This window comes from Capra hircus, chromosome 12 (genome assembly GCF_001704415.2).
Source record: "Capra hircus breed San Clemente chromosome 12, ASM170441v1, whole genome shotgun sequence".
NCBI classification, from domain to species: Eukaryota; Metazoa; Chordata; class Mammalia; order Artiodactyla; family Bovidae; genus Capra; species Capra hircus.
This window is the reverse complement of record NC_030819.1, coordinates 54,580,682-54,869,039: the sequence shown is the minus strand read 5'-3', so window position 1 is coordinate 54,869,039 and position 288,358 is coordinate 54,580,682. Positions and strand designations below refer to the sequence as shown.

General features: G+C 43.1%; 5 protein-coding genes and 1 pseudogene across 11 annotated transcripts in view; 4 read left to right on the top strand and 2 right to left on the bottom strand.

The window, feature by feature from the left end:
• The window catches only part of PAN3 (PAN3 poly(A) specific ribonuclease subunit), a 122,245-nt gene extending 23,777 nt beyond the window's left edge, over window positions 1–98,468 (bottom strand). For 3 of the 6 annotated variants that reach the window (XR_001918940.1, XM_018056594.1, XM_018056599.1), the window contains exons 1-12: window positions 97,894–98,460; window positions 81,389–81,510; window positions 80,592–80,658; window positions 78,672–78,742; window positions 55,441–55,602; window positions 37,439–37,586; window positions 7,605–7,852; window positions 6,325–6,381; window positions 5,019–5,123; window positions 3,909–3,966; window positions 925–1,086; window positions 65–181 (exon numbers count right to left, since the gene is read on the bottom strand). Coding sequence is in view for 5 of the 6 variants with exons in the window: in XM_018056594.1 (XP_017912083.1) it covers window positions 65–181; window positions 925–1,086; window positions 3,909–3,966; window positions 5,019–5,123; window positions 6,325–6,381; window positions 7,605–7,852; window positions 37,439–37,586; window positions 55,441–55,602; window positions 78,672–78,742; window positions 80,592–80,658; window positions 81,389–81,510; window positions 97,894–98,341 (1,765 nt within the window). In the remaining variant the exon portion in view is untranslated. Of the gene's footprint in view, window positions 1–64; window positions 182–924; window positions 1,087–3,908; window positions 3,967–5,018; window positions 5,124–6,324; window positions 6,382–7,604; window positions 7,853–37,438; window positions 37,587–55,440; window positions 55,603–78,671; window positions 78,743–80,591; window positions 80,659–81,388; window positions 81,511–97,893 lie in introns of all 6 variants that reach the window. The other 3 variants (XM_018056596.1, XM_018056597.1, XM_018056598.1) reach the window with 3 other exon arrangements.
• Window positions 60,783–70,013, top strand: LOC102175773 (annotated as a pseudogene).
• On the top strand, window positions 132,305–200,295 carry FLT3 (fms related tyrosine kinase 3). Its single transcript, XM_018056593.1, has 24 exons — window positions 132,305–132,425; window positions 147,670–147,788; window positions 153,156–153,358; window positions 156,880–156,995; window positions 161,900–162,029; window positions 165,143–165,270; window positions 165,927–166,066; window positions 166,164–166,317; window positions 167,548–167,716; window positions 177,821–177,924; window positions 178,900–179,008; window positions 179,273–179,451; window positions 180,944–181,050; window positions 181,152–181,284; window positions 181,366–181,470; window positions 185,792–185,902; window positions 187,310–187,463; window positions 189,216–189,298; window positions 190,894–191,021; window positions 194,196–194,318; window positions 196,932–197,043; window positions 197,366–197,465; window positions 197,867–197,972; window positions 199,737–200,295. Exons 1-24 carry the CDS (start codon window positions 132,383–132,385, stop codon window positions 199,857–199,859), a joined length of 2,979 nt encoding a protein of 992 aa, XP_017912082.1. The 5' UTR covers window positions 132,305–132,382; the 3' UTR covers window positions 199,860–200,295.
• URAD (ureidoimidazoline (2-oxo-4-hydroxy-4-carboxy-5-) decarboxylase) lies at window positions 214,320–223,399 on the top strand. The gene is made up of 2 exons (XM_018056592.1): window positions 214,320–214,671; window positions 222,681–223,399. Exons 1-2 carry the CDS (start codon window positions 214,497–214,499, stop codon window positions 223,016–223,018), a joined length of 513 nt encoding a protein of 170 aa, XP_017912081.1. The 5' UTR covers window positions 214,320–214,496; the 3' UTR covers window positions 223,019–223,399.
• CDX2 (caudal type homeobox 2) lies at window positions 230,830–237,197 on the top strand. Of its 2 annotated transcripts, none has more exons than XM_018056331.1 (3): window positions 230,830–231,747; window positions 235,336–235,481; window positions 236,365–237,197. In XM_018056331.1, the coding sequence occupies exons 1-3, from the start codon at window positions 231,207–231,209 to the stop codon at window positions 236,596–236,598; spliced, it is 921 nt and encodes a 306-aa protein (XP_017911820.1). In that variant the 5' UTR covers window positions 230,830–231,206; the 3' UTR covers window positions 236,599–237,197. The 2 variants fall into 2 exon arrangements, with proteins under 2 accessions (XP_017911820.1, XP_017911822.1); XM_018056333.1 differs by having other exon boundaries at window positions 231,146–231,747; window positions 235,336–235,477; window positions 236,365–236,494.
• On the bottom strand, window positions 265,009–270,113 carry PDX1 (pancreatic and duodenal homeobox 1). The gene is made up of 2 exons (XM_018056330.1): window positions 269,633–270,113; window positions 265,009–265,488 (listed from the first exon to the last, which is right to left on the bottom strand). Exons 1-2 carry the CDS (start codon window positions 270,039–270,041, stop codon window positions 265,043–265,045), a joined length of 855 nt encoding a protein of 284 aa, XP_017911819.1. The 5' UTR covers window positions 270,042–270,113; the 3' UTR covers window positions 265,009–265,042.

Below are 288,358 nucleotides of genomic sequence, written 5' to 3'. Positions count from 1 at the left end.
ATTACTGCAACCTGGCTTCCAACAATGAAGCCCACCAGCAGAGAGACAATTACAAATCACTCACAAGGCTCTGAGAAAGCTTTAGTGGTAAACACTTCACGCAAGGTTACAATATTTGAGTGCTGAATTTTTTTCCACATATCGACCAATACCATGCACTTTGTGTTAACAAGACGAAAACCTGAAAAACAGAACATTTTCTGCTTAACTGGAAATGACATTTCCCCCTTATTTCCCCAGAAATGTGCCAGAAGAGCCATGTTATACATCCCTTCGGAGAAGGCAATGGCACGCCACTCTAGTACTCTTGCCTGGAAAATCCCATGGACAGAAGAGCCTGGTAGGCTGCAGTCCATGGAGTCGCTAGGAGTCGGACATGACTGAGCGACTTCACTTTCACTTTTCGCTTTCATGCATTGGAGAAGGAAATGGCAACCCACTCCAGTGTTCTTGCCTGCAGAATCCCAGGGACGGGGGAGCCTGGTGGGCTGCCGTCTCTGAGGTCACACAGAGTCGGACACGACTGAAGCGACTTAGCAGGAGCAGCAGCAGTAGCAGCATACATCCCTTGTTGTTGTTTAGTTGCTAAATTGTGTCCAACTCTTTTGGGACCCCATGGACCACAGCCAATCAGGCTCCTCTGTCCAGTGGACTCTCCCAGCAAGAATGCTGGAGTGGGTTGCCATTTCCTTCTCCAGAGGATCTTTCCAACCCAAGGATCAAACCCAAGCCTCCTGCACTGATAGGCATATTCTTTACCACTGAGCCACCTGGGAAGCCCAATATATCCCTTTCCAAATGAAACAATAAATATATTTATTATCCTTTAAATTCATGTTAATTAAAAAAAACTCATTCAGGAATATCTGAATAATCTCAGCCTCAATAATATGCTCCTAAAAGAAGATAAATTATCTTCCTTACCATGTATCCTCCGAAGGCAATAAGGCAGATCATCTTTGCTATTTACAGCTTTGTAGCAGGATGTAATGTATCCAAAATTACTTGATTTCTGTATCCGGTTGGGTGGTGGCAGTGGTTCTAGAGGGAACAGGCTGTGGTAGCTGTCAACTTCTGTAGGGACTGCTACAGTAATTCATAAGAAGATGACTTTAGCTTTCAGACATTCATAAATCTCTCAGATCTCAAAAAAATAAAGAAGAAACCAAATTCACAAACAACTGATATCAAACACTCTGTATTCTAGAAGAGTGTCAAGATTCATAGTGTGTCCACTCTATAGAGCACACCAGTCTCACAATCAATAAAAACAGACACCATAACACAACAAAAGAACTAGATTTCACGAACTCAAAAATATTTACCTTTGGTAACCGCACAACTTTTGGATTATCACTTATAAATATTAAACTTTCCAATGGTATCTTATTTGTCTTTCCCTAGTCATCAATGATGCTCAACATTTCTTCAAAATTTTTGGTTGTATAAATTTCCACTTTCTTGAAATACCTATTCCTATTTTTGGTTACTTTTCAGTTTTATTTTTAAGGCTCTTACTAATTTGTGGCTTTAATTTTCTTTTCTTTGTCAAACATGTAAACATCTTCTAAGCTTTTTCTCTACTATAGATATCTTTGGGTTGTTTTTAACTTTAATTCAATAAAATTTATCAGTATTTCAAGAGTCAACAAACTTTGCCTCCAGTATAGGAAATCCTTCCCTACTGAAACATTAAATTTATTCACATATATTTCATAGCATGAGTTTTAAAGCTTTGTATTATCATTTAGAGATATTACACATTTTGTTTTAGACATCTAAATTCTTAATCTGGAGTCAGTTTTTGCATGTGGTTTGAGATGATACAACTGTAATAATACAATCTTCTACCATAAAGAAAACCATTGTTCCCAGTGCTTTCCTGTCCCCACTGATTAGCCACCTGTGTCACTTCTCCCTAGCCTGTTCCAGTAGTCCATCTGTCTAGCCCAGTGCCATTACCACACCACAGCAGGGACTACACACTCAAGCCAAGCCTGCCTCCCCACACACCAGAACCCTAATCACAATCTTCAGAATGGTGCAGGGAGTCTTCAACTTTCACTTTCTGATAAATTCTATCATATACTATGAAAAGCTCTGTTATGTACAATATAATTTTTAAAAAAGAAAGACACAAAGACCAAACCTTGATTAGAAGTGGAACTTTCAGCCAATCTCCCAACCTTCCAGGGAGGGGAGAGAAGCTGAAGACTGAGTTAACTGCCAAGAACCAGAGATGTAACCAACATGCCCCAACAACAAAACATCCATAAAGACTCCTCAGCAGCGGGATTCAGAGAGCTCACGGTTGGTGAGCCTGAGGTGGCACTGAGAGGGTGGCACACTGGGGAGGGCAAGGAGGTCCCCCACCCCCACCCCCTGCCCCCACATGTCTCTTGCATGTGGCTGTTCCCTGAGTTGTACCCTTTATAATAAGCCAGTAATAGTTCATACAGTGTCTTCCCAAGTTCTGTGAGTCATCCCAGCTTATTCCCAAACCTGAGGGCATCCAGTAGAAACCCCAAAATTTGTAGTTGCCCAGACAGAAGTTTGAGTAGCTTGGGTACCCCATTTCAGCTGATATCTGAGGCAGATGTGGTCTTCCGGGATTGAACCCTTCCTTAACAATTAAACTGTCAGAATATGAAGCAGGTGTTAGTACTGTGAGTAAAAATAACTCATGTGCTTTGACTAAAATTGTCCTGAATCTATAGTTTACAAAAATTGATAATCATTATGTCTTCCTATTCATGAGTATAGTATTTCACTCTATATATTTACCCTCACTTTCATGCATTGGAGAAGGAAATGGCAACCCACTCCAGTGTTCTTGCCTGGAGAATCCCAGGGACGGGGGAGCCTGGTGGGCTGCCGTCTATGGGGTTGCACAGAGTCGGACACAACTAAAGCGACTTAGCAGCAGCAGCAGTAAATCTCCCTCACTGAGATGTTACATATCTTTTATTGTATTTATTTCTAGGTACTGATACTCTGAAACTACTGTAAATAGCATATTCATTTTATTTTTTATTTTTTACCCTGGCTAGGGCATCAAAGACAATGCTTGATAATAAGGAAAATCCTAATATGACCATTTCAAAGGCCATGACAGAAAAGTTTCCTGCCCATCTAAAGTGGAAAAGATCAGTCTTGAAACATAATAGCCAGAGATACTCCTCCGAATTCTTTAGCAGTCAAGAAGATACACAGTTGACTGTGCTGAGTCCTTGATTACAACCAGGTATACTGAGATTACTGCTACAGTAAATGTATTCCTGCTATATTATTTACAAAGTTTTGCTAAATTAAACCACATTTAATCTTGCCTTTACAGAATAAGCTAGGGAAAGAGATTTTAATGCTCTCTGAGAAACACTACAATTCAGCCAAAAAGAATATAGGTTTAAACCCTGATTTGGTCAGACAATTACTAGCCACTGATCTTAGAGGCAAGCTACTTAACCTGGCTGTTACCTTTAGTTTCCTCACAAGCGAAACAGAGGTGATAATATTAGCAAGTACACCACAGGAGCTTTGCAAAGAAAAAACTTACACACAGAAAGCCTTAGTACACAGGCATGCCACAGCCTCAATAACAACAATCACTCCTACTTAAGTACCTATACTTTGTCAAGTTTCAAAAGATAATAACATTCTAGTGCACAGTGAGATAAATCAAATGGAAATTCTAAAACTGCCTGTTTTTTGGATAAACTAGAATCTTGTCACATGTAGAAATATTTGAAAAACACTAGATGACCAATGGCATCTTGGAATTCTTAACTAGATTTCAAACAAATATATTCATTAAAGAGTAATTAATTAGCTGGCTTAAAGCATAAAAACTGTGGGACTACATAAGGATTATACTCTCCTTTAAAAGGATCAATCAACTTGCATTTTACCTGGCATATCCGCTTGATCGATTTGAGCCATTGTTATTAAATGTCTGTTTATCAGCTCCTAAGAAAAGAAAGTAAGTTCATTTACATCTAAACACAGCTTCTGAAATATGGACTTTTTAATGTAACTGACTAGCATAACCATCAGAGAAGGCAATGGCACCCCACTCCAGTACTCTTGCCCGGAAAATCCCATGGACAGAGGAGCCTGGTAGGCTGCAGTCCATGGGGTCGCTAAGAGTCGGACACGACTGAGCAACTTCACTTTCACGCACTGGAGAAGGAAATGGCAACCCACTCCAGTGTTCTTGCCTGCAGAATCCCAGGGACGGGGGAGCCTGGTGGGCTGCCGTCTATGGGGTCGCACAGAGTCGGACACAACTGAAGTGACTTAGCAGCAGCATAACCATTAATAGTTTTGGCATGTTCACTTTTCAATACTAACATCATGAAATAACATTTCCAATACTGGTAAAATGTCTAAATTCCAATTCCAGGTAGACCTGCCCATAACTCTAGTTGGTTTCAAGTAGCAGTGTTACAACCCAGAGCCTACAGCTAGCTAGCTCTGTGGTCAATAATTCACTCCACAAACAATATTCTGGGGGTGCAACTTACTTCTGTGAAATAAAAACATTTTTGAGGATCTAAGAGTGAAATAAAATCCTACGTATCAAGTAATACCTGTTTAACAACAACAAAATTAAATTATTTTATAAAACCTACTTTGTAGAAAATTTTGAGCTTTCTTAAAATGTTCTTTTCTAGGCCAAATTACTTATTAGCTAACAACTACAGGTATTAGCAAAAATTTGTTTAGAGATCAGAAACCATTTAAATTATTTTACATACTTCATAGGCTTTTCAATGCACAGGATGTGAGGTGCAAATGGTGGTCCATTTAAATAGCTATTCTATGTTTTGTATTACCTGCAATTGTCTTGAAAAACACGTGTCCTTAAATAAATATATCAATTAGAACTCAAACTATCTGCTTCAGTACAGCATATCTAATTAAATAATATGATTTGAAAGGAGTGCTGTTGTTTCTCCAGTTCTCTGCTAAAGAACAACAGACATCAAGTGTTTCCACTCTGAACTCTGAAAGCGTACCTGTCGCAGTTCATCAGCCATGAAGAAGGAAGGTGCGTTTGCTTTTGGCTGCATATAAGCAACGTGAGGTGCAGTTGGAGGATAGATGTGGTAGTTGGGAAATACCTAAAAGATAGGGAAGGGGAAAAAAGAATGATCAATTTTTCTCAACTGATAAGCTTTATCATTACTGTGATAAAGTTCTAATCTTTAAATGACAGTGATAAATTGATACTTTTAATCTTTGTATGACAGTGAATTAAAGGCCTCAGAGAATAGCTGTTATCAGCACACTTTCTAAGTGAATTCATTTAAAAATCTTTATTGGAATAATCTATTTTTTAAACTCTAATAAGAAAGGAGACATTTCTTCAGATATGGTAAAATTTTACCTTCAACGAGAGGCACAAGTGGTTTTTTGGAAGTATTTTTAAAAGGCAATTGGAAGAGAGGAAGAAAGTAGATACTAAAGGTGCTTGGGAACAGTCAGAGCATGGAGTAACTCTGCCCTGGCCACCCAGAGAACTGCCCTCTGGAAGGGTCTCCTGCAGCCAAACTGAACAAAGTTGTTATCTAGATGCTTGTTAACACCTCAGATTAGAACAGGAAAGAGGACCAGCATCCTCTGGGTCAGCAGTGGAGGTGAACAGAAGGATGTGCCAGAGTATGTACTTTCCAATCGAACTACAACAAAGCCACTAAACTCTACTGCCAGCCTCGTGTCTTTGATCCTTTCAACTAGGCTCTTCCCACCACCCTGCTTTCTTCCCATCTTCCTCTGCCTCTCCTTCCCTCCACTGGTCCACAGCACAAAATCAAAGTACACCCTAAAATATCTTCTATTTTATCCTTTCATATTTAAAGCTGAAACAAACCCTTTTTTTTCTCTTTTAAAAATGAATTCAGCTGATTTCCGCTGCCCTCAGATGATTGTTCTGCTCTGGATCCCAAGCAGGAAGTGGTTCTGCAATACTTGAAAGGTTTCCTTTAACTACACCTGCAAGGAGAACAGCGCCTCCTTTCCCTGGCCGTGGTTTCCTTACATCAGCAAATACAATTGGGCTGAACTACCTCAGGTTTACCAGGAGTGTATTTTTAAGAGCTGTGTGAAGGGTAAAAACATTGTAAATATGTGCCATGTATAATATCCACAGAAACAGCTGAGATAGTTTTGTGACAAAAGAATCTCTTGGTTAAACTGAACTTTTTTCTACAAATGTGATAAAATAAAAATGTACATAATTATGAAATATAATAACCCCCTCCCCAAAAGCAAAACATTGATGGAATTCTTACTTGAAAGAACCAAGGAAAGTCTCTACTCTACCTCAATTATTTGACCTTCTGCTCGGCAAGCTGTTCTGTGATAATTTTTGAAAGATCTCTGACCAAAAACAAAAACAGAACAAAAAACTATTAGCTACTTAATTATTTTTTAGAAAGCATTTCACATGATTCACAAGTATTTCCATAAATGTTTTCACATTTATTTCTCAGACGGTGGTCACTTACAGTTGGGGGATCAGTCTCAGAGACACTAAGATTCAAGAGTCACAACACGAAGGCAGAACTAGGACTCTTAAAAGAGGAAAAATAAAAATCTGTTCTCTTTCCACTCAAACTGTCCTTCAGTAAAATATGAAATGTAATCAACCAAAAAGAAATCATTAATTTAATTTACAGGATCAAAATCTGCTTGCTTACTAAAATCCAAGTACACTTTTCATATAAGCCTATCAGCTATGATTTTGTCCAATGTTTATGGTGTAGACCATCTTTCATATTTTAATGGAATCTGGCATTCTTATTCATGAGAGCTTCATCTACTACTTACTTTTCTATAGGTAAATAATCTCTCAACATGGACAAAATTACAAAATTGCAAAGGTACACCTTATGGAACACGACCTTCCCTCTCTGCCCCTCCCCCCTTCTCACTGCAGTCCTTTGGTGGCCCTTTCCCTACCTCTAACCAGGGCTCCCTGAACTCCTCCTTGGACCAGTGACCCACACTGGAGGCCTCTTACTGCCATGTGCTCCATCACCCCGAGTTCCAGCTATTAAATCACTGCCTCACCTGGCAAGTATTGACCATCAGTTTGCTTTCAGTCACTACCGTTAAGAAACCATCAACTTCTCTAACTTTTCACCAGAGGTGAGTCTACCTACACTTACAAACAAGTGTCAGCAAATGGCAATCAGAGCTGGCACAAGTACTAGGGGACCCCTAAAGCAAGACATGCTGTAAAGTATTAATCTAGAGTGTGAATATACAACTAGATTTGTCCAAAACTAGAGTTATTATTGGGATTCCTTGGGGCTCAGATTGTAAAGAATCTGCCTACAGTGCAGGAGACCTGGGTTCAATCCCTGGGTCGGGAAGATCCCCTGGAGAAGGGAATGGCAACCCAAGAGTTTTTGTTACTGTAGAAACAGATTACTTTGAAGAAGTAAGAAGAGATTAGAGTTATCATCTGAGTTAGAAATGAGTTACCTTTCCACATCACAGTAAAAAGATACAAGAAGGAGTAACCTCCTCGTCTCTCTCATTAATAAGGAGCTGCTATAAGGGCCCTCTCTTTTCTCCCGTGTTTAAAGCACACATACCATTCCACTCAAAGGTGCTGGAGTTGTGTCTGTATAAAAGTACGTCGTCCCACCAACAGTTTCCTTTTGGATCACTTGACCAGAAGATGGTGTCTGAGAAACAGGATTATTCCCGGGCGTAGAGGCACTAGAAGGCACCATATAATTTGCTGGATTTGGAGTGTGGCTTCTTCTTCTGGGGGCAGGAGAAGTATGTGGAGTGATTTTGGGGGAGTGAAGAGGGGAGGATCCAGCAGACAATGACATTCCTAAAGTAGACGGAAGAGTGAAAACTGGTTTTAGAGAAAAAAATCTGAAAACTAAAATGCAAATACTCATTTGGAAGAAAACATATTTAGCAAAATTCTTTAAGTGCAAAGAAAAAGACAATTTTATCTTGTCCTAGAGAAAACTCTGATTAAAGCAAATGTAAAGAATTTTTTTTCAAAAACAGTCAATTCCAAATAAATTAGGAAATTTACTATAAGAATAAGTCTCCTCCATATCAAGGTTTACATGAGAAACAATAAAAATTATTAAATTAATTTAATTGAAAAATGATAAATAACTAACTATAAAATTATGCCTTTTATGAAAAATTCCTTTTTCTGGTGAAGAATCATTTAAAGCTGTGGTTATTAACAATACAATTACCACATTTCCTAAAACATGATTTAGTATAAAAAAAATCAAACTACTTAATGCGATTTATTAGATTTCTTTGGGCCAAATACATTTAACAGAATGGTTTGAAAAAGCGAAAGAAAACTTAGTCCTAGTTGAAATAACATGGCAGCTTAAATACCATACTTTTTTAAATCAAGAAGTATACTATTTTGATGCCTTTTGTCTTTAAATAGGCATACACTATAGTAGACAAATAAAATTTCTGCAGATGCATACTTAGGCCGACTGGTATTACTCTGTTCTTGAAAGTTTTACCTAAACACAACTAGTGAGAAAGCAATGTATGCGAAGTATCCTCTATCATGAATCTACGGTGAAGAAAGGGGAAGGACAACTGTCTTCACCCTTGAGGAGACTCCAGGCTAGCTGAGGAAGTAAGACCAGGTCACATGAGAAAGACACAAAATGACTCACTGAAACACTCAAATATAAACCAATATACCGCAAACTACATGCATAAATGCAGATGGAATACAAATTAAGTAAAACCAGGTAGAGTTCATCAAAGGCTTAATGGAGGTGATCAGTTCTGAGCAGACTGAAAATAGTTTCTAGAGCTACAGTTATACTTTCTGGGGAGGAAAAAAAAATTTATCCAGAAACGATTTTCTGGCTATTTGGGGAATGACTGAAAACCTTCTTCACCTTTGGGATAATAGGCCATCTCATAATTCAAGAAAAAAGTTAGCAAAATGCCTCTGGTCACAAAAATATGATTCATTAAGCAGGAGTATGAATTTCAAATGCCAAGAATCCATAAAACATCAACACTGTTCTTTGAAAAGATGCAGGTAAACAAAAATAAAGTGAGCACTGAGATAATATTTACCTTTACTCTAGATAGCCCTCTGTACTTCCTATACAGTCCTGACAAAATCATGTCACCTGATTTTCTGAGCAACTAAGTGAGGTAGGTCAGGTCACAACCACCACAGCAGAGATCAGAATTTAGATATAGGGGTTTTTTTTATCTGACCAAGGACAAATGTATGTAACCAATAGCGAAGCCAGGTCTCAAACCCAAGTCTCCACACTTTCAACTTAACTCTTTCTGCTGTTAACACAATGTCTACTGTACTGACATTATAACTGGTCAAGAATTTGCAAATATGTCTTAACATCTAAAACCCTTAAAAACATATTTATAAGGAAACCAAGCTATTAAGATATAGGCTTAATTAAAAAAAAAATTGTTCCAGAGTTCTGGGTTTTCTTCTAACTCACTGTATATTATACATTTAACTGTAGGTTAATCCATACTATAAAACTTGGGAGGATTATTTTCAAAAGATAACTACTCCCCAATTATCAAGTATGAAACATATCTAGATAGGTTTCCTAAAGTTAATCTCTAAGCCTTTCCTAGATAATAAAGCTGGCCAAGTCACTAAAGAATGAATTTGTTTACTACCTTTGAATTAAATAAACAGCAACAAATACAGCTACCAATTCTTAAGCACTTTCCATGTGTCAGGCGCTAAACAAAGTGCTTCACAAACACCAGCCTATTTAATCCTCACAAAGATCCTGTGAGGTAGGTATATCACAGTCACCTCACAGAGGAAGAAACTAACTTAAAAATAACTTTTAAAACTTTATTGTAAAGGCAAATATAGATTATTAAACAAAACAATTAAGATTCAACCTCAGGTCTATCTGATTGCAAAGCCTGAACTCTTAGCCAATATCCAATACAGGTGTCCAACACCTAAGTCTTATATAGGGGTACAAGTGAAACAAAAAGTAGAATCTCTCTTTAAGGCTAAATATGCGGAAAAAGATTACCAAAAACAAACTAGTAGAATTTACCATCTGTAAGTAACAAGCTTTCTCTTAATTTCGTGGCTTTCTACTACAAAGTTTCAGCACTGAAATTTGAGTTCATGTATCTGACCAGAGGCTGACTGGAATTATTTAAACATATACAAAACACAACATACACAATAGTAGCAAGCATCGCAGCCCATAAGCAGAACAAGGTAACTAAATTGTATGGGAAGCGAGAAATGAAATTTAACTTCTAAACTACAGAAACATCAAATCTAGTCACAAAGGGCAAAGCTTTGTGGCACCAAAGTGTTTTACCAACATGTTACAGAAATATGAGTAAAATATTGAGTAAAATATGCATATTATCTGCTTGGTGAGAGTTTTTCCGTCTGGTATTGTGAACACAATAAGCACAACACTAACTATCCACATACAATACTATGAAAGAAAGTGAAGTTGCTCAGTTGTGTCTGACTCTTTGAGACCCCCATGGACTGCAGCCTGCCAGGCTCCTCCATCTATAGGATTTTCCAGGCAAGAACACTGGAGTGGGTTGCCATTTCCTTCTCCACTACAACACTATATAGATGGCACAAAGCAGCAGAACATTACTACAGAAATGAGCAGTTAAAAATAGAGGTGAAACGAACAGATTTCATCTCTCACATGTAAATGTTCCTTTGTAACTTCCATCTTTCCTTATACAGTGGGGTGGAAGCAGGGCGCTACTTGTGGCTATTACAACCGTCTGCTAATAATTAGTACTCAGTCACTGGAACACTTGGGCAAATACAGCAAAAGAGTGAGGATACCGTGAGAGACAATCAGGAAGAATGAAAATCTTGATGTAAAACAATAAGCTCAGTTCAGTTCGTCGCTCAGTCGTGTCCGACTCTTTGCGACCCCATGAATTACAGCACGCCAGGCCTCCCTGTCCATCACCAACTCCCGGAGCTCACTCAGACTCACGTCCATCGAGTCCATGATGCCATCCAGCCATCTCATCCTCAGTCGTCCCCTTCTCCTCCTGCCCCCAATCCCTCCCAGCATCAGAGTCTTTTCCAATGAGTCAACTCTTTGCATGAGGTGGCCAAAGTACTGGAGCTTCAGCTTTAGCATCATTCCTTCCAAAGAAATCCCAAGGCTGATCTCCTTCAAAATGGACTGGTTGGATCTCCTTGCAGTCCAAGGGACTCTCAGAGAGTCTTCTCCAACACCACAGTTCAAACGCATCAATTCTTCGGCACTCAGCCTCCTTCATAGTCCAACTCTCACATCCATACGTGACCACAGGAAAAACCACAGCCTTGACTAGATGGACCTTAGTCGGCAAAGTAATGTCTCTGCTTTTGAATATACTATATCTAGGCTGGTTATAACTTTTCTTCCAAGGAGTAAGCGTCTTAATTTCATGGCTGCAGTCACCATCTGCAGTGATTTTGGAGCCCCAAAAAATAAAGTTTGACACTGTTTCTACTGTTTCCCCATTTATTTCCCATGAAGTGATGGGACCAGATGCCATGATCTTCGTTTTCTGAATGTTGAGCTTTAAGCCAACTTTTTCACTCTCTTCTTTCACGTTCAAGAGGCTTTTTAGCTCCTCTTCACTTTCTGCCATAAGGGTGGTGTCATCTGCATATCTGAGGTTATTGATATTTCTCCCGGCAATCTTGATTCCAGCTTGTGTTTCTTCCAGTCCAGCGTTTCTCATGATGTACTCTGCATATAAGTTAAATAAGCAGGGTGACAGTATACAGCCTTGACGTACTCCTTTTCCTATTTGGAACCAGTCTGTTGTTCCATGTCCAGTTCTAACTGTTGCTTCCTGACCTGCATACAGATTTCTCAGGAGGCAGGTCAGGTGGTCTGGTATTCCCATCTCTTTCAGAATTTTCCAGTTTATTGTGATCCACACAGTCAAAGGCTTTGGCATAGTCAATAAAGCACAAATAGATGTTTTTCTGGAACTCTCTTGCTTTTTCCATGATCCAATGGATGTTGGCAATTTGATCTCTGGTTCCTCTGCCTTTCCTAAATCCAGCTTGAACATCAGGGAGTTCACGGTTCACGTATTGCTGAAGTCTGGCTTGGGGAATTTTGAGCATTACTTTACTAGCATGTGAGATGAGTGCAACTGTGCGGTAGTTTGAGCATTCTTTGGCATTGCCTTTCTTTGGAATTGGAATGAAAACTGACCTTTTCCAGTCCTATGGCCACTGCTGAGTCTTCCAAACTTACTGGCATACTGAGTGCAGCACTTTCACAGCATCATCTTTCAGGATTTGAAACAGTTCAACTGGAATTCCATCTCCTCCACTAGCTTTGTTCATAGTGATGCTTTCTAAGGCCCACTTGACTTCACATTCCAAGATGTCTGGCTCTAGATTAGTGATCACATCATTATGATTATCTGGGTCATGAAGATCTTTTTTGTATAGTTCTTCCATGTATTTAATTAAAAAATATTCCATTTGTGTATTTATTTTTTGTATTACTTTTTTAATTTATTCCTAAAATGATATTTTGGTGATATTATATATAATAATTACACTATAATTTCTTATTAAGTGAATATACAAACTTAGATATTTAAGTTATGCTATGATAAGCTAACTGCTTTAGAATATTTGAAAAAAATCCTTCTTAAAACTACCGAATTCAAATAAAAGTAAGGAACAAGACAGAAATGCTCACTGGATGAATTAACTAGAGCAATTAACAAAACAAAGAGAGATATAAAAAGTTCAAGCATAACTTATGAAGGTAAAAGTGTCAGTGTTTCTGGAGGACATTATTCTATACCTGAAAATTCCAAAAAAAGAAAAAAACAAACAAAAGACTTGTAAATAATGACAGAATGCATTAAGTAAATGGCTCCAATATTAACATATACCAAATGAATATTTGGTCTTAAATACAAACATCCATTTAAGACAATGCTAAAATAAGCATTATCTTTCCTCAACCCCAACCAAAACTATGAACACACAGAATTGTGAGATAAAATGTAATATCCACATTTTAAAACACAGCTGAAATAAAACTAATAAAAACAGTAACTCCAAGAGCAAGAAATTAAGGCAAAATTATGAATTAGAGGTTGTATCGTGGGAACTCTGGAAAATCATATCCTCGGCCAGATACAGACTCTACAAGTTGAGGCTTCAATGTTCACAATGGCATATGAAACATGGCCTTCAGCACATAAAACGTGGAGAACAAAATTCAAATTCCAGTGTAAAGCTAGGAGTCTGGAAAAGCTATACCATCAGTCCTGCTGGAGGAGAAAACTTCTACCCACCCGCCCACAGAGGCAGAAGGTATTCTTGGTTGAGGAGAAGGCTGGGGTGGTGTCAAGAGAAATGAAAACCCAATCCCTGTACCCTGCACTGGGGCAGGAGAGAAAATTCCCAGGAGATTCCATGTTGGGGACCCTGGTGAGGGATGGGTATAAAATTTCAATTGCACTGGCAATGGACACCTGGATAAAGCACAACCAACTATTTCAAAAAACACTTCTACAATGCGTAACACACAGAGATCGATCTCTCTCTAGAAAATAACTCCACGTGAAGGAACTCCAAGATTCACGTGTGTACAATACTTGATCAATGCACTGAGAATCAGAACCCACAGAACAATGAATCCCAGATAACAGAAACCTATAAAGGAGATTTTTTAAAATCTACAGCTAAAATGACTAAGGTCATGAAAAAAGTGACAAACATCTCACTCACAGACACACACACACATATCCCTGATATTTGTTCTTATTAAACAGAACAAACTAGACTCTATAAGGGCAAAAAACATACCCACTAAAATTAAAGGGAGAATAAAAAAATCTAACATACGAGTTAAATAGAAAAGTAGACATAATCAAAGACAAGAAAAGTAAACCAGACAAGACTCTAGAAATAAAGGTTAGAAAATACAGAAGACTGGTTAAGATACACAAAAGGTAGAATGAGTAGGTGGGTTTCCAGGATAAAAAAGACCAAGAATACTGGAGAAGCAACATTCAAAAAAAAGCTTTGGGATTTTTCAAGAGCTAAGAAATCCTCACTCAGGAAGTACTCAACAAGAATTTTGAACAGATAAGTAAAGACTAACCTCTTGCAACCAATCAGGTGGAACTGTTGCACGCGAAAGAGAGAGGGAAAAAACCCTAAAAATTACAAAACTTTGTGGGAAAAAAGTGAAAGTTGCTCAGTGGTACCCAACTCTTTGCAACCCCATGGACTATACAGTCCATGGAATTCTCCAGGCCAGAATACTGGAGTGGGTAGCCGTTCCCTTCTCCAGGGATCTTCCCAACCCAGGGACTGAACCCAGGTGTCTCTCACTGCAGGCAGATTCTTTACCAGCTGAGGGTATTTTAAAAGGCCTGGAAAAAAGAACTGGAGAGAGAGCCCATGGTCATGGACAGAAAGACTATACTGAAATCTTAACAACCCTCTTTGATTCACCTAAAGATTCAATACAACTTCCCTGAAGGTGCCTGGCTGCTTCATGGATCCAGTCTTCAAGGCTGTCCCCTCCTCTGGTACCCTCATCAACATCACTCCTTATCATCAATGAGTTCTCTAGGCCCCATCCTCACAGCAAAGTCTAGGTCAACTTTCTGAAAAATTTTCTTACTCTATAAAAATTCTCTGGATGCTCGTATTTAACAATTATTCCCAGCATTCTGTACTTTATCTTTCGCTGCCAGGAGCATGCAATTCAAACTGCCTCTGTGCCTCAATCCTCTCTGCATTCCCAATTACACCCTCAATGGCACGGTGCTGGCACATAATACATTTGTCAGAAAGAAACAAAGAGGTGAAAGTTTCCTCTTCTTGGTACAGTGATAACTATGATCAGGAAATGAAGAGTGCTATCACCAGAATTATCCGAGCGTAACAAGAAGTTGGGAGGAGAAAGCGAGAGTTCATGCTGCCAGTCGTCCCTATTTAAAAGTACACGTCAAACAAGCAAATGCGAAAGAGAAAAAAGACTGGAAGAATTTGAGATGAAGGGCATTCTTCTCACGCAGCCGTCTTGAGTATCTTCACACTACTCTTTGTAGATCTATGCAGCCTGGGTAAATCTAGATTACACTAGCATTTTAACTAAAACTGTAGATACTGTTGTAACTCAAGTTGTCAACTTCATCAAAGTTCCAATAACCAAACTAAATCCTCAGCAATAAACTGTCATGTGTGGCTACACAAAGGAGAATGGTTTAGATTAGAAATCACCAAACTATATCTCCTATTGAACAGATGAATGAATTAAAGGCAGAGGAAGCATCATCTTCTTAACAAGAGGGCCAACTCTAACCCCAAACAGGGCCTCATTTAAGAGAAAATCAGAATAAGGAATTTATAAGATCATAACCAGGAATACAAAAACCAAAGCAACTACTAAAGATATAATTCTTACTTACTGGATTTTTTTAAACCAAAGTCCCCAATCACACCCCCTCCCAAATAAAACAATAAATGCACAGTGACAGCTCAAATAACAGACATGAAGCTTATACTCCTAAATTCTAACAGGACCTTAAACATGCAACAAATTAATAAATCCTTTTCCTTGATATTGCTTATGATGACTTAAAAGATGGTTATGAAAGGTCAAGTTCAAAACTGAGCTCAGGGCACTTTCTCCCTGACTGCCCCAACTTGCTCTTCAGTGATTCAGAAACACACTTTACTTCCTAGTCCTTTTCGACCACTCGCTGCTCTTTAAGCGTCTGATTGTAATTACTGACAGTAAGAAGTCTGGAGATATCTGCAATTCATACACCCTGTCAAACACACCCCCAGGATACTCTAGGTAGCTATACTACATGCAGGACAGATTTCTACTGAATATTTTAGTAGGCTAATTCTATTCTACTGAATAGAACTTCCTAAAATAAAATGTTAAAAAGCTACAGAATAACATCAGAAATGCGCTAAATTCTCCACGTGATGTCAATGACGATTGCATAAATAAACTGATCTAAAATGTAATCCCTACAGTTTCTAAGTAAATTCAGGAACAAAGTTTCTAGACTGGGGATCAGTAAGACAACACCCATGTTCAGAAACAGATTGAAACTGGAAGGACTTGGCAAAGAGTTGCGCTCAGGACCATGACTGACCACAGTAGCATGTAGACGTCCAGATCACAAGAGAACAGGGTCTAGGGGGGTTACCAGGGGGCTTCCTTACACGTTCTTCTTCGTGAGGGGTCACTCTTCCTCCAGGAACACACATGCAATGGATCTGCTCAGGGAGGCCCACCAGAGCCTCCAAGGTCCACCAGGAAACCAATGTCCTCATAGGCAACTGGTCACCCAAACACCCTCTGCCTAGCACCCACGAGAATCCCACACACCTGGAAGGAAAGCACATGTGCAGCACAAACCACAGTGTTTGCACAAAGGGTCTAGGCACAGAAAACCACCCTAATCAGTTAGGGAACAGCAGGAACACACCAACTCCAAGGTCCCAGACGTCAGCCTAGGGCCAAACTTGCAGGCAGGCTTTGCTAAGGACAGCAGTCTTCAGCCTGCTATGTTAACTCACTTCTGCACAGATACCCTGAGTTGTCTACTACAGTACAGTCACCACTGTTCTGTGGTAAACACTATTATAGAGAAGTATCAGGGCAAATGTGTTTCTCACATCTGAACATATGCCTCAAGGAAAAACAAGCAAGCTTTAAGTCAGGGCAATGGACTTATGTTGATTCCACTATGTATGGCCTATACATACTGAGAGAAATTATATAACTAGTGATGTACAGTCATGGCTAGGAAATACAGCAAAGAAAAATTAAATTTAGCTCATATAAAAAGGAGCTGAACCTATGTGTTTTATCAGCTGTTTTCTTCAGTATCTGATCTAAACATATACACTAAAAGAAAATATGTATGTTGTGACTTATAATGAGATTTCAGCTACTAATAAATAGAAAAGGTTGCATGATATCATTAGTTGGTACATTTGTCTAGTACACTAAAATTATAGAAGCGATTCAAAAGTTTACTTATTTAAAAATTAGAGGTATATGAAACAAAACTTTACTCTCGGTAAGTAACTGTTGGACTGCTAGAGTAACCCTGGGCGCCACTCAGAACATGGTCTGGTGCACACATAAAAAACAGCTGCTTTCAACAAAAACTATGCACACCTTTTGCCCCAAAATTCTAGTTCTGGAAAGCAGCCTAAAGAAATAGTCTTAAATCCTGAAAGATATTTATAGCTACAATAAATGTATATGTACCCAGAGCACATACATATATGCTGACTGTTAAATAGTAACATTGTAATTCAACATCTTAATAGGTAAGTTTATAAAAACTGAATGGCAATTTGAAGGACAGAGAAAACACTATCAATCAGTTGAAGTTTATTAAGGTGGTAAGAGTGATTTTAGGGGAAAATAGCTCTTTGAAAGTGAAGTTCTCTGATATACACTAAATTTTCCCCATGACACAGTATTTAATTAAGAAACAATGAAAAGCTGTTTGAATACTTAATAACTTTACCTTAAAAAGCTTCTTTTAACTTGATGTTTAGAATAACCTTGAAGATGTTTATTTACATCAATATTAAAGTTGTCATTTTCATTGCCTTATAAATAAAAATACATCATTAAAAATTCTAAACTCAAAAATCCTTAGTATTTCTGCTTAATGCTAATCACTCCATTAAGTCACACTTAAACTCAAACAATTATTTACATTTAAAGATAAAAAGGAATCTACTTTATAAACTGCCAGTGGTTTGAGGAGAATGCTTTACAATTTCCAATTTTTAAGCCAGAAGTAGACCAAGCTTTTCCCCTCTTTCTACAAACTAAATAACTGGTGCCCGACAGAGCTTGGGCACATACTCAGTGAAGGTAGAAATGAAGCTAGACTCTAGGTCCCTTGAGCGCTATTACAACCCACTGCAGCACTCCACGCTGTTGAGTTTAACCCAAATTTAAATCCCTAAAAGTCATAAAAAAATAATATACCTAGAAGAAAAAGTTATAAGGAGGAAATGTGATTCAAGGCAGAAAAATTGCCAAATATCAGAACACATAAAATATTAAAGAAGAGGAGGATGGTACACCAGGTTTAAAGCATTCATCTGTGCAAAGCTTCTGGATTCCTAGGGTAAGCCTCTAAATTCTACCATCAATCCTAAAGAGTTAGGTACTGTAAGAAGAAACAAGTCATACGAAGCTGTGTGGAACTGCTGAGGACAAGGGTGACTCAGAAAACCTCTGAGTTTAAAGACAATTAGAATTAGAAGACCTGATCAGTGTTTTGGAAGAATCCTAGCAATAAAGTTTAAATGTTTTTTCTTTATTAAAGTTTTTAAAAAATTTCTGATGATACGAATTTCTCTTCCCTTCCCTCGAAAGGCTATTATTACACTGACAGGGTGCATTTTATGAGACATGGCACCTAAGAATCCAGGGACTACATGGCAATAAATAATCCTTCAAGATGTTGCCAGTAAGTTTTTAAAATTTAAATATTTTGCTAAATTCTGTTTGGGGAACATTTTACCATCAATTTCAAGTTACAAACTCAGGTAAGAAAACTTTAAAAGTGGACCTAAGTAAATATTTAACTGAGACAACCATCACCTAGGCATGTCTGTATGTTAAATGTGGATCTCATCCTCCAACAGACTATACACCCCACTATCCCTAAAGCAACAGGATTAGAACGTGGAAGCCAAGATAATCTAGTCTGTACAGTCTTTACTTCTTTCCCCATAAAAACTCCATTATTCAGTCAAATTCAGCTTTGCAGATAACTGTCAAAACTGATTAAAAATTTTATTAATCCAAAGTACCAGACTTAAGGTAATAATACTCATGCAATTAATGAACCTAAAGCTAAAATGTATGAAAGCTCACTTGGCTAAAGCCCAATTTTTCAAACTCAGACATGATCAATGATCACTTGCATTTCTACCCTAAACAATGAAAGATACTTTATAATCAATTTAAATACTAAGCAAAATATCTTATTTCTATACATTTTAAATCAAACTATCAAATGATTAAAATATAAAATTAACATTTATAATCTTTTAATTCTCAAACCACAGAAGTTATTTGTTACCATGTGGATCATATACCTTTGGTTGAAGTATTTCCTTTATCACGCCATACCCTGTTTTTAAAAGCCTCCCAAAAGACAATTTGCAGTATTCCTGTGTAATTCATAAGGGCCCAGAATATTAGGATATGAGAAATTTCCTCTCTGTAGCTTAAAACTTTCATGTTTCATTTTTTAAAACAATCCATTTAATTCAACATTATAATTATTCTCATTTCCTTGAAGATTGAGACTAAAAAATAACAATAACCTATTAAGGTTAAACATTGCTAATTATCAAGATCACATTACAATATTAGCCATGAGCCACAGTAAAAATTATTCACTAATCTAATAAAACAGATGCTAATCAAATTAAGTTCCATTTAATCCTCAGAGTTTCAAGCCACAATGCAAACTACCTTTACAAAGATGAAACCCAAATGCCAAAAGGTTTACAGGCGAGAAATGTGTATGAACCCCACAATAAGGATAACTTGAATTTATAAACAGATTGCAAAGGCCCTCTGTGGACCTCTCAGGGGCATACTAATTCTTGATGGCAACAAATAGCAGTAAAATTTCTACGCTTTTAAAGAACTGTTTCATTAAATGTGGTGATAAAACGAAAACAAAGTCAAAAAGAATACTGACGTTAACTGCCAGAACTGATTCCTTCAGAAACCCTGTTTTCACAACAGCAACCCCTTATGATTAGGGGAATTAAAAGTTGCTGAACTCAACAATCCCTTCAGTTAAACAAACAGACCCCTCAGAGCTGTCCAACGCTGCCCAAACTATCCATCCTTTAGTCGAATCAGTCAGTTTCATGAATTGTAGGATTTATCTTCAAGTCCAGTGCTGACTCAGAGGGTAGCTTGTTCCCTAGAGAAAACAACCAACAACAATCAGAACAGCTACTGCTCATAAGCTCTTTCAACACCCAAGAGGAAAGGACAACTTAATGGGTCCAAAAAAACAATTCAACTTCCTTTCAGCTACAAGAGTAGCTGATAAACTGAAGGCATCTATATGCCATAGGCAGTTCTTGGTTAAAGTATTAACTTGGTTACAATAAGAAATGTTAAAACTAGAAAGCTTACCAGAAGAGCTATTACCCATACCAGAGGGTTTCTCACCCAACAAGAAATTTGCAGGGATTGTAAGTGGAAAGTATTTCAAGGGCCAAAGCTATTACTGTGTTTTGTTTAAACTTTGAAAAGCTGCCTTCCGTATGCATGTCTGCACATGTGTGTGTGTGTGCGCGCGTGTGCGTGTGTATATGTGTAAGTGGGGGGGGGGGTTTAAATACATCCACCCAGAAGTCGTCTATATATCTAGGGCAGCTTTGCTTACAGCCATACATAAAAAGCTAGTGAAATGTCACTTAATCCCCTAAACACAAGGTCCTCACATTCATAGGTCAGAGAAAATATTCTAAATTAAAAGAAAAAGCGTAACATGTTCTGTTTCAAGACCTGCAAAGGTGAAACTGCCTTCCCTATTATTCCTAAAACCAAAACTCTATATGTACCTCAAAATATACCACAACAAAGCTAGGGTGCTTTTCCACTTCATGAGTTAGGGGGTTCTGTCTACAATAATTATGTTGTAATGAAGAAGAGAGGGAAAAACCCTCTGTAAGAAAGACAACCAAAGAACTCAAACTATCTTCAGAAACATCATTTTGTCCTTTCAGATGAATTAGGTTAAAAGCTTTTCATAAAACAAACACATCACTCAAGACTGACTCCAGAAGGAGGCATGAAGATGGCCAATACAACACTGCACACTGTGCTGAAAAATGTATTCTTTCTTGAATACAGGCATTTGACAGGTGGTGGGGGGTTTTTGGTTTGGTCTTGAGCGTTCCTCATTCCTCAATTCCCCAGCCTTTCTCAGAGAAAGGAGAGCTAAGTTCTAAGACACCCACTGTATGTAATGCTACTTGTCACATAGTATCCTTCGGAGAATTCACCAGATAGCCACTCAAATCATTCCTCTGTTCTGTGGTTCAGATGAGAAGAAGGGCAACCCTGCCAGCTTTCCTATCTTGAGTACCAGCAGACTGCTTCCCGTCAAGAAGCAGACCTTTGTGCCAGTGGTTTTCAAACTGCATTGAGTAGAACCCTAAGCTTCTAAAAATGTTTCAGGGCTCTGTGAATTATTGATTTGAATTTCATGTATTTTTTTTTTTTTACTTTTAGTAAATCAACAATAAAATCACAAAAGCAGGTAAAAATTAGCATGCATTCATTTTTCAACACACTAGAGATCATTACCGACATACTTGTGCTGCATTATTTTCATGGAGACTCTACAGAACAGAGACCCTCTCTCCTGTCACCCCTGTGTATATACATGGATCTTTGATTAGGAAGGTAGTAATTGCAATAAACTTTATTTGAATGCACATGCACTCAGAAAAAAATTGAAAAAATGGGTGCACAACTTATTCATGCAAGTCATGATTTTTTCTTTGTTACTGTATGATAGAAAACACACAAAAGGAGACTGAGAAATGTTTAAGACTAATTACTGTCCTTCACCCACCAGTTTCAAGTTACTGTGTTCACCAAAATACCACAGACTTTCTCTTCTCACTGAGTAAGTTTAACAAACCTGACCTTTTTTTTTTTAATTTTCTTTTGGGGGGGACCACATGGTAAGGGGAATCTTAGTTCCCTGACCAAGGATCAAACCTGTGCCCCCTGCACTGAAAGTGCAGAGTCCCAACCACTGAACCACCAGAGAAGTCTGATCTTGTAAATGCCAGTTTTATCTGCTTTACATAATTTTAGGTTTGGGGACTATATATAGACTTCACGAGTTCTGCTGCTTTAAAACAAGAAAAGTTTGAAAACCACTGTTCTAAGCTCTAATTAAGTTCTGGTATTCTTGGCTCATGGGTCCTCTAGGGGCAGAAATGTAATTAAGTCTTAGGTTTCTGACGCCTGCTAAGCTCCAGGTGCCTGCTATCAACGTGCTCCAAACCACTTGTCCAGGCCTGTCTCCTCTCCCCACATCCTGACAGCCCTCAAGAAACAATGTGCCAACCTTGGGGGTCCTAATGGCAAACAAAATTGGTAACGATTTTAAGAGAGAAGTACCAGGTACTTCAAAGACATGACGTGTTATCTCAGTGCCATTTTTCATTCATCTTCCCAAGTTCCTGCCCAATCTAACCTTTTTCAAACCTTGCCCAGTAATTTTAACTTTAAAACAAAATTCCACTCCTCTTTTAGAGAGAGCTGGCTCTCCACATCACACAAATAGCAAACTTCAAAAATACTTCTTTGAAAAGATAAATGAAAAAGAAACTCCCCATAACAAAAGCAGTGACTGAGAGCCAAAGGTACAGAAACGGAACTAACCATGTGAGCTAATTAATGACCGTAGTTTCAACTTTCATGAGGAATCCCTGCACATGAACACCAACAGAGAGTTTGTTTAAAAAAAAAAAAGTGCCAGGCTGCAAAAGATCTATCCCATCCTAGTCCCTCCAAGAGGTCTTGGAGTGCTCCTCCACAGTCAGCACTTGAGGGTAACACCTCTTCCAGCAGAAGCCTGCTCCAAGCCTAGGGCTCAGCAGCACGCCTGAGGTTTTCTTTACATTTGTTCAGTCCTTACCTAACTCAGGTGGAACTACTTTTTGAAAGCTCACTGAGTGAAAAAATTCTCTATTATGGTAATAAACTGGTTAAAACAAATAGGAAACAAAAAATAAACTTCACAGATTCTCAACTGCCTGTGTTACAAATGTTTAAAGAAATCCTATCTATCCTTTAAAACCCATCTTTTGGGTGTTCCATGAACCTTCATTCTGGATACCCTCATTCAAATCAGATAAAATCTCACCTTCCTTCAAATTTTCTGGAATTTTGAACTTTTATTTTCCTCTCAAAGTAAAGGGTAGATGTCAGAATCTCCTGTGAAATTTGTAAACATGCAGGCAATGGCAGTGCTCCAAAAATGGAGTTTCTGACCCCGCGGGTCTTCAATGGGGGCACAAGAAAGCTATACATTTAAAGCACCATGGGCTAATCTGTAACTATTGATACATATGAAAGCTTACTGGAACCAATGCATGAGGTTAGGCACTGAGCAAGGTTCCAGGAATTCAGGAAATAAGACCCAGTTCTGATCTAGTGAAGTTCGTACTGCACACATAAAGCCCACTACAGTGCCAAAAACGCTTCAGTTTTAGTGTTTACTCTAGGTCTCCATGTGCAGTCACAATAGTGAATAAAATGGTAAAAATGTCTCCAGAGCATTTAACTTTGGTGCAGGAAATAAATACGTATAAAACATGCAGAAAGAAATTTAAAAATATTAAGGGATACTGAAAACATTATAGAAGCAAAGAGATAGAAGAGAGTAATGATGACTAGCGAAACAGAAATGGCTTTGATGGTGGCAGGGGGAAAGGAAAGGAAAAAAAAAAAAAAGAGGCATTTGATCTAATCAATGAAAACTAGGAAAAATCTCAAGAAACGGAAGGGCCATCTAAGTACAGGAAAGCACAGAGATGGGGGAAACGCTGGCCACTTTCAAATACATATTCTGAACAGGATATATATTTTATATCAGAGGAGTCCTCCACTGAGAAACCTGATGGCCATTTAATAGTCATTTTTAATTATTTCCATTCTAAAAATATTTAATAAGCTCCTAAACACAATTTCTTCCACAAGGCAGCTTATATCCCAGTGGGCATGAAGAGGATTGTTCATTCTATTATAAAGAAGAACACAAGTTCAAACTGTGTAAGTTCTAAAGAGGAAACAAACAGAACACAATGAAGGATAACGATGGGAAATTTCCTTTTCATTAGTCAAAGGTCTTTTTCTCTGTGACATTTTAAATCACTCTGTAAGTGAGCCTAAGAGAAGGGAAGGAACAGTAAAAAGAACAAAGTGAAACAATGTACACAAAGAACAGGAGCCAAAAAGAAGCTTGACATAGGTGAGGAAGACCAGTATGGCTGGAGTGTGGCTGGACCTGAGCACACAATGGAAAGAGAAAAGGTGAGATATAAGACACAAATTATACACCACAGGAAGGTGCTTGGATTTTATTCCAGTGACAATTAGTAAGCCATAAACTGATGACTTCTGCTTTTAACATGGAAAAAGAAATGCAGGGTAAATCAATCAGACAAAACAAGTATATAAAAGAAGCAATGATGGGTCGGTCTAAGATGGAGGCAACATATATTTGAGATATATAAATAATATGAAGGTTGAATTGACAGGATTACTAACAGACTAGCTGTGAAGATGAAGGAAAATGAGCAAAGATGAGTCTTAAATTTCTTGCTCAAGCATCTTTCTAAGCATTACAGGAGGTTTACTCAACTTCATAAAAGCTCAGACAAGGAAAAAACCTTAACCAGCAAGTGAAATGCAGAAGAATTAACAATTTCTGAAATGAACTGACGTACCAAGTGAAGTTAGGACATATTCTTCTAAAGTAATTAGGAAATTTTCATATGGCTTAGCCAGCTTAGAGGGAACTGAAGCTGGGAAAATGAATTACGTAGTTTAGGATCTTTGCTATCTATAATTTTTTACTAACTTAGAAACTATACATTCTTGTGCACACAGACAATAATAGCTCCATAATAATCATACCAAAACTCAAAAAAAAAAATGAAACCTTTTAAGACAACATGTGAACATTTTCTTTTAATTATAAACATATGGAATGGAAAGTTACTGGAGGAGGGGAGGGGACTCCTGTTTCACTTCACTGTAACAAGACCAGTGCTTCTCCACTGCCCCAAACATTCTGAAGCACTGGTTCTTAACCAGAAATGGATGTCGGAATTACCAGAAAGGCTTTCTAAAAGCAGCTTTCTGCAGAACTCTTCCCTTTTGAGGGAAAAGGAAGGAAGGATCTGAGTGAGAAATTGAAATGGCAGGTTTAGGATGGGCCCTGGTGAGAAAGACATTTTAAGACCACTCTGAGAAATGTTGGTACATATCTTTCATTAATCTTTAAAAGGTTAACAACACTGAACCAAGATGATTTGCAAATAATTTTAATTACTAGCTTTTTTAAGCACTAATATTTCAAGCCATGAGATAAATCCATTATGGTTAGAAATATTTCATGAATGTAAGCAATAGTACATTGTCTTATTATACATTAGCCTTTAAAGTCAAATTATGAAAGCAAAAATAAAAGATTACACAATTATGTTTCTTACAACATTTCTTTTTTTTAGGGGGTGGATTATGTTCTCCACTGATTTTCATTTAAATATAGTATTATTTAAATGGTAACACTAAGTCTAAGTATCTGTTTAAAAGTTTCTCTGAACATTTCCCACATGAGGCACTAATGTTATTGCCTGCAAATATTAAGTGTACACAAATTATTTCCAGGAGTTAAGTACCAGAAACAAAACCCCTCAATAAAACAGATATATGCAGGACTAGGGGGAAAAGGAAGGAAGGATCTGAGTGAGAAATCAGAATGACAGGTTTAGGATCGGTCCTGGTCAGAAACGCATATATTTTAAAAGCATTCAGGGAAATGTTGCTACAGACCCTTCACCACCCTTCAATGTGTACCTTAAACCATTAGCGAGTAGAAGAAACCTGATTCTTGTTTGTAAAGCCCCTATCAAAAGAAAAAATTGAACTAAAAATTACTTGAATAGGACCATGAAGATATCACAAATAAAGTATTCTTTCTCATTCTTCTAAGAAGCATGAAGAATCTGCATATTTTTAATTTTAGGAAAATATAAAGTAAAAAATGTTCACTGATTTACAGTAACATTTCATTATTAAAAATTGTATTTGATTAGAATACAAATATTCTCTATAACAAAAATGGCAACTTTCAATATACTCCGAAATACTTTCATTTTTTAAAAAAACATACTCTTTAAAAAAAAAAAAAGGCTATGTGGACCTAACCAATATAAATGCAACTCAGTTTCCATCTCTGATTTCCCCTCAATATCTAAAGAATTTCAGCAACTGACAATGTAATCATACTTCATTTCAGTTGAATATCTGTGATAAAAAGGTATTTAGACTACCTAGATATTAGAAACACTGTAGGCATTAATAAAACTATCAAGCGCCTGCCCTAAAGCTTCCTCACAAAGTTTATTTAATCTCATTGACCAAATTTAAGCAAATATTGTGAGTTCATGAATTTAACCTGAGTTTTATCAATCACATACTCTTACATAATATTTGATGGAGACTATAGCCTGCACAAGCATTTTGCTTTGTGTGTCTACACACAGTAATCTTTCATTTGGCCAACTTCAACCTTACCTTCAAGAGCCTCATTTGCATTTGAGTTTTCAATAATTAATACAATAAATATTAGATGTGTAAACTACAGTGCCTAAATTCTAAAAATGTGAATAATCTATCCAGATTTATGCCTTGAAAACACTGAATTACAATTTTAAGAATTATACCCTCTGACCTGCACATTTGGTAATTTACTTGGATCACTGAAATATTTGAAAAAACAGAAAAGTGACTTGCTTGCTCCCAAACTTGATAAAATTACCTGATAAAATTAACAGATAATTTAATTCAGATAAATTAGCCTCTGCAAAGGTGGTGAGCTTTTACTTATATTATTTAAACAGAGTCAGAAGAAAATGGGAGGTTAGCGACGAAGTTAGCACTAAACATAACTCTTCTGGATCAAGAGAATCGTTTTCCTTCTCAAGTGACAGCGACTGTTTTATGAACAATAAACTTACTCCAAGATGACCATGTCTGATTATAAAAAATTATATTCACAAAAAATAAGATTAATATTAGTTAACAATGTAATTTTAACTTTAAATCTCTTTCCAATGAATAAAAACTAGTACCAAATTCAAAAGAAAAATTAGTCTGACTTCAAGACTGCTGCTATTGAATCAATAAACACTTATTTCTTTAACATTAATAATTTAGTTGATCTTTACATAAAAATCTTATACATATTAAAATATAACATGGAAATAGAAGATATTTGATTACTAGTTCTAGATCCAAGGGGTTTAAAATTTTAAACAGCCATAGTACTTGTGCTATTCATTTTTCAGGTATTCTGAATAATTAATTTACATTAGTTGTGCCCATTAGCATTACTAAGGTAGAAGAGCTCCCTGTTGCCTGCTTTCACTTAAATGGTATTTGTGATCTTGGCTGAGCTTCAGGAACGCCTGTAACAATTAATTCAGCAGTTACTTATCTGATAACTTCAGTTACTCACAACACGGACTTGATCCAGAAAAGCAAAATTAACCTCAGCTAAAGAATAACTTAAAGCCCCATGTACCTTATTCACAGGCAACGATTCAAGTCCTGGACTCAAAGTCTTTTTCTTATTTAAACAAAGCAGAAGCTCAGGAGAAGAAAAGGGTTATAAGAAGAAAGCGGATGGAAGGTAGCTCAGAGCGTAAAGTAGAGCTGCTAAGCCGCTTCAGTCGAGTCCGACTCTGTGTGACCCCATAGACGGCAGCCCACCAAGCTCCCCCATCCCTGGGATCCTCCAGGCAAGAATACTGGAGTGGGTTGCCATTTCCTTCTCCAATGCATGAAAGTGAAAAGTGAAAGTGAAGTCGCTCAGTCGTGTCCAACTCCTAGCGACCCATGGACTGCAGCCTACCAGGCTCCTCTGTCCATGGGATTTGCCAGGCAAGAGTACTGGAGTGGGGTGCCATTGCCTTCTCCATTAAGTAGAGCAGTGGTTCTCAAAGTGGAGGTCCCAGAAAAGTAATCAGCATCACCTGGAAACAACTCCCTGGCTCACTGAGACCGACCAACCAACAGACTCAGCAGCTCTGGGGGCCAGACGCAAGGAGCACTGGGTTTTAACAGGTACTCCATGGATGGAGGAGCCTGGCAGGCTACAGTCCATGGGGTCACGAAGAGTCGGACATGACTGAGCAACTTCACTTTCACTTTTCACTTTCCTGCACTGGAGCAGGAAATGGCAACCCACTCCAGTGTTCTTGCCTAGAGAATCCCAGGGACGGGGGAGCCTGGTGGGCTGCCATCTATGGGGTCACACAGAGTTGGACACGACTGATGTGACTTAGCAGCAGCAGCCAGGTGATTCTGATATGACTCACGGACCACTGTCCTAGAGAGAAGAATACTAACAGCACAGCAGAGTCGTCAGTAAAAAGCCAGTAAGACCGTACTAACATGACTCAAATAAACTTGTCTGAGTCTGTCCAGGCACTCTAACAGATTCCGAGAGCAGGAGAAATTACCTCCAAGGAGTCAGAAGCTAACTAGGCAGGAGGACAATGGAAGGGGTGAATAACCCAAGTACTATGTAACACTGCAATAAACTGCTCTTCACACTCTAATACACCAAAGGGTAGCGAATGTACTCAGGTTCAGTACAACCAGTTGAGGCCCATCAAGTTAAGTATCAGTCACAAAAGAAAAGTTAGCTGTGTCTGAAGCAACAGAAACTACAAGTTTTAGAACTCTCTTTGAAAAATTCCTGAGAATATAGTGTTTTGACAGCAAGAGCCATAAAGCTTATATTCAAAAATTCAAGTATGATGGAAAGCTTTATTTCCCATGATGCTAGATAAGCCAGTTACTGCAGCTGTTTTGGTGATTTCTCTAAAGTAGATACAAATGACGCAAATAAGATAATCCCCCAAAATGTATTTATATGAGATAACCAGAATCAACTTAAAATTCTGCATCCAAAGAAGTCTGGAGAATGAGTTTTCTCCAGAGAAGAAGGCAGGCCAGCTACTTAAAAAAAAAATGAAGTCTGGATTTGGGTGGACAGTTACAGTGGAGATAGTTTTTGGACAATTTCCAGGTTTGTCTGTAACAACTTCCCACTCAGGCTTCTCCATGCCTTCCCACTTTCAGCTGACTGAAGACCAGACGCCTAGAAGCCACTTGACCTGGGTCCTTATCTACATGGAGGAGGGTACCCCTCACAACCTGAACCATCTGTCCCAGACTGTTATAAAATCAAGAAATAAATTTTTGTCATGTGAAGTCATTACATTTTGGATGGCCGTGTTCCAGCAGTTTACCTACCACATCACAACAGTAAGCAGTAAGATTATGGACCAGAGTAACTATGGCTGAGGGAGCATTCTGATGACATTTATATTAATATCCTACTCATCTGTGCTGTGCTTAGTCACTGAATTGTGTCCGACCCTCTGGACTATAGCCCACCAGACTCCTCTGTCCATGGGATTTTCAGGCAAGAATACTTGGAGTGAGTGGGTTGCCATTTCCTTCTCTAGGGGATCTTCCTGACCCAGGGACTGAACCCCTGTTTCCTGTGTCTTCTGTATTGCAGGCAGATTCTTTACCCACTGAGCCATTGGGAACTGTTTTCTAAAAGGTACACCCCCCCCTCAAGGGACTGTTAGTTACTAGTTATCATTTACAGAATTATAAGTCTAAAATTGGACAATTACATCTCAAATATGGGACGATGTTTATGAAATCATAAGAAAATGCCTCATTTCAGACATATCCAAGTGTATAAGATTCATGGCTGAAAAATCCAGGAGTAAACATGACCATCATCAACACATACTCCATACCTGAGTTTCTGCCAGTACTCACAGCTAGATTTTACACACCTGTGTGCACAGGGGTTTAAAGGGATACACCACTGATTCCTCTCCTTTTGCTTAGACCCTGCCCACGTGTCCTACTCTAGGGTAAACTGCACATCCAAAAGGCAAAAAGAGTTAAGAAAAAAGATGACTTTACACGGGAATTTGATCAGTCAGGCGGAGAATTGGGGAAAATTCAATCAAAGCGGCTGCCACCATTCCACTCCTTCCTAAAGAACAGAGGACTGCTCCTATCTGTACACATTACACACAGTACACTGCTTCTGTCCACACTCACTCTCTCTCTCTTCACTGAGTGTCTATAGTGCACCATTAAGCCAAATGGTTAGACTTCCACAAGACCAGGGAAATAGAAACAATGATCCCTGAAGCTCCCAACCTATTTGACTCAAAGGAAATCAAAAGATTGGCTTCCAACTCCCCACCTCCAGCTAAGAACCAGCAATGTTTCTGGGCAACTACTAACATACGCTCTCTCCCCACCTCTCAGTTCATTTCGAACCTCTACAACACTTGATTCACCCCAGACCCTAAACCTTACACTGCTGAAACAAACCCTCCCCTCAACCTTGCTCCACTTGTGAGACACAGGATTTTCTATTTACACCTACTACATCAAGGAAATCCACACACCTCTAAGAGTCCTTTGAAGTCAAGCACAAAAATCAAACACTTCTCTCACCTTTTGCTACCTCTCATTACTGTCTTCATTTCTGTCTCTCTTTAGTGTACCTGTCTATCTCCCAGGGATCAACATGTCACAAAACAATAACAGAATTTTAGATCAGAAAGACTTTTAAATTATATAACATTATCTTCTTATAGAAAGGAAGATGCTAAAACACAGGGATCAAACAAAGTGCTGAAAGCTACACAGCTACTTTTGTAGAAGAATTGGGACCATGTTCCAAAGACAATCAAGTTCCAGTCCAATGAAAGCAAACACCCTTCCCTCCCCTCCCCTCAAAATAAAAAACAGCAGGAGATGCTGCTGCAGTTGCAGATCACTGAGCCTACAGCTGACAGCAAGCCCTACCCACTCCCATTCCAGCCTTACCTCTCAGAGTTAAGGAACACGTTAGTCAATACATAAGATGAAAACAGAAGTCCACAATAAAAAACTCTCAAAGCTAACGGGGCACATGAACCAGGGATTCTCCAAGCAGTAGAGCAGTATCTACTGGCAGCTATTTTCAGCCTTACCTGACAGGTCTCCAAGCCAGCTGCAGCAGCCACATCCCCCTCTGCGCCATTAACGTCTTGCCTCAGTTTCCTGAAATTCCCAACTGGGAAGGAAATAGAGCCAGCAGGCACTCCCCACCCAGTTACGGTTCTACAATTCTACTGTTAGTCATCTTCCCTGGGACATCACCATCTGTAATCCACACACATGCACACACAGGGCAGCCCCCATTCAGGATGGGCTCAACAGTACAGGGCAATGGACAGGCCTTTTCCACAAAAACCTTAGGGACCCCTGACTTTTAATGGGAAACTTATTTTTTTAATGTAGGACACAATCCCCAATTAGAAAACCTGGACAGGTTTGAGTGAGTGATTCTCTGCTGAATAGACCTGAAAAACAAAGTAGTTACAAAAAACGGAAACATGCAATTTAAAAATAATACAAATATTTTAACTGGTTTTTAAAATGTTTTAGCACCTCAAAACACATGGAGACTCTAGTTCTAATGAAGTTAAACGTTCAACAAACATACTCTGCTGCTCATGAGACTGTTCACCTACACTCTCTTGAACGTACGCAGGATTTAGAAGTTCTTCAAAGACGTTTACGGAATCATTAAAATTCACTGTAATTAAGACATACCCGCTGATTGAAAAAATTTTTTCTGAGATAAAAACGAAGCTTAGTTAAATAAGCATTTATTAGGCATCATCTTTAGGCTGAAATTTGTGCCAGATAAGAAATGGCAGAGTCTCTTCTTAAGGAATTTGTAATATGCTTAGAAACAAGATTGATATTTAAAACAGATTAGAAAAATATTTTAATGGTAAACTGCCTCTAATGCTATTAAGTATAAAAATAATTTGTTAAAAAATCAATTCAGATGGATATATCAAAACAAACTCATGGCAAGATTACTTGACTATCCCACAAAATTCATTTAATGAAAAATAATTATAAGCAAAATCTGTTCAGTTACATCATACAAAATATGGCAATGCTTTAGAATTAAGTATTTTGTACAATTTGTATTGTCAAGTTATACTACTTAGTAAAACATAATCTAACACAATAATAGATTTTATGCATTATGTGATTTTAATGTAGAGCTTAAAATCCACAGTGAAATCTGAAATAATGAACTTAAGACATTTACCATCTGCAAAACCATAGCTTCAATCTATTAGCAACTCATTTTCCCAATGGTACATATCCCCTCCCTAGGTGAATATCAGACAGTAACACAGGTAGGTAGACATATCTACAGATTTAATTTTACTCACACTATGTTACAGCATTATGATTTATAAGAAGTTCATGACTTTTGACCTACACAATTTATTAATTTTAACAGGGTTTCCCCACTTTCTCTCTTGTTGAGTCACATGAACAGATCAGTGTATGGATACACACATACAACTAGTCTAAAAAAATAACAGGGCTATAATGTAGGAAAGATTTTAAGTTATTCCATTCAACAAAAGGGAAAGACCTAGGACTAGTGGATAAAATAAGAGTTTAGCTCAGCAAAAGATCTAATTGTCTTTGTTAATCAAACTATTAAAACGTATACTGGGCTGCCTTGGTTAGCTAATTAATTCCTTATTATTCTAAGCGAAAAAGCAGAAGCTAGATGATAATCTCTCATGAATGCCACCTCTAAACTGGCACAAGGCTGAACCATGTAAACTCCAGAAGTTCCACCTAAACCAATGATTAAAGTCATATTATGGCATAAGTCAACTATTAATACTATGTAACTGAAATGAATTAAGACTCTATTTATTATGATATGAAACATTATAAAGTTAATGAATCACAGAACTTTATTTTAGAATAGAACTTGAAAATTTAAAAATGGAAAAAAGATCACCTTTTGACATTATAATTGTACATTATATATATTAAAAGTTTAATATTTTTGAATAAGAATGATGGATAAATATTTATTTCCCCTTGTCTTTTCCATTCCTCTTTTCCCCATACCTTGCCCAAACCAAGTAATAAGGAATATCAGCCAATTTTATCTATCAATTTGGCACTCTTAGGAATATATGACATGATTAAGTATTTCAAAACACTGGATCTAAAAATATACTTTAAAATTTTCCTAAAATAATACAATTGAATTTTAACAAAGGAATACAATTATTTAATAATGATAGCTCTAGTATAATAACTAAATGCTTCTCTTAAAAATCACCGACGATTCACCATAATTTACAATAAAATACATTCATAGTCCAAAAACCTGCACCATTCTTATCTTGAAGGGATGAATATTTAAAAATGCTAAAAAGTGACTTATATCTCTTTTTCTCATTTCTAAATCAATAATGGCATTTTCAAATTCAAGAATTTCCTCTACCTCTCTCTCCCAAGTGTCCACACACAATTAAGCAGAACAAGAGATGCTCAACTGTGCATTAAACCACCCCATGATATATTAAAGAACACTACCCAGAAATATATATACATTCCTGTCAATACCTCTCTTAAAATCACCTTCAAACAAATTGTGACCAAGACTGAGGTAACTAAGTTTAAAGTCTACTACCAACTCAAAATACTCAAAGGAAAAAATCTAACAGAAAATCATTCAGCAATTAGTTCACATAATAAAAATACTTTTTCATGGCACAAAAAATTAAAGTATAAACTGTCTTCAGTATAGTCATATTTTCATTTCTAAAGGCTATTCTAAAAATGGATTGCCTAAAGCTAGTGCTCAGTGGCTCAGACCTGTCCAACTCTTTGTGACCCTATGGACCACAGCCTGTCAGGTTCTGCCTTCTGTGGGATTTTCCAGGCAAGAATACCGGAGTGGGTTGCCATTTCCTCCTCCAGGGGATCTTCCTGACCCAGAGATGGAACCGGTGTCTCCTGCATCTCCTGCACTGCAAGCAGATTCTTTACCACTGAGCCATTAGGGAAGCCTAAAGCTAAACAGAAAAATTTATCTTTAAATACTACTTTAGAAGTATTCTTACTATATCATACTTGTGAAATAAAATTTTGCCAAGGGTGTATTAAACCAGTGATTCTTGACTTTAGAAGGCTGTGAACCTCCAGGAGGACAATAAATGAAAACAGAGAAAATTGCATATTTACAAATAAAAAATATGTATATAATTGTTGTTCAGTCACTAAGCTGTGTCTGACTCTTTGCAGCATACCAAGCTTTCTTGTCCTTCCTATCTCCTGGAGTTTGCTCAAACTCATGTCATTGTGTCAATGATGCCATCCAACTATCTCATCCCCTGTCAACCCCTTCTCCTCTTGCCCTCAATCTTTCCCAGCATCAAGGTCTTTTCCAATGAGTTGGCTTTTCCCATCAGGTGGCCAAAGTATTAGAGCTTCAGTGCCAATATAACTGAAGAAGTTCTCGAAGACAATAAGTAAAGTGCCATATCCCAAATATTCTTATAATTATCTTTGTAGAAGATACTTAGAAATGTAGCTACTGTTCTCAGGTTATATGTGCAGAAAACAACTAAACCTATAGCTCCTGCATTTCTTAAAATATAAACTGTATATACAAGTCAATGGAAACTTAACATGTGCTGCATATTTTGAACACTTTTAAATACATTTTAAATTTAATTCAATTTTAATTTAAACCTATTTTAAATTTTAAATTAAAATTAATTTATTGTAAATTAATTTAAATCTATTTTAATTTAAACAACTTTTGTATAAAGTTTTACTTCTTGCATTAAAACTTTTTAAAAATACAGATTATGTTTTTAAAGTGATTAAAACAAGCTTTAAAAGAACTCAATTCACTCAGGATCTACTTTTACTTTGTTCCAGGCATTATGTTTTTTGTTCCTTACAATATGAGGAAATACAAAATCTTAACATCTACTCAACTTTGCTCAAATATTTTTACATTTTTTCATCAAAAAATGTATTTAAATATGTATTTTTTATACATAATAAAAATGATATTGCTCTAGCTTATGTCTGAGTGCCAAAATATTTAAGGTTTCATATTTTTTAGTAAAACAGTAATTTGACATATTTTCAAGGATAATTTCTGGAATAGAAATTGAAGAAAAAGAGAAAATCAAACTTTATAACTGAAAATTATCACTAAGACGAGGAGGACTGAAGATCAATTAAATCACCACTAACACAGGTAAATGAACTCCTATGACCTTTCTTACTGTACAACCTAAAAGTGAAAATTCCAAGAACCTTTCTTAGACCTTGAAAAAAAAATAGTATTTATGAGTAAGAAGTAACGGAAAACACTGAAGGGATAAAATGTTTTGCAGAAAGTACACATTTTTTTTTCCTTTGTTCATCTTCACAGTGTTACGCCATTAACTAAAAAGAGAAAATATGAAGAAATAGTAAATGTAAAACCATCATCACTCCAGTATTTCGGGGAAATATTTTAGCCTAGTTGACTGTCATTTGATCAAAGGACAATTTTTATATAGTCAGCATAAAGAATTCAGGAATACCTTTAATAAAACATACTGACCTATTGCCAGTGGTTTCAGACAGTAATTATCAATCCTTTCATTAAAAGAAGCAGAATGACTATTTTAATGTTAGAGCTATGCAGAAGAGTTTTAAATTCATTTCATCCTAAACTGTGAAACCCAATTGGGACCAATGAAACACCTACCTACACACAAATTAATACCAACTGGAAAGCTTAAACAGTATCACAGCACTATAATTAAATGTTTTCAATATCCAAAATTCCCTTTGACATTTTACATTCATCCAACACTTTAAAAGCCTAACTTTTAGATTAAATTAGCCTGATCAGAGATGTGAACAAAATGTTTACTTATTAAACAAGGGAAGAGGTGCTGTTAGGTCAAAATAAATTGGCACTTAATTAAGAAAGCCCAAGTTTTCTGAGTGGCATATGGATTCCATGGCCATGGGTGTTTTATAAACACTGCTCAGATGTCTGGAGAACCTCTAGGAAATCTTAGCTGTACTGCTGACATGCAGCCTGTGCTCATGGAAACAGTGCAGACACACCTCAATGGGAGGCAAATCACAGGAGCATATTACTTACAAGTAACACTTTAAGGCTACCAGGGGTATTCAATTCTGACACTGCTCTCTAAGGAAAAAGGGAAAAGGTTTACAATTTTACCTGAATCTGAAAAGAGCCAAAGTAGAAGAAAAGGTAAAAAGGTATAAGCAAGGAGGAAGGAGTTGCAAGGTATATCTCAAAGCCCTGCACACAAAACTACCTTTAAAGTCTCACCAGAGACGGATACAATTCTTAACTTACATTTAGTTAATAAAATGATCAAATGCTCATGGGGGGGGGGGGGGAAGATGAGTAGGAAATGCGTGGGAAGGGAGGGAAGGAGAAATAGAGGGAGAGGTGAGGGGAAGGAGGTGCTGACAAAATCCTTGGCAACACAAGGTTACTAAGCCTCTGAATACACTTGACGCTTAACACACTAAACCTGTTCCATAAAGTAACCATTATTTTCTTTCATTCTTACTCCAAAAACAGTCCTTGATTTCAGTATCAGTATCAAAGCCAATCATTTAGCACCACTACTGATTAGATTAAGACCTGGAGACAGGACTAGTTCCAAGCTAATCCAGATTGATCTTTTGGCTTCATTTAGCATGTAGTATTTCACTTTGTTTCTGGTTTTGCTTTTTAACATTCAAGACTAAGTCATCAACGGATGATTATCCGTTAAAGGTTCTAGAAACATCATCTGGTTGGGCAGCTCAACCACTGAACAGACTTTATATAACCCACTCAGCACTTACTATGAATTCAATATACCTTACTTTTCAAATTAAGGTTCACAGCAATAGGAATGGGTAACGCTAATTATCTGAGAAAATTCCCATATTTTTATAGGACTGTTTATGCTAGGAAGCAGAATGCAAAATCTGCATGAATTTTTAGATAAAAGAGAGGACCTTCTAAGAAAACAGGGCTACTCTGAACTATGCCTCAGGACCCCTGATGTACAAGTGCACTTCTTCAAATTCCTCCGCTGCCATTTGGGGTAAACTTGGAATAAAGTGTTGAGATGACCCCTAACCCTTCACACTGCCTTCCTGCCACTGTTTATAATACTTTACTATTACTACAGATTTATAATCAAACACCCAAAACGCAATACATCTAAACTTTAATTTAGAATGATATAGATTATTCTTTTAGAAATTTATTTCAAAAGGAGGACCTTGAAGCACATCAATATTCAAGTTTTGATGCTCTTATTCAAGTTTCTGAGTGAAATAGCATTAGCATGCTAATAAAAAAAAGGAAATATTATGATCTGGATATTTGTTCCTCAATAACCATTTTCTCCTTTAAATTTACTTTTGTGCTTTTAAAGTTATATTTAACTTTTATTCATTAAATTTAAATTCTGCTTTAAAATTTTTAACTACACACTTGGTCTATGGTACCAAAACCTAGAACATAAAATTAATAATGTTTTCAGGTCTGGTAAACTAACAGCAAATGGTGCTTAGAGATTTGCTACCTGGAACTCACTGGAAACAGTTACTCAACTTACCTGGTGCTAATCCGGCAGCAGCAGGAGTCCCCATGGATGGGTGAGAGAACACTTGAGAGAAGGCAGACGCATGTGACTGGGACGTGTTACTCAGCCTGGAGGTTGATCCTCCTTTGGGAATAAACTCACTTGCAGTAGGATTTGGTGTCTATTTGAAAATTAAATATAGTAAGTTAACACATTTTAAGCCCAAAAAAAGACACTGAATTTACTAGGTATTATTCCACAGTACTCTATTTACCAAGTAAAATATTTTACTGAAAGGATTTCCGAGGCTTTTTAGTTTCCACATTTTGGACTGGGATAATTAAATTTCTGGAAGAAAAATTTTCCATCAAATTTGAAGGTTTTAATCATTTCACTTGGGGAATTTAACTTTGAAACAAGAAAATCTGCCTTTATTGTCAAATATACATCATTATCCAACCATCCTAATACTATATTTTAGAGATCTGGGAAGTTAAAACTACCTCAAAACTGAGCAAAAAGTTTCAAATTTAATATCTTTAAACCACTTCTACCAGGATAAAGGTCAAAACTGCCTTTATTCCAAAATTAATCACTTCCTCCTTTATAAGCACTTAAGACATCTCCCCAATAATATGGTGCCACTAGTTAAGTAACAGTAAAAATGAGAAAAACACTTAAATATAAGGCAAACGTGAGAGGAATCAAGATATAAGGAAAACATAATAGAGGCCCCAATGTCTGCAAGGTATGGCATGTAACTTCCGCTTTATTAAAAATATTTTACAATGAGATTACATGAGAAAACTTTTCTCCCAGTTGTACAAAGGCACACTATATCTAGTTAAGTGGCATGGTGCCTTTGGCATTAAAAACTACTAGCACATTATGAAACTGTAACTCAAATCCATAAATGGTCTATATTTCATCCATTTGAAACAAATGAATATCCTAAATATTTTTCAGAAATAGTGATCCACATGTTTAAGTACAATGAAGATTCAATGATCATCGACATATTGATATTTGAATTCAACTTCCAAAAGAGTTAACCAAAGAGATAATTTAGTATGTTCATACTTCAGCCCGCATTTTCAGGGTGTATATACACACACACACACACACACACACATATATACAAACTAAATTTAAAACACACTGAATCACCATGAAAAAAATTAATCACTTAAAATATTTCAGAATTGATCATTAGAATGGAAAAACGTATTTCCATAGAAGGCATAAAATAAAAAGATGGACTAATCACTGTACGATCCAAGGACAACTTCCTTATTTGAAATGAATGACATTTAAAATTGCCAAGAGAGTTCAAAATACCAGATTTGGAAAACAGCAAGTCTACAAGGCTAACTTCATTGTAAACTCTAAAGCAAATGATATTTTACTAGTTATATTCCAGCAAAAATTAAATACAAAGTGACAAAGTACAGAAAAAATGCTTTTTATTAAAATATACTAGATAGAGCCAGATATGACTGAAGCGATTTAGCAGCAGCAGCAGATACACAGAGAACTTCTTTTACTGCCTTTTCTAAAATGTGAAATTGTGAAGAAAAAAAAAGAATCCGAACTGAATCAAAATATATTTTCCAAAGGAAAAAAAAGTCCTCTCCTGTCAGTTATGTCTATTTTAAAATCTTCCAAATGCTCAAGTTTTCAAAAACACTGGCATCTTCTTTAAAAGTGTGGCCAATGAGCCCATGCATTTTATTGATGTAGTAATCCCTAGATATAAATGGTTATTAACAGGATCACTTCAGAACTAAATTAGTGTGCACCAGTGAGTGCTAAAACTATTTTAGAAGAAGAAAGTAAAAAAATCAATCAGGTCACTTGGTTACAAGAACTCAAAACGCCTAGGAGAGACGGGGATTTGAGGATTACAAAATTACTAGGAAACAGTAAATTTAGATAAAGAAATTTAAAGCTCATCTAATCCTGACACACAGAGATTATCTAGTTTCCATTTCATTCATACCTTATGTTTACCATGAACAGGAGTCTAATTGCAAAGCTGAGTTTCTGTAAATCAAATCTATTTTAAATTCATCTGAAAGACTATTTTTAAGGGATCCTATAAAGGAGAAAAAGGAGGGGAGTCTGTTTTACTTTCTCCAAATAAATTATATATGAAATGTCATTATAACAAATTATAGAGGGCCTTCAAATGTATTACAATAGAGATTATTAAAATTAACTATGAAAATTTATACTAAACTGCAACTTTTAGGGATTCAACAACCAAAGATCCAAAAAACTCACCTGCAGTGAATTTTACTTAAAAAGTAAAAAGAAGGACCTAAAGACCTCCCTCCTTTTTTCCCCTGATTTACGATGGCAAGGCATTTATTTCTCTTGGGTAGGTGGTTTTCGAGTTTATTTCAGATGAGTTTATTTGAGATGTGAGAAAAGGTTAAAGGATTTAAATGGCAGAAAAAAGAATTACACAGTAGGTGTTAACACACACCAAAAAAACCCAAAATCTAGGAATGAGAGCAGAGCTACTATTATTAACAGAAAATACAAATTCCTCTAGCCAGATTAGAAAACTATCAAAAATACTTAATGAGAAATTACTGTAGCAAGGAGAATACTTTTTCATGATAAAATTAGTTAAAATAATAAGTGCAATAAAAAGATGCATTCTTAAAACCACTTTAATATAACTGGTTTATAACAGAAATAAGTTTTACAAAATACCAAAATAGCATAGGCATACACCTTTAACATATTAAAAAGAATACTTTTTTAGAGCTAAGGCAAAACCGGTAACTAAAACTAGTATCTTGTTAAAATGTAATCTCTGTTAACCAGAAAATAAGCAATTTATCTCAGCTTTAGGAAGTGAAGGTTATATGCAAAAGAAGACTCAAGGACTTGGGTTATATAAATTTGTCTAACTTCAACAACACTAAAGAGAATGGAATAAATGCAAAGCGTAATAGTGGGGAAAAAAATCAAGGTTTTATTATTCCTGCCCTATGATTTAGACAAGCCTGTCATAACTCTCCAAACGTGCTCCTATTATATTAAACTTGTGGGTTTTCTAACATATATTTCCATTCATAATTTATAATTTCTATTCATATTTTAAATCCTAATTTTCATTCATATCTTACACAGCTCTAAGTGTACATTTGAGGAGGAAAAAAATCAATGTTTATATAAGTCAAATAGCAAACATTCACACGGTGAGAATTTATCAATAGAGTTTTGGGTTCTCACACACTTAAATTTACACTGCAATTGTCACACCCAAAACAACCAAGTGCATTTAGTGAATTCTTCAAACTGGGACCACCCCCAACATCTGGATATGACCCCTGCCTATACTCTCCAGACAGAAGTATACGAAGAGGCCTGACCTTTAGCTTGAAAAGCACTGTTGTAGTTAATAGCATTATACATATTTTAATGAAATAATAATTAACGCTTCAATTCACAGATCCCAACCAAAATGATAGAATATGTCTTATTTTACAAATGACAGATAGTTATTTTTGTTTTTTAACAAATGAAGCAATTCTTTTTTTAATTTGGCTGTGCCAAGTCCTAGTTGTGGAAGGTCAACTCTGGGTTGCAGCATCTGAACCCTAGGGTGTGGCATACAAACTCTTGGTTGTAGCATGTGGGATCTAGTTCCCTGACCAGGGATTAACCCAGGCCTCCTGCATTGGGAGCTCAGAATCTTAACCACTGGATCACCACGGAAGTCCCACAAATGAAGTAACTTTTGGATGATGTTTCTAGTTTATAAGTTTATGCTTTCCTACTATCATATTATTTCATGGAAACTGTTCCTTTTAAAGTATAATTCAGTATTTAATGGTCTGTTGCACTCCACTACAAACAAGAGTACTTACTAAGAACACAATTAATTAGTCCCATGAATTAAGAAACTAATTTAATAAACAGTGCAACAATAAAAAGTTCAGCCATTGATTTTTTTATTAGAATGACAGGAAGAGGTTTATACTGAATAAAAACACAACATAAAATATCACTTAATATTTCACTGCAAACCTGCCAAAAGATCTGTTGAAAACAGAAAGTTGTCTTAAGGTGATGTGATGAATGATTGAGAAATCACCACTATTTCTGAATGCGGTCAGGCTTTTTAAAAACACAATAAACTCGTAAAACTATAAAATGCCTTCCACAGTGCTGCTCCTTGTAATGAGCTCCATTTGCTTTACCACTTATTGGCTTCATAAGCTCCTCTCAGTAATCTTTCTGCTCTCCAAATGAAATATAAATGAACTGGTTGAAGTTTCTTAACAGCTTTATTTAGATATAATCGACATAGAATAAATCACACATATTTCAGGGTAAACTCTGTTAACTCTTAACATAGGTGGACCACCATGTCAACAGCTTTATTTAGATATAATCAACATAGAATAAATCACACATATTTCAGGGTAAACTCTGTCATAGGTGGACCACCATTACCCAAATCAAGGAGGACTACATCCATCATGCCCAAAAGTTCCCATAAGTCTGTATGAAACCGATCCCTCCTGTTCCTCTCTGCTCTGCTGCTCTGGACTCCAGGGAACCTCTCTGATAAGCTTTTTGTCACTATAGCTTTTTGTCTGTATGTTCTAGAATTTAGTATGAATGAATCTTACATATGTACATATGTACTCGGTTTTTTACTACCTTCTTTCACTTTGCATCATTAAGATTCATCCTTTTTATGCTTTCTTTGGATTTAATTTGTTCTCCTCTTTCTAGTTTCTTAAGCTGAGATCACTCTTTCTAGAACCTTTCCAACACAGGCATTTAGTGCTATAAATTTCCCTCCCATTACTGCTTCAGTGACATTCCACACCAGGTGGCATGTTTTTATTTTCATTCAATTCAAAACACTTTAAAATTTCCCTTCCTAATTCTTCTTTGACACATGTCAAAGAAGTGTGTTATTCAGTCTCTGGATACTTGAAGATTCTCCAAAGATCTGTTGGTCATGGTGGTGGTTTAGTCACAAAATCGTGTCCAACTCTTGGGACCCCATGGACGGTAGCCCACCAGGCTCCTCTGTCCATGAGGTTCTCCAGGCGAGAATACTGGAGTGGGTTGCCATTTCCTTCTCCAGGGGATCTTCCTGACCCAGGAAATGAACCCAGGTCTCCTGCATTGCAGGCAGATTCTTTCCCAACTGAGCTATAAGGAAAGCCCCCAAAGGTCTGTAACTTGCTTCTAATTTAATTCTACTGTGGTCAGAGAACACATTGGCACGACCTGAACCCTTTAGAATTCACTGAGATTTGTTCCAACTGGTTGTTCTATCTTGGTCAACATTCTGTGGTCACCTGAAAAGAATATTTATCATGCTGTTGCTGCACAGAGCACCCTACAAATAAACTAATAGAGTTGTCCAAGTCTCCCATTTTCTTTCTCATTTTCTTCCTCTTCCATTATTGACAGAGAACTGAAGTCTCTACCATTATCTATTACAGATTTGACAGTACACATACGTAACCTACCACTGCCTATCTTAGTCCGCTAGGGCCACAACAGAACAGCACACACTGAGCGGCCTGAACAACAGAAACTTATCTTCCCACAATTCTAGAAAACGAGAGTCCAAGATGAAGGAGCCAAGAGGGTCGGTTTCTCCTGAGGCCACTCTGCTTGGCTTTCAGAAAGCCATCCTTTCACGTGTCCTCACTGCGACAAGTGTTTCCTGTGTGTGTGTGAAAGCCTGGTACTTCTGCATCTACTTACAAGAACACCAATCATACTAGATTGCGGCCCATCCCAACAACCACATTTAACCTTACTTAAATCTTTAAAAGTCCATTTCCAAATACTGTCACATTAAGAGAACTTTAAAAAAAAGAGTGAGGGCTTAAACATGAGAATTGGGGAAGACATGATTCTGTAGATAACTACTACTTAACACTTTTGAGTTTTAAACTACTTCAGATATAGTATAACATGGTAACAATATTAAACTTCCACTTCTCCCCTCCCAGACTCTGCTATAATCATCATGTATTTTACTTCTACATATGCCATAAACCCTACAGTACACTATTACCATTTTTGCTTTCAATGGTCAATTATCTTTCAAAGAGACTTACAGAATAAGGGGCAAGTTCCTTACGTTTACTTATGTAGTTACTATTTCCAGTTCTCTTCATTTCTTTGTACAGATCCAGATTGCACAGAGTATTTTCTTCCTTCTATCCAAAGTACTGGGTTGGAGAATAAAGTCATTTGAGATGTTCCATAAAAGGAAAAACTGAGTGAACTTTTTGGCCAACCCAATACTTTAATGTCTACTAAAGTACACATCTATTGCTGGTGAATCTTTTCAACTCTTGCATGTTTAAAAAGGTACTTACTTTACTTTTTAAGAAATTGTAATTTTGAAGTAATTCCATCTTTCCCCAAAGATATCATCCTACATAACCAGAGTGTATTTTCAAAATCATAAAATTAACAATGTGTAACTGTGGAAAGTGTAACTAAACTGCACATTTTATTCAAAATTTCACATGTCTTTAAATGCACTCATGGGATTGCACTCTCATATTTTTCCCAGGCATAGAATTCTAAGTTGACATTTTTTTATCTTCCTGTATTTTAACTGCTCCACTGTCTTATGGCTCACATTGTTTCCAACAGGAAATATGCTGTTATTTATATCTTAATCCTCAAAAATGAGTATCTTTTCCCCACTGGCTGCTTATTTGGTGTGCCTTAGTGCAGTTTCCCGTCTCCCAAGTTTGTTTTGTGCCTGTGTCCACTGAGCTCATGGATCCGTAGGCTTACCATTTTCATCCAATTTGGAAAATATCTGCCCACCAGTCCTTTTTTTACTTTGGGCCCACTATTTCTCAAAGTATCTTTTCTGCGTGCCCTATCCTGCTTCAGGGAGTAAAAAAAGTGTGTCAGGCCTCATGTTCTCCCATGGCTCACTTTTTCTCTGTTTTTTGGACAGTTTCTAGCACTATGTCTTTCAGTTCACTAATCTTTTCTTACATAATACCCAATCTGTCATTAATTACATCAAATATATTTTTCATTTCAGATACTGTAGTTTTTAACTTTAGAAGTACGATTTTAATTTTTTTTAATGTTTTTCATGTCTGTACTAACATGTTTAATCTTTTCCCCAGTTTCCTAAACACATGGAATATAGTTATAAAATTCTTTTGATGTACTTATAAACTTTTATGTATTATGATTTTGATTTCTCAAATTTTGTTGTGCTTTCTACTAAACAGATAAATTATTTCACAACCATCCTTTTGATAATGCAGGTTATCTTTGAAGCATCAAGTCATGGAGCCTATTCTACATCCTAAATATTTCTCAAATTCAACTTCATCCACCCATGTCACTGTCAGAACCCCAGTCTAGGCCACCATCATTCTAATGAACCAACCTGACTCCAATCTTGCTCAATTCCAGTTCATTTTCTACTTTCAGCCAGGATAAAAGAAGTATAGAAAAGCAGAAAAAGAAAAGAAGAGGGGGAAAACGAAGGAAAAATGGGAAGAAAGAGAAGGAAAGTTTTATTAATAACTTAATTGCTGAAATCCAATCAGGCTGATCAGGTAAAGACTCCACAATCTCTGACTGAATTAAATCATTAAAAGAGAAACTGAGATAAAATGTTTATATTAATCTCAGCCATATCTACTTTTCTCAAGAACCTATGAAACTCCAGGAGATAGTGAAGGACAGACAGGGAAGCCTGGCATACTGCAGTCCGTGGGGTCGGAAAGAGTCAGACACAACTTGGCAACTGAACATCATCGTCATGATTCCAATTGCCCATCTTTACTATTCTTCCCTCCTTAGCGTGACAAAGGGGCCCAAGTGGAACTAATTCGAAAGATTAATGCCTAAGGTAGAAGGGAGTGTATGTGTGTGTTGCAGGGCACAGAACAATGAATTAGGTGGAAAGGTAGAAGAGGGGATACTCATGAAGAGAGCAAAAGGCAAAAATAGGCAAGAATTTTGCCTTGATAAAATTATCTAAAAGGTATAAAAAGATGAGACCTATAGACATAAAGAGTAGCACTATTCAGAGCTATTTTTACCTGTCTTCAGTGTTCATAAATAACACAGGAGAAAGAGGAACAGGGTCAGACAGAAAGGAGAAGTCAAAAGGCTAATCCATGTTCACATTTCTACACTTTTTTTTGGGGGGGGCCTTAATGGGTTATTCCTCCATATTTCAAGCATATCCAAATATGGTCAATTTAAAATTTATCTAAATAAACTCAACTTCTGGGTGATTCAGAAACTGATCTACTTAAGAAGAATCAAGTTGCATCTTTTAAGTTAGAATTTAACATATAACACTACTACTATTGTGAAAAATAATCTAGAGTCACAATTTACAAATTTCCTGAAGGAAACTGGGCCTCTGATAAAAGACCTCAATAGAGGAAATATGATCTTCTAAATAAGTCAGATTCAAATTGGTGGGGACAGTGAAGGACAATTGGTTACTAGTGGCTCCAAGAAATTCACACCATTCTTCTTTTAAGTTCTCTTACTAATAATTTGACTAGCTTAAGGGGAAAGTTGCTAAAGAATCTGCCTGCAACGCAGGAGACCTGGGTTAGACTCCTGGGTCGGGAAGATCCCCTGGAGAAAGAAATGGCAACCCACTCTAGTATTCTTGCCTGGAGAATTCCATGGACAGAGAAGCCTGGCAGACTACAGCCCACGCGGTCGCAAAGAGTCGGACCCAACTTAGGGACTAAACCACCTCCACCACCAAGGGGAAAGTAGCAGCTGTATGTCAGAACCTCAACTAGTAATAAGCCTTATGTATGAGGGAGTTAAATAAAAAAATTTCCATGAATCAGCTTACAGTCATTCTCCCTATGTAAGAGTGTGAAACTACAGGCACATAGGTTTCCAAAGGGGCTCATCAGTTCATCTTTCACAATGTCTGTCAGAAATGGTTAACACTGTTCCTGAGAATAGTTTGATACTATGAATCAAAATAAAACACAAACATACTCTGACCTAGTATTCCCACATCTAGGAATTTAGGCAAAGGAAAAAAAATCACACAAACAGAAAAGATTCCAGTTAACACATTTTAAAAAATGATTTTGAAAAGGGGGTGGGGGGAGGTATAACTAAAATATCTCTCAAAAAAGGATCTAATTATGTACATTATGATACATATGGATTATGGTACCCATGTGTGCAACCATTAAAAGTCATAGGAAGTGATACATTTTTATTTACCATGAAAAGAAGCCCATACCACTATTGAGAAAAGCTAAATAAAATTAGGCTATAATACAGCAATTATGCTAAGTTGCTATTTGTAAAATGGTACACATATGCCTAAGAGAAAGGGCACGGGAGGGTGAAGGAAGGGAGGATGTTTCCATGCGCATGGGAACAGGTGTATAAAAGGATTCTAACAATAAATGTTCACTAAAATGATAAAAGAGATTGTATCTCTAGGTGGTGAGGAAACTTGGGACATTTTTGCTTCCTCCTTTGTACTTCTCTGTAGTATCTGAAGTTTTTTCAATAAGCATATATAATTTTTACAAAAACATTTTAAGAAAGTTTAAGAGTTATAAATTATGAAGCCACATATACCATTTCCTTTTCTTTACATATCATCTCTGAATCTTCAGAATTCACAGAGAATATGCAACATTCAAATTGAGACCAGGAGAACCAACAGATATGAAAAAGTAAAATCTTCATCTGGAGGACAGAAGGCATTTAAAGACAAAAATGAATGAAACCTTCCTCTTCCATTACATCATTTTCTCATCAAAGTTCTCCAATGACAGTAATCATTAATCAACGCAGAAGCATTCTCAATATTCTACCTAGTTAATTCTTAATACTACTCTTCCTGTTTGTCAACTGTCTCAATAAAGTTGGAAAAAAACAGCATTCTCCCCTAAAAGAGACAAAAATGTCCACTTGGGTCAGTTAATGAGTAGTCCAGAAGAGAGTGAGACCATCACCACATTCCATGGAGGCAGTAATTACTCTACACAGCTATAACCATCTTGTGCACCTACGTACATCTTCTATCCAGGACTCTGTAACAGTAAAATCCGTCACGTTTCATAGTAAGATTTACTTAAGAGGCATTCTCTCTAACCAAGAATCCTGCCATATTTAATAACAAAATTTAACATATATTAATATTTAAAGACTTTTCAAAGATTTTTCCGTAATAGTATTTTATGTCATGAAACTATATACTTATCTCACCAGATAATCTTTAATCCAGGTTAATTCATTCAGTCAGCTGAATAATAAAAGACACTTGACACTGTGCTGGGCACTGTACGAGGCACTGTAGAGAACAAAATACCTGAAATATAGGCACTATGTTCTAGAAGTTCACAGGCTGGCATTTCACAGGTATAGAATATACCCAGAACCCAACACTCACAAGAGCTCAGAACATCCATGTATCTAAAAAGACACTAAGTACCTACAAAATGCCATTCACTGCTAGCCTGTAAGTTACACATACACTAATGACCATGATGTGAAGTGCTGTGGAAAAGAGCACAAATGCTTCATGCTGTCTAATTAGGTCATAAGACCATACGTTTCAGTCGAATCTTAAAAGATAAGTTTGTTGAGTCAAGACAGCGGGCATACACAGAAAGCAGGAGCATGTTCAAAGGCAGAGGTGGGAAGTGCATGCTTCTCTCCATGGCACCGCAACCAGTTCAGGAGGTCTGCAGGGGTGACCTACCTTTCTGAGAGATTCTGATCGGACAAGAAACAAGATCAGATAGTCACCCAGGTAGTGCTTTGAAAGAAAAGACCAGAATCAGGAAACCAAGGAAGAGATTACAACAGTAACAGTCCAGGTAAGAGGTGAAAGTAAGCCTAAACTGTACCGTGGCGACACTAACAGGGAAGAGAATTTCAAAGCACCACAATCAACAGACCTTAGTGGCCAAAGAAAGTGGGAGATATGAAGAGAGAAGAATTGAGGAGAGCTCACAAATTAGACAACTGGGTGATACCAACAATCAAGACAGAGCAGACAGTGTGTACACATGTGTGTGAGTGCAAGAACAGGTGTGAAGGAAAAGATTAGAAAGTATTCAATTTAGACTCAGTGACTGTTCAGTGTTACACTATAGAGATGAGGATGTTCAGAAGCAGCTAATATTCACAGTAAGTGCAGAGGACTGAGAGGATACACACATACACATCCATAAGTCAGGTGTGACGGAGGTACTGGAGATCGCCATGTGCAGAGAAAGGAAGAGGGTCAAGAAAAGAAAGACAGAGCCCGGGAGAGCTCCTGAGGGCATGGCAAAGGATACGAGGTCAGTCTCAGAGCAGAGACAACGACAGTTGCAAGGAAAGAGAATGAATGACAATGTCAGATGTGGCAGAGGTCAAGTAAGTGCTGTGACTTTTGGTCACTATATACACATCAAAAAAGAGTCTCAATAGTGATAAAAGGGAAAGATAAAACACTGAGAATTAAGGGATGAATGCAAGGTGAAAAAGTAACAGCAGTAAGTAGGAAGCAGCTCTCAAACTCTTGGAAAAGGCAAAGGCACCCCATTCCAGGACTCTTGCCTGGAAAATCTCATGGATAGAGGAGCCTGGTGGGCTGCAGTTCATGGGGTTGCTAGGAGTTGGACACGACTGAGCGACTTCACTTTCACTTTTCACTCTGATGCATTGGAGAAGAAAATGGCAACCCACTCCAGGGTTCTTGCCTGGAGAATCCCAGGGACAGCGGAGCCTGGTGGGCTGCCATCTATAGGGTCACACAGAGTCAGACACAACTTAAGCGACTTAGCAGCAGCAGCAGCTCTCAAACTCTATCACACAGTTTCCCAAACGTACTGACAACAGAGTATTTCCTCATGTAGCATTCCTTGGTCCTGGAAGACCAAGCTGGGAAGAAATCAATGTCAAGAAATCACTGTCTAAAACTGAACAGGGATAAATAATGAAATAAATTGCTAAGGGGGCTAAAGACAGTTTCTGAAGGATACAGTCAAGGAACACTTGTTTCTCTATAACAAAAGGGAAAATTGTAAGAAAGGGTATAAGTGAAAGTGTTTTCCATAAGTAGAAAGCCAACATATGAAGCAATTCACTCTCAACGACCTCTTTTTTCCCTTCTCTGAAGAACACAAGTCATTTATTCGAAAGTGATAGAGAGGATGAATGATAAAGGTTTAGAATAGCAGCTGAAGAGAAGAGGAGGAAAAAAGAAGAGGATCTGGGATGGGCTGTGGGTCAGAAAGCAGAACATATACAGTCATGTCATTTCAGCTGTCCCACAGTTCTATAACTTTTCAAAGTCCTGAGGAATCCTGATTAGATAGACTGAAGCCTCACTCTTATAAATCCCAATCCACTCCATCTAAAGCCCAAAGAATCCCATTTCCTGGGCATGAGACTAGAAATCTCCTGAAATAACATCAAACTCAGTAACTAAAGATTGAAGCACATGCAGTGAGTTACCAAACCTCCCTGGGTTGTAAAAGCATCAGTAACAAGCAACTAGAACTCACAGTAGAACTTCAGGGCCAAGAGATTTTAATGTGAGCATTCTTACAAACTAAATACAAGAAATAAATACCATTCAATCTGACCACAAGGGGAAAAACACCATCAAAATAAACATTGACAAGTATGAATCTACTAATACACCCAACAGTCCCACAGTTTTCATTCATTTCCATCACTTCAGGGGTAAAGTTAAAATAACAATATTAATAATCTTTGATTCATAACTCCACTATTTCCAAAAGTCAAAGACAAAATGAGTATGACTTTATGTAACACATCATTACTTTTAGGTAAATCTTAGCATGCAATACCCTGAGAAGTTGATAAAATCACGCCTTTCCCATCCTTTCATTCAAGTTGACATCTAATAACAGAAAGGCTGGGAACACACTATTACCCTTCAAAGAAGCATTTTTAAAGGAATTACTTTAACTATTCAAGTGTATCAGCATCAAAATGAGAGCTCCTAAAAGACACAATGTCACATCCTCTTTCCATATGTACCATAAGGCCATGCACATCTGAATATAAATGACAAATACCACCATAAATAAATAGAAACAAACACCAAATTTAGAGTGAGGAGGTCAAATTGGAGGAATGAACACTTATTTAATATCTAGTATACAAACAATAGATTCAAACAGAAATTTGAATCCTCACAACAATTCTATAAGGTAAGTGATAAAATATTTCAATCCTGAACAATGGCCTTTGAACTGTGTAATCACAGTGCAAATGAAAAAAATCTCGATTTCACATACAGATTGGTCAGGCAGAGGAATGGGCAATCACCCTGGACAGAGACTAAGGAAAGATGACAGTGAATTTGCACTTCAGTGAAATAAACAACTGCTGATGCCAAGTCTCGGGTGACCTTCCATCTACAACACCTGTTTGGTATTCAAGCTGAGGCCATAAGAAAAACACAAAACAGAGCTTTGTCACTTAACAACACTGTCAAGAAGTAAGACTACTACCAGGTTGGAAGACTGAAAAATATCATGAATATACCAATAATGTTAAATTTTTAATTAAAAAAAAAAAAGATCCTCTAAGATAGTAAAAGCAATCACCACCCTATGTTTTAAATCAATTATGATAATTAAATTAAACAACAGTAACATATGGTGGCTATAAATCCCAGACAACCTATGATCAATTTTTTAAAATACATAAAATTCTCAAACTACTACAAATTTCACATATTGCCTAAGAAAGGAAAATTAAATGTGACATTTAGAAACAAACAGAATACCTAAAGGGTACAAAAATAAACATATGCCTAATCACACATAATTCAGTTGGAAAAGACAAACAGGTGAAGAAGTTTAAAACAGAATGAAATAGCAGTTAAATAACATGAAGTACTGTGAGAACAGTTAAAAAAATTTTTTTAATGTGTTTGAGCAAGTATTTACAAAAAAGGTAGCATTTGAGATACTCTCAAAGGAAAAGGGAGGAAAGTTTTTTTAGGCTCAACTAACGGCAATACAGAGATAAAAAGGAACTCAGAACTGGCTGTATATATTATTATGAGGTATGAAAGATTTCATATGATTAGAATTTTAGTGTATGTGGACAGTAAAGAGAAAGAGCCCTAGAAAGAGAATAGATCCTGAAGGGATTTTAAAAAATTATCCAGAAAATACACTGAGGGTATTAAGCTATGTTAGCTGTGGTTAAAGTTAAAAAAAAAAAAAAAGAAGGCAAGGAAGAAAAAGATACTGTGGAACTTCAAGGAATGGGGATTACAGGCAGACAACATAGCAGGAAAATAACAAGACTTAAAATTTAATAGATCTGGGCGAGAATCCCAGCTTTATCACTTATAATAAAAACAATAAGCCTTTTCTAAATTGCAATTTACATATTTTTTAAATGGGGGATAATATGTCATTATTGTGGTAAAGCCTTAATATGATGGCAAATGCAAATTGTCCAATGTATCATCTTTCAATTAATGGGTAGTCAAACCTCAGGAGTCTCCTCATAATAAATGGTAGAAATGGGAAATGACAGGGTAGAAATGAAGCTATGTACTCTCAATGACTGGGATGATGATAAAGTCACTGACTCAAGAAGGACTATAAAGAGAATATAAAGCAGCAGTATATGTGAAGAAGAAAAAAACACACTCGGTTTTAGGCAGGCCAAATCTTCAGTGACAGAGGGGTACACCTCTATATGCAAAGACACCAGAAGGCACCAAGATGTGGGTCTTGAACCGAGAAGTCCAGTTATAATACAAATAAAAATTTAAGAATCTTAGACATACAAGGCAGAGCAAAGAACAAATGAGCCGAGAACAGGAGCTCATAAGGAGCAGGGATGAAAGAGAGTCAAGCGTGCACAAGGGAAAGAGATTGAAATGAAAAGGTGGCCTGCAGTACAAAGTACTGGGTGAGACCGCTGGGTGTGATGATTAAGGAGACCTCTGAAACTCTGAGGGTGTCTTGATGCTTTCTGGTATCTTTGCATGTAGATGTGCATCCCTCTGTCACTGAAGATTTGGCCTGCCTACAACAGAGTATTTTTCTCTTCTACACATATAAAAATTTCTGGCAAAATTTTGATCACACCAAACTACAATCACGGAAGGAATAAATGGGTTTTAAAGAAATCAGAGAAAAGACTAGACTCTATTTCAACTCCACAGAAGCAGTAGTGGAGATCAGATAGATATTATCAACATTTCAAACAGCAATGTGAAAAATAAATATACCCTCCATCATAGCTACCTATTAGCTACCTCCACAGTATAAGAAATTTTCAGTTTCTTTGATCCCCTAGTTAGTATAATCTGTATTTTAGAAGACTCACTGTTTCACAAATGTCCTGTGTTCAGTAGAGTCTTTCATATCACAAGATTCCTGGTAGAAAATAAAAGATATAAGTAGCAAAAGGCTGGAAAATCATAGGACTCACACTGGAGAACAAATGCAACTATGAATGATCCAGGTAGAAACTGTCAGAGGAAGTTTTTGTTGTTACTTTAGGTTTTTGTTTGGTTTGGGGTTTGGTTTGGTTTTTTGTTTTGTTTTCAAAAGTAAAAAAAAAACTTATTTTTCCAAAATTTGCCTTCCAAAAAGATGTTGGGGCAAGATTAAGAAATCAATGTAAAGAAATATCTAAAGTTCCAGAAAGAAAGGCAGTGAGGTGAACTGTCACCGAGAAAAAAAAGATGAATCACGAGGGAAAAAAGACCGACCGTACAAATATGGGAGAGTCACACATGAGCTACATTCCGTGCCTACACGAAGTAGAGCTAGAACTATGTTACACAAATGCGAGGAGATTCTGAAGCCTGACACACATGGCTTCAAGTTTCTGCTTCTCCACTGACCATAGTTTAACCTTAATATTACTTAGCTTCTCTAAAAGTGTTTCTTAACTTAACAGTAACAACTGTCTAATAAGAGACCAAAAGAGACAAAATACATAAGGAGCTTAGTGCAGTCTGGCACAAGGTAACCATTTAAGAAACACAACTATAATTCTAAAATAAAATACAGATAAATATTTTTCTGACCTTAGGATTGAAGACTTAAACTTTGAAAGAAAGGAAACAAATGAAACAGGGAAGATGAATATATCTATACTTTAAAGACTTTTATATGTGAAAAATCTAAACTACCTAAAAGTAAACAAACATACAAAAGTAAAAAGAATCCACATAGAACTGATTTATGTAAGCTACTTTTCTTATAGAACAAAAAAGATAAAGACTCCAATGGAAAAGAAAACTTCACTGACATACTCTTTGCTCTGAATAAACAGTACCAGGTACCCAATCTAGGAACGCACAAAGACAGTAATGGACACCACGTGACTAATACTATAAGGTACCACTGTCCCTCCAACATCGGACTAAGCTAATACAGCATTCCTTATGTCCCTTAAAAGTGGAAAAAAAAAGAAAAAAAGAACTATTTTAACTATTTGAAGAACAAAGTACTATTAGTATTTGAAGTATTAGATTCAGATAACATCAATTTAGTCTTTAACACACTGAATGCAAATCTGTAACTGTGTGTTAGTTGCTCAGTCATGTCTGACTCTTTGCAACCCCATGGGGTGTTGCCCACCAGGCTCCTCCGTCCATGTGATTCTCCAAGCAAGAATACTGGAGTGGGTTGCCATTTCCTTCTCCAAAATCTATTACTAGCTTTTTAAATTAAAAATAAAGCATAATTCTAGCATATTCTCATACTAACCTAATGATTTTTCAAGCTATGCTAAAAACAGGTACCTCAAAACTACCACTGAGATAAGGGGTAAGGACAGCCGTGGGCAAGTGAGACAGTCAAGTGACCGTGCCTCTGCATTATCCATGTGTCCCCAGAAACCAACATAAATTGAGACCCAATTTATTTTCAGGCTTTCTTTTTAAAACTGAAGAATAATTCTAACACTAACCACATCAAATCTCTCTCCTCATCTCAAAAACAAAAATTCAGTAAACTATATTCTTATTCACAATTGACATATCCCAAACTTTCCACTGAGGATTTTAAGTATTTGATTATGCGGACCCCCCTGCCACTTTCCTATTTTTCCTTATATTTAGAAAAAACACTACCAAAGTATCAGTGGCATGTGCAGTATTTTCAGGATAACTTTTATTTCTGTGCCCAAGGCAGTACAGATACTGATATGGTATTAACATTAAACAGACCAAAGTCCTGTGAAACCTCTTCATAATATAAAGCTGGTGACAGAAATAAAACCAAGTTGTTAACTTTGTAATATCCTTTCTGAATGTGATGTGTATATCTGGAGTTACAGACTTTTGGCTAGCAATATATTAAAAATAAACATTTACTCAGGGAGTTTCGGATGAAAGATATTCTACTTCCAGCCAAACTGAAACTTTGATTAGTAGAGCTATCCATTTTATACAATTATCAATGTCTTTAAATGAGGCTATAATCATTATAATCCAAATTAAAATGGAATATGATCCAAGCTATTCGGTGGGTACTTCAGATTCACTCATAAGAGAGCTAGCCTGTGAGTTATAAAAATTCATTTTCATTAGCACAGAAGATGCAAAGACTGAAATGCATCTATGACAAATACTATTGAAGTTGGTTTCAGAGCCAGCACTTGACAAGCTTGTGTAGACACAATTTTTAATCTAGTTAAAAATGTACAAAAAGACAATACATAGAGCTTTCTGTTATTCAGATTCCAAATAAATGATGTTTTCTGTAATCAGTTTTATAATATGACTTTTTAATGTAGTACCCTGAACAACTTTGTGTATTAAAAATAAACTGCATTGTTAACAAAATCCAACAGGAAAAACTAAATTTAATGAAAAAATAGGAACATAAAAGCAGAGAAAGTGCAAAAATGCCACAAAACAAAATTATAGTTAATGGGCCACTAATTTTATTTCAAAAAAAAAAAAAACCTATACCCACCACCCCACACAGACACAGAAAGCAGCCAAAATATTCACTTTCAAAAATGTCTAAAAAAAGTATGTTTACCTGTAAATTGTTTTCTGTGACTCTGTTCCACCAAACCATATTGATGGGTACTCCTGATTTACACCTGTCAGCAAGGCAGCCAATAGGGTTCTTTGCTTTTCGTGCCTTTGATCCCATCGGAACTAGCCTCTCCTCCAGCATCCCCAGGCGATACTTCCTTGGCTAGGAAAAAGAAGGAAAGAAACCAGGCCACTCCTAACAACCCCCACACTAATCTAAGCTAGTAACTAACACACAGAAGGTATCAGGAATGGTGGACTAGGAAACAAGTACAATTTCTGAGACACTCCCTCTAATGTCCTTATCCCCACCCACCATTCCCCATCCCCACCCCGGAACACACACATCTCCAAAAGAACCCACAGTCCTAACAACAATATTACAGAAAACAACAGATGTTTTAATGAAATCCATTATAATCTGAGTTTATTAAGACTTTAATGAACAGAAATTAACTTAACAGCAAAGTAAATGCTTTCCAAATTTTTTCCACTGGCACTTACCTATGCTCAATGCAATATGAAGAAATGGCTTCAAGGACACAAAATACAGTTAACAAAATTCTTCATGCTGTATCTTTTTCTGCTCCCCATCTCACTACCTTATTTCCTACTGAGAATTACTCACTTAAAAGCAGCAGCTAATTTCTAAGGAATGGACTTTTTTTTTTTTTTAAAGTAAAACTAGGGCAGAGTACCAATTGATCTATTATAAGGCATTCTTCAACTTGTACTCAAACAAAAGAAATAACCTCAGACTTTAAAAAAATACACAAATTTCATTGGTCTTAAAATCTCAGTAATTTGAACAGATTGATACTAAATAAACTATCTAATAAGAGCAAGAGTCATTGGATAATATTATAATAAAGGTAGTAAATAATTTTAATAGTGGTTGGCAGGGCTTTTATATAGTTAATGACAGTTTCCACCATCTTCCTTCTCTTAATTATAGCAAATCTACACTAAATTGCATCTTAAAGAGAAACTGCCATTTTTTTCCTTTAAGGAATACTGATATATATTCGTGGGAAGGTATCTAATTTAAAACTTAAAATCTGTCTTTACTCATTGTTCTGTCTCAAGACTGCAGAAGTAAATAGTTAAGATTAATTTTCTTCAAAAAGTAAACTTAGAAAACCAACTAGACTACCCATCTACCCAATAATTACAGCAGTGGGTAAAGTTTCACGAAGCCACAATATTTCCACCTCTGTGCAATCGTGAGCCAATTCAATTACTCTCTGTGTTGACATCACAGGCAACTTTTGTGAATGAGAATAGAAATATACTCTTCAGAACCAAATTACAAATGAAAGAATTTTAAAGCAAGTTATTTCTAATAACATCGCTCATAACAAATAAGGCTTTGATATACAGCAAAAATAATACAGCCTTAATTAAGCCTTCTAAATTAAGCCACTAATTTAAAATTTGTATTTTAGAAATTGTCTAGGTTAAAAATTATCTGATCAAAAAAGTTCAACACATCAAAGAATATTTATTTAAACAAAATCACAACCTGTCAAGCAGGATTTATATAAGGACACCCAAATTCCATTCACACATTTGAAAGCAAGAGAATTATTGCTTTATATGTTCTTTTGTTATTTAGATCCTTCATAAATCCAGACTTGTTTTTGATCCAGTTACTACTTTAGTGAAATTTATTCTTATGGTAGTTCATTAAGCAACATAGAAAAAAGGTTTAAATGAATCCCATGTATGATTCTCCCTCCCCAACAGCTCTCATATGTTTATTTTTCCAAAGAGGAATTCATTATTCCTCTCCCTCCATCCCATCACGCCCAAAACTTTTAATTAGCCCAAGGCCTTTTCTCTTAGGTAGAAGAGATCACCAAACTTGTGTCATTACAGATTTAAGTTCTTCCATAAATAGCCAGGGATTAAAGGGCTTCCCTGGTGGCTCAGAGGTTACAGTGTCTGCCCCCAATGCATTTGGCAGACCCGGGTTCAATCCCTGGGTCAGGAAAATCCCCTGGAGAAGAAAATGGCAACGCACTCCAGTATTCTCGCCTGGAGAATCCCATGGATGGAGGAGCCTGGTGGGCTACAGTCCATGGAGTCGCAAAGAGTCAGACTCAACTGAGTGACTTCACATACAAAGTCTAATCCAAAAGTAAACTTTCAATGTGATACTGAATGAAAAGGTTTAGGGTACTGATACCATTTAAATACCATTATAAGCAACAAAAGACAAAGGACACCTGAAAGAGATGGCAGCAATACAAAGCACAAAGTCAAGAAACACAATACAAAAGCAGTAAGATTACAGATAGAAGTCCCATCACAGATAACATAAATTATGGTAAAGTCCCATCTATTTCCAAAGTATCTGAACTATTATTTATCCCTTGAAGGAAAATGTATTTTCAACAAAGCATGTGAGAGCCTACTTTGTATCAAGAACTATTCCAAGTACTTGGAATACAATGATGACTAAAACACACACCTTTCCCTCCAAAAGAGGACACAACCTACTAGGTAACAAAGTTGTGCAAACTGAACACTCACTGTGATATTAAAAATGCACATGTAATCAAGGTACCAAAAGAAGAGAGACAAAGAAGCGTTCACAGAAAGGATGAATGCCTGAGCAGTGTTGAAGGAGGAGTGTGTCTAAATAGGAAAAACAAAACAAAACAAAACAAAACAAAACAAAAAAAACAGTGAGCTAGGGGAAAAGATGTTATTATAGGCCAGGAAAAATGCACTTGAGGAAGCATATAGAAACTGTGTTCTTAATTAAGGGAAAACTACAAGTTTTCAACCTATCATTAATAGAGGGCCAACCTGAGAGCAAAAGATGAGGCTTGAAAGCAATTTTTAAAACAATAATGAATTGTTTTGTATCACTTGCCAAGGAGTTTGGACTTCATTCCATGGGGGAACTCTTGAAAGCTTGTGAGTAAGAATTAAAAAGGCATAGACAAATTCATGGACTCTGGCTATAATCCAGGTTAGGGTTTCCCAAACTCAGCAATACAAACTTTGGGTAATTCTCTGCTGGGGAGGGCTGTCCTGGACCACTGTAGGCCTTTTACCAACATCTAGCCCCAGTCGTGACCAAAAATATCTCAGATGTTCCACAGGAGCAGGGACACAAAACTGTCCACATCTGAGGACCACTGATGTAGGTAAAGGACAGGAGCTAAAGGAAACTGCAACGGAAACAGAGGTGAAGGCCTGGCTGGGGAAAGGGCTGCTAGCTTAAAAGCAACTATCAGGATTATATGAAAGTTAAGGGGCTACGGGGAATAGAGAAGACTAATGGAAGATGAGGAAATAAAGGCCAAACACAATTTTATGGGAAACATTATTTTGCCCCTTAAGTGTCCTACAAGATCCAAACCCCTCCCACAGAGCAAACAGAAGCACAACTCCCCTTCTCTTTCCCTTAGGTTCCAGCAATCCTTTCCAAAACCAATCTTGAGAACGTGATAGTCAAATAAAAAGGTATGCTTCCTGGTTGATCTCCACTCTTGACAGCCTCCACTCTTGACAGCCTCCACTCTAGTCCAGTCTGCTAGTTACTGTGAAAGGGAAGCACTCTGAAATGTCATGTGCTATTGTTAAGTAACCAGCTTTTCTGCTTTACCTCCTAGTAGGTCAACACTTGGAGAAGGGAAACGCTACCCATTCCAGTATTCTTGCCTGGAGAATCCCCATGGACAGAGGAGCATGGCGGACTTCAGTCCACAGTGTAGCAAAGAGCCAATCTGTTTTTGTTCCTACGATAAAATATCCTGTAGAACATACACCTTGTCTCTTTCTCTAATACATACAATTTTTACCTTTAAGTCTCAAGATTCACTACAAGTGACTGATTTTATCATTCTTCACAAAATCTGAATAAACAGCACAATAAGATAGTTGAAAATAGTTTTACCCTTTTTTATTGGGCATTTAAAAAATAACTTAGGGCTTGAACAAAAGTTTTCAAGAAGAATAAGTTGGACAATGTATTCCAGACTAGCACTCCTCAACTGTCATGAACATACAGAACATTCTGAAAGTGAAAGTCACTCAGTCGTGTCCTACTCTTTGTAATCTCTTGGACTATACGGTTCATGGAATGCTCCAGGCCAGAATGGACTGGGTAGCTATTCCCTTCTCCAGGGGATCTTCCCAACCCAGGGGTGGAACCCAGGACTCCTGCATTGCAGGTGTATTCTTTACCAGCTGAGCCACCAGGGAAGGAATCTTCTGGGGATCTTGTTAGAATGAAGATTCTAACTCAGAAGGCCTGGAGTGAAGCGTGAGACTGTGCATTTCTAAAAAGCTCCTGGGACTCCTAGTACTGCTACTAGTGTGGTGACCACCCTTCCAATAATAAAGTTCTAGAGAATGTCAGGGAAAGATTTAGATAAGTAACAATTCATAGGAAAAAAGAAATTCGGGCCACCCTCCCAAAATAAGATAGGAGTTCAAGTAGTTAATTAACATCCCAACTCCTACCTTGCCCTAAATAATCAGAGCCTTCAAGGCCATTACTGATAACCCACAAAGCACTAGCCCTTCAAAACTTCTGGTCCTGGTCCAGTGGTTTAGGACTAAGGGAAGTCCACTCTCATTCCTAATAAAAGAAGTCTCCAGACTACATAAAAAGAAACAACAATAAAAGCTAATTTTTAGAACTGTTTTATTTAAAAAACTTAAATGCACACACCTTTTTTGCATTCATTCACATAACACTGCAGCATAAATATTTTTGCCCTCCCTAGAAAGGCAATGATAAGATCTCTTAACCGCCCCCCTAAAAATTTTATAGTCTAGCAAAAGAAAAATCTATAAATACCACTGCTTGTATAGAAAATGTGTTTACAAACCAATTTTCAGAGCACAATTCTTTAGGTAAAACTGCAAAACAGCATCATCTCTATGACACTTTACAGGTATTGTTATTATATATCATAATCTATATTATATATCACCATCTAATTGCTAGAGAAACAAATTAAATAACGATAAACAAGAGAAATCAATGCTATCCTAGGACAAAGTTTCCAATGCCCTGAATTTTAAGAATCCCAAAACAGAATAACTGTGCTTTCACTATTTATACTCGGAAACAGTGAAGGATGATTTAACCTAAAGTTACGATGAATGACCCTTTTCAACAATTTACATTTTATTACTCAGAACATGTTCGCGCACTTGGAAAACAGTAGTACACATGTATGAAACATCACCCCACTTCAGACAGTATTTAAGGAGCCATTAGCTCACTGACTTCTGCATGCAGTAACAACTCAGCACCCTACCTCGTGCCACTCCTGAGTCTGAGGTCCACTAACAGAAACCTCTGGTCTAGAACTTACTGTGTATTTACTTGAAAACCAACTGTCATTTCTCTTTTAAAACCTCTTCTCTATTCCCTGGGATCCAACCAGGCAGGATGGCTAAGGAAGGAGCTGTAGCTGTCTGCATGCAGGTTCGACTGCTCAATAACAGAGAAGAAGCGCTTGGAAAAGATACTCAAGTTTACTGGAAAACTGACAATAATAGAATTTACCAAGTTGGTGGGAGTAAATCCTTTAATTTTGATTGTGTCTTTCATAGTAATGAAATTACTAAAAATGTGTATGAAGAAAATTGTGCTGTTAATCATACATTCTGCCATCCAAGGCTAAAATGGTACTACATCTGCCTATGGGCAGACTGCTTCAGGAAAAACATATATTACGACGGGTTCACCACAGTATTTGGGAGTAACACTCAGGGCAATTCATGACATTTTCCAGAAAATTAAGAAGTTTCCTGTAGGGAATCTCTCTTACGTGTGTCTTACATGGAGATATACAATGAAACCATTACAGACTTGCGTTGTGACACTCAAAAAATGAAGCCTTTAATAATTTGGGAAGACTTCAACAGGAATGTGTATGTGGCAGACCTCATAGAAGTTGTTTATAAATTAGAAATGGCTTTGAAGCGGATCACAAAAGGAGAAAAGAACAGGCATTATGGAATTACAAAACTGAATCAAAGAAGTAGTCTGTTCTCATACCATTTTTAGGATGATTTTGGAAAGGAGAGAGAAAGGTGAACCTTCTAATTTTGAAGGATCTGTCAAAGTGTCCCATTTGAATTTGGTTGATCTTGCAGGCAGTTGAAAGGGCTGCTCAAACAAGTGCTGACGGTCTGCGACTCAAGGAAGGCTATAATATAAATCAAAGCTTATTTATTTTGGGACAAGTGATCAAGAAACTTAGCAATGGACAAGCTGATGGTTTCATAAATTATCGAGATAGCAAACTAACACAAATTCTCCAGAATTCCTTGGGAGGAAATGCAAAAACACATGTTATCTGCATGATTACTCTGGTGTCTTCTGATGAAACCCTTATTACTCTTCAGTTTGCCAGCACTGCCAAATACATAAAGAATACTCCTTATGTTACAAGGTATCAAGCGATGAAGCACTCCTGAAAAGATATAGAAAAGAAATAATGGATCTTAAAAAGCAAATTAGAGGAGGTTTCTTTAGAGACTTGAGCCCAGGCAAAGGAAAAAGACCATCTGGCCCAACTCTTGGAAGAAAAAGACCTACTTCAAAAAGTCCAAATTGAGAAAATTCAAAACCTAACACGGATGCTGGTGACCTCTTCTTCCCTAGTATCACAAGAATTAAAGGCTAAAAAAACCCAAAGAGTCCCTTAGTACATTGGGAAAATTAACAAAATGAAGGACTCAAACAACATAAATAAATTTAATATGCCAATGAACATAACAACAAAAACACATAAGGCTGCTGTAAGTTTAGAAGAAACTGATGAATCTCTCTATTCAGTCTGATATTTTCAGTAACATTCGATACATTAACTGAGATAGAATGGAATCCAGCAACAAAGCTACTAAGTCAAGAAAACTTAGAAACTTTGTGCTCACTATGATGACCTGGTATTAGACTATGAACAATTAAGAGAAAATGAAGAAATGAAATTGAAATTAAGAGAAAAGAATGATTTGGATGAATTTGAAGCTCTAGAAAGAAAAGCAGAGAAAGATCAAGAAAGTAGAGCTGCTTAGAGAAAAGGAAGACCAGATTAAGATGCTACAGGAATACAAAGACTCTCAGAAGTCAGAAAGTATGAAAATGGACTTGTCATACTCATTGGAAAACACTGAAGATCTAAAACAAATGAAACAGACTCTGCTTGATGTCACAACTGTAGCTCTTGATGCCAAAAGAGAATCAGCCTTCCTTAGAAGTGAAAATCTAAAGCTGAAAGAGAAAATAAAAGAATTTTCAAGTACATACAAGCAGATGGAAAATCATATGCAGTTATATCAAAGTCAGCTGGAGGTGAAAAAGAAAATGCAGTTGATCTGGAGAAAGAATTACAATCTTCTCTTAGTGAAATAACAAAACTTACCTCCCTTATAGATGGTTTCAGTGAAATAACAAAACTCACCTCCCTTATAGATAGCAAAGTTCAAAAGATTTGCTCTCTAATATGGAATTGGCAAGAAAAACAACCCATCTGCAGAAAGAACTGAATAAAGTAGTCGAGAAAATAAAGCTTTGTGTAATGAAGTTAATTTGCTGTCAGAACGGAAATCCTGACCTTCAGAAATAGAAATGCTAAGGAAAGAGATAAATGATAAATCTGAAGAGCTCTATAAAGTAACATAAGAAAAAGACAAATTGTCTTCTGAAGTAGTTGATAAGGAAAGTAGAATTCAAGGTTTACTTGAAGGAATAGGGAACAATAAAAATGACCTACTAACTTCCCAGTTGAGTTGTGAAAGCACTGTTCAGAATTCCAAGATGTTAAAAATCATCATACTGAATCTGAGCAAAAGTATAATAAGAAGGACCTTGAAGAGAATGCAAAACTGAATCAAGAAATAGGAAATCTCTCTAAAGAAGCTCAAGAAACTTGGTTTAGATTTGGAGGCTTTGAAGACAGAGCTCTCTCACAAAACCCAAGAACTTCAGCAAAAAAACTAAGAATCAAGAAAGTTTAAAAGAACTGGAAGACCTGAAGGAACAATTAGAAAGTAGAGATTCTAGGCTGCACACTGTAGAAAAGGAGAAACACTGAGAAACTTCAACAAACCTTAGTAGAAGTAAAAACCTTAACCCAAGAAAAAGATGATCAAAAGTAACTCCAAGAGAGCCTACAAATCGAGAGGGACCAACTCAAAAATGATATTCAGGATACTATAAACATGAATACAGACACCCAGGAACAACTACGAAATGCTCCTGAGTCTTCAAAACAATACCAAGAAACAATTAACATTCTAAAAATGAAAATTTCTGAGGAAACTTGCAAGAATTTGCATACAGAGGAAAACTTAGGAGAAACTAGGAATGAATTTCAGTAAAAGATGGTTGGCACAGATAAAAGCCAAAATCTGGAAACCAAAAAAACCCAAGCTCTGATTGTAGATGCTGAGGATAATGAGCCAACTGAGCAACAGAGAAAGATGAACTGCAACAAATGTTAGAGAGTATTACACCAGAAAAGGAAAAACTGAAGACTTGACCTAAGAGAAAACGTTGAAATGACCATTGAAAGCCAGGAAGAACTAATAATTCTTGGAAACGAACTTAAAAAACAACAGGATATTGCTGCACAAGAAAAGAACCATACCATTAAGAAAGAAGAGCTTTCTAGGACCTGCGAAAAACTAGCAGAAGTTCAAGAAAAGCTAAAGGAAAAGATCCAAGCATCTCAAGACAAACAAGAACAGTCCTTCAATATGAAAGAAAAAGACAGTGAGACTAAGAAAATAATTAATGAGATGGAGCAATTGAAGGAGCAATTCAAAGTCAAAGACTCAGCACTACTAAAGCTAGAAATGGAAAAGTTCGAATTGTCTGAAAGACTTGAAGAAAGTCACGATGAAGTGAAAACTGTGGCTAAGTAGAGAGCTGACCTGCAGAGGCTACAAGAGTTTCTTCAATCTGAAAAGAACCAACTCCAAGCAAAACTGCAGCTAAAAACTAGAAACCGAAGAGGAACGAGTTGCTCACTGTCACCTGAAAGAACAAGAGGAAATTCCTGGTAAACTGAGAGTGGATCTATCAGAAAGAAAAACTAAAACATCACGCAGTCAACAGGAACTAAAAACAGCAAATGATGAATTACAGAAAAAGATGCAAGAGCTTTATGAGAAACAGTTTATTACCATCAACAAAATCAGTGAGATTCTGGAAAAAAAGGAGTGAACTGGAACAGTTCAAGGAACAGCTCAAAGCCAAAGATTCATCACTACAAAGAACAGAAAGCGAGAGGCTCAAGCTGACTGAAAAACTTGAGGCAAGTCAAGAAGTAAAAACCGTAATTAAGGAAAGAGATGAACTGGAAAGGGTACAGGAGGCCCTTCAAAAGGAAAGACACCAACTCAAAGAAAACACTAAAGAAACTGTAGCTGAAGAACTGAAAATCAAAGCAGAAAGCTACTTATATGCTTCTGAAGGAGTACCAAGAAACCATTAATGCAAGGAATAGTTCAGAGAAGACAGATCAAGGAACAAATATCCAGAGAGTCTTAGGGAATTCAGATGCTGACTTAAAGGCAAAGATTTAAGAATTTCAGGAAGAAGAACATCAATGTCTTGAGATGAAAGATGTTAGTGAGACTCGGGAAAAAATATGTGTAATGGAAAACTTGAAGAAGCAACTTGAGGCCCAAAAGTCAACTCTACAAAATACAGAATGGGAAAACGTAAAGTTAACTCAGAGACTCCATGAAAGTCTTACAGAAATAAGATATGTTACAAAAGAAAGAGATGACCTTAGGAATACGGAGGAGACTCTCAAAGTAGAGATAGACCAGCTCAAGGAAAACCTAAGAGAAACAACAAGTAGAGACTTGGAAAGATGAGAGGAACTAAGAACTGCCCAAATGAATCTGAAAGAGCACCAAGAAACTATTGATAAACTCAGAGGAATTGTTTCAGAGAAGATAGATGATATATCAAATAACCAAATGAATTTAGAAAACACAAATACTGCCTTAAAAGCACAGATTCAAGAACTTCAGGAGAAAGAACATCAACTTCTTAAGGTAAGAAATGATCTCAGGGACAATATGTATCAAACAGAGCAACTGAATAAGCAATTAAGAGACCCAGAATTCAGTCCTGGAAAGCACAAAAACAGAGAAGTTAAGGCTGACTCAGAAACTTCATGAAAATGTTGGAGAAATAAAATCTGTTACTAAGGAAAGAGATGACCTAAGAAGAATGGAGGGAACCCTCAAAATGGAGTGAGATCAACTCAAGGAAAGCCTCAGAGAAACAAAAGCTAAAAACCTGGAAAAACAAGAGGAACTAAGAATAGCTCAGGTGCATCTGAAGGAGCATCAGGAAATTACTGATAAACTCAGAGGGATTGTCACTGAGAAGACAGAAGAAATATCAAATATGCAAGTGGATTTAGAAAACTGAAATGCAAGAGAAGGTCCAAGAACTGAAAGCAAACAAACAGCGAATTTTTAAGTTAAAAGAAGAAATTAGTGAAACACAGGAAAACCTGTGTGACAATGAGCAACTGAAGAAAGAATTCACGGCCCAGAGCTTAACCATGAATACAATAGAAATGGAGAGCTTACATCTGGCTCCGAAGCTTCATGAAAACCTTGAAGAAATGAAATCTGTAATGAAAGAAAGAGATGACCTCTATATGCAGGTCAGGAAGCAACAGTTAGAACTGGTTATGGAACAACAGACTGGTTCCAAATAGGAACAGGAGTACGTCAAGGCTGTATATTGTCACCCTGCTTAGTTAACTTGTATGCAGAGTACATCATGAGAAATGCTGGGCTGGAAGAAGCACAAGCCGGAATCAAGATTGCTGGGGAAATATCAATAACCTCAGATATGCAGACGACACCACCCTTATGGCAGAAAGTGAAGAGGAGCTAAAAAGCCTCTTGATGAAAGTGAAAGAGGAGAGCGAAAAAGTTGAGTTAAAGCTCAACATTCAGAAAACGAAGATCATGGTATCATGGTATCACAACACTTCATGAGAAGTAGATGGGGAAACAGTGGAAACAGTGTCAGACTTTATTTTGGGGGACTCCAAAATTACTACAGATGGTGACTGCAGCCATGAAATTAAAAGACGCTTACTCCTTGGAAGGAAAGTTATGCCCAACCTAGATAGCATATTCAAAAGCAGAGACATTACTTTGACAACAAAGGTCTGTCTAGTCAAGGCTATGGTTTTTCCAGTGGTCATGTGTGGATGTGAGAGTTGGACTGTGAAGAAAGCTGAGCACCAAAGAACTGATGCTTTTGAACTGTGGTGTTGAAGAAGACTCTTGAGAGTCCCTTGGACTGCAAGGAGATCCAACCAGTCCATTCTAAAGGAGATCAGTCCTGGGTGTTCTTTGGAAGGAATGATGCTAAAGCTGAAACTCCAGTACTTTGGGCACCTCATGTGAAGAGTTGACTCATTGGAAAAGACTCTGAGGCTGGGAGGGATTGGGGGCAGGAGGAGAAGGGGACAACAGAGGATGAGATGGCTAGATGGCATCACGGACTCGACAGACCTGAGTTTGAGTGAACTCCGGGATTTGGTGATGGACAGGGAGTCCTGGCGTGCTGCAGTTCATGGGGTTGCAAAGAGTCGGACACGACTGAGCGACTGAACTGAACTGAACTGAAGGAGAGTGGAAGAGACTCTCAAACTGGAGAAAGACCTACTCAAGGCAGACCTGCAAGGAACCATAGTTAGAGAACTGGAAACACGAAAAACTAAGAATTTTTCGTATGCATTTGAAAGAACACCAAGAAACTATTGATAAACTCACAGAGAGTTTCAGAAAAATATCTCAGATTTCAAATATTCAAAAGGATTTAAATAAATCAAAAGATCAATTACAGAAAAAGGATCAACAGAACCCGAAGAGGTAAAATATGAAAAAAAGTTACTATGTGATGGAAACCAACACCTTCCAAGAAGCCTGAGAGAAAAGTGCTTTAGGATAAAAGAGCTTCTGAAGAGATACTCAGAGATGGATAATCACTATGAATGTTTAAATAGATTGTCTCTTGACTTAAAGAATGAAACTGAAACCCAAAAAGAGCATTCAATTAGAGTAAAAGCAAACTTCTCACTTCCATATCCACAAACCCAACAAATCCAGAAACTTCTTACTGCAAACCAGAGGTGTTCCACGGAATTTCACAGAGTCGTGATGAAGCTTCAGTATGTGCTAAACTATGTTGCAAGGACAAAGGAAGAAAAACATGAACCCATCAATAAATTTGAAATGGCTTTTACTGATGAAGTGGAAAAGCAAAATAAACTGCTAATGGAAATATAGAACCTTCAACAAGATTATGGCGTTATCACCTGGAGAATCAAGGGACCTCAAATTGAGCCAGAGTGTGGATCTACATATCGAAGAAATTCTCAAGGATTTCTCAGAAAGTGATTTCCATAGCATAAAGACTGAATTTCAGCAAGTACTAAGTAACAGAAAAGAAATGACTCAGTTTTTGGAAGAGTGGTTGAAATGCTCATTTTGATATAGAAAAGTTTAAAAATGTCATCCAGAAAGAAAATGATAGTATTTGCCAAGTGAGTAACAAAATAATTGCTATAATGAATGAATTAACATTAAAGAAAGAAATGCTACCGTAGCCAAAGAATGGGAGCATGATCTGAAATCAATGAAAGAGAACAATGAAAAACTATTTAAAAGCTACCAAACTTTGAAGCTCTCCCTGACCTCTGGTGCCCTTGTTAATCCTACTACACAAGACAGGCAACCTCAAGTCACATCAAGAGCTACACAGCAAGCCACAGAGAAGATTCAAGAGCTGAAACATCACTCCAGGAAGCTAAAGAAAGTATTACGATGATGCAGAAAGAACTCGAGATGACTGATGACATAATAGCAAAACTTCAACGGCAAGTTAATGAATCAAATGAATGCCTTGAAAAAAACAAATAAAAGATCCAAGTACTTCAGGACAAAGCTGCTTTAAGAGCTAAGCCTTATAAAGAAGAAATTGAAGATCTCAAAACGAAACTGGTGAAAATAAACCTGGAGAAGATGAAAAATGTCAAGGAGTTTGAAAAGGAAATTACTTCAACAAAAGCCACTGCAGAGTATCAAGAAGAACTTATAATGCTATGGAGAGAAAATCTCAGAAGACATTAACAGGCCCAAGATACCTCAATGGTATCAGAACATACTGATACTCAGCCTTCAAATAAACCCTTAACCTGTGGAGGTGGCAGTGGCATTGTACAAAGCACTAAAGCTCTTATTCTGAAAAGTGAATACACACAGCTAGAAAAGGAAGTTTCTACGTGAAAGCAGCAAAATGAACAGCTAGTAAAGCAAAAGAATGAACTGTTAAGTGAGGTCAAGACATGGAAGGAGAGCAGTTAAGAGAGAGGTTCACAAGTAACTTGTGAGAATTCTCCAAAGTCTCCTAAAGTGACTGGGACACTCTCTAAAAAGAGACACCATATATCTTCTCAATGCAAGGAACTGAATGTCCAAGATCCTGTACCAAAGGAGCCACAGAAATATTGGTTTTTTGATAACTGATCAATGTCTGCCTGGAGAAAGAAATGGCAACACACTCCAGTATTCTTGCCTGGAGAATCCCATGGACAGAGGAGCCTGGTAGGCTACAGTCCTTGGGGTCACAAAGAGTCGAACATGACTAAGCAACTAACACATGCAAAGTCTTTGCCAGTACCTCCTCCAGTTCGCTATTTTGATAACTCAGGTTTAGGCCTCTGTACAAAAGAACAAATTTCTGAAGCGGAGACCGTGGATCCCCAGCCAGGGCCTTGGCACATGTCGTCAGGAAAAGATGTGCCTGAGTGCAGGACTCAGTGGACTCTGCTCTGACACTTTTCTGGTGGCCCAGCATTCCATGTTTGGAAGTGTCTGTGTTTATATCTTTATGTGTCTATCCCTGGCAGTCATGTCACAAACCAACTTAATTTCAGTTCAGTTTCCACTCTGCCACTATAATCGGAAGATGAAGGAATGGAACGAATTCCCATAGTCTAGAATGGTGGTAGCAATAGACCTTCTTCTTAAACGTGGTAATTCTGTAGAAGTTGAACAGTTTTATTTACTTACATGCTTTATAAAGAATAAAGTTACTGAAGGGAAAAAAAAAAAAAAACCTAACTACAAAGGTCTTCCCTCAACTAATTAAATACCCTGGTGGCTTAGCATATTTGTTATTATGAGAACTAAATATATGATTATATTTACATTAACCATCAGTAGTTAATCTAAACCCACTGGGAAAAAATAGACTGATTAAAACCATTTGAATATTCAAAATTAGCTAATTTCCATACAGACAAAGGGAACTACTTCTACTTAACTTATTAATCAGGTGTGTTAACACACCTGGACTTTAAAGGCTTCTACCCCTAATTAATTTAGAACAGTAAAGCTAAAACTATAAATGATTATAAATTGGACTCAAATCAATTTTCTCCATGAGTAAAAGATTTAAAAATCAAAAGCAAAACCAAGTCAACCTCAAAGATCATGTTGCATTTTGTCTTGCCATTCATTATCAGTAACTGTAGGCTTTTCACAGAAATATATTAGGTCCCTTCCGTTTTCATTGTTTAAATAAAGCCAGTTATAGGATGGGATGGTGACTAGGTCTATAGAAAGTGGGTCTATGGAAAAACAGTCAGTCATTATTAAAGACTCATGGGCAGGTAAACATCTGTAAATGAAAAAGACCTTTTAACTTGTGCAGTCAATACAGAAATTACACACAGGTTGAGAAGATGAAAACAGAGGACACTGCTAGGTAAAAAGTAATCCAAATCATATAAAATGTAGCACAGCAGGAGTTACACAGACACACCACGGAAACATATTTTTTAAGCTCTACTGAGTAAGATCTTGGGAGAAGAAGTCTGAAATATTATTTTTTACCTAAATTTAAGAAAGCCTAAAAGCAGTCATTACTTCTGTTTTTAAAATTCAATGTTACAATGTAGTTTTATGCCACCAAAAATGAGATCAGTTGTTAAGACCACATTCAATTTCTAAAGATCTGGAACACCAAACTACAACTTCTTTTATTCTTTTGCTTTAGAATAGAACCAGAAAACAAGATGTAGAGAAATAAAATACCATGCCAATGTTGTTAAAATTTTTAAGTGTGAGTAATATTGTTTTAAATCATAAGTTGTTTCTACAATAAACTATCACCTGTAATGACCATAAAAATTTTTATATGAACTTTAGTCTCTTATCAAAAGCAATCATCACGCTAAACTGCCTATTTGCTTATCAGCAAAAGGTTCCCTTTTGATTTATGTGTCCCCTTATTTATATTCAATCTTGAAATGAAGCACAACATCTTCAGCAAGGCCCTTTACCATGACTGAACTTTAAGTAGTGGCTAATCAAAAGTAATCCAACACTGAGAAACAGATAAACAGATGTTTCTAAACTGCAAGACTGTAAGCAGCATAAGACGAAAACAACTACCATCTGACAAGCACAATGCACTATGGTAAGCACTTCACAGCATTAATATTATGTAATATTCAAAATTCTGTGAGATAGGCACTATTATAATACCAACTTTAGAGATGAGAAGGAGGGCTTAGAAGAGGCTAAAATAATTTGCCTATAATCTCAAAACTAACATAAGGTCCTAAGGTCGGGCTGCAGAGCTTGTACTCAACTACGGTATTCTGCCTCAATCCAAAAAAACTTATTCTACATTCTATAATATTATTTAACATTATAACATAATGTTAACATTACAATATTAACATTATTCTAGCTACTCCTAAAATGACCAAATTCCTAAATTAATATTTCTTTGAATCTAATTGGCATGGATGGGATGAATGAGAAATAATAGCTGCAGAGACTTTATTAAGCCACTCTACCCTCCCCACTTTCAAAACGCAAGGAAAACAAATCTTGAGAATTAAGTAGAGTTGGGAAAACTTACAGAGTTTTCGTTAAATTCAGCTTTAAAATCAGGCATGTTTGTGAGAATGAGCATGTTGAGAATTCTAAACTGACCTTTACTCATTTATTCCTGACCCCTACTTCCTAAGAAAACAAGGATGAACCATCAGTAGTGACAAACTCTTAGCATCAGCTACAATGCTTCGTAAATACAATGCCCAAAGTAGAGTGTCAAGAAGCCAACCAGAATATCTCAGAATGATCCACTAGTTTCCAAATGCAGTGGCAAATGCAGCATGGTTTTACTAAATTGTCGTTATTAGGTAAGAATCAACTCAAAATCCCAAAAGCTAAAGCTATTTAATGATTATCATCAAAAGCACTGGACATGAGTTTGAGCAAACTCCGGGAGATGGTGAAGGACAGGGAAGCCTGCAGTCCATGGTGTCTCAAAGAGTTGGACACAACTTAGCACCTGAGCAGCAACAGCAGCATTAAATACTGCACACAAAAGCCATGCTGCTTCAGTTCACGTGTTTGAATACAGTAGTGAGATAAACACCAACCAACCAGACACATCTTAAAAAAGCCTCCAGAACAAAAACTCACAGAAGATTTTTTTAAAAATCAATAGAACAAAATTCCCTTGAAATCATCAATTTTGAAAACTCTTAACAAAAGCAAGCTGTCACTGTACAGAAGCATCAATTAAAGTTCAGAAAATATGTGGCTGAACTCCTAGCTTGTTACAACCAATTTACTCTGCTTTATCCAAGGCACACTTCTATCTAATAAACACAATTCTGGAAGTTTATCCTGGATGACTCTTGATTTATGAGGGAAAGAAAGTTAACTCAAAGTTGAGTCATTAAGAATAAACTGGGGTTAAACAATAGGATGAATGGCACATATAAGTTTGAGGATTCATATGCAGATAAGAGAGAAAACATAACTGTTTGCTAAGGGAAGCTGAATACTATAGGTCTTTAGCAATAAAAATGTTAGTGGATTCACATTCCATAAATGACAATCCTTTCAATATTCATCAGACAGGGAATTACCATGTTATTTTAACAAAAATGAGCTTAATGTTTCATTCTTTGTTAATGTACTTAATAATATTAAGTATGACATTTCAGAACTAAGAGCATAAATGCTTAAGTATCTCATAAACAAAGAGTTTACAACAAATTTAAGAAGGATAGCCCAACAGAAAAATGAGCAAGTTGAAAATGAAAAGTGAAAGTGAAGTCGCTCAGTCATGTCCAACTCTTTGCAACCCCATGGACTGTAGCCTACCAGGCTCTTCCGTCCATGGGATTTTCCATGTAAGAATACTGGAGTCGGTTGCCATTTCCTTCTCCAGGAGATCTTCCCGACCCAGGGATTGAACCCGGGTCTACTACATTGAAGGCAGACTCTACTGTCTGAGCCAGCGGGGGAGTCCAAAATAAGCAAAGGACACACACACAAAAAATCCAAGGTCAAAAAGCATAAAGGAGAAGCTCAACAGGACCTGTAATCAAATGTTAACAGTGAGGGGCTTTTGACTATAAAATGACAATGAAAGATTTCTACATCTGTTTTCAAGGCTACCGAAAAATCAGCACCCATGAGTAGAAATACAAATTTGTGCAGCATTTCTGAAAAGTTATCTATCAATTATTAAAAGCTTGATTTTGTATTATTCCCTAGAAATTTACACTGTGTAAAACACTTACACTGAGATAATCACATAAATCAAAAAACAGATAGGCATAGGTCAATCAATGTTATAATCTCCTCCTCTGCATGTTACCAGTGGTCTCTCTCTCCACTACTCCTTCATTTTTCACCTTATTATTTTCACCTTATTATTTCAGTGCTTATTTTGCCCTAAAGATATTTTTGTTTTTCTCTGAATGTAACTAAATATTATCTATTAGTAGTCCAAGTAAATTACTTGGTTTCTCTAAATCTCCCATTTTCTAATCTGTGAAATGGAAAAAACAATGTCTCTCAAAGAACTGTTGGCGTGACTAAATGAGATACTGAAATTATAAAACATTTAATTTTATAAAAGAATTACCATATTACCTGAAACAGATATAGAAAACCACTGTCAACATAAACAAAATCAAGTTTCTGTCTACCAAGGCATCACCGAGAACATCCCAGATGTACTTTCACCAAATTTGACAGATATGTTTGAGAAGCTAACAGTTACGCGAGGAGGAGTCAAAAATTCAAATGTTGGAGGAGGAGGGATCTGAATATTTCAAAGAAAAGATGAATGTTCTCAGAGCAACTATAAGAAAAGGCCTTTCCAAAGGGTAACTAACACAGTCTGATCTAGCATGAGCAGCGACAGATATTCACTCATTTAACAACAGGAAACAATTCCCAAACAAGACTACAAAGGTTTGGCTAACATCATGTTTTACCAATAATAGCTACCGTTTATGGGGCATTTCTCATTTAGTCCTCATAACAACTCGACAAACCAGGTATTAAGTATAATATTTTTCTCATTTTGCAAATGAAGACACAAAAAGATTTAAGTAAGCTTCAAGACCCAATCAGTGTAGATTAGGGGATTCAATTCAAACTGCCTGGCATACAACTTCAATTAAACCTTGACCATTGTTCAATGCTACTGAGTTATTACTATTCCTAACAGTTTGCTCTTAGAGAGAAATAAAAACTCACAAAGGGCTCTGAGCAAGCTACAAACAGGAACCAGGATGCTCGTCTGAACTCCAACAAGTATACCACACATATCCCTAAGTCTAAAACTTGGGCGCATTTCCACAGCATAGCAAGAGGAGGTGAACAGAGGATCAGTCGACTCCGTAACAGAATAGCTCAGAGAGTGTTAATTTGGAATTCTGGACACAATTTTCCGTAGGAACATTCCTGTACAACACTCATGGGGAAAAGATCCCGATGTGGCTCACCTGGAAATCGAATACTAAGTAAAACAACATCTGAGAATATATTAAATGCTTAGAAATGGTTTCACAGGTGATGCTTTGTATTGTAATACCCATTAAGATTTATTTTTTGATGTCTTCTCCATTATCTCCTCATCTTCCCCTACCCCACCCCGCCCAAGATCAATACTTGGTTTCGTGTTCAGTGAGTCTAACCACCTGAAGGATTAAGGAAGGATTTATATCCCAGATTGTCTATGCCACAATCCTACAGACTTCTCCAAATTCATTTTAGCTCTTGCCAGTTTGCTAGTCCTGTTCCGTTCCCTATGTAAAAGTATGCAACATAAAAGTCACCTTTTGAAGAATATTAGAACAGAAATGTACACAAAAACTTTTAAACATCAAAGTAATCAGAAATCACAAAATATACATCTCAGAAAACTTTGTAACAGAGATGATGGAGAGAGGGAAAGATGCTCTTGAAATTGAGAACAGTGGGGAGGAGGCTCCACACTGAGATCGGGGAAATCACCCGGAGCTAGGCCAACCCCGGCCTCGTCTCCTCACAAATAAGCCAGGAGTAGATACGCAGGCCTCCTCCACTCCTGCCTCCCTCATCCTAACAAAGGGCTTTACAATCAGGAACAGAAGAAATAAACATGATATTCACAAGTCTCTGTCCTCTAATCCCACAGAATTTAACTTGGTATTAAAACCTAAAAAACTTACCAAAGTGAAACTGTTATCCCACTACTAGAAACTTCGATAAAATACGAACGCCCAGGTAAAAGCTGCACATTGACTGAAATGTCGTACTAAAGTACAATCAAAACAAAAGAAATGTAAATGACAAGCACCAGAGCCTTTCTGCTCTAATTTGGGAAGGGAAGAAAGCTAAATACAAAAATGACTAGATGACTAAAAAAGAGGGCAAAGTACCATGAGTGCTATACAGCGGGAAGCCAAAATTGCCAGACACAAATTCTGCACGAACTTGTATCTCAATCATCAGTGGTCACATGGCTTAGCAAGAATAGTTAGCAGATGTCATCACGTCATTTACAAGTACCTGTATTCTTTACATCAAACTTTATTTTAAAGAGACTGTCCCTGAGGATTTCTGACAGAGTCCAGATCACATTTGTGATTCACAGTGGCTCTCAGGTCCTTTTCTATCATACTAGTTCTCAGCTTGATCTATCCACCTTGTTGTTACGGTTTCCTCATGCACTGATGTCTAATATATTACCTCCCATTTTCAACAAAATTCCAGCTCCAGTGTTTTGGGGGGCTTCTCTCTCCCACTGAGCACACACCCACAATTCAATTTCTTCTGCCATCACTCCTGGCCAATAATAACTGTATACATTTTCAAATAATGGTACTTTTCCTATTTATATGTTCATAATGTAAAAAATATTTTTAAAAATCACTGCTTCTCAAATATCAGTTGTGAAGGATCATGTTTTTTAAAAATTTCCTATGCATCATGGTCCTATACATTATTCATAAAATACAAGTGAACTACTAGAAAATGATGACATATTTGGATGTTGTGGTATTATCAAACTGTTACAGAAGTTTCTAAACATTTACTTTCAACGTTTTAACTTATCTTCCTAGCTGCGGTCACATGACACATCATAAGCAGCAGTGCCCTAAGGCACATATTCTTAGTATACAGCTCTTCATGTATCTAACAATAAACCATCCAAACAAAGGTTCACCCAGCTATGAATCTCTCTGTACTGCTTTTTCGCAGCATACATTTTACTTCAACAAGTCCTTACAGATACAAGGCCCTCAGCCATAATCTCTTAGTTTACCTGTGATAGAAGAGAATTTTAAAATTTCCTGAAAATACTGTCTACTTGCAATCAAACGATACCTTCTGCTTAGCATCTTTGCTTCTCCATATTCCTCATCTTCAAAAACCACAACTCAAACATCTTTTCTCCACAAACTCTTCTGGATCTAGAGAAATCTCTCCTATGTAGCAATCACCACACATTTAAATTTGCACTGATTAATACACTGCTTTGTAAATTTTCTTTAGTAGATTCATGCACTGCCTCTTGAATTAGATTTTAGGAAAGCAGAAAAAAACATCAGTTGATTCTTCTTGTATGTTCCACATAGGCCACAGTAAGACTGCTCACAATAAAAATATCTGACTGACCTGATCCAAATAATTCACATATTCCAGAGGCAAAAAGCAGCATTTGCAGCCCAGGGATTGGCCCAACCGAAATTTTCAGAAAAGTATTTATCTAACTATGAAATAGTAGTAAGTATGGCCCAAACACCTGTTTTCTAATCTCATTATGAAATAAAATGTCACTGAGTAATCATGATAGCCTGCTTAGATCACCTGGAATTATGACCAAATATTTACATAAATGTGAGTTACTTCCCCTAAATTACGTCATTAAACAGACATTATAAATTACTACAACTAAAGAACAGACAGTCTCCATGTGCCTTTACTTCACAGCATGCAATACTCTCATACCGATAGTTTTTCTAATACAAAGGAATTTTAAGCCTTCTCAACTATTAACGATTTAAAAACATATGCAACCTGTACCCATAGAATGCTAAGTATAGAGCCCACTACTGGGGAAAAAGAATAAACAAACCTCTATGTCTCTACATATTATTTCAAATGTAAATGCCAAGAAAATATGGTCCTTCAAAGGTATAACATATGAATCCTGAGTTTCTAAGTAGATGTTGACACGTAGGTCCTTTCAGTTCACCCAGTCATTGAACCTTAGACATGGAAGACACCACAGCAATTATTCAGGCTATGCTCATCATTTCACAGATGTGAATATTACAGCCTAGGAAGCTGGCCCAAGGTCACAAAGCTAGAGATTCAGGATCTTAAAAATTACAACCAACGCTCCCTTCACTATACTAATCTGCTTCCATCTGGATGTATTTTAATATCTCTTCACATTCAGAGTTCACCTCTCTAGTAACATTTCCTTCCATTATTTCCCTTTACTAAAATAAATTTTAGAAGAATGGGTATTATAATCTCCTTTTTTCCAATCTCCAGGGATTTTTACTGCTTTTCTCAAAAATTAATGTCAGCAGCTCTAAATCATGTATTTCAACTTTAAGATGCAGTCCACCAAACCCTTGTATTAGGAACACTTAAGGATTTCTTTGCCATTCTAGTTTTACTTTTTACTCATCCATCGGAAATGCCACTCACCACAGTTAACTGATTATTATTTTCTAAAACGTAAAAAGGCCACTGGGGGGACCTTTAAAACTTAGGGGCTTTTTAATTTTCCCAACACTAAGAAGCTCCAGGTAACTTGACATCTAGGTTGTACCTGCTACCTAGCCCGTTCCTATCTCCTGCTACAGTGACAGGCTTTGTCTACTGTCACTTCTCACCATCACCAATGAGTCTGCTTGTGCCAGTGTTTCTTAAAAGCATGTTGTAATTACATACTTATTCTCATCTGTTTCAAAATGGAGATAATAGTAGGTACATGAAGATACTGATGTAATTTATACCTGACCCCATATTTTTTTGCTCTAGAGAACATTTTCTTGAAATTCATTGAATTTACTTAGTCTTGAAATTTATTTAATTCTACCTTCTGAACAGATACTTCCTAAAAAGCACCTTAAGCTTATACCAGTTTTCTAAAATTAACATTCTTTTCTTTTTAATCTCTCTCCCATTACTTAGGAAACTGAATTAGTTGTAATTTCATAGTAATTTCCACCAAAATTTACAATCTCCTGAATATTTAGCTGCTATTCCGAACCAAAAGCACCACCTCCTCTAGGTTATTACTACTATTAACATGATTCTCATTAAGACTCAAAGACATCAAACCATAATAAACTACTAGAGGTACTTCAAAACCTATTCAACCTCAATTTCAAATAAAATTAAATTTGTAATATGAAAAGATTTTGAACTGTTTTTAAACAGTTGGGCTAATTATGAAAAGCTAAAGATTAAGTGTGCCTTTTAATGAGAAATTTAGATTAGGGGAGAACTCTTTGAAATTTAGACAAAGCAGTCATAAAATTAAAAAAAAAAAGATGATTAACATGTCTACAATGGGTCACAGAACAGCAACTACAACATTAAATGTTTATCTTACAAAAAGAATGCATTAAGATTTTTTTTTTTAATGAGCAAAAATAAGCAGAAGAATTTCATTCCTTCACATAGTCTCTATATCATACCAGAGAGCAAACAAAATTCTACTTTAAGAGATACACAACAAGGGAAAAGGTTAACAAAAGGCAAGAAGAACATTCCAGTCCTCCCCCACTTAAGAGAACACTGACCATTATGTCGGCAACACCCCCAGTGTCACCCCTATGTTCCATTTAGTTTCATGTAAGTGTCCATTGCACCTACCTTTCTTCTCTGAGAGATGTTGAGGGCACCAAAGTCATTAAACAAGGATGAAGCAGGTGAAGTTAGAGGATCTGGAAGGTAAGTTACATAAGTTTCCACACAGGCAACTCAGGACACCTACAAATCTAATAGACGTTTAACCCAAATGCTTATAAATAATAATAAAAATCATATTCCACAATATCAAACTCAATGCTCACACACAGAGGATGTTCAAATATTTTCTGAGGGAAGGAAACACAAACTGGAGGATACTTCATCCAGCCAATAGTCAGTGCGTATTTATTCAGCAACTATACAGATAAGGATGTATCTATTTGCGCAGAACCAAAAGAAAAATAAAATAGAAAAAAAAAAGTAATCTTAACCATGTTATTAGAAATGTGTTTATTAAGAAAGTCTACCTGCAGTCTGTGTTCTTGAGACCAAGTCATAAGAAATATAAAAGGGGGAGTGGTGAGGGAAAGGTAGTCAAATAGTCAAACATAATTGAGAGATAGGGCTTGGATTTTAACATTCAATGAAGGCCTTAAAAACCATCTACCCTGCAGAGTATTTCATAAAGGTAAGTAGATCACCACATTTTTGACAGTCATACTAAAAGTATAAGGCAAATTAAGTTTTTAAAGATGGGGCTATTAAATGTTTCAAAATACTAACATGAAATTCAAAGACTTTAAAGGTTCAAAGTTCCATTACTCTGTGGCCGGAAGTTATAAACAAAAGTGTATCTCTAAACTGTTTCTCACTTAACAAATCAAAATGAATTTCTAAAAAGGAATGCATGATATGCAGTAAAACATTTTTATCTTCATTTCTGAGCTTTAGTTACTCTTTATGTTTCTCATTAAACTATCTGTGAAATCCTTAAAAAATACAGTAAATTTTCTCATTTAAAGGAGACTTAAATCTCTTTATAATGCAGTACATAAAACTGCTGCTTTATTTCTCCAGCTTCTTGTGTCTGGATTTTCATGGTTTAGTCCTTCATTAGAATTAACACTAATTTAATATAATTAATAATGCAAAGAGAAAGAAGTTAATGAAATATTAAGACACTAGATTAAGACACTACATTCAAACTCTTAAAAAATAGGTATTATTCGTCTTTTATGCTACCTTTGATAGTATAAAGGACCAAGTCAGCATATAAACTCTATGGGAACACCAAAAATATTATAATACTACACATCTGTTTCTAATAATTCAATATTAAAATGTTGCTACTTTTTCCTACGGTGAAAGTTGAAATTTCCAAGCAGTAAGAGGCCTGATACACATACATAAAACATCTATCTCAAGAAACAATCAACATGCAAATTCTTCTTCCCATTATTATAAATACTGCTTGCACCAATACTCAATTGTAACATACTTTTTAAATAACCATTCCTGAACATTTATTTTTAAAATAGGATACAGAAAGATACAGAAAAAACATTTATTTTTGAATTAGGATACAAAAAGGAAATTCCATATCAAAAGTCTTAAAAATGTCCATAACCTTAAGAGTAATTTCATGTCTAACAATGTTTCCAAAAGAAATAACTCAAAATATGAACACAGATTCATATACATAGTCCAATATTGGAGTGTAATCTTTAAAAAAACAAGAAGCAAAGTAAATTATGAAAATAAACAATAGGATTCAATTTACAATGATAGAGAAACATTCACGCTATAATTTAAAAGTTTATTTAATGTGATCTTAAGTATTATTATGTATATACTGCAGTATATTTTATGTGTGTTTATATATATATATATCCAAATTTTAAGTTACCTCTGAGTGTGCAGATAATAGATCATTTCTATTTTCTTCCTTATATCTATAATTTTCAAAATCTCTACCGTGGACATATGTTTTTAGAGTCAGAAATACACATACCTATAAAAAGAGAAAAAGGGATCGAGTCTTACCGTGGCCTGCGTATGGCTTGGCACTGTCATTTAGAAGGCTTGGGGAGCTGCTACTATTAGTCATTCTCTGAAAATTAAAATATATATACATAATATCACTGAAGAATAAAGAATGCAGAATATTCAACCAATTAGGTTTAGACTGTCCCTCTTTGTATCTACCCCTCCAACCCATTGTTCACGTCAGTGACACTCTTACCTTCCTATGCTGCTGCTGCATGGATTACAATCACCTAGGCAGAAACTTATTTTACTCATTAGCCAGGTATTTAAAACCAAAGTCACAGAACCATTTTGAACTGCACTTCCATAACTTACTAGCCTGAGCAAAACACGTAACTACTCAGTTTCCTTCTTCGTAAGTATCTATCTGGGGGATGTGAATGACAGAGTCGATAACTACTCTCTCTCAATATGTATTATCCTTCATACACCTGATAGATGCTATGAAATCAGGCTCGTCTCTGTTCTCTGAACATGTCCCACCCTTCCTTAACACACTCCACAGCCTCTATGGTCTTGCGATCCTGAAAGGACTTCATCCCATAATCACAACACACACAGGAGGGAAACTAGCCTGTTTCTAACCATCCTCTGCATACTTCAACCCCACCCTTGAAAGCTCACCTGACTTCCAACTTACAGGAGGTGTCTTACCTGTATCCCCTCTGACCTCATCACCTCCTACAAGTCCACCTCCCACTCACCAAATGTGAGGACAAAGGAAGACCCTAGAAGTCCCCATCCCCAAAACACACCTCAGTGTCCAGGGCCATGAGAATTCACACCAACAATACCTGCATCACAGGATACTTCGTCTCCACAGGGCTTCCAAATCCATTGACTCCAATAAAGCTGGTGCTGAAATAGGAATCTGTGAGACTCGTATCAGTTAAAGCACCTCCATCCATTCCAGGAACTAAAAGAGAAGGAAAATTCAAGTATTTAAATTATTTAAAAGCACAAAAAGTTGATGTAGTTTCTCTGTTCCCAAATAAGTTTTGGGAATTTAAGTCTCAAATCTCTGTCACACTTGTTTTTATTTACTTGTTCATAACTTGAATCAAACAAAACTGGCTCAACTCTAAAAACCTGTTAAACAATGATCAAGTTGAATAACTTTTTCCACAGAGATAGTTATTTTTATATTGCTACCTGAGAGCCACTAAGCACAACATGAAGAAAACAAACCACACTTGGATTTATTTCTACTTTTCTCATCAAGTTTTCTTTCTTTAATTTGCAAGAACAGGAGAACAGAAACTACTGCAATTTCTTCTGTGAATCTTCATATACTTAACAGGACAAGTTTCCCAGGACTGTTTCTCATAACACATCTTATGAAACAGACCAGCAGTTTCACGTTAACTTATCCGGGAAACCAACTCAACAGTGGTTGCAATGGGACAGAGGTGAAGACAACAGACAAGCTGCCTGTCAATTCTAAGGTAGAATAATATGGAATCACTGTAACTACTAAAATAATCCATCATATATCAACAAAGTGATGAACAATACATTTTAGATCCTATTCCTTGGAAAGTACAGTTGACCACTGAACCACACAGGTTTGAACTGTCTGGGCACAATCATGAAAGTGAAAATTGCTCAGTTGTGTCCAACTCTTTGCGACCCCATGGACTATACAGTACATGCAATTCTCCAGGCCAGAATACTGGAGTGGATAGCTGTTCCCTTCTCTGGGGGATCTTCCCAACCCAGGGACCAAACTCAGGTCTCCTGCATTGCAGGCGGATTCTTTACCAGCTGAGCCACAAGGGAAGCCCAAGAATAGTGGAGTGGGTAGCCTATCCCTTCTCCAGGGGATCTTCCTGACCCAGGAATTGAACCAGGGTCTCCTGCATTGCAGTCAGATTCATTACCAACTGAGCTATCAGAGAATACACAAACTTTTTTTCAATAAATATATTGGAAAAATGTTTGGGGATTTATGACAATTTCGAAAATCTGCAGGTGAACCACACAGACTACAAAAGAAAATGAAAACAAGGCATGTCACGAATGCATAGAATATATGCAGATATAGATATTAGTCTACCTTACATATGCATTAAGTAAGTGATACTTAATATAAAATTAACAATGTTTTGTTTTCTCACTTTTATAACTTTACTTTCAAAGAATTACAGTACCATACAGTATGCCTCTCTCCTAACTGGATAAGTTGTTATAGGTGACACATCAAATCAGAGGTTGTTTTTCTTTAAATGTTACATTTCTAATACTACAGTGAACGTGACTATACAAAATCTGAAGTGCTACACAAACTTTAGAACAACTCACCAATTAGTGCACAGGCTAGGCGACTATGAAGCAATCATACCCCTGACACTAAGCCACTGGAAAGCAATCCCACTGCTGCCACTTCACACTTGTAAATAACTATGAATTCATTTTTCACATTATCTTTTCATTTTGATGTCCAGGGTTAGCAAAACACATGATACCTACAGATTTTGTATCCTTTTAAGACAGCAGTGATAAAGGTACAGACAGAAAATGACTCATCTTGTAAACATACAATACAAACTTCCTATGTCCATCAGTACAGTACAGAATTGAAAACATATTTGCTCTTCCTTATGATTCTCTTAATAGTGTTTTTATCTTCTCTAAGCTTACCTTTTAGTGAAACGGAACTAAAGCCTCTTGATGAAAGTGAAAGAGAGTAAAAAAGTTGGCTTAAAGCTCAACATTCAGAAAACTAACATCATGGCACCTGGTCACATCACTTCATGGGAAATAGATGGGGAAACAGTGAAAACACTGTCAGATTTTATTATGGGGGGCTCCAAAATCACTGCAGATGGTGATTACAGCCATGAAATTAAAAGACGCTTACTCCTTGGAAGGAAAGTTATGACCAACCTAGGTAGCATATTCAAAAGCAGAGGCATTACTTTGCCAACAAAGGTCCGTCTAGTCAAGGCTATGGTTTTTCCAGTGGTCATGTAGGGATGTGAGAGTTGGACTGTGAAGAAAGCTGAGCATCAAAGAATTGATGCTTTTGAACTGTGGTGTTGGAAAAGACTCATGAGAGTCCCTTGGACTGCAAGGAGATCCAACCAGTCCATTCTAAAGGAGATCAGTTCTGGGTGTTCTTTGGAAGGAATGATGCTAAAGCTGAAACTCCAGTACTCTGGCCACCTCATGTGAAGAGTTGACTCATTGGAAGAGACTCTGATACTGGGAGGGATTGGGGGCAGGAGGAAAAGGGGACGAAGGAGGATGAGATGGCTGGATGGCATCACCGACTCGATGGACTTGAGTTTGAGTGAACTCCGGGATTTGGTGATGGACAGGGAGTCCTGGCGTGCTGCAGTTCATGGGGTTGCAAAGAGTCGGACACAACTGAGCGACTAAACTGAACTGAACCTTACTTTATTGTAAGATTACAGTATAAACTACATGTAACAGAAAAATTTTCACAGTTTGTTGTGATCCACACAGTCAAAGGCTTTGGAATAGTCAATAAAGCAGAAATAGATGTTTTTCTGGAACTCTCTTGCGTTTTCAATGATCCAGCGGATGTTGGCAATTTGATCTCTGGTTCCTCTGCCTTTTCTAAAACCAGCTTGAACACCTGGAAGTTCACAGTTCACGTACCACTGAAGCCTGGCTCAGAGAATTTTGAGCATTTCTTTCCTAGCATGTGAGATGAGTGCAATCGTGCAGTAGTTTGAACATTCTTTGGCATTGACTTTCTTTGGGATTGGAATGAAAACAGATCTTTTCCAGTCCTGTGGCCACTGCTGAGTTTCCCAAATTTGCTAACATATTGAGTGCAGCACTTTCACAGCATCATCTTTTAGGATTTGAAATAGCTCAACTGGAATTCCATCACCTCCACTAACTTTGTTCATAGTGATGCTTCCTAAGGCCCACTTGACTTTGCGTTCCAGGATGGCTCTAGGTGAGTGATCACACCATTGTGGTTATCTAGGTCATGAAAATCTATTTTGTATGTATTCTTGCCACCTCTTCTTAATATCTTCTGCTTCTGTTAAGTCCATACCATTTCTGTCCTTTATTGAGCCCACCTTTACAGGAAATGTTCCCTTGGTATCTCTAATTTTCTTGAAGAGATCTCTAGTCTTTCCCATTCTGTTGTTTTCCTCTATTTCTTTGCATTGATCACTGAGGAAGGCTTTTTTATCTCTCCTTGCTGTTCTTTGGAACTCTGCATTCAAATGGGTATATCTTTCCTTTTCTCCTTTGCCTTTAGCTTCTTTTCTCAGCTACTTCTAAGGCCTCATCAGACAACCATTTTGCCTTTTTGCATTTATTTTTCTTGGGGATGGTCTTGATCACTGTCTCCTGTACAATCCCACGAACCTCCATCCATAGTTTTCTTCAATTATCAGATCTAATCCCCTGAATCTATTCCTCACTTCTACCATATAATCATAAGGGATATGATTTAAGTCATACCTGAATGGTCTAGTGGTTTTCCCTACTTTCTTCAATGTAAGTCTGAATTTGGCAATAAGGAACTCATAATGTGAGCCACAGTCAGCTCCTGGTCTTGTTTTTGTTGACTGTATAGAGCTTCTCCATCTTTGGCTGCAAAGAATACAATCGATCTAATTTCAGTATTGACCATCTGGTGATGTCTGTGTGTAGAGTCTTTTCCTGTGTTGTCGGAAGAGGGTGTTTACTATGACCAGTGCGTTCTCTTGGTAAAACTCTGTTAGCCTTTGCCCTGCTTCATTTTGTACTCCAAGGCCAAATTTGCCTGTTACCCCAGGTATCTCTTGACTTCCTACTTTTGCATTCCAGTTCCCTATAATGAAGAGGACATCTCTTTTGGGTGTTAGTTCTAGGTCTTGTAGGTCTTCATAGAACCGTTCAACTTCAGCTTTTTCAGCATTACTGGTCGGGGCATAGAGTTGGATTACTGTGATACTGAATGGTTTGCCTTGGAAACAAACAGACATCCTATTGTTTTTGAGACCGCATCCAAGTACTGCATTTTGAACTCTTATTGACTATGATCCATTTCTCCTAAGCGATTCTTGCCCACAGTAGTAGATATAATCTGAGTTAAATTCACCCATTCCAGTCCATTTTAGTTCACTGATTCCTAAAATGTCAACGTTCCCACTTGCCACCCCCTGTGTGACCACTTCCATTTGCCTTGATTCATGGACCTAACATTCCAGGATCCTATGCAATATTGCTCTTTACAACATAGGAATTTACTTCCATCACCCGTCACATCACAACTGGCTGTTGTTTTTCCTTTGGCTCCATCCCTTCATTCTTTCTGGAGGTATTTCTGTACTCTTCTCCAGTAGCATCACTCACTCACTGAAGTCACTCAGTTGTGTCCAACTCTTTGTGACTTCATGGACTGTAGCCTATAAGGCTCCTCCGTCCAAAGGATTTAGCAGGGAAAAATACTGGAGTGGGTTGCCATTTCCTTCTCCACGAAATCTCCCCAACCCAGGGATTGAACCTGGGTCTCCCTCATTGTAGGCAGACGCTTTACTGACATGGGGAGTTCATCTTTTGGTGTTACCTTTTTGCCTTATCATACTGTTCCTGGGGTTCTCAAGGCAAGAATACTGACGTGGTTTGCCATTCCCTTTCCCAGTGGACGTTTTGTCAGAACTCTCCGCCACGACCTTTCCGTCTTGGGAGGCCCTACACAGTATGGTTCATAGTTTCATTGAGCTAGACAAGTTAGTTAGTTTTCTAACTTTCTAACAAGTTAGTTAGTTTTCTGTGATTGTGGTTTTCATTCTGTCTGCCCTCTGATGGAGAAGGCTAAGAGGCTTCCTGAAGGGAGAGACTGACTGAGGGGGAAACTGGGTCTTGTCCTGATGGGCAGGGACATGTTCAATAAATCTTTAATCCAATTTTCTGTTAATGGGCAGGGCTGTGTTCCCTCCCTGTTGCTTGACCTGAGGCCAAACTATGATGGAGATAATGAAGATAACAGCAACCTCCTTCAAAAGGTCCCTGCATGTACTGCTGCCCTCATGTCCCTGAACCTGCAGCAGGCCACTGCTGACCCACACCTCCACTGGAGACTCGTGGACACTCACAGGCAAGTCTGGGTCAGTTCCTCGTGGGATCACTGCTCCTTTCTCCTGGGTCCTAGTGCGTACAGGGTTTTGTCTGTGGCCTCCAAGAGTCTGTTTCAATGGTGACCTCCTGCAAAGGGCTTATGCCATACCCAGGTCTGCTGCACCTAGAGCCCCTATGGCAGGCCACTGCTGACCCGCACCTCCACAGGAGACGCTCAGACATGTTTCTGGCTCAATGTCTGTGGGTTGGGCGTGCATTTTGTGCCGTTCCCAGGTCTGAGCGGCTCAGGAGACCAGGTGCTTGCGAGGGCACTGTCCCAGGTGGGCCATGCATCTTAATCACCTTCTGGGTCCAGACCACTGTTTCCTGGGTGTGCCGCAGAGCACTGTCTCAGGTGTGCAGTATGTCTCCTCTGGAAAGCTACTCTCAAACTGCAACCCTTCTGGCAGATGTTATCCACCCAGGATCTCAGGAGGACATGGTTAGCAGCTGGGAGCCTGCTCACAGTTGGTGGAAGATGCTGTCTCTGAGATTGTAGCAGCCCCTTGCCTTCCTGCTCTAGCTATTGCAAGCCTGCCTCTCTGCCTCTGGGCAGGGAGGGGCCGGTATGCAGCTCTCCTTTGGTATGCAACTCAATCCTTTGTTCTGTGAGAGGGCCAGGCTGTGGAAAATTCTTAAAAAGATGGGAATGCGACCACCTGACCTGCCTCCTGAGCAATCTGTAGGCAGGTAAAGAAGCAACAGTTAGAACTGGACATGGAACAACAGGAGGAGTACGGCAAGGCTGTGTACTGTCACCCTGCTTATTTAACTTATACGCAGAGTACATCATGCAAAGTGCCCGGCTGGATGAAACACAAGCTGGAATCAAGATTGCTGGGAGAAATACCAATAACCTCAGATATGCAGATGACACCACCCTTATGGCAGAAAGTGAAGAACTAAAGAGATTCTTGATGAAAGTGAAAGAAGAGAGTGAAAAAGTTGGCTTAACGCTCAACATTCAGAAAACTAAGATCATGGCATCTGGTCCCATCACTTCATGGGAAATAGATGGGGAAACAATGGAAACAGTGAGATACTATTTTAGGGGGCTCCAAAATCACTGCAAATGGTGACTGCAGCCATAAAATTAAGACACTTGGTCCTTGGAAGAAAAGCTATGACTAACATCAGTCAGCCAGTCAGTTCAGTCGCTCAGTCATGTCTGACTCTTTGCGACCCCATGGACTGCAGCACATCAGGCCTCCCTGTCAATCGCCAACTTCCGGAGTTTACTCAAATGCATGTCCGTTGAGTTGGTGATGCCATCCAACCATCTCATCCTCTGTCGTCTCCTTCTCCCGCCCTCAATCTTTCCCAGCATCAGGGTCTTTTCAAGTAAGTCAGCTCTTCTCATCAGGTGCCCAAAGTATTGGAGTTTCAGCTTCAACATCAGTCCTTCCAGTGACTATTCAGGACTGATTTCCTTTAGGATGGACTGGTCAGATCTCCTTGCAGTCCAAAAGACTCTCAAGAGTCTTCTCCAACAACACAGTTCAAAAGCATCAATTCCTTGGTGCTCAGCTTTCTTAACAGTCCAAATTACATTTCCATACATGACTATTGGAAAAACCACAGCCTTTGCTAGATGGACCTTTGTTGAAAAAGTAATGTCTCTGCTTTTTAATATGCTGTCTAGGTTGGTCATAACTTTCCTTCCAAGGAGCAAGTGTCTTTGAATTTCACGGTTGCAGTCACCATCTGCAGTGATCTTGGAGCCCATAGAACAAGGCTGGCCTTCCATAGAACAAGTTTTAAAGACAAAAAAAGAGTCCAGCTGAAAATACTGAGTGGTTCTCCTCTGCCAACAAGGACATCACAGACAGGTGCTGGCATTCCTTATCCCAAGGGATGAAATCCAAACTTCTTAGTCGACATTAAAAAGCCCTCAACATTCCGTTCTCAACCTATCATTATAGTATTTCCTAAAAGTTCTGGGTCTGAATTTCAGTTCTGCCACTTACTGGCCACAATGTTTCGGGCAAAATGCTTATAAAGTGGAGATTATACCATGACTTGTAAAATGAGACTCATATCATCTACCTGGCAAACTTTAATGAAACGTTACAGAAAAAAATGAAAAGTATCTTTAAAAAAATGAAAAGTATCTTAAAAGTTCTTGTAAAATTCCTGATGGCTGCAACTCTATAAATTTACTAAGAAAAAATGAACTGTACATTTACAATGGGTGAATTTACAGTAGGTAAATTATATTTTGATAAACCTCCTTTTTAAAACCCATGGAGAAAACTGGGATTATTCAATAAATGGATTTAAGACAACTGTGTATCCATCAGGGAAAAAACAGATATTTCCAAAATATCAAAGATTATAATGTAAAAGTACACATTCTACTATGAAAAGGTCTTACAATAATTTTAACACTACTGAACTCTCTCCTCCAGTCAAACCATTATATTTTGAAGGTCTATAGTTATGACCAACCTAGATAGCATACTCAAAAGCAGAGACATTACTTTGCCAACAAAGGTCCGTCTAGTCAAGGCTATGGTTTTTCCAGTGGTCACGTATGGATGTGAGAGTTGGACTGTGAAGAAAGCTGAGCACCGAAGAATTGATGCTTTTGAACTGTGGTGTTGAAGACTCTTGAGAGTCTTTTGGACTGCAAGGAGCTCCAACCAGTCCATTCTAAAGGAGATCAGTCCTGGGTGTTCTTTGGAAAGAGTGATGCTAAAGCTGAAACTCCAATACTTCGGCCACCTCATGCAAAGGGTTGACTCATTGGAAAAGACTGATGCTGGGAGGGATCGGGGGTAGGAGGAAAAGGGGACAACAGAGGATGAGATGGCTGGATGGCATCACTGACTTGATGGACATCAGTCTGAGTAAACTCGGGGAGTTGGTGATGGACAGGGAGGCCTGGAGTGCTGCAATTCGTGGGGTCACGAAGAGTCGGACACGACTGAGCGACTGAACTGAACTGACAGTTCACAACTGGGCTTCCCATGTGGCACTAGTGGTAAAGAATCCACTTGCAATGCAGGAGATCTAAGAGACGTGGGTTCAACCCCTGGGTTGGGAAGATCCCCTGGAGGAGGGCAAGGCAACCCACTCCAGTATTCTTGCCTGGGAAATCCCATGGACAGAGGGGCCTGGTGGGTTACAGCCCACAGGACAGCAAAGAGTCAGAGACGACTGAAGTGACTTGGCACGCACAGTCCGCAACAAGGAGTACCATCAATTCCAGCACACACATAGCCCAAGCCCTAGAATCCTCAAGACCCAGGTACAATGGAAAAAAACAAAATACTTGAAGTTAGTCACTGTGTTCTAATCCAAGTTTTACCGCTCACTAGCTGAATGACCTTAAGCAAAACCAATAAAATTCATTTCTTCATCTCAAAGAAAAGCAATCACATTTCACACACAGGGCTATGAAAGGCCCTCAAGTGAAGCAGCGTGCCTAGTACCCTACCTCAAAGGTAATCATAAATGTTATTTTCCTCCTTCCTCATCTCTAGAATGCATTCCCGTATTATTCCAACTGTTTTTTTTTTAAAACTCTACCTTTTAAGATACTGTTTATATTACTCATGTGACCAAAAATAAATCCTTTGATCCTTCATTGCTGTCTTCAACCACTAAAACATTTAATTATTCCATAAACTGAGATTAGGAACTATTCCTGATATTTTTCTGGCATTCGCTACTCTATTAGCACATTTACATAAACACTCATATACAAGTAAGCCCTTCTTAAAAGTAGGTATTCTTAAAAAGTTGATAAACAAGACAACAGATTTTCACATCCAACTTCTATAAAATACCCCATGCAAATGGCATCACTGCTTCCATTTTTCTGATGGGGCCGTGCGACTCAGAGACACTAGAGGACAGCACAGTGGATGCAGGCCCAGTAAACAGGGGCTCCTCCGGCCACTCAGCAGTCACACCATCCTTTGCCCCACCGCACCGCGGAATGAGCACAGACTAAGCAAACGCAGCTGCCCAGAGGTCTGTTGCAGCCAGCTGCCAATTACTCATCCTTGAAAGTTTATTTAATCTAAGTCTTAGTTTCCTCCTCTGTAAAACAGAAATGGTTAGTATCTACTTTTCAGGGTTTTGTGAGAATAAAAGACCTGGAAGTTTGTCTCTCCTGATTACCTTCCCCTACCCCCCTGGACCCCTGCCTCCGGCAACCACCAATCTCTTCTTCACTGCTATCTATGCGTTTGGGTTCTTTTATTATTGTTGTTTTTTTAAGATTCCACATGGAAGTGAGATCCTACTTATTTTTTTTAATGTAACAAGTTTGAACCAGCTTACTGAAGACTCTGTATGTTCCTTAAATATGCATATATTTGTGTTAATTTATGTATAGGTATACATAGTACATTAAGATGTAACAGCTTAGTATCACCGCTTGTAAAAGACCATAAACAATCTAAATAGCTGCTGAAAAGAACAGTACAATCTCACAAGAGAATTATTACACAGTCACTATGAAGAGTAAGGTATATTTCTATGTGTAGACGTGAAACAAACAGGAAGATAAACAGTTTGGTGAAAAAATTCAAAGTGCACTAGGCTTCCATGTGTGAGCAGGATGTACTAGAGATAGGGAAATACAAATATGAGTGATCTACAAAGAACACCTCTGAAAAGATACATAATAAACTGAAAAGAGTGACTGTCTTTTGGAGAGGGATCAGGGAACTAAGGAAGAAGGGAGACTATTTTCCACTGTGTATCCTCTTGCGCTATTTAAACTTTTAACCTGTGTGTGCGCCTGTGACTCTTCATGACCCCACGGGCTGAAGCCCACCAGGCTTCCCCATTTATGCAGAACATTTTTAATTTCCAAAGCAAGATATTGTTCCTAGATTTTAAAAGCTGCAATTTTTAATGTTAAAAATACAATTAAAAGCTAGTTTAGAAAAACGGGTACAATATCTTTTATTTTTCAAAGAAAAAGATACCAAAGGACATCAAAAAAGGAAGAAGTTTTACCAGAAGAGCGCCATTATCCACAGGCCAATTAACTCAGCCAAGATAAAAGAACATGTCCTTCCCTATGCTGAAGCTGCTGAGAGGTCAAAGATTTTTTAAAGCTATTGGAAAGGAAAGAGGATGAATTCTAAAAATTGATCATAAAATAATGTTTCCTAGAAAATAAACATTTAGAAAAACACAAACATTTTATACCTGAAGGAATTTTAAACTTCATGTACTCCATACCCCATTCTCATATTCTACAAAGAAATATATTTCCACATGGACTAAATTACTAGCCTAAGTTCAAAGTTACTTAAGACAGAGTACTAAAAAAAAACAAAAAAAACTAATTCTCAGGACCCCCAGTCCAACAGTAATTCCTATACAATGAAAGGAGGAGCAAATACTGTATGTATGAATTTGTTGACAACTATATGACAACAAGCTTCCCATGTGGCTCAATGGTACAGAATCCACCTGACAATGCAGGAGACATGCATTTGATCCCTGGGTCAGGAAGATCCCCTGGAGGAGGAAATGGCAATCCACTCCAGTATTCTTGCCTGGAAAGTCCCAGGGATAGACGACCCTGGCAGGCTACAGTCCATGGCTCATGAAGAGTCAGACACGACTGAGCAATTGAGCAAACACTGATCGCAAATGACAACAGTGCATAAAACAAGAATTTTATCACATTCCTTTGTATAACTTCAGCTCATAAACTACTTTATAAAAACAGAACATAAAGTTAATATGGAAAAACAAAAGTAATACTGGGAAATACTGCTACAAAACTTGAGTGTGTATATGTATGCCCATGCTATGTACTTAACTGTCTCCCCCTAAATTCTCATACTGAAACCTTAACCCTCAATGTGAGTTTATGTGGAGATAGGGCCCTTAGGAGTAGTTAAGGTTACACACAAAACTAATAATAATGATTAACCCTGGGCAATGAGATCAGTTTAACTTTATACACTGCTGTTCCAGTGAAAATTTTTACCAAAAAAGTTTATTAAAAACTAAATAAATTCAACCCTAAAATAAGTAAATTTCTAAAATATTTCTAGGTACCATATACATTCATACCTTTGCACACAAAAGCAGATATGCCTACAGAAGAGAGAACAACAACAACAAAAAAGATATGGCAGTGGAAGCATGGAATCCTAACCACTGGGCAAACAGGGAATTCCCTATAGAACATTCCTGAAATGACAAAATTATAGAAATGGAGGGCAAATTAGTGGTTGCCAGGGATTTGAAGGAAGGTGACAAAAAGGCCTCTTGAGGGTGACAGAGCTGCTCCATGTCCTGACTGTGCTGGCAGGTGTGAAAACACACACACAATAAAACTCCACAGAACTCAGTTATACACGTGTACACACACGCACAAATAAGACTCAGAAAATCCTGAAAAGGTTAAGTGGATTGTGCCAATCAGTGTGGTTGTGACACTGCACTGAGGTTCTACAAAGTGCTGCCCCTGGGGAGATGGGGATGGGACAGCAGGCTCTTTCTGCATTATTTCTTACAACTGCACGCGACTCTACAATTATCTCAAAATAGAAAGTTAATTTAAAAAGAGAAAAATCCTATAAAAGGACAAAAATAGATGTTTTGGCCATCATTTAGCTTCTTAGAGTCATTTCAAATGCAGTTTCATGGAAAGAAGTGTTTACTCACTAACTGAATCTTACTGAGACATTAGTACAACCCTCTCTGAGTACTCTTCATAAAGTTCTAAGCTTTCCTCATAAAACTTCTCAAGATCTAATTTTATCTTATACACATACCTGTATTCCCCACTAGAATGTAACCTCCACAGGACAGACTTCTGTTTCATTCAACGTTGTATTCCTATCACCCTGATCAAAACTTGCCACTTTGCAAGCACCATATTAAAGGAGTGAAATCAATGGTATTATAAAGTCTTTTGTTATCTACTTTGTGTATTGTCGAATAAAAATGTGTTAACCTATACGAGCTCTCCTAATGGCAAATTCCCAGTACTCACTTCTCTGTGAGCTGATTCAGGTTTGTGGGGTGAAAAGTATAATTCTGACTTAAACAAAAACAGTCTTGCCATACACTCCAAAGTTTGCATATGAACTTCAAGTTATCCCCTACTTTCTGCCATTTGGACAGACAGCCACGGTTCAATCATCTGCAGCTATTTTACTGGTCTTGAAAATATACTCTCAAAAACTGGGAGGTGAAAAAATGTACAAGCTAACTGTAGACTTATTACTAATACTCAACTAACAGCAGCAACTAACCCTGACCCCTCACTATGTGCCAGATAATGCTCTGACAGGGTTATATTCAAGCCTGTCACAACTCTGAATTAGGTATTACTATTACCTCCACGTTTTAAAATAAGAAAAAAAGAGGCTTAAAAGTTAAAAACTCAAGATCACAAAGTAGACAGGAGAGCCAGGTCCATCTTAGATGTGCCTTATGCCAGAGCCTTCACTACTAATTAAATTAGCAGAAATGAAAATAAATCTATTGGGTTTCAAATAAAGTAACATATATAAAATACAAATACTGAGCTGCTAAAAATTGAGTATCTTGACGACGAAAAGTCTAGCTGGCTGAGAATATTAGAATCACATCATTAAAAGGTCAAGAATCAGCAACTCAATTAAACCACCAAATCAAACCACACTGAACCTTTAGAAGATTCGAATTCCAAAAGAAATACGAAATGTCTAACACTTTAAAAAAGAGTAATAAATAAACTTATTTTCCCAACAATCCTGAATGCCAGAATATATTCACTAACACACTGCCAGGTCAACCAAAGAGCTGGAAGTGTAATACTTCTGTACAGATAAAAACTAGGCAACAAATGAAGGTACAGTTCCTTTACAAGACTGAAACACCACTGCAACCAAGCGTACTAAAAAAAAGCCTTTCTGCTTCAGTTTTCCAAAGCTTGCAAAGTAAGGATAAAATTTCCTCTTGCATTTACCTCTCAAGTTTTCACACAATCTGAAACACTACCAAAACAATTCAAGTACTTAAAGCAAGAGTCAAAAACTCAAAGGCCAAGAGGAGCCAGGCATATAAGTTAACCTAGTCAGTAATAAGGCAAAAATGGAGTCTTGCCCAGCCAACACACCTAATTCTAATATAGAAAAGGGTTGCCCTTCAAAGAAAGTCAGAAATTTGTAGTTTACTGTTAAACCTGATTATTTAAATGTTGTCAACTAATTCAGTTACAATCCAACACATGCAAATTAAAAACATCAAATTATATCATAAATTTTAGGCACCAAAATGGCTAAAATTATAAGATGGCTAATATCAAGTGCTGGGGAGAACGTGAAGCAACTTGAAACAACCTGAACTCTCATAGCCTGCTAGACGTAATGTAAATGTGATACAATCTCTTCAGAAAACTATCTGAAGTCATCTACTTAGAGCTGAACATACGCATGTCCTATTTTAAGTCTGAAATTCCACTCCTAACATAAATTCATAGACTTGAACCAAAAAACATATTCAAGAATGTTCAAAACAGTGCTCTTCCTAATAAACAAAAGTTGGAAACGTACCATCACCCACTAACAGCAAAATGAGGATATAAAATGAGGCACATTCATTTAATGTGTAACACCAGGCAAGAATGAGACTAAGAGGTTGCTCCCACATAACTGATCTTACAAATATGCTTAAAGAAAAGAGGCCCACAATGTTCTTATAGAGCTCAAAAAAAAAAGAATGAAAAAGTGAAAAATGAATCGACAGTGTAGTTCATGAAGTCAGTGGTTAGCTCTGGGAAAAGAGTGACTGGCAAAGGGTAGGAAGAGCAGAACTTCTGCAGGTTCTGACTGAGTTCTATTTCCTGATCTGAGTACTGTTATGAGCTGTTTTCATCTTGTGAAAATTCCAAATTTTATGGTCTATATATTGTTCCGTATGTGTGTACACTTCAACAAAAACTTTAAAACACACACACACAGCTCCAAGATACCCAAGGAGCCCAAACAAAGTATTTCTACAGGTGGACCCGGCTTATCAGAGCAGATATGTCTGACATCCCAGCTCAAGAAATAGTCCACATTCTTACACCTACCTAAAGAAGAGCAAAGAAAACAAAGTAAAAGCAATATAAAACTGTGTCAGTGACTCTACCTGATCAAGTCAACAACTAACAAAATTTAAATTTCTCCTAATAACAACACCTCTCAGAATGTGTCCTCCCTTTTAATTGCCTCATACATTTACCAAATCAAGTATCTCATAAAATAGAGTATAATACAGCCAAATGTAGAAACTAGATCAAAAATTAAATAATAAAGTGTAAAAAATTCAACGCAAGCATTAAATCACCAACACAATCCTGTTCCCTGATTCCTGAACAACCTAACTTAACTGGCCACTCACTGATAGACAATTTTATCTCACCCAAAGGAGTCACAATCTAGACCACCCGAAGAAGCCTACAGCAGACAAGAGGAGCCTTGGGCTTCACCCAGTTGAGTTAAAGCAAGTCCCACAGAATCCAACTACATATTGCAGCTACTTAATCAAGTAACTGTTAAATGACTAAACGTTGACTTCAAAATGCCTTCATAGCACTACCTGCCTGTCCTCTCAAGAACCTATCTCCCAAAGACGTTTGGTTCCTGAGATATGAAATGGTCCCCACCTTTGAGTCATTGCTAGTATTTCTCCTCCATCTCCAACCTCACCTGTTTACAGCCTGTCCTAACTTTAATGTCCCAAATCTACCACATCTGTGTATTAGAAAATCCTAGAAATACCACATATTAAATTGAATACCTTTTTTTTTAACATGCCTCTTTCTGTAGGTAACAAAACCACTGTTCCGTTTCTCTGCTTACTAATCAAACATAACGAATTAATCCGAGCCACAACTCAATACATCCAGCAAACTTACCTAGAAAATGCTAAGTTGCTGCTCCAACGTGATAAAATTTCACCAATAAAGTAACCATTCTGACAAAACATTTTAAGTTACAAATTATTCTTAGCATTATCACCCTCACCAAATACATCTGCGCTGAAGTCAGACCCGTCAGAGCAAAAGAAACAATCTTTAAAACACACACTAACACATACACCCATCTCAGAAGGCACTTAATAACCCTCACAGAGCAAATAACTGCTAAAGCATCAAGCCAAATACTTAAGACCATTTACAGTTTAAAAAAAAAGTTCTGACATCCAAGTTAAGCAGCCTATCGAATGAGTTTCAAATCTTGTAACTTTTTAAAATTCCCAAGTAGGATTTTCCCACTTGGTTTAGAAATGCTCAATACACTCAGAAACAAGGAAAAATTCGACACACCTCTACTTTTCAAGGGCAACCTTTTGTAAACCAGATTACACTTTTAGGCTTATTATTAGAACTGCAAACTCCACTCAGTAACGACGAACTAGTTACAAGGTTAACAGCAGACAAGTGAAAAAAGGCCCGCTGCCCTATGAGAGCCGAATTCGAGGGCTCAGTCGCACACAAATGTGCGCGGCTCATGGCGTGGCACGTTTCCGAGGCTCCGAGCTGAGGGTTCTCTGGATACAAAGTAGTAGAAGACAAGCAATACACCTCCGGACACCCTGCAGACTCCCGCCAGCTTTCAAGAAAACTGCGGAAATGCAAGTTTGGGTGAAATCCCGACTCAGACCAAGCACGCGAGAGACGGCTGCTTGTCGGTTCGCTCCCGATTCCTTAGAAAGCATTTCCTGCCTGGAAAACCTCTCTCCCAGAAGCCTTGCACACACACACACACACACACACACACAAGGAAAAAAAAAAAAAAAAAACTTTTTCCGCTCTTCCAACCCACTCCTGGAAGCCGCGGAGGCCGCCCCGACCGGCACACACCCACCAGGGGACCCCTCCGCTCGGCCCGGGGCGCGCGCGCGCACACTCACAGGTGCCGGCAAACCCGGCCCCTTTCCACACCCCCCGGAAGCGACACCCCCATCTCCCGCACGCCGCGGCCCATCCCCCGTCCTTCCCGCCCCCACCCACACCCCCGCCCCCCCAAAAGTCCACCGCCCAGCGTTCCCGGGGAGCCGGCCGGCCCTCGCCGCCCGAGCGGGCCAAGAGCTGTGGGGAGGGGAGGCAGGAAGACGGAAGGAGGCCCCAGGCCCCGGGCGTAGGCCTCTCGGAGCGCTGAGGGAGACGAAAGCTGAGGGGAGAGGGGGGACCCCGCGGGCCAGGCTCCGGCGCCCCCTGCCCCCAAGCCCCCCGCCCCCGGGCCACACTCACTTGCCAGCCGCGGCCCGTCGAGGACCCCACTGTTGCCACCTCCGCCTCCGCCGGCTCCGGGCCCGGGGCCCCCCAGGTCCGGCTTCTTGGGCCCCGCGGGCGGCCCGGCTCCTCCGGCCGGGACCGCTCCGGGCGGGAAGCCGGCCCCGGGCGCGCCCGCCAGAGCCAGGGGGACGCTGTTGCTATGGAGGCCGAGGCCCGGCGCGGCCCCAGCGGCTGGGTCCTCATGCAGGAACTGACACTCCTCCCCGTAGAAGCACGTCTTATCCTTGGCGTAGTAGCGGCAGTACTTCAGCTTCACCCCCGCCGCTGCCGCCGCCGCCGCCCCGCCGGGGACGCCCCCGACCCCCGGCGGGGCCACCGCCACTACCGCCGCGGCCGCCGCCAGCGAGGAGGACGCGGAGGAGGCGGCGGCCGAGGGGGGCGGGAGGCCGCCGCCACTGTTCATGGCAACGCCGCAGCCTCGTCTTCCGCCGCCGCCACCATAGACTGGGGAGGGAGGGACGGCGCTGCCGGGGGGCCGGAGAAAAGCCCGGGCGGGCGGGTCTGTCCCGCTGCGGGAGCCGGAGCCGCCCGGGGAGGGGGGGAGGGGAGGGGAGAGGGGAGGGAGGAGGGGGCAGGAGGGAGGGGCGGGGAGGGGGAGAGCCGGGAGTCTCTCTCACTCACTCTCGCCTTCTCTTTTCTTAAAGGGGCCGCGCGCGGGACGACGGGGTGGGCGCGCGGGCCCTCTGACAGGGACTTCGAGGGCGCGGGCTCGGGGAGTAGGGGGTGGGGAGGGGAGCGGCGGCGGCAGCGAACGGGCTGGGAGGACGGAGGGGCCGGTTTATTTTTAAATTCTGCCTCCACTCGCTCTCTCGCGCTCTGGTTCCTCCGAGTTGTTTATTCCCTTTTCCTCTTCCTGAGACGGCCGTCGCCGCTGCGCCTGCGCGCCGGCCCGCGGGGGCTTGTGGGTAGCGGGAGCGCCAACGGGGGAGGGGGAATCCTGGCCGGGCGTCGGTTGGACGGGCGGGCGGTGGGCGGTGGGCGTCGGAGCGGGCTGGGGGAGCGTTCTCACGAGGCGATAGGCCTTCCCGCTTTCGTTTGTCCTCTTACTTGTAAAGCCAGAGCGTCATTTCTTAATTGAAACGACGAAATTTACGGAATGTGATGGTCATTTCTTAGGTGGGGGGCGGGGGGCGCACCTGAGGCCGGAGCCCAAACCCTGGCTCTGCTGGGAGAGGAGCTCCGTCCGTTCGTCGCACTTCCGCGCCTTCACTTTTCCTCCACCCTCCTCTTTTTTTTTTTTCCCTTCCAGCTGAGGGTGAGGAGAGCTACAGAAATGATTGCCTAAAACTCCTGGGCCTTTTATCAAAAAAAAAAAAAAAAAAAAAAGGAAGCAAAGGAGGTTGACTTAGGCAAACCCCCAGCTGAGTACAGCACCTGTTTTCTCTATTTATATTACTGAAAGCCTACAGTAAAATATTATGAAAAAAAAAAAAAGATGCCACCTGGGGACAGCACAGCAGAGGCAGCCCCTGAACGTTTCAGTTCTACCTACGCCCGGGGTTCTTTCCTCCAGTCTAGTCTTGATTCGAAATTCATTTTCAAAGGATAGGGTTTTTCGCGCACCCATTGCTAATGTTATGCTCCGCTGTATTAAAAAAAAAAAATGTTTGCAAGAGTTTTTAAAGAGTTGCTATGAAGGGAAAGTAGTAGTTTAGTTTTTCTCCTCTGCAGTCGATTTTCTCAAAAGACAGTTGGAAGGGAGGGGAGACGTTTGTTGGCGGTATTTGTGGCAAACAGAAGAAGGAAGAGAAGGCAGTGTACCACAGTGCAGAAGGAGCAGGGGTTGGGGAGTGGATTCCATAACCCACAAACGGGTAAACCTGGTGATATTCCTTAGCTAAACTAGAAATGTTTTAACACATGCTTAAAAACATTTTCACATGTATGTCTTTCAACAAATGTTTATTAATGCCTGTTACGTGTACCAGGAACTGAGCTCAGAGCTGGGGAAGCAAAAGTAAACAAGAGGCATTCTTTTCTGAGTTTGAGATGGTTTGTTTATCCCCTGGTTAGAGAGACACATGGTACACAGGCGATTACAAACCTGTGTGTTAAGTACTAACCTTATCACATTAGCTATTAGAGTGTGGGCTTTCTGGAGAAAAGCTGATACCTTATTAGCAGGAAAGGAGAACATATGCTTTGAATTGGGACATATCTGAGTTTGTAATCCACTGCCTACACTTAACAGCTGTGTTACTTGAGGTAAGTTGCTTCACTTCTCTGTGCCTTATCTATAAACCAGCTAAGAATGGTTAGTTGGTCACTTGATAATGGATAAACTAATAGTGTATATAAAGTATCCAGTGCTTAGTAAGGATTGAGTAGATTGTAGCTATTTCTCTTGGTACAGTAGTATTACTGCTACTAGTAGCCCGTGTGTAAGAGTGCAGGAAGGAGCTTTGCAGGCAAAGGGAACAGCTTGAGATAAAGGCCCTGAGGTGAAAAAGAGCTTAGGTTGTTAGAATGGTGATAGTGGAGAATTGAGTTGGGGCGGGATCATAGAATCCTTCGAAGGCACAGGGAAGGACTGGACATTTTTCTTGAGGACAATAGAAAGTTACTCAGTTCAGTTCAGTTGGTCAGTGATATCCGACTCTTTGCGACCCCATGAATTGCAGCACGGCGGGCCTCCCTGTCCATCACCAACTCCGGGAGTTCACTCAAAACTCATGTCCATCGTGTCAGTGATGCCTTCCAGCCATCTCATCCCCTGTCGTCCCCTTCTCCTCCTGCCCCCAATCCCTCCCAGCATCAGAGTCTTACAGGGTTTTAAAAAGTCAAGTAATGGCATAATCAAATTTCCCTTTAGAAAAAAAATTGACTCATAAGAACTATATGATGAAAGTAAAGAAGATGAAAGTGAAGTCGCTCTGTCGTGTCCAACTCTTTGTGACCCCGTGGACTGTAGCCCACCAGGCTTCTCTGCCCATGGGATTTTCCAGGCAGGAATACTGGAGTGGGTTGCCATTTCCTTCTCCAGGGGATCTTCCCTACCCAGGAATTGAACCCAGGTCTCCCGCATTGTGGGCAGACACTACCATCTGAGCCACCAGGGAAGCCCAAAGAAGATGAGTTACCACCATTCTATTGATGAACAAAGGTGCTTCCCTGGTGGCTCAGTGGGAGAGAACCCGCCTGCCAATACCGGAGATAGGGGTTCAATCCCTGGCTTGGAAGATCCCCTAGAGAAGAAAGTGGCAACCCACTCCAGTATTTTTGCCTGGAGAATCCTTTGGACAGAGGAGCCTAGCAGGCTACAGTCTATGGAGTCACAAAGAGTTGAACACAACTTAGCAGCTAAACAACAGCCACAAACAGTAAATTGCAAAGCCAGGACTTGTGTTCATGCCTTCTAATTACAAAATATGTGCTCTTTCCACTACATATTTGACCATTTCTAAATGATTATCTGTGGATGGCTAAGAGAAGTATCAATGGAGAGAAAACAGATTCATTAGATTCATACCACATAAAGCATATCTTTCAGATAAGCCTTTGTTGAGAATCTACTGTATACAATGTACCACGCAGGTTCTGTGCTAGGCGCTGATACACAGAGGTGTATAGGATATATCCTTCGTCCTCAAGAGTTACTGGGGCCATGAGAGAAATGCCAAAGGTAGAGCAAGTCACCCCTCAATACCATGTTTGACAGTTTCCTATATTAAATCCCTGTGAACAAGATGGAGGAAAGTAGGCTGCAATGCTATGGTTGGGAGACTTCAGTGCTCTTTGATTAGTCAGTCAAAATGTTGAAAAAGCTGGCTCTGGAGCTCATTGAACAATATCCAGAAAGTATTGATAAGTTGACCACATATCAACATGTCTTTACTGACCTCCTTTGGAGTCTGTTTTTAACCTATTTTTATGAAAAAAACGTTATCAACTGCCTAGATGAAGAAATACATGGCAAATTTAGCAGATCTGCAATGTGTTGGGAGACCAGTGGAAATTAGATCCGTTCAGTCATGTGCGACGCTTTGCAGCTCCGTGGACTGCAGCACACCAGGCCTCCCTGTCCATCACCAACTCCCGGAGTTTACTCAAACTCATGTCCATTGAGTCGGTGATGCCATCCAACCATCTCATCCTCTGTCTTCCCGTTCTCCTGCCTTCAATCTTTTTTTTTTTTTTTTCCCTGCCTTCAATCTTTCCCAGCATCAGGGGCTTTTCAAATGAGACAGCTCTTTGCATCAGGTGGCCAAAGGTTTGGAGTTTCAGCTTCAACATCAGTCCCTCCAATGAATATTCAGGACTGATTTCCTTTAGGATGGACTGTTGGATCTTCTTGCAGTCCAAGAGACTCTCAAGAGTCTTCTCCAGCACCACAGTTCAAAAGCATCAATTCTTTGACTCTCACCTTTCTTTATAGTCTAACTCTCACATCCATACATGACTACTGGAAAAACCATAGCCTTGACTAGATGGACCTTTGTTGGCAAAGTAATGTCTCTGCTTTTTAATATGCTGTCTAGGTTGCTCATAACTTCTTCCAAGGAGTAAGCATCTTTTAATTTCATGGCTGCAGTCACCATCTGCAGTGATTTTGGAGCCCAAGAAAATATAAAGTCTGTCACTGTTTCCACTGTTTCCCCATCTATTTGCCATGAAGTGATGGGACCAGATGCCATGATGTTAGTTTTCTGAATGTTGAGCTTTAAGACAACTTTTTCATTCTCCTCTTTAACTTTCTTCAAGAGGTTTTTTAGTTCTTCTTCGCTTTCTGCCACAAGGGTGGTGTCATCTGCATATTTGAGGTTATTGATATTTCTCCCAGCAATCTTGATTCCAGCTTGTTCTTCCTCCAGCCCAGCGTTTCTCATGATGTACTCTGCATATAAGTTAAATAAGCAGGGTGAAAATATACAGCCTTGACGTACTCATTTCCCGATTTGGAAACAGTCTGTTGTTCCATGTCCAGTTCTAACTGTTGCTTCCTGACCTGCCTACGGATTTCTCAGGAGGCAGGTCAGGTGGTCTGGTATTCCCATCTCTTTAAGAATTTTCCACAGTTTGTAATGATCCACACAGTCAAAGGCTTTGGCATAGTCAATAAAGCAGAAATAGATGTTTTTCTGGAACTCTCCTGTGTTTTCAATGATCCAGCAGACGTTGGCAATTTGACTTCTGGTTCCTCTGCCTTTTCTAAAACCAGTTTGAGTATCTGGGAGTTCATGGTTCACGTACTGTTGAAGCCTGGCTTGGAGAATTTTGAGCATTACTTTACTAGCATGTGAGATGAGTGCAATTGTGCAGTAGTTTGAGCATTCTTTGGCATTGCCTTTCTTTGGGATTTGGAATGAAAACGGACCTTTTCCAGTCCTGTGGCCACTGCTGAGTTTTCCAAATTTTCTAGCATATTGAGTGCAGCACTTTCACAGCATCATCTTTTAGGATTTGAAATAGCTCATCTGGAATTCCATCACCTCCACTAGCTTTGTTCATAGTGATGCTTCCTAAGGCCCACTTGACTTTGCATTCCAGGATGTCTAACTCTAGATGAGTGATCATACCATTGTGATTATCTGGATTGTGAGGATTTTTTTTGTATAGTTCTTCTGAGTATTCTTGCCAATACACAATGTGATCAGTGACTGATTAGGATTTGTAAATCTCCATCAGCTGAAAAAAGCTCAACAGTGCTAACAAGATGAAACCTCAAATAAATTGAGGAGAACAGAGCAAACACTCTTTAATAAAGTATTGATAATACAGCATCACGCACTTCTCCCCAATCCTGCATCCTTAAAGCAAGTTAGCAGTGTTTTTTTAGAAGCCTTTAAAATGTACATCATTCTTATTCTACTTTGCAAGTAAATCCTAAGAAGATAACTCTAAATAACAAGTTTCATGCTACAGTGTGCTCATTGAAACATAGCGTATGAAAGCCAAAAAGAAAAGATGCAAACAGTCTAAATTCTAGAACCAAGTGGAATGTTAAACAGTGGACTATTCACAAAGAATATTATGCAGCCATTAAAAAAACAATGAATTGTGCAACAGTGCTTATGATAGTGTAAGTATTTAATATGATGCAAAACTGCATTTGTTGTTTTATTGTAATGATGTAAACAATAAAAAGTCTAATAGAAATAAAGATTAAAGCAACTACCTAAAAATATTAATGGTGGTTTTACTGATAAGACAACAGAGAAGGTTCTTCCTATTTTTCCTCCACTTCCCAAATCTATGTCATGAACATACATTATTTCTATAATAGAAAAATAAGTGTTAAAACTTTATTGTAATTTAATCATAATCTTTTAATTCTAAGGAGTGAGTATATGGGCTTTTGTTAAACTGTTCTCTGTATTTCTTATTTCATTTTGTTTTCAAATAAATTAATTTTGTGAAAATATCCTGGACACTTGTTGGCAGTTCCTTCAAATTTTTCACTAGTCTGGTATTTCTCAGGACTTCCCTTGGTGGCTCAGATGGTAAAGAATTTGCCTGCAAGGCACGAGACCCAGATTCGATCCCAGGGTCAGGAAGATCCCCTGGAGAAGGGAGTGGCTGCCCACTCCAGTATACTTGCCTGGAGAATCCCATGAACAGAGGAGCCTGACGAGCTACAGTTCATGGGGCCAAAAAGAGTTGGTTTCCACTGAGCAACTAACACTTTCAAAGCATATTTCACAGAAGATTGGTTTAACAGTATGTTAACTGATACAAAGCAAAAGGTTATGTTATTGACAAAATTTGGGAAACTGAGTTAAACAACTTCTAAGTCTTTTTCAGAGCCTTTAATATGTTGCTATATTATTAATATGCAGAATTTACCAAAATTTTTACTTTTCCTTTGAGAAACATTATCCTTGTCATCTGTTTTCTCATTTTTCCTATATTTTAACATTTGTCCCCATTGTTCAGTTCCCCCTTTCCCAGCCATGCTAGCTTGCTTTCTATTCTGTTCAGCCATGAAAAGGAGACTCTGCCTCATCTTAACAGAACAGGGGCCCTCCTTCCATCCAGGACCTTTCACTCATGCTCTGAACCTCTCCTAGCATTTCCTCCAGTATATAGTCATTCTCCATCAGTGTCTTCTTTTTTCTGACCTTCTTCTTAGTATGCAAATATGTAAACTGAAATAATTTTTAAGCCATTTATTCCTTCCCATTGTGAACATCTTGTGATCAGAAAAAAGTAATATTTTTCTCCTTTTTTTTAAAAGCCCCGTAAACAGTCACTCCTGCTAAGAGGGCTAACTGACACGGCTATGTAGGGGGACAATTTGGCAGTATCTGTGAAATTTTTAAATATTCATACCCTATGGCTCAACAGTGCCATTCGTGGTATCTCCCCTAGAAAAGTATTGTTTTGTTCAAGGAGATATACATATGATGCTCCCTTGAGGCATTGTTGATAACAGTAGAATTGGAAGTAACCTAAATATTCATAAATGGATCGTGTGTACCATTGTTGTCTAAGACCTATCATTGAATGAAAAAGGCATAATACATATACATATGTGGAATACAGCACCTTTTACGTAAGATCATTAAAACTTATTCCTTATAAGGCTATATATAAGTCTATACAGAAAGGGCTGGAAGGATAAACATTAAATTGCTAACAAGAAGGGATTGGAAGGAGTGATGAAAGAGGCCTTTAGCTTTATTTGTATCACTTCAGTTTACAAGAAGAATATATGCCTGCTTATGTAATTAAGAATTTATTTTTAAAATTCTCATTCAGTTCAGTTCAGTTGCTCAGTTGTGTCTGACTCTTCGCGACCCCATGTATCGCAGCGCACCTGGCCTCCCTGTCCATCACCAGCTCCCAGAGTCTACTCAAACTCATGTCCATCGAGTTGCTGATGCCATCCAGCCATCTTATCTTCTGTCGTTCCCTTCTCCTCCTGCCCCTAATCCCTCCCAGCATCAGAGTCTTTTCCAATGAGTCAGTTCTTTGCATGAGGTGGCCAAAGTATTGGAGTTTCAGCTTCAGCATCAGTCCTTCCAATGAATACCCAGTACTGATCTCCTTTAGGATGGACTGGTTGGATCTCCTTGCAGTCCAAGGGACTCACAAGAGTCTTCAACACCACAGTTCAAAAGCATCAATTCTTCGGCACTCAGCTTTCTTCACAGTCCAACTCTCACATCCATACATGACCATTCCTTTTTTTGCCCTAACTTCTCTTCACAGGCAATTTATTTGAATCATCCATACATAACGATTATCTTCATCTCCTGTTCATCTTTCAATCAAGATTAATCTGATGTTTGTCCTTGCTGTATTAATTTTTTTTCCCCCAGAGCCACCACTGGTATTAGTTAGCAGATTTATTAGTACTTTTCTTCAGCTGTTTTATATTTCCTCTAGAATATTGAGCAGTGTTAACATTTTCTCAGCACTCCTCTTTCTTGGGGTCCAGTCACCAGTGTTTCTTCCACCTCTGCAATTCAGTGAAGCCTGCATGGTAGGCGTTGCAGAAGTATTTGTGAAATACATTTCAAATAATTCACTTATTACAATTCAAGACAACGCATAGGATATCCTCTGAGTTTTAAGCTTGCTTTTGTGAGCACAAAATGTAATGTTAATGAAACAAAAAGATACACCAGATTTGGAATTAAAATAACTGGTTTGAAACCTGGTGTTTACTACCTATACCTGTGCAGCTTTTAAGAAATCCCTTAACATCACTCAGCTTCAGTTTCTTAATTTTTAAAATGGAACTAGTCCCTGCTTTATGGAGCTGTCTTAAGGACTGAATGATACAATGAGAACTTCATGGCAAAAATAATCTCTCTGCCAGTAAGTAAAAATTTTTATTTGCAAAGTAATTTTAACCACCTTTCTGTGTAAAATAGATCCTACTTCTGACAATTTTTATTACCTTCAATATTACTTCTTTTAGCACTCTCACGCATCTCTTATTTGATGATGATATTGGCAATTACTGTAATGATGCCTCAGATTCTGTAGTGTTTCACAGCCTGCAAAAGCATCCAGGCTTGTTCATCACTTCTCCCAACAATCCTGTGAAACAGTTAAAATGAAGATGTTGTATTAGTACTGGGATTCTGAGACTTTGAAAAGATCTGTAAAATTCTGTCATTTGCCCCAAAATAAATCAGCTGAGACTCTTGAGGCTCCCTAGTTCTATGATCTTTCTCCTGAACTGCAGCCATCTCATCAGAGCTTATGTCCTCCCATTCTGGATATTCTTACTGTTATCTTCATCTCACATCAGGATTAAATATATTTCTTCCTCATCCTTCATTGAAATGCATCAAATCCATATTTCATTCCCTTAGATTCTTTTTGGTATCCCTCACGCAAGTCTAGGATTTTGAAACCCATAATTGCACACTAATAGGGAAAGAGAGTAACTTGCAAAATTTTGTGTTCTCTGGCACTAATGTACACAAATGCAGCCATATTCCTATCTTTGGATAGAAGAAATGGAAGTATGTAATAACGAGATTTTTTTCTCTCTTTCAACTGATACTCTAAACGAATATTTCTTTCCAAGTAGTCACCTTGGCAAAAACTAGACTCAACTCTAAATTATAATGTGTTTTTGAGATTTGCTTAAGTACTCTAATCACATTTCTAAAAATATCTTCATAGTAGCAAATCTTCGATCTTAAGGGAAGATTTGATTTTTGGAAATGACTCAAAGTTATCAGAGCCAGTTGTGGGAAATAAAAATTACTGAGCCAAGCCATGTCATTTGTGATTAAAGATAATGATGTCAATAGAAACAAAGCCAATATTCTAGTGTGGATCAAGAGCTGATGCTGAGAATAATTTCATAAAAAATAATGGGAGCATTATTAGAATATATAATCTTCCCATATAACTATAAGTGTTCTAAAAGGAAAGGATTTGATTATATATTCATGATTGCTTTTTAAAAATTTTCTGAGTGTTATTTTTCACACATTTCATATCCCCTAAAATTACATTTTGTAGACAACTACCTACTCACATAGTAAGGCTGCTGCTGCTGCTGTCACTTCAGTCGTGTCCGACTCAGAGACCCCATGGACTGCAGCCTACCAGGCTCCTCCATCCATGGGATTTTCCAGGCAAGAGTACTGGAGTGGGATGCCATTGCCTTCTCCGTAATAAGGCTACTGCTGCTGCCACTGCTAAGTCTCTTCAGTCGTGTCCAACTCTGTGCAACCCCATAGACCAGAAGCCCACTAGGCTCTTCTGTCTCTGGGATTCTCCAGGCAAGAACACTGGAATGGGTTGCCATTTCCTTCTCCAATGCATGAAAGTGAAAAGTGAAAGTGAAGTCGCTCAGTCGTGCCCGACTCTTAGCGACCCCATGGACTGCAGCCTACCAGGCTCCTCCGTCCATGGGACTTTCCAGGCAAGAGTACTGGAGTGGGGTGCCATTACCTTCTCCGATAGTAAGGCTAAAGAGCCCTTCTTTAGGAAGGGTTCATTCTTGAGCATCGATTACTAATAATAAGTTTTTGGTCAACACTAATAAAGACTACATTCAAAATGATATGCAATCCATCAATTATGTTTGCTCTGGGATATACTGTGAGAATTACATTTTGTGCAGATGGCCTCCAGGGACATTCCCCCAGCAGCAGACTGCTAGAAGCTTGTGTTAATTTGTTGTTGTTGTTGTTCAGTCGCCAGGTCGTGTCTGAACTGCACGACCCATGAACTGCAGCATGCCAGGCTTCACTATCTCCCAGAGATTGCTCAAACTCGTGTCCATTGAGTTGGTGATACCATCCAACCATCTCATCCTCTGTTGCCCGCTTCTCTCCCTTAAGTACCAATAACGCACGGGTGGGGGTGAAATGTCATACTTTGTGAGTAGTTAGGGATTGTATTAGTGACAGCAGCCCAAGTTTAAATATTCTCCCTCAATACATTCTGGACTGGGAACTACATGAGGGTTCATTTCAGTTCAGTTCAGTCGCTCAGTTGTGTCCGACTCTTTGAGACCCCATGGACTGCAGCATGCCAGGCTCCCTGTCCAATGCCAGTACCAGAGTTTACTCAAACTCATGTCCATTGAGTCAATGATGCCATCCAACCATCTCATCCTGTGTTGTCCTCTTCTCCTCCTGCCTTCAATCTTTCCCAGCATCAGGGTCCTTTCAAATGAGTCACTTCTTCGTATCAGGTGGCCAAAGTTTTGGAGTTTCAGCTTCAGCATCAGTCCTTCCAATGAATATTTGGGATGGATTTCCTTTAGGATGGACTGGTTGGATCTCCTTGCAGTCCAAGGGACTCTCAAGAGTCTTCTCCAACACCACAGTTCAAAAGCATCAATTCTTCAGTGCTCAGCTTTCTTTATAGTTCAACTCTCACATCCATACCTAATTGCTGGAAAAACCAAGCTTTGACTAGATGGACCTTTGTTGGTAAAGTAATGTCTCTGCTTTTTAATATGCTGTCTAGGTTGGTCATAACTTTTCTTCCCAGGAGCAAGCGTCTTTAGATGTGGGTAAATTAGAACTATTTTTGAATCCCAGAATGAAATGTACTGAGTTTATATCTATCTGTAAATTGTATATCATCTTATGCTCTAACTTTTGCTCCATAATTCTATACAAGGTTATTAGCAACTTCCTAGTACTACTCTTGTCTTAACAAATTTTTGGTGCACTAAAAATGAAAGCCTTCCCCTTTGTGGCAATTATCAGTAACTGCTATGCTGTAAGATTTTTTTAGCATGTTCGTGATCCTCAACTAGAAGAGAGTCTTTCATTGCTGTATCAACTTAAAAAAATAGTCACAACCTAAAAGTTAAGAGTTATGTTTTATTCAGTAGGAATTTTTAGGACTCCAAGCCCTGGAGGCAGCATTTCAAGTGACCCTGAGAATCGCTCCAAGGAAGTGGGGGGAGGAGTTGGGTTATACAAATGTTTGCAACAAAGGACATGTTAAGTTTGAACAACAAACATGTAAAGTTACTTCAGTTGTGTCTAACTCTTCATGACCCACTGTTTTTTAGCTTACCAGGCTGCTCTGTCTATGGGATTTTCCAGGCAAGAATACTGAAGCAGGTTGCCATTTCCTTTTCCAGGGGACCTTCCAGAGGATGGAACTTGTATCTCTTATGTCTTCTGCATTGGCAGGCAGGTTCTTTGCCACTAATGCCACCTGGGAAGCCCAAAGAGTATTGTTAATTAAGGAAAACCCAATATCTCAGGTATGAAGGACAGGGAAGCCTGGCGTGCTGCAGTCCATTGGGTCTCAAAGAGTTGGACAAGACTGAGCCACTGAACAACAACAACAAACATATATCTCAAGTTAAGGAATTTAGCACTTTTGTATGTGTGGGAAGATGCAAGAGGCTGGGCTGTCTGAAATCACTCCTTTCATATGCATCTCAGCTATCTGGGGCTGGTATCCTGTGTTTTTCACATCCTCCTCCTCCAGCTCCTCAGTGCTCACCATAGGGAGTGGCTACAGCCTAATGGCTGCCAGATAGCAGGTATTGTTCTCCTTTCTGGGCTCACTCCAAGTTCAAAAATTCACACTGGGAGAGCTGGAATCACTGATGGCTGTGACATCTTTGTTTATTGATATGGCAGGAAATATTCCATTTCTCTACTGTCATCATACTTATATACTTGTCTCTGTCATATAGATTTTTGAGTCTTTGTGGTAGTAAAAGCAATTTGCCACTTTTACAAGTTTTCAAGGGACTTAAAACTAAAACTAAAAACTATTCCTGTGCAATACATTAAAATCACATACTTTAACATTAATTGTACCTTGGAAATAACCCCAATAATCAAGTGTACCTTTGTTAACATCTCATACAGCTCCTACCAGCCTTGCCAAAGTTCCTTTGACTTAGCTAAGCCCACTGCACCATCTCTGTTGGTTAAGTAAGGACCCCTATTCTAGAAAACCACTTTAATATTTCTACAATTTATAATAAGTTATTGTCATTTTAGAGCTGATAGTTCTGTATTAATAATTGATTTTACTGTTTCAGAGATTAGATATTTGTTTCAGTGTAGATTTTTTGTTTGTTTATACTCTTTGATGAAAATCTTCAAATTAAGAGACTTGCTGAAAAAGTATATGTATGCAAGCCAGACTCTTAATGAGATATGCCATTAGTAAAATTAAAATGAAACTCCTGAAAGCAAGAAACTTTGTCTTTTGCACAGACTGCTAACCCCCTCACCTCACATTACCTAGCACACAGCAGGGATCTGGAGACAACTGTTTGTTTAGGATTTCTGATGTTTGCCTAAATGCAAACAAACAAACGAAAAACAGGAATGAGAATATTAATATCAACCATAGAAAAATTAAAGCCAAAACACTGTGAAAAAGAATATTATGTAAAGATAAAGGTGGTAAACTCCACAAATTAGTAATGATAATTATGACAAACTTTTACACACCAAGTAAATATTGAATACCAAAGTCCAAAAGCACTTAACAATGCAAGAACTTGGTTAGAAACACACACACACACACGCACACACAATTATAATAGAGTTTCATAAACCTCTTTCAGAATTTAATAGATATGTGGACAAAAAAATCAAAGATATTAATATATTAATAATGTAATCAACTGGCTTGGTCTTTAGCCAAACACAGAACTTTGCACACTAGCACAAAAGTATGTATTCTTTTCATGAAACCATGGAAGATTTACAAAAATCAAGCATATATTTTGCTGGTAATCGGGAATCCAAGAAATGAAAGTAAAAGGATGGTAAAATGTATATAACACACACACAGTCAAGAAAAACTTCTAGATATAAAGAAGGACATTTCATATTTCTAATTTAAAGTCTTCAATAAGATTTAACAATTCCAGGGAATTCCCTGGCAGTCCAGTGGTTAGATTTCTGCTCTTTTACTACAGAGGGCCCAGGTTCAATCCCTGGTCAAGGAACTAAGATAACTACAAGCTGAAGGCATAGCCAAAAAAAAAAGTTAACAATTCCAAATTTGTATGCATACAATATATACTCAAAACGTGCAATGAAAATTGTCAGAACTAAAGGGAGAAAACAGGCATATCCACAATCAAAATGGGAAAATTTAAACATGTATCTCAATGACAGATAAAGCAGACAAAATCAATAGGGAAAATGCAAATATTATGAGCAAATTTGACCAGTTAGGCACTGTACTTCCGATTACAGAATATAATGTATACAGAACATTTATAAAAATGACCATATGCTGATATATAAAGCAAGTCTTACTGAATTTCAAAGTACTAAAATCATTATAGTCTCTAAGGACAGTGGAACTGAACTAGAAATTAATGACAACATCAAAATACAGTTAAACACATAATTAAAGGGGAAAATATAACCTTAAAAGCATATATTAGAAAAGAGGCTGAAAATAATGATTTAAACAACCACTTCAAAAAGTTAGGGAAAAATTCTTATCAAATTAAGCCCAAAGAAAGTAGAAAAAAATAAATAGACTCAATTGTCAAGAATCAATCCTTTGGAAAGACTAATTTAATTAATAAACCCTTTGCCTATACTGATCAAGAAAATGTGAAGGCACTGATTTTGGGTATGAAAGAGAGTATTTTACTATAGACATAAACAGATAAAATATTGTAAAAAGTTAATTAACAGAAGCTTTAATTAAATAGAGTCAGGAGACCAGAAGGGGGAGCTTTGATACCCTGCAACAATAGCAGAGCCCAACAGGAAGAAGAAAGATCGCTTTTCTTTCTTGGTTAAGACTCAACAACGGAAAAGCCATGGATTCTTTGTTTACTATAGCCATCCCAACCTCCTTTCCTGGTTTGCACCATCATAGTTCCCCAACCAGGGATTAAATCCAGATCCTCGGCAGTAAAAATGTGGAGTCTTAACCACTGGACTGCCAGAGAATTCGAAAAAATAATATGTTTCCATCACTGGTTAGAATTATCATCTCTTTCCACTTGACTTCCCCTTGTGTCAAAGCATGTTGGAGATGTTCAGTTGGAGAGAGAGAGATTGATTTATCTATCACTACGTTGGCACCAACCAAAATTTTTAAAATTTTTGTTGAAGTATAGTTGAATTAGAATCTTGTTTTAATTACTGTTGTACAGCAAAGTGACTCAGTTATACAAATACATATATATATATTCTTTTTCATATTCTTTTCCATTATGGTTTATCACAGGATATTGATATTTATGTCAATACCAATATCCTGTGGCTTTCCTGGTGGGTCAGACAGTAAAGATTCCGCCCGCAACGCAGGAGACCTGATCCCTGGGTCAAGATGATCCCCTGGAGAAGGGAATGGTAACCCATTCCAGTATTCTTGCCTGGAGATTTCCATGGACAGGAGCCTGGCAGACGACAGTCCATGGGGTAGCAAAGAGTTGAACGTGACTGAGAGAATAACACTTTCACTCTCACAGGATATTGAATACTGTGCTATACAGTAAGACCTGTTGATTATGGGTTGGGCAGATGTTGTGTGGTTTGGGTTTAGTGGAATATGTTTATGGCACTCACATTCACTTCCATGTATAATTAAGTCATTGATTATCATCCAGAGTATAGGAATGGCTTCTAAGAGGATTCCTACCTATCCATGCCAACTCACCATGAACCACGACACCAGGATCTAGGACCAGAGTTCGTATTACAGTATAAAGCATGCAGTATCTAGAGAGCAGAGGAGAGTCAAGGTTGAAAACATGCAAAGCTAGAGCCTAGTCTGTAGAAAATTCTTCCAGCCATCGAACATGTGACATTGTAACCTGGAGGCTTTGCTTCTCATCAGCACCTGGTCAGAATGGAAGTCCTCTCCTGTCAGGAATGTGCTCAGTAATACAACATGTGTAGGGTTTCCCAAGTGGCTCAGCGATAAAGAATCCGCCTGCAATGCAGGAGACCTGGGTTTGATCCCTGGGTGGGGAAGATCCTTGAAGAAGGAAATGGCTATCCACTCCAGGATTCTTGCCTGGGAAATCCCATGGGCAGAGAAGCCTGGAGGGCTATACAGCCCATGGGGGTCCCAAGAGTTGGACACGACTTAGCGACTAGACCACCACCATCAACGCAACAGGTACAAGCATAAGCAAACCATTCACTATTTTTAAAAGTCCGAGCGGCATAAAATAGAATTTGTCGAAATTCCCATATTTGTTGGACAAAACCTAGGGCAGTTACAAACACAAGCATGGCTTGTGTGAAGTAACACGTTTCCCGCTTCTATTATTGGACAGATTCTTAATATATCTAACACGTCTTTTCTGTACAAACGCTGGTGGTTCTAAACGAGACAACATGCGACACTGGCACCAATGCAGTGAAATGATGCTGAAATCTTACTGCTTACATATGAAAAGAATTTCATTGTCATTTTTCCAAATTTGACAATGGTTCCAAAAATTCACATGGCAAAACAATGAGTTGTAATGCAGAAATTCCAAACTATTAATAATTTTTTAAATTGGCCATGTTTATTTAAAAAAAAAACCTCTGGGAATTTAGATTTATATTTTTTTAAGAAAAATATTCTCTCTGCTTATTTAATTTGAACCCCTAACCCATAAATGAACAAACATTTTTCTCAGAAAGTAAAAAAATTACTTGAAAGCCGAGAAAATTTATCTATCTGGCTAAACATAATCAAAATGCCAAAGATGAAAAATGCACGAGTATTAGGTAAATGACTAGGGGAGTGGATGGGATTTTTTGTCACTGAGGGAGAAGGTTTGGAGCTAGTAATGATACGATGACATTTATGTGTGTGTGTTGTGTGTGTGTGTGTATATCTGCCCTCAACTTTCATGGCCAGCTCAGCTCTAGATGGTTGGTTTTTTAATTTCAGAAAGCAGAAAACAAACTAACAGAAGAAAAGAAAAGAAGAAAGAGGAATGGAGAAAAGAGAAAAGAAGGGAGAAAGGAAGGGGTGGGCAGAGAGCAAAGACTCACTCTATCTTCTAAGCCTTTTAAGCCCCCACTTTGTTTCGAAGCCCCTGGTGGCTCAGAGGTTAAAGCATCTCCCTGCAGTGTGGGAGACCTGGGTTTGATCCCTGGGTTAGGAAGATCCTCTGGAGAAGGAAATGATAACCCACTCTAGTATTCTTGCCTGGAGAATCCCATGGACAGAGGAACCTGCTGGGCTCTCCACGGGGTTCTCCATGGGCTCCACGGGGTTCTCCATGGGCTCCCGACGGGCACTGAATGACTTAATAGCTTTTAACTTTTGATTCGGAAACTCAGCCTAGGCGGGTTAAAGTTCTCTTAATCCTTGTGCAGTCTCCTTCGCCTATAGCCAGAAGGACACAAATAGCTTTAGCTTTAGGAAAGTAACTTAACCACTAAGAGGCCCATTTAGTACGCCCTTGCTGTCCCCCTCTGCTGTGTATATGCATGTGTGCTCAGTCGTGTCCAACTCTTTACAACCCCATGGACTGTAACCCTCCAGGTTCTTCTGTCCATGGAATTCTCCAAGCAAGAATACTGGAGTGAGTTGCCATTTCCTACTCCAGGGCATCCTCCAACCCAGGGATCAAACCTGTGACTCTTGCCTTTCCTGCGCTGGCAGGTGGATTTTTACCACTGCACCACCCAGGAAGCCTGCACCTCTCTGTTAAGTATCCAGAAATAGCCTGTGTGTACTATTGGTCCAATCTATTAATAAAATGTAAAGTTCTGATTTATGGCACTGACACCACAGAAGGTGGAATGTATGGGCAGGGGGAAAGGGGTGGGATCTATATGGTTCAGAAATATGTATAATCAATGTAGTCATTTTTTTTTGATAGAAAGGTAATATTGGTTTAAGTGTTGTTAAAAGTTACTTGCCATTTTAACTCTTAAAATGACTTCATAATTCATTAGTCACATTGGTTTTCATTCCTAGTGGAGAATTTTAAATCCCCCAATTTTTACAAGAGACAAAAATACAAGTACATGAGTGTCATCAAGGAATCTTAACATTTCAGAGGGACTCTCTGATGACTCAGAGTTCAAATTCCACTGTGCAGAGAATGCTGTCAGTCTTTAGGTTATTAATATAAGCAAAACCACATGAAACTGAAAATATTCTGGTTGTTACAAACTGATAACTATGACTAACAATTCTGTTTTCTGGAAGAAATTTCAGGCAGTTTTTTGGTTTATCTCACAGCTGATTTTATTTTTTTTTTTTTTTGGCTGCAGGGCTTTTGGGATCTTAGTTCCTTGACCAGGGATGAACCCGGCCCAAGCAGTGAAAGCACTGAGTCCTAATCACTGGACTGCCAGGGAGTTCCCTCCTGGCTAATCTGTGTGTGTGTGTGTGTGTGTGTGTGAGAGAGAGAGAGAGTGTGTGTGTGTTTGACCCTTTGTGACCCTATAGACTGAAGCCCGCCAGGCTCCTCTGTCCATGGGATTTCCCAGGCAAGAATACTGGAGTGGGTAGCCATTTCTTCCTCCAGGGGACCCTTCCTGACTCTAGGATCAAACTTGCATTTCCTGCCTTGTCAGGTGGATTCTTTACCACTGGGCCACCCTCTCTCCTTCCTTTAAAAGTCAGCTGAAGCTCACTTTCCAGACTAACCCCAAATCACACAAATCTAATCAGATGTGAATTAAGGTGCAGACCAGGAAAGGATTAGAAGCTGCTATTAGACTGATATAATAAAATGTAAGACTTCAAAGGTAGAGGGCTGTCGAGGTACGACCATGAAAAAGTACCGGTCAGTTTCAAAGTTGTTGGCAGCGATGGTGTCAATGTTCTTTGAAGGTAGATGGTTGGATGGGGTTACATCACCATGATTGCAGTTGGATGGAGAGGTGCAAAGAAATGAAGAGGGGACTTCCCTGACGGTCCAGTGGTTAGGACTCTTCCAGTTCAGGAAGCGCGGATCTGATCTCTGGTTGGGGAACTAAAATGCAGAGGCAGGACATGAGGCACAGCCAAAAGATAAAAGAAAAGAAAAGGAATGAAGAGAGTCACTGGATGAAGGTACAGCTGGATTTAGGAAATGAAAAGTTGTGTAAGAAGTTACAGTTAGAAAAGGGCAGCAGTGAAATACATAATGTACTAGATTTTACTTTAAAACCCCCAGACCAAAAACATGATTTGAAGAAGTGATCAGCCAAATAAAGACCAGCCTGGGTGAATTATTCTGGAAGGTACCCCAAGTTCACATCTCCTGACACCAAGCCAGTAATCTGTGATCCTAAGTACCTATGACAGCTAGCCTGAGCTTCTCTTAGTCTGATAAATAAACTTGCAACTCTGGTAAAGTATACAGATAAGCTTTTAGATCGGTAAAAAAAACACGATGGCAAATTAGAGTATTCATATTTTTGAATAGGTACTGTCATAAGTTTTGTAATCATTGTTATAGTTTCTATGTTTTGTTCATGATTTGAGATATTTGATATGTTTTAGAGAATCTGACAGATTTATGTCTTTAAGTGACATACTTAGAAATATTCAACTAATTAAATTTATAATCACAGTTTAAGTATTTAAGGGAACCTGATTATTAAAATCTACAAGTTTTGACTTATTTTTCATGTAAATACTCCTTAAATGCTGAGGAAGTTTGATTGGATTTTATTAGGCATTTGAGGTGTTAAAAAGAAATAAATTCACTAAATGTGTGACTTATGGTTTGAAATATCTAAGAGAATTTGATAAAACTGTTAAATATTTAGAGATATTTAATAATAAATTATAGTTAATAATTTCAATTTATAAGATAATTAACCAATAAAAAGTAAAAACTGTTCTAAATTTTAAAACAAACTATATTAGATTTATAAATAAGATTTGTAAGTTGAGCTCAAAAGCCTCAAAAAATTAAGTCCCAAAATTTGCAAACATAACTAAAGATTAGTTAAAATAAAAATAGCTGTAAAATGTCCCAAAACATTGATTGACTACAAGAACTATGATTCATCCATGTGATGGAATTTCTATTAAAAATAATTTTGTAGAAATAAATCAACATGGATAGCATTTAATTAAAAAAAAAAGCTATGAAAGAGTATCATAAGATGATCCTATTTTCTAAAACTATTAATTTTTAAAGTCTATGTATACATACATGCTGGACATGGAAATGGCAACCCACTCCAGGATTCTTGCCTGGGAAATGCAGGCAAGAGGAGCCTGGCGGCTACAGTCCACAGAAGTCACAAAAGAGTCAGACACAGTTTAGTGACCAAACAACAGCAACATTTACACACAGAGAGAAATGTGGATGGACAAACATCAAATTGTTAGTAGTTACTAGTTGATACTTACAGGTATTTGTGTATGAGTGTGCCCATTCCAAGTTTTTTGGTACTAAACATATATACTTTTGCTAGAAAAAGAATGTTCTTTTTAAAAGAGGGGAAAATGGAGGTAATAGTGTGGAAGTAGCAACGAAGAACTAGAAGAATGTGGTAGTCCAGGCTCCACTACACCATCATCCCTCCACATCCTTGGGGATTGGTTTCAAGACCCTCGAGGACACCAAATTTCAAGGATGCTCAAGTTTCTTACATAAAATGGCTTGGCATTTGCATGTAACCTACATGCATCCCCCTCCTGTGCACTTTAAATCACCTCCAGATTACTTAAAATCCTAATACTTATAGAGGGACTTCCCAGGTGGTGCTAGTGGTAAAGAACCTGCCCGACAATGCAGGAGATAGGAAAGATGTGGGTTTGATCCCTGGGTTGGGAAGATTCCCTGGAGGAGGACATGGCAACCCACTCCAGTATTCTTGCCTGGAGAATCCCATGGACAGAGGAACCTGGTGGGCTACGGTCTATGGAGTAGCAAAGATTAGGATACGGCTGAGCATGCACACACATACTTATAGAACTCACAGCTGGGGTGAGGCAGGGTGATAGAGTGGGCAGTCCAGGGCAAAGCTAGATGGAGAGAAAGGGTTTGGCAGACTGGAAGTGACCAGGGAAATGGTGAGAAGGGGAGACGGCTCACTCTGGACAGAAACAGCATCAAGTATTGGTTGTGGACACCAGGTAGAACATAATGGTCTAGTTTACTATGACTGTTACTCTGGGTTATATGGAAGAGTAGTGGGAATAAGAATAGGGTACAGGCAAGGCTGTTGTTACCAAGAGACTCCCAGATACAGCAGATTAAATACATCAAAGTTCATTTCTCTTGTCAGCATTGTAGAGTTACATATGACACCCAGGCTTTCCAGGTTCCCTTCTGAATCCTAAATACCTTCCATATGTGGCTCCACATCCCTAGGATCCCATTCAAAAAAAAAAGATTTATTTACTTTGACTGTGGGGCAGCCTTTGTTGAAAAGATTTATTTACTTTGACTGTGGGGCAGCCTTTGTTGCCATGCAGGCTTTTCTCTAGTTGGGGTGAGCAGGGGCTGCTGCCTCATTGCAGTGCGTGAACTTCTCACTGTGGTCACTTCTCTTGTTGCAGAGCAGAGGCTCTAGGGTATGGAGGCATTGGTAGTTGTGGCTTGTGGGCTCCAGAGAACTGCCGTAGTTGTGGTGCTCTGGTTTAGCCGCCCTGCGGCATGTGGAATTTTCCTGGAACAGGGATCAAACCCGTGTCCCCTGCATTGGCAAGTAGATTCTTATCCACTTACCCACCAGTGATGTCCCAATGCCGTCTTTATCTGCACCACCAAAATGCAATTAGTGTCCTGTCCATCCATGTTGTAGGTCAGAGGAAAGAAAAAGCACGTAGAGAATGCAAAAAATTTCCTTTAAAAAAAAATGTTTATTTTTAAATAATGCCCAATTTACAGAAAATTTTTCTGAACAGTAAAAACAATTCCTATATCTTCTTCAGCAAGATGCTCCAGTTAATTTTGGTTTTTTTTTGCATTTATTCTGTTGTATTCTTGCTCTCTTTATAGACCCAGAGAGACTGGTCCCTGAACACCCTGGTTTGTATTTCCCCCAAAGCGCACCAAGGAATTGTTTAAACAACTAAAGAGCCTAAAGAACTATAACAGTGAAATGTAACATGTATTTCTGAATAGGACCCTGGACCAGAAAGGAAAAGACACGTTGTGGTAGATAAAATCTGAAAGATATCTGTGAAAGCTCGGCAGTGTTTGTAGTAATGCTGGTTTCCTAACTTGGAGGTTTTGTATCCTTGTTTATATAGGAAGATGTCTGCTTTGGAGGAATACAAAACAGGGTGTTTAGGGACTAGTCTCTATATGTGTCTATATGATTCATTCTTGGAAGGAGCACCACAGAAATGACTGTGTTCTCAGTGCAGGCATCAAAAGACATTCATTCCATGTTGATCCATTGCTGTACGTGATATTAACCTTGATCACCTGGTCAAGTTGGCATCTGCTAGTTTTCTCTGATATAGAGTCACCACTCTGTAATTAATTGGTATTTTGTAGGGAGGTATTCTGTCTGTCGGAGAAGGCGATGGCTCCCCACTGCAGTACTCTTGCCTGGAAAATCCCATGAATGGAGGAGCCTGGCAGGCTGCAGTCCATGAGGTTGCGAAGAGTCGGATACAACTGAGCGACTTCACTTTCACTTTTCCCTTTCATGCATTGGAGAAGGAAATGGCAACCCACTCCAGTGTTCTTACCTGGAGAATCCCAGGGACGGGGGAGCCTGGTGGGCTGCCATCTCTGGGGTCGCACAGAGTCGGACACAACTGAAGCGACTTAGCAGCAGCAGCAGCATTCTGTCCGTAACATTCTTCTATTCCTCATCAAATACCTACCTCCTGCCTTAGCATCCCCTGATGACTTCTGTCTGAATCCACCATCTCCATGAAGGCTACCAAGTAGTAAGACATTGTAACACAAAATGTGGCATCATCATCCGTGGCTTTATGGAAACAAAGTTTTAGAGAGGCCATTGTGATCCTAGTAGGAAGCAGACAGGGATGATGGTAGTGGGGTGACTATAACAATCTGGGTAAGACAGTTGTGAAAACGATCAGCAACTCAGGGTAGAATGGAGGGAGGGAACGTAGTGAAAACATATTTAGGACCCAGCTCCTAATCTATCAATAGATATGATGACGAACTGAATGTGAAGATTTAAGAGAAGTTACTATGAGAGTGACAGATGACTCTGGCAGCACGTCTCAGGAGTAGCACCTTTTGGTTATTTTGAAAATGGGTGAGGCAGGTATAAACCACAGATTGTTGTTGTTCAGTTGCTCAGTCATGTCCGACTCTGTGACCCCAGGGACTGCAGCACACCAGGCTTCCCTGACCTTCACCAACTCCCAGAGTTTGCTCAAGCTCATGTCCATTGAGCCATCCAAACACCTCATCCTCTGTCATCACCTTCTCCTCCTGCCTTCAATCTTTCCCAGCATCAGGGTCTTTTCCAATGAGGTGGCCAAAGTATTGGAGTTTCAGTTTCAGCATCAGTCCCTCCAATGAATAATCAGAGTTGATTTCCTTTAGGATTGACTGGTTGGATCTCCTTGCAATCCAAGGCACTCTCAGGAGTCTTTTCCAACACCATAGTTCAAAAGCATCAATTCTTGGGTGCTCAGCTTTCTTTATGGTCCAACTCTCACATCCATACATGACCACTGGAAAAACCAAAGCTTTGACTAGATGGGCCTTTGTTGGCAAAGTACTGTCTCTACTTTTTATTACGCTGTCTTGCATATTACCTAACTCCAGATAACCTGAATGTTTGGCGTCAAGATGGTGCTGGAAATAGATGAGATGACTAGGAGGGCAGAATGGAGACAGGATTTAATACAGTGGAACACCAGCATTTCAGGAGAGGAAGAAGGTAGGGGAGGACGAGCTGACAAAGAGGGTTAAGAAGGTTTCATCTGAGAGGTAAGACAATTCAAAGAAAGTGGCTATAGTTAATAAGACATTAGTAGATTAACTGGCTACCACCTAAGAGAAGTCTGCAGGAATAGAAACTAACAGATTTCTCCTGGGAGTTGAGAAGAGTGGAGAAAGAGAAATCCCGAAGAGCCCCAGGTAGGCAGGGAGCAGCACAAAGACCGCAGGTGGACAGGTTTGTGTAGGAAGAGTGAGAAACCCAGAACTAATTAGCACCCCCTTCTCCTCCATCAACTTCTTGGCGCTGAGCAGGGGCCACTCTTTTTATTCCTCCACAAAACAGTGTTTCCTTTCTTCCAGCATTACCTATCTGACCTCCCCTCTCACCACCCAGACCCACAGAGGAACAAAAACACCACGAGCTTTACTGTTACTAGACTTGTTACCAAACACATTTTAATAGCTTCAAATATTTTACCTCGAGAAACTACTAGAGAAATAAAAACAAAGCAAAAAGTGAGTGGAACAGAGGGACAGAACTCTGTCCAAATGGCAGTAGAGCAGTGTGTTAGTCACTGTTCTCCTTGAGATATAAATCAGTCCAGGACAGCTCTCGCTCAGCCCCTCCTCTGAGGATCTATAAGATGGCTGCGGAAGTCTCCTTACTTGGGTTGGGTCCCGAATCAAATGATTCCTTTTTTAAACCCAGGGTTACTTCTGCTGCTGACTGTTGCATGCAATTCTCAGTTTCTTTCTTCCTTTTTTTTTTTTTGTTGTTAAAAAAAAAAATGTATTTCCTGAGATAAAATTCCCATACCTTCCAAGTCACTCACTTAAAATGGACGATTCAGTGGTAACAGTATATTCCCAGAGCTGTGCAGTCATCACCATCACCTAAGGTAAGAAATGTTATCACCCGCAAAAAGAAACCCCAGATGCCTGTTAGCAGTCATTGTTCATTTGTAACGACTACCCCACCCCCACCCCCACCCTCCTGCACCAGTGCTAGGAAACCACTAATCTCCTTTCAGTCTCCACTGATTTGCCTATTCTGGACAACTCATGTTAATGGAATCACATCATTTGTGGTCTTTTGTGACTATTTTCTTTCACTCGGCTTACTATTTTTAAGGTTCACCATGTTGTAGCATCTATCTTTCCTTTTATCTGGCCAAATAATATTTCACTGCATCGATATACCAAAATTTTGTTCTCCCACTCATCAGGTGATGGGCATCTGGGTTGTTTCCACTTTTTCACTATGTTCTTGTTGCCGAGAACATTCATGCACAAGTGTTTGTAAGGATACACATTTTCATTTCTCTTGGGTGTGTACTTAGGAATGGAACTGCCATGCTAAGTTGCTTCAGTCATATCCAACTCTTTAAGACCCTATGGACTATAGCTCACTGGGCCTCACTGTCCATGGGATTCCTCAGGCAAGAATACTGGAGTGGGTTGCCATTTCTTCCTCCAGGGGATCTTCCTGAGCCAGGAATCGAACCTGTGTCTCTTAAGTCTCCTGCATTGGGAGGTGGGTTCTTTATCATTAGCATTAACTCTGTGTTTAACCTTATAAGAAACTGCCAGCCTGCTTCCCAAAGCAGCTGCACCATTTTCCAACCCACCAGCAGTGTAGGAGAGTCCTGATTTCTCTACATCCTCACCAGCACTTGTTAATTGTCTTTTTGATTCTCAGTTTCTTCTTATCAGAACTTTTTGCTTTTCTGTCTAAATGGGAGTGTAGGACTCAGCAAAACCGCCAACTCTGTTATCCCTGAGCCCTGTGAACAAGAAAAGCAAGTCCTTTTTGGGAATTCCCTGGTGGTCCAGTAGTTAGGACTCAGCACGTTCACTGCCACAGCCAGGCTTCAGTCCCTGGTTGGGGAGCCAAGAACCACGTAGAGCCCTATACCAAGGTCACAAGTTTGGAGCCTTATACCAAGGTCAGAGGACAAAAATTTCCAGAATTAACCAAGCTCCATAGCAACAGTTGCCATGAGCCTCCTGATCTAAACCAGCCAGTCTCCTGGTGTCATATTAGGTAAAATACCCACTCTACCACCCAGCATATACCATCCTAACCAATTACCTAGTGCCACCCTTCCAATAGGAATTTTCTCTGTCTTGAGGCTATAAAAATTGGCTGTGTGTGTGTGTGTGTGTTAGTCGCTCAGTAGTGTCCGACTCTTTGTGACCCCATAGACTGTAGCTCGTCAGGCTCCTCTGTCCACGAGATTCTCCAGGCAAGAATACTGCAGTGGGTTGCCGTTTCCTTCTCCAGGAAAAATTGGCTACTAGCCTGCAAAAGGTGTCAGCTCTACCTCAAGCCAGCTCGCTGTTCTAACAGCGTCTCCCACTCTAATAAACTGTTCTCTCTTTCTGCCTCATATCTGGAAATTCTTTCCCAACCGTCACTAAGACCATGACAAACCCTAGAAGCCATGTGGGACAGCCAAAACAAAATTAATTAATTAAATTAATTAGTTTTTAAAAAGAAAGAAAAACAAGTCCTTTTTTAATATCTGAAAATTCCACTGCTAGGATTTGGGCCAGCCTACACTGACCAGCTGGGAGGAGGGCATGGCAACCCACTCCAGTATTCTTGCCTGGAGAATCCCACGGACAGCAGGCTACAGCCCCTGGGGTTGCAGAGCCACAGAGCCGGACGCGACTGAAGCAACTTAGCCTACAGGCACACTGACCAGGCCTCCCTGTCTTCACCCCTCCTGAGGTCCTCTTTCTCTGCTTCCTTAGGGGGAGGGGCTAGGGTGCTATCCTGTCTTCCCCCACCAGTTAGTCCCCTTATTTTCCTTGCCCCTGCAGGGATATGGCTCCTCCAAGTCCTCTCCTCTTGGCTGTGACAATAGAGCCACTTTTGGTCTCCCCTGATATGTAAATGGATCTAAGTTCCCTCTCTCATCATCTGCTTCCCATAGGCCCACTCCTGTCTATTCCTTTTGTCTGATGTATGTTAATCAGTTGGGTGTTAAGACTTTCTTGGTTTGCTAAAACTCCACCCCTTTCCTTCAATTTTGTTTTTATTTTCATTATATATTTATTTTAGCCTAAAACAGGTCATACTATATAGTTTTGTATCCTTCTTACCTTAAACTCTTTGAAAGCATAATTTTTAAAAATTGAAGTACAGTTTATTTGAGCTTCCCCTGTGGCTCAGTGGTAAAAAGAATCCGCCTAAAATACAGGAACCACAAGAAATGCAGGTTTGAGCCCTAGGTCAGGAAGATCCCCTGGAGAAGGAAATGGCAAACTGCCCTAGTATTCTTGCTTGGAGAATCCCATGGACAGAGAAGCCTGGAGGGCTACAGTCATTGAGTTGCAAAGAGTCAGATAGGTCTGAAGCAACTGAGGACGCATGCACACATAGTTGATTTAGAATGTGTTAATTTCTGCTGTACAATAAAGTGATTCAGTTATATATATATATGTACATTTAATATATGTACATTTTAAATATACATACATCTTGTATATACATTCTTTTTCATTACGGTCTATTACAGGATATAGAGTATAGTTCCCTGTACTTCACACTAGGATCTGTTTTTTATGCAAGCATAATTTTTAATTGCTCCCATTTTTGTGTTAACTTCCAAGTTATTCAGATTATATATCCTTGCAAAACAAAATATCAATTTGAAATCTATTTAACATAGCAATTAACAACTAATCTGTAAAGGAATCATATGCATTAATTTCTAGGCATTGATTTCAAAGGAGACCAAACCAATCAATCCTAAAGGAAATCAACCCTGAATATTCATTGGAAGGACTGATGCTGAAGCTGAAGCTCCAGTACTTTGGCCACCTGATGTGAAGAGAAGACTCATTGCAAAGACCCTGATGCTGGGAAAGATTGAGGGCAGGAGGACAAGGGGACGACAGAGGATGAGATGACTGGATGGCATCACTGACTCAACGGGCATGAATTTGAGCAAGTTCCAGAAGATGGTGAAGGACAGGAAGTACTGGTGTGCTGCAGTCAATGGGGTCACAGAGTCGGACATGACTGAGTGACTGAACAACAGCAATTGATTTCAAAACTGATTTCTTGTGCATTTTGCATCCTCCCTCCCCTGACCCCAAAATATTTTGGAGTTTTAACCCCCTATATCTCAGAATGTGACCTTATATGGAAGTAAGTTCTTTACAGAGGTAATCAAGTTACAATGAGGTTTTTCGGATGGATTCTAATCCAGGATGACTGGTGTCCTCATAAAAAGGGGAAATTTGAACACAGAGACAGACACACACAGGAAGAAGTGAAGATGGGAAGATGCAGACAGAGAGCAAGGTGGTGCAGGAAAAGCCAAGAAGTGCCAAAGATTGCCACTAAAGCCTCAGAAGCTAGGAGCACGAGGCATGGGACAGATTCCCCTATACAGCTCTCAGAAGGCAACCTACCCCATCTTCATCTCAAATCTCTTGCCTCCAGAATCATGAGACAATAAATATCTGTTGTTTAAGCCATTCAGTTTGTGGTACTTTGTTACAGCAGCCTTAACAAGCGAACACATTATCTGTTGTCAAGAACTGTAAGAAGATGATTATTTAGATCATCTTAGACCTAAACAGCTATCACAAAATTCTGCCATCAGGGTTTTGCAGTTCCCCTGTTTGCACCTCGGAAAGAGTTCCAAGGGTTCTGTTCTAGGTCATCTCATTCAGGTGGGTCAGCAACATGACAGTAAAGAGTAGCTGATGACATCTAAGGAAGAATAGTTATCTTCTGCACATTCAGGATGACTTCACTGATCCATGGTTTCAAAGTCTTCCCCACTCTCCCAGATCTTTTTATTATAGAAAAGTTCTAAAAGGAGTATAACAAGTTTACTAAACTATCAGGCTTGATGTTAGTCTCACATGGTCAGTTTGATTCCTCCACTTAAATCCCCCATGTCAAATTAATCTGAAGAAAATCTCAGACTTTATATCATTTTAAAGCAGCTTTTTTGAGAACTAATTGACATGTCCTATAGTTTGCCTACTTAGTGCATAAGTCAGTGGTTTTTAGTATATTTACAGCATTGTGCAACCATTGCCATAATCTGATTTTAGAACATTTTCATCATCCCAAAAAGAAACCCTGTATTCATTGGCTGTCGTTTTCTATTCTTCCCTCAATATCTCCATTTTATGTCATTTTATCCATAAATATTTCATAGACACTTATACAAAGATAGAAACTATTTTAAAAATACATACAATATTGCTTAGCACGCAGTAAAATTTTAAATAATGATTATTTAATATCAAAGATAAAATCATTGTCACATTTATTTGATTATCCTCTACATATTTTTCACTTTGCTTAAATCAGAAGCCAACTAAAATCTTCACATTGCACACTTCAGTTGCTTGATATTCTGCTCGTTTTCTTTTAAACTGTAGGTCATGCCTCCAACTCTCTCTTTAACTTTTTTCTTACGATTTTTTGTAGATGAAACCAGGTTATTTGTTTTATAAAGTTTACTAAGGTCCAGAATTTTCTGACTATATCCTTGTGTCATTGTTTACCATGTTCCATTGTCCCATGTGTTTCCTATAAAGTGGTAGTTGAATTTTAATGGGGTTTTAAACCCTTAAAATGATTTTTGTTTGTTTAGATAAAATTTTTTTCATAGGTGGAAACGTGTCAAACTGCCACCTTAGATGAGTTTTCTTTTACTATGAAATATATTATTCACTGCTACAATAAATAAAAATTATATTTTAAAGAAGAAGAAAATGAATATCCAGCATCCATCACAAAAGGTAAAAAAGCAATAGCATATTGCCAGTAACTAATGAAATCTCTTTTCACCCTATTCTAGGGGTAAGCATTATTTTGACTTTTTTTTATTTTTGGTCGTGCTGGGTCTTCGTTGGTAAGTGGACTTTTCTTTAGTTACGGTGAGCAGGGCTACTCTTTGTTGAGATTCGAGGATTTCTCATTGCGGTGGTTTCCCTTGTTGGCGAGTATAGGTTCTAGGAGCTCCAGCTTCGTCAGTTGTGGTCCTTTGTTGTCCAGGAACATGTGGGATCTTCCTGGACCAGGAATCAAACTTGTGTTCCCTGCATTGGCAGGCAGATTCTTATTCACTGTACCACCAGGGAAGTCCAATCCTGACAGTTATTCCTTCACTTTCTTTATACCCCTTATGAGTATATTTCTAAAGAGAATATTGCTTGGTTTGCCTTTATTACTCTGTGACCTGCTTTCTCTCCCTCTCAACATGATGCTTTTGAGATTCATCCGGGCCATTGCTTGTAACTGTAGTTCATTCATTTTCACTGGTATATGGTTAGTACGTTAGATGAATAGACTCCTCTTTATCTTTTCGTTAGTGGACATTTGGATTGTCTCCAACTTTTCGACATTAGAAATGATAATGCTATGAATATTTAAGGTGTGCATATGCCCAGGGGTGAAACTTCAGTGTAAGATGTGCTAATGCCCAACATCAGCAATCGATGCTAATTATTGTCCAAAGCGTTTATACCAATTTAGACTCCCACTAGCAGTGGACAAGAGTTACCCATTGATTCGAATTCTTGCTAATGTTTGGTATTGGCAGATTTTGCCAATTGGTGTTCTCTATTGATAAAAGACGAGTAAAACTGTACTATATGTAGTCGATATTTCAACTGAATTCACAGGAATCCTATTCCAACATTTCTTCTGCTTGTCCCTTATTTTCAGGAAACCACAGCACTTTGTATTTTTTAAGTGCCATTAAGGCATTTCACCTACAGTCATTGAAAATATGTCACAGTTTTTGAGGAAGGAGAGAGATTTGTGTAAATTAAGAGCTGGAAAGACACTCGTGAAATGAAGGACTACTATGCAGTATAGGTATGCGTAGCTAAGCATTCAGTTCCGTTCCGTTCTGTTCAGTCATTCAGTTGTGTCCAACTCTTTGCGACCCCAAGAATCGCAGCACACCAGGCCTCCCTGTCCATCACCAACTCCCAGAGTTCACTCAAACTCACGTCCATCGAGTCAGTGATGCCATCCAGCCATCTCATCCTCTGTCGTCCCTTTCTCCTCCTGCCCCCAATCCCTCCCAGCATCAGAGTCTTTTCCAATGAGTCAACTCTTCGCGTGAGATGGCGTAAGTCCTGGAGTTTCAGTTTTAGCATCATTCCTTCCAAAGAACACCCAGGGCTGCTCTCCTTTAGAATGGACTGGTTGGATCTCCTTGCAATCCAAGGGACTCTCAGAAGTCTTCTCCAACACCACAGTTTAAAAGCATCAATTCTTCAGCGCTCAGCCTTCTTCACAGTCCAACTCTCACATCCATACATTACGGCGGTAATAATCCAGATAAAATAGATCCTTTGTAGGGCCAGTGTGGGCTTCTCTGGTGGCTCAGTGGTAAAGAATCCACCTGCCAAGCAGAAGACGTGAGTTTGATCCCTGGGTCTGGAAGATCCCCTGGAGAAGGAAACAGTAATCCACTCCAGCGTTCTTGCCTGGGAAACCCCATGGACAGAGGAGACTGGTGGGCTGCAGTCCACGGGGTCGAGAAGAGTCAGACATGACTTCGTGACTAAACAACAACAAAGGGCCAATGCAATACCCTCCATTCAACCCAGAAACAAGCTCACTCTTCTCTCCTCCCGTTTCTCCCTTCATCTCATTCCTCCTGGTTGCTTCAGGTCACAGGCTCTGGAACCAAAATTTTATACAACGGTGTGCATGACTAGTTGTGCAATCTAGGACTCCAGATAATGTTGGGCTAGCTTCCTTGAGCGTCGCTGTGACAAATAAATTAGGTATCATAATAGACAGAGCTCTGGGCACAGTTCCGGAAATCATCAGCTGGCATCACCTCACCTTCTACACGTTAGCCTAGGGGGAGGGGAAAGGGGGAGGGGTGGATTGGGAGGTTGGGATTACCGGGCGCAAACCACTATACGCAGAAGAGATAAACAACGAGATCCTACTGTATAGCCCAAGGAACTATATTCTACATCCTGCGATAAGTCATAATGGAAAATAATTTAAAAAAAAGAATGTATGTATATATGTGTGTATAGGGGCTTCCCTCATACCTCAGTTGGTAAAGAATCTGCCTGTGATGCAGGAGACCTGGGTTTGATCCCTGGGTTGGGAAGATCCCCTGGAGAAGGAAATGGCAACCCACTCTAGTATTCTTGCCTGGAGAATCCCATGGACAGAGGAGTCCGGCAGGCTACAGTCCATGGGGTCGCAAGAGTCGGACACGATTTAGTGACTAAACCACCACCACCATATGTGGGTATACCTGAACCACTCTGCTGTACAGCAGAAATTAAAACAACACTGCAAATCAACTACATGTCAGTAAAATAAATTTTTTTAATTAAAAATTTAAAAAATTTAAAATATTAGATTATACCTCATACTCCAAGATTTTCAGTCTATAAAATTTGCCCTTTTTAGAATTATTTTTCTCCAACAATTTCCAGGGAGAATCAGGAGTGCAAAGAAGCCATTCATGTTTCTCCCACTTCCATTCTCACAGTTTTCTGCCTTGTACCTAAGATTCTTTGACAAAGCAGCACTATCGATTTGATTTTGTGTCCTTGAACACTGCTCCACCCAAGCCAATCTGTTGCAAACTTGTGACCATCAGTTTCCTTGAAAGCAGTGATCAACCTATAAATAAAGGTAATGCCTTGGATCTTGGCAATTGGAAGGCTTGCTAGCCCACTCTTCCCATCACCAGCCTGCTTCACCACTTTTATTCAAGTCTCACTGAACTTAATGTCTTTCTCTAGATCTGTCTGACTGAAGGTAGATGCTTTAAAAATTTTTTTAAACTTTCAATTGTGGTAAAATGCACATAACATAAAAGCTACTATCTTAAACATTTTTATGTGTACAATTGTGTTAAATACATGCACACTATTGTGCAACCAATCTCCAGAACTCTCTTCATCTTGCAAAACTGAAACTCTGTCCCCACCACACAACAACTCTCCATTTTCATCTCCATTCCACATCTCCCCAGCCCGGATCCCAACCCAACCATTCTTCCTGACTTGAGAATTTGACTACTTTAGGGAACTCATATGGATAGAACCTGTGTCTGTGTTTTGTCACTGGCTTATTGCCCTTAACATGCCCTCAAGGTTCATCCATGTTGTAGCATTTGTCAGAATGTCTTTCCTAAAAAAAAAAAAAAAGAGTATCTTTCCTTTTTAAAGCTGAATAAGATCCTGGCTCTATTATGTTGTTGTTGTTCGGTCGCTAAGTCGTGTCTGACTATTTACCACCTCATAAACTGTAGCATGCCAGGTTCCATGGGGTTTCCAGGCAAAAATAGTGGAGTGGGTTGCCATTTTCTTCTCCAGGGGATTCTTCCCAGACCAGGGATCAAACTAGTGTCTCCTGCATTGGCAGGTGATTCTTTGCCGCTGAGCCACCAGAAATGTCCCAATTGTATGTATATACCATTTTTATCCATTCACTGGATTTTGTTTATCCATTTATCTATGATGGAAGTGTGGGTTGCTTCCGTCTTTTGGGTTTTGTTAAAAATGTTCCCAGAATATGGTTGTACAGACCATCTTTTCATCACCCTGCTTTCCGTTCTTTTGGGTGCACATCCAGCATTGCAATTGCTGGATCATATGGTAATTCTATTTTTAATTTTTGGAGAAACTGTCACGCTGTTTTCCACAGTGGCTGCACCACGTTTCAAGTTTCTGTCATGCTCTAGGAGAGAAAATTTTCCTACTCTAGGCTACAGCTAAGGAAAAGGACTGTATGGCCAAGAATGCACATGTCAATTATCCCGCTAGATTAGAGCATGATTGAAATAATGAAAAGCATGAAATTGCTAGAACTTGGAGACGTGGTCCATTCCACTCCATTACTGGTGAGTAAGGGGTGGGTGGGTGCGTGGGGAAATCTCAGAGGATGAGTGGCTTTGTGAAGGTCAAGGGCTGGTTAAGGGAAGACTCAGAGCGGACATCCTGGGCTTTCCAATCTTCAACTTATTGCAAAGGAAATAATATCAAGTAGAAATATTATGCAATGAAGAACAAGAATTACGAGTGCAGAAATCAAAGCCCGAAATGACCTGTGTTTTGCTTTTGTTTCTATGGCTGGTGTTAGCTTCCCTGATTGCCTTAGTTGACATTGAAACCGAGCCTGTTTTTCTTGCTGCCGCTGTGGACTGCATCCTGGGCATCCTAGGAGATGGAGCGGGGCGCGCTGGGGGTGGGGGTACTCCACCCAGCGTGGACCGCGACCCTCGGCTCGCCCGCGCGCCAGCCTGGGGCGTACGCGTGCCGCGCGGCTGTAGCACCCACCCTGCGGCCTCAAAGCCGCTCGCGCGCGAGGTGGACGGTGGCTGGCTTCAGCTGTCCCCACGCTCATCGAGAGGGTTCCGGGACTCCCGGCGGGGCGGGGGTTGGGGGGAGCAGGCAGCTCTGGCCGTGCCTCCTCCCCGGCCGGGGGCCGCCGAGCCCCTGCGACCTCCCCGGCGGAACCGCGCCCAGTCTCCCCCTCACAGTCGGGGAGCCCCGGGCGCGGCGGAGCGCGGGCTGCGGACCACGGCGGGCACGTGGGCTCGGCCGCAGCGCTGCGCCAGGCACCGGCGCCCCGGCACAGCCCCTGCGGGTGGGGAGAGGGATGCTCCCCCCCTTTCCACTTTGCACCAGTCCGAGGGAATTTGCGGTCGGTGACGCGCATCCTTAAGCGAGCCACCTGCAGCGCGGGGCGCGCCGCGGAGGGCGGCATCGCAGGGCTGGGCCGGTGCGGCCTGGGGACCCCGGGCTCCGGAGGCCATGCCGGCGTTGGCGCGCCTGGGCGGCCGGCTGCCGCTGCTCGGTAAGGCCCCGCTCGCCCGCTCGAGCCCCCGCGGCCCCCGGCCCCCACCCAACGCGGGCACCGGGCGCGCGCCTCCTCCGTCCCCGCCGCCGCGCGCCTCCCCGCCCCGCTCCGTCTCTCGCTCCCGCGCCCCTCCCCTCTTCCGCGCCCTCCCGACTCGCCCTGAAGTCACCCGCGGCCCCGGCCGGGCCCACCCCGCGTTCTCCTCCCGCTGGTCTCGCGTCGCCGCTCGGGCTCGGGGCCGCGGTCCCCACCGGCCGCCCGACCCCGCGGGCGGCCTCGCGGAATCGGTGCCTGCGGGGCCCGAGCCGCCCCGCCCGTCCGCCCGCCCGCCTGGCGCGCCCGGGTTCTGGGCCAGCCACCCGAGTCTGCGGCCCCGAGCTGGGCGCCGGGGGACCGGGACTTCGTGTGCGCCGACCCCGGTACCGCAGACTCCTGGGTGGCGTCTCCAACTCTTCTTTTGAGGTTTTGATGTCGGGAGTGAACTCTGATGGGAAAAGGCGCCCGGGTTCTCCCCAAAGCGAGTCATCTCGGGTAACGACCCCCCACCCCGCCTAATGTCGACTGGATCAATGAGTAGATACTTTGGGAAATATTATGCAAACGGGATTTACATCTTAAAATACCCGCTGACCTCTCCTCTTGTACTCGATTTTTATCCTGGCGTTAAACCCCAAGAGGCTTTTCAAGGACTCAGCTGACTGTTCCCAAATAATCTGGATAGCATAATTGTTACCGGGAAAAAAAAAATCCTCTTTACATCCAGTTCATCTGTTTGGAAAGAGGAGAGGGTTGATTTGTGTTTAGGGTGAAGGAGGCAGAGTTTGGGGGGCCAGGAAGCCTCGGATCGTGTCCTAGTTGTGCAGCCTTGGGGGACCATCACTCACTGCCCCTGGCCGGCCTGTTCTGCTCTGTCCACGGAGGGAGTCTGGCTGTGTCTTCTCCAGCGCCCAAACCCTAGCAGTCTGTCTTGCATCTTCCGTGGACCATAGAGAAAATACTTGCAGTATAGACGTGCAGGAATTATTTCCAGTAGCTTTTGTTTCAAATAATTCAGAATTATAGAGTTAAAAAAAAATAAAACATAAGGGGGAAAAGAGTAGAAAAGCATCTTGCATTTCCTAAACATCTCTGTTAATTGGTAAATATGTACATTTTTAATGTACAGTACAGAGTTTTTCAGAGTCTATTACAAAAAGTTAGCTTTCTGTTAATGTGTAACATGAAGTAGTAATGGGTTTTTCAGTCACATACAAAGGCTTTGGGAAAGTATAAACATCAGTACATGCAACTGTATACAAGCTGCATTGAATTCTTTTATATTTCAGGACAATCTCAGAAATTCCTACATCTCTCTCCAGATTTTTCTAAATGAGGCATAATTCACAGACAGCAAATATGCACACATCTTAATAGTACAACTCCATTAGGTTTTATATACACAGTGAGTGAAGTGAAAGTCACTCAGTTGTGTCCGACTCTTTATGACCCCATGGACTGTATTCTGGCCTGAATTCTCCAGGCCAGAATACTGGAGTGGGTAGCCTTTCCTTTCTCCAGGGGATCTTCCCAACCCAGGGATGGAACCCAGGTCTCCCACATTGCAGGCAGATTCTTGACCAGCTGAACCACCAGGGAAGCCCTTTATATACACAGGTACCTGCTTAATCATTATTTCATAAAGATAACAGAGCAATTGAACTCCACCACCTCTGATTTACCACCCACCCACTCCCCCAAGGTAGCCACTATTCTGACTTTTTTTAGAGAGGAAAAAAAGTGGTTTGAATTTTATTAGAATCACACTGGTTTAGTCACGTTTACTATTCTGACTTCTGATTCCGTGGGTTTTCCTGTTTTTTTGAACTACATGTAAACCAAACCATTATTATGTTTTTTTTTAAATGTCCAGTTTCTTTGACTCAGCAGTGTGATTATGAGATTCAACTTTGTTCTTAATAACTGTGGTTTTTTGTTTTTGTTTTTTTTTCAATTGCTAGGTGCTATTTCCTTAGTATGACTAGACTATGCACTCTATCCATTCTATTGTTGGAGAACACTTTGTGTGTCTCCAATTTTGTGTAGCGAAGAGTATAACAGTCCTGTGAATACTCTTCTACATGTTTGGGGATAGAAACACTCATTTCTCTTTGGATGATAAGCTCAAATCAAATTCCTAGATTATAGAGAAAGGCATATGTCAGTTTTGGTAGATATTGTCCAGCAGTTTTCTGAAGTGGTTGCACCAGTTTGCCTTCCCACTAGCAGCGTATGGAGCTACTTGGCACATCTTTGCCAAGACTTGCCATTACAGACTTCTTTGAATGAAGCAATAAAGTAAGAGACTAAAACACAAGGACTTTAAATGTTAAGAAAGCTCTAGCTACATTGAATTATCAGATGCCATTCCCATTTCCCTTATACTGTAAGCTCTACCTTTCAAGAAGAATGATGAGGTTTTCTAAGTAGTGCTTAAAGAATGGACACAGACTCTTCATGGCCCTAATTGCATTCTATACTGATCGTAGCTAGGAGGAAGATTTCAGGATCTCAGTAGCTGTGATGACTGTTTCATTAGTGTTGGAAAATTCATATTCAGAACTTTGACTTCCACATTTAGTTGACATCCTTTGATCTTGCTGCTTATCTTACTTTGTTTGCCTGTGACCTGGTAGCCTAAAGGGGACCAACTCAGAAGGAGGTAGGCAGAAGGGATGCTCGGTAAAGTTTGGATTGGATGGGGACACCTGATGACCTGGTGTTAAGATTCCCTTTCATCCTAAAAGCCTCATTCTAATCCATGCCATCCTGCAAGTTTAGACTGGCTGTTCATTTCTTCTTGGTTACTTTGAATGGATCTATAGTAAATTACCCTCTTAGATTTCATGATTAACTACTTGGCTCCACTTTTTATCATTAAAAAGGCACTTTCATTAACCCTTTAGTTATCAGTAAAGATTTCGTTCTTGTTGAAGTTTCCTGTTGTTTAATTGAAGAACAGTCAGGTAATGAGATCTTAAGTATGGGAAAGAAAGACATTTATATTCTGGGGAGTGAGGGGGAAGATGAAGAAGGAGCCTGCATGAAGAAGAAAAAGAAGTTTATTTGACAAACTTTTATTGAACACCTATTTCAGTGCTAGGCACCATGAGGGTACAAAGATGTAAAAGATGGGGACGGGGGAACATACATATAAATAGTTGATTCAATTCTGTTTTTAAAATGCATGGTCATCGCCTTTCTCCAAGAAAACATGTCAGCACAAAGTTTGCTTTCAGTTATTTACACCTTCCACTACAGTTGTCATGATCCATAGGTATCTATAGAAGAAAAATAGCGCGAATCCCAAGATTTTCGTTGCCTGCTGCCGCTGCCACTAAGTCACTTCAGTCGTGTCCGACTGTGTGCGACCCCACAGACAGCAGCCCACCAGGCTCCCCCGTCCCTGGGATTCTCCAGGCAAGAACACTGGAGTGGGTTGCCATGTCCTTCTCCAATGCATGAAAGTGAAAAGTGAAAGTGAAGTCGCTCAGTCCTGTCCGACTCTTCGAGACCCCATGGACTGCAGCCTACCAGGCTCCTCCGTCCATGGGATTTTCCAGGCAAGAGTACTGGAGTGGGGTGCCATTGCCTTCTCCATTTCATTGCCTAAGACTACTTAAACATGGATATTACTGGATTTAATGGTTGTGGGAATGAAATGACTCTTCCATTTGAAATTTTTAGAATGGACTGTTCCAGAATGAAATATAGCCATTTATTTTTTAAGATTCTAGGAAGAAGCAATTTTCCAAATGGTTCTTTGAACAAATTTGTTGGCTGCATTTTCCTCCCCAGAGAGCGTCCCTGCTCGATTGAAAAGCCCACAGGATGGCTCAGCTTCATGACTTTCTCTGCAATTCCTTTTATTCCCCACATCTTTTTCATCCTCTAATGAAACTCAGGAAGCGATGTGACAAGAGCCCTTGTCAGTGTTCAAGATTGTGATCTCTCTGAATCTCCAAATAGCCACCAGATATTGCCTTAATCTTTGGGTCAAGATTCTGATTTGGTTTAAAAAAAAAAAAAACAAATAATCTCAAAAGTATTGTATTTTATCATTGTTCTTTGATTTTGAAAAGGACCTTGAAGAGGAGAGGAATGAGAACTCGGGGGAGGGAAATTGAGGGGCTGGAAACTAGCTTGGCCTCATTTTTAATTTGCTTAGCTTGTTCTTGCCATGATGTTGTACCCTTTGCTATTCACTCCAAAATAGCGAAGTCTTGTGAATCTCACAAGACTGAATAAAGCTTTTGGTTTTCATCAAGATGATTTTGTGATCTCATTATTTGTCACATATTGATTTCCAAAAAAAGTCTTAGCTTTATCTTAGGTGGCCATACTTCTATGGCTGAAGGTTTTTCTGTTGTTTGGGAGTCAGTGAGATTTACATATACGTGATTGAATCACGTCTATGGCTAGATCATCCTTAAGCCTTCAAGTGATAACAGCTTTTGTAGAACTCTCTGATGATCGTTAGTTGGAATCACGCAATTCTGTTCGATGGGTCCTAATACATGTAGAAGAAATTTAAAAATAATACAAAGTACACACACACTGTTCTTTTGTGGCTAGAGGAATTGCATAAGGTCCAAAAGAGGAACTATTATTATTTTTTTAGGTTAAACAGTAAAAGTATTTTTTCACTGCTGTCGTTGTAAATCCATTGGTAGCCAAGAATCTGCCATAAAATTATTTGCAGCCTACTTTAAAACAGGATATTGTCATTATTTCTTTAAACCATTATGATTCTTAAAACTTTGGTTTATTTTTTTTGGCTGTGCTGGATCTTCCTTGCTGCTCGGGCTTTTTCTCTTCAGCTGCGGCTACTCTCTAGTTGTGGGTGTGCGGGCTTCTCACCGCCTTGGCACGGACCCTAGGCGCTTGTGTTCAGTACTCGTGGTAGTGGGCTCAGTAGCTGTGGCTCCTGGGCTCTAGGGCACAGACTCTGTAGCTGTGGGGCACGGTCTTAGCTGCTCCTCCACACGTGGGTTCTTCCCAGATTAGGGATTGAACCCATGTCTCCTGCAGATTCTTGACTACCCAGTTCCCAGAGAAGCCAGAAACCAGTGTGTTCTGATTGTTACATACCCATTGAATTCAGTCTTCTGCTGCTTTGCTATTCGAGTTACAATGTTCCTAATGTTAGGGATTCTGTTCTCGGAGGTGATGCAGTTGAATATGTAAGGGTGAGCAACACAGTCAGAAAACCTGAGTTCTTTATTCTGGCCAGGAATGTCTCTGCACTTAAGCTCCTCATTTGTGAAAGGGAGATAAGCAATATCTTACCGCTTCATCAGATAATACCTGTAGAGTGCAGCTTCATTCCATGTCAGACAGGTGCTTCGCAGAAAGAGAGATGCCTCAAGTTGGAAGGATGTCAGGATTTAGTTACATAGTTTCTCTCCTTGCCTTCTTAGACCCTTGGGAGCACCATGTGGGCCAGCCAGGTGCCACATAGTTCAGATTCCTGCTCACAGTCTAATGTTGGGGGTGTTGGTGGCACCGGGTAAGCACGTAAAAGAAAAACTGCAGTGTAATTTTAGAAATAAGGACCAAGGTTAAGCCTTCAGCACAGACTGAGAAGATAGAGCAAGGCTTCCCAGAAGAGGTGATGTCAGGTCTTGATTAGAAAGTTAAGACTTAGGTGTTTCCCTAGTGGTCCAGTGGCTGAGATTTAGTGCTCTCAATGCAGAGGCCCCGGGTTTAATCCTGGGTCGGGGAACTAGATCCTACATGCCACAACTAACTCTTCACATGCCCCAACTAAGATCTAGCACAGCCAAGTAAATAAATAAAAGAAAGGTAAGACCTGATAGGGGAAGGGGAGAATAAGGACTTTCCAGGCAAACAGGACAGTGAAGAGAACAGTAGAGAGGTCAGAATCAGGGAGCAGGTGGACTCTGTAAGTCCATCCTGAGTTGCTGAGGCACAAGGTAAAAGGCCCCCAGGATCGGGGAATTCTCATCTAAGAAGCTGTCAACTCAGAAAATGAAGCCTGTTCAATGGGTAGCTTCCAGAGGCTCAGCTGTGTGTGATGTGTAAGGAGTGTTTTAGGGATGTGATAAAGGACTTGGATGTTTTCCTGTGGCCCAAGAGTCTCTGGAGGGAATTCAGGGGGTCCACTGTGTCCTTTAGGGTGTGTGTATGTGTGTTTATGTGTGTGTATTGTGTATATGTGTGTATATGTGTGTATTGTGTGTGTGTATGTGTGTATTTGTATGTGTATATTATGTGTGTGTGTGTTTGTATGTGTATATTATGTGTGTATGTGTGTATGTCTGTGTATGTGTGTATGTATTGTGTTTGTGTGTGTGTATATATTATGTGTGTATATCTCTGTGTGTATTGTGTGTATGTGTGTATATATTGTGTTTGTGTGTATATGTGTGTGTGTATCGTGTGTGTGTGTATTGTGGTTGTGTGTGTGTGTTATGTGTATGAATGTATGTGTATATTGTGTGTGTGTTTGTGAGGGTTAATTGCTTTCATCAGATTTTTCAGCGTGGTCTGTGACTCAGGAAAGGGTGAGGACCAGTGCTGTAGGCTGTTCGGGGCTTTGAAGGTGAGGAGTGAGAGCATGTCGGAGCACTGGCGCGTATTCCAGAGGACAGTTTTGGGGTCTGTGTCGAGGATGGGTGTCAGGCAGACAGGACATGGCAGAGAGGTCAGCAAGGAAGCAGTTGGCGGTCATCCAGGCCAGACGCGACAAGGACTGGAGTAGGGGCAGTGGTGGTAGAGAGGCAGGGCCATGCAGAGCTGTGGGGATTATCCGGAGGTCAAAATGTCACGGCTTGGCAGCCGCCTGGATGATGGGAAGTGGGGGAGAGGGAGGAGTTGAAAGTGACTTCTGGTTTTGGGGACAGTGGGTGTGCTGGCGCTAACAGAGGAGGGGGTAGGGGGCGGAAGGAAAGGGGGGGTTCAGTCTGAGTGTAAGGTTCCTGGGGGCCACCCAGATATATAGCCATACACATAGGAGGTATGGATGTGGAACTCCTGAGCAAATGGACTGTCGTTTATTAAAATCATGAGAAAGAGCAGAGACTGGCGAGGATGACAGCGATGAGAGTATCCCAGGCGCAAGGAAGAGCACACGAGTCTCCTTCCCTGGACTCACACTGACCACTTCTGGCTCCGCTGGCTGCCATGTATATGGGGTGGGAGAGTTCCCCACACCAAGCAGTTCTTGGGCTCCAATTGGATGTCCTACGGTTTAACTCAATTCTGACACTCTCTCCCCAGAGATAGCGTCAGATCCCACAGGTTAAGGGCTCAGAGCCCTCTTGACCCCCGTCAGATGTCAGTGTCAAGTCCAGCTTGCCACCAGCACAGGCTGTAAGTCAGAGGTTCCCAGGACCCCCTCCTTAAGTTTGATGACTTTGCTGGAACAGCTCACAGAGTTCAGAAAAACAATCTGCTTGCTAAATTCCTGGTTTATGATGAAAGGATGTAACTCCAGGATAGCCAGGTGGAAGAGTTACAGAGGGCAAGGCGAGGGGTGTGGGGAGGGCTCGGAATGTCATCCAATTCACCAAGCCAGAAGCTCACCGGATCTCTCAGTTCAAGAATTGTTATAGAGTTTAATCAGCACACTCCCCTCCCTGTTTGCCCACAGGTCACCCCTCCAACCTCTTAGGACAACCCCCCCAGCCACCACCTCCACTCCTGGGGCTGCAGAGTCACCCCGCCCTAAGTCACCTTGTTAGCATAAACTCTGGAGTGCCCAGAAGGGGCTCATTGTGAGTAACAACAGAGACCCCTGTTGCTCAGGAAATTCCAAGGATTTTAGGAGCTTTGTGCCAGGAAAGAGTGCTTCCCAGGTGGCACAGTGGTAAAGAACCCACCTGCCAACGCAGGAGACGCAGGTTCAATCCTGGGGTCAGAAAGATCCCCCAGAGGTGGAAACGGCAACCCACTCCAGTATTCTTGCCTGGAGAATCCCATGGACGGAGGATCCCTGGGGGCTACAGTCTATGGGGTCACAAAGAGTCAGACACGACTGAGCACGCATGCATGGTGCTGGGAAAGACCAAATACGTTTTGATCTAAGGCCAAGTATATTTATTATACCACATAGGTCTACTGCCCTCTTTTACCAAATGAGGAAAGTGGGACCCAAAGAGGTCAAATGACTTGCTGAAGTTCCGGGTTATCACAGCAGGTAACCGGCTCCTGAAACACCTGACTCTGAAAGCCAATGGAACTTGTGTCCAAGAGACCCTAGCAAACAAAGAAACAGTTTATAAAGGGTTTGCAAAGACTCACTGTGACTATACCCCCAGGCTCAGTGCTGAGGCAACAGACAGAAATAGCCTTCTCCCAGTCTTTTCCTTAAAGAGGCCTATTTCAAAACAAACAAACAAAAAACTTTTATTGAAGTATAGTTGGTTTACAATGCTGTAGTAGTTTCTAGTGAACAGCAAAGCAATTCAGTTATACCTATGTGTATATACATATTCTTTTTCAGATTTTTTCCACTACAGTTTATTAGAAGACAAGGAATATAGTTCCCTCCACTATACAATAGAGCCTTGTTGTTTTTCTCCTTTGTATATAGTAGTGTGTATCTGTTAATCCCAAGCTCTTAATTTGTCCCTACCCCAGCCTTCACCTTTGGTAACGATAGTTTGTTTTCTATGTCTGAATCTGTTTGTTTTGTAAGTAAGTTCATTTGTACCATTTTTTAGATTCCACATGTAAGTGATATCGTGTGATATTTGTCTCCCTCTGTCTCATACTTCATTTAATATGATAATCACTAGGTCCATCCATGTTGCTGCAAATGGCATTATTTCATTCTCTTTTATGGCTGAGTGATATTCCATCGTACATGTATACCTCATCTTTACCCGTTTCTCTGTCGATGGGCATTTAGGTTGCTTATGTGTCTTGGCTATTGTAAATAGTGCTGCTATGAACATTAGGGTGAATGTATCTTTTTGAATTATCATTTTGTCCAGATATATGCCCAGGAGTAGGATTTGCAGGATCATACGGTCACTCTGGTTTTTGTTTTCGGCCGTTCCCTGCAGCTTGCAGGAACAGCTTGAAGATACATGTATCTTCCCTGCAGCTTAGTCCTCCGACCAGGGATCAAACCCAGGCTCCCGACAGTGGAAGCATGGAGTCCTAACCCCGGGGCCACCAGAGCATTCCCTCTATTTTTATTTTTTAAACTAACCTCCATACTGTTCTCCATGGTGGCTGTACCGATTTACATTCCCACCAACAGTGTAGAGGGGTCCCCTTTTCTCCATACCCGCTCCAGCATTTATTATATGTAGACTTTTTGGTTATGGCCATTCTGATTGGTGTGAGATGATACTTCAGTGAAATTTTGATTTGCATTTCTCTAATAATTAGCAATGTTGAGCATGTTTTCATGTGCCTATTGACCATCTCTATGTCCTCTTTGGAGAAATGCCTATTTAGGTCTTCTGCCCATTTTTGATGGGTTTTAAAGAGGTCTGTTTTCAACCTAATTTAACATACATCTAGGAGGGGACTGCAATTCTGCCTGAGCCTGGCGAGGCTGGATGCACCATTTACACATTTCCCCTTTGGTATCTCTCTGAAAGGAGGTTATACATGTATCTAAAACCGTAGCCTTTGTGACTGCCACCCAGAGGACACATTCCTTGATCTGGTGGCCAGCGGGACTTTCATTTGTGGGTCCCACTGATCTGCAGTGAACAAAGAAACAGTTATTAACTGACTATCCTTCAGGGCTCAGTGCAGAGAAAGCAGACAGAAACACTGGCTCTCATTCTTTCCCTGAAAGAGGTCTGCTTGTGTATTTTAAAAGCCACTGCCTGAGAGTCCAGCTTCACTGTGCATCTAGGTACTAACTGAGATCTTCCCTCTGTTGTTGTTGTCTTTTGGTCGCTAAGTTGTGTCTGACTCTGAGACCCCTTGGACTATAGCACACCAGGCTTTCCTGTCCTTCACTGTTTCCCAGAGATTACTCACACTCATGTCCATTGAGGCAGTGATGCCATCCAACCATCTCATCTCAGCCCTTTCTCCTCCTGCCCTCAGTCTTTCCCAGCATCAGGGTCTTTTCCAGTGAGTTCTTCGCATCAGGTGGCCAAAGTACTGGATCTTCAGCTTCAGCATCAGTCCTTCCAGTGAATAGTTAGGGTTGATTTCCTTTAGGATGGACTGGTTTGATCTCCCTGTGGTCCAAGGGACTCTCAAGAGTCTTTGCCAGCACCACAATTCAAAAACATCAATTCTTCAGCATTCAGCCCTTTTTATGGTCCAGCTTTTTTGTAGTCCATACACGACTACAGGGAAAACCATGGCTTTGACTATATGGACCTCTGTCGGCAAAATGATGTCTCTGCTTTTTAACATGCTGCCTAGATTTGTCATAGCATCCAAGGAGCTATTGCCTTTTAATTTCGTAGCTGCAGTCACTGTAACCAGTGATTTTGGAGCCCAAGAAAATAAAATCTCCTCCCCTTTAGGACACTGGCAAATCATGACACATCCTTACTACTGGGAGCCAATAAGCACAAAAAAGGTAATTTATGAAACTACTAAGAACTCCTTATTAGCAAATTCAGACTTAAAGTGAAGAAAGTAGGGAAAACCACTAGACCATTCAGGTATGACCTAAATCAAATCCCTTATGATTATACAGTGGAAGTGAGAAATAGATTTAAGGGACTAGATCTGATAGACAGAGTGCCTGATGAACTATGAACGGAGGTTTGTGACATTGTACAGGAGACAAGGATCAAGACTACCCCATGGAAAAGAAATGCAAAAAAGCAAAATGGCTGTCTGAGGAGGCCTTACAAATAGCTATGAAAAGAAAAGAAATGAAAAACAAAGGAGAAAAGGAAAGATATAAGCATCTGAATGCAGAGTTCCAAAGAATAGCAAGGAGAGATAAGAAAGTCTTCCTCAGTGATCAATGCAAAGAAATAGAAGAAAACAACAGAATGGGAAAGACTAGAGATCTCTTCAAGAAAATTACAGATCCCAAGGGAACATTTCATGCAAAGATAGGCTCGATAAAGGATAGAAATGGTATGACCTAACAGAAGCAAAAGATATTAAGAGAGGTGGCAAGAATACACAGAAGAACTGTACAAAAAAAGAGCTTCACAACCCAGATAATCACGATGGTGTGATCACTCACCTACAGTCAGACATCCTAGAATGTGAAGTCAAGTGGGCCTTAGAAAGCATCATTACGAACAAAGCTGGTGGAGGTGATGGAATTCCAGTTGAGCTATTTCAAATCCTAAAAGATGATGCTGTGAAAGTGCTGCACTCAATATGCCAGCAAATTTGGAAAACTCAGCAGTGGCCACAGGACTGGAAAAGGTCCGTTTTCATTCCAATCTCAAAGAAAGGCAATGCCAAAGAATGCTCAAACTACCGCACAATTGCACTCATCTCACATGCTAGTAAAGTAATGCTCAAAATTCTCCAAGCCAGGCTTCAGCAATACGTAATCTGTGAACTTCCAGATGTTCAAGCTGGTTTTAGCAAAGGCAGAGGAACCAGAAATCAAATTGCCAACATCCGCTGGATCATGGAAAAAGCAAGAGAGTTCCAGAAAAACATCTATTTCTGCTTTATTGACTATGCCAAAGCCTTTGACTGTGTGGATCACAATAAACTGTGGAAAATTCTGAAAGAGATGGGGATACCAGACCACCTGACCTGCCTCTTGAGAAACCTATATGCAGGTCAGGAAGCAACAGTTAGAATTAGATATGGCACAACAGACTGGTTCCAAATAGGAAAAGGAGTATGTCAAGGCTGTATATTGTCACCCTGCTTATTTAACTTATATGCAGAGTACATCATGAGAAACGCTGGACTGGAAGAAGCACAAGCTGGAATCAAGATTGAGGAGAGAAATATCAATAAGCTCAGATATGCAGATGACACCACCCTTATGGCAGAAAGTGAAGAGGAACTAAAAAACCTCCTGATGAAAGTGAAAGAGGAGAGTGAAAAGTTGGCTTAAAGCTCAACATTCAGAAAACAAAGATCATGGCATCTGGTCCCATCACTTCATGGGAAATAGATGGGGAAACAGTGGAAACAGTGTCAGACTTTATATTTGGGGGCTCCAAAATCACTGGGGATAGTGACTGCAACCATGAAATTAAAAGACGCTTACTCCTTGGAAGGAAAGCTATGACCAACCTAGACAGCATATTGAAAAGCAGACATTGCTTTGCCAACAAAGGTCCATCTAGTCAAGGCTATGGTTTTTCCAGTGGTCATGTGAGAGTTGGACTGTGAAGAAAACTGAGCACCAAAGAATTGATGCTTTTGAACTGTGTTGTTGAAGAAGACTCTTGAGAGTCCCTTGGACTGCAAGGAAGTCCAACCAGTCCATCCTAAAGGAGACCAGTTCTGGATATTCATTGGAAGGACTGATGCTGAGGTTGAAACTCCAGTACTTTGGCCACCTCATGTGACGAGTTGACTCATTGGAAAAGACTCTGATGCTGGGAAGGATTGGGGGCAGGAGGAGAAGGGGACGACAGAGGATGAGATGGCTGGATGGCATCACCGACTCGATGGACATGAGTTTGGGTAAACTCCGGGAGTTGGTGATGGGACAGAGAGGCCTGGTGTGCTGCGATTCATGGGGTCGCAAATAGTCAGACACAACTGAGCAACTGAACTGAACTGAACTGAACCAAGAACTAAGCCTGGGTGGAAGGATAAGATTTCTTCTACGAGAGGCTATTCTGTGAAGACTGGCTGTTTTATCTAATCCACAGAAACCAACAGAGATAAGCAAAGAAGAAGAAAGAAAGGAGTGTGTTTCAAACAAAAGAATAAGATAAAACTCCAGAAACAAACCTTAGTGAAATGGAGATAAGTGATTTACCTGTAAAGAGCTCAAAATAGGACTTCCCTGGTGGTCCACTGGTTAAGAATCCCCTTGCCAAAGCAGAGGGTGTGGGTTCCATTCCTTGTTCAGGAAGATTCCACATGCTGTAAGGCAACCGAGCCCGCATGTCACAACTACTGAGCCCACACTCTAGAGCCTGTGTGATCCAACAAGAGAAGCCACGGCAATGAGAAGTCTGATAACCTTGACTAGGGAGTAGCCCCCACTCTGTGCAACAAGACAAAGCCCACAGGCAGCGAAGAAGACCCAGCGCAGCCAAAAATAAATAAATAAATAAATAGTTGTTTTTTTAAAAAAGATTCAAACTAACAGTCATAAAGATGCTCACTGATGCTGCCTGAGAACAATACATGAATAAAGTGAGAATTTCCACAGAGAGAGAAAGGTTAAGAAGAATACAATAACTGAAAAATTCGGAAAAGAAGTTCACCAACCAACTAGATATAGTGGAATTCATCCAATCAGAGGAGCAATAAGGGAAAAAAGAAAAGAGTGAAGACAGTTTAAGGGACTTAACAGATAACTTCAAACTAAACTAATAGTCATATTATAGGTGTCCCAAAAGATGAAGAGAAAGAGAAAGGGCACAACATTTATTCAAAGAGATAATGGCTGAGAAATCCCCTCATCTGGGGAAAAGCAACAGACATCCAGGTCCAAGAAGTCCAGAGACTTCCAGATAAGATGAATGTAAAGAGACCTGCTGAGACACATTATAGATACACTGTCAGAAACTAAAGACAAGGAGAAAATCCTAAAGGCAGCAAGAAGAGAAACAGTGGACCCTCTGTAGTACTATCAGCAGATTTTTCAGCAGAGACTTTGTAGGCCAGAAAGGAATGGCATTATATATTTGAAATACTAAAAGAAAAAAACAGCTAACCAAGAATACCTGGCAAACTGTCCTTCAACAATTTTTTAAAGAATACTTATTGATTTTATTAATTTGGCTGTGTTGGGTCTTAGTTGCAGCATGCAGGATCTTTCACTGCAGTGCACGGGCTCTGGTTGTGGTGCGTGGGCTCAGTAGTTGTGGTACGTGGACTCCAGAGTACACTGGCTTCAGTGGTGGGGCTAGCAGGCTTAGTTGCTCCAAGGCACGTGGGATCTGCCCAAACCAGCGACCAAACCTGTGTCCCCTGTATTGGCTGGTGGATTCTTAACCACTGGGCCACCCGGGAAGTTCCTAATCAGTTTTAAAGACACACGCAGACTAAAAGTAAAGGGATGGAAAAAGATACTGCATGCTCATGGAAACCAAAAGTGGAGACATCTATACTTACATCAGACAAAATAGACTTTAGCCAAAGACTGTCATAAGAGGTAAAAAGGGTCAATGAAAGAAAGGGTCACCCCATAGAGGATATGATATGTGTAAATATTTATGCACCTGACATGGGAGCACCTAAAGAAATTAAGCAAATAGGCAAATGCTAACAGACCTGAAGGGAGAAATAACAATGCAATAACACAAAGGGACTTCAGTACCCCAGTTTCAACAAAGGATAGATCATCTAGACATGGAATCAATAAGGAAACATCGGACCTAACAGACATTTACAGAACATTCCATCTAACAGCAGTGAATATACAGTCTTCTCAAGCTCACTTGGAACATTCTCCAGGATGTTTCTGATCACAGAAATCAGCTACAAAAAGAAAAGTGGGAAATTCAAAATTATGTGATGATAAAACAGCATTTGCACGTTTTGTATCTCTATGTCACGTTTTGGTAATTCTCACAATATTTCAAATGTTTTCACTATAATTATAGTTGTTTTGGTGATCTTTGATCAGTGATCTTTGATGTTACTACTACAATTCACTGACGGCTCAGATGATGGTTAGCATTTTTCAGCAAGAAAGTATGTTTTAGTTAAGGTATACACCTTGTATTCTTAGGTATAATGCTGTTGCACGCTTAAAAGGCTACACTGTACCATAAACGTAACTTGTATATGCACCAGGAAACCATAAAGAAGAAAAAAATGGCTGGTATACAAATAACCAGTCCTCAGCTGCACTAGCCTCACTTCAAATGCTTGATGCTAAATGCAGCTAAAGACCACCCTGTTGAACAGCACAGATAAGGGATATTTCCATCACCCAAGAATGTTCCCTTGGAAAACACTGCTGTAAGGACCTCTGCTCAAGATTTATAGTAAGACTTGCCTTTTGTGAAATTATACTTCCTGCATGCTTGCCTGCTGGCCACTTTTCCTTGATTACATTTTGTTTTATTATAAGATGAATACATATTTTCTTTTTAAGGTGTGCATGTACCAACATCACTGCCTTTGTTTGCTTTCACAGTTTTTTCCGCAATGATATTCCAGACTGTTACAAATCAAGATCTGCCTGAGATCAAGTGTGTTTTAATCAACCATGGAAACAATGATTCATCAATGGGGACATCATCTTCGAATCCCATGGTAAAGTAATAGTAAAATGACAATTTTAGCTATTTTCTCTGGAGACCATATTTTGTAAGCTATTGAGACCTGCTATGGCTTATGAGCTTTTCTTTTTACGTATTTAAGTAACTATGCACTCATATGGGGTATTGATGAGCATCTCTCCTCATTGTTACCTGGGACTCCATCCTAACAAGAGTCACATTCTCTTCGGGCTTAGATTTTGGAAGGACAGTGATACTCAGAATGAATAAGAAACAAAGATTTCCTTTTCTCCTTAAAATAAAGCCAGGCTTCTCTCTCAAGCCCTGAATCTCTAAATTTCCAACTGCCTCCTGGGTTTACATAAGTAGATTTTTTCCATTTGCTCATTAAGACCCACCTATATAATTTACTTCATTTCTATTTCCCCAAACATCTTGCTTTAATGGTTTTCTGTTTACAGCCCCATCTAGATCCTAAGCTTGAAAGCTCAGCCTCACTCTGGACCGCTTCCTTTCTCTGCCCTCACATTTGGTCAGTTACCAAGTCTTATCAATTTCCTTTCTTTCCTAGTTCTTATTTAACCACCTCATATTCTCCAGTCTCCCTGCTGCTGCTAAGTCGCTTCAGTCGTGTCTGACTCTGTGCGACCCCACAGACAGCAGCCCACCAGGCTCCCCCATCCCTGGGATTCTCCAGGCAAGAACACTGGAGTGGGTTGCCATTTCCTTCTCCAATGCATGAAAGTGAAAAGTGAAAGTGAAGTCGCTCAGTCATGTCCAACTGCAGCCCACCATGCTCCTCCGTCCAGTCTCCCTGCCACTTCCCTAATTCCAGCCCTCATAGTCACAATAATATTGTAAGTGGCTTCTTCCTTCTACAGTTCAGCTCAGATAGGGCTGCTGGACTTCTTTTTTCTCTCTCTCTTAATTAATTTTGGGCTGCACTGAGTCTCTGTTGCTTTGCATGTACTTTCTCTGGTTGCAGAGATCTGGGCCTACTCTAGATGGTGTGCTCAGGCTTCCCTAGCGAACACAGGCTCTAGGACGCGCGGGCTTCAGCAGTTGTGGCACACAGCCTCAGTAGTTGCAGTTCCCAGGTTCTTCCAGAGCACAGGCTCAACAGTTGTGGCACACGGGCTTAGTTGTCCCGTGGCATGTGGGATCTTCCCCACCCAGGGATTGAACCCGAGTCCCCTGCTTTGGTAGGTGGATTCTGTACCCCTGAGCCACCAGAGAGGCCCCCAGACTATTCTTCTTGAAGCATAGCTACATTCTTTACAGCCTGGCTTGGTCTTCTCATGACTTCAACCGACGTGCATATCACTCCATAAACTGGCTCTGACTCCTTCAAGTTCCACCCTTGTTTTTCATTACTCTTCTTAATGCTACTCAGCTAACATAGCCTAGGTGTTTACTCAAATGAAGGAAGCTTAAATGATTAAGAAACTGAAAATATTAGAAGTCTATATACAATAAAATGTGAACATAAATTAACCAATTCTATGGTTTTTATCCAGTTCAGGATTCATACAAAGCTATAGTTACTCTGTTTTCTTTTATAGAGTACACATAACATGGAAGCATAGTTTGTTTGTTTATTTACTTACTTATTTGGGTTTAAATTTTTAACAGATGTTGGTGTCATTAACACATTGGCTTGTTAATAATTAAGACATTTGGCGTACATGATATTTTAGTGCAGACAAGAAAAAATTTTACTATTATTTGCTGTGATGTTTTAAACTTTTAGTGTCTTTTCAATGTGAGAAAATAGCTGCACACATTTAAGTGCTTTCTTATAAATCACGATCTTTAAAAAAAAAATCCATGATGATTGGTCTTGGTTCCTAGTATTAAGCTCTGTATTATCTTTTTTATGTAGAATAAATTGTATGCTTATGCAATATTCAGGATCGTATTAAGACCTAATAGTTCCTAAACCACATCAAGCAACCATCCTAACCGTGGCAAAACTGAACTTTCGCCTTCCTGAAGCTGAAGCCGCTCCTTCTGGGTATTTTCCTACTTTGATGTGAGATGGATTATTAGGGTGTCAGTGGCTTTTCTCAAAAGCAGTTTTGATTTCTTCCATAGTTTACGGTTCTCAGATGAGACATCTTTCTAAAACTCTTATAGTTCACAGGTTTTTTGAAGAACCAAGCACTCTTTAGTTGACTAAGCTGGCCAAGGCAGCTCTAATAAATAAGCAACTCCATCCTGAGCTGTATCACAGTATAGCCTGGAATCAAAATAGGATTATTTTACTGTTTCCACAATTCACTTAATTGTTATTTCAGATCTGAGATTTCCCATCATTATCATTTCTGTTTGAAGATTAAGGTGGTGTGTCCTGAGTTTCTCCCCTACAAGGCTACTATTTTTCCTTTGTAGTTAAAAAGGATTGTGGGGAGATACAAATATTCTGTTTCTTCTCTGTTTTTCACCTACTGATTTTAGCATCCACTGGTGAATCTTGCCTATAACCATTATTACTGTGAAGTTTTCCTAATGATGAGCTTCTTTGCCCCCTTGTTCCCTAACTGGAATTAGGGAACAATTCCCTAACTTGTTCCTAACTGGAATTCTTCTGCGAGGAAGAGCTGTGTCTTCTCTCCATGTTATTTATTTAATCAGTCTAGACTTATAGATACTTATTTTATTGCATGGATTATAGCCCCAAACTAACACTTTATTTTGTGGCTCAGATGTTTCCAGCTTTGGTCACTGGGAGCTACTTCAGCTTGGTTCCTGTGTCTTTTCAACATGTCCCCATAATTTTTGAAGCACACCCTTACTTTTTGGCACTACAGCATAGTTCAGACTCATCTTGTATTTTTCCTTTGCTGGCCCTGGAACTAACCACTTCTCCAAGAAGCATTGGTTTCATGGAGAATAGTATTTAGAAACCAAGATCTGAGAGCTGAGTGTGCTTATTGCTCCTGAGCATTGTTGCTTCTGGGTCTTCTTGGCAGACAGAGGTAGGCTATATATGCTTGTATACTGCCTGCACCCTCCATCCATACAGACTATATTTATCTCTTTATCATCTCTATCTATGTATCACCATGAATGCATGCTGAGAACTGTGAATTCAATTCAGCACCAAAGGGTTCATTCTACCTTTCTGTCTTTCCTCAGTTGTACTTCTCTCTCTGACAGTAAGACCCCTGGCTTTCATTATCTGAAATAATCTACTTTATTATCATTCAATAATAATATTCATTTCTGGTGTAAATGGCAGCCCACTCTAGTATTCTTGCCTGGAGAATCCTGTGGACAGAGTCTGTAGCCTGGTGGACTACAGTCCCCGGGGTCGCAAAGAGTCGGACATGACTGAGGCAACTTAGCATACACGTGCTGGTGTGTCAGAATTGCTAACCCACATCCCAGTGAGAAAAAGATTTACCAACTAGAATACAGTGCGTGTGTGCTAAGTCTCTTCAGTCGTGTCCAACTCTTAGCGACGCTATGGACTGTAGCCCGCCAGGCTTCTCTGTCCATGAGGTGCTCCAGGCAAGAATATTGGAGTGGGTTGCCATGCTCTTTTCCAGGGGATCTTCCTGACCCGGGGATTGAACTCATGTCTCTAACGTCTCCTGCATTGGCAGGCAGGTTCTTTACCACTAGCGCCACCCTGGGAAGCCCCTGGGAATATAGTACTTGTGTGCAATTCTTTTTGTCTTTAACCTCATACCATCCAAAGCATTCTTTTCCCAGGTTACTTAGGTTTGTTCCTTTCTTTCCCAGTCCCTTCACTCTGATTATGTTAGTTATTTGTGATGCAGTTAAGTTCACTTGGTTTGCATTCCATTTTGAGTTCCCCCATATCCTGGTTGACGTTAATGATTTATTTTGTGAGTATCTGAAACGTGATTATGGTCCTGAAAGCTAAAGCTATGTGATAAAAGACATACTCAGAGAAGTGTCGTGCCTTCTTCATCCCTACTTCCAAGTTTCCTCCATACCCCATCTATCTCCTGTACTGAGCCGGTCCCTTAAGTTTTTTATGTTAGTCCTGTATTTCTTGTGCACAAATGAGCAGATACATGTGTGTTGTCTTAGTCGCCTTCCTTGTTACCCAAAGGATAGTGTAACTGAAAGTAGAAACATTTTGAACCCAGCTTTCTTCACTTAGCATCTGTCCAGGAAATCACTGCAAATCAGTTCATGGAGCTTGTCCTCACCCTTCTCTATAACTGCGTGTCCTCGATTGTGTGGATGGACCACCATTTATTCCATCACTCTGCTGTGTGTGAGCGCTTAAGTGCTTCCCTATGTGCAAGCACTTAGCTGGTTTCTAATATTTTGCAATTATAAATGATGTTCAATCAGTTGTTGGACGTACAGTCTTCAAAATGGGATTGCTGGCTGAGAGGGTAAAGTGCATAATAGTTCTATTAGGTGTTGGTGAATTCCAGACCCCCCCTAGAAGAGTGCACCAGTTTGTCTTTCTCCAGCAACGTAGGAGAGTGGATATTTCCTTATAGCCTCACCAACAAAATTTTGCTAGTGTGATAGATAAGTGCTATCTCAATGTTGTTTGAGTTTTTCTGATCATATGTGAATTTAAACATTTTCTCGTGTGTTCAAGAGCCATTCTTTATAATGTTTTTGTGAATTGTCTATTGATTTCTTTTTCCCTTTTTTCTATCATGTTTTTGCTTCTGTGTCTCTCAGTGTTAAAAAAAATTCTTTACATATTAGGGGTATTAGCGCTTTATTTGTCATATGCATAGCACATATTTTCTTCTAGCATGTCAGGGTTTTGTTGTTGTTCTTGCTTTACTTTATTCTGAGTCCATCTTTTAATATCCAGCTCAGTTGCTGCACTCCAGTGGAGCATCTCCACCCCCACTGTCCCCGCCTGGAAGTCACTTCTCCCTGCTCTGAAGGTCCAGAGCCCTTAAATGCACCTTGTGAAGTTGTGCACTTCTGTTTATCAGGCACATCACATTTCACTTTGTTTTGCTATTTCTTCTTGTTGTTATTGTTCAGTGGCTCAGTTGTGTCTAACTCTTTGTGACCCCATGGACTGCAGCACACCAGGCTCCCCTGTCCTTCATCACCTCCTGGAGCATGGTCAAACTCATGTTCATTGAGTCGGTGGTGCTATCCAAACATCTCATCCTCTGCCACCCTTTTCTGAATTTGGGGGTAGCACAATTCAACCTGTAACAGTCTATAAAGCATTTTTAGAAATGCAGCCTAAAATTGTCTTTTCCTTAGAGAATTATAAATGATATGAACTTTAGTCAGTGGTATGTCCTCCATGGGTTATGATGCGCTCGCATGTTGTATGCAGGATTTCCACATGTATGTATTTGGTAAAGTTTCCAGCTAAAAGGAAGAGTTATTAAACCTGCCCTTGTAGTAAATTCACATTGTTTCATCGATGGCGTAGGCATCAGAATCCCGGGAAGACCTGGCGTGTGCCTTGAGGCCCGAGGGCTCAGAGACCATCTACGAAGCGGCCACTGTGCAGGTGGACGTGGCTGCCTCCATCACACTGCAAGTGCTGGTCTCCGCCCCAGGGAACACTTCCTGTCTCTGGGTCTTTAAACACAGCTACCTAAACTGCCAGCCACACTTCGATTTACAAAACAGGTAAGTGGGAGCCAGGGCGGCAATGTGTAACCACAAGGATTTTTGGAGGAATACTTTCTTCCCATTAAAAAAAAAGACATTCTTGCTTCATTTGGAGTTTCTTTTCAAACTGCTGTAGACGTCCATTGTAACTCGTATCTCCAGTGAAATAAAGTGAACCAAAAAATTAGTTAAGTCATGGATTCATGACATTTTATAGCAGTCAAAATGCACAGGGTAAACAACACAAAAAGTGAGTCCTAATGTAAACTACGGACTTAAGTTAATATCAGTATTGGTTCATCACTTGTAGCAAATACACCACACGTATGCAAGATGTTAGTAACAGGAAAACTGGGGGTGGTGGGGCGGATGGGGAAGGATGTGTTCAGGATCTCTGTGTTTATGTTGTTTTCCCATAAATGTAAAATTGTCATAAAAAATAAAGTCTATTAATTTAAAAAGTTATATAGACATATATGGTATATTTAGGGCCTAAGACAGAGAAGGTGACGGCACCCCACTCCAGTACTCTTGCCTGGAGAATCCCAGGGACAGGGGAGCCTGGTGGGCTGCTGTCTGTGGGGTCGCACAGAGTCGGACACGACTGAAGTGACTTAGCAGCGGCAGCAGCAGAGCCTAACAAGGGCTTCCCAGGTGGTGCTAGTGGTAAAGAATCCACCTGCCAATGCAGGAGACATAGGAGATGCAGGTTCTATCCCTGGATTGGAAAGATCCCTTGGAGGAGGAAATGGCAACCCACTCCAGTATTCTTCCCTGGGAAATCCCATGGACAGAGGAACCTGGTGGGCCATAGTCCATGGGGTTGGACATGACTGAGATTTTGAGCAGCCAGGGCCTAAGAACATAGTGATAGCTGACAAAATGTAAAACAAATAGTGAAAAGGATTTTAAAGGTGGCTGTTTTCAAAAAATTTTATTTACATATTTTATTTTTGGCTCCACTGGATCTTCATGGCTATTGTGTGGACTTTCTCTAGTTGCAGCGAGTGGGGGCTTCTCTCTCACTGTAGTGCAAGGGCCTCTCATTGCGGTGGCTTCTCTTGCTGGATCACACAGGCTCTAGAGTGCAGGCTCAGTAGTTGTGGAGCATGGGCTCGGTTGCCTCACAGGATGTAGATTCTTCCCAGGCCAGGGATCAAACCCAAATCCCCTGCATCGGCAGGCAGAGTATAAACCACTGTGACCATCAGGGAATTCCAACGGCTTGTGTTTTCATTTGTCTTAAAGATAAAAAATTAGAAAATTTCTCTTCCATTCTGGTTAAAGTAGCAAGGAGCTGACTAGTTAAAGTAGTGAGAAGCTTCTTTCTGGGAATTGTTTACCTGTTTTGTTTTCCAGCATGATGAGCAGAATTGCAATGTGTGATATCATGAAACGTTAGAAATTGACCTCTGTGTGGCGAGCATTGGTGTCAGGATCCAGAAACACGTCTTAGATTGACAGCAAAGCCCTGACTCTAACCCTGTGCTGACTGCAGCCCCCTGCTGTCCATGACCAGGGAGGGTAGGAAGCAGGCGGCACGGGCCATTTGAATGCCCACTTACTAATTCTACAATGCTTTATTCTCTAATTCTTGGGTTGTTCTGGCATCCCCCAAACTAGCAGAGGCATTGTCTTTCTAGAAGCAATGCAGAATACGGCCCCTCAATGACCCAAAGAGGGCTCCATGCCACCTACCTGGAACACGGGAGAACACCCATGATTGGCTTGTACCAAGGATTCGAATTTGTTTCTATAAGGTCAGACCAACATTGAAGTAGTTTTCAGGCCAGTAGCTATAATTCTGAAGTCTGGTTCTAAACCTTAGAGCACATTCATTTTCCTTTCCTCTTTTGAGGCCATATTACTCACTTCTCTTTTTTTACTTACGTTTACCTTGGGGTTAAAGCAAAGCACTCTGTTATTAAGAATTTTGCCTTAAAGAAATGTTCCAATAATTTCATTAAAATCGAATACCACATGATGTTATCACTCTGTGTATGCTAGAAAGCATGTAAATGATCATTTTTTCCACACACCACAGAATTCCAGTAAAACAAAATTAAATCTCTTCTTAGAGACTAATATATAAACATATATATTATATGTATATAGGTATATAGATATGCATATATAAAATGCCACAACAGCTCTTGGAGTGAGACCAAAAAGAAAAATTAAAAAATTAGGGTTCTTTTTACTCTGCTGAAAGAGTGCCTTTTTTTGTTGTAGGTCAGGCAGCCAAAGTCACAGGTCTTTTGTGGGTTAGTTAACCTAGTACCAAGACATTTTTAGCAACTTCTCCATAGCAAAGAGTTACAGAAATTAAGGGCTTCCCAGCTGGTACAGTGGTAAAGAATCAGCCTGCCAATACAGGAGACACAAGAGACACGGGTTCGATCCCTGGGTTGGGAAGATCCCCTGGAGAAGGCAATGGCAACCCACTCCAGTATTCTTGCCGGGAGAATCCCATGGACAAAGGAGCCTGGTGGGCTACAGTCCATGGGGTCACAAAGAGTCAAGACACAACTGAGCACACGTATGCGCACACACACACACACACACACTCACACAGAAATTAAATCCGCTCTCAGACTCAGATCTGATAACCATCTCAGAGTTTTGTATGAGATCCCCAAGAGTTCACACATGATACTAGGAATGTGAAGAGTTCAGAGAAAGAAAGCACGTCAAAACACCGGCATGAGCAAAAAATACATATTTGTCGTTGTTTGGTCGCTAAGTCGTGTCCGACTCTTTGTGACCCTATAGACTGTAGCCCTCCAGGCTCCTCCGTCCATGGGATTCTCCAGGCAAGAATACTGGAGTGGGTTGCCATGCCCTCCTCCAGGGGATCTTCCTGACCCAGGGATTGAACCCACATCTCTTACATCCTCTGCACTGGCCTGCAGGTTCTTCACCACTAGTGCCCCCTGGGAAACGAAGGCCCCTAGCCAGACTGATCTTTACCAAGTATCTGAAGACTTAGAAATACTCGCATTGAGACATCGCGCTCCTTGTATCCATATGATGTATCAGTGTGATTATTATCTCATAGGAAAATGCTTTGTGTCTGATTTTACTTGAATTCTTCCCCCTGGAGGGGTAGGGCACAAAACGTACTATTCTTAGTCTCAGGACATCTTGCTTGTTCCGTCATGTGGTTCTGCAAACGGGGCACCAAGGCATGTGACCAGGTGGCTGGCAGACAAGCCTTCGGAGGATGCTTTGTCGTTGGCATGAATGCTGCCCTGATACCAAGGAAGGCATCCCACCAAGTCTATGTGGTTTTGGCAGGAGTTTTTCCTCCAAGGGGCTTGGGTAGCATGAGGTGAAGGCGCTCACTCCGCAGGGAGGGACCGGATCAAGGTCAAGGTCAAACTAACAAGGCCCAAGCTGGGTGTCGGCGCAGGACAGGAGCTTTGTTCTCCACGGAGATGAACCAGAGCTGCCCAACTGCCTTCTGACTCAGTGTGAAATTTGATGGTTTTTGTTTCACACGTTTTCCAGATTAACCAGTTCTCTTTCTTGTGTTTCAGAGGAGTTTTTTCCATGGTCATTTTGAAAATGACAGAAACCCAAGCTGGAGAATACCGACTTTTGATTCAGAGTGCAGCTACCAATTACACAGTATTGTTTACAGTGAGTATAAGAAGTAAGTGCCATTTGCTCCTAGGTTTTCTCAATATTCTAAAGGGGTGGTTGGAATCTAAGAGCTCTTACTAGGTGCCCCAGACAGTTTAACCAGGTTTCCCTAGACATCTGGCTGAATTAATTGAACTCAGTTCAACCTCCCCCATCACCTATTGAGACTCTGCTGTGACCCACAGACTGAGAGTGAGCGCTCTTCAGAACCTCTGTTTTAGGGCTGCCCATTTTTCTCACTGACGGACGGATGACAGGGAAGAAGTGGAACGCATTTTGACCTTAGAGTCAGAAGACCCGAGTCCTTATTCTGGATCTGATGTGACTGCTTTGGGCAGGTCACGGCATCTTCTTTGAGCCTCAGTGTTCTGATCTGTAAATGGGGTTACACAGACATATCTCACAGGATTGCATGAGCTTAGGCAATGAGAATGTCTGTGTCTGCTCTGTCCAGCAAGGTAGCCACTGGCCACAGGTGGCTGGTGAACATTTGAAATATAGCCAGTGTGACTGGGCATCAGAGTTGTCACCTTATTTCATCTTAATCAATTGAAAGCTGACTTTAATAACCATACGGAGCTGGCGGCTGCTGTGTTCATTGCAATGCTCCCATCGCTATGCAGACCATCAGGAGCAAGGCAGAGGTTCTCACCCGGGGTGTTGGGGGGCCGGGGGAGGACGGGGACACAGCTGTGCTGTTGGCAAAACCACCTCTGGCATGTCTTCTGGCTTCTCCTTCTCTCCACCAAGTTCTGCCAGGCCTCGAGGTTGTGCAGACTCAGCCTTGTACCCCTCCCAACTGCTTTACTCCACACGACAAACAGGGACTAGAGGTGGTGCGTTCACATGGATCCCGCTGCCTTTAGGGGCCAGGGCAGCACTCCAGAAGCTCTGGTTCATCCACTGTAAATCAGGCTCCCTGGCTGCACCTTGGTGTGACTTGCAGGCAGCGTGTGCAGTGCCTGTGAGTCCCGGCCCATAGCGGTGCAGGGCTCAACGACCAGAGGCTGAGCTTGGCCAGGTCTGCACTCCCAGCCTCCCTGCCCTGGGTCTTGCAGTCAGAGCTGCAAACAGCAGAGCCATTTAGATTCCCACAAGGCTCATCTGAACGGGGCTGGGGACACAGTGTTAGGCTCCAAAGTCAGCCTGTCAGGCAAAAGCCAGGCAAAGTCAAAATCGGTCAACGTTTGTTTTGAAAAGCCCGCCAACTACTCTGATATGTAAAGAACCAGAGCCCTAGAAGGTCAAAAGTCAAGAGGTACCTCTCATTGCTCTTTGATTTTAGTCTTGTTCCTGACCCCTCCCTAGTCCTGCACTCCACTCTGTGAGACAGGAAGCCCTCAGGTTGGAAGAGAATGAGAGATTTTTTTTGCTATTTCTTTCCCTCAGTTTTTTGCCAAGTGTTGCATTTGTATAAAGTAAATATGCGTCTGCTGTCTTTATTATGCTTAGGGTACCTTTTTTTTAACTGAAGATTTACAATGCACGAATGAAAGGAAAAAGATTTACAATATAAAAATAGCACAACAATCATTCAAGTAAGTTGCAACTGTTTTTAACGGTGCTGCTGGGTGGTGGGATTCAAAAAAAATCAGGTGGGTTAGACTTGGCAGCAGTCAACATGAAAAAGAGGAAAGGGTTTAGCGAACCACAAGCTCAGTATTAACCAACAGTATGTTATGGTTGCTAAAAAAGGAAATCAGAACCTTGGCAGCATTCGCAAAAATGTAATGTCTGGGTTAAGAAAATTCGTGGAAAATTACTATTTACAGTTCTACATTTTTGCAGATGAACATTGACAAAACAGAGCCACCAGGATAGTGAAGATCTTGGAATTCCTTAAGTTAGGAGAAGCTAAGGGAATTAAGAATGTTTAGCAAAGAAAAGGAAATATTTTGAGGAAAGCAGAAGATTGATTGCAGTGTAACGTAAAGGAAATTCTTCTGATGTGAGTCAGGAAACCTGGGCTAACTAGTTAAAAACATCTTCGATGGCAGTGGTCTTCCTTACCCTCAGGATGATTTTAAATATTGGAAAGGTTTTCCCATGGAAGCAAAGCTTCACTTAAAAAAAAAAAATTGGTCGAGGGTAGACTTGGGACCACTGGTCAAAAGCTACAGGAAGAGTCAGTAAAAACTATGATACAATGGGAAAAGATGTTTGCAATTCACATAATCGACAAAGATTGAATAGTCATAATAGGCAAAGAACTTCTATAAATCAATAAGAAAAAAACTAGCAGAAAAGTAAAAGACGTGAGTAGATATTTCACTATATAGTAAACATATTAAATTAATAGCTGAGACATGCAAATTAAGACCACAATGAAGGGCTTCCCTGGTGGCTCAGTGGATAAGAATCCACTAGCCGAGGCAGGAGACATAGGTTCGGTCCCTGATCCGAGACAATGCCACATGCCTTGGAGCAGCTAAGCCTGTGCAATGAAACTAGTGAGCCTACGCCCTAGAGCTGAGGAGCCACAGCAACTGGAGCCTGTAGGTTCCAGAGCCTGTGCTCTGCAGCAAGAGACGCCACGGCAAGGGGAAGCCCACGCACTGCAACTGGACAGAGGGCCCCGCTCGCTGAAACTAGAGAAAAGCCTGCTCAGCAACCAAGATCCAGCACGGCCAAAAATAAATAATAAAATAAATAAATTTTTAATTACCTTAAAAAAGACCACAATGAGATATGATTTTATACCCACCGGATGGTTGGAAACAAATCGTCATTATGCGTGGATCCACACCGTAGGGATCAGAAGTTGCACTCCGAGGTCTATTGTTAAAGGAGTGTACACACCTGCCTTGGTAGAAATGCACAGGATGTTCATAACACCGCTGTTGGTGATTCAAACTACAGGAAACACCCAAATGTCCCCTACAAGGACATGGAACGGTAGACTATGAGATAGCCACCAGTGGAACACAGGTAGTGGTAGCAAGGTGGATGAAACATCAGTTCAGTTCAGTTCAGTCACTCAGTCATGTCTGATTCTGTGACCCCATGGACTGCAGCACGCCAGACCTCCTGTCCATCACCAACTCCTGGAGCCTACTCAAACTCATGTCCATTGAGTCCGTGATGCCATCCTGCCATCTCATCCTCTGTCGTCCCCTTCTCCTCCCGCCTTCAGTTTTTCCCAGCATCAGGGTCTTTTCAAATGAGTCAATTCTTCGCATCAGGTGGCCAAAGTATTGGAGTTTCAGCTTCAGCATCAGTCCTTCCAATGAACACTCAGGACTGATCTCCTTTAGGATGGACTGGTTGGATCTCCTTGCAGTCCAAGGGACGCTCAAGAGTCTTCTCCAACACCACAGTTCAAAAGCATCAATTCTTCGGCGCTCAGCTTTCTTTATAGTCCAACTTTCACATCCATACATGACTACTGGAAAAACCAAAGCTTTGACTAGATGGACCTTTGTTGGCAAAGTAATGTCTCTGCTTTTGAATATGCTATCTAGGTTGGTCATAGCTTTTCTTCCAAGGAGCAAGCATCTTTGAATTTCATGGTTGCAGTCACCATCTGCAGTGATTTTGGAGCCCCCCAAAATAAAGTCTGTCACTGTTTCCACTGTTTCCCCATCCATTTGTCATGAAGTGATAGGACCAGATTCCATGATCTTAGTTTTCTGAATGTTGAGTTTTAAGCCAACTTTTTCACTCTCCTCTTTCCCTTTCATCAAGAGTTTTGAGTTAAGCGTAGCTACATGCATGCAAAACCATGGACGAGTCTCTAAAATAAGGTTGGATAAATAACTGAAATTGTGAAGGACTGCATATTGAGTGATTGCACGTGTTGAAGCCCAGAAACAAGCAAACAAACCAATATATTGTTTGGGGCCACCCATCTATGTGATACAGACATTTTTTAAAGTTTGAGAATGACAAACACAAAATTCAGGATAAAGTTAACCTAGGGTCGAGACATGGAGAGAAACACAAAAGTAGATTCAAAGGTATTTATGATTATTCCAGTTATTAAGTAGAGCATGGGTCCATGGATCTTCATTTTCATTTATTATGCTTCAAAATTTACTCTTTGTATATCTTTGGTGTATATATATTCATATATATATATATAAAGTATTATAGTATTTTAAAAGAATTGATTATAAGGGAGAAGATTGAAATTTAGCGTTCTTTTAAAAAAAAAAGGTTCCAAACTGGAAGGATCTACTCTGGGAGGTCATGAACTCCTGTCGCTAAGGGTTCCAAGCAGAAGTAAAGATGATATGATAAGCACCGTGGGGAGGGGGAGGGGAAGATACAAGGAAGGAGGGGGGGGAGGTTCAATGTGATTAAGAGGCTAAAATAAACCTCTTAATTCTGTTTCAATTCTATCTTCGTTTGACTATATTTCTGCCTAGTTCTAGATAAAATTGTGGGCAGAAAGTGTTAGTTGCTCAGTCGTGTCCGACTCTTTGCAACCCCATGGACTGTAGCCCTCCAGGTTCCTCTGTCCATGGGGATTCTCCAGGCAAGAATACTGGAGTGGGTTGCCATGCCCTTCTCCATGTGGGCAGAAAGCTGAGCCTCAAAGCTAGATAAGTATGTGTTATAAACTTTATGTTATTTCTGCTCTTCTTTTTCCCATGCATATTGATATTTGTTTTTTTACCTGGCTTCCCTCCACTAAACTTTAGTTGTCTTTGGATTCATGAAATAGCCAAAGACATTAGCTAAGAGCGTAAATGCCAGTCAGCATTTCAGCCTGAGTTGAGTTTAATATATTGGTGAGGAGGGGCTATGTTATTGTATATATTTGGAGTAAAGTGGAAGATACTGCTAGAGTATATGAGATTAACTTTTCTTGATGTAGAATTCTTCTTTTGAGGAGACTAAGTAATTATTTTTTAATGGTTTTCATATGAAACATTTTTAATATTAAAACATGAATAATTTATAATGCTTTAGGTACACTGCTTTACACGTTAAGAAAACCTTACTTTAGAAAAATGGAAAATCAGGACGCCTTGGTCTGCATCTCAGAGAGTGTTCCAGAACCGACGGTGGAATGGGTGTTCTGCGATTCACAGAGTGACAGGTATGATGTGAGAACGGCGCTTGTGACTTTCTCTAATATAGTTGACATCATACTGTATGTACAAGTTATCACCATGTTAACAAGAAACATGGCCTTTTAAAGCATGATTGGTGTGGACTTCCCAGGGGGAAAGTGGGGGGCGTGTCTTAGTGAGGGGGCCTTTGGAGCCCCTCATTGGTCATGTCACTGACCTGTAGGACGCTCCCTGCATATCACAGGACATGAATAAATGCCCTTTAAGTTACAGGGTTGTTGACTCTGTTGGGGGAAAAAGAAAGGTCCAGGGCTTCCCTGGTGGCTCAGTAGTAAAGAGCCATCTGCCAATGCGGAAGAAACGGGTTCGATCCCTGATCAAGCACCTAAGCCCAGGCGCCACAACATTGACCCTGTGCTCTAGAGCTTGGGCGCCACAACTACTGAGCCCACGTGCAATGACCGGCAGAAGCCCGCATGCCCTAGAACCCGTGCTCTGCAACAAGAGAAGCCACCGCAATGAGAAGCTGGGGTACCCTAACTAGAGAGTAGCCCCCACTCTCCACAACTACAGAGAACGCCCACACAGCAGCACAGATCCAGCACAGCCAAATAAATAAATAAAGTCATAAATGGTTGTTTAACTGTTGTTTTTTTTTTTTTAAAAGAAAAGGTCCAGACTTTTGAATTTTTTTATTCTTTACTTTTACCTTATTTGGCTGCACTGGGTCTTAGCCGCTCAGGACCTAGTTCCCTGGCCAGGGAAGGATCCCTGGCCCCCTGCATTGGATGCATGGAGTCTTAGTCCCTGGGCCCCCAGGGACGTCCCAGGTCCAGGTTTTAGTGAATAATCCCCTATAGGTAAAAAAATCCCCTGTGAATGAATGTTTAATTTGTGCTTATTCCATGTATTCTGGAAGAGCAGATATGATTGAAGATGTAGAATCTGCCTGGGTCTGAACCCTTCTGTGCTTATACCTGTGTGGCCTTGAATGAGTTACTTAACCCCTTCCCACCTCATTAGAATCGTGGGGCTGGTAGCGGTCTGTACCTTATACGATCACTCTGATGAGGAAATGAATCGGTACACGTGAAATGCACAGAACAATGCCTGGTAGATACTAAGTACCTTATAAATGTGTTATACCTAAGTGTTCACAAAGTAAGGATTCATGCTGTTTGAACTAATTAAAATGTACTAAACAACTTTAATTGAAAAATGGGACTAAAGAGAAGGAGAAAAAAAAAATCAGGTTGCCGAATGAGAAAACTGGGATCCCACATTTTGAAGGAAAAAGAGATTACCTATAGATATAAATGTGTGAACAGGGAAGAAAAAGATCAGAAAGCTACACACAGCAAAATAGTAACAGTTGGTCATCTCATGGTGGTAGGAATATGGGCAAATTAAAATTCTTTTCTTTGGGTTTTTCTGGATTTTCCAAAATTTCTATAATAAGCAATTATTGTCATCTTAAAGATTAATTATTATTGGGACTTCCCTGACAGTCCAGTGGTTTAGACTCTGATCTTCCAATGCAGGGGACTCAGGTTACATCCTGGTCAGGGGTCTAAGATTTCCCTTACCACTTGGCCAAAAAAAAAAAAAAATTATTATTGTAATTTAAAAAGAATTATTGTTGTCATTTTTAAAACTCAAGGAATAATGTGTAAACAAAGAATTTATGTGACTGAAGTGATAAAGAGGAGAAAAGTGACAGCTTCTGTGTATAGTCTGTGTAGTCACAGAAAGCTGTGACTATTCCAAAAGCTGTACCTGCTTTGGGAAAGGTGATAGTTAGGGAGGTGGGAGAGGGCAGGGAGAAGTCCCTCAAGTCCCCGTGCGTGTGTGCTAAGTTGCTTCAGTGGTGACTCTTTGCGACCCCATGGACTGTAGCCCGACAGGCTCCTCTGTCCTTGGGGATTCTCCAGGCAAGGATACTGGAGTGGGTTCCCGTGCCCTCCAGGGGATTTTATCAAACCTGAGTCACCTGCACTGCAGGCAGATTCTTTAGCACTGAGCCACCAGGGAGGCCCAAATCCCCAGGTGGGGCTGGCTCCTCTCAGGTGACACCACCCTCTCCTCTGTGAGCTGGGGGGACCCTGGGCACTTCTGCAACCCTGGCCTCTCTCCTTTCACTGCTTGTCCTCTTCAGAGCTTCAAAGAGCCTACACCTTGTTGCTGTATTAGAACCTAATTGTGCTTTTCCTTTTCTCCACTTGCTTCCCCACCCCTTTTCTGTCTTTTCTCAATTCTTCCATTCATTTTCTCTGTTTAACAACAACCAAGAGGTCACCAGACACGAAATCTTTATTTAAATAAATGTTTATGGTAGTATAGTTGCGTTACCGTGTTGTATTAGTTTCTAGTGAGCAGCAAAATGCATCTGACCTACATGTACAAGCACCCCCTCACTTCTGGATTTCCTCGCCGTTCAGGCCACCTCGGAGCATTTAGGTCGAGCTCCCTGAGCTATACAATATGTTCTCATTTGTTGTTTAGTTGCTAAGTTGCGTTCAACTCTTTTGGGACCCCATAGCCTGTAGCCCGCCCCGCTCCTCTGTCCATGGGATTTCCCCGGGCAAGAATACTGGAGTGGGTCGCCATTCCCTTTTCCAGGGGATCTTCCCGAGCCAGGGACTGAACCTTTGTCTCCTGCATTTTCAGGCGGATTCTTTACCTCTGAGCCACCACCCTGGATTGTCAGGGAAGCCCGTGTTCTCATTAGTTATCTGTTTTATACATGCTGTTACCTATTTCACACACGCTGTTTTCTATTTTATACATACTATCAATAGTGAGTGTATATATGTCAATCCCAGTTTTCCAGTTCCTCCCGTCCTTTTCCCCTTTAGTATCCATGCCTTTCTCAAAACCTTTTGAACTCTTTTATTATGTGATTCCTTCCAGCGTGATTCTAATTAGGTGAGGTGATGAATAACTAACTAGTTCCCTTAAGAATTCCGTGGCTGGTCCGGGCACCTTCAGTATGAATTGGTTTGCCTTGTGACCTGCTCCTATCTTTATTTTCTTATCAGGCTCTTAAACTCTACAACCTTTTATCTGGTTCTTCTCCTGAATACTCGCTTGTCATTTTAAAAGGCGTTTAAGTCAACTGACATTTCTTTTTTAATTGCAGCTGTAAAGGAGAGAGTCCAGCTGTCGTCACGAAGGAGGAGAGCGTCCTCCATGAGTTATTTGGAACAGATATCAGGTGCTGTGCAAGAAATGAGCTGGGCAGGGAATGTACCAAGCTCTTCACTATAGGTAAGACCGTCAGATCGTGTCCATTTTCTGTGACTGTTCCTTGGAGACAGTCTGGGACTAATCATCACCCCTTAGGTCCTCACGCAATTTCAAAAATGCTATAGTTCCTTCAGGCCATTTTCAGTATAATATTATGGATTCTGTCTGTGCTCATTTCTTCATAAGAGACTACTTAATCTCTGAAAGATCCTTTTATTTTGGATAGTTTGTAATATTTAAGATGCCATTAAAATCTTTTTTTTTAATTTATTTTATTTTTGGCTGTGCTGGGTCTTTGTTGATGCACAGGCTTTTCTCTAGTTGCAGCAAATGGGGGGCTACTCTCTAGTTGGGGTGCACGGACCTCTCACTGTGGTAGCTTCTCTTGTTACGTAGCGCAGGCTCCAGGGCGTGTGGGCTCAGTAGTTGCTGCACGTGGGCTTAGTAGTTGCAGCTCCCAGGCTCTAGAGCAAAAACTCAGCAGTTGTGACCCATGGACTTAGTTGCTCCATGGCACGTGGGATCTTCCTGTGTCTCAGGCAGATTCTTTACCACTGAGCCCCCAGGGAAGCCCTGAGATACCATTAAAACCTTTATTCTGCAGAATGTTCAGGATATATTGTGTGGGGCAGGGGGGAATCACTTTTCTTCTTACCCGAGATTTTTTCATCTTCTAGATCTAAACCAGACTCCTCAGACCACACCGCCACAATTATTTCTTAAAGTAGGGGAACCTTTATGGATAAGGTGCAAAGCCATTCACGTAAACCATGGATTCGGGCTCAGCTGGGAATTAGAGAATAAAGCACTGGAAGAGGTGAGAGGATGAGCTTGTATTCTGAAATGCAGAAAAATGAACCAAGAATCCAGGTGGAAATCACTCCATTCAAACTCTGTTTTATATTAAAATCTAGGGCAGCTACTTTGAGATGAGTACCTATTCCACAAACAGAACTATGATACGGATTCTGTTTGCTTTTGTATCATCAGTGGGAAGAAACGACACTGGCTATTACACTTGTTCCTCTTCAGAGCATCCCAGTAAATCAGCTTTGGTCACCATCCTAGGTAATGCAGCTGCGCACATAATCTGTACTCGTGTTTTTATTTGTTTTAGTGTGGAGTGTAAGGGAGGTGCTGCAAATTCTGCTTTCAGTATAAGGTTAGTATCAAAAAGATGAGAGAGAAATTGAATTAGGATAGCTTTGTGAAATCAATACAAGCTGCCCCCTCCCTTCCTTTTCCGGTTAAACCGAGCCTGAGCCTGCTTGAATGCCACTGTTTTTGCACTCATCACATTGTAATGTGACCCCCTGTTTGTGGATTTTTGTCTTCCAATAGGTTGGAAGGTTCCTAAGGACAGGAATAATTCCTTCTATCCTTGTAGCCCCAGACGTGGCTGAGAGCCAGACGCAGGATGCACCATTAATAAGCACTTGTTCTAAGAACTACCTGAGAACTGCCCCTCAAGGGCAGAGAGCAGTGGCTGAGAAAACCCAACAAATACTTGTTTGGTCACTTGGTTGTGTCCAACTCTTTTGGGACCCCATGGATTGTAGTCTGCCAGGCTCTTCTGTCCAGGAGATTACTGAAGTGGGCAGCCACTTCCTTTTCCAGGGGATATTCCTGACCCAGGGATTGAACCCGTGTCTCCTGCATTGGCAGGTGGATTCTTTACCACTGAACCTTGAAGAAATGGAAATTTGGGTGGGCTGTGTAGGATCTGACAATAACCCTGCTGTAAGTAATCTCAGAGACAGCAATAAATTTTTTTTAAAAAAGTGATCTCTGAGTAGGTGGCAGCCTTTAGCCACCTACTTTGAAAATGCTGAGAAATAAAAAGATTCTCTTATCAAACTAATGAGGAAGTATTCCCCAGGGAAACCTTGTGAGTATCACTGGCTAGACTGTTCTTTTATTTGTGCCCTGAGATTATTTTATGTAGGATAAGTCACGAGGAGGCCCTTCTGACTGGGGGATTGTAGGTGGGTCCCTCTGTGTCCATGGTTCACCAGGTCTGGGGGAGTCCTCCAACCCCTTGAAGTTGTATGCAAAATCAATAGATGTCTTTATACATTTCTCTGGGAAGAGCATCGATTATTCACATCTAATTCTGAGCGGAATCAGAAGGTGATGTGCTCAGGCTTCTAACTGGGACAGGACTCATGTGTTTCTTGTTGGGCTATCAAATCTCAGTTTTCTTGCTTAAAACTAATGAATAAAAATTTATCTTCTCAATATATTTCCATATGAATCTCATTATCTAATTTAGAAATGCATTCTTTTTTTTTTTTACAGAAAAGGGATTTATAAATGTTTCCAAATCAAATGAAGATTATGAAATTGACCAGTATGAAGAGTTTTGTTTTTCTGTCAGGTTTAAAGCATACCCACAAATCAGATGTACGTGGACCTTCTCTCGAAAATCATTTCCTTGTGAGCAAAGTGGTCTGGATGATGGGTACAGGTGAGTCCAAGGGGCATCATCATTCTTGGCCAGACCCTTCTGGTTACCCTGGAGTTAAAGTGCTATCATGCTGATATAGAAGACAAGCAACGCAGCGGACTTGAGGGCACAATGACAACTCTTTAATCAGTTCAAAGAGTGCAACCTACTCACGAAAAACAGAAAGAACCATTATCAGTTTGAGTGCGGCATTTTCTGAGTCACCCGAGAGTTACTTCCTATTTGAGGCTATGTGCTACTGGTACACCAAGTCTCTGTCAGCCCCTTGGCAGACGGCTGAGGAAGTAAAACCCCTGAAAAACCGAAAACGCTACCTATAGGTATATTGATTTGAGTTTTCAAAAAACAAACACAGACGTAGCCCAAGGATAAATGCTGAAGGAAAATCTCATTTTCCTGAGGGTTTGTCCAACCACACTCAAGTTTCTCTTAGGGGAGAAATTCTTCAGTCCCTCTTTGGAAAATAAAAATCAACATGTGTTTGATTGATAGTTGAAGGATAGTTAATTTGCAGTGTTATGTTAGTTTCAGGTGTACAGCACAGTGATTCATTTATGCACATATTTTTTGCTGTTGTGTAGTCGCTATAGTCATGTCTGACTCTTTTGCAACCCATAGACTGTAACCAGCCAGGCTCCTCTGCCCATAGGATTCTCCAGGCAAGAATACTGGAGTGGGTTGCCATTTCCTTCTCCAGGGGCTCTTACCGACCCAGGGACTAAACCTGAGTCTCCTTCATTAGTAGGCTGATTCTTTGCCACTGGGAAGCCACCAGGGAAGCCTCTTACACATACATATATCTTCTCTTTCAGCTTCTCTCCCCTTATAGATTATCACAAGGTATTGGGTGCAGTTCCCCTTGCCATACAGTAGGTCTTGTTGTTAACCTAGTTTACATATAGTAGTGGGTATATGTTAATTTCAAACTCCGAATTTATCTCTCTTTCTCCCTCAAAAAAACAGCTTTTCCTTGTATATCCTATGGGCTCTGATGTTTTTTATCTCTTAAAACTAATCCCTGGTAACAATGGTTTCAGGATAGACTATGAGCTGAGAGGCACCTGTCCTGTCTTAAGCGAGTTGATGGGCTTATGGTAAACCACTGATTCTCAACGTGAGTCCTTAAACCAACTGTATAGTAATCATCTGGGTGGATATTAAAACATGTGGATTCCTTGCTCCCATTTCAGACACGATGAACCAAAATTGGGGCGCTATGCCCCAAGGCTACATTTTTCAAAAGAATACTGCACAGTTGATTCTTGGTCCAATTTTTATCACAATATACTGATTCTGCAGTGGTTTTCACCATCGAAATATATTTTTCTTGACATTACAGCTGACTTGCAGGACACTTGGAGCACAGCTGAACGTTGTTTCAAGGTGCCATGTCAGGGCTTGGATTAATCTCCTTTGCTAGTTGCTAGCTGTTGAGTTTAGATGCTGAAAGTTCAGTCACAAAAGAAACTACGGTCAGAAGTTGGTTCTCTGGGGTGCACCTGTTTCCTTTGCTCTTTAATAACTACACTTGAGTAATCGCAGAGGCATATTGCATCCAGAGTCCATGTGTTTAATGAGAACCTCTGGTGAGTCCTGTCACAGGTCTGGTCCTGGACTGTGCAGTCCGGATCTATCCACGCGTGGCTGTTGAGAGCTTGACATTTGGTGCCAGTGGGGACGCACTGTGACTGTAACATGCACAGCAGGTTTTTAGGACTTAATATGAGAAATAGGCTGTGAAATATCTCAATAATTTTTATCTTGATTATATGTTAAGATGCTAGTATTTTATTTATTTATTTTTGTTTGTTTTTGTTTTGTTTTGTTTTAAGATTTAAAATGTTTTATTTTTTATTTTATTTTTTTTTAAATTTTAAAATCTTTAATTCTTACATGCGTTCCCAAACATGAACCCCCCTCCCACCTCCCTCCCCATAACATCTCTCTGGGTCATCCCCATGCACCAGCTCCAAGCATGCTGTATCCTGCATCAGACATAGACTGGCGATTCAATTCTTACATGATAGTATACATGTTAGAATGTCATTCTCCCAAATCATCCCACCCTCTCCCTCTCCCTCTGAGTCCAAAAGTCCATTATACACATCTGTGTCTCTTTCCCTGTCTTGCATACAGGGTCGTCATTGCCATCTTCCTAAATTCCATATATATGTGTTAGTCTACTGTATTGGTGTTTTTCTTTCTGGCTTACTTCACTCTGTATAATCGGCTCCAGTTTCATCCATCTCATCAGAACTGATTCAAATGAATTCTTTTTAACGGCTGAGTAATACTCCATTGTGTATATGTACCACAGCTTTCTTATCCATTCATCTGCTGATGGACATCTAGGTTGTTTCCATGTCCTAGCTATTATAAACAGTGCTTCAATGAACATTGGGGTACATGTGTCTCTTTCAATTCTGGTTTCCTCAGTGTGTATGCCCAGCAGTGGGATTGCTGGGTCATAAGGTAGTTCTATTTGCAATTTTTTAAGGAATCTCCATACTGTTCTCCATAGTGGCTGTACTAGTTTGCATTCCCACCAACAGTGTAGGAGGGTTCCCTTTTCTCCACACCCTCTCCAGCATTTATTGCTTGCAGATTTTTGGATCGCAGCCATTCTGACTGGTGTGAAGTGGTACCTCATTGTGGTTTTAATTTGCATTTCTCTAATAATGAGTGATGTTGAGCATCTTTTCATGTGTTTGTTAGCCATCCGGAGATGCTAGTATTTTAGATATATTAAGTTCAATAAATCTATCATTACTGTTTACTCCTTTTCACTTTTTTAGGTAGCTAACTGGAAACTTTAAAATTATGCATGTGGCTTGCATTATATTCCTGTTGGATGGCACAGGTCTAGGAGATGAGTCAGAGCTAAGCTCTTTTCATCTTTTTAAAAAGTGTTTTGTTTATTTAATTTTGGTTGTGCTGGGTCTTTGTTGCTGGGCACCGGCTTTCTCTACTTGCAGAGAGTGGTGGCTACTCTTGGTTGAGATGCTCAGGCTTCCTACTGAGGCGGCGTCTCTTGTTGAAGAGCCGTGGGCTCTAGGGCATGCCGGATCAGTTGCCCCACGGCATGTGGAATCTTTCCCAGACCAGGGATTGAACCCATGTCCCCTTCATTGGCAGGAGGATTCTTAACCACTAGACCACCAGGGAAATTCAAGCTCTTTTCATCTTGATTCTTCTCTGTTTCCTGATAACCATGCTATTCCATACCCCAAAGTGATTTGTAGCTTATCCTTGTTTGCTTTTTTATTTTTAAAAAATAACTTTTGGTTTAGAAGTCAGTTAATTTTTTAAATATTTTACTTATTTCTTTATTCAGCTGTGCCAGGTGTTAGTTGAGGCATGTTCCATGACCAGGGATTGAACCCAGGCCCCCTGCATTGGAGTCTTAGCCGCTGGACTACCAGGAAATTCCCTTATGTGCGTTTTAAAAAGCACTCTGTAATTCAGAGTTTGTATGGAACTGTCTATCCTCTCTTGCCCAAACCTCCTAATGTTCAAAGCATTCATTTTTAAAGTAATTAAGAAGGCAGCCTTTGGATGGACTCACAGTCCCCTAACTCAGGGCTTCTCAACAACAGACTGTTGACATCTTGGGCTGGGTAATTCTCCACTCAGGGTGCTGGGGGCGGTGGTGGTAGAGTCTTTCTTCTGTGTGGTAGGATATTTGCCGAGTCCCAGGTCTCCTCCCCATGGATGTCAATAGCACTACTAACCCCTCTTGTGACAGCCTAAAATATCTGTGGACATTGCTGGATGTCCCCTGGTGAGAAAAAGTTCCTGTGGTTGAGAACCACTGCCTTGGAGGGGGGCGTCACCCCATTGTCATACGCCCTTATTCTCAACCATCAAACTTCTGAAAGTAGAAGGCAGAGGGCCAGTCGTCCTGCTAGTTGAGTTGACTACTTGTGTTTAGGGTGTCTGTGCTGTCCCTTTCCCTCTTCTTTGTGTTGTCACCCGGTGTCAGAGAAGCTCTTAGTTCTACAGGATTCTCTTGCAACCTTGATTCAAAGAGACAGATGATCAGTTCAGTTTAGTTCAACAAATATTCCTTTAATACCTTCTCAGTGGGCTCAATGCCTTCAGGGGCTACAAGTGTGAACAAGGTGATGTCTCCCCCTCAACCCCCTCAAGTTATGCAGGCTCATTTAAGTGCCAGGGGCCACCTGGGAGGTCATTGCTATTTGTGCTGGTGACACCTGGCACCATTCTTAAGATCTGACAGACTCACTGATTGGAGGACCGTGTCTCTGATATATATGGGTCTTGGGCCAATCTAGTTCATCTGGTTTCATTCCTTGATCACAGCCTGCATCCCTGACCCCAAGTAGTTATCTTCAAGAGGCAGCTAAATGGATAAATTAGGGAAGATCCTGATGCCTAGGGTGATTGTACCTCTCACCCCTAGTTACCGGGTGATACAGTTAGCCTCTTGGGTGTTGAATCGCTGTTGATAGGCACTGCCATTTTCCTGTCTTTTTAGAAAGGCGTTGTACAATGCCTTGTGCTATTGTACAAGGCAACAGCTATTTAGTAAATAGTCAACAGCCATTTAGTAAATGAATGAATTCATCATCACCTCCCAGAAATCAACTCAAAATGCACACTCACCACTACACTTAACACTCAGTATTTATTTTATTTAAAAAGTTCTTGAAGAGCTACAGTATTAATTGATGAAAATGATTCAGTGAGTGTGATGGCCCACTTGATTCATAATGCCAGGTGACACAGAGCCTCCTTCATCATGAAAAAGACACTCAAAATATTGAATAAAAGATGAATGACCAAAAAAATTGAACACAAGTGCTCTCAGTATCTTCTGCTCTGTGCATGAGGCTCTGTGTTGTCATTGGGGGTGCAGACTAAATTCTGAGTTCTTTTCCATTGTTTATTCTAAAATGTTCTCAATTTACTAGTGAACTCAGGGGATAATAGCGTCAGCATCCTTTACCCACCACTCAGTTTCAACTATTTAGTCAAACTGAATTTTGTTGATGAAGTACAGAATTTTCATCATGTGGCAGGAGAGGACTTTAGAAGCAAAGTGCCACCAGTTTTTCTGTGTAACCGAAAGGTCTCGTAATAACAGTACTCCTGAAAAAGCTTTGGTGTGGTCGTGTGTGTGCCAGAAATCGAGCAGCTTCCCCCACCTTCACAGCTTCGTTTCTCCAATTTACTTCCTCAAATATTGCACAGAGTTTATTAGGGTTTGCCTTTATGTTTACGTTTTATGAAATTGTAACTTTCCAGCAGCCCTGATAACCAGGTCTTGGGAAAAGGTTCTAGGATATTTCATCTGTTCTTTTGCTTAATTTCCTATCTCTGTAGACTTATAAACAAATCTGCCTTAGCTTTTCCTAATTTCTTAGTTAAACACACACACACACACACACAACAACTTATTAGGATGTTATAATTATTTAAATAGTCTCTTCTGAGAGACTCTCCTTAGGCATGCCAGATTCCTGTATTTTCTTTTTTCCTGAAATATATAATTTTCCAATTCTGCCAGTCTGAGTTCTGCCCACCACAGGCATTAACAGTGCTTCCTGGTACCGGCGGTATGGTAGAGTGTGGGTTCTGAGCGATGAGCCACGGTCCTTCTCGGGACAAACAGAAAAGCCAGCTCTCAAGTCAATAAATGATATGTGATTGCAGGACTGCATTGAGCTCCTTTGGAAGGACTGTTTTGGTTCCCTGAAGGAGATGAGCCCTGAGTGTAACAAACACAAGGAGAAGATGTTTGCTTGTAGTGAACAGTGGGAATTTCCAAATCCTGCCCACTCAGTTGTAAGGTACTGACCAGGTCATGAAGCCTCACCGAGAACAAAAGAAAGTTCTTTGAGCCCTTGCGATGTGCCAGTGTGCAAAGTCCTTAATACAGATCATCTCATTTGATCCTCATCATTCCATTTTATGAAATATGGAAACAGGTTATGTTACTTACCCCAGACCTGGGGCAAAGTCAGTCCCTTTCATTCACTCTTAATTTCTGAAATTGCCTTAAAAAGAAAAAAGATCTAACACCCGCAATTCCACCACCAGGGCTTATATTTCAGACTTTGTCTATGTAACTGCCATGATAGAAACAGAAGTATAGGTTTTTGTATAAACATGAAATTAATTGTGCCATTTGTCACCCAATTTTCCCCTTTAAAATATCATCTCTTGCTGTGTTAATAAGTGTATTATTATTTACATGATCGCTTTTATGGCTACATGGTATTCCACTTTTCAGAAGATTTTATTTTGTCTAACTCCTTGATGGGCATTTACTTAAGTTTTTTTTTTTTTTAATTTGCATCTTTGTTTTAATGTGACTATCTGACAAGGTATACCCCAGAGTAAAGCTTCTAAATGTCTTTTTTATTCAGAATGATTCCCAGACTTAATAAGCCTCATAGTAATGATGATCTAACGCATTTATCATGTTTACTATGTGCTAGGCACAATCATTGGAGAAAGAAATGGTAACCCACTCTAGTATTCTTGCCTGGAAAATCCCACGGACAGAGGAGCCTGGTGGACTACAGTCCATGAGGTCGCAAAGAGGCAGACACAACTTAGCGACTGAACAACAACTAGACACTATTATAAGCAGTTTATGGAAAACTGCTTTAATGAAAATGTAACAAAAACTACTCTAACAACCATATAAGGTAGATACTATCTTCACTTTGCAGATAAGGAAATCAGAACAGAGAGTTTCAGTGACTTGTCCAAGGTCACACCGCTGGATGATAGCGGTGGGCATTAGTCTCTCAGTCATGCCCGACTCTTTGTGACCCCGTGGATTAGAGCCCACCAGCCTCCTCTGTCCATGGGATTTTCCAGGCAAGAATACTGGAGTGGGGTTTTCATTCCCTTCTCCAGAGGATCTTCCCAACCCAGGGATGGAACCTGGGTCTCCCACACTGCAGGCGGATCCTTTACTGGCTGAGCCACTGGGGAAGTCCGGGAGATAGCAGAGTCAAAGCCTGTGTTTGTAACCATCACTCTGGTACTGCCTCTGGACACCAGTTCATTTCAAATGTTCAAGATTCTCACACCCAGCGTGTGAGAGAACATACAGGTGTGCGCTTTCCTCCTTTTGAAATGTGCCATGCTTCACTATTGGGGATTTTTCTTGATTTAAAATGTTTTGAAATTTTTCTTTTATTATATTTTGGCTATGAGGCATGTGTCATCTTAGGTTCCCCACCCAGGGATCGAACCCACGCCCCCTGCATTGGAAGCGTGGAGTTTTCACCACTGGACTGCTAGGGAAGTGCCCACTATTGGGTTTTTAATGGTTATATTTCCCCAGGATTCTGGGCTACCCTGAAATAGAATAAAAGTGAGCTTAGTATTATGGAGTGACATAAAATCAGCAGCACCTCTCCCCCCCCTGTGTCTGACCCTGGACAGAAACATGTGTGGACCGGGGTTCAATTTCAGCCAGACTGTGCCCGCTCCACACCCCACCGTCTGAGTGGGCAAGGTCTCCTGATGGGGCCTCCCAGTGCCACAAAGAGTCCCTCAGTCTTGCCAGCCCCCGACTCTCCGGTTTCAGAAGCTCTCAGCTTCCCCAACTTGCCCTTTATTATTCCCTATCCTCCGGTTTGTCTTTCATCATCCCTTGCTCTTTGAACAAAGCCTTCTTTCTAGTGAAATTACTCCCCGCGCTGCTGGAAATACCTGTGCCTTCTCAAGTCCTCCCCTCTGGCCGCTAAATAAAAACTGAAAATCACCTGCATTTTGCTCATAACAGAGGAGAAATCCCTTCTCATTTGTACTGAGAATACATCTTAGTCACCAAAGGTGTTTCACCATGAACTCGTTTCCTGATCTTCCATCTCCTGCCTGCTGGCCATTTTCAGAAAAGTCCCAGGGAAAGAGGAAGTTTTGAAACTCCCTGGTCCTAACTGGTTAGTCCTCCTGGAGTTTCCAAGGGAGGGTCAGCACTGCAGTCGTTGCCCTTGAAGGGGTCAACTGCCATAAATAGGACAAGTGGACAAGTGGTTGAGGAGAACTTGAATATGCAATTTTTTTGTCCGGGCTGTTTCTATGACCAGTTTCCCACCTGGAAGAGCGAGAACGTTTCAGATCCTATCTCATCTATCCATGGCAAATCAGACTCCATTCAGACAGCACAAGAGACTTAGGAGGGAAACCGTTCAAAAAAAGATTTCTGGGACTTCCCTGGCAGTCCAGTAGTTAAGACTCTGCACTTCCAATGTTTGATCCCTGGTCGGGGAACTAGGATCCCACATGCCAAATGGTGCAGCCGAAAAAAAAAATAAAAACAATGCAGTCTCCACTTATAAAAAAAAAAGAAAAGACAAACCAGATTGCTTTGGTCTACGCAATTATCGATTGTTGTATTGGTCATTTCTTTATCAAATTGAATGATGCTTTTAGCATGGTCCCTGGCCAGCCAGACTGGCTTCTCTTTTAATCTCTTGTTCCTTTGCAGAGTCTTTGGCTGTTGTCCAGTGAGAATTACATTTTCCCTTGTGGACGCTCACATCTTTCTCTTCTTGGACCACTCAAACCCTGCCTTCGAAAAGTCTGGGAGTTGCATGTAGTGTTGCTTACTTTTCTCCCTAAAGTTATAATTTGCCTTTCCCTCCATCTTTCTGTCATTTTCCACTGCAGCAACCATTTCCTTCATGTTGTCCCGAAGTAGGTCAAGATAAGAAAGTCCCCTTTCTGCCTCTTCAGCCTTCTTATTAACGAGGCAAACAAAAAGCTTGTTAGATGCTCGCTCACTTGGTAGGAAATGGAATCTCCCATCACTGTCCACAGTCAGAATTACCTTTGAGCTTCCAAGTTAAGGTTGCAGAATGTTGGCGTCGGGTAAACCGGTACTCAGAAGCTGCTCTGGCGGTTGCTAGGCGGATGGTCCGACTCGGGAATCAGCTGGGATTCTGGTCTCTCCTTCATCTTCACATCTGGTCCAGCACCTCCTGCCTCTCGTGGTCCTGGTGCCTCTTAGGTTGGCTGTTTCTGCTCCCTCCCTGTTTTCCCTGCCTTCGACAACACTCATCTTTTCACACTCTGAGCTCTCAAGTCTGATCTTTTACTTCTCTCCTATGACTTCCCACATTGCACAGTAGCTGCATATTTACTTGTCTGCCTTTGAACCCTTCGTTCTGTGAGAACAGAAATCTGATTTTTCTGACTGACTGTTGTATTCTGAATTCCTCCCACAAACAGCCTGTGCCATTGATGGGAGAATGAATGAGTGAATCCATGAATGAATGAAGGACTTGCTGGGTTACTTCCCTTCCGTACACTTTCCTGCTGCATTTCACTCTCAACTGAAATACTGTTCATCACTTTCCTCTCCTGCTTAGGAGTCCACAGCATCCCCTCCCTGCTTTCTCCATCAGGTCTAAATAATTAGGTTGTTTTCCAGGGTCCTTGATCAGTTGGCCCAGGTACAATGTACCTGGTAGGTGTGATGGGTAATTCCCAATACCAGATACTTGGTTGGTATGATGGATGAGCACTCCAAGTAGATACTAGAGCCTGCTGATACCACCCAGAGATTTCTGGACAAACTCAGTGGATCTGAGCCCTTGTCGCTGTTAATTGCTATGGGAGTCAAGGGCTGGTCATAGGTCCTGCCTTGGACCAGCTTCAGAGAGCTGTCCTTTCAGGAAGTTGAGGGGTCATGGGCTCTGCCACCCGCCAAGGTTTTTCCATGTTTCTGGGAAGTCAAGACTAGTCTGGAATGGATGTAACCGTAGTGGCTGGAACCTTCTTGTCTCTCTTAGGAGCCCCGGCCTGGATCAGGGCTTCTCAACCTTTAATGTGCATGTGAATCACAAGGAAATCATCTTAAAATGTAGACTCTCAGTCAGTAGGTGTAGGGGAGGGGCAGAGCTGGGACTTTGTATTTCTAACGAATTCCCAGATAATATGGAGGCTGATGCTGCCTGTTTGTAGACCACACTCTGAGTAGCAAGTGAAGACGCCACCTCCACTGAGCTTGAGAGACTGAAGTGTCTCCAGGGAGACTCTTCCCAAGCACACCATCACTCATTTCAGCATCTCCTCAAAGAATCTGGCTAAGTCTGTCTTTAACTCTTTTTCCAACAGCATATCTAAGTTTTGCAACCATAAACACCAGCCAGGACAGTATATCTTCCATGCAGAAAATGATGACGCCCAGTTCACCAAAGAGTTCACACTGAATATAAGAAGTAAGTGAAGAGGGTGGGATGAATAGGGAGAGTAGCATGGAGACATATATTACCATATTAAATTAGACGGCTGGGGGTGGGGGTTGCTATATAAGGCAGGGAGCTCAAACCAGGGCTTTGTGACAACCTACAGGGGTGGGATGGGGTGGGAGGTGCGAGGAGGTTCAAGAGGGAAGAGACATACATATACCTACAGCTGATTCATGTTGATGTATGGCAGAAACCAACGCAATATTGTGAAGCAATTATCCTCCAGTTAAAAATAAATAAATCGAAATTTAAAAAAAGAACCAGAAGTGAAGTAGTCAAGAAATTTTATTTCACTCTTGTGACTCCTTAATGATGTATTAACTCAGACCAGAAAGAGCTAAGCAATGGCTTAGGGAAGGAGTGTGATGAAACTGTTTTGACCTGTGGAAGTGTTCTGAAATTGTACCTTCATATCTCCTGGCTCTGGTGATACACAGACCTCTTTGAGGGCTCATCCTTTTAAGTGAAGATGCTGAGTCCATGTCCTCTCGGAAGGTGCTTTAGTGTATCACTTTACTGGTTTTAGGACTTTGAAAGATCATGTTAAGAAAAAGCCAAAAGTCATACTACCTGTCATTTTACTAATTTTTGTTTCTTTGGTCTATGAAAAGAGGAGAGTACCTTTCGTTGGACTTTTTCTGCAGATGCTTCTCCTGAAGCTAAGACTCATTTTAGGGTGACCAAGTAGACAGAGTCTATACCTGCATTCTCTCCAGGAAGGGTCTAGTGATGGACAGGGGGTGCTCCCCAGAGAGGTGGTAGGGCTGCCTGCACCGAAGGTGACAGGACAAGGGGAAACGACCCCCCCCTTTGAGTCCTGCCTGAGACAGCCTCCAAGAAGCACAACTGCTTAGAGTGCATGGGCAGCCTATGTAAACCTGACTTTGAAACCCTTTCTGAAAAGTGCACTGCTCCATGAGCTTGTTTTCCTCTTGTTTTCTACAGGGAAACCTCAAGTGCTGGCTGAGGCATCTGCAAGTCAGGCTTCTTGCTCCTCTGATGGGTACCCTATACCATCCTGGACCTGGAAGAAGTGCTCAGACAAGTCCCCCAAGTAATGAGGACCTTGGCCTCTCTTGTGTTAGAAGAATATGAAACTCTCTCTGACGTACTGACACTTTCTCGTGAATTCAGTTTAAGAAGAAACGCTAGAGCATTTCAAAGGCTTACCTTCCTAGTTGATCATAATTCTCAATGATCACAGATTGTTTCTGATAACCTATAATAGATGTGTCTCTTACAGACCCCATTAGAGAAACCCTTACTTCCAATCTGATGACAGTCATGCCCCTTTGACTTCTCTGCCATTTATTTTCAGCTGCACAGAAGAAATCACAGAAGGAATTTGGAATAAAAAGGCCAACAAGAAAGTGTTTGGACAGTGGATATCGAGCAGCACGCTGAACATGAGTGAGGCCGTCAAAGGGTTCCTGGTGAAGTGTTGTGCCTACAATGCCCTTGGCATGTCCTGTGAGACAATCCTTCTGAGCTCACCAGGTAGACAGCAGTCGCTATTGAAACATGCCACCTTCTGGAATTCCCCACTAGAAGTTAGGCCCTGTCTTTGGCTTTTATTTGGGGGAGTTTTATAAGAGTGTGCAGATTCAGTGTGTGAGATGAGAAGGCTTTTTGAGTCAGGCAGGAATCCCCACTAAATACGTGTTCTGTAGTTTAAGGGCAGAGTGACTTCTACTGATGTTACTGTAACTCATGAATTCAGGTAACGTGGGTAGTACCCCAAACTCCTGGTATAGTGGGCATCTACCCTGACGACCCTGGTGCTCAGTGGTACGGAATCTGCGTGCCAAGCAGGAGTCTCGAATTTGATCCCTGGATCAGAACGATCCCCTGGAGAAGGAAATGGCAACCTGGAGAACCCAGGTTCTTGCCTGGAGAATCCCATGGACAGAGGAGCCTGGTGGGTTACAGTCCCTGCGGTCGCAAAGAGTCGGACGTAACTTAGCAACTGAACAACAGCAACAACAAACAGAGATCCAGATCCAGGGAGATGGATTTAGTCATTTGGAGTCTTTACCTCTTTCCCTTTCAGTTAATCTCCTTATTTGCCTTTTGGCCTGCTGTTTTATCATTTTTGGTTTGATATTTAGAGCCCTCTGAAATTAAGCAATTCTGAAACCTGGCCGCCTACACTAATGGTTTAGAATCACCAGCATCCCCAAACTAACTTCCCCACATTCATATGACAGCTTCACTGTGGGAACACAAGTTTCTTTTTTTTTTTTCAAAATGAGGTATAGTTGAGTTACAATGTTGTGTTAGTCTTGGGTGTACAGCAAAGTGATGCAGTTTTATATGTGCATTCTTTTTCGAATTCTTTTCCATTATAGTTTATTACAAAATACAGAATATGTTGATAGTTCCCTTTGCTGTAGAGTGGGACTGTGTTGTTTGTCTACTTTATGTCTAGTAGAAAAACATTCTTGATTCAGTCACATGTGTGACTTTTCAGATTCTTTTCCACTATAGTTTATTACAAGATATTAAATATAGTCCCCTATGCTATAGACTAGGACTGTGTTGTTTATCTATTTTATATATGGTAGACAGATTTCTTCTTTTTTTTTTTAATCTGGCTTGACTATCCTATGGGTTTAAATAGATGTAATCCTGAAAACCCCTAGGAAATGATTTTTTAAATTGGGCTCAGAGGATTTCCCTGACCAACCAGTGGTTAAGACTGTGCATCAATGCAGGGGGCATGGGTTCCATCCCTGGTCAGGGGACTAAGATCCCACAAGCCACAGGGTGTGGCCAGATAAATAAATAAAATGGGTTCAGAATCATCTAAAATTTTCTGGGAAGGAAGTGTCCTTTATATGAATATGGCCTGACTTTTCTGTGGGCTTCTGTACGTAGAGGGCTCGTAAGCATCACAAATAACAGCCCCTCAGGCAGGACGTGAGAGGTTGTAGCGAGCCTGCGATCTCCGGATTCTCACCCACTGCTCTGGGATGCTCTTCCGTTGCAGGGCCCTTCCCTTCCATCCAGGACAACATCTCATTCTATGCGACAATTGGCCTCTGTCTTCCCTTCATCGCCGTTTTAACCATGCTGATTTGTCACAAGTACAAAAAGGTAAAACCAAAGGTTAAAAAAAAAAAAAAAAAAAGCCGTCACTGTGTCCCATATCTGAAGAATGCCCTGTGGCTGACTGACTCATTATTTCCTCTTGGAAGCAATTTCGTTACGAAAGCCAGCTGCAGATGGTGCAGGTGACCGGCTCTCTGGATAACGAGTACTTCTACGTTGACTTCAGAGAATATGAGTATGATCTCAAATGGGAGTTTCCGAGAGAAAACTTGGAATTTGGTAAGAATTGGATGTTTCGCCTGGTTCCTTCCTGTGGGAAAATCCTCAGCGAATGCTCACTCACTCACACGTGTCTTGCAGGGAAGGTCCTGGGGTCGGGTGCTTTTGGAAAAGTGATGAATGCGACCGCCTACGGAATTAGTAAAACAGGGGTCTCCATCCAGGTCGCAGTCAAGATGCTGAAAGGTACAGAGACGCGCCGAGAGGAGAGGTGCCGCCTGCCGCCTCCTCTTTTCCATCATGGTTATGGGTACGGCTTGCCCGGCTTCAAAGCTTAAAAGGGAGTGTGTTGGGGTTGGTGTCCACTACGTCATGAATGTAAAACTCAAGTCCACCTCCTCTTCCTCTCCTCTGTCTGCTTAGGTGTTTCTCTGCTTTGGGGTTACCATTGCTACAGGCAGCTGTTTATCTTACGTGGTGACATGAACTCTGGGTAGAAGAGGGAATCGGTGCCTTCTGTATCCCCACTCGTTTCTTACCCCTCCCTCCCCAACATCCTCCGTGAGCATCATTCACTTAGCAAGAGTGCCCCCAGCTGGCTCTAAGTGATCATGACCCCCATCCTCCAATGCCCCACCGTGAACTAAGTCTAATGGGCATTTTTCTGTCCTCGCGTAACTTGCATTTTCAGCACAAGTTGGAGCGATCGACGGTTCCCTCCACCTTTATGTGCTCTCTTCCTTCAGTTTCCATGGCGCCGTATTCTTCCGGTTTCCTCCCACCCTCTGACTGCTGCCCTGTCCTTGGCTGCTCCCTCATCTTCTCATCCATCTCTCACGTGGCCTGAAGACTTGCTCCGGGTCCCACTTTCCTTTCCACTCCTCACCCTCAAGGGCTGTCTCAACTCGCCCATGACCTCATCCCGTGTACCAGTGGTTCTCACGACTGCATCTCCCTGCTAAGCTTCAGGTTATGTCCACATGCCTGACTGTCTCCAGAGTCCCTCAAAGACAGCCTATCCAAAGTGGACTCTTCCAACCCTGGCCCTTGGGCCCTCTCTCATCGATTGGTTATAAGTACCAGTGACTGGCCACAGGCCACCCAAATTGGGCCAACCAGGAACCTAGGACTGACTCATCCTAGAAACTATCCTCATTGTAACTATTCCTATCAGGCTTCCTGCAGGTGCCTCTTGAGTCCATCCTCTTTTCTCTTAACCTCTGTTACTGCCTGTCTCTTCCGAATGGATGCACCAGCCTTCCAAGAAGCTACTCTATATGCACTCTTACCTCCTTCTGGATTCTGAAGCCCAGGTGATACTTCTGATATGCAGAACTGATCACATAATTTTACTATTTAATCTTCCCAGTTGCTTTCATCTTGCACAGTCCACACAGCCCAGCACGATGTGGCTGCAGCTCGCCTCTGCCCTTGCAGCTCTCAGTTCCTCTGGAGTGCCGTGTTCTTCCCACCTCAGGGCCTTTGCACATCCATCCTTCCCCTTCCCCTTTCACGGCATCACTGCCTGCTCCTGTAGATCTCAGCTCAGATACCACTTCCTCTGGGAAGCCATCTCTCACACCCCAGATGAGCTCAAGTTCCTTGCTAGATGCTGTAGCTCAGCTCCCTGTGGGCCTTCCCCACCCCCCATAAAATTGATCACAACTATAATTACGTGGCTGTTTATTTATTTAGCTAGTGTGTTAGCTGCCCCAGTAGTCCGCAAGCCTCATAAGGGCAGATCTGTATATTTTGAATGCTGTCCTCTATCTCTTTCTTTTTCTTTTTTAAATTTCACTGGAGTATAGTTACTTTGGGGTTTCCCAGGGGTAAAAAAATCCATCTGCCAATGCAGGAGACGCAAGAGACGTGGGTTTGATCCCTGAGCGGGAAGATACCCTGGAGTAGGAAGTGGCAACCTGCTCCAGTATTCTTACCTGGAGAATTTCATGGACAGAAGGAGCTGGTGGGCTATAGTCCATGAGGTTGCAAAAGAGTCAGATACAACTGAGCGCACACACACACATAGTTGCTTTGCAATGTTGTATTAGTTTCTGCTGTACAGCAAAGTGAGTCAGTTATACATATATGTATATTTCCTCTTTTTTAGATTTCCTTCCCATTTAGGTCACCACAGAGCATTATGTCAAGTTCCCTGTGCTCTACAGTAGGTTCTCATTAGTTATCTATTTTATACACAGTATCAACAATATATATATTTCAATCCCAATCTCTCAGTTCATCCTACTCCGACACCCCTTGATATCTATAAGCTTATTCTCTGTGTCTGCTTTGCAAATAAATTCACCTGTACTGTTTTTCTAGGTTTCACAGATAAGTGATATTATATGATATTTTTTTTCTCTTTGTGACTTTCTTCACTGTTTGACTGTCTCTAGATCTGTCCATGTTTCTGCAAATGACACTGTCTCATGCCTTTTTATAATATTCCATTGTACCTCATCTTTATCCATTCCTCTGTTGATGGGCATTTAGGTTGCTTCCATGTGGTCCTCTTTCTTGATCTTGGCCCATCCAGTGACTTCAGGACTTCTTTCTCATCCTTCCCACTCTGAGTTCACTTGGTTAACTCCTGTTTTCCCTCAGGTCTCAGCATAAGCATTTAGTATCCCCTTCCCACCCTCCCCAAGTCTGAGTTAGGTGTCCCTCTTGTGTGGGACAGCATGCTACATTCATTTTCCACGTGGCATTTATTTTTTATTTTTATTGAAGTATACTTGATTTATAGTGTTTTATTAGTTTCTGCTATACAGCAAAGTGATTCAGTTATACATATGTATACATTATTTTTTATATTCTTTTCCGTGATGGTTTATCACTGGATATTGAATTTAGTTCCCTCTGCTATACAGTAGGACCTTGTTGCTTATCCATCCCGTAGATAATAATTTGCATCTGCTAACCTCAAACTCCCAGTCCACCTCTGCCCCATGCCCCTCCTCCTTGGCAACCACAAGTCTGTTCTTTACGTCTGTGAGTCTGCTTCTGTTTCATAAATAGATTCGCTTGTGCCATGTGGCATTTACGACACTATGTTGTAGTTCATTTACTTGTCTACCCTTTCAAGGAGGTTCTGAGCTCCAGGAAGACAGGGGCTGTGTGTTTCTACTATTTATTCCCCCAAGTCCTGACACATTGCCTAGTAGGCATTCAATAAATACTTGTTGAATGAATGAATGAAAGTCAGGTAGTGGTATATGAAAGTACTTTGAAAAAGTTAGGGTCGTTGTAAAGTATGTTCTTTGAGTCATGAGGAATAGGACATGGACACCTGAAAGGCACAAATCCCTGTACAATGTGAGTCAGTGGGAGATGGGACGCAGATTGGGTCCCGATGCACTCAGAGAAGGATGTCACTCCTAGGCCAAGAGGTTGGAAATCCAGATGCTTCTGAGAGCTTACACAAGTCAAAGAAGATGCACTGGATCTCTAGAAAGCCGCATAAAGGTTAGCATCTTCCAGGATGAAACAATGACACCTAGAAATAGCCAATCAAATCTCCATTGAATGTAAAGAAACGGAGGGGTGGGTGCCTGGTGGGCAAGATCCTGAGACCCTGCCCTGGCCTCTAGGGCTCCAGCACCCTCCCAGCAGCGGCAGGTGTCCTGACTACCTGGGCACATTGGCCTCAATGACAGGAGATCTTTAAATGCACCAATAAGTACCTCCATGCCACATTTCCAAGCCAGATGCCAAGTAAAATTTGCTAAACTATCTAGCCTTACTCCAGGGGAAGTAGTAGATGCATTCTAGCCTAGTCAGCAGTGATGTCCTCATTATCAAGTAAGGAGTTTCTTGAGAAGTTGGTTGGTGAGAATTGGTCCTCTCGGACCTTCTCACCGGGCTTCCCAGGTGGCTCAGCGGCGAAGAGTCTGCCTGCCAGTGCAGGCAGTGTGGGTTGGTGGGTTCAATCCCTGGGTGGGGAGGAGCCCCGAGAAAGGAAACAGCAACCTGCTCCAGTGTCCTTGGCTGGAAAACCCCATGGACAGAGTAACCTGGAGGGCTACACAGTCCGTAGGGTCAGAAACAGTCAGAGCCAACTTAGCAACTGAACACTCAGGCAGCATGCGTGGCCTCCTGGCCGCTGGATTCCTGACAGATTTAAGGTTCTAGATCTCAGGATCACAGGCTGGAACCCTCACTCACATGCCCATCTTGCCACTCTATGACTTCAACAAACCAAGAGTCAAAAAAAAAGAAAAGCATGCTTCTCCCTTCAGCATATTCATTAACTTCTACTGTGGAGGAAAGTCATGTGTTATTATTTTTTTTTCTTTTCTTGTTTAAGGGTCAAGTCTAAAGGTTTTTATGTTGCAGGTAGAGAAAAGTTCAATAGAAAAAGCACATTATTTAATTCAACTTTCATGCTGCAATCTTTGAAATTCTGCCTTAAAACATAGTGTATTACTATTCAAAATGTATGCATTATTGAATGTATTTTAAAACTTATGCAAATCTCTGAACAGAGGAAGATTTTAATTTATCAAATAATCTAAAATACCTATTTTACTTCCACTTTTCATCTGTGATGCCCTGCCATTGACAGAGAAAGCAGACAGCTCGGAGAGAGAGGCGCTCATGTCTGAACTCAAAATGATGACCCACCTGGGCAGCCACGAGAATATCGTGAATCTCCTGGGGGCGTGCACCCTGTCAGGTAACCGGTTCCCACTCAGGTCACCTAGAAGAAAACATTTTAGCCTGGAGACAAAGATGGTGTTTATTGTCCTGTTTCTCTCCTTTTCGCAGTCACAGTGTGGGCCCCCAAACCCCAGTGGGATTAGACATACAGTGCTTCAGGGTTAGATGCATCAGTGTAGACAACGCCAGTCTTCACTGGGCAATGTCATTGAAGTCTAACTTACTTAAAAGGAGTTCCCTGGCTATCCCGTGATTAGGGGGCTTCCCTGGGTAAAGAATCCGCCTGCAGTGGAGGAGACACGGGTTCTATCCCTCAGTCAAGAAGATCCCCTGGAACAGGAAATGGCAACCCACTGTAGTATTCCTGCCTGGAGAATCCCATGGACACAGAAGCCTGGCAGGCTACAGTCCATGGGGTCACAAAGAATCGGACATGACTTAGGCACTGAACCACCACCACCACCAGTGGTTAGGATGTGGCATTTTCACTGCTGTGTCCAGGGTTCAATTCCTGGTCAGGGAACTAAGACTCTGCAAGCCTTGTGGCGTGACATGGCAAAAAAGTTAAAAATAATAATAATAACAATGTCGCAAGCACATTTTGTGTGTCTCTCTCTACCTGCCCAGGAGGTGCATCTCCCTGGCTGCAGAGCTTGGCCACTGCCCCTACTGGGCTGCTTAAATAAGGTGCAGCCATGGAGGGCCTTCAAACTCTATTCTTCGAGAATTCATTGGAGCCCATGCTCTGATTCTCTCCCTTCTGCCTGGAAGTGCCCAAACCCTGTGCCCAAGCCTCACTCCTTTGGGATTAGCAGCCAGAAATAAGGAGAAAATGGATTTAAGAGGTGCGTGCGTGCTAAGTTTCTTTAGTCAGGTCTGACTCTTTGCAGCCCCGTGCACTGCAGCTCACCAGGCTCCTCTGTCCATGGGATCTCCAGGCAAGAATACTGGAGTGGGTTGCTGTGCCATCCTCCAGAGGATCTTCCTGACCCAGGGATCAAACCCACATCTCTTGCTGTCTCCTGCATTAGCAGGCAGATTCTTTACCACTAGCAGCACGTCAGAAGCCCTTTAAGAGGTGACTGGGGATATATTTCTCCCTCCTCAGGCAAACCACAAATCAGCATATATTTACCAAGTGGTCCCAGTGCAGGCAGCATATTATTATCCATTGTAAACTGGAGAGTCCTGGGGGCCAGTGGTTATTGGCTGAGCCAAAGTGGAAGGCAAGAAGAGACAGTTTTCCTAAGAGTCTGGACAAAAAACTGAAACTGACTTTAAAGTCCAAGATGAGATAGGTTCAGAGAGAATTGTCCTCCCACCTCTCCCCACCAAGTTCTTAGAGTGGGGTTTCTGCTACACAGATGTCTGAAAAAACTATTCGGTGTCTGTATACCTGGAATTAAAACCATCACTATTTCAGGACCAATTTACTTGATTTTTGAATACTGTTGCTACGGTGACCTTCTCAACTATCTAAGAAGTAAAAGAGAAAAATTTCACAGGACGTGGACGGAGATTTTCAAGGAACATAATTTCAGTTTTTATCCCACTTTCCAATCACACCCTAATTCCAGGTAAGAGACTTATAATAATACATTACAGAACAGACAAAGAGTGATGGTTAAATGCACCCCACCAGCCAGTTTCTAAGGGCCACTGTCCAGCACAGCATGGTCTGTGTGTTTTAAGACCTAGGAAGGTCATTTATGTTTGCCATAGTTTCCCTGCTGATTTGAACAATGAGGTTTCCCCTGTCCTACAGTACAGGCCCTGTAGCTGAACCATGATTTCAGCCCACTTGCCCCTAATCACATCCTAGACATATATTCAGTTTTAGGAAAGGTGTGTAATTCAATCTGTCAGGCCTCCTGGTTGACATATGGATATTGGTAGGAAGAAAGAGCACCTTTCCCAAAGCCCCTGTTATATTCCTAGAAAGTAGTGCAGGTCCTGGGAGTATTGCACAAAAGAGCTCTAAAGTCATAAAATGGATTTTGAAAAATTAGAATGGATTCATTGGCATAACGATGGGAGCAAAATAAAGTCGGGGTGACGTTCATCTCTGTGCTCTGCCATCCGTGGGCTCCTGAGTGGTTCGTGGTCCCCACAGGCTGTAGGTTTGGCAGAACGCTCATCCTCATCCTTAGACATTTCTTGCTGATTACTTGAACGTTGTAGCTCAATAACACCCTTCTCAGAGTGAATTCACAGGTGCTCTGATAGAATGGTCCTCAATCTCTAGTGCATTTCTATTTCCCTCCTACATGAAAGCTGTCCCTTTTTCTAGAGGTGGATTTGTTAAAGACTTTTAACTTTATGGGGGGATGTATGGAGGGTGCATTTGAGATACCTTGTTTTCTTGGCATGTATGTTTCTGCACATGCCTCTGGCCTTCTAGCGCTGAGACAGACTAACATCCTGAAGCCGGGGACCCCATGGAGACCCCAGGCATGTCTTTGTGCAGCTGCCCTTAATGATTCACAACAATATTCCCTTCTGTGCTCATTTCTCAGTTCATATTCTTAGACCAAGAGAATTCTGTAATGTCATCTGTGTTCTGTGACCAACAGTCTTTGGTTAGTGACAACTGTGTTGGTCAGCTCAGTACCTTCGATTCATTCCAGTCACTGGATATTAAAAACATGAAGCAATTACTTTTGGAATATTTGTGGTCTGAAATCATTAAGCCATTTTTTAAAGATATGGACATTGTAATTAGAGTAAACTCTTATGCTGGAAAAATGGAATCATTGTATATCATGCATACAGAATTCCTCAGTGAAGAGTTCTACCTTATACATAACAGAGATTCTCAGTGTTACTACTTGTTAATTTCACAGGGAAAGGAAACGAGCTTTACAAAGCCCAACCTGGGGAAAAAAAAAAAAAAACGATGATGAAACACTGAAAGTTCTCTATAGAAGATTTGCATGACATGGACTTTTATAGGGAAAGTCACACTCCTTATTAGCTTCGTTATTTCAGCAAATCGTATTTATCTCATCCAGCCTAATTTCTCTTTTATGAAATGTGACTTTGACACCCAGCTTGTAGGCTTGTGGGAAGAACTGAGTGAGGTCCTCTTTGAACCAGAAGATTCCAAACAGAGAATGGGAATCACTCTTAACCTAGTTTGATGGACAAGCTCAATTACACAGATGTTTTTAATGTCCACACACAAGAAAAGGACATGTTGACGCTATGCTTTTAATTTAAAACCCCATTTGTAATTGGAATTCATTTCTTTGATGAATTGTATATTTTAAAATAAAATCTCTACTCAGAAGAACATAAATAATGGTATAACTTTTCTTTTTTTAAAATAGTATGCCGGGTTCAAGAGAAGTTCAAATACACCCGGACTCAGATCCTATCTCAGGGTTCAATGGGAATTCATTTCAGTCTGAAGGTAATATTTTATTCTAAACAGCATTTCCAAATAGAAACAGATGCAAAAGTTCTGTGTTTACTATTATATTTTTTAAAGGTGTGTAAATGCAAAAGCATGCTTTTCTTTGCTAATATCATCTATAGACTTCATTAATGCATATTTGCCCTAAAGGTAGTGAAAAACCATCAATGTATGTATGTATTATGAATTTCATGTCAATGTTTCAGCTAATAAACATGAAGGGCTGGTTTATTTGATTAGTCAGGTTATTCTTTTTAAAAGTCATAAATTAATTAGAGCCACTTATTTCCTAGTAAGTGGAAGCAAGGATGAGTTCTGGAGTCAGATGGAAGTCAGGTTAACCCCCGGGTTCAACCACTTTCTGGCTGGACGACACTGAACAGCTGAGCCACAGTTTTCTCACTTGTAAAAGGGGGCTAATCAAACTTTCCTCATTGGACTCTTAGCAGGATTGACTGGAAGAACATTAAATGCACAAACAGTTCATAATATGTGGTAGATAATTGGTCATTCTTTTCCCAACGTGGCAAAACTACCTAGCGCAAAAGAAGGGCATCTGAGACTTCCCTGGCGGTCCAGAGGTTAAGACTTTGTGCTTCCAATGCAGGGGGCCTGAGTTCAATCCCTGGTCGGAGAACTAAGATCCCCCAAGCCATGTGGCGCCGCCAAAAAAAAAAAGAGAGAGAGAGAGAGAAGAGCATCTGAGAGCTCTGATTCATCACCCAAGAGCTGGAGAATTCACTCCTCTAATCAAAGAGACTGTTTAGGTGACTCTGCCTAGGCTGCGTGTATGCGGATGCGAGCATGCTCAGTCGTGTCGGACTCTCTGCAACCCCATGGACTCTAGCCCCCCAGGCTCTTCTGTCCACAGAATTATCCTGCCAAGAATACTGGAGTGGGTTGCCACTTCATCTTCCAGGGGATCTGGAAGTCCCAGATGCTTTTCTTTTGCACTAGATAGTTTTGCCACGTTGGGAAAAGACCAATTATCTACTACATTTTATGAACTGTTTGTGCATTTAATGTTCTTCCAGTCAATCCTTCTAAGAGTCCAATGAGGAAAGTTTGATTAGCCTCCTTTTACACATGAGAAAATTGTGGCTCAGCTGTTCAAAGTCATTCAGCCAAAAAGTGGGGATCAAACCGATGTTTCCTGTATTGGCAGGAGGATTCTTCACCACTGAGCTGCCTGGGAAGCCTCCTAGGCTTCACAGTACTCTGCATAAATAGGTTAACCCTGGTGCCACCAGAAAGATGATATAACAGCTGCATTTGTACATGAGGTGCTCACAGAGATTTATAAAGTAACTTTTTTTTTTGAAGTATGGCTGATGTACAATATTATATAAGTTACAATATATATTGTACAGATGTACAATATGGTGCTTCACAATTTTTAAAGGTTCTGCTCCATTTATATTCATTATATAATATCAGCTATATTTCTTGTGTTGTGCAATTTATCCTTGTAGCTTATTTTATACATAATAGTTTGTACTTTTAAATCCCCTCCCCCTCTTGTGCCCTTCCCCCCTTCCATAAGGCAGCTTCTTTGCATTTTGGCAAAAATGAGGACCAGTTCTATTTTACAGATGAAATTGAATACGAAAACCAAAAAAGGCTGGAGGAAGAAGAAGACCTGAATGTACTGACCTTTGAAGATCTCCTTTGCTTTGCATATCAAGTGGCCAAAGGAATGGAATTTCTGGAATTTAAGTCGGTAAGCTCCTTTTTAAAGGCAAAACTCACAACAACAACAAAAAGATAATTTGGAAGAAGAGGTGCTGGTTGGGTTTTTTTTTTTTTTCTTGTTTATTTTAACTTGCAACCCTTCAAGTCTGTCTTTCCCTCCTGTTCACTGTTGGAGTCACCTAATATGTTACCGGGGCTCTTGGCTAATTATAGTATAAAGGTCTGGGATCCCTTATTCCATGATGGCTATCCCAAGCCTCTCAGGCTGCCCAAAGTCCCTGAAACTTCCAGACAGGAGGTCCTCAGGAATCCCACCTCAATGCCACATATAGTCGTGGCCAAGATAGTCACTGCAGGTTGTTGAGCCTGTGTCCTGCGTTTGACCCAGGGGACGAGTGGAGGTTCAGATCCTGGGGGCCTTGTTCCTGGCCACCTGTGTCTGCTATGAGAGCCTGCTAATCCACTGGGGCTGCTACGTAGACACCTCAGAGCATCCTCATTCCAGGGACCCTACCCTAATTTTGCATTCTTTCTATAGTAGTCTTTCAGCCCTGCCCTTTCTCTGACACGTCAAATGTCTGCTGCCTGTAAGCCGACCTGCAAGCCACTTCTCTGGCTACTTGCTCTCCTGTTTTCTTACCGTCTTACTTTCTCTTTATTTCCCCAACTTCTTCCTTCTCCATTACCTTTTCCTTTTGTGTCTCCTAGTTTCTCCCTCCCTTTCCTCCATGCCCCTTTGCACTCGCCACTTTTCTCCCTGAATTTGAAGAGAATAATTTCAACTTTTTTCTTTCTTTCTTTAATAATGTACTGTCTCAGGGACTTCCCTGGTGGTCCAGTGGTTAAGACTCCACATTTCCACCACAGGGGATTCAGGTTCGATCCCTGGTCAGGGAACTAATCCCATATGCCAGGTGGAGTGGCCAAAAAATTTCATAAATAAATAAATGAAAATTTAAAACATGTGCTGTCTCTAATATAATGTATTACGTCGACTATATCCCAGGTTTAAGAAAGAGATGAACCTGGAATAAATCAGTAGCTTTGAAGGACAGGAAAATTTCTATTCACAAGAACAACCAAACTATGAAACAGGTTGAAATAAACAAGAAACATGTAAGATCTACATGAAGAAATGTGTGAAACTCGGTTAAAGGGCAAAAAGGGAGACCTGAATAATGAGTTCTGTTTTGTTCATAAAGGAGAGATTCTATGTTTAAAAGTCAGGTCTCTCCAGATTAATTCTAGTTAACCCCAATTAGAATCCTAAGTTTTTTTTTTTCTTTTGTGGATGTTGAAAGTATTAGGTTGGCCCAAAAGTTTGTTCGGGTTTTTTCCATAGGACGTAAAGGAAAAATCCAAATAGACTTTTTGGCCAACCCAATCAATATATGTTAATGTCCCTGCTTTGCTTTTCCAACGTTGGGCATCCCTCCTCTATAGTTAAAAGAATCACTGTCTCCTAATCCTTCCCTACCCCTCATCCTGGGACATATTCCTCTCCTGTCTTCACAGCGTGCTGCTGAGTCCCTCTCTCATGTCTGCATCTGCAATAGCGCTTTCACCAGTTTCTTTACACACGCTGATGGCATCTCCCTAGATGGTCCAGCCCGGTTGCTGGACCTGTTGTGGGACCCGGTTGCCTGTTGTTAGGTAAATATTCAAACTACTCACAATTGGAGGTCAAGGGGCACTGCCTTTTACCCCCCTGGGCTTGTTTTAATAAGAATGTTTGCAGCATATCTGCTTTTTTGGAACTCTCTCCCCTCTTTTCCCTCTAGGCAGGTCCCTCTGAGTTACTCTCTTCCCTTTGTTTCCTCCCTACTTCTCTGGCTGCCCCTTGGTTTCCTCCGAGGCTGCATGAATCCATCCTGCATTGCCTGCTGACCGGTGCCAGGCACCATGACAGGTGCCAAGATACAGAGGCAGGTCTTATCTCTGATGGAGAGAAAAAGAAAGCAGAGATGCTACTAGACTAGATAAATACTATGTTCAGCTAAGTTCTGGGAACCCAGGGGAGAAACAGGCATGTCAGACCCAAGGATGGAGAGGCCGTGCAGAAAAGATTTTCTGAACAGAGTTCATGCTGGGGCTGGCAGAGATTTTATTTTGTAATATTTTGGAGAAAAAAATAATAATTTTTTAGTAGTTGTGGCTCCCAGGCTCTAGAGTACAGACCCAATAGTTGTGACACTGGGGCTTAGTTTCTCCCAGACCAGGGATTGAACCTGTGTCCCCTGCATTGGCAGGTGGATTCTTTTTTTTTTTTTTTTTTTTTATTTATTTGGGTGTGCCAGGTCTTGGTTGTGATAAGCGGCATCTTTGATGCAGCGTGCAAGATATTTAGTTGCAGCATGTGGGATCTAGTTCCCTGACCACGGATCGAACATGGGTCCCCTCCATTGGGAGCATGGAGTTTTAGCCACTGGACAACCAGGAAAGTCCTGGCAGGCAGATTTTTTACCATTGAGCCACCAGGGAAGCCCAGGGCTGCTTCTCATTCCACTTCAGTCAACCTTTCCAAACTTCTAGTATTTTTCCCGAATTTTTAAAAATATATTGTGCCATTTTATTGTCAAAGCTATTTTCCATTCCAGTCAAGAGAAACATGCTTGTCTCTGCCAGAAGCTCCCACACCCCTTTTGGAGCCCAGCAGAGGCTGGGCTGCTGCGTCTCTCATTTACAGCCAGACGTGCACCTGGTTTGCTTGACCTGCTTTCTCAGCACCTGGCCCCTTGGCCTCTGGGAATGTTCCCCAAGGAGCACCAGTGGCTGCAGCCACAACAGCTGACTTGTGCAAACACTGTATTACCCATTGTGATGATTGCTCAGGACTCAGTAAAGATAAGATGCCTCTATGATCTGCCCTTCCATCATCTGTAACTCCTGTGGGCTCAGTTGCATCAGTTGTGTCCGACTCTGTGCGGACCACATAGACAGCAGCCCACCAGGCTCCCCCGTCCCTGGGATTCTCCAGGCAAGAACACTTGAGTGGGTTGCCATTTCCTCCTCCAAAGTATCTTCCCAACCCGGGGATCGAACCCATGTCTCCCGCAGCTCTTGCATTGCAGGCAGATTCTTTACCATCTGAGCCATCAGGGAAGCCTTCTGTAAGTCCTACTGAACTTGAAATGATAGGAAAGATTGTCCTCTGTGAAAACATACAACCCGGTAAATCACACTCCCGTCTCGTTCTTTCTAGTGTCTTCACAGAGACCTGGCAGCCAGGAATGTCCTGGTGACCCATGGGAAAGTGGCGAAGATCGCTGATTTTGGGCTGGCTCGGGATATTATGAGTGATTCCAACTACGTCATCAGGGGAAATGTGAGATTCCTGTTTCTTATGTAGTATTATCCTGTTTTGGAGGGAGTTTTATTTTACTTAATATAATTTTATTCTTTTTTATTGAAATATGATGGAAAAGAATATGAAAAAGAATGTATATATACACATATGTATATGCATAACTGAACCACTTTGCTGTACTATATTGAAATATAGTAGAATTACAATGTTGGGTTACTGTACAGCAAAGTGACTCAGTTTTGCATATACATATGTGAACATATACATTCTTTTTCATATTCTTTTCCATCATGGTTTATCACAAGTATAGTTCTCTGTGCTCTACACTTTGTTTTGTCATTGCTAATCTGAATATCTGCACTCACAGTGGTGCACTTGTGATTTATGATAACTTCAGAAAACTTCCTCCCAGCAGTCTACTTCCTTATGCTTCAAAGGTTTTTTCTGCAGCATCAGGGACTATCCCATCTGTAACAAAAGTTGAACAAAATAGCATCACACCTATCAATTAGGGCCTTAGAGTGCAGTCCACACTTAAAAAAAAAAAATCTTGTGACTTGTACTCATTTTATTTCCTTTAGCTATAAAGGGACAATTGTGTTATACTTTCGATCCTGAGAATAGGTAATCATTACAAGACAGCATTTACAACACATATAAATTAAACATTAAATGTATATTTTAAAAAGGAACAGTATTTAAATCAAATATTAGTTGCCGAATATTTGTCATCTTGTTACTGTTATTCAAGGACCCCTAAGACATCACTGATGTTTGCGATTGTGTGCTCACTCGTGTCTGATTTGCGACCCCCATGAACTGAGGCCCACCAGGCTCTTTTGTCCATGGGATTTTCCAGGCAAGAATGCTGGAAAGGGTTCCCATTTCCTCTTCAGGGGATCTTCCCAACACAGGGACTGAACCCTCAGGCGGTTCAATTCTCCTGCAGGCAGGTTCTTTACCACAGACTCACCTGGGAAGCCAAAACATTACTGAATCTGCTGTTAAAAAACTGAGGACAGGTATGTTACTTATAAGAGAACTAAAAGTACTCCTAAAAGATGATGAAATTGCGTATAGCTGAACGAATATGGTTTTTAAGAATTACAATACCTGGATTTCAGCTCCTCTTCTTTCTAGCTATTCATTTTTATGATTTCTATCTGCTTTATTGTCCCTACTCTTGAAGTAAGAATAATGACAATGAATGCTGGTATTGTGGTTACCGGCTGCTAAGTGCTACGCTAAGTATTCCAAGTATTGACTCAGTCCTCAAAGTACCCGTTTGTGGTTGAGGAGACAGGCACAGAAACGTCACTTGCTGAATGTCGCACAGCGCACGGGTTAGATCGTGAATGGTCTAAGCCACAGTCTATGCACAACCACAGTGATTCAGTGTTTCCCATGAGGATTACTCATTTACCTCGTAGCACTGTGGGAATAAACTAACAAAACCAACAGGGAAGAAAGGGTCTGTGGAGGGTAAACATACAATAAAGGTTACAAATCAAATTAAACTGTGTTCCCACTAGAATCAGACACTCAGCTGAGTTTGGATCTGTGCCTGCCTTATTGTACCTGCAGTCATAAATAGGATGAACTAATGGCTTTGAAGTCGTCACTCTCCTAGCTGGTGGTTTCTTAAACAGGAAAGCCAATTCCATTTGGAACCACAATTAATTCCTTTAATGAATCAAAAGAACCAGACTGGCCAGCTTGATTCTCCCAGCTCATCCTTTTGAAAAGGATTTAAAACAGGGTTTCCTTCTCGAGCTTTGATTTTACTTGGCAGATTAAACGTGCTCGGTGAAGGGTTCTCAATCCATGAAACAGAGAACACTTCAAAATTCTCAGCCCCAGGAACCTATCTGTCCCTGTGTCTTGATTCTAATCTGAGGCTACACGCATTTGAAACTCTGCTTTCAAGCTACTGGGAATGACTGAAGCCACAGACGCCACCTGGTGTCATTTCTGGAAGCCATGTCGTGTGCTCCCTCACCGCATTCCTGTGGATGAGATTTCCACTAAAGTTCTTCCAAGAAATACTTTGACAAAATATTCCACTAATTCACCAGCATCCACTTACCTATGAGGAAGTGACTGGTTGCTCCTCACTGGGGGGAGGGGGAGGGGAGGGAGGCGGGGACGGAGAGGGAAAGTCTACTTGAAACTTACCAACCCCAAATACAAGCTTGAGTTTTAAAGAAATAAAAAGTTTGTTTGTCTAAGGCTAATGTGTTACAGTATTAATTTGACAGTGAGAAACGTCCCCTTGGGAAATAAGATTTTCTCAGGGAGGCAGTAAGAGTGCCCTTAGGGAGAGAATGGACTTCCCTGGTGGCTCAGACGGTAAAGAATCGCCTGCAATGCTGGAGATGTAGGTTGGATCCCTGGGTCAGGAAGATCCCCTGGAGGCAGGCATGGCCAAACCCATTCCAGCATTCTTGCCTGGAGAGTCCCATGGACAGAGGAGCCTGGCGGGCTACAGTCCATGGGGTTGCAAAGAGTCAGACAGGCCAGAGTGACTAACACTAGGGAGAAAACAAAGGTGATCATCTCACTAACTGGAGGAAAGAAGGGATGTTTATTCATGGAAAATTCACCATCGACTTCTGCTTGGGTTTTATGCAGGCCCGTCTGCCTGTGAAGTGGATGGCTCCTGAAAGCTTGTTTGAGGGCATCTACACAATTAAAAGCGATGTCTGGTCATACGGAATATTACTCTGGGAAATATTCTCGCTTGGTAAGACTCGCAGTTCCCTGGGCTTTTGTATTCTGTGCCCTCTGCACCCCTCCCCAGCTCCTATTTCAAAGGGTGGAGGAAACGCTCCTTCCCAGAGCACCCCCAGTCTTACTTCTGTTGCAGCCTGAGCCCCTTTATGTTTATCGCTGGTGTCTGTCTGTCTGTCCTATAACCTGCTCTCAAGCAGGAACATAGCTTCTGCTAGGAGCCCAGCACCTTGCAGTGCTGGTCCAGGAAGCGAGGATCTGTGTGTTTGCTGACTGGATAAATGATAAAGAAATGAAGGGTGAGCAGGTGGTCATATGCCCTCCTGTTTTTCCAGGTGTCAATCCTTACCCTGGGATTCCGGCTGATGCTAACTTCTACAAACTCATCCAGAGTGGGTTCAAGATGGACCAGCCATTTTATGCCACAGAAGAAATGTAAGTACAGCTTGGACTGAAAAGTGGCTGGAATCAGAAATGTGCTAGTTCCCAGCGCATGAGAAAAAAAGTAAAACTCTGTAGCATGAAGTTCCCATGGTTCCTTTAAAAAAAGAAAAAGAAATTCTTCCTTTTGGTTTCAGGAATTTCTGAACACAGCTGAACCTTTTTCTCGGTTTCAGTTTTTACTTGAGAGACCCTTCTGAATTCTGATCCACACTGTATTTGTCCAAAGGCATCATCTAATTTGTCCTTTCTGATATGAGTTCTAAGTCTAGGACAGTACTTGCCTCAGGACAAACACGCCATAAATAAGTCGCTCCGCAGTAGTAAATGGTGCTTTGTTAAGTGGAAAGTCACCCAAGATTTCTTGTCTTGCTCCTGTTCTGTTGTCTTTGCAGATACTTTATAATGCAATCCTGCTGGGCTTTTGACTCCAGGAAACGACCATCCTTCCCTAACCTGACTTCATTTTTAGGGTGTCAGCTGGCAGATGCAGAAGAAGCGGTAGGTAGCAGTACAGTATTTCATAAAACATCCTTAGGTAGGAAAGAACTCCACCACTCAGAACTCTCATGGCTGATTTGCTAAGCACTAAATTTAGTTACCAAGCTGCCTTCCTCATCACAATTGGTCTTGATCACTCCTTAAAAGTTATATGGGGTTAGATATGCTTGTGGACAAGTATTTTAAGGGGAAAATATTTAAAAAGGCTTTTCCTGAAAATTTCGATCAATTGATTAAGAAGTTAAGTGCTTTTATGTGACCAGTGCAGAGGACGAGACCAGAAAATAGAATGTAATCCCTGTCTCCAAACGGCACTGAGCTCTCCTAACTCGACAGCAAGCCTTCACGTGGAATAACTGTACAACTCAATCAGGTAATAAAGAGCACAGGCCTGGAGTTCTGGGAGCCTGGGCTTCCCAGGTGGCTCAGTGGTAAAGAATCTGCCTGCCAATGCAGGAGACACAGGTCCCAGCCCTGAATTGGGAAGATCACCTAGAGCAGGAAATGGCAACCCACTGCAGTATTATTGCCTGGGAAATCCTATGGACAGAGGAGCCTGGCGGGCTATAGTCCATGGGGTCGCAAAAGAGTCAGACACAACTTAGCAACTAAACAATTTAGCCCAAAGACAGACAAGGTCATGTGTGCACTTTTCAGTTGGTCAGCTATGACCAGTTCATCAAAAGCTTAACTATAGTACATGAGTACCGTGAAACCCTAGGCTGCCATTAAAAAGATGAGAAGTGCCCATGTGTAGTAAATAGTGAAAAGATGTAACACATGTAACATAGGAAGGACATATTAGTAATTTTTAACAAGGATCTACAACAGAATCTGCTGTCCGAGCCTCCTGAGACAAAATTGTGTTTGAACAGCTATCTACTGTAATGGTGATTTCAGCTTTTTTTTCGCCCATGTATCTATCTATATCGCTTAGAAGGCAAAACGAGAAAGGGGTAAGGGGTGGCAAAGGATGAGATGGTTAGATAGCATCACCGACTCAATGGACATGAGTCTAAGCAAACTCCTGGAGATAATGAAGGACAGGGAAGCCTGGTGTGCTGCAGTCCATGGGTTCACAAAGAGTCGGACACAACTTAGCGACTGACCAACGATTGCTTAGTTTATCTATCTGAATGTGTATTAACGTTACAGTGAGACAAAAAAGTGGAGCTGTTTTCATTTGAACAAAAATTTTAGTCACTAAACTCCCAAGTGAAAACCAAGAAATCTGTTCTCTGTATTTATTGTATAAAGAACAGATCTCTTTGGGGGACTTTCTCTTTTTTAAAAAAATTTATTTTATTTGAAATATAGCTGATTTACAACACTGGGTTAATTTCTGCTGTACAGCAAGGTGATTGAGATATACATATATATATGCATTCTTCTTCATTTTCTTTTCCATTTTGGCTTAATCGTAGATATTGAATATAGTGCCCTGTTCTGTACAGGTAGGACCTTGTTGTTTATCCATTCTTTATACAAATGGCCTTTCTCTTTTATGGTTTTTCTGCACAGCGTTAGCATTTCTAGACTGAGGTTCTATATCTAAGAGAAGAAGCAATAATGAAATAAAATATTTGACTATGACTTGATTTCTCCCTTAATAAAAGGACCACATTTGCTTTGTCCATTAATATGTAGACTATCCTCTATGATCTATATGTAATAAAAGCAAGTAACAATTTGCAATGTAGGCTTGTGACTCGGCAGTCTTAGTCATTAGGTGGTGATGTGTGTCCATCTCTTTCCCACACACAGATGTATCAGAACTTGGATGGCCGTGTTTCAGAGCGTCCTTCTGTTTACCAAAACAGGCGACCTTACAGCAGAGAGGTGGACTTGGGGCTACCCTCTCCTCAGGTTCACACTGAAGATTCCTAGAGAAACGATTTAGTCTTAAGGACCTCATCCCCCCTGCCTACCTTAAATAGGTTGTATAGATTACCAAAATAAGATTAATTTCATCACTAAGTGAAAATATATTCTCAACTGCTGCTTTGCTGGACTTTTCTCTAGAAGCTCTCTGTATTTACTCTTGTTTCCAAAGGGACTTTTGTAAAATCCAGTCATCCTTTGCACAAGGCAAGAAGAGCTGTAACGTTACTGAAGCATCTACCTTCATCCAAAGGCCTTCCCAGGCTGGCTTGAGTGAAAATTGTCTACCTGAAGTATAGTATACTCTTGTAAATACAGAAGACAAAAGCATTTTGCTAAGAAAAAGCTAATATGATTTTTAAAATCTGTTTTAAAATAATATGTAACTTTTTCAGCTATTTAGTGATATATTTTATGAATGGAAATAAAATTTCTACTATAGAAATGTTCATTATTGAGTTGTTTACATGGCAGATTTAGAGTGAGACTTTATGCAAGTCATGAACCTCCTGAAACCCTGTGAGATATGTTGCTTGTACCTGTGTGTTTTTTTCCTTTGAAGAAGGCTGATTCCTTCATCAGATTTTTGAAAGGCTCCATGACTTCTGCCCCTAGACTGGGTGAGGAACAGCTGATGGTCATGAGCTTTCCCAAAAAAGGTGTCATACACTGTAGCCTTCCAGAGCCTACTTCCTTTTAAGAAACAAAAACACAAAACAACATTATGCTGAGATTCACTCATGATGTTACATGGAGTCGTGATTATACAATTAACACTATTTGCTCATTTTCACATGATGACATTTGAAGTTTTTAGGGGTTGGGTGGGGTCATGGTTTCACAGATAAAACCATAACTCCTCCTTAATAACATAGCTTTTGTATGTACCAACTATGATATTGAAAAGGCAATCTTTTCTTAGGGAGGATGGCATTTATTTTATCTTTTAAACTTATTTTGTTGAAGTACAGTTGCTTTACAATGCAGTGTTAATTTCTGCCATACAGCAAAGTGATTCAGTTATTTATTTACTTATTCTTTTTCATTGTGGTTCATCACAGTTTCCTGTGTTCTACAGCTAGACCTTGTTTATCCATATTCTCTACGTAATAGTTTGCATCTGCTAATCCCAAACTCCTAATCCAAGGAAGGATGGCATTTCAAAACCTCTTAGAAGAGGGGGTAGGGGAGGGAAGGACTGGGAGCTTGTGATTAGCAGATGCAAACCAGTATAACAGGATGGACAAGCAACAAGATCCTGCTGTATAGCACAGCACTAGATTCAACATCCTGTGATAAACCATAATAGAAAAGAATATGAAAAAGAATATATATATGTATGACTTTTCACTTGGCTCTACGACAGAAATTAACACAATATTTTAAATCAAGTAGACTTCAATAAAATTAAAAAAAAAATAACCTCTTCTTTTTTTCTTCTGTTTTTAAATTCCATATATATGTGTTAGTATGCTGTATTGGTATTTTCTGGCTTGCTTCACTCTGTATAATTGGCTCCAGTTTCATCCACCTCATTAGAACTAATTCAAATGTATTCTTTTTAATGGCTGAGTAATACTCCATTGTGTATATGTACCATAGCTTTCTTATCCATTCTTCTGCTGATGGACATCTAGGTTGCTTCCATGTCCTGGCTGTTATAAACAATGCTGTAATGAACATTGGGGTACATGTGTCTCTTTCAGTTCTGGTTTCCTCAGCGTGTATGCCCAGCAGTGGGATTGCTGGGTCATAAGGCAGTTCTATTTCCACTTTTTTAAGGAGTCTCCACACTGTTCTCCATAGTGGCTGTACTAGTTTGCATTCCCACCAACAGTGTAAGAGAGTTCCCTTTTCTCCACATCCTCTCCAGCATTTATTGCTTGTAGACTTTTGGATCGCAGCCATTCTGACCAGTGTGAAATGGTACCTCATTGTGGTCTTGATTTGCATTTCTCTGATACTGAGTGATGTTGAGCATCTTTTCATGTGTTTGTTAGCCATCCGCATATCTTCTTTGGAGAAATATCTGTTTAGTTCTTTGGCCCATTTTTTGATTGGGTCATTTATTTTTCTGGAATTGAGCTGCAGGAGTTGCTTGTATATTTTTGAGATTAGTTGTTTGTCAGTTGCTTCATTTGCTATTACTTTCTCCCATTCCGAAGGCTGTATTTTTACCTTGCTTATAGTTTCCTTTGTTGTGAAGAAGCTTTTAATTTTAATTAGATCCTATTTGTTTATTTTTGCTTTTATTTCCAATATCCTGGGAGGTGGGTCATAGAGGATCCTGCTGTGATTTATGTCAGAGAGTGTTTTGCCTATGTTCTCCTCTAGGAGTTTTATAGTTTCTGGTCTTACGTTTAGATCTTTAATCCATTTTGAGTTTATTTTTGTGTATGGTGTTAGAAAGTGTTCTAGTGTCATTCTTTTACAAGTGGTTGACCAGTTTTCCTAGCACCACTTGTTAAAGAGATTGTCTTTAATCCATTGTATTCTCTTGCCTCCTTTGTCGAAGATAAGTTGTCCATAGGTGTGTGGATTTATCTCTGGGCTTTCTATTTTGTTCCACTGATCTATATTTCTGTCTTTGTGCCAGTACCATACTGTCTTGATGACTGTGGCTTTGAAGTATAGCCTGAAGTCAGGCAGGTTGATTCCTCCAATTCCAGTCTTCCTTCTCAAAATTGCTTTGGCTATTCGAGGTTTTTTTCATTTCCATACAAATTGCGAAATTATTTGTTCTAGCTCTGTGAAAAATACTGCTGGTAGCTTGATAGGAATTGCATTGAATCTGTAGATTGCTTTGGGTAGTATACTCATTTTCACTATATTGATTCTTCTGATCCATGAACGTGGTATATTTCTCTCCATCTATTAATGTCCTCTTTGATTTCTTTCACCAGTGTTTTATAGTTTTCTATATATAGGTCTTTAGTTTCTTTCAGTTCAGTTCAGTTCAGTCGCTCAGTTGTGTCCAACTCTTTGCGACCCCATGATTTAGTTTCTTTAGGTAGATATATTCCTAAGTATTGGAAAAGGCGATGGCACCCCACTCCAGTACTCTTGCCTGGAAAATCCCATGGATGGAGGAGCCTGGTAGGCTGCAGTCTATGGGGTCGCGAAGAGTTGGACACGACTGAGCAACTTCACTTTCACCTTTCACTTTCATGCATTGGAGAAGGAAATGGCAATCCACTCCAATGTTCTTGCCTGGAGAATCCCAGGGATGGGGGAACCTGGTGGGCTGTCATCTATGGGGTCACACAGAGTCGGACATGCCTGAAGTGACTTAGCAGTAGCAGCAGCATTCCTAAGTATTTTATTCTTTTCGTTGCAATGGTGAATGAAATTGTTTCCTTATTTTTTTTTCCTACTTTCTCATTATTAGTGTATAGGAATGCAAGGGATTTCTGAGTGTTGATTTTATACCCTGCAACTTTACTATATTCATTGATTAGCTCTAGTAATTTTCTGGTGGAGTCTTTAGGGTTTTCTATGTAGAGGATCATGTCTTCTGCAAACAGTGAGAGTTTTACTTCTTCTTTTCCAATCTGGATTCCTTTTATTTCTTTTTCTGCTCTGATTGCTGCAGCCAAAACTTCCAGAACTATGTTGAATAGTAGTGGTGAAAGTGGGCCCCCTTGTCTTGTTCCTGACTTTAGGGGAAATGCTTCAATTTTTCACCATTGAGGATAATGTTTGCTGTGGGTTTGTCATATATAGCTTTTATTATGTTGAGGTATGTTCCTTCTATTTCTGCTTTCTGGAGAGTTTTTATCATAAATGGATGTTGAATTTTGTCAAAGGCTTTCTCTGCATCTATTGAGATAATCATATGGCTTTTATTTTTCAGTTTGTTAATGTGGTGAATTACATTGATTGATTTGTGGATATTGAAGAATCCTTGCATCCCTGGGATAAAGCCCACTTGGTCATGGTGTATGATATTTTTAAAGTGTTGTTGGATTCTGATTGCTAGAATTTTGTTAAGGCTTTTTGCATCTATGTTCATCAGTGATATTGGCCTGTAGTTTTCTTTTTTTGTGGCATCTTTGTCAGGTTTTGGTATTAGGGTGATGGTGGCCTCATAGAATGAGTTTGGAAGTTTACCTTCCTCTGCAATTTTGTGGATGAGTTTGAGTAAGATAGGTGTTAGCTCTTCTCCTAATTTTTGGTAGAATTCAGCTGTGAAGCCGTCTGGACCTGGGCTTTTGTTTGCTGGAAGATTTCTGATTACAGTTTCAATTTCCGTGCTTGTGATGTGTCTGTTAAGATTTTCTATTTCTTCCTGGTTCAGTTTTGGAAAGTTGTGCTTTTTTAAGAATTTGTCCATTTCTTCCATGTTGTCCATTTTATTGGCATATAATTGCTAATAGTCTCTTATGATCCTTTGTATTTTTGTGTTGTTTGTTGTGATCTCTCCATTTTCATTTCTAATTTTATTGATTTGATTTTTCTCCCTTTGTTTCTTGATGAGTCTGGCTAGTGGTTTGTCAAAATTTTATTTATCCTTTCAAAGAACCAGCTTTTGGCTTTGTTGATTTTTGCTATGGTCTCTTTTGTTTCTTTTGCATTTATTTCTGACTTAATTTTTAGGATTTCTTTCCTTCTACTAACCCTGGGGTTCTCCATTTCTTCCTTTTCTAGTTGCTTTAGGTGTAAGGTTATTTATTTGACTTTTTTCTTGTTTCTTGAGGTATGCCTGTATTGCTATGAACTTTCCCCTTAGCACTGCTTTTATAGTGTCCCACAGGTTTTGAGTTGTTGTGTTTTCATTTTCACTCATTTCTATGCATATTTTGATTTCTTTTTCGATTTCCTCTGTGATTTGTTGGTTATTCAGCAGCATGTTATTCAGCCTCCATATGTTGGAATTTTTAATAGTTTTTCTCCTGTAATTGAGAGCTCATCTTACTGCATTATGGCCAGAAAAGATGCTTGGAATTATTTCAATTTTTTTGAATTTATCAAGGCTGGATTTATGGCCCAGGATGTGATCTATCCTGGAGAAGGTTCCGTGAGCACTTGAGAAAAAGGTGAAATTCATTGTTTTGGAGTGAAATGTCCTATAGATATCAATTTGGTCTAACTGGTCTAGTGTATCATTTAAAGTTTGTGTTTCTTTGTTAATTTTCTGTTTAGTTGATCTATCCATAGGAGTGAGTAGGGTATTAAAGTCTCCCACTATTATTGTGTTATTGTTAATTTCCCCTTTCATACTTGTTAGCATTTGTCTTACATATTGTGGTGCTCCTATGTTGGGTGCATATATATTTATAATTGTTATATCTTGTTCGATCGATACTTTGATCATTATGTAGTGTCCTTCTTTGTCTCTTTTCACAGCCTTTGCTTTAAAGTCTATTTTATCTGATATGAGTATTGTTACTCTTGCTTGCTTTTGGTCTCTATTTGCGTGGAATATCTTTTTCCAGCCCTTCACTTTCAGTCTGTATGTGTCCCTTGTTTTGACGTGGGTCTCTTGTAGACAACATATACAGGGGTCTTATTTTTGTATACATAATAAAGAGAACTCCACAAACTGCCAGAATACAGAAAGGCCACCCCAAACACAGCCATATAAACAAGATGAAGAGACAGAGGAATACCCAGCAGGTAAAGGAACAGGCTAAATGCCCACCAAACCAAACAAAAGAGGAAGAGATAGGGAATCTACCTGATACCCCATGAATCGCAGCATGCCAGGCCTCCCTGTCCATCACCATCTCCCGGAGTTCACTCAGACTCACGTCCATTGAATCCGTGATGCCATCCAGCCATCTCATCCTCTGTCGTCCCCTTCTCCTCCTGCCCCCAATCCCCCCAGCATCAGAGTCTTTTCCAATGAGTCAACTCTTCGCATGAGGTGGCCAAAGTACTGGAGTTTCAGCTTCAGCATCATTCCTTCCAAAGAAATCCCAGGGTTGATCTCCTTCAGAATGGACTGGTTGGATCTCCTTGCAGTCCAAGGGACTCTCAAGAGTCTTCTCCAACACCACAGTTCATAAGCATCAATTCTTTGGCGCTCAACCTTCTTCACAGTCCAACTCTCACATCCATACATGACCACAGGAAAAACCATAGCCTTGACTAGATGGACCTTAGTCGGCAAAGTAATGTCTCTGCTTTTGAATATACTATCTAGGTTGGTTATAACTTTTCTTCCAAGGAGTAAGCATCTTTTAATTTCATGGCTGCAATCACCATCCCCAGGGATTTTGGAGCCCCCCAAAATAAAGTCTGACACTGTTTCCACTGTTTCCCCATCTACTTCCCATGAAGTGATGGGACTGGATGCCATGATCTTCGTTTTCTGAATGTTGAGCTTTAAGCCAACTTTTTCACTCTCCTCTTTCACTTTCATCAAGAGGTTTTTTTAGCTCCTCTTCACTTTCTGCCATAAGGGTGGTGTCATCTGCATATCTGAGCTTATTGATATTTCTCCTGGCAATCTTGATTCCAGCTTGTGTTTCTTCCAGTCCAGCATTTCTCATGATGTACTCTGCATATAAGTTAAATAAGCAGGGTGACAATATACAGCCTTGACATACTCCTTTTCCTATTTGGAACCAGTCTGTTGTTCCATGTCCAGTTCTAACTGTTGCTTCCTGACCTGCATACAGATTTCTCAGGAGGCAGGTTAGGTGGTCTGGTATTCCCATCTCTTTCAGAATTTTCCACAGTTTATTGTGATCCACACAGTCAAAGGCTTTGGCATAGTCAATAAAGCAGAAATAGATGTTTTTCTGGAACTCTCTTGCTTTTTCCATGATCCAGCGGATATTGGCAATTTGATCTCTGGTTCCTCTGCCTTTTCTAAAACCAGCTTGAACATCAGGAAGTTCACGGTTCACGTATTGCTGAAGCCTGGCTTGGAGAATTTTGAGCATTACTTCACTAGCATGTGAGATGAGTGCAATTGTGCTGTAGTTTGAGCATTCTTTGGCATTGCCTTTCTTTGGAATTGGAATGAAAACTGCTCTTTTCCAGTCCTGTGGCCACTGCTGAGTTTTCCAAATTTGCTGGCATATTGAGTGCAGCACTTTCACAGCATCATCTTTCAGGATTTGAAACAACTCTACTGGAATTCCATCACCTCCACTAGCTTTGTTCATAGTGATGCTTTCTAAGGCCCACTTGACTTCACATTCCAAGATGTCTGGCTCTAGATTAGTGATCACATCATCATGATTATCTGGGTCGTGAAGATCTTTTCTGTACAGTTCTTCCGTGTATTCTTGCCACCTCTTCTTAATATCTTCTGCTTCTGTTAGGTCCATACCATTTCTGTCCTTTATCGAGCCCATCTTTGTATGAAATGTTCCCTTGGTATCTCTAATTTTCTTAAAGAGATCTCTAGTCTTTCCCATTCTGTTCTTTTCCTCTATTTCTTTGCATTGATCACTGAAGAATGCTTTCTTTGGAACTGAAAGCTGTTCTTTGGAACTCTGCATTCAGATGCTTATATCTTTCCTTTTCTCCTTTGCTTTTCGCCTCTCTTTTCACAGCTGTTTGTGAGGCCTCCCCAGACAGCCATTTTGCTTTTTTGCATTTCTTTTCCATGGGGATGGTCTTGATCCCTGTCTCCTGTACAGTGTCACAAACCTCATTCCATAGTTCATCAGGCACTCTATCAGATCTAGGCCCTTAAATCTATTTCTCACTTCCACTGTATAATCATAAGAGATTTGATTTAGGTCATACCTGAATGGTCTAGCGGTTTTCCCTACTTTCTTCAATTTAAGTCTGAATTTGGTAATAAGGAGTTCATGATCTGAGCCACAGTCAGCTCCTGGTCTTGTTTTTGTTGACTGTATAGAGCTTCTCCATCTTTGACTGCAAAGAATATAATCAATGTGATTTCGGTGTTGACCATCTGGTGATGTCCATGTGTAGAGTCTTCTCTTGTGTTGTTGGAAGAGGGTGTTTGCTAAGACCAGTGCATTTTCTTGGCAAAACTCTATTAGTCTTTGCCCTGCTTCATTCCTCATTCCAAGGCCAAATTTGCCTGTTACTCCAGGTGTTTCCTGACTTCCTACTTTTGCATTCCAATCCCCTATAATGAGAAGGACATCTTTTTTGGGTGTTAGTTCTAAAAGGTCTTGTAGGTCTTCATAAAACCATTCAACTTCAGTTTCTTCAGCGATACTGGTTGGGGCATAGACTTGGATAACTGTGATATTGAATGGTTTGCCTTGGAGATGAACAGAGATCATTCTGTCATTTTTGAGATTGCATCCAACTACTGCATTTCAGACTCTTTTGTTGACCGTGATGGCTACCCCATTTCTTCTGAGGGGTTCCTGCCCGCAGTAGTAGATGTAATGGTCATCTGATTTAAATTCACCCATTCCAGTCCATTTTAGTTTGCTGATTCCTAGAATGTCAACGTTCACCCTTGCCATCTCTTGTTTGACCACTTCCAATTTGCCTTGATTCATGGACCTGACATTCCAGGTTCCTATGCAATATTGCTCTTTACAGCATCAGATCTTACTTCTATCACCAGTCACATCCACAGCTGGGTATTGTTTTTGCTTTGGCTCCATCCCTTCGTTCTTTCTGGAGTTATTTCTCCACTGATCTCCAGTAGCATTATTGGGCACCTAATGACCTGGGGAGTTCCTCTTTCGGTATCCTATCATTTTGCCTTTTCATACTGTTCATGGGGTTCTCAAGGCAAGAATACTGAAGTGGCTTGCCATTCCCTTCTCCAATGGACCACAATATATAATGAACAATGCAATAAATGAGATCAGAAACACTCTGGAGGCAACAAATAGTAGAATAACGGAGGCGGAAGATAGGATTAGTGAAATAGAAGATAGAATGATAGAAAGAAATGAATCAGAGAGGAAAAAAGAAAAATTAAAGAAATGAGGACAATCTCAGAGACCTCCAGGACAATATGAAACGCTCCAACATTCAAATTATAGGAGTCCCAGAAGAAGAAGACAAAAAGAAAGACCATGAGAAAATACTTGAGGAGATAATAGTTGAAAACTTCCCTACAATGGGGAAGGAAATAATCACCCAAGTCCAAGAAACCCAGAGAGTCCCAAACAGGATGAACCCAAGGCGAAACACCCCAAGACACATATTAATCAAATTAACAAAGATCAAACACAAAGAACAAATATTAAAAGCAGCAAGGGAAAAACAACAAATAACACACAAGGGGATTCCCATACGGATAACAGCTGATATTTCAATAGAAACTCTTCAGGTCAGGAAGGAATGGCAAGACATACTTAAAGTGATGAAAGAAAATAACCTACAGCCCAGATTACTGTACCCAGCAAGGATCTCATTCAAATATGAGGGGGAAATAAAAAGCTTTATAGACAAGCAAGAGCTGAGAGAATTCAGCACCACCAAACCAGCTCTCCAGCGGGATCATACTTATCAATAATTACCTTAAACATAAACGGGTTGAATGCCCCAACCAAAAGACAAAGACTGGCTGAATGGATAAAAAAATAAATAATCTCTTAAGGGAAAATGAAATTAGATTCTTTTTAAACCCAGCTCTTAGCACAAAGTCAGTTTTCATTTGGGTCAAGTTTCGTTCTGGACATGACTACATATTTTAAAAAGTGTCAGGATACAATTAATGATCCCCAGAGTTTGGGGCCGGGGTGTCGCTCCCTTCTGATAGCCCCTGCCTCCCAGCCCTTGCAGGAGTCTTGCCAGTAGGTGGCACCCTGGCACTACTGTTTTCATCACGGCAGCCTGGCTGCCAGTACCCCAGCCTGCCTCCGAAAGAGCAAATTTTAAGAAGCAGAAATTAAAGAAAAAGCCAACCAGCTGATTAGAGGGAAGACTAACCCTCTATGCAGACGACTTCGTTTATTCACCTACTGTGGGAATGACGGTCCATTTTATGTGCATTATTTACACCAGTAGTGGAGCAGCCTGGGGTCAGGCTGTCTCCTGGGACCTGGAATTTACCACTGCCTTCTACACCTTGCATTCATCTGCCCCAGCATGTACTTCTGACCATATTCTTGGAGCACCTGCTCTGCTTCATGTTGTCTGAGCCTGGACTGGCTTCCTGTCCTCAAAACAAAGGCTCTGTTTCTTAGAGATTTCCAGGAGGAAGAGAAATACCCCGAGGGGCTGGTCTGTAGCCAGAAGATGACTAGGTGACCTCATTACCACCTCAGCCCCTCTCCCACCCCTTGTGTTCCTTCCTGATCTTTCTTCTCACTCTTCAGCTCTTCATGAAGGACCACCGGCTCCATAGCATTTGTCTGAACTCACCTGCCACGCCCACTATCCTTTTCATCAGAATAAGTGACTTGTCAGAATTAACATTTGTTTTCCCAGATGGCTCAGTGGTAAAGAACCTGCCTGTCAAAGCAGGTGACATAGAAGAGACGGGTTCGATCCCTGGGTCGGGAAGATACACTGGAGGAGGAAATGGCAGCCCGCTCCAGTACTCTTGCCTGGAGAGTCCCATGGACAGAGAAGCCTGGCAGGCTACGGCCCAGGAAGTCACAAAGAGGCAAACACATCTTAGCGACAAGACAACAACTGTCTGTACCACCCTCAGCAACACGAAAAAAAAAAAAAAAAAAAGAGGGGCAGTTATCATCTGGAAAAGCATATAGTTTTTAGCTCCTCGAGACCCAACATGTATTAAAATTCCAATTATCTTAAAGAGGCAGAAAAGTCTCTGATGATCTTTTTCTGCAGTAAAATACACATAATATAAAATTTACCACTTGAGCCACTTTTTAAACTGATGTGTAGTTGATTTACAATGCCTTAGTTTTAGGAGTGCAAGAAAGTGATTCAGCTACATACATATGTATATGTATATATATTCTTTTTTAAATTTATTTTTTATTTTATATTAGAGAATGGTTGATTAGCAATGTTGTATTAATTTGAGGTGTACAGCAAAGTGACTTAGCTACAGATATGATATTCTTCAGATTCTTTTCTATCATAGGTTATTACAAAATATTAAATATAGTTCCCAGTGCTATAAGTAGGTCCTGATTTCTTTATTTCATAGATAGTAGTGTATATACCTTTTAGCCATCTTTCAGTGTACAGCTGAGTGGTATTAATTACATTCACATTGCTGAGCAACCATTCTCACCATCATTTCCAGAACTTTTTCATCTTCTCAGACCAAAGCTGTCCCCCTTAGACACTGACTCCCTATTCTCTGTGTCCCCCCCAACCCCCAACCCCTGGCAGCATGTCCTGCTTTCTGCTCTTCTGAACTGGGCTACCCTGGGAACTTTATATAAATGGCATCATGCAGTATATGTCTTTTCATAACATAATGTCCTCAAGGTTCACTCTGATAAATTCTGTATATTATACTGATTTGTCCATAACACTATTCCAGAGCTGTGCTGAAGGCGTCACATGGATTTTCTCATTTAACAAACTGGCTGGTAGGAGCTTGTTCCGTGACAGTTTAACAGTGAAACCAAAGCTTAAGCTTGAGAAGGTTAAGTCACTTAGTTGGCTCCACCGAGATACTAACTGCAGACCTGACCCATCCCCCATGCCTGCCGCTTCTCACGGCCTCAGCGACCACTCTGGGCTCCTTCAGCCAGAACTTCACGTTGCTTCAGCTCAGCCAATGGAAGGAGTCTGGTAAGAGGAGGATCACAGGAACTCCAACTCCCAATTTGCCTCAAATTTTAAAAGTAGGTTCTGGAAAGCAATTTGCCTTTCTGGTATATTCTATTGAGAAAACGTCTGCCCTATCCAAAAAAATATTTTTGGAAGAAAAAAAAAATCATCTCCCTAAGCTCTGCTCAAGAAAACATAAGGGTTGTTACTGAAGGGAACAGATGCTTGAAACAGTTAAACTAAAAAACCAAGAAAGAAAAATTTGACTGTTTAAGAATTTTCTCCATGGACTGCTAAAAGTCTCTTACCTTAAAAGAAAAATTATACTAAAGTCAGATACAATAATACATTCATCCCAGGACATGAGAATCATATCTTACAGGTTAAATGGAAATTATGAAGCTACATCTCTCTATAAATTAAGTTTAGAAAATAACATCTTTGGAATGCTCCTGATGGTCCAGTGGTTAAGACTTCACCTGCCAATGCAGAGGTTGCCCGTTTAATCCCTGGTTGGGGAGCAAAGATCATACATGTCTTGAGGCCAAAAAAACCAAATCATAAAACAGAAGAAATGCTGTGACAAATTTAATAAAGTGTTTTAAAATGGTCCATATTTAAAAAATCTTGAAAAATAAATCAATAATGTAAAATTTAAAAAGAAAATAACTGCTTTATCGATATATAATTCAAATAACATACAATTCCCTTATGTATACTGTACAGTTCAGTAACTTAACTTTTTGCTGGGGTGAGAATGGCCTGACCTCTGGCCACTTTACATTTCTTCAATTTGACTGGAGGAGTCAGACAGGATTAACAGAGCCCAGGGTCCTTCTGTGGCCTGGCTGGCCAGGTTCCATATTAGGAATCTGGTTGGATTTTTGTGGGTTTTGTGCTCAGTCGTGCCCAGCTGTTTGTGACCCCATGGACTATAGCTTGCCAGGCTCCTATATTCATGGGATTCTCCAGGCAAGGATACTGGAGTGGGTTGCCATGCCCTCCTCCAGGAGATCTCTTGTGTCTCCTACATCTCCTGCATCGGCAGGTGGATTCTTTACCACTGCACCACCTGGGAAGTCGGTTGCTTCACTGTCCAGGACTGTTTAATACCTTAACCTTAAGGCTTCCTATGTTAGTGGGCTGTTTGGAGTTCCATTGTTATACAACAGATAACACCAAATAAAAGGTTAGGCTCCTGGTCTCTGCCCCAAATGCAAGGCCCATCCCACTGTGCATATCAGCATTTCCATGAGCTAAGAAGTTTCCACTTGCAAATTCAGATGTCTATCTCTCCCACTGCTTCAGAGGAGCTGAGAGCCGCCAGGCTCCAGGCCCAGGCTGCTAGTGCCTGGGGCTTGGTGGGGAGGAAGGACCCTTTGTGTGCAGAATAACAGGCGGAGGAAGGTAAGGGTCACGCATAGGGAGGGGAACTCTTTCTCCTTTGCCTTCTGCTCGGTCTTCAGTTCCCCACTCCTCTGCTCACTCTGGGGACCAGGAAGGGGATAAGACTTTCGACGGTTGCAAGGGACTGGGGGGGTGGGGGAGGCGGTTGCTGGACAGACCTTACCCTGCCTTCCCGACAGTCAGCTTTGAGGGCGCCGGGGGAGGGAGATCCGGAAAGAAATTCACACTGGCTGTCAGCCTGTCTGCAGGGAACCTGCGGGGACAGGAAAGGGCTGTGTTGGCTCTGGTGGCAGAAGGGACAGCAGAGGACATTCTGTGGCTGGTCCTCTGCAGACTTAGTGCAGTCAACATTGTATCAGCCGACACCTCTGTAGTGCGATGTTAACAGGAACACTGCTAAGTTAATTTGCTTTATCTTTGCAAAAATCCCATCAGGCAAATACTTGTATTATGTCTACTTTACAGACGAAGAAACTGAGGTTCAGAAAAGTTTAATAACTTGATGAATGCCAACTAGTAGGGGGCAGAGCCTGGATCCAAGCTCTCCTGGGACCAGGCCCTCCACACTGGGCTGCCTGCCTAAAACTTCACACATGATACAGGATCCAGTATGTGTTCACATATCTATGCAACGTATATGATAGGCAATACATATCATATATATCGGCTTCCCTGGTGGTTCAGTGGTAAAGAACCCGCCTGCCAATGCAGGAGACATGGGTTTGATCCCTGGGTCAGGAGGATCCTGGAGAAGGAGTTGGCAACCCACTCGAGCAAGGGAAATGTCATGAACAGAGGAGCCTGTCAGGCTACAGTCTATGAGGTCACAAAGAGTTGAACACAACTTAGCCATCCCACCACACACACACACATGCATATGATTGTTGTTTAGTCACTAAGTCACCTCTGACTCTTTGCGACCCCGTGGACCGTAGCCTGTCAGGCTCCTCTGTCCGTGGGATTCTCCAGGCAAGAATACTGGAGTGGGTTGCCATTTCCATATCCAGGGAAGCTTCCCAACCCAGGGATCGAACCTGGGTCTCTTACATTGCAGGCGATCTCCTGTATCATTGTGGGTTGATTCTTTACCAACTGAGCTACCAGGGAAGCTGTGTGTGTGTGTGTGTGTGTGTGTGTGTGTGTTGCTATACATATTTATCTTCCTCCGTATTTGAAGACATGGCCTGTAATGATGGTACTTCTGGCACCAGACTTACCCTCTTTGAAAAGCAAAGTTCCTTGACTTCTTTGCTGTCAGTTCTTCAGTCATGAAACAAATACAGTAAGCAGGCAGGCTAAAATGTTAATGGCACCAGAAGGCTAACTGGCTTGAATGCTGAGGCTGAATATGGCCTCTGCCTGCTTGGATGGTGGGAAGAGTTTCGCTGGACATGTTTCCCCCTCTGCAAGATCTCTGCTCCCTGGATTAGACCTTAAGCCTGTGTTTGTTGATTGCACAAGAACTCTGGATCTCTGCTTTTCCCAGAGGCATTTAAAACATGCCAAGCTGGTGTTGCAAAAAAAAAAAAAAAAAAACCAAGCCTGTGCATTCAGCAAATATAATTCGACGAGCAGAGACGTGTCAGTCACTCACCCAGAGGAGAGCCCAGTCCTGCCACCGCCGCTGGAGCACACGCCATGGACATTGAGAAGGTCAACTCCATGGGCTTCGGAGAATTTGTGGATGTGTTCGGAAACGTCATCGAGAGATGTCCTCTGATCGCAGCTGCAGTTTGGTCCAAGCGCCCGTTCTCTGGCTTGGGAGATTTAGAGAAGCACTTTTTTGCCTTTATTGATGGTCTTCCATTGTCAGGTAAGGCTTTGGGGTTGGACACTGAGAGTCTCCACAGAGGGATTTCAGGTGTGCTTATCAAAAAGATAGGGGAGGGAATTCCCTGATGGTCCAGTGGTTAAGACTCAGGTTTCACTGCGAAGGGCCTGGGTTTGAACCCTGATTGGGGAGCTAAGATCCCACAAGCCATCACTTCAGTTCAGTTCAGTTCAGTCACTCAGTCATGTCTGACTCTTTGCGACCCCATGGACTACAGCACACCCCCTTCCCTGTCCATCACCAACTCCCGGAGCTTACTCAAACTCATGTCCCACAAGCCATAGTGTGGCCAAAAAAGATTTCTTTTAAAATGGGGGGAGGGGAAGTCTTGTGGCTGTTTTGGATTTTTAAACACAATTTTTAAAGGTTACTTTCCATTTAGTTATTACAAAATATTGGCTGTATTCTCGGTCTTGTATGGTATATTCCCGAGCGGATCTTAGATCCAGTTGTCTCAGCCTCCCCTCCCCCATCCATCATGCCCCTCCCGCCTCCCCTCCCCTCCCCACTGGTAACCTCTAGTTTTCTCATCTGTGAGTCTACTTCTTTTCTGTTATCAAACTGTTTTGAGATGTTTGAGCCTAGTCGCTTATCCCTGGTATACACATTTACTTGTTTTTGCTGTAAGGCTTGGTGAGTTTCTTCAGACTTTTGCAAAAGAGAGTCAAACCCTTGCAGTGTTAAGTGCACAGTAGAGTGAAAGAAGGTTCATTGGCTCAGGTAAACTAGCTGTTAAATATTAAAGCTCTGGGGTTACCAGGAAAGAGGAGGCAGCCACCTCCTCTGGCCTCAAAGCTGCTCAGGGACCAAAGGTCAGGCTAGTGTCCCCCTGCCCCGCCCCACCTCAGCCCTGCGTTGGCTTTGGGAATGTCCCTTATGCAAGAGAGGAGACCGCTCCATATCAGACTATCTGAGGAGCCTGGAGGGAAGAGAGAATGGCTGACGTTTTACCAGAAAGGGCCGGTTTGGACTAGGCGGCTGAGGAAAGTAAAGTCCCTCAGGTCAGCAGCTCCCTGTGGGTGTGAGGTAGAGGGGGAACGACAAAAGTCTGAAGAAATCCCTCTGGAGAAAGGGGTAGAAAATGCCGATTTCCTTTGGGTGGAGAGAGAAAAGGAGGCCCTTGGGGGTGTAAGATGGGGAGAAGAGGGAAGTTTGGGGGCAAGTCAGAAGGACACACAGCCTCCCAGGGGTTCACAGGCCAAAGGTCAGCGGCCGAGGCTGCCTCCCGGGCTGTCCTCAAGGTCCCTGGAGAAGCCTGGACTGGCTGAGGGGACCTCGAGGGGACAGGCTATCTTCACAGAGGGGCTTCCACAGGGAGCTGGGCTGTGGGCATGGCGCTCTTCTGCACAACAGTCCTGGCCTGTGAGCCCAGGGCTCCGACACCCGGCCCGGCAAGGTTTCCAGAGGTCAAAGGGAGCCTCCCAAACAAGGGGCTCCTTTATTTCATTTTAGGTACATTCAGGAAGAGGGGAGGATGAGGGATTAAACCAAGCTGACAGGAATGTGGAGGCCCTGACTTCCCAGCGGTCCAGTGGTGAAGACTCCGAGCTCCCAGTGCAGGGGGGCCCCGGGTTTGATCCCTGATCAGGGAACTAAATCCCATACCTGCTGCAAGTAGGAATGTAGAGGCCCTGTTGACCCTCACCCACTGCCTGTCCAAAGCTGAACCCGCAGCCCCCACACTCCCTGCCGCAGCCCAGCTGGCTACAAACGTGAGGCTGCAAACTGTATCTGGGCCAGTGTCAGACTCCCATCCCACCCCGTGGGATCATATTTTAGAACACTGGAATATGATCAAGATTTGCCATGGGAATGAATGAAATCATTCCTAAGGGGATGTTGGAAGATGGTGGAGCCCGGCATTACCCTTCCCCACGCACTTTAACTGGGGTGACTTTTGAAGCAGGTCAGTGGGACAAAACCACTGGAGGGAGTTGGAGCCACCTGGGCGTTTGCTTGCTTCTGCACTCCAGGCAGTTCTTTGAGGGACCTCCCTGCTGGTAGAGCTTGCTTCTCAGCCCTGTGCTGGTGGCCACACTTGCCTGGGGCAGCTGGGAGTGCAGCCCTCTCTAATCACCTTCTTCCTATCTAATCATCTTCATAGCATTAAGCAAGGAGAGTTAGTGGTGGAAATAATGATGATAGCCCCTAAAATGCATTTTCCCCTTACTATTGCCGTCTTTCAAGCACCTTTCCCAACATTTGGCATTTACTAACTCCCTTAATCCTCATAATAATCCTATAAAATAAGGATTATCATTAGTATCCCCATTTTACAGATAAGAAAACTGAGACAAACCCTGATAACCCAACAGCTTTTGAAGAATTTTCTGGAAATTCAAAGGCAAAATCTAGAAACAGTTTCTAGGGACTTCATCTATTCATTCACTGATTTATTCAATAACGTTAATGCTTGATGTGGGGTTTTATTTTTATTATTATTTTTTTAAATCTTTTTTTTTTCTTGGCTACATTTCTTGACTTGCAGGATCTCAATTCCCAGATCAGGGATTGAACCCCTGGCAGCAGCAGTGAAAATCCAGAATCCCACCAGGGAACTTGCTGGTTTTTATTTTTTTAAGTTGTTTTTTTTGCAATGGGGACCATTTTAAAAGTCTTTATTGAATTTGTTACTATATTGCCTCTGTTGTTTGTGTTCTGGCTTTTCCGCCAAGAGGCCTACGGGATCCTAGCTCCCCAGCCAGGGATCAAACCCACACCCCATGTGTTGGAAGGTGAAGTCCCCACCATTGACTGCCAGGGAAGTCCCCTCCCTAGTTTTTAAAATAATCAAGTAAAAGTCTAGCTTTTATTCTTAAATGTTTGCTCACAGCCCCATAGACTATAGCCCCCAAGCTCCTCGGTCCGTGAAATTCCCCAGGCAAGAATACTAGAGTGGGTTGCCATTCCCTGGATCTTCCTGACCCAGAGATTGACCCCATTTCTTCCTGCATTGCAGGCAGATTCTTTCCGCTGAGCCATTGGGGACAATTTACTCCTTAGATAGTAAACAACAAACTGGGTGTAACAGAGTCTTTGAATCCTAAAACTAAAAGGGACCTTATAGAGATGTTCAGGTTATGACGATCTATCTGATCAAGGATTTGTTTTAGATGATCTAAGAAAACCCTCTACCATTTAACGAAAACTGAAAATTCTGTTTCAAGGGTAAGCAAAGGTTGACTATTCATTTACTATGGTGATTACTGACCAGTAGGTGGCAGTATAGGACTAATATTTCGCTCCAAAACTAATTGGCCAAATACCTTTTCAAGCCAATCAGTTCCTGATTCCCGAGCCAGAGGAATGGCAACAATAAAGGGAAGAAGGTTCACATGTTGCGCGCGCACACGCACACACACGGCCAGTAATGAACAAATTCAATAGTGATTTGTATTAAACATCAAAGAGCAATAAAAATGTCATACCAGTTAATCATGCATCTTTCTGTGGTATTTCAGAATAGCAATTATGCCATGATTCATTACTCAATACTTATTTCAGAAGATAGTTGTTGAAAGCATCAAAGAGTTGGATACCGATAACTTCCTTCAATGCAGGTTATAAGGTATTTATATGAGGCTATTATGATGTGCTCGTTCAGTCAAAGAATATACAGCACTTTCTCCCCAGAGTGTCAGTCAATAAACACTTGCTAAGTGCCTCCTCTTCCCTGGGGAATTGTCCCCGGCCCTGGAGGTAGAGCCATGAACAAGACAAGTCCCTGCCTTCAATAAGCAGACTGTCCAGTGAAGAGATGCAGGATTAACATACATAAAAAGGATCGTTTCAATTCTAGAAACTATGAGAAGAACATTTGTATTAGGATAGAACATATGTAATAAAAGAGGTCTTTCTTAAGAAGTGACAAGAAAGACCAGGTGGTTGGAGAGTGGTGGAGAGTGGAGGGATGCGAGGAGAGGGGTCAGGTGGAGGGCCTGCAGCAGCAGTAAATCGAGAGGCGATGGTCAGGGTTGGAGCAGGAGAAGTGAAGAGACGTGGCTGGATTTTCAGGACGAATTTTAGAGTTAGAGCCAACAGGTGTTTTTGATAGATTTGTGGCAGGAAGGCAGGTCAGAAACAAAGAGAAATGAAGGATTGTTGTGTTGCTTACCTTGTGTCTGACTCTGGGACCCAACGGACTGTAGCCCGCCAGGCTCCTCTGTCCATGGGATTCTCCAGCCAAGAAGACTGGAGAGGTTGCTATTTCCTTCTCGAGGGGATCTTTCCAACCCAGGGATCAAACCTGCGTCTCCTGTGGCTCCGGCGTTGGCAGGCAGATTCTTTACCACCGAGTCACCTGGGAAGCCCGAAATGAAGGATAACACCTGTGTTTTCTATATGAGCAGCTGAGTGGGTGGTGATCTGTTTTCTGCAACGGGGACGAGTTCAGCACTGAGAGGACAGGATGGCGAATGGGAGCTTGGCAAGGCTGAGATACCAAATAACCATCCAGAGGACAATGTTGAGTGTTCAGTTGGCTCATAACAAAGGAACTCAGGGGAAAGCTGAGGACTAGACTAGACCCAGGTGTCATGAAATAGTCGATGGCATTTGAAGCTAGGGGGCTAGATGAGAACGCTTAGGGCATCCGTGTGAATCAGAAAGGAGGAGGTGTGAGGACTGAGTCCGCGAGCACTTGTGTCGCTGATCTGGGCCAGTGATGAGAAGAAGTGATGATGGGAATCTTCCAAGGAGAGAGGGCCGACCACATGACATGCTGCCGAGAGGCTGAGAGAGAAGAGGCCAGAGCACTGGCTGTTGGCTTGAGCAAGCTGCCGTTGCCTATGACCTGAGAAGTGCAGCCTGGCAGGCTGGTGGGGCTGGAAGTGTGACGGGGTGAGCCTGGGAGGCGGGGAGAGGAACTGGAGATGCCCAGGAGACAGTCCCCAGGAGCAGCTGTGCTGTGAGGAGGAGCAGAGACACAGGGAGGAACCACAGGCAATCAAGAGAGGGCGCTTGTTTTCTTTAGGGGTTGAGTGCTTCTAGGGCCGGTTTGTGTGTTGATGAAGTGGCAGTGATGGTGGGCGGGCAGGGGGATTGATGGTTGAAATCGTAGCCTTTGACGTGGAAGGTGGTGCTGGCTCCCAGAACACAAGTGGAGAGAGAGGCTGGCCCAGGCCATGCACGGGACAGGAGGGCAGGCACACCAGCTGGGACAGTGTGGGGAAGCTGGAGGACGCTGATGGGCTTCCAGGCCAACTGCCTGCTCTTCAGCAGCCGCGACTGTCTGCTAATAAAATGAGGACTGTCGGCTCCATGCCAGGAACTCTTCAAGGGGCAGAGATTCTTGATCTGTGGTCGCAGCAAATAATGCCTATCCACACCTGCATCTCCAGACCATCCCATGCCAATGGCAGAGGCAGTGCTGTCTCAGATTTTAGGAGAGACTGAAGGACAGACAGTACTGAAAGGCCTGAAGTGAGACACCCAGCCAGGTTTGGGCACTCCAGGTAGGGGGACTGCAGGGCTGAGGTGGGGAGGTGGGGAGTACCCAGGCATGGTTTCCAGCCTCCTATTGGGGCTTAAGGCAATAGGGGATGCCCCAGCTGGGGATGCAGTGCTGGAGGAGGGACAGAGCTGTCTGGCAGGAAGGATTGGAAGGGGCATATCAGTGGTTTGGGGCAATAAAGATGGAGTCCTCGGCTCAACGGGCTCAGGTTCTATTTCTCCAGAGCTACCATTCCCTGCCTGCCTCCTCACACCATCTTCTTTTACCTACATTTGAGGGCTCTGTGTGTGTATGTGTGTGTGTAAATCCTCTTTTCTGATCTCTTTTCTTCTCTTTGCTCTGTGCTTCTCTCATCCCCCTTGTCTCCCGCCACCAGCGGAAAACATGCTCAGTACTGGGCAAACATTAACCCCAGGTGATGTTTTCAAGAGAGGGAAGAGCCCAACAGAGTGAGAAGCCAGGTGTCAGGGCCAGAAAGAAGAGGCAGGTCTGGGATGCGGGCGGCCACCCACAGGACCGGGGTTCTGCTTGGGGCCACGCCACCGGGGGACAGACCCAACCCCTGGCCAGGTCCTCCTAGCAATAACCTCGTTCCCTGCGCTGGAGCCAGGCCTCCGCAGAGTAAGAAATGAGGGAAGGGTGGCGTGGGGGGGACGCTGAGTTGTTCAGTGAGAAGGCGGGGTCTTGGCCCCCTTACCTCCTCACCCCTTTGAAAATCTGAATAAACAAGGAGGGGTGCAGGGCGGGCCTGCGGTCAGGGCCTGTGAGCCTCCCAGACCCCCCGCTGCCCACGCCCATTTGGGGGGGCGGCGGTCCAGACTGGGTGGGTGTGGAGCGGATTCAGGGGGGGCCCAGCCTCAGGCTTGGGCAGCCTCTACAGCACAGCCGCCCTCCAGCCCAGGGCTGCTTGGGCAGCCTCCACAGCACAGCCGCCCTCCAGCCCAGGGCTGGGGGCGCCCAGGTAGGGACTTTATCACTGACGTTTTCATATCACCCGGATGCACTGAACGCGGGGACCAAGCGCCCCAGCTTTGCAAGGCCCAGGAGAGATATTCTAAAATGGGGGGTATTGCCAAAATGGGATTACTGGTGACCTGAGTTTCATTTTAAACTACATTTAATCTTGAAGGGGCAGCTAGCGCTCCAAAGCCAGTGGTTTGGAGTCCAGGAGCCCCATGTAGGCAGCTTCCTGGCTCAATGACCTTGGGCAGGTCACCTACTCCTTTCTGAGCCTCTGATGAAGCCTCTCTTCAATGCAGAAGTTCCCCCCACCCCAGTTCTCCCACCTCTCAGGGCACAAGTCCACAAGTCAACAATCCCAGTTGTCCTTTAATTGGGCAGAAACTATAAGATTTAAGCAGGGGGAGTTTATACTCTAATTAAAGGAAGAGTCAATCAGTGATCCCCTCTTTCCAGAGGAGCCTCACACCTGTCCTCAGCCCCAGGGACAGAAGCTTCCAGCCGCAGGGCAGCCCAGTTACACTGAGTTTACTAGGGCAGGTAATATGGCTATTTATTGAAAAACTGCTAGCATCAGGTGCTGTTTGGGTAAATGAATTGTCTCCAATCCTTGCCACTCCTCAGCAAGCTAGGTGTCATCAGCCCCATTGTTCCCATCGGGTTCCCTGTTTAGCATATCTGAAATCTTGCCCGGCCCCACGGATTCTAAATCTCCCTTTAGAGAACTAAGTAAAATGATTGGCTAGGGCTCAGGAAACCCCCCCTGGATTAGGACTTGAAATCGCCGGACTCACACCACGGGTGGCCAATTTCAGGCCAGTGTTCAGGGATGAGGAGAAGCTGCCTTCCCAGGAAAGGTTGTTCTCCGCGAATTGTTTTGAGATCTACCGTGGGAGAAGGGAAACGAGCCTCAGAGATGGTGGGTGGTGAGTGGTGCTGTTTTCCTAAAAGGAGGAAGCCACTTTCGTTCAAAGGGCCGTAGGATTCGGCTGGAAATGGGTTTCTTTGCAGTTAATCATCTGCAAAGCTCTTTGCACGCCTGATTCCAGAAGCCCAGAGCTCACACTTAGGGTCACAAAACCCTGGGCATTTATTTGCCAAGCTCCAAGGATGTTATCCCTGTGGATCCTCCCCGCCCTTCTCCTTTCCAGAGCGAAACCCATTCCGTGGCTTTTTCAGGAAGTCTTCAGGCCCTTGTGTCCGGCCCTCACCGACATCAAAGCCCCCCTGAGAGCAAAGGACTTTGAAAAGATACGAAACGCTCGGGTTCCCTTATCGCGTCCGCGCTCCCTCCCGAGCAAGTCGTAAATTCCGAGCCTCCGCGGCCGCTCCCCGCCGCTCTGCTGGCCCCAAGGTCTCAAAGGACAGACTTGTCACTTCCCGCCCCGCCCCCGGGGCCCGGGCCGAGGCCGAGTGAAGCGGGGTTGGCGGGGCGCAGGGTTCAGGACGAGCTGGAGGGGGCGGGTGCGCTGGGCGCCCCGATCTGCCCCTCATCACGTCCCGGGACCCTGCTCTTCTCCGAAGCCCTTCGGGGCGCGATAACGCGCTCCCACCGCCTTGTGTCTGTGCTTCTCCGCAGGCCAGGAGGGCGTCCTGCGCTGCCACCCGGAGCTGGCGGGCCGCCAGCCGCAGTGCGGCCGGCTCACCGCAGAGTCGCAGCGGGAGCAGAGCGCCGCAGGCCTGCAGAACCTGGGCGCGGCCGAGCGGCTTCGGTTCACCGAGCTCACCGCGCAGTACCGCAAGCGCTTCGGCTTCCCCTTCGTGCTCGCCGTGCGCCTCAGCGACCCGGGGGCCGCGCCCCGCGAGCTGGCGCGCCGGCTGCGGTGCCCGCCGGCGCAGGAGCTGCGCACCGCCTTGGGCGAGGTGAAGAAGATCTGCCACCTGCGTCTCGCCGACCTGCTCGGGGAGCAGCCGTAGCGGCCGCGCCAGCGGAGGACCCCGGGACGCAAGTCGGGACGCGCCAGGGCCGCGGGCGCGCGCGATGCGCTTAGAACGGAGTCCACCCCCGCTCACGGAGGCCGGGGCGAATTGAGACAGTCGCACGAATAACGAGCCCTTCTGTACCCCTCCCCACACGCGCACCCTTTGCCAAAATATCTGTTGATAGTTTCGGGCTTTGCCACCGATGTATCCAGCTCACTGCTCCAATTCTTCACTCCCGCTGCGGCCCGCTGACACCACCAGCCTATGCGGATTCCAAAGCGCTCATCCAGCTCGTTTGGGCCCCGCACCCTCTCCTGCTATGCCCCCAGCCTCAAAACAAAACGGACAGAAAAGGAATCTTTTATTCTCCAGCGATTTGTCTGTTCTTTTTTTTTTTTCTCCCACCTTAGTTGCTGCGCCGACACTTACATGAGAGTGGAAGGAGTCTCTCTGAAACTTGGACAAACACAGGAGCTTGAGCTGGGACTGACAAAGCAGCCTACGGGGATGGAGGGCGGGAGAGAGCCCCGCGGGGGCCGGCGTTGCGGAGGCACCCGGTGGGGGACGGCAGAAAAGGCTAGGAGTGGGGCTTCTCCAAGCTGGATGGGCCTGAAGGTCCGGGGCCCTGTAGAACTGATAAAGCGGGGAACGGAGGAAAATCGGTTCTGGCCAGAGGAGGCCGGACCTGGGGTTCCAGAGCCCCAGAGAACTGGTGTCTAGCGTGTCCGCTCACACAGCAGGAGCCCACCACCTTTCTCTCTCTCTCAGTCATACCCATCAGAAGGTCCAACAAACCCCAACCAGCGCTGCTTAGGCTTCTGTTGGCAGAGGGGAAACAAGCCATGCCATCCTCGTCTCCACAGAGGGAGTAAGACAGGAAGGCGGAACTGGCCCTTCTGAAGACACGAGCTTTCCTTAGTGACCAGCCGGGGTCTGCAGGGCAACAAGAGCAATAGAATCTTTCCATGAAAAGCAGTGCAGCAGCACCCTTGGTGGGGGCTAAATTCCACGGACAGAAGCCACTGTGGTAGCACGGGAATTTTAATCCAGGAACCCCACTCCCCTTTGCCAACTTACAGGTGTTGCCTGCTAGTGGCGAGGGTGAAGGCCAGAGGCTGGGGAGGGTGGCAGGTGGGGAAGCCAGGAGGTGAGCCAAGGGCCCACCGTCGCTGTAGACCAGGGCCGGCAGCGGGGTCAGGGGAGTCCCCAGAGCCTTCTCTGGATGTGGGAATACCAGGTGTCTATTACAAAGGACCTAGGTGCAAAGGTGGGGCCCCTGGGCCTGGGGCTAGACGCCTGCCTCCCTCTTGCTGGGGTAACCTGGGGGCTTTCCTGACCCAAGTGAGAAACCTGCTGTTTGGCAAAGAAGATTTTCTGGCCCCGATACCAGGACCTAGGGCTGGGCCTGAGACTGAGTATGATAAACTATATTGAAGGCACCCTACCCAATCCTAGGGTGAGCCCACCTCTTAGACAGAGGGACCTCATATAAATATGCTCAGGCTAGGACAAGTGGGAATCCCCAGGGCCAGATCCGAAGCCCTATTTTTAGAGGTGAGGAGCTGCATTTTGTAGGGCTCAGGCACCATCTGATGTCTACTATTCCACAGTTAACATTTTGAAGGCTTAAAGCTTGTCCGCAAAATTGTTTGTTTCTTCAGGAGGGGATGCAGGGTGGGGGAAGGCGCTGAACCCGCCCCTTCAAAAGAGCTGGGGGAGAAAGGGGAGAGCCTCTACCTAAGCCCTGAGCCCTGGCAGAGGACGGGGGGGGGGGGGGGGGCGCGGGGAAGACCCTGGACACCCCACACCCACCTCCATCCTCCTGCGGGCGGCTCTCCAGAGGCTGCCAAGGTCTGGCAGGGCAGTTTTCTTCTGCCACGTCTTGGCTCAGATAGTGATGTCCTGGGCTTGGGCATGTTTTCTGGTTTCTGTGCTCCTGGTGCGCAGGACGCGGGAAATGAACCAACCGGACAGTGAAGACACGCGGACTTGGACTCGGGCTTCAGCAAAGGCACCAGCCAGGACCGCTGGGTGGCCCGGAGACCCTGGGAGAGGGGGTGCAGAAGTGGTGGTGCAGTTTCCAGGGTGAATAGTTAATATCTGTACTTACTAATTCATTAAAAAAAAAAGCACAACGGCAAGTCTTAAGAAAAGTCGGAGAGCAAAGAGCTGGTTTCAGTTTCAGTGACTCTTCAGCCCCTCCACACACACTGCCTTCCGAGGTAGGGGTGCTGCTTTGCCCACTGTCACTCCCCCTTGAAATGTTCAAGACCAGCTGGTAAGCAGGGGCCCCAGGAGAACGCTCCCGCTGGGAACTGCCGAGCCCAGGTCCCACTCACCTATGTGATGGGAAACTGAATGGGTGGTCTCTTTCCGTCACCCATACAGGTAGGACCCTTTGGGGTCGTGTGTCCAAAAGAGGTACTGGGACACTGCTGGGGAAGTAGAGGATGAGGAGAAAGACAAGGCGATTTCTTTGCATTCCTTTTACTCATTTTGAATTTGACACATTTCCAGGGGTCAGCCACAGGATGTGGGTTCCCATTCAAAAAATAAAGATGAGCTCTTTTACAGAAAGTAATTTACTGTGGGATAGATGGATACTTTTGCTGGCAATTAAAGAAACATCTGGATGGAGTTCAATTCAATAAACTTATACACTGCAATTAGCAGGTGCCCCTGAAAAGGAGAAATATAATAAATAGGACTTGGAAAGCAGAATTGTCACAACAGCTCAATCTGATTGTTTTGAAACTATTTGGTTCATGGGGTGGGGATGGGGAGTTTGGCTTCCCCCTTGACACCAGTCACCAGTTGGTTTGGGGTTGGGGAGGCGGTTTCCAGGGTGGCACCCGAAGCCTTAGTAATTATTAACATTTGCACAGAGTGCTCCTGGTTACAAAGAATGCATCTGTGTATAGCTCATTTAATGTTAGTGACCGGAACAGCTAGCTGTGTGACCTTGGGAAGGTCACCCAACCTCTCTGGGCCTCAGAGTGCTCCTTTGTAAAATGCAAAGGCTACAGACATGAAGTCCTTTGTCCCACCCCCACCCCCCAACTCCCTAACCCCTACCAGAGTTCCCTGGTGACTCAGACGGTAAAGCGTCTGCCTACAATGCGGGAGACCCAGGTTCAATCCCTGGGTTGGGAAGATCTCCTGGAGAAGGAAATGGCAGCCCACTCCAGTATTCTTGCCTGAAAAATCCCATGGACAGAGGAGCCTAGTAGGCTACAGTCCATGGGGTCGCAAAGAGTTGAACACAACTGAGCGACTTCACTTTCGACTTTCCTCTCTAGAGAGTAGCTTCCAATGGGGCCAGTAACCCAAGGAGAGCTGCACCCTTACCTGAGCCCCTTTCCTCTGCCACATACACCTTACTTTGTAGGGCTTCCTGGGAACATATTTTCATATGACAAACAAAGGTCATCACCTTAGGCACGAGACATCAGTAAGGGAACAAGCGGTAACTCCACACCAAAGCCATGTGATAGCATTTAGGTGTTGCTGGCCCGGGGGCCGGGTCTTCTCCACAGTGAGCATTCCCTCTCAGACTTTTAATTCTTGCTCTGTGCTCACGCATCACACAGAATTAGACCAAGTCATACAACATCCACAGACTGATTCTAGCAGGATGGGTGGGGAGGGCTGGCGGGGGAAGAAAATAGGCAACCACCATTTATCCCCATAATTTGCAGCCAGTGGGCAAAACCAGATTTCTGCACCCAAATATCAGCCCTTCGTCCAAGGCTTTTTCTTTTCCTAGCTCTCCTTGAGCAGAAGGAGAAAAAAAATTATCTCTTGCCCCTGGATGAGAAAGCTCACTGTTTTATCCACTCTCCTGCACCCTGAGTGTTAAACGTCTAGCCCGCCGATGACCTCCCACAATTTCAGGAACTCTCCCGCAGGTAGGCAGGACAAGAAACTCAGTTTGCTTGGGGGGAACATTCTTGACTCCCTTGGGTGGGGACGAGCCTGTGAATGAAGCCGGGCAGCTGTGGGCAGCTGCGGCCCCTCCCTGCTGTTCAGGATGAACACGTTGTGCTCCTTTGTGGCCTGATGGAACTGAGCAGGCAGTGGACTCTAGGGAGACCCTACAGAGAGGACACTGTGACTGACCTCTCTCCCAAAGATGTTAGCGGAGCGGCAGGGCAGGATTTCTTCTCAAACCACCCCTTATAGAGGCTTCCTTTATGTGAGGGGATTGCTGACTTCCTGCCGTTGTTGGCCCCAAAACTCTCCGACTCCAAACTACACAACGACTGAGTAGTTTTTCCCACAGCAGTGTAGACTGCCAAGCTGAATGGTTTTATCAGACAACACTCTTCCTTGTTGCTCTTCCTTATTTCTCCTGGGAATTCAGGTCAGTGCAGGTTGAAGGCTTCCTGTGCAGGGCAAGAGAGGGAGTTTGCAAGGGCAGCGCTCTTTGGATCATTTCCTTGATCTGAAAGGGTTTCAGAAAGTAGATTCACTTGCTAAGGTGGAACAGACAGCCTGCCCTACCTCGGTGTCAAGGGTCACAGGTGCCCCAGTTCCAGGAGCCACAAATACAGGGAAAAGCAGGGTCCCCCCCCCCCCAGGCTGGAGCAAACACTGGGGACCTTTGAGCAGAGAGGCAGCCCTGTCAATGATCTGTGGATTCAAGGAGTGTCTCATCTCCCTGGAAGAGTGGCCCGCCCCTTCCAGTGCCTCCTGCTCCCCACCCAGCTCTGTGCCCCTGCCCTTGCCAGCAGCCAGGATCCTGGAAGCCTGGACCCTCTTGGAGGAATGTGGAGAGGCTCCGACAATGTCAGTAACAAAGAGACGTCCCTTTGATAACCTAAGTGGAGCCTGCCCCCAGTCTTCGGGACCCTTTTATTTACCTGGGTCTCTTTCTTCCCACCCTTTCCTGCCCTAAGCAGCCTACTCAAGCTCCGTGGGGTCACAGCCTCAGGCCCAGCCCCACCCCAGCCCCAAACTTCCCTATGACTTGGAGACCCAGGTACTGGTAGGCTGGGCCAGAGCCTTGAAGAGCGAAGGCTGGGGCCAACCATTGAGGGTGATTCTCAGCTCAAGCCAAGAGGCTCTAAGAAAGGCACCAGGCACCTTGGTCTCTGCTGGAGGCCTGTCCCACGTGGCACCTGTACTCCCCCAGGGCCACACACCTGCACCCAGAGGCCGGAGGAGCTGCCTCCCCTCCCCCACCCAGAGCAGGCTTCCAGAGGTCAGGAACCCAACAAAGAGCTCTCAGAGGCTAAGCCATGGTGATGAAAAGACACCAGGGTCTCTTCCCATCAGCCACTTTGCACCCCTCTCTGATTGCTCCCAACAGCCTGCCCCTGCAGGAACCCAGATGGGCCCCCTCTTGGCTGAGGGAGCAACCCAGACATGAGGGGATATTTCCACTCCAAGGAGCTTGTCCAAGGACATCATTATTGCTTCCTTTCCCCTCACCCCCAGCCCAGGGCCCAGAACCATGGAGGGGCCATGCTACTGCCATGAGGGCCCATTTCTTCATGAAGGACACCAGCCAGTGTCCTCTCTCCAGCCGTCACACCCCACACCCCAAGTGAGCATGGGCCTCTCTGAGATCTGGCGTGACCCCTGGGGCCAGATCAACCCAGGCCGCTCCCAAAGCATTTGGGCAGGCAGGCCAGGGCCCTTTCTCCAGGGCAGAGCGGAGACACAGCTGGAAAACCGGGACAATTAGCCAGCGGCCGGCGGCCATAAAAACGCAGGAAGCGGCCACCGCAGGGTGGAGGGGGCTGGCTGTCCCCAATAAAGCGATTGTCCCAAAGAATGCCCACATTCCGAAGACTTGGGCGCAAGCCTGGGCCTCGGCTTCCAGAGCTGGAGGCTTGGGAGGGGGCTGTGGGGGCGGGGCGGGGGGGGGAGGCGGAAAGAAGGATTGTGTCTCCCAGGAAGAGGAGGAAGATGTTTGCTAGATCAAACGTCTGCAACGCTCCCACCACTTAACCTCCCACATCCCGGCCTCATCCAGGTCCACAGACTCCCCCCAACCCCACCCCGTGATCCCCCTCCCAACTCAGTGACTTGGATTCTGTAACGGGCTTTGTAATTTGTTTCCTATTTTATTTCTCAAGAGGTCCAATGACACTCAGTTCTCCGAGCCAGGCCCGGGGAGATCCACAAGGATGATCTGCTACAGCCTTCACCAGTTGATTGCCCAGTTTGTTACCACCCGCCCCCTACATTTTAATCTCTTTCCTTAGGAAACACAGAGGACAGAAGGGACCAGCAAGGAGGAGATCCGAAGCCCTGATCCTGCTGGGGGCCTGGCCTCTCGGAACTCTGCGGCCTGCCGGCTGTCCTCTGTAAAGTGGAGATGACAAGACCCGCTCTATTCCCGATCTGGGGAGATGTGAAGATCTAGGAGATAAAGGACACTGGAAGGAGCTCCAGAGATCACACGAGGAAGTGACAAACACCAGAGACCACTCGGCAGCGAGAACCGACAAGGGTGGATCTGCAGGAGAGCCATGCGCCCCGCTGGTTCCCAGAGCGCTCAAAGCCACCCAGCCGGCCTGCCCAGCCCACTGCCCGGGCCGCTGCGATCCTCAGACCCTGGTCTGGCAGCGCGGTCTGGACTCGGAGCAGACAGAGGTAGACTAGCAGCCGCAGGCCCCACTCCCCGCGGTCGCTGAACCGAGATGGGCACCTGCCCGAGCGAATCTGGTCGCCCTGAGCTCCTGTCCTCCGACTTATCCTGGCGGGTCCCGAGCCAGGCCACACAGTATAGGTCCCCACGGCCCCCACTTCCAGCCCTCGACACAGTGCTTCCAAATCCAAGACCCTTCCCCACTCAGGGGTTTTCAGAAACAATCATCAGTGATGGCTCAGGGGGCTCTTCCCAACCCCTGGAGATGAAAAACTATTTTCTCTGGAGAAACGTTTTACTTTGCAAATGAGAATGGTTTTAAGCCATTGGTATGTTGTATGACATATACATACCTAGGTAGACATTAGCAGAAATCCTAGAGTCCCTTTTCCTTGATTTTAAACCACGTTATTTAAGTATATAAACATATAAGTGTAACTTGATTAGTTTTCACAGGCAACAAACACATCAGGACCCACCTCAAGAAACAGCAGAACTCTAGCAAACCCTCCTGCTCCCCTCCATTGCCGCCCTCCCACCAGCCTGACTACTACCACTCTCTTCTAGGTTTGCACTCAAGATTTCTGAATTTGGAGTGTAAATGCTTTTTCAAAAAAATTAATAGCTTAGAGTCCCAAATGTGAGATGAACTCAGAGATGCAACCTGCAACTACGGTCTTAATTTATCTCGTGTGGGGGGCCAGCTGTTTCCTAGGGAAGAAAACAAATGATCAGCAGTGACAGTTTGGGGGGCACAGTCGGCCTGGCCAGGGGCGCAGAGGGGAAAGGAACAGGCTTATTTCTCCCGGCTCCATCCGTCACCTCCCAGGCTGGCCAGAAACTCTGTCATCAAAGCAATGGCTTCCCTTTTTGTCCTTGGGATGGAAGGAGCTTCTTCTAGACACCCCCTCCCTTCCCTGCAAATGCAAAAACACGACTCCTCAGTTCCTGAACCCCGATTCCCACCAAGATCGCTCTCCCCACCCCTCCGCCCCCTTTTCCAAGTCTCTAGATTCCATTCTTTGAACCCGTGATTGGAGGTTAAAGTGCACCAAGGTTGGAAGGAGGAAGCTCTTAACAATAAAGGTTTGAATATTTAGCTGTGATGGGTCGCAGCCCTCTCGAGAGCTCCCCCCACCCCTAATCTTTTAAAATGCAAATCGTGTTTCTAGGGGTTGTGCGCCGGGTGCGCGCTGCGCCTCGACGTCTCCAGCCATTGGTGTCTGTGTCATTACTAATAGAGTCTTGTAAACACTCGTTAATCACGTAAGGCCGCCGGCCTGGGGCTCCGCACGCCAGCCGGTGGCGGGTCTTCCCCGCCTCTGCAGCCTGGTGGAAAGGAGGTGGGAGGAAAGAAGGAAGAGAGAGCGGGAGGGAGGGAGGGAGGGAGGAGGCAGGCCCGAGGCAGGGACCGCCTCAGAGGCAGAAGCGCCGCGAGGAGCCGGCGGAGCTTCGCGGGCCAGGGAGCAGCCACCCGCCGTTCCGGTGCCCCTTCGCCCCCTTCGCCAGCGCGGCGCCCCCCGGCAGCCTCAAGCATCAGTCCCTGGGCAGCATGGTGAGGTTCGCCGTCGGGCCCTCGCCACCATGTACGTGAGCTACCTCCTGGACAAGGACGTGAGCATGTATCCCAGCTCCGTGCGCCACTCCGGCAGCCTCAACCTGGCCCCGCAGAACTTCGTCAGCCCCCCGCAGTACCCGGACTATGGCGGATACCATGTGGCGGCCGCGGCCGCCGCCGCCGCCAACCTGGACAGCGCGCAGTCCCCGGGGCCGTCCTGGCCGGCCGCCTACGGCGCCCCGCTCCGCGAGGACTGGAACGGCTACGCGCCGGGGGGCGCGGCGGCCGCCGCCAACGCCGTAGCGCACGGCCTCAACGGGGGCTCCCCGGCCGCCGCCATGGGCTACAGCGGGCCCGCCGATTACCACCCGCACCATCACCCGCACCACCACGCGCACCACCCGGCCGCCGCGCCCTCCTGCGCCTCCGGCTTGCTGCAGACGCTCAACCCCGGCCCCCCCGGGCCGGTCGCCACCGCCGCCGCCGAGCAGCTGTCGCCGGGCGGACAGCGGCGGAACCTGTGCGAGTGGATGCGGAAGCCCGCGCAGCCGGCGCTGGGCAGCCAAGGTGAGCCGGCGGGCGCCGGGGGAAGGCGCGGTCCCTGCGCGTCCGGGGACTCCGCGCAAGGGGCACGGGGCGGGGCGACGGCGTCTGGGGGCTCTGGACCCTCCCCCCCGGGGGTTGCTGCTCTGGCCTCTGCGTGGGGGCTGGCCGGGTAGGGAGTGGAGGTCCTGGTCTCAAGAGCCGCGTTCAGTGTAAGGCAAAGGGGAGGCTCCCTTCTTCCCACCGCCCTTCCTTCGTAAGGTCGGGTCCTCAGACCCTCGGGAGACTCCCGCGAACGTGGCGCAGCGCGGCTGCAGCGCAGTGATCGCGTCCACCCGGCTTGCTGCCGCCCGCCCTCGCTCGGTGCGCGGCTGCCGGGCAGCTCCCCAGGGCCGGCTCTAGGGGGACGCCGTCCTTCCCTGTCCCGGCCACTCGGGAAGAGCTTGGGCCGGGGCGGGGGGCGGGAGGGCGGCGCGGTCGCGCGAGGAGCCAGGTTTAGCCTTTGGGGCCAAAGGTAAGGATCGGAGCTGCCGCGCTGGGGAAACCGGGCGAAGCTGCCGAAGCTGAAAGAAGGTGTTGGTCCTGGGAACTAAGTGGGGAAGAGGTGCGGCGCGAGGGTGGGGGGAACACCCGGGTCTTCAGACCTTTGATCTGCGCAGGGGTCATTTCAATCAAAAGCCGGAGGGCTGGGACTGGACGCCCCGGGAGTCCCCTCGTGTCTGCAGAGGGAGAAGGGGAGGCAGGGGTAGTGCGCGCTCAGCCGCTGCTCCAGCCGGAGGTCGTTTCTCCGGAACCTTACTTCACAGGGTCTGGTGTGTGTGTGTGTGTGTGTGTGTGTGTGTGTGTGTGTGTGTGTGTGTGTGTGTGTGTGTGTGTGTGTGTGTGTGTGTGTGTGTGTGTGTGTGTGTGTGTGTGTGTGTGTGTGTGTGTGTGTGCGCGCGCGCATATTCGTTTAACGAGCTTGCCGCCGAGGTGTCTCTGCAGAGATCCCGGGCTGGCGGGACTGAGCAGGCTCGAGGGCTCCGGGTCTGCCGCGACCGGCGTCTGCGTGGGTCCAGTGGGGAAGGAGCTCCAGTAGGTGTGGTGGGAGCGTCCTGCTGGCTCCGCTCTCCCTCCGTGAAGCCTTTCCCAGCCCTCTGCACTTCCGCTTTTTCCTCTTCCCTCCTTTCAGGCCCAGCCCGGCCCGCATGCAGGTTATGGCCACTTTGCAGGGGTTTTGCAGCCGATTCCAGTCGCATAAATCAGAGCAGCCGTTGGGGGCTGTCTCCTGGGATCGGTGTTTTGCGTCACTGCGCACAAGCCGGGACCCATCACCGGGCGAACTGCGGCGGTCCGAGGAGGAGGCCTCGGGGCCGACCTGAGGGTCGGCTGGGTCCCTTCCCCCGAGAGGAGGCGCGCTCGCCTGGACAGAGAGCGCGCCCGAGTTAGGCCCTTGGCTATCCTGAGCCTGCCTGGGGCGCCGGCCTGCGGTGCCGGGCCGGGACCCTTGGTGCGTCCCGGGAGAATGCGCGCTGAGCAGGCCCGGGCGGGGGGAGAGGGAGGCGTGCCACCGGAGCCTGGGCCGCGGGGTCAGCGGAGGAGAGGCCGCTGTGAAGTCCCGCGCCAAGGTGGCAAGGCCGCTGTCGGCGCCGGGCGCCCTTGTGATGTTAATGTGAGGCGGCCCGCCGGCCGGAGCCCGACTCCTCTGCGGAGCCTCATCCGTCAAGGGGCGAGTGGGAAGGGGGGGCCGGGTGGGACCCGACCCAGTCCTCTTTGATATACACCTTCCCATCCCTGCCATTGTCTCTTTTAGGGCCCGGAAAGAGGGTGGTGACTTTCGCAGTCAATAATGAATTCTGACAAGTCCCTCTCATCTCTCCCATACTCCAGCCCCCTCCTTGGTTCCCAGGGGGTGCGGGGCATCTCCAAGGTCCTCGGGGCTCGAGCTGCAGAGCACTCTGGGGCCTAGTCGCGCTGCCCTGTCCTCTCCGGATACTGAAAAGACAGCCCCCAGGCAGAGCCGCTCCCGAGGGCCCCAAGGCGAGTCCCGCTCCTGGAGAGTCCGGCTCGGAGAACTCCCCTGCGCCTGGCTCTCCGGCCCGGGGAGGTGTCCTTTGTGGCTCCCACCTGGCGCCCGTACACCATCTGCGTGGTGATCTAGTCTGATCCTCAGCTTGCCCCTCTGTACGCAGGGGCCACCACCGCGGGCGGGCTGGGGGAGGTAGCGCAGGTTCCCGGGACGTGTCAGCTGCCTTTCCTTTCCCGGCGGGCGCAGGGTCGGGGCCACCGCGCGCATTCAAATACGCCCGCCGCCGTGTTGATGTTAATGCGCCTGGCGGGGAGGGGGTGGGGGGGATGAAGGCCGGCCCGCCATTTGCTCAGTAGTGGTAATTCAAACAGAACGCGGTTGTTATTAAGGCATTGAAAGGGCTTTTCTTTGATAAGATCGCCTTGTCCTGCATTGTTTGAGGCTGTGTTCTCCTTTCAGCGGCTCCGGGGAGCTCCCTCTGATCCGGCCTGTATCTTCCCAGGGCGCTTTTGTTGTGGTTTGCAAAGGGTTTTACCTGAACAAAGTCGGCCTGCGGGGCATTAAACACCTCAGAGCAACTCCCCAGACCCTTTAGATCTTCCTGCAGCCCTGGGGCACCGGGCGATTGAACCTGTTCTTTTGGGGGAGAAGACCCCGACCTGGGGCCGAGCGAGAACAGCTCCTGAGTTGGGGGGTTCTGCCGAGGGTCGACCCGGGACAGACTCGGTGGAGACGCGGGGCTCCGGCCTGCTCTGACTGCAGTCGCACTATTTGTCAAGGCCCTTCAGTAAAACAATCAATGCAAGGTTTAATATGTTGACTCAATCCAATGAGCAGTAGATCACTGGTCAGGATAGCTCTGGCAGGGTTTGCAGCAGAAATAAATGGAGGATTAAAAAGAAAAGTGTGCTAACCCAGTTTCGCCCAGGTATAGAGCGTCCCCAGCGAGAGGAATTAGTGGCCTGCCAGACCCCTGCTCAGAATTCCGCGGGATACGCTGGTGAGCCATGGGGGGGGGGGGGTGTGTGTGCGGTTTCTAGTGACCTGAGGGGACAGCTGTCAGCTGCTGCACCCCCTTTCCACTTCTAATAAAACAAACAGAAAAGGAATCCGCCCCCCACCCACATACCCACAATCCCAGCTGTTTTTTACTGTGAGCTTTTTTTTTTTTTTTTTACCTCTGATGGGCCTGAAAATCTGAATATTCCCAGGACTGTTTTCCTTTTGGGCCTCATCAGCTCAGGTGCTGTATCTGCTTTACAAAATCCCTGATGGGGTTCTGCTATCACCTGTATGAATGTTTCAGTTCAGTCGCTCAGTCCTGTCAGACTCTTTGCAACTTGTATGAATTTTAAGTTTCTCTTTAATTTTCAAAAAAACCCCCACTTACTTCCAAGACTAGGTTAGCTGTCCTGAATATCGCTCCCCCGCACACACCCCCCCCCTGGAGGGGGTCATGTCAGACTCAGCAGGAACCCGCCAAACCTCGGCCCCCCAGGGCGATGGAGGAAGAGAAATGGTTCCTGGGTTAGGGAGATTTGTCATTACCCATGACTGATGGGCTGCCCTGCAGTTCTCGGGGCTAACTTCGCCTTCCTTTACAGTGAAAACCAGGACGAAAGACAAATACCGGGTCGTGTACACGGACCACCAGCGTCTGGAGCTGGAGAAGGAGTTTCACTACAGTCGCTACATCACCATCCGGAGGAAAGCTGAACTGGCCGCCACACTGGGGCTCTCAGAGAGGCAGGTGGGAACCCTCCAGGGCCCCGTCACTGCCTGGGAGGGTCCAGTGGGAAGGGTTAGAAGCCAGGCCCCAGGATCCACCTAGTTCTGTGGGCAGATTAAGCAAGAGGATCGAGAGACTTTTCCTTCTAGATGCTTTTTAAAAAGACTTCTTCCACGTCTACTTGTCTTTTTAAAAAATATATGTATATATACATATTTTTTTTTTTCTATTTCGGGGGACCTGGGAGGTAAAACACACACACACACACTGAGTGTAGTTTAATGCAGAATCCGATTTGGGTCAATAAAGACTTACTCTCTTTGTACTCAGCTCTTTATTGGGGGAAAAATTAATGTAGGATACCAGCCTCTCTGCCGAAAAACTATGGAGGGGTGAGGCTTAGCTCCTGAATGCTCTAGATTGTCAAAGTCACAGCCGGGAAACCCCTCATTAAAACTCATTCTCAGCCCCAAGGCAAGGACTATTACATTTCCGTTTAGCTTTGAGAGGCCAAAGGCTGTCATTTTGAAGTACATCTAGCCCTAGCCTCCTTGCTTGGTATAGAAAGGGCCTGGCAGTTTCTGTCTTGCTTGGTTCTGAGACTCTGAACTTTTCCAGTAAAGTTGTAGATAAAGGTTGCTCTGGAAAGCAACCTGAGGAACAAAGAGGGAGAGAGAGGCCCTACACACTTGAGACTGCATTGAGCTTGGGAGAAGCTCCAGCACTGGGCTGTTATATGGGCTGTCCTGTGAAAAGCTGGGTGAAGGGCTGTTGTCCTTTGGGTGCAGAGGGGACCTCTTTGGCTGGAGAAGGAGGCGTTGGATCTAGTGTCAAATACCATCCCTTTATGCTTTCGCTATCTTCTTCACCACCTTCTGTTTTTCTCCACCTTTTTCATTTCCAGGTTAAAATTTGGTTTCAGAACCGCAGAGCAAAGGAAAGGAAAATCAACAAGAAGAAGCTGCAACAGCAGCAGCAACAGCCACCCCCGCCTTCTGGGCCACAGCCTCCGCAGCCGCAGCCAGGTCCGCTGAGAAGCGTCCCGGAGCCCCTGAGCCCCGTGTCTTCCCTGCAAGGCTCGGTGCCTGGGGTCCTGGGGCCAGCTGGGGGGGTGTTAAACCCTACTGTCACCCAGTGACCCGCAGCGGCCTGCAGGAGCAATTCCAGGCTGAGCCACAAGGAGCATGGACTCTGCTAGAACCCTCAGGAAAGACCCCCTCCCCTCTCACCCACAGATGTTTACCAGCTGACCTGGCCCTCAGAGCAGAAACCAACGGGGGCCTGGGGGAAAGACGACTGTGGTTGGGGGCCTCAAGGATGACATTCTCCTAGATTTTGACTTTTTCCGTTCTGACTCTTTCTGCCATGCGAGGAGACGGGAAAAGACACCCAGGCTTCCTTTAGTACCGGCGGACACACTGCCTGGACTGGCAGAACAGACCAGCCTTTCAGCCCCCTGCTCCTCAGCTCTTGGCCTCCCAGATCTGCAGGATAGTCTCTGGTTGGAGCTGAGGCGGGAAAGGGGCTCAGGGGACTGCCAGGGATGGAACCAAATGGTTAGGTCTACTGACTGCCCTCCAAGGTCCCCCTGGTCCTTCTCACCTCTAGGGCAGGCAAGATTTAAGGCAGCTGAGATGGAGACCTGGGCCCACTGAAGCGTGCAGAACCCCCAGGTCTTTGTCTTTCTTCTCTTCCCTTCCCAGTGCAGGAAAGGCTTGGCTGGTATATGTGCGTGGTCTATGGTGGTGTGAGAGGGTGGTTGCTGGACTCCAGGCCTGACAAGGAGGGGGGTGGCCCTGGACAGGGCCTTGTTTAGAATGCCTGTCACCAGAGCCTCTCTGGGCTGAATGTATGTCAGTGCTATAAATGCCAGAGCCAACCTGGACTTCCTGTGATTTTCACAATCTTGGGGCTGATGAAAAACGGGGAGTTTCTGTTGTTGTTGCTGCTGTTTGGGTTGTTGGTCTGTGTAACATCCAAGCCAGCATTTTAAAAGCCTTCTGGATCCATGGGGAGAGAAGTGATATGGTGAAGGGAAATGGGGGTGGGGGTGGGGGTGGGGGTGGGGTGGGGGGTGGTATTTGAACACAGTTGAATTTTTTTTTTCTAAAAAGAAAAGAGATAAAGGAGCTTTCCAGATTTCAGATTCTGTATTTATCGCCTATCAGGTTTTGTCTGAAATTATGATTATTTTTTAAAGAAATGAAATATCCTCTCTCCTTGCAAGTTAGAATTGGGAAAATGAGGGCGGGGGTGGGGGCTGGAGAAGGTTATCTGGACAGCCTCACTTTACCCCAGAGCGCCAGAAGCCCGGGGGAGCGGTTTCTGAGACCCGCCCTGCCCCCAAGCCGCAGCCCAGCCCTGCCTTGTGGAATGCGTGGTTCTCCTGGGGGTGCCTGTGGGCAGGACACACAGCTGAACACCCAGCTGCTTCGCAGCTAGGGGAACGGTGGGCAGTGGGCGCGAGAGAGCCCCTCACTGCGTCCCGTCAAGTCCACACGGAGGCCATCACCCTCAGTCCCATTCATCGGTGAGTCTCTTCTCCCCAGGATGCCCAGCATTCAAGTGAAAATACTCGATTCTGTTTCCCTAAGGCAAAGTTTCCGCGAATGTGCGTACTAAGTTGCCCCCATGGACTGTAGGCCGCCAGGCTCCTCTGCCCATGGGGATTCTCCAGGCAAGAAGACTGGAGTAGGGTGCCATGCTTTCTTCCAGGGGAATCTTCCTGGCCCAGGGATCGAACCCGGGTCTCCTGAGTCGGCAGGCAGGTTCTTTACCACTAGCGCCACCTGGGAAGCCCAGGTTCCCACGACCGTGTTCTGTAAATGGCCTGTCTTGTCCCGGGCTGTTTCCTTTTACCCACCCTCCCTCCCCGGTCTCTCCCCTCTCCCGGATAAGAACTGGGAAACCAGCAAAGGGTTCGGCTGGGCACAGGGCTGCTGCCCTTGAGGTTTCTGGTCCTGGAAGCCGCGAAGCCGGGCGCGCTCAGCGGCAGCGGGGCCCGGGAAAGGGGGCTGTGCCCCCTACGCGGCCGCTCCGGCCCGGATCGGCGCCTCCACCGAGGGAGGAAGTGCCCCGAGGGCTGGGCTGGACGGGCCGAGTCGCGAGGCAGGAATGCCCCCTGCAGCATCGCCCCGATCCGCGGCGCTTCCGGGAGGCGCCTTCCCCTCGGCGCCTGGGACCTGGAGGCTGGGGGCAGGAGGCCGCGTGCCGGGCCCGGGGCGGGGGCGGCAAGGCAGCCGGTGGTCCCCGGGGGCCCGGCGCGGTTGCTATGCGTTGCCGTGAAACGGCTGTCAATAAAGCCTGTTTGGACAGTGGAGCGCGAGCACAAGGGTTGTTTGCTTAGTGGTTAGAGGTCCAAAAGTCGGCACGGTCCCCCCGCGAGCGATCACACGGGCCTCCCTTTCCCGGGGAGCGGGCCCCTAGCGCCGACACCCGCGCGCTCGGAGGGCCCACCGGGACCCCCCACTCAGGGCTGCGGGTTGCCCGCCAGTCCTCCCCGCCCCCGCCGCCTGCGAGGCCGGGAATGAGGGCCGCGCCCCGCTACGCCGAGACACCGCCCCGAGAGCCAGCCCCTAGGGAACCCACGCGGGGACGCGGCGCGAGGGGGCAGTGAGGCCGGGAGAGGCCTGGGAAGGCCGGCGTCCGGGCGTCAGGGTTCATTTGTGAGCAGAGGGCCGCGCGGGTCCGAGTGCCGCGGGCGCTATGCAGAGGATCGCAGGGGCGAGCCGCTGGGTCCCCGCGGCGCCCTGTCCCCGCTCCGGCCGCCAGGGAGCGCGCGCGCCCTGGGAAGAGCCGAGGCCCGGCCCATGCTGCTAGCCACCTCTGCAGGAAGGGGACGCAGTTGAGACCCAAGGGTGCAAGCCCCTAGACCTCTCCCACTCCGCTGCTCCCAGACCCGCGTGGAGAGACTTCCCGCCGCGGCCACGGGCCCGGGGAAGCTAAGTGCACACTGGGTCAGGTGCAGAAAATTTTTTGGATCTGGTGCATATTTAAGAAAAGCAAATTTAGGGGAGGGGAGCTGTCCACTCTTCTGGAAGGGTCTTTTTGGGGAACTTCCTTGGTGATCCAGTGGTTAAAACTCCACGCGTCCACTGTTAAGAGCGCGAGTTCGGTCCCTGATTGGGGAACTAAGATCCCAGGGTGCCCTACTCCCCCAAAACGTCTGCACAAGACGTTTCTTTTAAGAAAAATTTACAGAAATACAAGTATGATATTAATTTATGGGAAGAGCGAGAACTTAGGATAAACAAAGGGGGAAATGCAGCAGTATTGTGGAACTCATATAAAAAAGAAGGTATATATGTAGAGAAAGCAGGCCAAGTCTTTCTTTTTCCTGTAAACAATTCATAATTTTATCATATTCATCTTACAAAGTTAACAAGATGGACTGCTAGTTGAAAGCCATGAAAGTTTCAGTGAGTTTCCTTGCTCTGATACTATCAGGCAGGGGGCTGACAATGATCAAGAATACTGATCTTAAACAGAAATCTAAACACACAAACAACAATATTCTGGCTGTTGTTATTCACAACCACCCGGGGGAAAATAAGAGGAGGAAAGGAGCAGAAATAAATCTCAGCTACAGAATCTTAGAAGAGATTATGGGTTTTTAAGAGCACTATTCACACCTTGTTTTAGAATCAGTTTAAGAACCCTGGGAAGATCACAACCTCCCAGCCACCACTTCCTCTATCTGTAAATGGAGATCAAATGCAATGTAAGCAGATGTAAGTTATGGGGTACACTTATGATTACACCCTGATAATGACATGAACTCCTCCTCTTTTTTTTTAGTCATGAATCATCTTCTCTGAAGTGCTCAAGGGTCCTTATAGTGGATGTTTGAACAAGGATCATTTTTCAAATTATTAGAGAATAATTACCTTCCAGAAGTTTCCCTCCTGTATTTAGCTCTGCTTACTTTGTCAAAATAGCCCCAAGTCTGTTGTCTCTTGATTTCCATTGCCTATGTGTCTGCACAAAATCTCAAGTGGCAAAGCATGAAAATTCCAGATGAGATGAGTTATGGCTCTGCCCAGCTTACCTGTCCTTTCGTCTACCAGGAAAGATGGACCCAGGCACTTCCAGTTATATTTAGGAGACTCAGATTAGTTCAGGATATCAATCAGACTCCTTTAACCCAGAAGAGGCACAGAAGCAGATACTCTTCCTCAATTCAGTTGAGTTCTCGTGTGCAGCATGCCAGGCCTTCCTGTCCATCCTCAACTCCCAGAGTTTACTCAAACTCATGTCCATTGAGTCAGTGATGCCATCCAACCATCTCATCCTCTGTTGTCCCCTTCTCCCCCCTTCAGTCTTTCCCAGTATCAGGGTCTTTTCCAGTGAATCAGTTATTCGCATCAGGTGGCCAAAGTATTGGAGTTTCAGCTTCAGCATCAGTCCTTCCAATGAATATTCAGGACTGATTTCCTTTAGGATGGACTGGTTGGATCTCCTTGCAGTCCAAGGGACTCTCAAGAGTCTTTTCCAACACCACAGTTCAAAAGCATCAATTCTTCCATAGCTTTCTTTATAGTCCAACTCTACTTAAGCAGTATTAAAAGTTTTGTTATTGTAATACCTTAATATAAATTCTGTACTCTGCCAGGAGCTGGGCTGCCAAACCCCTGCCCCGCCAGCTGCTGTGGGTTCAATTCTTCAAGCCTTCCCTTAAAGTCATTTAATATGAGCATTTTCTTCTAACATCCATAATTTTCCCCTACACAAAAACTATAGCAGCAGATTTTGCATTAAATTAGTACTGGTTTGGAGGATAAGGAAAACATTCACACCTAAATAATGTAGGTTACCTTATATGTATTTTAAATTAGCATTTAAATTATTTTCTTAAATTCTATTTAGACTATACAATCTTCCAACCCCCATAATTCTCACATTTAAAGTTTTGTGTTTTTTTTTTCCCAGGGAGGGGGTGGATTTTTCCTTTTCCGCCTCCTCTTCAAGAGTTGACTATGATTTTAGGAAATCAAGCAGGTTTTATTGCTAACTGGGACAAACCGAGTGGTGGGCCAAAACAATCACTAAATATTTTCTTTACTTATGCACCAGAGGAAATACACACTTCTTCTATCATTCACTTCTTGAAGGTTATGAAATTAGATCTAGGAAAATACCCTCAAGTTCTAAATAAAGAAAGTAGAATCTGTCAATTCTAGAGATTATAGCCACATTTACTTTGCCATTCTTCTTGGAGGTATCAGTTTAAAGAAGGTGGGAACAAGTACACAGGTGACATTTCAGGTTTGTGTCTCTACTACTCAAACATTTATTTTAACAACAGTTTTTTTTCAAATTGAAGTTTGTCACTAACCTTGGTTGATACGGATAATATCAGTTAAGTCCCCAGAGCTCCAAAGATAATGACTGGTGTGGGCTTCTCTGGTGGCTCAGACAGTAAAGAATCTGCCTGCAATGCGGGAGACCTGGGTTTGATCCCTGGGTGGGGGAGATCCATTCGAGAAGGGAATGGCAACCCACTCCAGTATCCTTGCCTGGAGAATCCCATGTACAAAAGAGCCTGCCAGGCTATAGTACATGGGGTTGAAAAGAATCAAGACACCACTGAGTGACTAATACTTTCACTTGTTCTTCTTTATTTAGGATCCTGGTGATTCTGTGCTTGAAATCTAATCCATAAACCAGACCACCAGCAGTTTGATCCATGAAGAGTTCCCTAAGATTCAGTGATAATCAAACAGTCCCCCCTACACACAACTCACACATACTTAAAATAATATTCAGGTCATGTACTGGATTTATGGGTCAAGTAATTTTATTGGTAAGAAGGAACCTAGGCATTTCATGCCTGCCCCCCTTTCATGATCAATACCAGAACATTTTTTTTTTCCCATTGCATGCCTTTTAATATCCGTGTTTTAATTTCTAGGAAAGAAATTCTTTTCTAATTGTTCATATGTTATCTCAGAACTTTCAGGACAGTCTGCTCTCATAACACTTTGTATCTGCAGTATGGCAATAATAGGTTTTATACAAGGGGTAGTTGATAAATTCCTCTCCAATCTCAGGAAAGCAAACAATGAAAAACCAAGTAGGAGCTAAAGTCATTGTAGTATACTGCAAACAATGGCTTGTTGGTTGGCACCTGAATAATTTTAATTTACTGACAATTAGTAGAATCAGTGACAAAGATTGAGTATTAATGCCTAAACCACAGATTAGGAGCTGTAAAAGTTGACGTGGGCAGGCTCTGTCTTTTACTCATGAAAGACAGTATATGTTCTTTTGCTTTGTGTGTCTAGTGTATTAAAAACAACAACCAGGACAAAATTCAATGGCTCTAGATTCTATTTTTAGCCCTCCCTCTATTTTCTAGGCAAAACTCTGGTAGGGTGTATGTGCCCTGCCAGAGGCAAACAGAAAAAAAACACAGTTAATTGAGAACAAAAGAGACCATTGTCCAATACATAGCGATATAAAAGCATACATGCAGGACAGAAGAAAAAAAAAGACTGCTATCTGGAATCCACATGTATTAAAAATAAAAAGAATAACGTTCCTGCTCAAACCAACTTACTGAAAAGAACGCAAATTTCAGAAATCCAAATTCCTCTAGTTATTTTCATGTGTTCCCGTTATTACAGTTTTCATCATAGCTATGAATCTCATATAACCGCCTTTATACTTTTAGGTACCTGTGAGTGATATATTGTTAAACACAATAGATGTTGATTCTCTGTTGGTCCTGATATTCAGCCAACAACCGGCATTTATTCCCCATTTCTAGGGTGAGAGTCTTGAAACGCACCCACGTGGTTATGATAGCTGCGCCCGGGGTGGACACATGGCCAGAACAGGGAACCAGAAGGCAACAGGACCAGACAATCGGGCCGTCTGAAGCCGTTTAGGGAATAAATTTTTAGAGGGACATGTATCAGCGTATCAAGCGGGGCGCTGCTTTTACAAATGTCAAGCCACACGGGACAGGCAGCAGGTTCCTCCCTTAGTGGGAACTTTTAGCTTGTCCCCACCTCGCGCGTTTATCTCAGAGAACGGACTGCCTGGATTCGAGTCTTTGCAAAATGTTTTAGACAGGAAAAAAAAAAAAAAGCAAACCTTGCTCATGCCCATATAGACAAGTCGTCTGAAACAGGCTTGGGGGTAGGGGGCATTCGGCCAGGTATGGAGGCGTCAGTGTGCGGCCCCAGCCATCAGGGAAGATGCGCTCAGGTGGCCGGGGCCTCTCCGCTCCCGCTGCTGCCCGGGCTCATGGATCAAAGTGGCGGATCCCTGCCCCAGGCAGCCGGACACCCAGCGGGCGTCGGGCGCAGGTGTCGCGTCTCCCCGCCCCGGACGCCGAGCCGGCTCCTCGCCCGGCGGGGAAAGGCAGTCTGCTGGCGTCCGGGCGCCTCCGGAGGTGGAGGCGCAGCGAGGACCCTGCGGGGAGATTCCAGGCACGTTCCTTTTCTTCTTCGGAGCAGCTCCATCTCCACCGCCGCCTGGTCGTCACGGTGAAACGGATTTTTGATTTTTCACTGCGCGCCCGCTAGGAGTGGGGCGGTGCCGAGCCCCGGGCCCCGGCGAAGAGCGCGCGCGGCGGCCTCCCGGTGCTTCCAGAGCGCCCTGCGCGGGAGGGACTTGACCTGAAAGGTGAGGTGGGAGGCGGGCGCGCCCAGCCCCGCACCGGGCCGGGCAGGCGCCAGGGGCCCGGCAGGCGGCGCTGCTGCCCCGGCGGAGCGGCCGGGTCCCGGGGCGCCGGCGGTGCCCAGGGCCCGAACGGGCGGGGCGGGAAGCGGGGTCACGGCCGGGGCGGCCCTCGGTGCCTCTCCCGCCTCCCGGTAGAGGGGCGCGGGCCCGGGATCCACGGCCGGCGGGATCGCGCGGCACCGCGGGTGGGGACGAGCCCACCCTTCCTGCCTCTTCAGGCCGCTCGGGCACCTTGCCCCGGGGGCCCCTTCCCGGCCGGGAGAAGAGGCCACGTCCCCAGGAGCCGCGGGCCCGGTGGGTGCCCCCCGTCCTTGAGCCTCTTCTCGCAGACGGACGTGTCCCTGGTCTGCCCTGCACGGGACTCCAGAGAGCGTCCAACTTAACGACTAGTGAGGGCCGATCCCAGACCCGGGCCCGCTTTGGGGGGGTTGGGGGAGGGCGGGATCACTCTGGATCTAAATAATTTACTCGCGGCTAAATAATTTACCCAGGGTTTTCTCCTCCTGCCAACTCCCTCCCCTACACCCCTGCTCCCGACTTCCTGCTTTGTGCAGCCCCGGGGAGAGAAGGGCCAAGTCTACATAAAAGTTAATATTAATAGCGGTGGAGGCGACGGCAGGTGCTTCTCCAGACCTCCTCGTCCCCTCTCGCCCCCTCCTCCTCCAAGCCCCTTTTAAAAAATTGGAGATGGTCCTTGTGCCTGAGGGATCCTTTCTGAAATAAGGACTCTGGGGTGAGCAGCCTGTAGCCACGTTCTTTGTAAATCGTATCCTCCTTGCAGTCTCCCTGGGCGCGGAAAGTGGCAAAGGTCGGGCGTGCACCCGGCGGCAGCAGCGCCCGCGCGCCCGGTTCGGCTGTAGGGCACCGGGTCAGATAAGCGCGCAAGCGAGTCAGCAGGTTTGACGGGAAAGATACCCAGCAGGAAGGGGACGGGCTGAGCAAACTCGCGGGAGGTGTGTATTGGGGGGAAGGACAAAAATGTTACAGGCGCAACAAGCCCGAACTATGGAGAGAATTCCTAGTAAAGCCACGGCTGTCCTCATCGCAAAGCCTGGCTAGGTTTAAGTTTTTACTAACGCCAGTTGAGGCTTTCCACAAACAGTTCCTTCCAACAAATTTAAACAAGGCAGAGACATGGGAAAAGTTAAAACTCCCGCCCCTCTTCTTTCATTGGGCTTTCCTTGTGGCTCAGCTGGTAAAGAATCCGCCTGCAATGCAAGAGACCTGGGTTCGATTCCTGGGTTGGTTAGATCCCCTGGAGAAGGAAAAGACTACCTACTCCAGTGTTCTGGCCTGGAGAATTCCATGGACTGTATAGTCCACAGGGTCGCAAAGAGTCAGACACGACTGAGCGACTTTCACTTCTTTCCATCCCATCCCTCTGGGGTAGCAATGTTAACATCCTGGGCTACCTCAACCCAAGAATTTTTTGTGCTTAGGCTAACATGTATCACATCTTACAAACATCTCTTTTCTTGTTCTTCCTTTGTCTCTCCTTAAAAAAAAGTTGAAGTCATATTTTTCTTTGTGACTTGCTTTTATCAGTCAATAATACATCTTGGGGGCTTCCCTGGTGGCTCAGATGGTAAAGAATCTCCCTGTCAATGCAGGAGAGGATACCTGGGTTGGGAAGATCCCCTGGAAGAGGAAATGGCAACCCCCTCTAGTATTCTTGCCTGGGAAATCCCACCGGCAGAGGAGCCTGGCAGGCTGTAATCCCTGGGGTTGCACAGAGTCAGACTGGACTGAACACACACACACATTGTTGATTTACAATATTGTGTTAATTTTTGCCTCCCCTTCAAAACAGCAGGAACTGACTAAACAACAACAAAGATATCAAGGGCATTTCCCCAGGTCATTATATGTAAATCAAATTGACGCTTTTAAATGGCTGCTGCATTGTAAATTTAGATGCCAGAACTTTACTCATTCCTTATTCACCAATTTCTTTGAATGTTTATTTTGTTCTAGGTGCTGGGAAACAGCCTTAAGAGCACAGATAATAATCTTAGGTCTTGGGAAGCTTATATTCTAGAGGGTAGAGACTGATAACATTTTTTTTTCAACTACTTCCCTTCTACTGACAGATATTTATGTTGCTGTCAGCATTTTCTCATAAATGGTACAAGGGTAAGCATCTTTTTACATATATTCTTTTGTATATTTATATTTTTAAAGGCTAGATTACTCAAATTGGAAATCCTAGGTCAGAGAAAATTATCATTTTAAACTTTTTTTTTCATTTTTTAGCTTTAATAAATATAGACATTGCTTCCCAAAATCGTTTAACAAGTCACAGTACCTCCCAGCTGCCTATAAGTGAATTTGCCTTTCTCCATGGTCTCTTTGCACTAGAAATTATTGCTTACATTTTTTAACTCTGATGGTAACTAGTTTAATTTTATGTTCCATAATTTACTAAGCAGGTTGAGGATATTTTCTTTTCTTTTTTTTTTTTTTTGCATTTCTTTGTGGCCTGCTTGAATCTATTATTTTCTAGTAAACAGATGGAAAAGAAACAGAGTGTTTACGCATCCCAGGCCTTGCACTTGATCCTTTAAATTATTTCATTTAATCTTTGCAAACGAAATAACAAGCTCCGCGAGATGGTGAAGGACAGAGAAGCCTGGTGTGCTGGGGTCGCAAAGAGTCGGACACGATTGAGCGACTGAACAACAACAAATCTTTGCAAAACCCAACGTCTAGCCCTGTGAGATAGATTATGATCCAGGCCTTTCTGATGTCAAGTGTGTGTGAAAGTGTTAGTTGCTCAGTTGTGTCTGACTCTTTGCAACCCTACCGACTATAGCCCGCCAGATTTCTCTGTCCATGGGATTTCCCAGGCAAGAATGCTGGAGTGGGTTGCCATTCCCTTCTCCAGGAATAGAAGAACCAGGGATCAAACTCAGGTCTCCAGCACTGCAAGCAGATCCTTTACTGTCTGAGCCACCAGGGAAGCCCTTCTGGGTTAAACACCGTGTTATTTAAGCCTCCACTGAGTCTGCTCTTTGAATGGGGCCCACTTTCTAAGTATGAAGGCAAAGGAAGAATCATAAATGGTACATAATTATCAGAAATATCATTTTCAAAATTTAAAAGCAAATTAAAAATGACAAAAGTATTTGCTACAAAAATGTCAGTGGATTGTTTTCCTTGATATATACAGAATTCAATGCAAAATAATAAGAAAAATTCTAGACTGCTAATGAAATATCATTAAATAACTTAATACTTAAAAAAGTCTAATACTCAGAGCTGGTGAGAGAAAGATATGCAGGCACTTCCTATACTAATGATAAAACTGTAAATTGATATATCTTTGGCAATTTGGCAATATATTTTAGAAGTCTTAAAATACACTCAAGTTTAGTAATTTCATATCTAGAACTAATCTAAGGAAATAACCAGAGATAGGGAGTTGGAAACAAGTGTCCAATATTAATATTTTGAGCAACTAAATTATGGTGTACCCATTCAGTAGAATATTGTATAACCATTAAAGCCACTGTTTTCAGTATTATTTAATGTTTTTCATTTAAGTTTTCAGAGGAATTTTTTTTTTTGTCTCATGCATCAAAAAAGGCAGAGCACAAAAGAATTATACAGTATGCTCTTCTGTGTACTTATATATCTAGGCTGAAAAATGGCCCTCTAAAAGACATCAACAGGCCAAGCTCTGGAAACCGTGACTGTTACCTTGTGTGGCAAAACCCAAACAAGCCAAGAAAATAGACACTGAAATCAAAACCAAACCAAACACCAAAACCCAGAAATCCCACCCCAGATGCAGAAATGATTAAATTCAGGACCTTGAAATGGAGAGATTACACTGGACTATTCACAGAGGCCCTAACTGCCACTGTCAGTGTCCTTTTCAGAGAGGCAACAGTAGATTTCGCTCTCACGTACACACACGAAGGTGATATGAAGCAGCAGGGAGAGATCTGAGGCTGGCCTGGGAGACGGGATTGATGCAGCTGCAAGCCAAGACCTGCCAGCAGCAGCAGGAAGAAGCGATGATGAGACCGTCACCCACAGTCTCCAGAGTGCAGCTCTGCCCCCATCCTGCTCTCAGTCTGGTTTTGGACTCTGGCCTGAAGAACTGTGAGAGAATAAATTTGTTGTTTTAAGCCAGCACATATATGATAATTTCTTACAGCAGCCACAGGAAACTAATATGGTGGTGTCTCTTCTGCTGTATCACAAGCAACTTGAAATTTAGTGTCATACAGCAGGCACTTTGTTATGTCCATGGATTCTGTGGATCAGGAACCCACATGGGATACAGCAAGAATGGCTTGTGTCCACTCCACAATGTCAAGACCCTCAGGAAGACTTGAGGCTGGGGCAGAAATCATCTGGAGGTTGCTTTGTTTTAAGTTATTTTTAATTTTATTTTACATTTTTATTTCTTTGGTTGCACCACTCAGCTTGCAGGATCTTAGATCCCTAACCAGGGATTGAACCTGGGTCACCGCAGTGAAAGCAATGAATCCTAACCCACTGGACTGCTCGGGCCTGAATTCTTTTATTCAGGTATTTGGTGGATAGGCTGAAAGGAGCCAAAAGTTGGGATCACTGTGGATGGTTAACCTCTTCCTGTGGCTTGGACCTCCTCCCAGCAAATTTAAAAAGTGTGAAAACCACTTTTTCCATTGTGGTGCAGAGCTCTGGAAGTTAGTGATCCAGTGAGCAGGAAGGTGGCCCTGTGGCATATTATGATCTACCTTCAGAAGTCACTTTAGGGCTTCCCTGGTGTCTCAGCTGGTAAAGAATCCGCCTGCAATGCAGGAGACCCTAGTTTGATTCCTGGGTCGGGAAGATCCCCTGGAGATGGAATAGGCTGCCCACTCCAGTATTCTGGCCTGCAGAATTCCATGGACTGTATAGTCCATGGGGTCACAAAGAGTCGGACACGACTGAGCGACCTGCACTCACTCACTTGCAGAAGTCACATAGTGTCATTTTCAATCCATTGGTTGAAGCACTGACACATTTCTCAGATTGAAGAGGAAGAGAATAAATGTGCCTCTCTATGGGAGGAATGTCAAAGCATTTGCGGCCATATTTTCAAGTTAGTTCCGTGCCCACAAACTATTTACATTCTTCATGTGCAAATCCTCTCCTCCTGAAGTTTTGTCTTTCCTATTAAGGCACTGGGTTCAGGCTCGGGTGACGGGCCCCTGATACAAATCAGGTCCTGGTGGATGCTGGACTCCTTGACTTCAGCTCTTTCTTTGGGTTTGGGTCCACTTAATCTGAAAACTGATGAATTAGAGACACGTTTTCTGTAACTTCTCCCTCAAATAAACCTTACATATTAATATAATCGGGCTTCCCAGGTGCCACTATTGGTAAAGAACTTTCCTGCCAATGCAGGGGATGTGGGTTGGATCCCTGGGTTGAGAAGATCCCCTGGAGGAGGGCATGGTAACCCACTCCAGTATTCTTGCCTGGAGAATCCCAGGACAGAGAAGCCTGGCAGGCTACACTCATAGGGTCTCAAAGAGTCAGACATGTCTGAAGTGACTAAGCATGCATGCGTTAATACAATGGTGGGACAAGTATAGGATAACTGCTATAGATACTCCTGTTCTAAAGTGGAGAAAATAGAAATGCAGAGCCATCACTGGTTTATATGAATTAGAGACTGACCCTTCAATCTCTCTCTTTAAAAAAAAATCTTAACAGTTTAGTTGTTGAAGAAAACAGGTTTATTTGTCCCATGGAGTAGTCTACACTCTGATTTGCTGATTATATCATCATTAATTGTATGATTATATTCATAAATATAAAAATATATTCCCCATTCTGAGATAAATGATAAATGGAAGTATACAACACGTATGAAGAGTTATTCTTTGAAAACATAACTGTATCTCTTAGCCAAAAGTGGGGAATCCAAACAGGCCTCCTGAAATCTCACCAGAAACTATATTAAAGCAGATCAGAGCATAGAAGTGGTAAATAAAGTGAAAAGTGTAAAGAAATCTATGGACCATGTTGGTATCAGGGGAGGGAAAAGAAAGAATCATATGCTTTGGGAAATTATAACTTCAACAATGAAAACCCAGTAAGAAGCAAAAGGACTGGATAGGAAGAAGGGAGATGCTAGCTGCACTGAATTCCTTCATGCCTCCATCCCTGTAACGAGCCCTTCCCTATTTGCTAAGCACCGGCCGAGCACGGGACTGTGTGTTGTGTGTCATAGCACTGGTAGAACTACTAGAGGAAAGTCAAATGGAAGAAGGAAATGCTTGGGAAAGAATCATGGAGACTCTGTACAGTTCCCTGGAAGTTTGTTTGGCTTAGCGTGTTCCAGAATTACAGGTCAGGAGTGGGATGCACTTGGCTTTCTTGGATGATGGACTCTTGTCAGAGTTGAAATGAGAGGTGTGATATCCACGCCAAGGGGAACAATGGCAGGCTGACTAATGGCCCCAAGTAAGGCTGGGGGTCCTAACCTCGAGCCCGCGAGGTGTTGCGTTACAAGGTGAAGGGATTGTGGTTAAGGGTCTTGAGATTTGGACCACCATCTGGAGCATCACGAGGGTGTTTATGTGGGGAGAGAGGAGATTTGGCGACAGGTGTGCTGACTGTGGAAGCAGGGGCCAGTGGGGTGGGGGAAGGGGCTGGAGCCCAGGAGTGCAGGCGGCCTCCAGGGCTGGAAGGGCTTCCCAGAGGACCACGGCCTCCAGACCTGTGTTTAGACAACAGTTTAGACATCGACCTCTAGAACTGTTAGAGGATAAGTTTGTGTGGCCTAAAGGATGAGATGGTTAGATAGCATCACCGACTCAGTGGACATGAATCTGAGCGAACTCCTGGAGACTGTGATGGACCGGTAAGCCTCCTGGTGCGCTGCAGTCCATAGGGTTGCAAAGAGTCCGACACGATTTAGCAACTGAACAGCAAAAACAAAAGCAACTAAATTTGTAGTAATTTGACAGCAGCAATACCTTCAAAGCGGCTCTAGAATTCCCCTGTGTCTTTTCTCTGTGCTCTTTCTGGCCTCCAGGACTTGGTCCATTCTCTCTCTGCAGGGAACTTCCTCCCCTCTCCAGCTCACTTCCTTCAAACTCTGTGAAGATTCCCCAGATCCCCCAGGCCTGGTGTCCCCTTCCTCTGTCTTCCTCAAACACTTTGCATAAATCTGTGTTCAGGCACCATCGCACTGTTATAATACACCCTTTCCCTTGTCTGATTCTTGCATTTGATGATGGACTTATTGAAAGTAGGGATCCTATATTTTCTCTTTTTCTACCCCCAGTAGGGACTTCCCTATAGCTCAGATAGTAAAGAATCTGCCTGCAATGAGGAGACTTGGCTTCCATCCCTGAGTCAGGAAGATCCCCTGGGGAAAGAAATGGCAACCCACTCCAGTATTCTCACCTGGAGAATTCCGTGGACAGAGAAGCCTGGCGGGCTACAGTCCATGGGGTCGCAAAGAGTCGGACATGACTGGGTGACTAACACAATTGGCACAGGGTCTGATAAATAGTAAGTAGTTCATGCAAGTTTATGGAATAAAAACCAACCGTGAAACGGAAAACCACAGTAAGGAATCACACCATAGGAAGCCCATGATAAAGGCGACTCAATCCACAGTCCAGGGGTTCTCTGGCAGGGGTCTGACAGGCACAGAAGGGTGGGGCCGTGTCTTCCTGCTCCCACACCCTCCCACCCCTGGAGGCGACCTTCCCTCCCCCAGGCATCTTGATCTTGACCTGTCCAGGCTGCCAGCTTCCTTAGTCCGATGGCTTCCCAAGTGCTGTGCCTCTGGTTGTGGAGGCTTCCACCTCTGGGGATGACGGATGAGGTGGAGAAGGGTTTAGGGCCTCTGAGAACAGTCCCTGCTGCAATGTGATACACTTGTCACACTTTTTGTAGGAGAAGCAGACAATTTAGAAAGGGTTCTTTTAAATTATGTCCACTTCTTCTGGACACAAAAAGTAAGGTTCAAATAAGAAAAAGGTTGAAAAATCATCTGTTATCTCTCTACTCTCAATCATGAATAACAGTAAAAATAAGTATTATTAATGTTAAAATGAGTACCCTATGGTCAAAAATATAAACAAAGCAGAAGACCCTAAAGTAAAATGTAAAAGAATACCCAGTTCCATAACCCAGAGTTAGCTACTTATCAATATTTGGTTATATTTTTAGGAAATGTCTATTTATGTATTTATGTGGCTGTGCCAGGTCTTAATTGTGGCATGAGAACTCTTAGTTGTGGCATGTGTGCATGCTAAGCCGCTTCACTCATGCCTGACTGTGGGCTACACATGGACAGGCTCCTCAGTCCACGGGATTCTCCAGGCCAGAATACTGGAGTGGGTAGCCTTTCCCTTCTCCAAGGGATCTTCCCAACCCAGGGATCGAACCCAGATCTCCCCATTGCAGGTGGATTCTTTACCAGGTGAGCTATCAGGGAAGCCCATATTAATATAAAGCAACTCAAAGGTCTTAACAACAGTAATATAAGCAAATAACAAAAATTCCACAGATCAGTGAATTTCTCCAAAAAAACCCCTTAGTCTTGTTTTCACAAATGGCTATAAACCTCTTGTATGGGGGACGTGCTTATAATTGTACATGGGCCATATGGTCTCACAAACCCTCAGATATTTGATATACAGAGGACGAGGTTAGAGGTTAAAGGAATTGATGAGGACTCTTCTAATATGTGTTTGGTTACTCAACGAATACTTGCATTTTTAAACAGTGAAAATAACAGCTAAAATGAGCTCTTCACCTGCCTTTGCTAATTACTGGCTGAACCAAGACACCTGGAGTCTTGAGTTTCTGGCCCGTTCCTCATCCCTGAGGAAATGACAACAACGTGGCACCCTAAGTGACAGAGCCTGATAAATAAACAGTATGTGTGAAGTGATTTTATTTAACCCCCAAGGTTACATAATGTTCAAGGTGAAGCCATAGAATTTACCTGTCAATATGGGACTTAGTTGTAACTGTTTTCAAGAATCTGATGTTTGTGGCTGATTTATTTTCTTTAAACATACTTGTGTTTCCAGAATCAGCTACAAGGCTGGCTTTGGAAAAGCAACCTCCTTATTTCCAGGAGAAATTGGTTACAATTTGCAAAACAGGTTGAAAAGTTAACATTTGAAATGGATTTCATATCTGCCTGCACAGCTCAGTTGGCAAAGAATCTGCTTGCAGCACAGGAGACCCGGGTTCGATCCCTGGGTCGAGACGATCCCCTGGAGCAGGAAATGGCAACCCACTCCAGTATTCCTGCCTGGAGAATCCCACAGACAGAGGAGCCTGGTGGGCTACAATCCATGGGGTCGCATGAGTCAGACATGACTTAGCAACTAAACAACCACCATTTATATGACAAGGGAGAGGATACAGATCCCACAACAAAGCGCAGTGAAAACCTTACAAAATCCACTCACGTGTTCCACCCTTGCTATGACTCAACTCTATGCTCAGATTTTGCTCTTGGGAAAATTAAAAAAAAAAATTATATATTTACCTTTTCCTTCCCAGCATCTTAACACGGGAAAGAGTTCATAACAGGCCTGTAATTGTAGGACATGAGTCTGAGCAAACTCCGGGAGACAGTGAGGGACAGGGGAGCCTGATATGCTGCGGTCCATGGGTTCGCAGAATCGGACCTGACTCAGCCAGGGGACAATTGTAGGGCAGACTGACTGATTTTGTGTGTGTGGGTGTGTGTGCTGTACTCTGTACCATGTGGAATCTTAGTTCCCCAGCCAGGGGTGGAACCCACACCCCCGGCATTGGAAGCACAGTCTTAACCACTGGACCATCATCGAGGTCCCGAGACTGAGTGATGGATACTCTAGTTAATTTGTATTTTCATCCATTCATTCAGCAAGTCTGTCCTGAAGACTCTGCGCCTGCCAGGATGCTGTGCTGGGAGCTGGAAGTGCACACGTGTGGCCCCTTGGCTCTCATGAGTCTCTCTAACCACACTCTCCCTTGCTGAGCATTAGCTGGGAGGCTGAAACCCACATCTCCCAGAAATCTGAGGAGCAAGGCCAGTGGGCACAGTTAAGTTTCCACCAGCAAGATGCACTCACATAGTAACTGGAAGACAGAGAGAGAGGACAGGAGCCATTCTTCCTGTGATAGTCACGGCTGACCCATCCTGTGAGTGTTTCCGTGGTCACGTTCCACACTTCGCCGTTTGGCCATCATCTTCTTGGATGTGGGGCTGCCATGAAGAGGTCAGCAGCCTCCAGACCTGTCCTGACAACCATGGTAAGAAGACCCTGAAGCCAAAAGTCCAGTGAGGGCTTGTCTTTCAGTGGCATTGTGAGTGCTGAGTTACCGTTAGTTTGAAACACTTCAAGTGGTTTCTATTTTCATACTGAATCTTTTCAGATAAAGAAATAGGGTTACCCTTAAGAAACTCACTCCCTATTCGAGGAGAGGGACCATGCCAGGTAATGAGGAAGATGATTAAGGTGTGAACGCAAAGGCACCATGGGGGTAAAGAGTGGGAGCAGGGCCTGGGGAAGCGGTGTCCGAGGCGTCTATTGTGCCGTGAGTGCGCAGTCACTCAGTCGTGTCTGACCCTTTGTGACCCCGTGGACTGTAGTCCGCCAGGCTCCTCTGTCCTTGGGATTCTCCAGGCAGGAATACTGGAGTGGACTGCCATGCCCTCCTCCAGGAGATCTTCCAACCCAGGGATCAAACCCATGTCTCCTGCAGCTCCTGCATTGCAGGCGGATTTTTTTTTTTTACCACTGAGCCACTGGGGAAGGGGCGTCCCAGGCATCCATTACTGTACTGCAGACGTAGGGGTCCACGCTGCTCACAATTTTCCCCGTTGACTGGGCTGGGCAGCTCTGCCGACCTCACACGACTGCAGTCAGATGGTGACTGGGCTGGGGTTTTCCAGAGGCTCTGCTGAGACACCCCAAGGCCAGGTCTTCTGTCTCCATCTGTCCCAGGGTAGCTCCTCTCCAGGCAGCCTCTTTATACAGCCTCATCAGCAAGGTGGCTTCCAAAAGCACATATGCCAGGCCTTCCTCTAGGCCCGAAACTGGCACAGCATCCGTTTTATTGCAGTTTTCTGGTTCAAGTCACCGGCCCGGCCCAGCTGGAGTGAGCCGGGACCACACCAAGATACAGAGACAAGAACCCTGCTTCACAGGCGTCACAGAAATGAGCTGCCATAGAGAGACGCTCTGGAAGTGTGGAGAAGTCCATGGAGAACGTCCAGTGGTTGATGAGCTAGTGGACTTGACAGAGAACCCAGGGCCTGCTCCAGAGCCCGGCAGAGCTATTACTTGATAAACCTCGATGTTAGGAAGGGTGGGGGGAAAAGGGAAGGCAGGTGAGCACAGAAAGGGTGAGTCGGTAGCCTTTCCAGTCGGAGGGAAAAGAATGTTGCTTAGAGGCAGCCCTGGAGGTTTGGGACCCACACGAGTACTGATGGGCTCAGAGAACCAAGGGGCCTGAGAGTCTAGCCTGAGGGACCTGGACTTGACCTTCAGACTGTGGAGGCCCATAAGCAGCTTTGCATCATGGAGACACATGCCCGTGTCAGAGGAGCCCTCTGGCCTAAGCCAAGTGCAGGGTGGACGGGGAAGGTGCAGCCTGAGCCAGTGAGACTCCCGCAGCGGAACTGGAGAGGATGGAGGAGGGTGGGGCAGAACCAAGGCAGTGACGAAGCTGGGGAGGAAAGAGACTTGAGACAGTCCTGGAGGGGAGAATGAACAGAACCGATATTCTATGATCTAGATGTGCCTAAGAGGATTTGAGGGGCTTCCCTGGTGGCTCAGTGGTAAAGAACCTGCCTGTCAATGCAGGAGACGCAAGAGACACAGGTTCAATCCCTGGTCAGGAAGATGCCCTGGAAGAAGGCAGAGCAGTTCATTCCAGTATTCTGGCCTGGGGAATCCCATGGACAGAGGAGCCCAGTAAGCTACAGTCCACAGGGTTGCAAAGAGTCAGACACAACTGAAGTGATTTAGCACACGCATACACAAGAGGATTTAAATACATAGAGGACATTTATCATAATATGGGGCATTTCCCTCCATATATTTTTACTATAAAAGAATAAACTATATGGGACTTTTCTGGTAGCTCAGTCAGCAAAGAAACTGTCTGCAATGTAAGAGACCGGAGTTCCATCCCTGGGTCAGGAAGATCTCCTGGAGAAGGAAATGGCAACCCACTCCAGTATCCTCACCTGGAGAATACCATGGACAGAGGAGCCTGGCGTACTACAGTCCATGGTGTCGTAAGAGTCAGACACGACTTAGTGACTAAACCACCACCACCATGAAATACACTGAAGGCCCATTTCCATGCCAGAAAGTAATTTTCACATACGTTATTTAACTCTTACCACAATCCTGTGAGATGGGTATTTCCTCCAATTTACCAGTGAAAAAACAGACTTAAAGATACCCAGTCATTTGACACACAGTTCAGAAAAGCGACAAACGGTGAAAGCAGAAATAGAAGCCAAGGTTGGGAGACACGTTTAGCTTTTGGCTTTCGAACAGACAAGGCAAACAATATTTTGTACAGTGTTCACGGCCTGATGAAAGTAAGCAAGTTTGTCCAAGCAAACTTCCTTCTTACACTAAATCCCAGCACGAGGGCTGTATACAGTAATGAGTACTGTTTTCTTTGGGGGCTTCGCAGAAGGCACCAAGTTATGATGTCAAGTTTTCAATGCAGACTCTTGGTAACAGTGGTGGAGATGTCAAGCTGTCCCCAGTATCCGTGATACCCTTCTTCCTTTAATGCTGCCCCTTCCCGTTTTTAATTAGACAAACGACCACGCAGAATGGAGACTATACTTTCTAGCCTGCCGCGCAGCCACGTGGTTTCATGTAACTGAAGTCCTGTTCATGACGCGTAAGCAGGTGTGCTGTCACTTCCTTGCAGTGTCATTCAAGAAAAGGGGACAGTATTCCTTTTTTATTGTTGCAGACACATCGCTGCACAGCAGCACAGAACAACACAAGTGTGTTACCTCTCAGTTTCTGCAACCAGCAGGTTTCTCTGCTCTGGGTTTCACAAGGGTCAAGGTCAAGTTTCTGGCCAGCTGGGCTCTGCTAGGGAGGCTCTGGGAAGAACTCCAGTTGCTGGCAGAATCCAGGTCCTCTGGTTGCAGTACCGAGGCCACCACTCTCTTGCTGACCTTCACCTGGGGGCAGCCCTTAGCCCCTGGAGGCCTCTGGCCAGCCCTGGCTCGTGGGTCCTGCACCCCAGGGCTGGCCAGAGGCACCTGCCACACATGGAATCTAACGCTTCTGTTGCGCATCTCTTGGAATCCAGCTGGAGAAAGCTCTCTGCTCTTAAGGCTTTGTATGATTAGACTAGGCCCACCAGGTAATCGAGGATTAAGTTAAGGTCCCCAGCTTAACTCCAACTGTAAAGACCCTTTTGTGCTATAACGGAACACATCCACAGGTTCAAGGGATTACAAAGTGGACATCTCTCAGGGATCAATATTTCACCCATCACAGGGGCCTACCCTTTGTCCTTGTTTCTTTCCTCCTGATGCTTAGAAAGTGGGTGTTGTAGCTGGAGTGCCCTATGGAACCATGAAATGGGGGCAAATTTAGCAGTATCAGAAAGGGAAGTCAGAATAACCTGTGCTGTGCTCAGTCACTTGTCAAGTCTGACTCTTTGTGACCCCATGGACTGTAGCCCACCGGGCTTCTCTGACCATGGGACTTTTTCCAGACAAAAATACTGGGGCAGATTCCCATGCCTTCCTCTAGGGTATCTTCCCATCCCAGGGATCGAACCTGCACCTCCTGCATTGGCAGCGGATTCTTTACCTACTGAGCCACCTGGGAAGCCTGGGCCCCAGGCAACTCTGGAGCAATATTCCAGTCCTGAATCATTTGTCTCCACACTTCCATGTAGGATAGAAATTAATTTCACTCTTCAACCTTGGCTATTTTGGGTTTCCAGTAGTCACAGCCAAACCTAACCACACAATAACATCAAAGGAAATGACTTATTAAGGCGGTCTGGGACAATCGCCTATCTTGGGGAGCCTGGGGGCCCCTAAACAAATTCCCCTCTGTCAAGACACTTTCTTTGGTCATCAGATGATCCCTAAATTAGTTAAAACATATGTGCCTGACACATACTGCTAGATAACTGGGGCATCAGCACTGTCCGAAGCGTAACTTCAGCGTGACTGGCTTCTGCCTGTATGACAGAGTCGGTGGTTGATTTGTGCTTCTGCCTGGTCATCACCAATGTGGTTTTTCAGTCCACACACTCTCTTGTGAAGATTCGGGATGAGACCTAGCTCGCCATCAGAGGAGGCTCTGAGGTCCCAGACAAAAGGGCACACATCTGCTTTGTGTCATTTATCACCTCTGAGGTCCACTGAGCAAAGTGCTGTCCTTGCTCAAGTGAGATGTGAATGATCTCAGTTTCTGGAGGAAACACACCAACCACCCATGAATGTACTGTACACACATGATCACCCATGTATGCACTCTACACACTTGATTTCATTTAACCCTCAGCAATCACCTGAGAATGGGCTTCTCAAGTGGCTCAGGGGTAAAGAACCCGCCTGCCAATGCAAGAGACATGGGTTCAATCCCTGGGTGGCAAAGATCCCCCAGAGGAGGGAATGGCAACCCACTCCAGTATTCTTGCTGGGAAAATACCATGGGCAGAGGAGCTTAGCGGGCCACAGTCCACAGGGTCAAAAAGAGTTGGACATGACTGAGCATGCATGCAGACTGCAGATCAATCACAGGAGGTGTCACTATCAGTAATTCACAGACAAGCAGACAAGCTCAAAGGGATTAAGTTATTTGCCCTCATTCAGAATTGCCATAAATAGTAGATGCAAAAGGAGAAGTTAAAGCCTGAGAAACAGCACTGTTAATCTCTGTATTTCTTCAGATATCCTTCCCTCTCTCCTCCACTGGATCTCAGGACATCGGGCAGCATGAAAGCTGGCTTGCACTTTATAACATCTATGTGTTCTTGTGTCTCCTCATCCAGAGGAGAAATAATCTACTGTACTTCTGGTCTAGCAAATTAGACTTTCAACATTAAATTAAAATAATATATTTGTTTATTGTAATAAATTCAATTGTATTTTCTATTTGTTTTTAAACCTTGGAGCTTATTTTATACCTTTTATTGCATTTCTAGAACTACTAAGGTGGAAACAGTTCCATGTAGTATGTCAATTTCAAATTGGCAATATTTCCAGACATATCTAGACATGTGAAACTTCTGAATTTTTTAGAGCATGTGTAAATAGGATAAATGATTTTTCAAATTCTCATTCCCTTGGGTGTAAGACTAATTGAGAATTCAGAAAAATAACGGATTTCAATTGCTATAAATTAATCACAGCAAAAATACTGTTACAACTTTCTGTGTATAATTATGACTAGATGTGAGAGTTCAGTGTGTTCTATGACGTAGGTAAGAATCTTGACTGCATTCTGATAATATGGCATATATTTAAGGTGTCCAAATGGCAACCCACTCCAGTATTCTTGCCTGGAAAATCCCACAGACGGAGGAGCCAGGTAGGCTACAGTCCATGGGGTCGCAAAGAGTCGGACACGACTGAGCGACTTCACATCACATCATGTTCTGCATTTAGGGAAAGACTCTAAGCAACTCTACTGAAAAGTGAATTATAGGTTCTTCCCCAGCAAGCCAGTGGTTGACTCCATGCTCACAATGCAGGAAGCCTGGGTTCCATCCCTGGTCAGGGAATTAAGATTCTGCATACCACATGATGCAGCCAAAAAAATAAAGACTACAAAAGTGATGGCATTTCACTTATAAGGAAAAATAATTTTAACTTAAAAAGAAATAAAATTTGATTACACCTATTCTCTTTCATGATATATAAACATAGCACAGTTTAATAAGGGAACTTGGCATTGATAGGTAATCACTAGGTAATCCAAAAGACCCATATCGGTCACTTTCACTCTTAAAACAGCTACTGGTAGCCACTATTTGTAGAGCCTCACCTCTTTTTCCTACTAGGAGTCAACCGAAGATCACGTCTGTGGCTCAAGCCATCCTCCAGTGGTAATTTCCTGAAAGCTGGCTGCCGGCTGAGAGGCTCCATCACTCCCAGGAAGCCCTTCTGCTTCCTGCTGCACTGCCTCAGTGTCCCGTTAGGTTCCTTGCTCCCACATCTAGCTTGTCAGAAGGGCTTTGAGTAAAATTTGATTAGTGTCAACTCAGTATTTCCCTCTTCTGACTCTTCAAAGTACTGGATTTTCAGGATGGTTTCTCCGTCTATGAAGTATGAAAGACTCAGTTGTGAACTTTTTTCTTAGAAAGAAAAACAATTTCAATTCCTTAGGCAATTGTGCAATACTTGAGCCATCAGCCAGCTTCTACTCAAGTCCCCAACATGTGTTCTTCTGAAGACTGATTTTCCTGCCAGAAAACACTGTGTCAACACGCAGAATTGACACAATTACCTGAAGGGCCAGTTTGCATCAGAAGCAATGTCATCAGGCTGTCCTGGGTGGGGGAAAAAAGTGTATAGGAAGGTGTCCCTGGTCCCTACACACACACTGATCAGTGCCACCACTGCAAACCTCCGTAAGACACATCCTAAACACATGCACAACATGCACACAGGCCAACAGACAAACCGAGAGATGAGGATGGACGCTCACCCTAAGGCATACGCACGCCGACACGGAAACAGATCTGCAGAGAAAGAAAAGAAGCAAAAGAATGGGAATGAAAGAACAAAGGCAAAGGGCACTGTAATAGATTTCACCTCAGCAAACGCACTGGACAGAATTAGCGGAAGGAGAGCAGACGGAGAGAGTGACAGCGCTGGCCTGAGGGTCAAGATTAACCCGGGAAATCAACACAGCCTTTGTTGTGCAAAGGGAGAAATTGGAGGAACCCGGGTGACTCCTGTTTACCGCGGTAATGAATCCAACCTGCGTGACTGGGAGGGACATCAGGAGAGGTGACCCCGCTTTCCAAAGCTGGGTGCGTTCAGGGCAAGCACTGCCGGCTTACCGAGGTGCCGGCCCAGAGGAGGCGCCCAGTCAAGAGCGCATTTAGGCGCCAGGCCCGGATCTGAAGGGGCAAGCGAATTACAGATGCCACACCCCGAAATCACCTCGGTTTCAGATGTGGTTACCGCCTGGTATGTACTTGGCTTTCAATGTGAGAACTTCTTGGTGAAACCGTTAGCAAATCTACAGGAAGGAACAATACCGCAAGAGAAAAGGGGATTTTGAGCACTGTGGCCCGTACCCTGAGATCCCGATGCTCCGCACCGGGAGGGCCGGGGTTCACCGCGGCTCGCGCCCTCCATGGCTGCTGGTGGCGGCGGTGCGGCGCGGGGCTCGCGCGGGGTCTCCAGAATGCGGGAGGGCGGCTGCGGCTGAGCCTGGACGCTGCCGCGGCTCCACGATCGTACCTCACGGCGGACGGCAGATTCCGGGCGGAGAGGTGGGGTCCGCGGCCCCGCGCTGATGCCCTGCGCGGGGCGGCGGGCGTGGATGCGCGGGCCGGCCCCGTCTCCCTCTGCGCCGGGCCGCTGTCCGGGCGCCCTGGCTCCGAGTGTCCACCGCGAGGACGAGCGCGCCGCGCCCAGGAGCGGAGGGAGGCCGCCGGCCCCACCGGGGAGGTAGGTACCGCGGTCACCGTGGGTCCCGGCGCCCGGCGGTCCCTTGAGCCCCGGCCAGCTTTTTTCGGGCTCCAGGGAGGGCCCGTCGTCGTTCAGGCCTCCTCACCCGGGGGACCTGGGCCGCGCGGGGGTTCGTCTGGCAGCTCCGGGCGCCCTCGGCCGGCGGTTCGCGTCCGCCAGCCCACGGCCGAGGGCGGCCACGCGGACTGGGAGCGCACGTCCAGCCGCACGCGGGTCTGGGACCTGGGCGGCCGGGGGTGCCGGACCGCGCGCCCCATCCGGTCAGGTGAGGCCCCGCGTGGCTCCGACAGAGCTCTTCCCCTCCTCGCTGTCTTCCAGGCCACCTGACGAGTCGCGCCCGCCCTCCGCCGCCTCCCTGGATCTCCTAGGGCTCCTGGGGGGCCGGCCTCCACTGGCAACAGCATCTCCTCTCGGCCTCCCCCATCCCTGTGCGCCGAACAGCAATAAACTTGAAGGACACCACCTCATTTCATTCTCGCGTTGAGCCCATTATATTCCGGAATGTTAGTCGCCCAGTCATGTCCGACTCTTTGCGACCCAGACCCCATGGACTGTTGTCCGCCAGGCTCCTCTGTCCATGGAATTTTCCAGACCAGAATACTGGAGTGGGTTGCCATGCCCTCCTGCAGGATTTTTCTGACCCAGGGATCGAAGCCGGGTCTCCTGCATTGTAGGCAGATTCTTTACCGTCTGGGAAGACAGAGGAAACGGAGAACTCAGGGATTTGCCTCCGGGCCCGCGTAGCTAAAGGGATAGAAGGTGATTGGAGCCCAGGGAGGCAGAACTAAAAGCCGGGCTTCTCCTGCGCGGAGGCGCCAGTCCCGCGAAGCTGGAGGCCGCAGGCAGGCCGGAGGCAGACTGCGCTCTCCATTCCCGAGCCCGCCCCAGCGGCCCGGGCTTCTCCTTAGGATGCGGAACCCTGGAATCCCGAGTCCCCGCCGGAAACTTCAACATCTCCTTGGTCTTCGAGCTCAAATCCCCTTTCCTCCACCAACTGGGAGGCTGAGCTCCAGAGGGTCCGCTTTCCGTAGTATCTCCTCCCCAGTATTAGCTCCCCCGGTGTCCGGCGAAGGCAGCTGCCGGGTCAGGGATGCTGCGGGCAGTCTAACTGTACTTACGAGGCGGGGCGGCGTCAAACTAGGACGCACGCAGTAAAGGTCAGTGGGTACGTGACCAAGAGGAGATCTGTCGAAGGAGAAAGGCTGTGGGGACAAGCAAAGAACTGCAGCCGCAGTTCCCCAGAAAACGACCGCGGTTGTAAAACAACTATTTTACAGGGATAACTATTTTCTAGATACTGAATTAAGCGCGTTGCTTGTGTTCTTTGATGTAAACTTCACAGCTCTGTGAGGTGCGTCCACGTTTCAGATGAGGAAGCCCAGGAACGGGGAAGTGGAGTCATTTTATCAGAGTCACAGGCGGTGTTTGAGGGACCCCAGGTCTGAACCCAGAGGTGCTGGACTCCCGAGCCCAGGCAGGTGCACAGAGGCTGCAGGGTGAGGGCACTGGCTGCCTTGTGAGGTGTCTCACTGATGAGGAAGAGCTCCTTTCTGATCCACAGAACCTGCTTCTCTTTGGACATTGTGACTCGATTTCTCTCAGAAAAACAAAAAACAACCCAAGGACAACAAAACAGCAAAACAAGCAGAGGCAAAAACCACCAACGAAACAAACCTTTCGTCTTTTTGCTAAAGAAAATACCATCGACTCTTGGGCGCGAGTCCGTGTCTCAGGACCGACTGGTGGGAACGCTTGGGAGGCACCTTCAGGCACACAGCTGGGCCAGCCGCCTGTCCAAGGGTCGTGGGGAGGACGGGGTGTCTGGAGGTCGGGAGCCCACAGAACTGTGGCCTGTGTGCCCCCAACACAAGCCTCCTGGCCCCCCGGGCTCCAGGGGTGGAGACTCATCCCGACTGCCAGCTCTGGGCGTTTCTCTGAGGGCCTGGGTGCCAGCGGTGCAGGGAGGCAGCTCTGACACTGTACCTATTCATGGACAGCCCCCCATCTCCAAACCCCCCATCTCTTGTGCCTAAGAAATTAATTCATCTTCAGAAGTGACTCCTAATTTTAAAATAAAACAAATCTGAAAATCCACCCACTGATAGGCTTTCTCAACCTCATAACCCAAAGGTGATGTCTTAATTACTGACTTTTCCCTGGGTAGTGCCAGACAAAATATGCTGTTTTAATTTTTTTTTAATGAACTGGAATCATTGCTCCACAAAACGGGTTTGATACAAAGCGAGGGGAATCAGTCTTGATCTCTTTCCAATTATCTGTATTTATTCATCGTTTCCCACAAACATCACTTGAACACAAGACCCAGACCCTGAAACAACCAACTGACCTGGAAACCAAAGACCTGTTTGTAAAGAACTGTGAGGTAATTTAAAAACTTTAAATAAAAATAGCCATTTCCACGCCCCCCCACCCCAAGCTTCCCAACCACATAAGGATGTGGAAATCACGCTCGATAGTTTCCAAGGTGAGTCAGGCCCCCCTGCTTACCTCCGCAGTCTTCCCTGCCAGGAGACCAGGAACTAAACGCACACCCACATATCTCTGGCAGCAATTGATCAGGGGGCCTCTTTCTCCCCCAAACCTCCAGGTCCCTCCCACCTCACCAACGGGGCGGGGTGAACGTTGGAACAATGGGGTTACCCCTACCCCTAGCCCTGCTGCTGCCCAGTGACCCCTGCAAGGCGGTCCCTTCTTCAGAGAAAAGAAGTGGAGGCCGAAGGATGTGCAGTGAGGTGTCTGGTTCTGCTGGAAAGATTGAAAGAGAAGAGGAGGAAGAGGAATTATTCTATTCCACGAGCATCCATTTCACTAGGTCTTTGAAACCTCGGATGTTTCCTTTCAGTTATTTCTACAGTAAAGGCAGAGAGACCTTTAGAGTAAAAATGGCTCTGTTTCCGGGCGGATGAAGGGGCTCCAGCCGGCTCGCCTGCTTGTGTTGGGGCAAGGTTCCTATCTGTATAGTTTTTATGGTCTTTTTGAAGAGTTGGCTTCTCTAAAAAGAGGTTCAACAGCCCAGACGTTGCCAGTCCCAGCAGTTTCACACGAAGGGCCCCGGACTTTACAGAGAACGTCTCTTCTCCACGGGGAGGGGGACAGCTTCTCCCCACGGCTTCCCAGTGGGCACGGGCGCCTCACAGCCCCCGGGTTATCCCCTGCAGCCTGGGCCGGTGGTCACGCCCGGGGTCCTGGGTCCGCTCCTCCCGCCTGGGCGAGTCTCTCACCGAGATTCTTGCGGTCGCAGGGGCGCGACACTGGAAGGCTGCGGCGATGCGCTAAGGCCTGGCGGCAGGCGGCCCTCCCGGGCGGCGGCGGGGCCCGCGGGCGGCACGGCACCGCCGGGGGGCGGCGGGGGCGGCAGCGCCAGCAGCTCCTCGCCGGAGGTCACCGCGCAGTCCTGCTCGGGCTCCGCGTCCCCGCCGCCCGCCGCCGGGGGGCCGCAGCTGCGCTTCTTGTCCTCCTCCTTCTTCCACTTCATGCGGCGGTTTTGGAACCAGATCTTAATGTGCCTCTCGGTCAAGTTCAGCATGACGGCCAGCTCCACGCGGCGCGGCCTGGAGATGTACTTGTTGAATAGGAACTCCTTCTCCAGCTCCAGCAGCTGCGCGCGGGTGTAGGCGGTGCGTGTCCGCTTGTTCTCCTCCGGCTCTGCTGCGTAGGCACCGCCTGCGGGCGACACCGCACGTGAATTTGGCCCCCACCCCCACCCCCCGGCTCCTCCCGCCTGCTCCCACCCTTGCAGCTCGATCCTTCGGCTCTGGCCCTTTCCCAGCCGCTCTGGCCGCTGAGGTCCAACCATCTATCCATGAGTACAGTCTGGGGCTCAAAGGCCTTCCCCAGTAAGGCTGTCTTTTCTTGGAGGTCCTTTATCTGCCCGTGGCTCTAACAACCAGTGGTTCTAGAATCACGCTATTGGGTTGATGCTGATTAAAACGCACATAGTGAAAAAGTGGAAGTGTTAGTGGCAGAGTGCTGTCCCACAGACAGGCTACTGTCCCACAGATTGTAGCCCGCCAGGCTGCTCTATTCATGGAGTTTCCCAGGTAAGAATACTGGAGTGGGTTGCCGTTCCCTTCTCCAAGGGATCTTCCCTTCCCGACCCAAGGATCAAACCCGGGTCTCCCGCACTGAAGGCAGATTCTTTACTGTCTGAGCTCCCAGGGAACCCCAAAATGCACATAATAAGAATCTAAACCAACTGGATTCTACAAAGGCAAAAAATGTCTTTAAATAAGGACTTAAAACTTTTCTGATGACGACTTGTAGTAAGAAATGTATTTCAAATCATCACTCAGTTCACACACTGATATAAACTGACATATAAAATATCTAGGGCACTAAACCAAACTTTACCACATATGATGCTGTCTAATTTTCCCTATGGCTTACTGGCTTGTGCTTAGTCGTGTCCGACTCTGTGTGACCCCATGGCCTGGGGCCCACCAGTTTCCTCTGTCCATGAGGATTCTCCAGGTAAGAATACTGGAGTGGGTTGCCATGCCCTCCTCCAGGGGATCTTCCCAACCCAGAGATCAAACCCAGGTCTCCCACATTGTGGGCATATTCTGGAGTTCACTAGTTCATTAAAAAATAATAATAAAAAGAGGTCTCAACACAGTAAATTAATTTCACCAACAAATGGATGCAACCTTCAGTTGGAAAGACCTTGAGCTAATAAGAATCCGGAGGTTATGACATGTATTGTTGTATCTCATATCATATATCTCTCTATAGAGTTATGTTGTTGTGATCAGCACCAACTCAAGAGCTGGTAGATTCTCTGCAACTGTCGTTCTGACCTCAGCTGGGTCCCTGCCCTGGACCAGAAGGGAAGCCATTCTGAGCCCGAGGGACGGTCACTGTCAGCCCCAGCCTCTGCATCCAGGGCCTGAAATACTGGCAGAGATGAGAGGAGAGGTTCCCTGAGAGGGGAGGCTCAGGCCTGACCCCCCTACCGGGGAGCTGGGTACCCCATTGGGGAGGTGTTAGTGGTGGGTGGTAGAGGAACCCAGGCCAAAGAAGTAACAGCCAGGCCCAGCCCAGTGGATTAGTGCCGCTCGCCGAGGCTGCAAGCCTCCAGGCCCTAATATTTTCCTTTCTGGATGAGACACCAGCTGCGCCCGGGCTGTGGACTCTGGGGCAGTTGGTTCCCCCAGAACACCAGGAACAGGTCAAAATCATCGTTTCCTTCGTAGAGCAGACATTTCTCCTATGCCTGTATGCTAGAGTTGAAAAGCTAGTGTGTGTGTTTGCTAGGAGGGTTAACCACCCTGCACAACCCGCTGGGGTTTTCCCCCAGACTGAAAGGGGGTGCCCAGAAGCCAAGGCGGAGGCTCAGGTCTGAGTCAGTGGAGTCCTGTTTGTTGGGGACATCTCAGAATCTTAACACTTCAAGCCTTTCTTGGTTTTCGAGAGAAATGAGGGAGCCATTTTGATGTATGGCAGAGACCAGCACAATATTGTAAAGCAATTATTCTCCAATTAAAAAATATTTTTAAAGAAGAACATCTAAAAAGTTCCTTCAGAGTCCGTAAATTCAACCTGCAATCTTGCAGGGTTGGCCCATTTTCACCAGCCTCACCACAGTGCTCTGAGAGGCTCCGAAGCAAGGGCCCACTAACTCAGGGGCCCTGGTGCAGGATGGGCTTCCCGCAGTGGCTCCACAATAAAGAATCGCCTGCCAGTGATGAGGGGTCGATCCCTGGGTTGGGAGAATACCCTGCGGGAGGACATGGCCACCCACTCCAGTATTCTTGCCTGGAGAATCCCACAGACAGAGGAGCCTGCGGGCTACAGCCCATGGGGTTGCAGAGTTGGATACGACTGAGTGAGTGAACGTGAAGGTGTTGGATGGAGGCTGCTGGTCGTCAGAAAAGGGAAGAGGTCAGTTTGTACCTTTCTCTGACACATGGAGGGGTGGGGTGGTATTTAGGGGCAAGCCCACCAGTGAGGTGGATGTAGTTCATTTTTTAGGTTGAGGGTTTTGGAAGTTCATATTGTTATGAATAATCATACCCGATTGATCTGTGAATAAAAACCCTTCGGGTCACTTCTTCCTCCCCAGGGGCGTGAAGCCCCTCTAGGAGCGGCCAGGCAAGGGTCACAGACCTTGAATTTGGGTTCCTTCAGAGTTTCCAGGGAGGACTGAGCTGGTGCAGCAGCATTCTGGCTGGAGGAAGGCCCTCCCCCAGGTTGGAGGGCCCACTGGCACAGGTCTCTCTGACCCTGGTCCTCCAATCCAGGAATGTCACCTCTCCAGAGCTCCCCCCATCACCCCTGCTGCTATCTTTCCTTCAGGTTTTACACTGTGGCCCCTTCTGTCCACAGGAGTCCAGGAGGTGGGGAAGTTACCCCACCTCAGAAAGTCTTTTTCAGAACCTCCCTCGAATTTTTCCTGAGGAAGCTGAGGAGGAGGACCAGGAATTGGAGAAACGCGTCCCCAGTGCGCCAGGCGGCTCCTGGACCTCCCGTCCAGGTCCAGGCTCGCCGGCCTCCCGCCTCCCAAGAACCTTGTATTTCCCAAGGCTCCGAGGCCTTTGGCGGCAACTTCGCAAGGGCAGGATAAGGGTCTGTCCCGGGTTTGGTTGGTGCGGGGGGAAGATCGCAGCCTGAGTTTGGTCTCTGTCCTGCCTCAGGACTTGCCTGAGACCCCACGGAACCTTCGGGAGAAAGGCTGAGAGAGGCGAGCCCCGGGGACCCTGGGCAAGCCCGGATCCCCCAAAGACCCGCCTGGCTTCGCCAGCTCACAGTCAAGCAGGCCAGTCAGGCCGGGCAGACTACGGGCCGAGGATTCCCGGGGTGGGGGCACCTGCAGCCTCGCCCCTAGACTCTTGACTGTTAGCTGGGAGGAGGAGAAAAGTCCATGGCTTGCAGAGCAGGTGAGCCTGGAAGGGGCTTCCGCACTGAAGCGGTCACGCGGTGCCTGCGGTGCAGGCCGCGCTGCCGGAACTCGCCGCCAGATCGGGCCTGGAAAGGACCTAGGGGCGGCTCCGGGCCGACTTTCCGGTACTGGCCAGCGCGAGGGACCTCCCGAGCCGCCTGTGCCAGGAGGGCATCTCCCTCCTCAAACTGCCTTGCTGGGAAGCAGCCTGTGTTCAAAAGTGAGCTTCCCCATGCCTCTCCATCGGGGGTGAGTGGCCAGTCCCCGGCCTTGCGGTGAGCCCCCTCCCGGCACAGCCCCGGCCTCTGGATACCTATGCACGCCTGGCTATCGTTTTCTTTCCTTGCTTCTCTCCACCTACTAGGTGTCCCTGAGATGGTCTGGCTTGCTTCACAGAAGCCGCTAGTAAGGGGGTGGGGGGGTGTGGAATTCAGAGCGAGAAGGAAGCCGGGGCTCTGAAGCCGGGGTCCGGAGCATCCCAGAGCCCCGCTCGGTTCCCTCGACGACACTCAGGAGTCCTGGGCTGGGGTGGGGGTGGGGGTGGGGGTGGGGGTGGGGGCGGGGGTGGGGGTGGGGGTCGGGGGCCGCTGGAGGAGGATTGGAAGGTCCGAAGCCTTGAACTCGGCCAGACCTAGGCTGTTGGGAAGCGCGGGCTCCTGGAGTTCAGCGGACAGGGGAGGAAGGGGTTTAAACTCCCAGGAAGAGCGCTGAGTAGAAAGGCCGCTCCAGATTGAGCCAGGAAAAACAACAAAAACACTCTTCTGTGCGATATGGCCTTGTTAGCTCTCCTATGGTTTAGTGCGACTCTAGGTTATCCGGGGTTGGGGGCTGGGGTCACAGACCGAGAGAGGGTCCTGGGAATCGCTTGGAGAGAGGGGCAGTCGAACGGAGAGCGGGGTGAGGACAGAGCGGCTGGGGGGCCAGACTCACCTGCCCACTGGCCTTTCCACGCATGAGCCTTCGTAGACTTCATCCACGGGAAAGGCAGCTGGACGCGGCCGGGCTCTTCCAGGGCGCCCGGCTCCGCTCCATCCTGGAAGGGCCCGGCTGGCGGGTGGGCGAGCGCGAGCTGAGCCGGGAGGTGGTGGTGGAGGTGCGCCATCGCGGGGTCGTCGGCGAGCGGAGGCACCTCGTATGGGGAGATGTCCGGGGGGCTGCCCTGCTCCAGCGCGCCCAGGGCTCCGGGGAACGGCGGCGGCGGCGGCGGCGGCGGGGGCTGGCGGCCCATGTACAGGCACGCAGGGGGGCTGGCGCTGAAGTCTGGCGCCGGGCCCCGCTGGAACGCGCAGGGGTCCTTGTACAGCTGCGTGGCCGCGTAGTACTGCTCCTCGCGGTTCATGGCTGCCGCCTGGGCTTGGGGACCCAGGAGAACGAGCTGGGGCCGGGGACTTGGAGCCGCGCGGCGCTGGCACTCCCGGCGCCACCCCTGCAGCTTTGACAGCTCGGCGCGGCTCGCGGAGGGCACCCGGGGCCGGCGGGACGGGCGGGCGGCCGCCGCGCCATAGGCTCCGCTGTGCCCCACGTGGCTCTGCCTGAGGCCATTATTGGCCTGGCCGGCGGCCTTAAGAAGCCAGATCCGGGTCCCCACGAGCCCCCTGAAGTTTCCGTTTCTCCCTCGGCTCGGTTTCCTGCACACACTTTAAAGAACAGTGCCAAAGTGGGGCCGGAATGAACATTCAATGTGGGGCAGGAACTTCTATTCGTTTATAGAAATATATTTCATCACCAACAGTCTTTTTCCTTGTATGTTTCATACTGTACATATTAGTTCATTGATATAATTTACAAGTATATACATATATGTAGGTTGTAAACAGACTTTAAAAATATTGTTAGGGAATATGGTCCCAAAAAATGCACAGACCTCAGCCCTGCAGGTCAGAAGCCGTTGGTTCTATTTTGGCTGTGCAATTTGTACACGCTCATGAGTGATGTCAGTGAGGTTACACATAAAGATCCAGGATTCGCAGTGTGTTTTTGCCTATGGTTGTGCTCTGGGGATTTCTGGAGTGTAAACTATAACTTCAGAAGCATTCAAAATGGCTTAAAAAACTTTAGTTGAAAGGCACTATTAATTTTTGATTTGGGGGAACTGAGGCTCATTTGGTCAACTCAGAATGCAGGTTCCTACTGGGGCAAGGGGGAAACGAAGTTGCAGCCCCTCTCGTGTCTGGCTGGGGGAGGGGGCTGGCACCCTGTTTCCAGATCTGCTAGGCCCCCAGGAATCCCGAGACCTGGCGGGAGTTGGGCGGCTGCACAGAGTCGACTCCTGGGTCGGGATGGAGACAAGGTACACCCGGGAGGGGAGTGCTCAGAGCACTCCGGGGTCCTCGCTGAATAGAGACGCTTTTGCGAAACCAGTGGTGCTCACGGACTATCTCGAGGTCGCATTGGCACCAAACCTTGGACCCACGCCACCGACCCCTTCGCCCTGGGCATTCTGAGCGTCCTGAAGAAATGAACGCAGTCTTCCAACCCCCAGGCGGGTTTTAGAAACCCTGGACCCCTTTGCAGAGAAGCCTGGGCAAGAGAGAGCATGGACCACCAAGGAACCAGCAAGAGAAAATCACTGCACTGACTTTCCTAAACTGCAGACTGCGTCGAATCCTTTACCACGTTTGACCAGATTTTAACAGACTGGTGGAAAACACACTGCTTAGGCAGTGCGTGCGCTACCCCGAAATATGCCTCGTTTTCATTAAAGAGCAAAACCTAGTTAGGGATCTGAACTTCTCTGCAGATTCCTTCTGCGGTGAGATGTTGGTGCGGGCGTCATCTGTGCTGGGATGAGTAAGCGCTGGGCACCGAGGGGTCTGCCCGAGGGTGGGCACGCGCGCCGCTCCGGGGCCCTCCGAGCGCCCCTCTCACCGAAGCGGCGTCTGAGAGCGGCGGGCGGCGGGGGGCAGTTCTGGCGATTTCTTCAGGGAAAAGGGCCACCTGCAGTCCGAGGGAGCCGGTGAGCGAAAGGCCGTGGGACCTGCGCCCCTAATCTCTCCGCGCCCCCGTCAATGAGTCCATTGTTCCCGGCGTCCGCGGAGGACCCGCTATCGCCGGCCGCGAGCGACCACATCGATCCGGAGGGCAGGGCCGGAGGGGTGACCGGGCCGCCGCGTGTTGACCCTCGGAGATAATCGGCTCGGTCGCCGCGGGTTGACTTGGCGACGTGGTTATGAGCAGACTGCAGCACCGCTTGGGACAAAGATCGGGCACCTTTCCCCTCCCCCTCCTCCTCTCGCTCGCCCCTCCGCAGCCCCCCTACTCCGCACGGCAGCCCCCGCCTCCCTCTCAGCTGCAGCCCGCCTCCCCCGGCCCTTTCCCTCTACCCCTCTCCCCTCCCCAACGTGTTTACTTTGCACTTCTCGTCTAATTGCACATTTCTGTAAATTGGTCTCCATTTCGATGCTTCATTTGCTCCCATTTAATATTTTTGCTCGGTCCTGCAGAAAGGAAAGGGGCACTCAGCAGAAAGCCAACCCGCTCCCTGCGCTCGCTGGCAGAATCCGGGAATCCGGGGGGCCAGGACCACCGCCACCAAAGGTGGAGAGGGGGCGGTGGAGGGGGCTGAAGGTGGGCCGCCCGCACCTTCCCGCTCCCACAGTAAGCGTTTTCTGCTGCTGCTGCTGCTGGTGGCTGCCCAAAGAAGCGGCCCGGGAACCCGAGGTCAGACGGCCGTTTGTTGTTGTTATTAGGTGGGACAAGGTAAGAAGATTTGGGGATCGCCTGATTATCAGGCTTATACAGATCCTCGCCAGCGAGCTGGGTGGTGCGTTGTGTTTCTTCTGTGGACGGGGCTCAGGGTGTCATAAAAGCGCCAAGTCCATTAAAGGTGAAATGCATTTCCGCTCTCACTCCCGCTGACGCCCGCGCCCCTTTCGCCTCCCACAGCCCCGGCAGCGATACCGAGCCATTAGGCGAGCGCCTTCTCGAGCCATTTAGCAGCAGCTCTTATGGATAAATAAACAGAAAAGGCTGTAAACCAATTAAAGTGTGGACAGTGAAAAAGTCGTTTATTAGCAGGACGTCCTGATGGCTGATACTGGCGGTCCTTGCCTGCCCTCTCCCCCACTTCCCGAGGCCCGGCTCGCGAACGGAGGTCACCTTGTCCTTCCATCAGCGACCGAGTCTTCCTCGCTGTTTTCACAAGCGTGCCAAAGGATGAATTTGGTTTGGCGATGAGAATTTTTAAGCCATTGAATTCCATTATAAAGAGAAAACAATATATGGTCATCATCTAGCTCCGAGGGTGCGTTTGTGATGTATTTGTGTGCAATTTAATTTGTTAGATTGTATTCTTTATAGTTAACTTGCTATTAAATGATACCCGGAGGTGAAGCACCAAAGCAAAGGATGTCCTCTATGAGATGAGGACATTCCTTCCATAACGTACCTTGATTTTGGGTAGATGACTCCGTGTTTTTTCCCCCAGGTCCATTATCCTTCCTTCCTACCCCGGAGTTTCCTTGGACTCTGGTACCCAGGTCTGAGAGGGGCCAAGGAAAACTTAACTCCTTCAGGAAAAAGGACCCCAGACTCTGAATCAAAGGCTTTCCATTGGTGGCTAGGGCAAAACAATTAAGCATAATTCAGTGGAGAGTTGAAATTATTTTCCAGATAATTCAGTCAGTTTACCGCTAAATATCTAGTAAAATGTTAGTTGTTCAGTCGTGTCTGACTCTCTGCGACCCCATGGACTGTAGCCCACCAGGCTCCTCTGTCCATGGGATTCTCCAGACAAGAATACTGAAGTGGGTAGCCATTCTCTTCTCCAGGGGATCTTCCCAACCCAGGGATCAAACCAGGTCTCCTGTATTACAGGCAGATTCTTTACCATCTGAGTCACCAGGAAAGCCCAAATGTCTAGTAAATGCAGTCTACAGGTCTAATTTAATTGGACAGTTGTCTTGTTCCCCATGTCATCGGCTCTGCTCTCTTTACGATATGGGAAGAGTGGAATGGGCACATAGGGGCGGGGGCTGTGACCTAGGACTAGGCTTGGTGCCCCTCCTCCCCAGACACCAGCCCTTTCCTCCTGTTTTTGTTTCATCCTTCTGAGGCAGTCAGTGTACTCTGCAGCTGAAAGAAAAGTGTTCCAAAGGGCCTAAGCTCACCCCTCCTCCGTCCAGCAACCCTGTGGCCGGCCCTGCAGCTCTGGGCTCTCCCCTCTGGCCTGCTCTCACCCAGACTCCCGTCTGTGCTCAGTCATCCCCAGGCCTTTCATTTCTCTTCTCATCTTAGTCCTGGAAAACCAGCTTCTTGCCTTCACTGAGCTTCCCTTTCTTAGCTCCCTGCTCCCTGCCTCACCGTTTCCTCACTGATCCTTTGTTCTGGGAGCCTTTCCTTATCCCCACGTTCCTGTTGGATCCCAAAGAAGCCTTGACCCACACTTTCCTGAGCCATTCTGCATTTCACTTGGCTTATTGGTTTGAAGGAGGAATATTTTCAATAATATTTATTCATTAAACACCTATACAGCTCTTACTATACCTGTCTGCAATTTTTTGAGTTACAGAAAGTCAGGAGTGAACAAGTTTGGACTTTGGTGTATCAGGTAGAAATCTTAGGAGCTGCGTATACCTGTATTCTGAATCTGCTCTGCACCAGCCATGTCCCTTGGCAAGTTATACAACTTCACAAAACCCTAATTTGTGAAATGAAAACAATGGCAGTGCTCTATAACATATACCCATATAATAATAACATCACACTCTCTTGCTGTGTAGTAGCACTAAGGAAATACTAATTTTTAAAATTATTTTTGTGAGATTTCAAAGAGACAAAATGTCTAATGTTTGTGGCAATTCATAGGCACTCAGTGGCAACCCACTCCAGTACTCTTGCCTGGAAAATCCCATGGATGGAGGAGCCTGGTAGGCTACAGTCCATGGGGTCACTAAGAGTCGGACACAACTGAGCAACTTCACTTTCACTTTTCACTTTCATGCATTGAAGAAGGAAATGGCAACCCACTCCAGTGTTCTTGCCTGGAGAATCCCAGGGACGGGGAGCCTGTTGGGCTGCCGTCTGTGGGGTCACACAGAGTCGGACACGACTGATGCAACTTAGCAGCAGCAGCAGCACAGGCACTCAGTAAATGGTCCGTCTCTTCCTTTCTTCCCTGGCATTGCTTTTCACACACCTGTGCCATGTTCAGTCACTTCAGTTATGTCCAACCTTCTGTGACCCCCCTGGACTGAAGCCCATCAGGCTCTTCTATCCATGGGATTTCCCAGGCAAGAACACTGGAGTGGGCTGCCATGCCCTCCTCCTGGGGATCTTCCTGACCCAGGGACTGAAGCTGTGTCTCCTGTATTGCAGCTGGATTCTTTACCTGCTGAGCCTTGGGGGAAGCCCTTTCATGCACTTTCAAGCATTTAACTATTGGTAATGGCTGCAGACTGAGAGTCTCAGAGCTGTTACCAGGAGCCCTTGACTGCAGACATTCCCAGACAGATAGGCCTGGAGAGACGTACTCAGGGACACAGAGGAAGCACTGGGTGGATATATGCCGTGTTTTAGGGGAATGTGCCCTCTGCTTAAAGGGGAGAGAGGAGGGGAAGAGGCTGTTGGCACCAGCTCCAGCCAGCCCTGAAGACATCACATGGGGAGAAACAGGGCTGAGGAGATGCAGGGGCTCCTTCTCCTTCTTCCCATTCCTCCTCCTCTTCTTCTTCAAGGAGAACCTGAAAGAATGACCTGAGTCCATCACATCAGTGCAGGCATGAACACCCCTCACCCCCACCCCCACCACCAGTAGGTGAAGAACGCAGGATCTAAGCCCTTCTGGCACACAAAAGGCCCTCTTGCCACCATGGTTCTTCCTTGGCGGCTCAGATAATAAAGAATCTGCCTGCAGTGCAGGAGACGGGGGTTTGATCCCTGGGTCGGGAAGATCTCCTGGAGAAGGGAATGGCAACCCACTCCAATATTATTGCCTGGAGAATCCCATGGACAGAGGAGCCATGCGGGCTACAGTCCATGGGATTGCAGAGTGGGGCATGACTGAGTAACCAACATTTTCACTTTCCATTTCTAAGCTGCTCTCACAAACTCAGAGGAAACCCTCCCGTGGTCCATGAGAGGAGGATTCCAGAGGAGGATTCTAGTGTCTGGACTGAGGCAAGGTTGGAATCCTGCTTCATTTCTGCCTCCTCCAGGTCACAAAGATGATCATTGCAACCCTGGTCTTCTTTGTGAGGCTGTAGAAACACCCTTGTGTTTCCTCTGCTTGTCATCCAAATCTAAGATGCAGACAAAAGTGTTCAAATTGGAAATCTATGGTGAGGGATATGAGAGAGTCAGCTCCAGGCTCAGGACACACGGCTGAGACCCTTAGTCTTGGTTGCCTGAGGCTGATTCATGCCTTCGCTGGCAGTGATTAAAGTAAAGGCTTGTTGTTTGACTGTGGTCTCAGCCCCACCGAGTTTGCCCCTTAGTAATTCTTCCCATGGTAGGTGTCTCTTATCAATGTATCCTCATGCAGAAATTAGCTGTATTTGAATATTACATATGGAATAAATTTTCTCCAATTACATATGGAAACATTCTATCTTTAGGCAAATCTCACAGAGGTACAGACTGCTGCCAATCGATGAAATCACACGGGTTCAGTGTTTCTGGAAGGGTGATTCACGAACTGTATGTGTGAAATCACTGAGATGCTTATAACATGTCATTTCTGACCACAGTCCCAACCTACTGAATAACCACATGGTGGGGGTTGGGCCTTGGGAATGTGCATTTTTAAACACATCCAGGGTCATTCTCCTGGGCTTCCCTGGTGGCTCAGATGGTGAAGAATCTATCTGCAATACAGAAGACCTGGGTTAGGAAGATCCCCTGGAGAAGGGAATGGCTACCCACTCCAGTATTCTTGCCTGGAGAATCCCATGGACAGAGAAGCCTGACAGATTACAGTCCATAGAGGTCTCAAAGAGCCAGACACCACTGAGCAACTACAGACACTTAAACTATAGTTTATTTGCTCTATGGAAGGTTATAGATATTCTTAAAAGAACAAGCATGAAGCACAGACATTCAAATTAAAATCACAAATAAAATCTGTGTCGTAAGATTGTCAGGAGATGAAAGTGAGGAAATGTATGGAAAAAAGCCCAGGTCAGTGCAGAAGGCATGCTATTTGAATCTCTGCATGGACAGCATACATGCAAATCCTAAACATTTTCATAGATTTCCTTTCTCTCTCTCGCACATTCATTCTTTCTTTTCTTTTTTTTTTTTAAATTATTTATTTAGCTGCCTCGGGTCTTAGTTGCATCATGGAGGGTCTTCCGTTGCAGCCCTCAGGCTTTCTAGTTGTGGCCCGTCGGCTCAGTTGCCCATCGGAATGTAGGGTCTTAGTTCCCTGACCGGGGATCAAACCCGTGTCCCCTGTATTGCAAGGCAGATTCGTAACCACTGGGTCACCAAAGAAGTCTCCATTCATTCTTTCTTTACTTGAGTAAAGATTTGGAAAGAATTATCGTGACCTTACTTTATTATCACACTTGCTCACGCTTACACACTGAGCTCTTTAGAAAGAGTGGGATTCTACTTAGGGTGTTAACATGGCTCCAGTGTGGGTTCAGAGAAGTTGAGCTGGGCATTTCTAGCCACAGCAGCTAACCCACAAGGGCAAATAAAGGGAGACAATAAAACCAAAGCAGATTGATCCATCTCCAGGCGGTACCATTAACTTGTGTCTTAATGCCTTACGTTCCCTACGCCGAACATAACCAAATAGCTTCCTTTAAAGGTAAATGAATTTTATATAATTTGCAGCTAATTCCATTTAATTCTGCCCACATGCACATGTGATAAGGGAATGTTAGGCTGGTCAATAACCACAGGCTAAAAGGGGCATTCAGGAGGAGGCTGGTGTTTGATTTCCAAGTGGTCTGGCTCAGCTCTGAGAAGTCCAGATTACCGTGAGTGTGTTGGTTTCTTGGTTGTTTGCTTTCTGTTCTCCTGGCTCCTGAGTAAAGAGCGGTGAGAAAACACTGAGATCCCATCTGTCACAATGAGGCCAGTTACAACAATAACAACTACTCCTTTTTATAAAAATCATTCTTAGTCTGACAAACTCCCTTTGGACTGCAGGGAATCAGGAAGAGTAAAAATAATAGAATCAATAACAACTTTGTTATCTAGTAACTTAAACAGCCCTTGCCCGCCCAGGACGGCAGAACAGGCTTTCTTATCTTAGAAACAGGAAAACTTTCTGGATAGTAAATTATTTTTCACAGAATGTTTCTCACTGGATTAGGTTGCTAGAGAAAGTGCCTAAGGTAAGAACCATGCCAGACGCAAACCACTTAGACACTATTTTAAAACATGGGATGGAATTTGGGTCTTTACATCTAATATATGACTTAAATTTTTTTTTTTTTTTTAATATTTCACTGCCTCTGGGCTTAGTTGCGTCCTGCTGGGTCTTTTTTTTTTTTTTTTTAAAGATTTGTTTATTTTTTGGCTGTGCTGGGTCTTCATTGCTGCATGCTGGCCTTCTTTAGTTGTGGCAAGCAAGGGCTACTCTTCATTGCCATCTGTGGGCTCCTCATTATGGTGGCCTCTTGTGTTGCAGAGCTGGGGCTCTAGAGTGCGTGGGCTTCAGCAGTTGTGGCTCATGGGCTCTGTAGTTGTGATTCAAGGGCTCTAGGGCTCAGGCTCATTAGTTGTGGCACACGGGCTTCGTTGCTCAGCAGCATGAGGGATCTTCCTGGACCAGGGATTGAACCGGTGTCCCTTGCATTACAAGGCAGATTCTTAACCACTGGACCGCCAGGGAAGTCCCTATTTCTTCTTTTTATCTGATAGAACATCAGCAGTTGTACAGTTATATGAACTTTGTAAAGCTTAATGTGAAACTCTCATTTAAGTATCTGAGTCCTCTGGTCACCTTGACTGTCGTTTCTACTTCCATCCTTACCCTGCGTGAGGGCTTTCCTGGTTCACACCCGAGTCTTCAGAGTCAGGAAGTGCTCTCTGTGCTGAAAGATCTAAAATAAAACAGCAGGGAGTGGGCCTGGTTTGATTTGGGTGTTCCTTGTTTATTTCTTTGCATGTAAATATTTGTGACTCTGCTCAAGAGTCAAGTAATAGATCTTGGTTTGAAGAGAGCCATCTCTCCTACAATGCAGGCATTCATATCAGCAACTAACTCATGATAACACAGGCACAGAGATTCTCCTGGCTTCATTCGTTCAGATAGTTGAAGGGAACATAGAAGCTGAGAGGCTTAAATGATCCCCTTAGTCTGTTTTTACTGGTCCGACCCGCACCCAAGTTGTCGCTTGGATGCCAGGCTTTCAGAATTCCAACTGGTTCACATTTCATTGTCATTCTAACACCTTACATAGCGTGTCCTTAAAGTCTGAACACAAGCAAATGTACGTAACATTTTGTATTCCATGCATTCAAAAAATTTTTATCTCTGCATCCCAGATTTTATGGACTAGCTTATATATGTAAACTGACCTAATTTTTATTGTTTTTTTGAGAGGGAAAAAGGCACACACACATAAACCTAAAATTCAACTTAGGGGAAGAAAATCTTTTTCTCTTTTTACGAATGCTGTATTGTCAAACATAATCAGTCAACGTTGTCTGCTTCATTTACAAAGCAATTTATTAGACGCTGCCAACATGGTCACAGTCAAACCTTGAAGTTTCTGAAAGTTGGAGTCAGAGATTGCCATGAACCCAGATAAACAGCAGTGTTTTCTTACCTTCCCAGCAAATTGTGACAGATGATAACAAAAAAAGCAAACACAGTCTCTAGCCCCTAACCTGGTGTTATCTGTCGCCTGGCCTGTAATTACACAGAATTTGGAGTTTTCTCAAGAGAGTGGAGTGACATTATTTGCCTTTATTTATTTATATGACCAGTAGCCAAACTTAGATATAATAGCTAGAGAAGTTCAGTAAGGAGAAGTACTTCCTGGGAAACGTTCAAACTTCCCACTTTCTCCTGCTGGTTCTTTATGAACCTTTCCCCTTCAAGCCCCAGGGCCATTTTTAAAGAGAATACTGATCTTAGTCCATCTACTCTTTTTTTTTTTTTTTTTCAGTTACTATTTCTCTCTCTCTCCCCTGCACAGTAATTGATTAACACTTACATTACATCTCCCCCCTTTTTTTTCTTTCTTTTTTAAAATTGAAGTGTAGTTGATTTACAACGGTGTACCAACCTCTGTTGTAAAGTGACTCAGTTATACACATATATACATTTTAACTGTTTTATTATTATTAATTAATTTATTTGTGGCTGTACGGGGTCTTCTTTGCTGTGCGTGGGCTTTCTCTAGTGGCGGCTACTCTTCATTGCAGTGCGAATGCGCTTCTCATTGTCCTGGCGTCCCTAGGGCCCGCAGCTTCAGCAGCTGTGGCTCCCGGGCTCCAGAGCACGGGCTCAATAGTTGAGGTCCAAGAGTTTAGTTGCTCTGTGTCATGTGGGATTTCCGGACCAGGGATTGAACCCGAGTCCCCTGCTTGGCAGGCAGATTCTTAACCTCTGGACCACCAAGGAAGTCCTCCATTTATTCTTTATAATATTCTAGGACCTGGATTCTGCTTACTGCTTGATAGGGGGAGAGGGAGGAACTGGAGACGTTTATGTAATATATTTCCGCTGAAAAAATAAGTTAACAGAGTTGAGTAATGTTTCCACCAGTTCCCCTCCCCGCCACCCGCCCACCCCTCAGTACATTAGGTAAAGGGTGGCGGAATGGTCTTGAAAAGAAGTAGGTAGGCATATGGCCAGATTGGCTCCTTCATCTAATTCAAACCCACTTTTCTTGTTCAGCTCTTAAGAAAATAACTACTTAGGGAAATAGAAGCAATTAGCACCTTAGCACCACATTTTGTACACAGCCTCACATCTATTAGGTTATTATGTTTCCCAGATTCATCTCCTTTCTCTCACCTTCTTCATCCATGAGGGGCCCTGAAGCACTTCTGTTTATACCAAGGGGTCCTGGTAGTTCTTTCTCATTTGGTGCCTGGAAGGGAAACACGGTATTACCATCAGTAAGCAAAGACATTGAAGCTATAGTTCTGGTTTTGTTGTTTCACTCAACTAGCTCTTTGAGGTTGTATTAAATGCCACCAATCATTTCCCCAGAAAAAGGCACAGTGTGTAAACACACAAAATTCTGCATGAGATTTCAGGAAATTCATAACTCCCTGCCTATCCAGACCTGTCCACTGCCGTCCTTCACAAGGCAAGGTTTACCTGGACCTGGTCATGTCCAATTTGTGCTTTCTGTGCCCACTTGCGGCATTTGGGTTGCTGGTGTAGTCCACTAGCTGGAACTTTGCAAATGGTGAAAGTGAAAGTCAGTCTTTCTCAGTCTGACTCTTTGCAACCCCATGGACTTACACAGTCCATGGAATTCTCCAGGCCAGAATACTGGAGTGGGTAGCCCTGCCGCCTTGTAAATATTCACAATGATCATGTTTGTTTATTTGACTGAATGCTCATGCTATGTACAGAGGACTTATACATTAGATAATTACTACTCAACTTTCCGGCTGTAGTTACCTGTTCCATGAGGATAATAAATGTGATGAGATCAAATGGTGAGTTTGGAGGAGGTGAATTTACAGTTCTAAGATTGATTAGGGATTCATAGACTTACAGATACATCGAGCTGTGACTTCGATCTGTTGTCATAAATGGTAGTTGGGTTTAATAAGATTGTTCTCCCCGTGACAAAACAAAACAAAACAAAAATGAAAAAGGGACTTCCCTGGCAGTCCAGTGGTTAAGACTTTCTGTTTTTACTGCACAGGGCACAGGTTCGATCCTTGGTCAGGGAACTAAGAACCCATTTGCTGCATGGTGCAGCCAAAAAAGCAAAAAAAAAACAAACAGATTGTCTTCCCTTCCCCCTTTCAGTAGACTCTTGTCTGTCATTTCAGTACCAGGCACTGTGGCAGGCTGTGGGGATAGGGCAGAAGAGGCCATGAGCCCCACCCTGGGATCCAGTCTTCGACTGCAGCAGTGGGAAGGAAGCGAGGTCATAAACACACACAGGAAAGAACTGCAGGTCCCCTGAGACTGTGGCTCTGCAACCTCTTGCTGGAAGCTGGTGATCACACTGCTCACAGAAAAAGACACTCAGCTTTCCTGTGGGGCGCTGTTTTCAGTTTTTCCCTGAAAGCAGGTAGGGTATCCTCTGGGCCCATCATCTACTAGCCATTTGACTTTGGACTTTCAGCTGACCAGGGTTCAAATTTTTCATCTACCAGGTGGCAGCTTGGCCAGTGGTTAAAGGCATGGACTCTGTCCTGGTTTGAATCCATTGTAACTACTCGTTAGTTGTGTGACCTTGGGGAAGTATCTTAACCTCTCTTTGCTTCAGTTTCTCCTTCTGTAAAATGGGAATAATGATAGTACCTGCCACAGAATTGTATCCCGTGAGTGAATAATAAATACCCAAGAAACATTCCAAAAAGAACACACACATAGAGTGTCTAGCTCTTCACTCATTTGTAGTCAGCAAATGTTTATGGATTGCCTACACTGTGCTAAGGGCTTCCCTGGTGCCTCAGTCGTGAAGAGTCTGCCTGCCAGTCCAGGAGACCTGGGTTCAATCCCTGGGTCAAGATGGGCCCCTGGAGAAGGGAATAGCTACCCACTCCAGTATTGTTGCCTGGAGAATCCCATGGACAGAGGAGCCTAGTGGGCTGCCGTCCATGGGGTTGCAAAGAGTCAGATATAACTAAATGACTATTTCTTTTTCCCCTAATGCCACGGGCACTGCCTTAGCAAAGATTGGGTCTCACTAGGCTGTTGTGACTGATGTCCACCGAGGCTCTCTGCTTCTTGCTTCTTCACACCCAGCATGTGTACATTACCAATAGAATTATTTTTCTTACACTATGTATTTTATAATTTCTCAGTCTAAAAGCTATTTTCTCTCCTGCCCATAAAACCAATTCCTTAGCAACACGTGGTGAATGCTGACACTCTTGAGTTGTGAGAGAAATTCCTGTTGGTTTAAACTACCCAGTCTATAATAATTTGTGATAGTGGCCCTAGGAAATGAAGAGAGACAAATCTCATCTTTTTACCCATGAAGTGATAATAATAATAATACCTCATGGGGTTGTTGTGAGGGTTAAAAGAGAAATTATTGATGGAGGCACACAGATAAAATTTGCAGGTTCTTTCTATTTTTGTTCACTTTTGAGCAATTTTTTTTTTTAAGATCAGATGATTTATCTCATTACTCTTCCCTGTTTCACTCTATAGCTCCTAAGATGGGGAAAAAAACCTCCCAGCACAGAGGTGAGCATACCTGGTGACTAGGTGAATTTGGAACCTCAAGTAAGATATTCTTGAACCTCTGCAGCCTGGAAAATTCCAGTTCACTTCAAGGAGGATGAATAAGTTCTTACGATGGATGTGCAAACTGGCTGTCCAAGTGTCAGTCATTTTTGTAACAAAGTGGCCTTACCTCTGTCACGCAGGTGTGTCCTTAAGTGGACCTGGGAGCCATTCCTAATGTGTTTTCTCATACTTGGCAGAAGTGTTCAAAGAATCTTAGTTTTTAGACCTAGATGTGCTAAAAAATGATATCCAGAAAATTTAATGAATTCACTAAGGCTATAGAGCTATCTCAGAAAATTACGTTTGTATGTTTTAAATGTACCTATCATATATTTACTGTTACGCAGAAGGTTTTTAAAAATTCTTTTTCCTAAAGTTTCAGTTCAGTTCAGTTGCTCAGTTGTGTCCAACTCTTTGCCACCCCATGGACTGCAGCACTCCAGGCCTCCCTGTCCATCACCAACTCCCGGAGTTTACTCAAATTCACGTCCATCAAGTTGGTGATGCCATCCAGCCATCTCATCCTCTGTCATCCCCTTCTCCTCCTGCCCCTAATCCCTCCCAGCATCAGGGTCTTTTCCAATGAGTCAAGTCTTCACATGAGGTGGCCAAAGTATTGGAGTTTCAGCTTCAGCATCATTCCTTCCAAAGAACACCCAGGGCTGATCTCCTTTAGGATGGACTGGTTGGATCTCCTTGCAGTCCAAGGGACTCTCAACAGTCTTCTCTAACACCATTTTACAATTTTGAAATTGCCAGGCTTTTGAGGTTCTTTGACTCAGTTTGATTTCAGTTCTTATCAACTGTTCTTTCATTTAGGACCATACTATCCCGTTCATTTGATAAAAACACTGTGCCGCTCTGCTTGTGTGCTGAGCACTGAGGGCGCATTCTCAGGTTCGGCTCTAGAAGGACGTTCACCTAAGTCAGGTACGGGTCCTGAGACTGAGCGGGGATGACTGAGGACACGCACAAGCCAGTTCCCCATGTCGCCTTCTCACCCTGCACGAGAGGGAGAGGAAAGAGCAAAGAGCAGTGATGGCATTCTGTCGCGTGACTGTCACGCACCGTGACCCTGATGCGCTCTGCCCTAGTGGACAGAGGGAGGACCAGTGCAGGCTACTTTAGACAGAATGTCTGTTTTCTCCCCAAATTCCTGCGGTGAAATCCCAACCCCCAGTGCGAGGGTGTTTGGAGGAGGGGCCCTTGGAAGGTGCTTAGGTCAGGATGATGGAGCTCTCTCCTGTATAAGCGAGACCTCAGAGAGCTCCTTGGTCCTCTGCCACGTGGACGCAGAGAGTGGAAGGCTGGGAACCAGGGAGCAGGCTCTCATCAGGCATCGAATCTGCTGGTGCCTTGACCTTGGAGTTCCCCGCCTCCAAAACTATGAGAAATAGATTTCTGTTATTTGTAAGCCGCTCGGTCTGTGGTGTTCTGTGGTAGCCGCCTGAATGGCCAAGACTCAGGACGAAGCCGGATCAGTGCGCCCTGGCTCAGCGCTTCTGTCTGGTCCAGGGCATGCCGGATTCCGGCGGATGGAGCTGCGGCCGTGGAGGCCATCACATGCGGACCCGCAGATGTTAACGCCGCGACTTGGACGTTCAGTCTCTTCCCTGAGAGGCAGGCAGCGAGTGCACAGAAAATGATTATTGGTTCTCCTGCTCACCCTCCCTCCCAGCTTCCCAGGCTTCCCTCTCTTGTTACATTCCTAGTTTAGGGGGCACTATTATGCTAAATCCTGAGGATTTAAAGATGGATTAGGCATAGCCACTGCTACAGGTGGTTTTATTGATTTGGAAAATTCTAGCAAAAGAGATTCCTAACTAATTATTGCCTTCCTCACCCCCTTCTTTGTTTTGTTTTGTTTTTTTCCTGAGGCAGAGCAAGTGCTCGGCTCAGAGGCCTGAAAGGAAGGAAGAACGAGTGCAGGGATTGATTGTGTTGGAAGAGCCAGGGTTTCAGGCGGGTGGGAGGGTGGCCGGGGAAAGAGGACGGGGCGGGGTGGGGGTGGGGCATAGCTTTTCCAGGGATTGAGTTTTAACCACCCCTACTCCCATCAGTATCTTCCACAGAGCTGGTTAATTATCAATTTTCATGAGAAACCAAAGCTGCCTAACTCTTTAAGGGTATTTGAATAAAAAGCAGGCTACACATGATACGCCTTCAGTTCATTGTATTTTGTGGAATTGAATGATTTGTGCATTAGAATAGTCACTACAGCAAATAACAGGTGTTTTACCTTTACCACTTTTTTTTTTTTTTTTTTTCTCATCCATCTACTTGCTGCCGCTGCTGCTGCTAAGTCGCTTTAGGTGTGTCCGACTCTGTGCGACCCCAGGGATGGCAGCCCACCAGGCTCCCCCGTCCCTGGGATTCTCCAGGCAAGAACACTGGAGTGGGTTGCCATCTCCTTCTCCAATGCATGAAAGTGAAAAGTGAAACTGAAGTCGCTCAGTCATGTCCGACTCAACGATGCCATGGCCTGCAGCCCACCAGCATCCTCCGTCCCTGGGATTCTCCAGGCAAGAATACTGGAGTGGGTTGCTGTTGCCTTCTCCACCATCTACCTGATGGAGCTTTAAACTTTTTTTTTTTTATAATTTCTTAAGCTTTAAAAAATTTTTTATTTATTTTTAAATTGAAGGATGATTGCTTTACAGAATTTTGTTCTTTTCTGAACCTTTGCCATCTCTTTTGGCTGTTTCTCTTCCCTTTCCTTTTCACCTGCTTTCTTTAAAACTGATAAAAATTTCTATAATTCCCATTTCCCTTGCACATGTGACTGAAACTATATGTTAAATAGCTGTTCTTTTAGTAGTTGCCTTAAGTTTTTTTAACATCCATTATGATCAGAAGGTTTCTTTTTTAAATGAACAAGGATTGTTTTTATTTAACTAGCTTATTTATTTGGCTGTGTTAGGTTTTTGTTGAGGTGCACGGGATCTTTCATTGCGTCTCTTGGGCTTAGCTGCTGCGAGGCATATGGAATCTTACTTAGTTCCCCAACCAGGAATTGAAGGTCCTGAATTGGAAGGTGGATTCTTAACCACTGGACCATCAGAGAATCTTCCTCAAAATTTCCAACAGTGTCTAATGTTATCTGAGACTGCTGTCTGCCTCAGAACGAGACCGGACCCAGGCAACCATCGCTTGTATTTTTTTTTTTTTTTTGTATTCCTTGTTTTATCTAAGGACTTTGTATCATTTTTCTAAAATCCCAGAGTTAGGTCTCTGGGTTAACAAATGTTTAATTGACTACACCAACTTATTTTATTCATTTCCTGTCTCATTTCTTGCATTTCTATCCTTCCTTCTGAAGTTACTTTCCTTCTTCAGATAATATTCTTTTAAAGAGAGTATGGGATAGGGTAGGGCTTCCTCAGTGACTCAGGTGGTAAAGAATCTGCTCTCAATGTGGGAGATCCCCTGGAGGAGGAAATGGCAACCCACTCCAGTATTCTTGCCTGGAGAATCCCATGGACAGAGAAGCCTGGTGGGCGACAGTCCATGGGGCCACAAAGAGTCAGACATGACTGAGCGACTAACACTTATACTTATGGGATAGGTAAATACTCTTTGCATATTTAGAATGTTTTGATTTTGCCTTCTCCAAAACATTGTAGTTGCACTGGATCTTCTCTGCTTGTCTATCCGAGCCCACTCTTCACCCTTCTTCATTCTGCTCTGTGCTCTGGGAAGTTGACTTTTTATTTTTTTGGCTGTGGCCAGGTAGCATGTGGGATCCTAGTTCCCTGACCAGTGATCGAACCCACGCTTCCTGCATTGGAAGCTCAGAATCTTAGCCACTGGACCGCCAAGGCTGTCTTGATGTATTGCACTGACATGCCCTTTTATTCTCCCATTGGCAGTTGGGTTTAGTTAATAAAAGGCTCTTGGAGGAGATCAGACTTGGGGTCTAGACTAGAAGGTGTAGACTCACTTCTCTCTGTTCCTCAACTCCCAGGACAACAGTAAATTCTGGAAACAACAGAAGAGATGCAAAGGGCAGCTCTGAAAGGAGGAAAGAAGCAGGTGGGCAGGTTGGGCACCCCAGGACAGGAGGAACAACATGGTGACATGAGTATCTGACAGCCACTCAACCGACAGAGAGAGAGGACTCGAGGCTGATGCTTCCTGACCACCAGTCTAGCGACAGAAGACAGCTGAGGTAGGCTCCTGGATCAGACGGACGACCCACGGACAATACTGCGTGGACCCAGCAGCACAGGCAAGTGAGATAGATAAATCCAGAAATTCACCGACAAAAAGTGACCAAGGGACATTCTCTTCTCTGCCTGGCCAGAGGGCCCCTCTACCAACGAGAGATGCCAAGAAGCAGGATGGCACTGACCAAGGGATCCTACCACAAGCGGGCAACTTGGAAGCCTTACTGTTTCTATGGGCCTGAGATGCCCATGTCCCACCCCCTGGTTCCTGAAAGGTGTAGGTGGCCTGGCCTCCAGAAGCTCCTTCCGCCCCATTAAGCAATACATGCAGAGATGAGCAGAAGCTCCAGGTGCACCAGGTGAACCAAGCAGACCAAGATAACAGCACAAGGGCTCTAAAGGTTTACCCGTCTTTAGAACCAGGGGGCCCCCAATCTAGACAAGAATCTGTGTGCCAAATCTAAACCAGGTGGCTGCTTGCTGAAATAAGAGATTTAAATAGCACCCAGAGCCTTCTAATATAATAATCAAATGTCAAGGATATAAGTAAACAAAATCACCTATCACCAAGAGCCAGGAAAATCACAACTTGAATGATAAAAGACCATCAGCTGGTACCAACACCACGATGAATCGGATATTGGAATTATCTGGCAGGTATTTGGAAAGAGTCATCATAAAAATATTCAACAAGTAATTATAGGTTCTATTGAAATGAATGAAAAAAAAAATCTTAGCAAAGAAGTAATTAACAGAAAAGAACCAAATGGAAATGATAGAACTGAAAAGTAAAGTAATCACAGTAGAACTCTTACTACCTTAGCTCAACAGTAAGTAGAAATGACAGAGGATAGAATCAATGAACTTGAGGACAGATCAATAGAATCTGCACAGTCTGAGAAACAGAAAATAGACCGGAAAAAAAAGAGCAGACCTCAAGGGTGTGTGGAAGAGTAATAAAAGATCCAACATTTGTATCATGGGAATCCTAGAAGGAAAGATGTAAAAGAGGGGCTGGAAAAGTGTTTGAAGAAATAATGGCTAAAAATTTGATTTGATAAAAGACATAAACCTACAAATTTAAGAAGATGAGTAAACCCCTAGTAGGATAAATCTAAAGAAGTCCACACCAGGACATATAATCAAACTTCTGAAAAC

Coding starts and splice junctions, on each gene's coding strand:
- FLT3 (XM_018056593.1), top strand. CDS start 132,383: ATGCCGGCGTTGGCGCGCCTGGGCGGCCGGCTGCCGCTGCTCG. Junction 132,426..147,669: donor CGGCCGGCTGCCGCTGCTCG/GTAAGGCCCCGC, acceptor TTGCTTTCACAG/TTTTTTCCGCAATGATATTC. Junction 166,067..166,163: donor AGAATAAAGCACTGGAAGAG/GTGAGAGGATGA, acceptor ATTAAAATCTAG/GGCAGCTACTTTGAGATGAG.
- URAD (XM_018056592.1), top strand. CDS start 214,497: ATGGACATTGAGAAGGTCAACTCCATGGGCTTCGGAGAATTTGTGGAT. Junction 214,672..222,680: donor TGATGGTCTTCCATTGTCAG/GTAAGGCTTTGG, acceptor GCTTCTCCGCAG/GCCAGGAGGGCGTCCTGCGC.
- CDX2 (XM_018056331.1), top strand. CDS start 231,207: ATGTACGTGAGCTACCTCCTGGACAAGGACGTGAGCATGTATCCCAGC. Junction 231,748..235,335: donor GCCGGCGCTGGGCAGCCAAG/GTGAGCCGGCGG, acceptor CTTCCTTTACAG/TGAAAACCAGGACGAAAGAC. Junction 235,482..236,364: donor TGGGGCTCTCAGAGAGGCAG/GTGGGAACCCTC, acceptor TTTCATTTCCAG/GTTAAAATTTGGTTTCAGAA.
- PDX1 (XM_018056330.1), bottom strand. CDS start 270,041: ATGAACCGCGAGGAGCAGTACTACGCGGCCACGCAGCTGTACAAGGAC. Junction 265,489..269,632: donor GTGGAAAGGCCAGTGGGCAG/GTGAGTCTGGCC, acceptor TGTCGCCCGCAG/GCGGTGCCTACGCAGCAGAG.